The 288,358-nt window shown below is 43.6% G+C and overlaps 2 protein-coding genes across 2 annotated transcripts; both read right to left on the bottom strand.

Annotated features, from left to right (window-relative positions):
* Positions 1–59,942: 59,942 nt before the first annotated feature.
* On the bottom strand, positions 59,943–276,770 carry LOC148040860 (uncharacterized). The gene is made up of 24 exons (XM_087671097.1): positions 276,492–276,770; positions 269,678–269,797; positions 269,222–269,344; positions 268,967–269,089; positions 245,750–245,864; positions 205,813–205,867; positions 179,202–179,358; positions 178,989–179,077; positions 168,435–168,615; positions 167,947–168,345; positions 121,595–121,729; positions 120,835–121,404; positions 119,892–120,715; positions 88,237–88,501; positions 87,854–88,162; positions 86,937–87,650; positions 86,234–86,338; positions 85,892–86,056; positions 72,932–75,193; positions 72,648–72,823; positions 68,330–68,501; positions 67,880–68,179; positions 61,449–66,021; positions 59,943–61,306 (listed from the first exon to the last, which is right to left on the bottom strand). Exons 1-24 carry the CDS (start codon positions 276,585–276,587, stop codon positions 59,994–59,996), a joined length of 13,341 nt encoding a protein of 4,446 aa, XP_087527223.1. The 5' UTR covers positions 276,588–276,770; the 3' UTR covers positions 59,943–59,993.
* Positions 125,245–136,347, bottom strand: LOC148040861 (uncharacterized). Its single transcript, XM_087671222.1, has one exon. It carries the CDS (start codon positions 133,244–133,246, stop codon positions 131,765–131,767), a length of 1,482 nt encoding a protein of 493 aa, XP_087527348.1. The 5' UTR covers positions 133,247–136,347; the 3' UTR covers positions 125,245–131,764.
* Positions 276,771–288,358: the final 11,588 nt, after the last annotated feature.

Genomic DNA, 288,358 nt, shown 5'->3' with positions numbered 1-288,358 from the left:
GCATTGTCTCAGGTTGAGACACCCTTCGCGACCGTGTTTTTTTGATTTGAGGCCATTTCCGGGCCTGTTTTGGAGGCGGAAGTTTTTTGCACGCACTCAGGAAAAGGCCCAGTTTTATGCTGTGTGGCCACTGTTCTACAGGTCGGTGAAAAGTTACTGTAGAAATTGCATCGTATGCTTATGCACACAGACACTAGGAGTTACAGAATCATCCCTGTTGCCTGTTGATGCAAAATCGTCACTAGGAAGTGACTGTGTGGTCAAATACCACTTTCGTCAGTTTTGCAGATTTGCCTTTGTGAGGCTGAAGCTGTGTTCTTTGCAGTGACAGAATTTTTTGCAGTGTTCTGTAATGGCGTTTGATTCTCTCTCACAGATTGTAACTGAAAAGCTTGACAAGAACAACTTCCAAGCATGAAAGTTTAGAATGACGAATTTCCTTATGGGAAAAGGATATTGGGAATTTGTTGCAGGAAATGAAGAAGAACCAGTTCTTCCTGATGTTCCCAATCAACAGCAAATGCAGGCATTTAAAGCATGGCATGAGAGAGCCAGGAAAGTTATGTATTGGCTATCTATCAGCATTTTAGACTCTATGATTGTGCATATTCAAGATGCAAGTACGCCAAAGGAGGCATGGGATACTTTGTCAAAAATGTATAGCACAAATAGGCAAGCCAGGAAAATGCAGCTCAAGCAAGAGTTGCATAATGTGCAAAGAGAAAATATGAGCATCAATGATTACCACATGAAGGTGAAGAAGATTGCAGATGCACTTGCTTCCATTGGGTCGCCAATGGAAGATGATGATTTAGTTTCTGTGACCTTGAATGGTCTAAGAAATGATTATGCACAGTTTCGAACATCCATTTCCATCCGTGAAAGATTTCCTGATTTTGAGGAGTTGATTGCTCTTCTAATTTCTGAGGAGCAGAGAAATGGTGGTGCATCTTCTTCAGGAGGAACTTCAAAAGAAGCTGTCTTCTACTCAAATGCTGGAAGAGGTAGAGGCAGAGGTAGAGGAGGCCGATATGGAGGCCGTGGTAGAAATCAAAATATGCAGCAAACTCAAGAAAACCAGTCCTATGGAGGAGGACGTGGTAACTCTAGAGGCAGGGGGAGCCAAAGAGGTCGTGGTGGATGGCAAAGAGGCCAAAATGCAAACAGTAATGTTGAATGCTACTACTGTGGTAAAATGGGTCATATGGCTAAAGACTGCTATAAAAAGTAGAATGACATCATGAATGGAAAACTGCAACAAGGGAATTATGCATCTTCTAGTAGACAGGGTGATGACAGAAATGAACACTTGTTTATGGTGCAGCACATGAATAATTATGTGACAAGTGCAGAAGAAAGCAATGATGTATGGTATGTTGACTCAGGTGCATCAAACCACATGATAGGTCATGCAGAATGGATGGAGGATGCAAGAAAAATGGAAAAACTAGGATTTGTGGAGACTGGTGATGATACTGCACATCCTATTGTGCAGATTGGAAAAATTCATTTGTCTATGCAGGATGGGAAAAAGAAATACCTGTCCGATGTATTTCATGTCCCGAATATCACCAAGAATCTGGTTTCTATTGGTCAAATGGTTGAGCAGGGCTTGTAGGTCAGATTTAATCCTCATGGATGCTTTGTAGAGGATATGAAAAATAAAGGTCGCTTGATAGCAAAAGGAAAGAAGAAGGGCAGAATGTTTACCTTGGATGCAGACATGTCTGAATTGAGTGCAGCAATGTTTGCGCATGGGACCGATGTAGTTGCAGATATTGATATCTGGCATAAACGCATTGGTCATGTTAATGTACAGCGACTTAAATCAATGCAGGCCCAAAATATTGTTGCAGGTTTGCCTAAATTCACAGTTGCAGAAATGCATAAGGTATGTGAAGCCTGTCAATTTGGAAAACAGGCAAGGAAACCATTTCCTAGACATGTTCAAGAGAGTGAGAAGCCATTGGAATTAATCCACTCTGATGTGTGGACTACTAAAGCTGCATCTCTTGGAGGCTATCATTATTTTCTCACTTTTATTGATGACTATAGCAGAAAAGTTTGGGTGTATTTTATGAAAAAGAAAAGTGAAGTTTTTGGGCATTTTAAAACCCTTAAAGCTATGGTTGAAAAAGAAACAGGCCTGCAAATAAAATGCCTAAGGTCAGATGGAGGGGGAGAGTACCTCTCAAATGAGTTTGCAAGGTTCTTGCAGGAGCATGGCATAAAGCAGCAATATTCATGCAGTCATACCCCACAACAAAATGGAATTGCAGAAAGGAAAAACAGGCATATTGGAGAGGTATCTCGTGCCATGCTCAATGAAAAAGACTTGCCAGATTTTTATTGGGCTGAAGCAGTTGCTACAGCAGTCTACATAATGAACAGGACTCCCACTGCAGCAATACATGGAATGACTCCAGAGGAGAGGTATACCGGTAGGAAACCATATATTTCTCATTTGAAAATTTTTTGTTGCATTGCCTATGTACATGTGCCAGATGAGTTGAGATCCAAGTTGGATCCAAAAGCTGAGAAGTGCATCTTTATTGGTTACTCTCTGCAGCAAAAAGGGTATAGATGCTATAACCCTTCTACTCGTAAGTTTACAGTGAGCAGAGATGTTGTTTTTGATGAGATGAGTAGTTGGTATAAACCAGTAAATGTGATTGATGATGTAGATGCACAAAATGGTAATGTTGCACAGAATTCACGGCAGCAGTCACAAAATATTAGTGGACCTGGAGCATCCTCTAGCAGTGGTTCACATTCTTTGCCATGGACAGGCAGATTGATATCAGGAGAATCTTCTCAAAGTAATGTAGATAGTGGTATGCAGGTATCACGAAAAGGAAAAGAGAAGGTTGATCAGCCCATGTTTGATGTGAATGCAGGTCACTCTTATGTGGATGGTGAATCCAGTGGCTCAGAACAGAGCATTGATGATGAGTTGGGTATTCCTTCTATTGTTACACCTGGAGTAAGGAAGACTAGGGATGTTTTGAGAGCACCTGAGAGTGAACCTACTTTGCGCAGGTCTACGAGAGCTAGGTATCCTGTGGATAGGCTGAAATATGATGGATTTACAGCCATTCACTATGCATATATGGTCAAAGTGATACAGGAACCAGAACCCACTTCTTTTGAGCAAGCCATGGGAAAAGAAAAATGGGAGAAAGCCATGGATGAAGAAATGGATGCCTTGGAAGCAAATGCTACATGGGAATTGGTACCTTTGCCTAAAGGTAAAAATGCAATTGGCTGTAAGTGGGTTTATAAGGTGAAGCACAATGCAGATGGTTCTGTGAACATATACAAGGCAAGATTAGTAGTCAAGGGGTATGCACAAACATATGGCATTGACTATGAAGAAACATTCAGTCTGGTTGCAAGGATGGCAACCGTAAGAGCAGTCATTGCTATGGCTGCATCAAAGGGATGGTCTTTACATCAGATGGATGTAAAGAATGCCTTCTTGCATGGTGATTTGCAAGAAGAGGTCTATATGGAGCAGCCACCAAGTTACGTGCATGCTGTTCATCCTGAGTTTGTTTGCAGGTTGAAGAAAGCCTTGTATGGCTTGAAGCAAGCACCTAGAGCATGGTCTGACAAGATAGGACAGTATCTTGTCACTATTGGCTTTCAGATTTCCAAGGCAGATTTCTCACTTTATGTGAGAAAAACAGAGAAAGGTATTATGCTACTTGTCATTTATGTTGATGATTTGATTATGACAGGTGATAGTGATGAAGATATCCTTCATGTGAAAATGCTATTGAAGCAGAAGTTTGAGATGAAGGATTTGGAAGAGCTGCGTTATTTCTTGGGCATTGTGGTGATTAGATCACCAAGTGGGATACAGCTCTTGTAGAGGCAGTATGGATTGGACATGCTGTCCAAATATGGGATGACAGGCTGTAAGCCTATTTCAGTTCCTTTGGAGCAGAATGTGAGTTTATGCAGGCTCCAAGGAAACCACATTTGGATGCGGCTAGACGCATACTCAAGTATGTGAAGTCCACATTGCAGTATGGACTATTTTATGAGACTGGGGTTCAGATACAGTTGCATGGATACACTGATGATGATTGGACTGGTAGTATTTCTGATAGACGGTCTACCAGTGGATATGTGTTCTCTTTTGGGAGTGCTGCAGTCACTTGGAGCAGCAAGAAACAGCCTACAGTTGCCTTGTCGAGCACAGAGGCTGAGTACAGGGGTGCAGCAATGGCTGCATGTGAGGTAGCTTGGTTGCATAAGCTACTTTATGATATGCATCAGTCTACAGATGGGCCAGTTGTCATTTATTGTGACAACATGAGTAGTATACACTTGGCAAATAACCCAGTCTATCATGCTAGAACAAAGCACATTGAGGTGCATTATCACTATGTGCGAGAGAGGGTTTTACTAGGTCTTATTGATCTAGTTTATGTCAGCACAGAGGATCAGGTAGCTGACATATTCACGAAGGCATTGGGCGGAGAGAAGCTGCGCAAGTTCAGAGACCTGCTTGGTGTGTAGGAATTGGGATTGAGCTCGAGGGGGAGTGTTGAGATATCGAGCTCCACTCGTGATATTCCAGGGTGACCGTTGTGTATTTATGTCACCGACTTGTCAGTTGCAGACGCGGTTGGTATACCGCCCATGAATAATAGCTACATGACAGCTATCCTTATCTACTTTAGTTCGTGGCTCAGTTAGTATGCCACCTTAGTTAGTTGAGTTTGGTTTAAGACCCATATATAGGGTTCTTCTATTTCTTTGTATGAGAGTTCTTTTGGCTTACACAACTAAGAAGAGGAAAACTGTTTTCAGCCTCCACCCTTGTGTGTATTCTCCCATTGTGCAAGCAAGAAAGCTTCAAGTGAGACTCATTCCTTCTCTCCCACAATCTTGACAATATGTAGGCATTGTTTTGGGGGCTTGGAGATGACCACGAGCCTGTGATTTGCCAGAGGGGTTGTCGACTACCGTTTTTGCAGTTCCAAATGAATGTTAATAGGTTCAATGCCTTGCTACAACAATTGAGTCGTCAAATGAACAATCCCAATTGAGGAGGATTTGCTTGGCTGAGGCTTATGATCTATTATCGTCTCTCTTATATCTTACTTGAAAGTGCTTAGACCAATATTTTTTTTGTGATGATGTGTGCTTCCTTTTTGTGAAGCTTATATTGGTTTTAATGTAACGATGTGATACCTCTTTCTTGAGGTTTGATCTCTCTCTGTCTCTCTCTTCAACATTTGGATAAAGGTTATGATCTATTTTTGTCTCGCTTATGAAGATATTGAAATGCTTGGGCCACTGTTTTTTTTGTGATAATGTGTGCTATCTTTTTTTGTAACGAGACTAAATTGAGTAAACTGTATTGGGTATCTACAGTGTGGTGTGATGTCTGTTTCTTGACGCATGATATCATATCAAACAATGTGGATATATAACTTTATTCATTTTTATGGTGTAATGCATGTGAGTAATATTTTCTAATTCTATGGTCTATTTGTAATATTCTCTCTCTCCCTCTCCCTCTCTCTCTCCCTCTCTCTCTCCCTCTCTTTCTCCAATGTTTGGTTCAATTTATTGGGGGTGATGCATTCTTCTCTCTTTTAAAGAGTTTGTAAACATTGATCTATAGTTTATTTATAGATATAATTATTATGTCTTGCAATGTAGTATGTATCAAAGAGTAATATTCTCTGTAAAATACGTTTCAATGTCTAGGTACTTGCTATGGATTGGAATAAGATTGTGTATTCTTTCTCTTTTCAAGAGTTTGTAAATATTAAATACATTTTTATTTTTAAGTATATTGTCTCTTTCTTGAGGTTTGATCTATAGAAATACTTATTATGTCTTGCAATGTACAAAGAAAAGTTCATTGATTTAAGAATCCTAACATTTTATAGTTTATTGCACATTCATGTTGAAGAGTGATGTTTGGGTTTGAGTTATAGGTTGGGGGATCGCGTGCCGGTTGGATATAGTTTTTTTTTAAATCTTTGGGTTAGATATATCTAATTGTATAGAATATATAAAAATATATGATGATTCTATTTTTGATTGCTATTGTTCCTTGCACGTAGGAGGATTGTGCTGATTTAAATTGTCGTAGTATTTTTCGATTATGTGATTCTAGATTGATTCTACTTTTAAGTCTTTTTGGAAATACTAATCCCAATCAAGTCTCTGCTTGAAAGAATGCATGTTTTCTCTTGATGTGCAGGCTTTGTGAGAATCCAAACAATATGGGATTAAATAATCAGAGAAATAGCAGGGATTATGTGTTGCGTATTCATAGGCATAGACTCAACTCTACACAATATGTTCAAAGATGAGAGAGAGAGAGAGATAGGGAAACTCAATCTCCATGAACCTTCAGGTTCCCATAGCTTTCTTCATTATTCCACACTAACTGAGAAGCACACAATACAATGTAAAGTAACCTAGTCTTAGTGTTGACTAGACTGACTAACTCTAGTCAGGTCACCAACTAACACAAACCCCACTTATTCAATGTAGTCACATGGAGACAGCACACACCTAGCTATCACAGATGTCGGTCATACATAAAGACGTACCTACTGAGCTTGACTTCTAACACTCCCCCTCAAGCTCAAGAACAAAACTCAAGTCATCTGCATCACTCCAAGTAGCTGTCGAAAGTGAATGAACTTATCTTTACCAAGTGATTTGGTAAAGATGTCTGCTACCTGGTCTTTAGTCTTCACATGCTCCAAGTCAATCTGATCTGCTAAAACCTTTCCCTGATGAAATGGTAATGAACCTCAATGTGTTTTGATCTTGCATGATAAATAGGATTGCTTGCTAACATGACAATGCTCAAATTGTCACAGTACAGCCTGACTTTGCTGTCCAAGTGTACTCCCAAGTCATTCAATAATTTCTGTAACCACATAGCTTCACAGGCCGCTAAGGCTGCACCACGATACTCCGCTTCCGTACTAGACAGTGCAACTATAGGCTATTTCTTACTCTGCCAACTGATCATGCTACTACCCAATCCAAATGCATAACCACTGGTTGACCTCCTGTCATACATTCAACCAGCCCAGTCAGCATCAGTATACCCCATCAAGTCAAGGGGTTTCCCATATGCATAAAATAGCCCATGATCTGTGGTACTCTTTACATATCTCAGAATTCTCCTAACTGCATCCAAGTGTGGTTTGTGAGGCTTCTGCATGAACTAACTGATTACCCCACAGCATAACTCAAGCCAGGTCTAGTGATCGTGAGATAGATCAAGCTGCCTACCATCTGTCTGTACATGGTAACATTCTCAATCTCTGTCCCAACATCAATTTGCAGCTTGACATTCTGCTCTAAAGGCGTATCCATAGGCTTGCAATCAACCATACCATATTTCTGTAACATGTCCTGAGCTTACTACTTATGTAGCAACCATATGCCTTGGGGTGTAGAGACAACCTCAATCCCCAAAAAATATTTCAGCTCTCCTAGGTCCTTGACCTTAAACTCAACCTGTAAACATGTCTTTACTTCAGCAATCCCGCTTTCATCATCTCATGTAATGATTAAGTCATCAACATAGACCACTAGAAATACATAGCCATGATCTTTCTTCTTCACAAACAAACTATGATCAGCATCACCCAATCGGAAACCATGTTGCTGCAAATAACTGCTGATGCAAGCATTCCATGCTCTGGGTGCCTGTTTCAGCCCATATAATACATTTTTCAGCTAGCATACATGTGCTGGAAATTCTGGATGCACATAACCTTCAGGCTGTTCCATGTAAACTTCTTCCTGTAACTCTCCATTCAGAAAGGCATTATTTACGTCCATCTGCCATAGTTTCCAGCCTCTAGCTGCTGCCAAAGCAATCACAGTTCTAACTGTAGCTATCTTTGCTACAGGGCTGAAAGTCTCCTCATAATCAAGACCATACTGCTGTGCATACCCTTTTGCAACCAGCCTGGCCTTGTATCTTTCCAATGATCCATCTGATTTACATTTTACCTTATACACCCACTTGCAGCCGATAGGTGTTTTTCCCTCAGGCAACTGTACCAAATCCCATGTGCCATTTTTAGCCAAAGCTGAATATTCCTCATCCATAGCAGCACGCCAATCCTCATCTGCAACTGCCTCATCAAACTTACTTGGTTCTCTAAAACCTGTTACTTTTGTCATATAAGCATAATGATGGGCTGAATATCTAGTGTAAGTATACCTATCAACAAGTCCTCTGACCCTCTTTGATCTCCTGAGCTGTGGCTCACTGTGAGCTTGCCTCTGATGAGGTGGAACATAACGACTCTGCCTAGCACCTGGTGTCATAACAGACGAAATTCCCAATCCACAGTCTAAGTTGTCACTGCTAGATGAATCATAACCTACAGTGAGTGGACCTATTACATCTTCAAAAACCTTTTCTTTTCCCTTATCTGTTCTCCCCCTAACTGACATGTCCATGTCAGTAGATGCAATAGTGTGATTGCGCAATCGTCCTGTCCAAGGACTCACTGTAGATGATACATCACTTGTTTGACCACTCATGGAAGTACTCTCTGCAGGAGTATTTTTAGAATGACTCATATTGGGTGAGCCATCAGTAGGCACTGCAACAGGATTCCCATACCATGATGCTAACTCATCAAATACCACATCTCTGCTTATGAGTGTTTCATGCATAGAAGGTACATAACACTTATAAGCTTTCCGTTCCTCTGCATATCCCACAAACACACTCTTCACTACCTTAAGATCCAATTTCTTCCTCTTCTCATCCGGTATATGCACATATGCAATACTGCTGAGGGCTGAAATGATGAACGGGTTGCCTCTTACCCATCCAACCTCCAATCCTCACTAAGAGAACTAAAGAGGGGCACCACCTAGCCAAAGGGAGGATGGGCTAGGACATCCCTTTTCTCAAAGAGAATCAAGAGAACCAAGACACAAATTTACAAGAGAGAATATATGTAGTAGACACCATATTGGAATATAGGAGAGAGAGATGAGAGGAGAGGGATACAAGGGGAGAAGAGATAGAAGAAGCTTGCCATTATGCTACATGGAATGAGAAGATGAGAAGAGAGGGAGATAATAGGAGAAGAGGTAGAGGAAGCTTGCCATTATACTACATAATAAAAGAACTTACTCATAGCTTACCTCAAAGAGATAAGGGTATTCTAGAATGCTCTCATGGACTTGTCATTGTCCTCTTCCCCCCTTCCTCATTCTCCATGGGCTCTTTATATAGCCTCCATGAGGGATTAGATTAAGCTAATCTTCTTGATTAACAAAATCTTAGATGATGTATGGCATCTTTGAAAATATAGAGAATAGTGGATGGGACAAGTCCCCACCTTGGTCATCATGCAAGAAGCCAAGGGTGGTGGTAGACAAAATAGAGAAATTGAGCTAGATTACAAGAGGTGGGTGCCCAAAGCACATTATTATAATATATTTACAAGAAGGACAGAGTGGAAAGTTGGTGTGGTGAAAGAGAGAAGAAAATTGCATGTAGCCAGCAGTCTACGCCTTTGTAACTTCAAATCCATGAGGAATTTGAAAAAAGTTTCTTCTCCAACTTTGTAGACCAGGTCGAAACCAATCGGCCATCGTGGGAATTTTCTTAAAATTCGCTTTTTCTTGGGAGTTATTGAGATTATAAAAAACTTCTTCCAAAAGCTGCTTTGACTTTAGTCCCCCATATGTATATAAATACATATAAGCATGTGACAAAAGGGGTTCATGCTTGTAAGCTTTTGTGCAAGATCGAAATGACACCATGATGTGAATATTGACTTGTGTGCTAGGATGAGGTGTCCTCTAATGATGGTGATAGATTCTGAATCTTAGTGATGTAGACGGGGCCTATGTGTAGTTGGAGGCTAGTCCTTTGAAAAAATCTATGCGCTCACTCAACTCCTAGATATAATCCATTTCATCTTCACTAAGATAACCATCCCTTTTACCCTTTACATTGACATGCCTTCTAAGAAGTTGTTCCCCCCATTTGCTAGAGTTATCATAATTGAGAAGCAATGTAGCATACCTAGTGCTTGAAGAGTAAACCCAAAGTGATATGGTAAGCTCTTGATAGGGTCTTTGGCCAAATTTTGTGGTAATAATCCGGGTTGTAAAAAACCCGGATCACTGCCAAATACCTTCAAGTGGGAAATATCAAGTTTATGACCATACAGCCTCTCATATGGAGTGACATCATGAATCCCTGCGGTAGGGGTTTGATTCAGTACATAGACAGCAGTCATCACTGCTTCAACCCAATAACCATTTGGCAAACATTTCTCATTCAGCATAGCTCTAGCTGATTCCATCAGGACCCTATTTTTCCTCTCTGCAACACCGTTTTGCTGTGGTGTATAGCTACATGTGAGCTGTCTTCTAATCCCATATTTAGAAAGATACATATCAAAGTAGTTATAGACATATTCACCTCCTCCATCTGATCTCAAAAAGGATATGTAGTAGCCCAACTCATTTTCAACATGCTTCTTGAAGTCTTTGAATGCATCAAACACATCATCTTTATGCTTCAAAACATAAAGCCAAGTGTACCTGCTGAAATCATCAATAAATGAGACATAATACCGTGCATCTCCAAAAGAAGCATTATGTGAAGGACCCCAGACATCAGAGTGCACCAACTGTAAAGGCCTAGTGCTATTTTTTACATGTTTCATGAAAGGAAACCGTGCCTGCTTCCCAAACCGACATACAGGGCATACATGACCAAAGTTATTATACTTGAATTTAGGTAATCCAAGTACTACTTCCTTCTACTGCATAGATTTAAGCTTTTGTACATTGACATATCCAATCCGCTTGTGCCAAATCTCTACATCCTGAATGACACTCTCATCATGAGCAAACATGGCTACCTTAAGTCTCGGAATGGTCTCATCCAATGTAAACATCTTGCCATCCCTTCTATCCTTGGCAATTAACTTGCAACAATTTTCATACTCCTCAATGAAGCATCCATGTTTGTTAAATCTCACTTGCAGATTCTGTTCTGCCATTTGACCGACAGAAAAAAGATTCTTTGTTATAGTTGGTACATGTAATACATCATGCAGGCCTTTCTTCTTGCTATCAGGCATCATAAGAGGAACAATCCCTTTATGCTTTATGTCATGTTGGGTGTCATCCCTAGTACATACATGACCATGTGTACCTTCAACCATCTCATCAAACCACTCTCCATGCGGTGTCATGTGGTTTGATGCTCCAGAGTCAATGTACCATCTATCATCTCTATCATGTCTCGATACATTTTTGGATACATGTTACATGGCAAAGAGTCCATCAACTTGCTCATCATGAGCACCACTGGAAGATGCATAGTGCACATGTTGTCTGCCCTTTGCCTTCATATCTCCCTGCTTCTAGTAGCAATCCTTTGCAATGTGCCGTACCTGCCACAATAATGGCAATCTTTGTCCCTATTGGACTGATCAGAAGACTGCCATGAACCAGATCCACCACCTCTACCTCGAGGTGATCTCCCCCTGCCTCTAAACTTGCCAGATCCATGCTGGCCGTGTGTATTTGCACCATGCCAATTACCCTGCTACTGCTGCTGTCCATAAGCATTACGAGTGTCACCACGACCTCTAAATGAACCACGACCTCTAAATCCTCTGCCACGCTGGCTAGAGTATAACACAGTGTCTCTACTCTGAGATGCACTGGAACCTGTATTCAAACCAAGTTTGACCTCCTCATGCAGCAACAAAGCAACTAGCTCTTCCCAGGTAGGGGGCTCTTCTCTAATAGAGATGGATGTGTCAAAAGCTTTGTACTCTTTCCCTAATCCATTCAAGGCAACAACAATCATATCATCTTCTGATACACTTGAGCCAATGGTAGCAAGTTGATCAACTATGGTCTTAATCTCCATGGTATACACCTGGATGCTCCTGCCATTCCTAGACATGTTGTTGAACTGATGTTTCAACTGGATCTTTCGTGCATGTGTCATGGTTCCATATTTTTTCATCAATATGTCCCAAGCATCCTTCAGAGTCTCATATCCAGTGATTTGAATTACCATAGCATTAGATATACATAGAGAAAACCAATGCAGCACCTTGCATGCTCTCTCATTCCATAGCCTATAAGCTATTTTTTGTTCATTAGTTGGATTCGTTGCAGGCAACTCAGGAGCAGCCTCATCTCCTGTACATAGATCCCAATAACCTCTGCCAACCAGAAAGTTTTTCATCCTGAATTTCCATAATGCAAAGTTCTTGTTGTCTAACTTTTCTCCAACTATCTGAGGGATATTGTCAGTCCCATGTGCATTAGCCATGATGCAATAGACTATCTATCAAGTGCATGACTCCCTGCAAGTCGATAAGTATCATTGACCAAGTTCAGTCCACAATAGTTTATGACAGTTTTCTGCAATTAATTGTAGTATTTTAAAAAAAGGGTATTTGAGCCCACTGATAACCCAAAACAGCCCACAAACAAGTGGTCTCAGCTGTAGGTATAACTGTCAATACATAAGCTATGTACTTGCTTCAGCTTAAGCTTCTACAACCTCACTGCCAAGGTGAATACATGCAGTCTAAAAACTGTAAATTGTGAGTAACCAGTAGCAATTCCAAGGTCAAAACTGAGTGGTATTCATGTCATACTGTCCCAAAACTTCCCAAATAGCTACTAGTACATTTGGCAGTCAAGACATAAGCACAGAGGCACAAAACAGTGCATAACCAGCAAGTATAAGTGTCATAATTTGCTTATAGATCACCAACAACCAATATTCTGGCAGCCAAGATGTATTTCAGCTTTAAAAGTCCTCAAGACATGTCATACATTTACTTTGTAGTGGCAAGTTCAATACATGAGCATTTGAGTAGGCATAGACAACCTGTCTTCATTAATCACTGTCAAAGAGTACATGATTGTTCATAACCATGACTATTCACAACCAGCCCAAGCACTGTCAAGGGACTTATTTCAGGTTCAGATTTGAATATTCAGCAGCATCCAATGCTTTCCTCAATCCTCCATACATTTAGCATACATATGTCAATTCATATAGGTGATAGAAGCTCCAAAGTGACATGTATTGCTTCAGCAAGATACAATGCTTGTCATTCGCTGTGTATGACAATTTTCAGCCATTAACATATTTCAGATTTGAATGATTTCAGTGAGCAACTTCACCTCAAATGCATTTCATCAAGTACATATGCCCTCCTGGCAAATAGCTTTGCTCCATCGATGCTTCTGGGTATGTTTGAGGGCTCTAGATTCATGTCATAAATGCATACATGCTTTATAATGCCTGTATATAGTAGGCCACTATTTGTTGCAAACCTATAGTCTCTGTTCTCAGCTCATAGGTGAGCTCTCACATAAGGATTTACACCTTGTACTCTTCAAGTACCTTCCACTAGTCTCTATCAGGCATTTAGCCACTTCATATCACTTGCATATGATGTTTTTCACGAAGATGTCTGCAAAATACATGCACAGTTTGCATAGATCTGTCCTCTGCTCCAGCAACTCGATTTGATGATGGTGATGATGATGAAGCACACACTAGTGCTTAATACCCCCTTCACAAGGCTCTAAACAAGCCACAGACAGTAGCTTGAACCATAGATTAAGCAATCACACAATGCCTACCTTCCATCACAATGACAGCTTATTTGATCTTTGAGAATCCTTGATCTTCCACTCCTGCAAGTCTTCTTGACTTCCTCCTGCTCCAGAGAGCTCAACCTGGCAACGCTTTGATACCATGTTCAAAGATGAGAGAGAAAGAGACACGGAAACTCAATCTCCATGAACCTTCAGGTTTCCATAGCTTTCTTCATTATTCCACACTAACTGAGAAGCACACAATACAATGTAAAGTAACCTAGTCTTAGTGTTGACTAGACTGACTAACTCTAGTCAGGTCACCTACTAACACAAACCCGACTTATTCAATGTAGTCACATGGAGACAGCACACACCTAGCTGTCACAGATGTCAGTCACACATAAAGACGTACCTACTGAGCTTGACTTCTAACACGATATAGACAATGACAGATTGCTAGCCTTAGGGCTCAAATGGCAAGACATGACCAGAGGGGGTATAAAGAGATGTGTTCTACTATAGTTGAGTTCAGGAATGTTTTGCAAGGAGGGGCTCTAAATCATAATAGCTTGATTCGTGAGGGGCTTCATAGTTTGATTGAGCAGCAATTTGCTAATGATTATAATTGTGATGCTGAAAATCACCAAAACCTAGGAAATGCTGTGATTAATGAGTCACGTGTCAATAATGCTCCAACCTTTGGTGCTCAAAATGGGGGTTTTTGCTCCATTTTACATGCTTTGCCTGCAATGGATATTCATCCTGCAACTACAATATTGCTATTTCAAGACCCGATTGTGCATTCCATGGGGAGTTTTTCTGAGATGTGTGAGCAATGTTCAACTAAATTGTGGAGATGTGAGGATCAAGTGCAGGGGTCAGTTTTGTTTGGTAAACATTGTTGTCAAAATGGAAAAGTAATGTTGCCACGGTTGCAATATCCACCACAACTATTGCATGATTTGTTGCATGGTATGCATCCTCAAAGCAGAGTATCTAAAAATAATATACGAGCATATAATAGTGCTCTTGCATTTGTGTTGCTTGGTGCCAATGTTGATGAGCTTTTGTCTGTTGTGGGAAATTCTCATACCTTTAGAGTGCATGGCTCCATTTATCATCGTATAGGCCCTTTGATTCCTAATGTGCAATGATAGGAAAGGCCAAGATGTGCACAACTTTATGTTTATGATACTGAGCATGAGTTATCTAATCGGTTGGATGTTATGCCTAATTTATTGCCAAACTTGCTTGGGGAGCTTCAGTCTATGATGCATCAACACAATGCATATGCACAAACTTTTAGATCCGTGGGTATGCAATTGCAAAACTATGGGAGCTTTCGCTCAACCGCCAAGACCCACGGACCACTTATTGATTCAAGCGTTCCAAGCAAGCTCTAATGGCCATCTCTCACCTAGCCGACGCGCCGTCGATCCTACAAATGCAGTGAGCTTACCTTGATGCTCGATCGAGTACCCTCCTCTCTCTTGCACTTCGGTAGCTCCATGATCCTAGATGCTAGCTCAAGCATCCTCAAGCCTCCTCCATCTCCAAGCTCCATCCTCCATAGCCGCGTGCGCAAGAGAAGAGAAGAGAAGAGAAGAGAAGAAGAGGAGATGAGATGGTGAAGAGATTCACCCTCTTGATCCCTCACTCTCACACACACTCACTCCCTCACACTCTCACACTCCCTCTCTCAAGAGCGCACACAAGCAAGAAGGGGAGAAGAAGAGAGGAAGAAGAAGACTAGTTTTGCCACACACCAAAGAATGAGCTCCTCATTCACTTTTCAGCTTTATATACAAAACCCTAAATCCCTTTTGGGCGGTCATCCCCTTTTTACATGGCCGGTCATAGCCTAGGCCCTGTTTTCCATTGTCCTTTTATCTTCCTAGCTTCCTTTTCACCGCCCCTCCACATTTACAAATTGCACGGTGAGAGCCCGACGCTCTTTTACAAGATTTTAGGGTGCGCCTTTTTATTTAAAAATGCGCCTTTCCCCTTTTGTATTTTCCTTGGACTTTTAAGGTTGCCCTTGCGCTTTTGGCCTTTTCTCCTTTTCTTTCTTCAGTCGGGCTACCTTTTTTCCACCTTTGCCCTGCGTCTTTTCCACTTTCTTTGCTTTCCTCGTGTTGGGGTTAACATTACCCCCCTCCTAGACGAGTGCCAGTCCCATGGCACTCAGTGTCGTAGGTAGCAGGTGGTAGCATGCACCGAAGATGTGGGTGACAAGGACGCCGGGGGTGTGCATTGGTGGCCGGCACACGTGTTGGTTTGTTGGGGATTGTGCATCGTGGCAGGAGAATCCCCTTCACCCCGATTGACCCGCAAAGCCTCATCCTCCAAGGCCCCCACCATAGGGTTTGGAGGTGCCCTTACTGCAATCATCCACGAAGCAATAGGGCAGGGACAAGCAGGAGAAGACAAACAGGGAGGTGACGAGAAAAGTGGCGAATCGCCGTCGCAGTCCCAGCCTCATGCGGAAGAGAGGTCTGATGAAATGGAAACGAACACCGACGAGGAGGGAGAACCCCAGGCTACACCAAAAGAAAAGGTGGAACAACGGACTAAGGCCCTACACGGAAAAAGAGAGGAGGAGCGAAGGAGGAAAGAGAAGGAAGAGCTGGAATGGGCCCAAAGGGAGTTGGTAAGGGAGGAGGAGGAAAGACAAAAGAGGGCTGAGGAGGAGCTGAGAAGGAGGGAAGAAGAAGATTTGGAGCTGGCAACTCGTCGCTCCATCGAGGAACAGCGAAGAAGAGATGAGGAAGGAGCAGGGGGTCCATACCAACCTGAGGCACCCGGTCCTAGCACTGGTGTGTCAGAAACTGTGTAGCTGCCTCCTGCAGAAGGTAAAGGAAAAGACCCAATTAGGCCAGCCTCCCCTCTTCTCATGCCACCCGTGCAAGCCACCCCCATCATGGTGACACCCCCTGCCACCGCCACCCAGGGTCACACCCCAAAAATTGATGAGAGCAATGTGGTCACCTGGCTTCACTTCCTAGTGGAAAGGGAGCTGGCAAGGGAAGCGGTCGGGGCCACCCCAGCTTCAGGTGCCAAAAGGGCAGCCACGGCCGAACTAGAGCCAGGGTCGGAAGTGAAAAGACAAAAATTGGAAGAGGTTGCCACCACTACAACCATGGCCCACCCCCCACCTCCAGCAGGCCACTACGATGAGTATGTGAAGGAGCTACTCGCACAGTTGCAAAGAGCCAGGCAGGAAAGGAGGATAGTCGTGGAGGAGCTGGCAACGGAACGCGAATCACAAGCCGCCCTCTAGCTAGACAGAGTGAAGCAGATAACAGAATATCAAAAGGAGATCGATGTGCTTAGGGAGCAGGCCAACACTAAGGAGGCAGAAGATCTAAGAGCCCTGAAGGAACGCGACGCTGCCTGGGAGGGGAGAAGGAAAATCCTGATGGAGCGTCTCAACGGGGAGAGGGAAACAAATGCGCACCTTCGGCGCAAGAATGATCAGTTAGCTGCAGCCAACCTGGAAGCGCAAAGCCAGCTTGACAAAATCAGACTGGAGGCTGTAGAGCTGGATCAATTAAGGGCAGAGCAGGTGAAGCTGGACCAGCTCAATGCGCAAATCGCAAAGGAACACCAGGAGCAATCCTGCCTGCACCGTGAGCTCGAGGCCCAGCAACAATAACTCATGGCAATGACCCTCCATCAGGGGGAGAGCCTGGAAGATATGGAGAGAAGGGCAAAAGAATGGTCCGATCATAGCGAGCAGAGAGTACGAGACTTAGCACGCCAGCTAGCCAAGGCCGAAGGAGATAGGGTGCTGGCTGAGAATCAGGCAGAAGCAGCCCAGCTCTCCATGATAGCTCAGCAGCACACCTTTTTCAACATGCTGCTCCACACCACCTGACCAGGAGGAGATGAAGCCAATGATCAGCTGCAAAAGAAACTAACCGTTGCACGCAGAGCTCTCACAGTCGGCCTGCACGTGCCGCTGCAGCTAGGAGGCCCGCCGCAGAGCCTAGAAGAGGAATATGTCCCACCACCCCCTCAACCACAGCAGCGGCCCAAACCAACCACAGGAAGGAGATGGTGGAGAAGGCAAGAAGAAAGCTGAATGCTAGACCTGTCCAGAGACAGCCTGCCCCTCCCCTACTGCACACCCAAGTCTCCCTTGCTGAATTCCACGCTGAAATGATTATCTAGGAACAGTAGGAGTATAGCAGCAACCCCTTCGACATGCGCTTTGAGTTTCCCACGGCCTTGAATAGGGTGCTGCCCATTCAGCTGGTGGAGGATGTCATTGCCATGGGGGCCAGGCTCAAAGCCAAATGGTTAGCAGAGCATGAGGCTCACCCGACTGCTTGGGGAGCTGAGGACCGCGAGTTTTGGCAAGATAAAGTCCTCTAGGTGCCTCGAACAGTGGAAGGCTATAATTGCCAACCCACCTAGAGGAGGCACATTTTTTACGTCAACTTGGAAGCGTGGATGGCATTTTGCAACACCCTCCCTTTAGAGAGAAACGACCCCACTTTTATGCTGTATCCTCGAAGGGTAGGAGTTGGACTTCAACCCGTCCATCCACGGCAGGTTCGATTTCCCCATCATCTATAACGCCAATACCACCTCCCATAGAAACACCCTCCTTTTCACCCTCCCCGACTTGTATAGCTCTATAGACAAATTTCTTAGCGAATTCACCTCTTTCCCCGACCCCACATTCATCACCACCTGTAATTATCTTAGGTTAATTAGGATCCTAGTCCACCAAGAACCCGCACCCCAAGAACGCCACCTCCCACCCCTCTATTTTGACCCCAATGCTATAGACAGCAATACCATGACTCGCTTCATGATGCGTGCTTCTCTTTTGCCATCTTTCTATGGTACACTACTCGAAGACATGAACGACAGTAAATTTACCCAGTGCAACCACCCCTTTCTTTCTACCACCACCCTCGAAACCCGCTTCCACATCAAAGGCTACTTGTTAAGTCGAAAATTCCTTAACAAGGCCCCCCGCCCCCCTCCAACCCTTAACCACTATTCGGATGACGAGGAGTAAAACTCCTGTCATGCTCTTGAACCATTGCCTCCATGTATACGCCTCCTCATACTATTGTTACAAAAAAAAAAAAAACTCTTCACAAGTGTACCCCACCTCTTCTTCATTAACACATTTTTCCATCAACTTAGCCCCCTACTCTCCAAGGAACCACGCCGATAGTCTTCTAACTAAGTAATATCTAAGTATGCATAAGCACTCACATAATGCCTACACTTAAATATATTCACAGTTTGGGTCCTCAAGTGCAGGACAATACTCTCAGCTTGCTTAGAGTTTGACCTGTCTCCCAAACTAATCAAATATGTCTTGTGCACAATAGGGAAGACTAGCACTACCCTTAGGGAGAGACCACCTGAGAGGTTTTCAATTGCAGGTGTTGAAGACCACAACGAAAGTGTCATTCGTTCTTCATCAACGCCCAACTCTGACTGCTCACCCCTCATCATCCGACAAGTTCCCGATCGCTAAGTGGATGCATTGCTACTCATAATCAACATTGCAACGGGTCTGCTTTTTAAAGGTTCACCCGAGCAATGACTCTGTGCTTGCATCCATGGTACTTGGCAATACGTAAAACAGCATGGAGATAGTTTCAGACTCGATAGAGACAGCGACCTGAGGATCGGGTAGGATTGAGTTTCGTATGGACTTAATTTGGCTGTTGTGGGATGAAGTATTGGCGTGCCAAGCTGGGTCCAATGCTCGTGCGTTAAAACGTTAAAATCCACCCCCTCATCAATCAGGGCGTCGAAGGAGCACGTCTGCTTGGCCGTGACCATGACACGGAGGTAGGTAGGTTCTACAGGCTCCTCCTCATTTTCGCAAATTTTCGTAATGGTGGCTACTGGTATTTTGACGGGTGGTTCTACCATTGGTGGCTCGTCCAACGGATGAGTGGGCGGGTAGTACTTCTTGACTTGACTGCCATTGAAAAAGCCCATTCCCTCACCATCCAGTGTTTCCAGCTCGACATTACCAATTCGTTTGATTGCCCGGACCTTAAAGGGTCTGAGACCTCTGAATTTCATCTTTTTCTTATGTCCTTTAACTGAGTAGAGGAGCACTAGGTCACTGTTAGATATGATCAATGCCCCACCCTCATTAGGTGCTACCAATGATCCATGGTGCTCAAAGTTGTAAGGCCCCCATTATGAGGAGAAGCCAAATGTGAGCCCGGACATTGGTTGAGTCCTGACTTGTATATCAGATGAGGTCTATGTGACCGGATGGCAAAAAGGTGACTGTTGTGGGTCTAATCTTTGGGTTAGATGGAGTGGTTAAGCTGGTAGCAACTCGAGGCACATTGCATTGAGTTGCGTGGTAAGGGAGTTAAAAGGGGCCCCTATTGTGGGGTCCGGGGGCCGCGGAAGTGGCCCCTGGCTGGGGGGTCCCAGGGGGGCCAGCGGCCCCCCTGGCGGGGGTCCGAGGGCAGCGCCCCCGGCCCGATGGTAAAGGGAATATTCCCTGGCCGACTAGTGGAAGCTCATCTGGTAGGTCGGTCAACAGGCCAACCTAAGGACCTTCGCGAGCTATAAAAGCTAAACCCCTTCGCAGCCATCTAACACTCATCTTTCACCCAGTCAGAGTTGTTGTTCCAACTAGCCTTAAGCTCTTCACCTATCTTCTGTCTAGATCGCCATCTAAGCTTCACACAGTGGAAGCGCACGGGTGGACAGAGCCATCTTTGTATTAGTTGTTTGGAGTTAAAGAATTTACTGATTCTCCTCTTATCTGTTGTGTACTCTCTATCTCTTTCTCAGATTCTGTTCACTGCGTCGTGTAATATTTTACAGTCACCCTGCTCAAACTCCCATTCCTTGACATGTTTGTCAAACCAGCTTTTGCGTCGGGCTTTTTCGCAGATAAGTGCGTGGATGGCTAGGAGACGAACCTCTGACAGGCGTTCCAGCTCAACCAAGCTTTTCATCCATGCCTCCTTCCCTTCCCATCGTTCTTGGAGTGCTATCCTCAGGCTAGGGACGAAGAATTCTAATGGGAGAATGGCTTCGGTCCCATAGGTTAGCCGAAAAGGTGTTTGACCAACGGCCGTTTTATACGCTGTTCGGTAGGCCCACAAGGCTGCCATCAACTTGTTATCCCAGTCACTTCGTGAGGCTGAGACCACTTTAGTCAGGACATTGATGAGAATTTTGTTGGTCGATTCAGCTTGGCCATTAGCCTGAGGGTAATATGGTGAGGATTTGCGATGAATGATGAGAAAGGTGGATAGGAGATGGGCTATCACTTCGTTGATGAAGTGCGTTCCCTGGTCGCTGGCCAGTTCGATGGGGCAACCAAAACGCGAGATTACTTGCTCCCATAAGAACTTGGCAGTCGTCCTAGCGTCGTTTCTCCATGTGTCTCTCACCTCCGCTGTCGTGTTGCTGCGCATCTGAGCCGTGAACACCTCCATTTTTGTTGTGCATTTGTGTTAATTTCTGCGTGTGATTTATTGTTTGTGTGATGCTTTTTAATAATCCGCATCCAATGTATATATTCCCTTAGTGCATACGCATGATTTTGTTTGGATGCATGATGTGTCACCATTGCTCCTTTCTCACTGAAATCCTCATGAGAGATTGATAATATATAAACTGTCAGAGGCTGTCATAGTGGTTGATCAGGTTGCGAGGAGGATGAATTCCGTCAATAGGACTGAAATGCTGATTGCAAAGAGATGTCAGACATCAGATGTTGTGGAAAATCACTACGTCAGAAGCAAGGAGATGAACAGAGGAACATGATCCAAAATGAATGCCTTATTACGAGATTAAGTGGATGATGATGCTGTGTCTTAGCGGGGGGGTAAAAAGGAAGGTCACTTGCCTAATTCTGACATGTGAATTAGAGAAAGAAAAACTAAAGATAGAGGAGAAAAGGAAGGGAAAAAGGAGACTAATTGGGGAAAAGAGTATTCGAATGGCAAAAGGGAGGGAAAAAGACGAATTGTCATGCGCTTGAATTGGAGGAGAGGTTCCTTCTTTTTGGGCTCTCTGTGGCGAAAGGAGAGGGAGCAATGCTAAAGAGGAAGGAAAGGAAGGAGGAAAAAAACAGCAAGACGACACAGAGTAGGAAAGGAGGAGACAATAAGGGAAATAGGGACTCTTTTCTGGGGTTTCGGCTTCGTCACCATGGGCTCGGTTGATGATGCAAATTCAGCAATAGAGAAATTCGATGGCAGGGAATTCATGGGGAGAAGGCTGAGGGTAAGTTTTCCTGATCCGCCAATCCTCCACCTATGATCTGTTCAGGACAATGGCAAGACCGAGGCTCAGCATCGCAGCCAGCGCCCCCAAGCTCGATGTCGACGACCGATTTCCTCTCAGAAAGTACTATCGTACTGCGGACTTTCTGCAATTTAGTGGAGTGTACTAGAGAGGAAGGGAACGCAGGCCTTCGACATATTTAAGAGGCCGATAGGTATCCTTACAGTGCTTGATACCCTGAGCAGGGAGCCGAGTGAGGGAACTCATTATATCATGTATGCAAGAAGTGGCTTGAGCGACAGGAATTGGCTTTCAACTGGCGTATGTCTTCAGACTTCGATGGCGTATGCCATCGGTTCTCAACGAGTATACTGGTCCATTGACTAGGAGCTAAGAACGGACCCTCAAGATCAAAAGCTCAAGCACTGCTTGCTTTGATTTTGCGTTGGAGCATTTAGTGGAGTGGTGAATGGGATTGTTCGAAGGCAAAGTCCTTTTCGACTGCTTGCATCCGCCTCCCCTCGCAGTTGCTCTGCTGGTCGTGATTGCCATCTGGGGGCTTGTTGTTGATCGACGTTCAGAGAGCTTTTCCATTGATAATGGAGGTCCAAGCTATGGAGCTGTGTGAAGGCTCAGGTGTGTCAATGAACTGATGCTTCTGTCTGCGGAACAATCTTATCAGAAACAGAGGAGGAAAAGCAAGAAACAGGGGAGGGCCGCAGCCTCACAGAAGAGACCCATCGTTGTAATCCGCCGATTTGCCCATCTCAAAGAAGCGAAATATACAGCCACACATCTCGCAGAAGACCCGAAAGGATTTGCATCCCCAGGAAAGGATTTGATTTGCAGAGCACATATACACTCCCCGCATCCGGCTCGCCCCAACCTTTCCAAACCATGCTGCCTTTCTCCAGCCTCTCTGAGGCATAGGCCTCTCTCAGTCATCCTCGATCTCTACCGCCCTCAGGCCTTCCGTCGCTACAAGCTCCAGCCCACCATCTACAACAACACTTCCTCTATCTTCCACTGCTATAAAACTGTCATGTTCACCTTCTTCATGGTCGTTATGCCCTTGCAACTCCTCTCATTTCCAGTTGTTAAGCTTATTGGCATAAGGACAAGCCTACTGTTGTCATCTCCGTGACAGCGTCATACCCAGGAAACAACCCCCTGGCATGTACATCTTACCTCCTCTGGTATCGTGACAGAAGAAAAGGACTGATTTACAGGAGTTGTGGGTACTGTCAGGTAGAATGACAGTAGAGCGAGAGCAATTGGCAAGGTGGTATGTTTTGGGTGCAGGAATCAGATTTTACTTCTAGGATCTTACTTGTATGTCAATCTGGACTACGGAACTTCAGCCTTCATTAATACTCCTAGCTCTTATAATGGTTATGGATATGGTTCTAGATGCATTCTTTGCAAAGATCTCTTCACAAACAGGAAACTGAATATGTTCAGATTTTTCTGAACATGAGCTTCATGTAACTCATTTTGACATGAAATATAGTGTACTTTGGCATCAACAATTCAATTTGAATTCTTCTTGTTAGCCTCTTCCATTGCTGTGCTCTGAACCCCATGTTCTGCAGTTCTTGCACGATCTCTTTGACATTTCTGGTGAACCCGACGTGAAAGTGCTGCGTCATCAGCAAGATGGGAGACTCGCAAGAAGAGATGACAGATGATAATGTCATGAAGAACCTGTTTCACTCATTTACCATGTATATGCAGCAGCAAGTTCATGCAAAACGAGACAGTGATGCTATGGATGCTTTGAAAGCTGTCCAACAGGAGATGAAGCAATTTAATGGCCAGCAAGTGTCAACTTACCTGCATTTGTATGAAGAAAAGATGAAGTTTTTTGGAGTTTCTCAAGATGTTTGGAGCCGCTACTTCTTGCGGATCGTGGTGCGCGCTCTTGAAGGTCGAATTGCAGAAATTCAAGAGGCACATGCAGGTTGGGCTGAATTTAAAAAGGCATTAAAAGATGAATATTTCCTGGAGGATACAGGTCTTATGAATCGCAGGAATTTTTTAGCATGGGTTTCTATGCCTAATAAGGGACTTTCTGTTACCGCTCTTCTGCGAGAGTTTGAAAGCCGTTATGATCAGTTGGATGGGACTGAACAGCAAGCTTTGGAGATGCAAAAAGTGGAGTTATTTTTGCAAGCTGCAGATGCTGATTTGCAGGAAAAGTTGGATGATCTTTTGGAAGATCAAGCTACTGATTCAGGTTTAAAGACTGAGTGGAGACATGCCATTGATGCTGTGAATGCTCTTGTCAAGAAGCAGCACAGGAGAGTCAGATTGCATCGTAATACAGGATCAGTTCCTGAAAACTCCTTGGAGACTTCTTCTTCTACCCCTGCTGCTTCTTTGCCTAAGCCTACTCTTCCTGTTATGAATCCACCAGTTCCTACTGCTCCAGTGCCTTTATCTGTAGATGATGTTATTAAAGGATTGGCGGATTTGACGATTGAAGCAGTCAAAGCTGAAGTTGGTAAGTTAAAGGAGCAACTTATGTCAGTACCTGCTGTAGCACCTGCTCCAGTGACTGTTTTTCCAGCTGGTCAAAGAAAAGGACGACGATGTATTTGGTGTGATAGTACAGAGCATCAACACTGCAGAGATTGTGATGCTTTTCAGGAAGCACGTAAGAAGAATGTAGTGTTTTGGGGACAAGATGGGAAGATATGGCTGACAGAGACTGGCGCTCCTCTTGACACGAACTTCGGTAAGGGAGGTATGAAGAAGCTTGTTGATGATATGGCTGCGCGATCAGCTTATGTGAGTGTTAGAGGAGATGCTTCAGCTTTTGGAGTCTAGCTTGAGCAGAAATCCGATGGAGACTCTGCTTTATGGTCTTCTGCCTTGGAGATAGCGAGAAGAGGGAAAGTTCAAACTTCTACTATGACTTGTGTGGGCTCTAGCATCCGAGGAGAGACAGGATGGGATTCTCCTGTTGACAGGTATTCTATTTTTGCTTATATGGCTAAAATGCAGGGTTTAGATGCCATGGTTGAGGAAAAGAGAAGAAGAGATGAGGAGGGTCCTAGCTCCTCCAAAAAGACTAGAGGGGGTGACTTTGTTTCACCACCTATTACAGCTCCACCTATGTCAAATTCTCCAACTCAAACAGGTTCCGATCAGCCAATGGAAGACAAGCAGAAAGAAAAGAGGCAGTCAAGAAAAGAGCCAGGATTCAAGCTCTTGTCAGACCTTGATATGCAAACGGATATGAGTAAGATTTTTCATGAAAGAATTTTGAATAGTGAAGTCACTTTTACTGTTGGAGAGGCTCTTGGGATTGCTAGAAGAGAAATACAGGATCAGATGCAGGATCTTTTGCGGAGGAAACGACATGCGATGGAAGGACCTGCTTTACAGGGATTGTGGCATGGAGCTCTTGTAGAAGAACATGATAATGCAGTGATGGTTGAGAATGCTTCTGTTAATCCGCAATTGGAGAAAATAGTGCAGCCTATGCAGTATGAAGATGATGAGTCCCCTATTCTTATTCCTAGCAGTCATTTTTCACGTAGTCATTGGGCTAGAGCAACCACTGAGACAGTGGTAAGGATTGGAGAGAAACAAATTCCCTTGATTGCTTTAGTTGATCATGGTTCTGAGATTAATCTTATTGCTCGAGGTGTTTATGAGAGTGGCAAGTGGCCTATGGATGCAGAGCATGGCTGGCGCATGAGAGCCGCCAATAATACTTCTGGTGATATGTATGCTGCTTGTCCGAGTATCAGAATTTCTATTGGTAATGTTGAAGAGGATTATCATTGCTTTGTTCAGGATTCATGCTCTTATCCGATTATTCTCGGACAGCCTTTCATTACAGAAGCAAGAATGGAAACAAAAGTGATGGATGACGGATCAGCTTATGCGCGGATACGCAGTAAAGATGGTATGCGAGCTGTTCAGTTTATGACTGTTGGGGTAAATCATCCGAGAAACAGGGACTCCTTGCATGAGGCACCACTATCTGCGAAGGAGTTGGATTTTCATTAGGTACCGATGTCTTGCGAGACGCCAGTGGTACGGAGCGGAGAAAAGAGGAGATCTCGCCTCTTGGCAGCCAGTCTTTCTCCAATAACTTTGTTGGGTTTACTTCAGATAGTTCAGTGAGTTATCAGAAAATTTCAGATTTGCCTAGAGCTGCCAGGCAGTACATTGGTCGTAAGGAGAAAGAGTTGAAGAATGCAGGTATTTTGCAAGCAGATGAGCATGTGGATGGATTGTATGAAGGGATGTCTTATGCAGATACATTGTTTGAGATGAGAGCAATGCTGAAAACTGATGTATGCAAAGGTTCAAAGATCATACCTGTGCAAACCTTGGATATGTTTCAGGAAATTTCTGGTTTTAAGCTGCAAACAGAGTTAGAGGCTGAGAAAACTCAGCAAACTGAATTTATGGCTGATCTTGATCAGCTAATAGAATTGCCGAGGGCTGAATTCATTCAGCCAACAGAGTCGAATGCAGAAAAATTTCTGCATACAGAGTTTCAGGATGCATCTATGCAGTCCATTGAGCCGAGGGCTGAATTCATTCAGCCAACAGAGTTGAATGCAGAAAAATTTCTGCATACAGAGTTTCAGACTGCACCCATGCAGTCCATAGAGCTAAAGGCTGAAATTTTTCAGCCAACAGAGTTGAAAGATGCTGAAAATTTGCAGAAATTGCAGCAAAGGAAAGAGTGCTTGAATGATGCCAAGGTTGACACAAAATATAAAACAGTTGATAAGAAGGTTAAGCCGGTTGCAGGTCCGCTTCCTTCTGATAGTAATGAACAAATTGAAAAAGCTATGAAGCAGCCTATGTTGAGGGAACCTGCAAATATTGGACATAAGTTTACAGCTGAAACTCTTGCAGAATTGAAGATTGGAAATGATGATTTTTTGCTTCCAGTGGAAAAAGAATGTTTTAGAGAGATGCTTGGACGTCATGGTAAGGCATTTGCTTTCTTTCCACATGAAATTGGCTGCATTAGTCCCGAATTGGTTGCACCTATGGTCATCTTCACTGTTCCTCATGTACCATGGAATATACGTCCTATTCCTGTGCCTAAAGCACACTTGCCAAAGCTGATAGAGTTGCTGAATGAGAAGATTAAAATGGGGATTTTGGAACCCTCTTCTGCACCCTATTCTAACAGGTGGTTTACTGTACCAAAGAAGAATGGTACTTTGAGATTTATTCAGGATATGCAGCCCGTGAACAAAGTGACAATCAGGAATGTGGGTACAGGTCCAGTTGTGGATGAATTTGCTGAAGCTTTTGCAGGACGAGCCATCTATTCACTAGGTGACTTGTATTCAGGCTATGATCAGTTTTAGCTTGCCTTGGAAAGCAGGGATATTACTACTATGCGGACACCTATTGGTCTTGTGAGGATGTGTACCTTGCCTCAAGGTGCTACAAACTCAGTTGCTCATATGATGAATGCTATGCATAGAGTTCTTCGAGACTATATTCCGCAGTATACCATGCCTTTTCTAGATGATGTGCCTATTAAGGGTTGTGCAGAAGAAGAAAAGAATGAAAGTCTTGATTTGCGTGGATGTAGACAGTTTGTGGCTGATCACTTGATTGCTTGTGAGCAAATTTTGACACGATTAGAGGAGGTAAATTTGACACTTTCAGGGCTGAAATCTGTCTTTGCTGTTAATGAAGTCATCATAGTTGGGCATATGGTTGGATATTATGGCAGAAAGCCTTCTCCTACAAAGGTGGATGCCATAAACAGGATTGCAGAGTATTGCTCGACTACTTCAGAGGTGCGAAGATTTGTGGGAGCTTGTGTATTTTACATGATTTGGATTCCTCATTTTGCTCATATTGCAAATGTTCTCTATCAGCTGCTTCGAAAGGGGCAGAAATTTCATTGGGATGAGAAGCATTCAAAAGCCATGCGTAAGCTCAAGAAGCTGTTGCAATCAGCTCCTACTCTACGCAAGACAGATTATCAGTGTGGACGGCCTATCATGTTGACAGTTGATACTAGCCCTATTGGCATAGGTTGGGCTGTGGGACAGGATGATGCTGATGGAAATAGGTATGCTATCCGCTTTGGAGCTAAAGTTCTTAATGAGCGACAAAGGAGATACCCACAGATCAAAAGAGAGTTGTGGGGAGTAGTCACTGCACTGAAGTGTGACAAAGGATATTTTATTGGAGCTTCAGTTGTTGTGGAAACAGATTGTTTGCCTTTGCTTGGCATGATTACTAGTTGCTCGACTCCAGATATAGCGATGCTTCGATGGATTGCCTATATCAAATCATTGAATCCAGAATTTCGACACATAGTAGGGAAAGATAATCCAGTTGCTGACATGCTTTCTAGAGTGAGATATGAGGATGAGGAGTCAATGCTTGCAGAAGATGATGAGACAGAGTTTGCTACTTCTGTCCTTACTCATGATTGTCATGTATCTACTGTTGAAGCTTTTATTGAAGAACTTTATGTTGATGAGTGGCTGCAAATTGGACAATATCTAAGTTCATTGACTCGAAGAGCTGATTGGACAGATGATGAATTCAAGAAAATCAGAAGGAAGGCTTATGGGTATTTCTTGAAGGATGGTTTTCTTTGGAAGCATCCAAGAAAGAGAGGAGGCTTGCCCTTGAGAGTAGTTTGTGATGTAGCGATGCAAATACAGATTATGCGAGAGTTTCATGAGAGCTCATGGGCTGGACATAGAGGTGTGTGGGCTACCTATGAGAAAATCAAAGAAAGATACTGGTGGAAAGGGATGTATAAAGATGTTTCTCACTTTGTGGAGACTTGCAGGGATTGCCAGCTTTACTCTTTAGTGCGACATCGTGATGAGTTGCATCCGACTTATCCACTATGTATGCATTACAAGTGGGTGGTAGACTTGGTTACTTTGCCAGTGGGACTTTGGCAGATGAGATATCTTGTCTTGGCTAGGGAGGATCTTACAAACTATGTTGAAGGGAGACCATTGCGGACGAAGACCACCACTACAGTATGTAAATTCTTGTTGGAAGAAATATTTTGCAGGTATGGATGTATAGGCAAGATTACAGCTGATCGTGGAGAGCTAGATGCTGATGAAGCTAGAGAATTCTTCTCACGGCTTGGGATTAAATTGGCTCTTACTACTGCCTATAATCCAGAGGGAAATGGCAAAAGTGAAAGAGGACATCCGCCAATAGTTAAAGCATTGGCAAAAGCTTGTAGAGGACGGATTGGAGATTGGCCGAGATTACTACCTTTTGCATTGTGGGCTGATCGCTCAACACATAGTGTGACTACTGGATACATGCCTGCGGAGTTGATGTATGGGCAAAAACCTGTCATGCCTACTGAAATTTGTGCTCTCACTTGGAGTGTTCTTCCATGGCATGAGAATTTATCAAGGGAAGAGCTGTTAGCCCTTCGGATTCGTCAACTAGAGAGAAGGACAGAAGATGTGCAGCTAGCCATTGACCGTTTGAAGGCAGCCCGTCTCAGAAATAAGGACAGGTTTGATTTAAGGCATCGCTTGAGGCCTAGAGCCATAAAAGAAGGGGATTGGGTTCTAGTCTACGACAGTAGTCTAGAAAATCAGCATAGTAGCATGAGAAAAATGGTTCAAAGATGGTTTGGACCGTATGAAGTGAAAAAGGTTTTTGACAATGGTACCTATGAGCTGGCTGAATTAGATGGAACATTATTGAGGGTGCCTATTGCTGGAAAACGAGTCAAGATTTTCAAGAGAAGAGAGGATGAAGAATATGCACTTGAAGCATTGACAGAAGAAGAGCAAGTAGAAGAAAGACAAGCAGAAGAGACAGAAAACATAGATGATGAAGCTGATGGAGAAACAGGTCCACTAGAATCAGAAGATGGACTTGACCTGTTTGTGGACTTGAATGATCCTGGATAGTTGGCACATCCGGAGGATGCGCAGGTTTAGAGGGGGTGGATGTCGTGTTGCTGCGCATCTGAGCCGTGAACACCTCCATTTTTGTTGTGCATTTGTGTTAATTTCTGCGTGTGATTTATTGTTTGTGTGATGCTTTTTAATAATCCGCATCCAATGTATATATTCCCTTAGTGCATACGCATGATTTTGTTTGGATGCATGATGTGTCACCATTGCTCCTTTCTCACTGAAATCCTCATGAGAGATTGATAATATATAAACTGTCAGAGGCTGTCATAGTGGTTGATCAGGTTGCGAGGAGGATGAATTCCGTCAATAGGACTGAAATGCTGATTGCAAAGAGATGTCAGACATCAGATGTTGTGGAAAATCACTACGTCAGAAGCAAGGAGATGAACAGAGGAACATGATCCAAAATGAATGCCTTATTACGAGATTAAGTGGATGATGATGCTGTGTCTTAGCGGGGGGGTAAAAAGGAAGGTCACTTGCCTAATTCTGACATGTGAATTAGAGAAAGAAAAACTAAAGATAGAGGAGAAAAGGAAGGGAAAAAGGAGACTAATTGGGGAAAAGAGTATTCGAATGGCAAAAGGGAGGGAAAAAGACGAATTGTCATGCGCTTGAATTGGAGGAGAGGTTCCTTCTTTTTGGGCTCTCTGTGGCGAAAGGAGAGGGAGCAATGCTAAAGAGGAAGGAAAGGAAGGAGGAAAAAAACAGCAAGACGACACAGAGTAGGAAAGGAGGAGACAATAAGGGAAATAGGGACTCTTTTCTGGGGTTTCGGCTTCGTCACCATGGGCTCGGTTGATGATGCAAATTCAGCAATAGAGAAATTCGATGGCAGGGAATTCATGGGGAGAAGGCTGAGGGTAAGTTTTCCTGATCCGCCAATCCTCCACCTATGATCCGTTCAGGACAATGGCGAGACCGAGGCTCAGCATCGCAGCCAACGCCCCCAAGCTCGATGTCGACGACCGATTTCCTCTCAGAAAGTACTATCGTACTGCGGACTTTCTGCAATTCAGTGGAGTGTACTAGAGAGGAAGGGAACGCAGGCCTTCGACATATTTAAGAGGCCGATAGGTATCCTTACAGTGCTTGATACCCTGAGCAGGGAGCCGAGTGAGGGAACTCATTATATCATGTATGCAAGAAGCGGCTTGAGCGACAGGAATTGGCTTTCAACTGGCGTATGTCTTCAGACTTCGATGGCGTATGCCATCGGTTCTCAACGAGTATACTGGTCCATTGACTAGGAGCTAAGAATGGACCCTCAAGATCAAAAGCTCAAGCACTACTTGCTTTGATTTTGCGTTGGAGCATTTAGTGGAGTGGTGAATGGGATTGTTCGAAGGCAAAGTCCTTTTCGACTGCTTGCATCCGCCTCCCCTCGCAGTTGCTCTGCTGGTCGTGATTGCCATCTGGGGGCTTGTTGTTGATCGACGTTCAGAGAGCTTTTCCATTGATAATGGAGGTCCAAGCTATGGAGCTGTGTGAAGGCTCAGGTGTGTCAATGAACTGATGCTTCTGTCTGCGGAACAATCTTATCAGAAACAGAGGAGGAAAAGCAAGAAACAGGGGAGGGCCGCAGCCTCACAGAAGAGACCCATCGTTGTAATCCGCCGATTTGCCCATCTCAAAGAAGCGAAATATACAGCCACACATCTCGCAGAAGACCCGAAAGGATTTGCATCCCCAGGAAAGGATTTGATTTGCAGAGCACATATACACTCCCCGCATCTGGCTCGCCCCAACCTTTCCAAACCATGCTGCCTTTCTCCAGCCTCTCTAAGGCACAGGCCTCTCTCAGTCATCCTTGATCTCTACCGCCCTCAGGCCTTCCGTCGCTACAAGCTCCAGCCCACCATCTACAACAACACTTCCTCTATCTTCCACTGCTATAAAACTGTCATGTTCACCTTCTTCATGGTCGTTATGCCCTTGCAACTCCTCTCATTTCCAGTTGTTAAGCTTATTGGCATAAGGACAAGCCTACTGTTGTCATCTCCGTGATAGCGTCATACCCAGGAAACAACCCCCTGGCATGTACATCTTACCTCCTCTGGTATCGTGACAGAAGAAAATGACTGATTTACAGGAGTTGTGGGTACTGTCAGGTAGAATGACAGTAGAGCGAGAGCAATTGGCAAGGTGGTATGTTTTGGGTGCAGGAATCAGATTTTACTTCTAGGATCTTACTTGTATGTCAATCTGGACTACGGAACTTCAGCCTTCATTAATACTCCTAGCTCTTATAATGGTTATGGATATGGTTCTAGATGCATTCTTTGCAAAGATCTCTTCACAAACAGGAAACTGAATATGTTCAGATTTTTCTGAACATGAGCTTCATGTAACTCATTTTGACATGAAATATAGTGTACTTTGGCATCAACAATTCAATTTGAATTCTTCTTGTTAGCCTCTTCCATTGCTGTGCTCTGAACCCCGTGTTCTGCAGTTCTTGCACGATCTCTTTGACACCGCCCATTTGGTGAGGTAATCCGTGGCCACCACGATGTACCTGGCTTGTGAGTATTGTGCCGTGGGGCTGATGGGTCCTATGAAGTCAATCCCCCATTTTTCGAAGGGTTGGCGAGCAATAACAGGGGTTAACTCCATCTGATCTTTACGAACTGGGACTTTTGTCCGTTGGCACTCGTCACAATGCTTGACGAATTGTGTGGCATCGCAGAAGAGTGTGGGCCACCATAGCTAGGACTGCAGCACCTTCCGTGCTGTAGTGTCCCTGCTAAAGTGTCCTCCTGCAATACCGTTGTGCGCCTCTGAGAGCACGTCGTGCATCTCATGCTCACATACGCATCTACGTAACAATCCGTCTTGCCCCAGCCTATAGAGCTGGCCTGCAATCAGCTGGTAGGGCTGGATTTTCAAGATTAAGCACCTAAGTCGTGCCCGTTCTATTGGTCATTCGGGCAGCCCATGCTTGAGCACTTGGACTATGTCATCTACCCAGTATGGTGTCAGAACGGCCCTGAATAGGTCTCCCTCTCTGGACATATGGAATAGGTGGTTGTCCGATAACTCGTCCATGATGCCTTGTCCAGCGGCTTCACCTGTGGGTATACAGGACAGATGATCAGCCATGTAATGTTGTTTTCCCTTCCGTACCACCTCTGAGAAGTCAAACTCTAGGAGCAGGAGAAGCCATCGAGCTATACGTCCTGTAGCACACGGTTTATTCACTAAATAGAGCAGGGCTTGATGGTCCACGAAGAAGGTGAAGGGGGTGGCCAATAGGTAATGCCGGAATTTCTTCACGGCGAACACCATGGCTAATCCCTCCCTTTCCGTTGTCGAATAATTCATCTCCGTCTGAGTGAGTTTCCTGCTAGCAAAACTCACTGGGTAATCTAGGTTATGCTCACCCGGTTGGCACAACACTGCCCCCACGGCAAATTTAGAGGCGTCAATGTGTACGTGGAAAGTAATGGTCCAGTCTGGGGCTCGTAGAATAGGTGCCGTTGTTAGGGCTTTTTCCAGTTCTTCATACGCCCGTTGGCATGCTTCAGTCCACTCGAAGACAATTAGCAGTTTGTACAATGGCCTAGCGATCAGCGCGTAGTTCAGTACAAACCGTCGATAGTACCTTGTGTGACCTAAGAAGCATTGAACTCCCCTGTAATTACCTGGGGGTGGAAGGTCCACGATAACTTTGACTTTTGAGAAGTCCGTGGCAATGCCATTCTTGGACACCATGTATCCCAAGTTGCATCCGTGCTTCACCCAAAACTGACATTTCAGGGGGTTCAGGGAGAGACGGTACAAGCGACACCGTTCAAAGACCGCGCGGAGTTTGTCTAGATGTTTGATCCAGGTTGAATGGACGCACAGGTCATCGACAAAGACCTCTAACTCCTTGCGAAGCATGTCCTTGAATATGGTGCACATGAGGGGTTGAAAGGTGGCGGGGGCGTTGGTCAGCCCAAAGGGCATGACTACGTACGCAAAGACGCCCCACTCAGTGGCAAAGGCGGTCTTGTGCCTGTCTGCAGGATGCACTTGCACCTAATTGTACCCCGAGAAGCCATCCAAGAAACTATAGGCTTCCTTACCTGCCACTCTCTCAAGCATGTGCTCGGTGTACGGTAAGGGGTAGTTGTCTCTCTTTGTAGCGGCGTTCACCTTCTTGTAATTGACGCACACTCGAATCTTGTCGTTTTTCTTCATCACGATGACTATGGATGATACCCAGTCTGTGTGCTCAATTTCGTAAATGAATCCGGCTCTCATCAGCTTGTCGATTTCCTCCTTGACAGCATGAGCATGCTTTGGATTCATGGGGTATGGTCGCTGCTTAACCGGCGTTGCATCCGTCATCATGGGTATGTTGTGAGTCCTAACACTTGGATCTACCCCTCGTAGCTCTTCTAAGGACCACGCAAATACGTCTCGGTACTCCCGCAAAAGAGTGACAAGATTGGACTCTTCTTCCGTGGTCAAGTCCTCAGCAATGAACACTGGTCGGGGTACTTCCCCTTCCAGGGCTAGGTTTACCTCCTTGACCTTGGCTGGCCCTTCGATTGGTTTGCTGGTTTTCCCTTGGCGTTTGACACTTAGCAGAACCACTACCCTGTCCGCTCGTTTGAATTTAGAGAAACGTTTATATTCTCTTTGAGTATATAATAGAAAGGTTGTATGTGGACATTATTTGATGATCAAATTGTCTCAAATCCTCCTCTATAGTTGCAACCCTACATTAGCTTCTCTACGATCCTCCATACTACACTTCCTCTCCTCCATGATCCGTTTTCACTTAACATTGACCTCACCTCCATGACATTTGTCTTTGTTAATGGGCAGAACCCTCCATCCATTGAAATTCATAAAGGTGGAGATCATCCCACCATCATTGACATGTATCATTCGACAAGTTATTTCTACAAACTATTGTAAGTTGCACCTCAAACTTATTCCATGGCTTCGAAGTTTAAAAGCTTTTGAGACCAAAAGCTTTCTACGGGTGCCATGTGTCACACCCTTGGATCCTCATTGTGTAATTTCCCTCAGCTACTTATTGCAACTCCTTGGGCTCTCTCTCTCTCTCTCTCTCTCTCTCTCTCTCTCTCTCTCTCTCTCTCTCTCTCTCCCTCTCTCTCCCCTCTCTCTCTCTCTCTCTCTCTCTCTCTCCCCTCTCTCTCTCCCCTCTCTCTCTCTCTCTCTCTCTCTCTCTCTCTCTCTCTCTCTCTCTCTCTCTCTCTCTCTCTCTCTCTCTCTCTCTCTCTCTCTCTCTCTCTCCCTAAGAAAATAGCCTTGAGCTGTGAGGTCCTCTTTCTTCATTTTTCTATGTGTCCCTTTGGCCTTCTATCTTGTTTTATATATACTTTTTCAAAACCTCTCTCTCTCTCTGTCTCTCTCCGCTATGGTGTATTCCATGAGCTTGAAATTTCTTTGACTCCCTTTGTGTAACCATGAATGTAGAGAAGGGACAAGAGCATGTTAGTGATGAGCGGAATGTGGTCCATGCATGGCTCAATGTCACTATCAAGGGATTGTCTTTTTTAGTTTGAGGTTTTCCGAGCTTAATTTGATAGAGGACTGAATAGTAAGGGCACTTGGAGTGAAAGGATTCGCATCACCATATCTAGCTCTAACAACTAAGAGTTAGTGATATTAGGGGTAAATTATGTATCTGGAGGGTGCATGACATTGAATGATATTTTAGAATTTCATAATTGGTGTGGCTAATTATTAGTGTCCTTAGTGTAATAGTAGAATGTTATGCTTATTATATTTAAAGTAGGTTGACAACTATCTATTTTGGTTTGTGCTCAAATCACATATTGGAGTGTTCTAAATCCCAAGGAACATGCTTAATCAATTACATTGGGTTGGTGCTAATTAAAGTATGCTAATGGTGTGCTAATGTGTTCTATGCATATTCAATTAGTGCATATGGTTGGATGAGTAGATCATGTACGTTTGAGGAGACGAAAAAGGAGAGAGTGGGATTGGTGAGGGAGTAGGTGACAATGCAATTGCTAGCTAAGTTGGTATACTCGATGAGATTGTAGGTCTTAGCAATTTTCTCAACAACTACCTCTTTCCCATTCCCACAAAATATCATCCAAATCTCTCTCTCTCCTCTCTCTCTCTCTCTCTCTCTCTCTCTCTCTCTCTCTCTCTTGGGTTTTCATGTATTTACTTTTCTTTTCTTTTTCTTCTATGAATAAGAATGTGAGAATTGTATGCTTGTGGGTTTTTAAAACCAGTTGTGAATATGCATTTGTGTTTATAAAAATAAATTTTCTCATTCCATTTCTTAGAGCGTAACAAGCTTTTCCATGCAAGCTTTGATGTGTACATAAATCCAGATCATGCTCCCTCTATGCTTCAATCATGTTGTCTTCAAAATAATCTATAACTCATTTCAAGTGAAAATCCAGTGTTATGACATATTGTAGCACACTCTTAGAGTATCTTTAGAGCTTTACTATTTTCTTTGAGTGTATAATAGAAATGTTGTATGTGGATGTGCATTGATGAACAAACTGTCTCAAATCCTCCTCTATAGTTGCAACCCTACATTAGCTTCTCTTCGATCCTTCATACTACACTTCCTCTCCTCCATGATCTGTTTTGACTCAACATTTACCTCATCTCCATGACATTTATCTTTGTTAATGGCACAACCCTCCATCCGATTGAAATTCATAAAGGTGGATATCATCCCACCATCATTGACATGTACTATTTCACAAGTTGCTATTTCTAAAAACTATTGCAAGTTGCACCTCAAATTTCTTCCATGGCTTTAGAGTCTAAAAGCTTTTAAGACCAAAAGCTTTCTAGTGGTGCCATGTGTTGCACCCTTAGAGCCTTAGTGTGTAATTTTCCTCACCTACTTGTTGTGACTCCTTGGGTTCTCTCTCTCTCTCTCTCTCTCTCTCTCTCTCTCTCTCTCTCTCTCTCTCTCTCTCTCTCTCTCTCTCTCTCTCTCTCTCTCTCTCTCTCTCTCTCTCTCTCTCTCTCTCTCTCTCTCTCTCTCTCTCTCTCTCTCTCTCTCTCTCTCTCTCTCTCTATGGTGTATTCCATGGGCTAGAAATTTCTCTGACTCCCTTTGTGTAACCATGAATGTAGAGAAGGGACAAGAGCATGTGAGCCAAAAGCGAAATCTGGTCCATGCCATGGCTCAATGTCACTATCGAGGGATTGCCTTCCTTTTTTTTGGAGGTTTTCCAAGCTAAATTTGGTAGAGGACTGAATAGTAAGGGCACTTAGAGTGAAAGGATTTGCATCATCGTATCTAGCTCTAACAACTAAGAGTTTGTGATATTAGGGATGAATTATGTATTTGGAGGAGGCAGGGCCTTGAATGAGATTTTAGAATTTTCATAATTGGTGTGGCTAATTAGTAGTGCCCTTACTACATTAGTAGAGTCTTATGCTTATGAAGTTTAAAGTAGGTTGATGGCTATCTATTTTGGTATGTGCTTGAATCACATATTGGAGTATTCTTAATCCCACGAGACGTGCTTAATCAATTACATTGGGTTGATGCTAATTAAAGTATGTTAATGGTGTGCTAACGTGTTTTGTGCAAATTCAATTAGTGCATATTGTTGGATGACTAGATCATGCACATTTAAGGAGACGAGAAAGGAGAGGGTAGGGTTGGTGAGGGAGTAGGTGACGATGTAGTTGTTAGCTAGGTTGGTATACTCAGTGAAATTGTAGGCCTTAGCAATTTTCTGAACAACTGCCTCTTTCCCATTCCCACAAAATATCATCCAAATCTCTCTCTCTCCCCCCCTCTCTCTCTCTCTCTCTCTCTCTCTCTCTCTCTCTCTCTCTCTCTCTCAATGTGGGTTTTCATGTATTTACCTTTCTTTTTTTTTCTTTTATGAATAAGAATGTGAAAATCATGTGCTTGTGGGTTTTTAAAATAAGTTGTGAATATATTTGCATTTAATTTATTAGAAGAGAAGCCATTTCTAACTGTGGATATGTTTGTGTTTATAAAATTAATTTTGCTCATTCCATCTCTAAGAGTGTAACAGGCTTTTCCATGTAAGCTTTAATGCACCCATAAACCCACATCATGCTCCCTCTTTGCTTCAATTATGTTGTGTTCAAATCATCTTTATTATAGTAGTTGGTGCCTTTTTAGTTAAAGTTAAATATCAATTTTTGTTTTTTCAATTTATTAAAGAAAGTATTAAAGTACTAAATATGAAATTACTCATTTATTTTTGGGGGAGGGGAGAGAGATATATTTTTAGCAAGTCTACTTTTTTGGCTTGTGACACTCAATCCTTTTTTTATGCTCACTTTTATTTTCTCTTCAACCTTATTTTTTTATTTTGGCTAGATGCTACCCCAAGGAAGAGAAAGCATCTAACTCATCGCCATGAACCTACCAAGCCTTCCCAATGCAATAATCAATTGCTCTTGAGATTGTTTTCCTTTTGTGTCTTTTCTATTTTAGGGGTTAGAACCCCTTTCTACACACCTTTGTATTGTTATTCTCATATAAATTTAGAAGTTTTGCTTCTTTTTATGTTTGACAATGTCGTTACAGGAGGGAGACAACTACTCGAACCTCCCCTAGATATACCTGACCAAATCCTAGGACTTCATGCCTTGATTGCCAGTGCTCAACAAACGAAAAGAGAATAATCCCTACATACACATATAACACTATTAGCTCAAGGAAAAAAACTTGGAAAGGAAACAACACCACCCAAAATGGCCACAAGAAGCTCCCACGTAGCAAAGGTTCCCTCCAGGCACTTCATCAAACCTTTCTAATGCAATCACTAAAAACAAAAAACCGTTAAATGTACCCGCACCAAACACGCACATGGCCTTCTTGGCCTAAGAACATAGATCATTATGGATTACCCAAATATGGTTTACTTGGCATGTAAATTGCATCATATCAGACTAACCAAGCTATACCAAAGTGACATAAGGTGCAAGGGCTAGCCTCATACCACATCCACATATACATGCCAACTCACGATAATTCCATCATTGAGTTTTAAACTTAGACTTTTTGTATGTCCACAAGTGCAAGTCTTCCTACTAATATAACCTTAGTATGGGCCATTCTTGTTTGTGTACTAATAGCTAAATGAATGACCTCCTTAGGCTTGAGTGTTTTATCATCCAAATAGATTGGTTGTTCCAATTTCTCAAGGGCCTCTCCTATAGAGAGATCTGTGGATTTTGGCCTCATTTTGGCTCATTTGACCACTCCCTATTTGGATTTTTCAATGTGTCATTGCTACCACCCAAACTAGGTAGGGCTTTAATCCTAGGCCCATTACATCGATGCATCCTAGAGCAGTGCATATTGTTAGATGTATCATTATGGCCTTTGGTCTCATCCACTTGAAAATTGCCCATGATATATAACCATTTGAAACTCTTTGCTTTTCATCTAACACATCGATCACACTTTTAGAGATTCGGGGCCACCAAACCCATCTCCTTTTAATTATTGCATGGCTCAATTGGCTGTCACCACTCCTTCTATTTTTATATTCTTTCATGATGACTGATCTATCTCGACTCACTTGTTTGGCTGCCGGTCACTTTCTATAAATCGGATCCTTTACTAGCTCCAACCCAAAGTGGATCTTGGCCATTGTAAACCCTAGGTTCCCTATCACTTTGGTTCTCAATAGTTGAGACAACCTCCACATGGTAGCATATATCAGCTATATTTTGGAGCATCATCCCATTGCCATGATTTTGTTTCAAATTTATACCATTGGCAGGTTGCTTAACCACTCTACTTCCCCCATTAGGTCTACACTGATTTCCATTTAGCTTAGGGCTTTGGAACATGGGATTGGTTGTACTAGGATGCGAGGGTTCCTGTGTCTTAGGATCATTATAGTTAATGCCAAGAGCCCTAGTGTACCTATCATTTGCACCTCCAGCATGACTAACATTCAATAAATGTTGCCAATCCTTATGGATTTCAAGGGTGTGGGGAAAACTCAAATAGCTCTCCCAACACCTCTGAATATATCTTTCATAATCTTTTGCTTGAACCTTTGCCTCCTTCAATGACTTAGGGTTTCTTATGCTAACCTGGAGCTGTGTATAAATTTTCAAGCTACTGACAAAGAGTTCACCAAGTACATCTTCTAGTAACTAACTAACTTTCCTTGGCCAAAGCTTCAAGATGTCATCAAAGGCGTTTGTGTACCCTTTGACGAAGGCATATAACACTTGACAAATCTGTATAAGCTATCCTAAGACTTGAGTCATAGGAAGATTATTTTCATATTCAATCATCCAAAATCCATCGCATAATTTCTCAAATGATTTTATTGACCCTCTTGGGAGGATCCAATACCATTTCCTAGGCTCTCCCTTTAGGGTACTCAAGAACACAAGCATCAGTTGTAGATTTTCAAACCCACTTGCAAGGCAAGTTAGGCCATATTCTTTCAAGTTAGCATCGGATCCTCATCCAGCAGCCCATAAAACACTGGGAGATCCTGATAAAGAGTAGGGAATTTATTCCTCTTCTTTGGGATCAACATTGGGTCATCAAGGTCTTCATATTCATCTTGACCTAGTTCCAGCATCTCAGAGCCCCTAATGTCTTATGGACTTCCCTTTCTGCCAACTCATAGAGTGGTCTAGGGAGTCCTATGACTTTTGGCATATCATTCTGATCCTTTTTTAGAGGATCTTCCATACTTTGCCCATTCAAAGGCCATTCCCAAATGGATTTATGTAGGAGCTTTTTCCGTTCATTTGAAGCAGATATATCAAGATGATTTAGAGCTTACAAGTCGGGTCTTTTGAGCAATGGCTTTTCCTTAAAAACTAAAGCTTCCAATGTCCTTGTGAGGTCTAATATTTCAACATGGTAACCCACCACAAGGGACATTTCGGCCACAACTAGATTCCATTATACGTCCTTACTTCTCCATGGTGTTATGACTTTAGCATGATTGTTGGTTGATGCCATGACTACTATGGGTTACAACATGCTTGCTGCATATCCTCTAGGTTGATGGATGGTTGCACATAGTGGTTCTTGAATAGATATGGCACTGAGTCAACAAACCTCGGCCCATGCCATCATACTAGAGGACAGACTAACAACTAGGCACTTACTATCCATATTACATAAATCATATCTCATTTAGAGGATTCAATCTCTACGTAATTGATTAGGTCTATTAGGAGATTTTGAATAGGGCAAGCCAAGTGTTTAAAACCCTGGACAAACCCCATTTTGCAAATACTTTAGTGCACCCCTAATGGGCCAGGTTATAAAATTTAAGTCCCTTTTTGACCAAGGTCTGAGAACTTCCACTTATTAGCGGCTCCCGACAAATGCACCACCTATCGGGACCTAAAGTAGGCCCAACATTGGCTCTAAGGCACTAGTTGGGCCTCTAACAGCCACCTCAAACCACCCCACACGGTCTCATTCCCAGGAGCATCTAAGGGATATACTCCTCTAACCTCTAATACAAAAGTTTTGTGTTTGTATGATTTTTAATCCAATGGATATCCTTCCCTACACTCCTTAGAAGGAGTCTTTAAATATATAGGTGTTATACACCATGTAAGCACACACGAAGGGAGCACCCCTCATTTGATTACCACAGCTCCACTACAGTTGTCCTCCACCTCGAGGATTGGCCCCAAGATGTGCCATGAACACATAAAACACATTCAAAACAAGCTCCACTATTTTTATGGACCAATCCAAGAGATAATAGATAGTCCTCACACTGAATATCCCCCCCAAGGAATTGAACCTCTTACCCTACAGCTTAGGGTACCTCACACTCTCAACATAAGTCATCGCTCATACGTACAATTGCTATGCATCTAGGATGGTACCATATGGTGTTGCGTGCAATGCAATTGTGTATAACTACTATGCTCAAGCAAGCTTATTCATTAATAATCAACATTGTGAAAGTGTGAAAAGAGTTCTTTTCATGCTTTTCTTCTAAATCGTGATTCTTGCATTGCATAGGGCTAGTACCAAGTCTCCTCATGCTATTAGACCCTTTTAATTTTAGTTAATAGCATACCCTAGATACCATGTATCATAAAACATCAAAAATTAGCATACTTTAAACACTCAACAACCCCCTCCCCCTATCGTTTAGAGTTATGCATTCGTTGGTAGGTTTAAGGTGTATTTTTCATGTATTTTTCTTTCACGAAAACAATACAAATCCACTTTAACATAGAGATAGGGTTGAATAAGGCTAAATCTCATGCTTCAGCTCTAACATACATTCACAAACATCAATCTTATTTTTTTATTTTTCAGATGCAAATTTTATTATTATTATTATTTTTATTTATTTATAGATAATTATTGATATTTACTGATTTACTGGTTTTGATTGATTGATCTTATTGAAAATGATTTTCTTATCATATTTCAACCCATAGGAACAGCATATGCATGACAAAACACCAAAAAACACAAAATTTTCCTTAGACCACAACATTGCAGGTTTTGTTATTTAGCATAAAATTATTATATGATTTATTTTTCTTAATTACTTCAACATGGATGATAAATTAGAGCATTGGCAACCAAACACAATAATTCTAACCAAGATTTATCACAAAACGATGAAATCTATGACTTATTGCATGAAATCACACCTTATGACGTACATATTTTGAAATTGGAGGCTTGCTGACGCTCTTCAACAGCCTTGACAATCCTTCCAACATCAATTTGCACTTGTTTGTGCTCTTGCATTATCACATGATCAAAATCTTTCATCTAAGCCCACCCCTTTCTCTCATACATTAACCTATAGAAACATACAACAAGATGAGAGATGAGAGAGAAAGACTAAAATCAGAACTTTTGATTTAGTGCATCATTTTACGATCAGTTTGTCATGATGGAGGGTGAAGAAATCGAGGATCTCATTGCTTGGAGCATTTCTCTTAGTTCTACCGATTAGAAAGTTACATTTTTTTAATCATTTTGGGAACACCGAAAAAAATGGTGCCCGCCCCCCCCCCCCCCCCACATTTCATAAATTGTGGCTTTTCATTCTTTCCAAGCTAACAAGCTTGTGAAGATTAAAACTAAAACAAAATAGTTCATGCTCTTGTGTTCACACTTGGCAAAGTGTTTTTTTTGTTGCCCAAACGAACTCTGATTCAAGATCCGACTGGACGGCCACCTTCGTGGTGTTGAAATCTATAAACGTGGCCACTGCCATGCACTTTCTGGCTCCCAAATTACATAGCTATTTTATAATGCCAAACCTTGCAGGGATTAAATAGGGAGTCAAGCAGACTCTGATCGACGAACTGAGACTTGCATTGGGTTCTTGGCATCGAACTCCATCTAGGAAAACTCCAACTCATCAATCTGCAACCGTTTCATTCTGCATGAAAATTTGATCTCTTACATCTCACAAGCTCTTTTCCACTTCAAAATGGGCTCTAAAATCCACTCTCATGCATCAAGCTATAGCTAACAACAATTTACATAATTGATTTGAATACATCAGGGTTTAGGTCTCCTAACCAAAGTGTTCTGACAACCACATAGTCTTAACAACATTGCTCCTGGCAGCTCTCTTTTGCTCCAAGGGTGAGAGTACTATTAAAAAGTTCATAAGTTCTATTTTGCAAAGCCAACTAGAGATAGTACTTATAGGATATTTTCTTACCTCCACATGCTCATGATAATCCATTTTTTAATTTATGAAAGATGTGCCTTGAGGGTTCCACAATGATCAATACTTGTTTTGATCCACCATGAAAGTGTTTAGTGGTAGATAATTTGGTTTCAACTTCCAAAAGTACAATAATCTCTTGTTAAATTTTGACTTTGTGCCTAGGTCTTTGAAGAGTGCTCTTTCGGTACAACTATCATGTGCAAACAATCCATTGATATGTTGAACCTATGATGAAGAAACTCTCTAAATAAATTACTAGATTTTTTTTATTTTGATAGCAAGTCCATACAAATAACTATGAGAAGCTCCCATCCAAGAACATGCATCTTTTGCACCTACTGCAGTTAATGATCGTGGCTAGAAACAATTATGTCTTCCATATGTTGATTATTGAGGAAAACTTAGATGGAGCCAACTATCCACCATAGGCTTATATGGTGCATCATGTACTTGTTGCAATAGGGCTTTGGAATATTATGCAAGAAATTGAAATATGTCCTGTTGTGGGTTTAGAAGTTGTATGTGTAATAGAAACATGTGTTGTTGAGGATGTTACAGGTTGTAGTTTTACTTCATCAATATTAGAGAACCATCACATACTATTAAGGAAATTCAAGGGGGTAGTAGAGATGCAAAGACTCATTCTTTATATCAAGGAAGAAATGAGGCTCATGTTAATTATCTACATAATCAATTAGAGAGTGAACATATGGATGAAGGAGACTCTATGGACAACTTTTTAACAAAGATCAAAGATATTAAGAGTTTGATTTCTATAGATAAGATTTTGCTAAGTTGTTTACTTGTGCAAATTGTTCTAGATGGTCTTTGTGATTTTTATTAGAGTCTTGTTTCCACTCTTCACTTGATTTATGAAGGGTAATCCTAATTCTTTGTCCCTTTATATCATTACCCTGAGATTTGCATTACTTTTTAAAAATCCAATTGGGTTGGTTACTTTATGACGCCTTTTCTTTTCACAAGTGGCTTTTACTTCATGCTTGGCAAACTCATGGATATTGTGGTCGAGGAAGAACCACCTCATTAGGGCTACTTTTAGTGATGAAGTTGAGTATAGGGCTTTTATAGTTATACTCAAATATGCTTGGCTTAGATTTCTATTGACTATTTTGGACATTGAATAGTCATCTACCACCACATCTTTACCAATAGTTAGAGCCCATTAGCAATTATATGCAACCTAGTGTTCCATGCTCATAATACGTGCTTTGAGTTGCATTATCATTATACTCGGGAGAGACTCTCTACGAGAGAGATCAACTGACCTATGTGCCAACACAAGATAACCTTGCATATCTTTTCACAAAGACTTTGCCTCATAAGAAGTCTAAAGCTTTTTGCAAAGCATTGGGGTCGCTCCCCTTCGTAGATTGATCATAATCTATCAAGCTTGACACTTTCCTATAAATGAGTGCTAACTCTTGTTTATCACACGGGGGATTCACTAGTAGTAATAAGGAGACGTCACCTGCATGCAAGAAATATATGAAAATACCCCTTATCTACCCCCTATTTATGGGACCTTACCTTATAAAATGTACCTTCCTTCCCTTAAATAACCCCCCTCCCTTACACTCACATGGGGATAAACAAACAGATTGGGATATGCATTTGTCTTTGTTAGAATTTGTGTACAACAACAGACCTCATAAGGCGACAAGTTTGTCTCCTTTTGAAATAAATTATGGAATGAATCCAAGTTTTCCTAGTACAGTACGGTCATATGAGAAATGCCCAGCTGCAGTAGAATTTCTTACTGATATACAGGCTAATATTAAAATTGCTCATGCCAAGTTACAGCAAGTTGTTGATAGGGCCAAGTATTTTGCAGATAAGAAAAGGTCAAGTAGGATCTTTGAATTAGGAGAAAGAGTTTTTCTCCAAGTACTAGCCAAGTCGTCTAGTTTATCGACTGACAAATATCCAAAGTTATCTCCAAGATATTGTGGACAGTGGAAAATTATTCAAAAGCAAAGTGATGTAGCTTACCGATTGGAACTTCCTCCTGGATGCCGTGTTCATCCAGTGTTTCATGTTAGCAAATTAAGAAAGTATATCTCACGTGATGATAATCTAATTGATAGTATGGTACCTTTGTTGGAACAGGGTTTAGTTGTTGACCATGGACCAAACAAGATACTAGATCAGAGAGAGAAACGGTTGCGTAATCATACTCTCCATGAGTATCTAGTTGCTTGGAGGGGTCTACCAGTTATTACTGATGCTACATGGGAATCAGAAATTCTGATTTGACGACACTTCCCATCACTAATCACTGAGGACAGTGATTTTTGAAAGGGGGAGAGAATGTCAAACATAATAACCTTCGGCTAGGCAAGTAGCCCAAGACGGTCATTAATTAGTGTGTCCCAGACAAGGGCAATAAGTGCCAAGGTCCAAAGCTCAGGGGATACCCTTGGCCACATGATCAAATCTTGTCTCTTTACTTTAGAGTGGACTCCATCCTAATTATTATATATGTTTTCTTTCAAAGTCCCATTTTGAAGTATTGGTTAAGATCTAGCCACATGACCAAATCTTTACCCCTTATTTGAAAGTGAAACTTGGGAGACTTCCAAATTCTCTAATATGGTGTTGAGGAGAGGCTGAAGCCACTTTGTTAAATATTGAAAAGAGAAAAGCAGGCAATAAGTCTTGAAATTTACATTCATTGCAAGAACAGTATATCAGCAAAGGGATCAATGATGCTTATCCCCGATATATTATGCCTGATGAGGTTCCATTTATCTTAGAAGAGTGTCATGACTCCACTTATGGAGGGTACTTTGTTGGATGGTTGACTACACAGAAAGCTTTTAGAGCTAGATATATTGATGGCTATCCATTTTTTAGGATGCATTTGCATATGTCAAGAGATGTGATATATGTCAAAGACATGACGGAACACCGATCGGGTGCACCATGAAAAGACCCGATTAGAAGGTGGGAAGAGGGTATATTTGGTTGGGAGGTGAGTAAGACACATAGAAAATCTTCTTCTCTTTCTCACATAAACCATGACCATAAGCTAGTCCATAAGTGAAATGTCCCCCATAGGATATCCAACCTACACAGAGACATTATGTAAGCCAAACTCACAATAATCAGGACTAGATATCTAACTCACATCTCAACCATAGATCCAAATGGGCTCACCCTTGAGCTTAGGAGCTAGCAGCACTCTAGATCATGATCACATCCCAAGTGTTAGCATCCCATACCACTAGCCCACACCATTTTGGTATACACATGCATTGGCCAATGGGCCAAGAGTGCCAATCACACAACAAATGTGCACAATAGGGTATACACACCATTTTGGTATACACATGCGTTGGCTAATGGGCCAAGAGTGCCAATCACACAACAAATGTGCACAATAGGGCCTTGAATCCTTTAAATAGGGCCACACTACCCTAACCTCAAGGCATTCTTGGTGCATTCACATTAAGTCACTTCATAACCACTGTAACCAATGCTACTAATGGCCATTCAAATGTCTAGATACATAATACTTCCCCCCTTATGAATGATTGTTTTCCTTAGCATTATCCTCAGGGATGAAGTGAGGAAAATGACACTTCAATGAAGTACAAACTCCTAATTATCCTTTGCCTTTAGGAGATTTTCCATTCGACCAAATACTCAAGATAATTAGTCCGATGGGACCATTATGTCCTATGGTCAAGAATCAATTTAGGTTTGAGTGGAGCATAATGAGAAATATCCTCTAGCCACAGTACTTCCTCAATCGGGACAATTAGTTCTCCTTGTCCCAATCATTCTTTCAAATGACACACAAGGAACATACGGTGAACTTAGATGTCAAAGGTAAATCTGAAGCCATAAGTTGGTTGCTTCCTTTGTCTAAACACCTTTATAGACTTTATGATTTGCCAATGAAATAGTCAATGACCAAGATCCTAAGTTCACTAGCCATTTTGGACAAACAATTTTTTGAAAACTAGAAACTCAATTATTCATGTTGTTGTTAGAATATCTTGAAATTGATGGGAAGACCAAACACGAACGAGTAAAATCATGGACTATATGCTATGTACATATGTTTCCCATAGACAATCTAATTGGGAGCATTATATTCCTTAGATTGACTTTGCTTATAACAGTATAAAAAATTTGACTACTCGTTATAGCCCTTTTTTGCTTATGTATACTCATGAGCCAAAACCACCAATTGCCATAGAGCTTGGGGGAGTGAAAATGTAGTTCGTAGTGAACTTTCTACATGCTATAAGAAGATATTGAAAATTTTTAGGGAAACCATTAAAATAACCTAGGATCATGTGATGTTTTATGCTAACCAATGTCTACTCCTAGGGAACTCCACGAAGGCATCAAGTTTACCTCCTTAAAACCCAAAATGACTTTGATTCAACGACTATCAGTAGGTGCTATAAATCATCTTATTCATGGTCCTCTTTGTATAAATGAATTCAGTCATTTTTGGTAATTGGTGGAACACAATCCAGATTGCATCATGACCTCAATTCGTACATGCAATGCTATTACAAAATCCATAGAAATGCTACTCTATTTTCTATTGGGAATTTGTAAAGGATGTGAAATCCTCATTTGTAAAGGATGTGATATCCCCATCTATCTATGCCATGTAGCTTCATTAAGCTTACAGTGCAAGCACACACACATATAATACTTGACCATAGTCTTAATATGCAACCAATAAAAGTAGCAAGTAACCAAGGTCAAAGTCCAATGTATGCCACAGTGTCTAGTGATGGGCGTATCGTGACACTCCTAAATTTTTTTCTTGAGAATACCTTGATCATTGGGCACACACACTTTACCTTGTTTAAAAAGTAATCCATTATTAATGAAATAAAATTTTGCCATTTTTTTCTCAGTAGCAAGATTTTGAGCATTCAAACTACCAAAGCTTCTAGGGTTACTATTCTTTATCATCATCTCTATCAGTGTTGAAGGTTTTGTCATCATTATTCAATTTGATCAAGTGCCCTTACCAACACCTTGGGCTACGTGTAGGGATTGATCAATCTTGATTGTATTTAGACTTATTTTTAGAGATTATTCTTCTCATTTTCTTTCTCTTCTTCTATCCTTTTCTCTTTGTGTCTGTGATTCTCTTCAATTGCACCCTCTCACAAGTTTGTCCAAATAATAAACTGGGTGTTGTACAAATAATGGTGCCATACTTCAATCACATGGATGATGGCCAATAATTCCTTCTCTTATGTGTTGTATAACATCTCTGGGTGTTGATGAACTTAAGGCTCTTGAATGCAATAGGTTAGCCATGTTGATAAAAGACACCATCTAAAGCATAGTTAATCTCATCCAGTGAACCTCAAAAGGTTTATTTAGTTCAATAACTTGCAACATTGGGAATTGAGCTCACTAGTCCAACAAGTGAACTAACATGCTTCTTCTTGCTTCAAATGACCTTAACCAAATGTATCAAGGGTTCAACAATATAAGCACATTCCTTTATGAATTTTCAAAAAGACCCAATAAAACCTTTTTTTTTTTGGCTTGTCTTATGGTTCTTGGAATAGGCCAATCAAACACTTTTTGTGCATGTTTGGGATCTATCTCATAATGCCATCAATCGAGATGAAATGACCAATATATAACAACTCCGTGTGAAAAAATTCACACTCAATATTGGGCAAACAATTATTCTCATCTTAAAAGACATAAGATGACAGTCAAATGTTTCATATGTTTCTCCAATAACTTACTATAAATAAGGATGTTGTCGAGAAAAATGACTATTCATTTTCAAAGATATAGATGAAATAAGGCATTCATCATTTTTTGAAAAGTTGTAGGAGCATATCGGTCAATCCAAAATATAGGACCAAAAATTGATAATGCCAATAAGATATTCAAAACACAATTTTCATGAGATCCTCCGAAGCTATTCGCATTTGATGGTAATCCGCCCTTATATCAATTTTGGTGAAATATCAGGCACCACAAAGTTGATCTATAAGATCATCCATCCTAGGTAATGGATCCATATGTAATAGCACTAGCATATCACAATATATGTGTTGTCATACAAGAACATGATTGTCTCATGGTGTTGATTGCTCCATTTCTAAATCAATACCTTAGCATAAATATTCCATGTTGATAGAGAGGTACACAAGTTCTACATGTGTATGCGTGCGTGCACATGCATGTGTACACACACATTAGTGCATTTCTTTTTAGGCACAATGGAGGCTGTCCTGGGTGCCCACATTATGGCCTAGCCACTTTTTACTAGTTTTGGCCCCAATTTGCTATTTATAGATGGTTTTTCCTCTCACTCCATTATATTGATCCTTTGTGATCAACCAACCCTCTAAACAAGTGTATATCATTATTTTTATTTGGAGGGTTGGTTGATCCTTTGGGATCAACCAACTCTCCTAACATGTGCATTGCATTATTTTTTTTTGTGTTTCTCACAAATGTGATTTATCCTTCCTTGAGGCCATGAGTTTGTCTAGCATTCATCTTTGTGCTTTCATTTGATTGTAGTGCTTTGTATTATAGAGATGGATGATTTCTTTGTGGAGTTAATAATCTGTGTGTGTGTGTGTGTGTGTGTGTGCACTCTTTAACAAAAATTTTCAATTGCATATGCACTCTAATTTAGTTAGAGATATAATTACCACCTTCACACACAAACTACATAAACTTATGCATGCTCGAACTCACATGTAACCACCATGCAAAAATGTCACTACATGAGCAATGTTTCATTCTGAAAAGCAAAGTTGGCACACTATCATACAATTAGCCCCATTCTTATACGCATGCATGCATATGCACACATACATTCTGTCCAAATAGAAATCCAACAAAAACCTATTGTAGTTTGAATTAAGATTCCCACAATGTTTACAAACTCACATTTAGTTGTGGTTAGATTAATGTAATATAGTGTAAGGGAAGAAACATGTGGTTATATATGTATGTACATGTGCACTCACAGGAAGAGACTATTGGTTAACCTATCTGGTAGTAAAACCAAATTCCTACAGGACCTCATATCCTTTGTTAGTGGGAAGGCCATGGCTTTTTGAAGCAAGGGTACGGATGGATTGGTTCAAGGAACCCTAAATCTAGGTCGAGGACCCAACAAAGTGGTGGTGAAGTTGTATGGATCGCAAAAAGGTAATGAATCCACTTCCATTGAAGTCTTAATAGACTCTTCCAACAAAGTAATAGATGGTATATCAGGAGACAAAGAAGCTGTTAGACAGATCTTTCCCAAGAAAATAGAGGCACACTCCATGATAGTGGGGGGAACTATAAGCCAACTCCTAAAAGAAGCAAAGTCTTTATCAATGGGTGAATACCTCTTGTGCCTAAACCTGAATATCTTTTGAGGATGCCTCCAGGAATGTCACACACAAGACCCTTCGAAGGTCTGTTTGGGCTACCGGATTGGTGGTTGTTGGCACGATGCATCATCATCATCCTCTCTTGAGAAGGGTAACTTCGGGTAACGAGAGCCACTATTGAAGGAAGGCTTATTCTGCCTAATCCATTTCTTATAAAGGCTTTGCCTATGATGTGACTCATTAGCTAGTCTAAAGGGTACCGATGTCATTCTGTCTATCAGCATGGGATCTTCTGCTTTTGAGGCTTCTAAAACTTCTTCCTCATGTGTGCCTTGTGTGAGTAGGATAGATTCTTCCAGTCCGTTTCCATATTCTTGTTCTTCATTGTCCTCTTCAGACTTTGTCTCTGCCTCTATAGGGGCTCTATAAGAGAAAAATAGATTCTCTATTATGTCCTCTACCTTTGCTTCTGCATTTGTCTTGGCTTCTGGATAGCTCTATCTCTATCTCTACTATGGCTATGTAACAGGGAGAATAATACATCCATGCTTCTATCTCAGTGTAGAGGTGACTTCAAAAATAATCAACACTAGGTTTGTGGTAGAATTTGTCATCCAAGGAGCACATTGAAGGCCTTAGAGACTTGAATTTTGGTCATTGAAATTGGGGAAATTTCAGGAGATTCAAGAGGCTATCCAACCAAGAAACATTTGGGGCTAAATTTTTCACCCAAGGAGCACAATTGAAGGCCAATCGTTGATGCAAAGAAAATGAGAAAATTGGTTTAAAGAGTTGCTGGTTGGACATTAAAGGAGATTCAAGGAATCTCATTGCGTTCCATTGAGATTGCAAGTCAAGATAAAAAATACCACAAAGCACACCTGTTTGGGGCCAATAGGCTGTCCATTGTCAAGATTAAGTGGTAACATTTACATTTTTAGTTTATGTGTGTTTTATGCTTGCTATAGTTGTTGATTAATTAGGTCATTACCATGCTCTCTGAGAAAGAAGGGTGGTTTCATGGTTCCATTACCGGAATACCATCAACTCCCTTGAATCGACAGACCCATGGCACTTGGTTGGAAGTTGAAAGCATTGCTCTATGCTAAAATCATAATAAACTAAGCATCACAATAAGTATGTCTTCAAATAGCGAGATGGGATCAAGTAGTGGTGATGCCTCTCAGTCTAAAAAATTCACAAAGCATTAGAAAAAGTCCAATGCTTGATCTTGGTAAGGCACTTAGCATGAATAGCAAGCTAAGAATGTGGGAATTGGACAAGAGCTAGGTTCATTTAGGCCTCATGAAGAAGATGACTAGCAGCAAGGGGAAGAGGAGTTCAGTGACCAATTTGAAGACCAGTTGAAGTATTTGTGCAATTGGCAAATGATCCTCACTTTATGAGCTTTTTGAACTCCCTAAAGGAGGGTAGTAAAGGTAAGAAGAGAATAAATATCATGTCCAAGAGTTTTGGGATAGTCAGATGTACTGAAATAAGAGCCAATACAATGGCATGATGTTCCAAATGTGGGTAATGAGAATAAGGAAATGAGGTCACTGGGGCAATTGATGCATATGTGAGGCCACTACAATGGCATGATGTTCCAAATGTGGATAATGAGCATAAGCAAATGATGTTAGTGGGGCAATTGATGCATATGAGAGGCCAACTAGGAAGTGCCAATCCATTTGATTATGGACAATAATGCATGCATGCTAATGTGACTCACTTGGGATGGGTAGCAAGCTAAGAATGTGGGAATTGGACAAGATGGATCATTTTAAGCCTCTTGAAGTTGATGACTAGCAAGAGGAAGAGAAATTCGATGGCCAATTTAAAGATAAGCTCTAAGGATAACAACTGAAATATTTGTGTAATTGGAAAATTGATCCTCAATTTATAAGGTTTTTGAACTCCCGAAAGGAGGGCAACAAAAGGAAAGAAGAGGATATCATGTTCAAGAGTTTTGTGATAGCTAGATTTATCGAAAAAAGAGACAATATAGTAGCATGATGTTCTAAATGTGGGTAATGAGCATAAGCAAATGATGCCAATGGGGCAATTGATGCATATGGAAGGCCAACTTGAAAGTGCCAATCCATTTGAATATGGGTAGCCATGCATGTGTGCTAATGTGGGTCACTTAGGGTACTTTGGTGATGGTTCAGTTTTCCAATCAATGGTGCTAATGGGGATGCAAGGATTAAATGTGATACAGCCACCTATGCATGGTATGCAAGGCCCAATGTATCCATGTATGGTAAGTGGAATGAAAAACCCAATGTATACCAATATTGGTATGATGTTCACATGAGGATGAGTCACAAAGTTGCAAGTTTGGCAATGTATATATGAAACCCAATGTGTTTGGGACTCACCATATTAATGCTGGCCATGCAAATGGTCCATATAGAACTTCATGAGGTTGCCACTCTCTCATAGGCGAGATGAGAATAAGCCACTCCACTAGCATTTAACGGTTCATAGTTGTTGATGTGCGGAGTCTGGTTAGAAGGTGCTTAAAATGCCGAGAGTGCAAGGGTCCTCAACTTCTTTATCCATGACCGCTAAAAGGAGCCCAACACTAGGTTTTAAAGAGTTTTCAAAAGAGCTAGAAGAGCAAAGGGATCAGCTAGATGAGGAGAGAAAGTTAGCCTTGGAAGATTTAGAAAAGGAAAAGAGATCCCATGCCACTTACCGACAAGAAAAAACAAGAGATATTTTTAGTCTAAAGAGAGAACGAACTATAGTGAGGGAAGGCAATGATAAGGAAAAACAATATGAAGAGTTGCAAGAACAATGTGAAGTAGAAAGAGAAAACCGTGTGCAACTCGAAGGCTAGTATGTCCAAGCCATGAAAGACAAAGCTAAGTTAGAAATAGAATTGGAGGAGATGAAGCAAGTCCAAGGATAATGAATAAGGTAGATGAAGGAGGCAAAGAGAGCCAAAGAGGAGGCCCAACAAAAGACCCAGTAGTAGAGTTAAAAAATGAGATAGAAAAATCCACACCTAACTATGCCCAACTCCAAAAGCAATTAGACCATGAAGTGCAACAAAGAAACATCCTTGCCAAAACTTGGCAAGAATAGCAAACCATGATGGACATCCTTGCTAAATAGTAAAACCAAGGGCTAGAGATAGCAAAGAAAAGGGTGACTCAGTGTGAAGAAACGAATATGGATGCATTGTAGAACATGGCCACCCATTTAGCACAAGTAGAATGTGAAAGAAGACTAGTAGTAGAAAGAGCTAAGGCAATTGAAGCAGTGTTACAAGTTCAATAGCAAGGCTTCATCAACATACTACTTGAGGTGTGAAAGTCATGTGAGGATGACATGATGGTCAATCTTAAGAAGAAACTGCAACTTAGTAGGCAGCCACTCAAGCATAGTTTGGAGGCGATAGTTCCACAATGAGAGTACAACATGATGAAGAAAGAACATGTGCAAAGGCTTAGGGAAATGGGGCTCTCCATAGATGAACTGAAGATGATTGGAATAGCCATCACTAAAGAAATAGCCCTTCCATTTGAAGCAAATTGGAAATAGGAAGAACATGAGCAGTCAACATCCCCGAACCCAAAAACTGCTTTAGAAATAGAGAAAACACTCACCTCTCTAGGAAATATTATGAAAGCCATACAGAAAAGAAGAGAACGGGTGGAAAGAAGTAGAAGGAAGCTCATTGCAACTACTCAAACAGTGCCAAACATACCCCTTTTGTAGAGAATGGAGTACTTATCGATGAGTTGGGATAGAGATCTCATCACTTGGGAATAATGGGAGGATTAGAAATCGCCTATGTAATTTGCTTTTAACTTTCCACATAACCTCAAAAAGATGATTCCTTTGGCAGTTGTGTATAAGGTAATTCAAATGTCATTAAGGCTAGGGAAAAGGTGGTTGGAGCAAAAGATTCAATACCCTAGATTGTGGCAACGTGAATCAATAGATTATTGGCATGACATGGTGTTTTAGGTACCATGGATTGTGAAAGGTTAAGAGTCTTAGCATGCTTGGAGAAGCAACATCTTAGATGATGACAGGGAAGCATGGGTGGCCTTCTACAGCTTACAAAAGCTGTTTGAGGTACCATGGACTGTGAAAGGCTAGGAGTCTTAGCCTCTACTTGGAGAAGCAACATCTTGGATGATGACATGGAAGCATGGGCGGTCTTCTACAACTTACTACCATCCGAAAGAGGGAACCCCAATTACATGTCTTATCGTAGGTGACATCCTTTCCCTTTAATATACAATGTCAATGTAGAAATGCTAGAAGACAGCCTCAAGTTGCGAGAGAAGGACTTGATCCCTTCCTTCAAACAATTTTTAGGAGATTTTTCTCCCTACCTACACCCCAATTTCATTGTGATGTGCAATTATTTAAGATTGTTTCTTCAATTGCTCAACTAGAAGAAGGGGGTGGAAGAGGTGGGTCTCCACTTCTTGTTCTTTGATGTGATGCATGGATAGATAGATACACCGTGGGTGGAAGAGGTGGGTCTCCACCCATTGTTCTTTGATGTGATGCATGGATAGATAGATACACCATGGCAGGCTTACTCCTTTGTGCTACGCTACTACCGGTATATTGTTTTGAGCTAGTGTAAGACATGAACGCCAACTGTTCAAAAGTTGTAGCTACCCTTTTCTCCCAATGATATCCTTGGCAATAAGGTTTGCATTAAATACCTTTATGATGAGCAAAGCATGTCTAGAAAGATCATTGTGGTTGCTACCTCAACCACCACCTAGGGATCAGAGAGGGCCCCTCAATGAAGCCCTCCTCATGTACTTGTACACAATGCTTTTCAAAGAGAAAGAAAAAGAAAATAAAAGAAAAAAAGAGAAAATAAGAAGACTGAGAACCATACACAATCACAATGCCTAGGAGACTGTAATTCCTAGCTCTTTCCCACTTCACTTAACTTAGGGCATCTCAAGAGAAGGACATCCCGAGAATGCTGAGAGACGTGTCTCCCAAAGTTTCACACTACACTCCCCCCCAACACTAATTGGATTCTCAAGTGTGAGAAAACACTCTAAGCCTATTGACTCATCTCTTAGTTACACCCACATGAGCACAAAAGTCATAGCACATTGAGATAGGCACATCTTTCGATAGTGCCTACATGCTCCTATGGTGAGAACACAGTTTGAAAAGTAGCTCAACGAAACCACCGATATCAGTGGCTCACATCATCTTGATCCTTCCCTCTTCTACCTCGATAACGAGCCTATCTTTGAAGACTAATCTGAAGCTAATTGCATTCCCACCATGCACTAGCCTAAAGCACAAGGATACTATTGGTTACTCTCTACACCTCCAAACCGGCACCAACTATACATGGATTCCATCGAACCTTAGACTGCCATGGCATTGGCACTTGGCTAGAAGTGGGTTAATGTTAACCCCTTCTAGGATGGAGCAGTGGAATAAAGAAAAGTGTGATAAGGTTTTTTGAAGTGTAAGCGAGTGCAAGAGCAAGAGTTTGAATTGGACTGAACAAGAAAAATAATTCAAGTTGTACAAGCACCATGCTTCCTCCTATGCAAGTTGTAAAGTTAGAAAGTTCACAATGACACATAGAATGATTCATAGGCTGAGAAAGAATATAAGACATGTGTTGAGAAAGGACCATTATTGGACCAAAGGGTGGATGGATGCCCAAAAAAGAGGACATGTATATAAGCCAAAAAATAAGAGGATAAGCTCATTCTTCGTGTGTGCAAACTTGTGGCTCTCTTCTTGATCTTGTGTCTAGCTTCTTGTGTAAGAGAGGGAGGGAGAGATTGAGAGAGTGTGTGTGTGTGAGTGAGAGCGAGGGATCGTCTTGGAGAAGCTCTTCCTTCTCTTGTTTTCTTCTTTTTCTTCTCTTCTCTTCTCTTCATGTGACAAGCATGGTAGGTGGAGCATGGAGATGGAGCTTGCTTAAGTGTATTCCTTGGATCACTGAGCTATTGGCGAATTTGTGTAGCTAGGCTACAATGAAAGGATACCTTTGATTGGAGAGTGCACATTGGTTATGTGAGAGATAGCCATAGTTCAATTGCTTGAAACACTTATATCAATAGGTTCGGCGATGTTTCCTACAAGAGCGGCGACACTGCATTGTGCATTAATTACCCATTATGTATATATCTAAGAATGTTATTTTGATTTAGAAGGAGAGAGATTTGCAAAAGCTATACTAGCCTATTTTTTCTTAGCCTCTTTTGCATCCAATTCAAGATAGTCCTTAATAACATAACCTTTTGCCTTATAATACATACAATAAAATTTACACTAATTGATATTTTCATTCTTATTATCATTCTTTGTCTACAAAATATTTGTAAAGTTTTGCTTATAAGCAAAAAAGGTAGCTTTTCCTTTACTTATTTGATTAGCCACTAAAGCTTGATTTGCAGCACACATAATGGACTTGTTTGCCCAAGGTTGTTCTTCTTCTAGTAAGATAGGAACCATCTCTCATCAAATGGCAAGCATTCGGATTTCCTTTTATTATCAAATGGATAATAGATACAAAACATTGATAGAATTAGAAAGACCATTAAGAATAGTCTAATAAGTGAAGCATTTGGCAAGATCTCATATGTTGCAATCAAGTATTTCTTAAGATATTAGACATTTATATATTTGTCAAATAATTTTCTATAGAGCCACCTTTATCCATACGCCCACTTTCTAACTGCTTGTGCACATAACCAACACGGGTCTCATTTACAAAATTGAAATCTGTCTCAAGCATATTTAGTTGTCTTAATGAACAAATATGTGGGATCATAGTACATTTAACAAATAATGCAATTAAGGCATGATCATTGCATCTCTACCATCCCAAAAAATTTGCTCACAAGGGTAGGTGGTGATGATGCTCGAATATTATCTGGAGTAGATTTTGCAACATCCTTAGCAATATATATTTCCGCTCACTTTTAGCTTCTAAGACACTAGTCGAACATACATCAATTCCATGCACATAGATCAAAAGACCATGCACATTGTTCAAAAGACATTTTGCAACCAACACGACATATCATATAAGCCCACAATGGATGGTTGATTCAATCCAACTTGTCTCCTTAACACCCAACATGCGGAATGTATCATTATTGCTAGCTATATACTTGATTCAAAAATTACACATGTAGAGGAAAATATACACAAAACCAACCTATGCTATATGGCACAACATAAAGTAGACTTTAAAGGCTCTTACTACAATGAGATTAACCATTCACCCACCTAACAACATCTCAATCCATAACATTGAAGAGGCTCTACACACACACACACACACACACACACACACACACATTCTTATGGACCACCAACCTATCCATGTAATGCTTCTTGGATGAGCAAGAAGTAGAGGTGTACGATGTTGGAGATCAATGCTTCACCCCTCAAGTAACAATATAGATATATTATGAAGCAGATTACATGGCAAATCTAGCATCTCAAAACTTAAAAATATACAACCTCATAAATAATAAAAAATATTGTTGAATTTAACAAACCCAATAAAATAGAGAAAAATAGGTGATAGGGCCCAACCTCCAATGAGAAAGACAAGATTTACCACTCCATTATGAAATGTAGTGTAACAATTTGTGCCTTGTTTGGTATACTAGTCATGTTTTTTTTGCATATATAGCCTTTAATCTCCCTCGTTTCCTATCTGCTATGAAAGCTTTTTCACTAGAAGTACATGGATGGAAAGCATAAGTTGTCTATTGTAATCATCTGCAATAATCAAAGGTTTTTCCTTTGTTTGTCACTTACAAATGTCCTATACTTTGCTCTATTCTCTTTTATTAGATTGGATAGCCTTAAAAGAAAATAACTTATTGGGCTTGTGATAAACCTAGTCACATCTCTTCTTGATGTCTTAAAAAGCAAGAGATTGAAAAACAAAAGAAATATTAGAGATATCTAGAATACGATATCACCCACATGTGGCAAAGTTTCAAAAAAGTGCTTTAATGAGTGAGGTATTTACACTTTAGATGATCATAAAGGAGACAAGTCCTTTCCCTAAATCAAATCACTAGAGATGAAAGTAAGAAGCATCCCTGGCCCATCTTTGGTGACCAACTCAACCATCAATAAGAAATTAAGAGGAGAGAATGGAGAAAGACCTCCAACTAGGTTAACTTGAAAATTGAGAGTGAGACCACCTAGTTCATAGTATCAATGGTACTTGATGCAAGGAGTGCAACCAAACCTCTTTGATACAACCTTTGGACTTGATAATGTGTGAGATTATCGAGACCTTCAGCATCAATTAGAGATTGGAGACATGGTAAACATATGGATCAAGCAGACACAATGAATTCAAATTGCTAGCTACGGAGATGGAGAGCAATGTTCCTTACTCATGAGTACATGATCACCTATAAGTATAGATAGAGTTGAATCCCCCTAGTGCCATCCCTCAAGAGCATGAAGAGCCTTACATTTTACCTAGACCGCAACTTCATTTTGAGAGGCAACAAAAATACAATATAGTTGGGGACATGGATGCAATAACACGCATGAGTAAAGGGGAGGATACAGATGTTGGGAGCAAGTAGAAATCATTCACATTGTCATGTTAAACTCTACAGTTGAGAGTAATACCCTGGGCAACCCAAGACAACTTGAAAACCTCTTACAAGCCAATGATTGGAAATGGACTAAAATCCATGAACTCTACTTAGCCACAACTATGCACTCATCACAAGTATGAATGCAAAAAAATTCCTAGCTTATCTAGCAAATGCCTTGACCATGTATGGAAAAACCAATGATAACATAGATGGATAAGTTAATGGTCAATTTTATTTGTCCCTTTTTGTGTGTCTGAATATTAATTAGTTAGTGAGATGAAGTATGTTCCAACTTGCACTCTATGTTAGGTCTGAGCGTCTCTAAATATTTTGGTCCAATGTTTGTATTGATTATAGAGGTCCGAAGATCACTCTATTAGATATAGTGGTGCTCCTTCAAGTGAGCTTTTGTGGAGATGCAGTTGCTATTTCACACAAACCATTTGTTTCCCATGAGTTGTTTAGACACACATCTCTCTCTCTCTCTCTCTCTCTCTCTCTCCATACATACACATATCGTTGGACTACATACAAACACTGATATTCCAGGCGAACATGCAGAAAACATTCGTGGATCAATTGCTGATAAAACAGTTACATGCCTTGCAGGTACATGATCCAAGTGTGACTACTCTCTGTGCAGCTCACAGTGAGCTTCCCAGTGGAAGGCCCTCCATGCACACTTTTGTAGCTCACAGGTATTTTAGCTACCTGCTTTGGGCCCACCTTGTCACTTTTCCCAACCACAAATGCAGGATTGTCCACTGAGTACATGTACATGACCTGCTTGCCAAATACATTCCTGAATGGTATTTGAGTGCTTCCCTTGATGAAGAAGGGGCCCTGTGGAGTTGGCACACTGCACATACCGATCAATCGACACCGGTATTCCCCCGCCTCAGGCGACTTCACAGTCAAAACTGCCTCTTCAACTTTTGAGGACACTCTGCAAGGCTCATAAACCACTTGTATCTGCATCTCAGTCCCTTCCGGGCTTGTTGGCTGCGCTTCGAACTTGGCATTTGCGACTGTGAAGCCGAAATCAAGGGCCTGGGGGGATATCTCAGCTGTGTAGATGGTTTTGGCTGGGACGAAGTGCATGAACCTGAAGCTTTGTACGTGTTGGTTGCCAAGTGAGACTGCAAAGGTCAATGGAGGCTCCATGCCACAAGCTGTACTTTTAAGCTGCAGCTCGTACAGGAACTCGCCGAGCAATTCACTTTGAAGACGCAAATGACTTGTTGTTGATTTTTCCAGTAATGGCCTAAAGGCAATTTGTATCGCAGCTGTTGACTTGGGCTGCATTTCAACATTGGATGGCACATCTATTTCTGGATTTGAGCATTTTGTTGAGAAGGTGACAACTCTATCCAAGGGATTACTTAATTGCAACACTTTTGTGACCCTTTGCCTCACGAAAGTGTTAAATGTCAAGCTCTGAGCTACACCAGCTTTACTAACTGTTATAACCACCTTAAAGAACAGATACTCCCCAGAGCTTTCATTCTTAAATTCAATCGAGGCATTCTTTACCCCCTCTTTGAAAGATTGGAAATGGAACACACAATCTTTCTTCAATAGGCCCCCGACGTCCAAACTGCTGGGTCCTTTGAAGGTTGACATCCCCTCCATGTCATCAACCCCCTGCTGTGTGATAGTTATCACAAAATGCTGGGCTGTTTTGAGCCAATTACACACCGGTAAAGTCACAGTCAGGCTGCTCCTTGCCATGACATCATACTTGAACTCGCCATCTGGAAGAGGTGGGCCTGCAGCTCCAATTAATTTGTACAGCATTGCAGAACCATTTGGCAAAGGGAAAAGTATGGATCCGTCGTGTTGCTCCTCATTGGGGGAGGTGCACATTTTTAAAGGTCTATAAGTGATATTGTAGCCAACAGATGTGCCTGCATATTGTTTGGAAACAAAGGATCCCCACAGTCAAATAATCTGGAAAGTTTTTCAGAAGCAGAAAAACTTAAGATTTCATGAGAGTCCCTTTTCTTGACGAGGTAACAGGCCTAGTAAAAAAGCTTTTTGCAACAGTACCTGCAGGCACAAACACACAAGATGATCCGTGCCAGAATTCATTCAAAATTTTTGGGCGAATAGTCCAATCCACAGTTGTGTCATTCTTAAGCTGAATGGTCTTCACTTGCTGCATCCTTACAGGAACCTTGAACTGCAGAGCGTCTTTTGTAGCTTCGCATTCCCTGCAGCACCCTGTCAATGTCAAAAACAATGTGTTGCTCCCTGTGACAATGCATGGAATATTTTGAACTCGCACTTCTGGGTTCACTACTGTTGGATGGAAGGTGATCTCCATGGTGGCAAATTGATGAGGTGCAATGCAACCATCCTTGGGATAAATGCTGAATTCTGAGGAACATCCTCTTGTATCCCATGAAAATGTAGATCCAAGGTCACCGCAGTTCTCAATCTGTATCTTTCTCGTAACACTTGAGCCTAGGGTCACAGGATCAAATGGGATGATGTCACTGCTGAGTCTAACATCACTTGCCAGACAAACACCAGTAAGATTGAGGAGCTTCAATGTAGTTCCTGCTACCCCTAGAATAATTTCCTCAGAAAAGGGTGCAATCCTTGATTTAGGGTTAAACTTGATCTCTATGGGCTCAGTCTGCTTGGGTGCCATTGCAAGCCCATCCTCAGGAAAACAGGAAATTCCAAACTGTTTTAGACGCTCTCTGCAAGGCTCAAAATTGACTTGGACAGGCAACTTGCTCTTGTTTACTATTTCCACCTGTTGCCTTACAGTTTGGCCAAGCCTTACAGTACCAAAGCCAATCTGCTTTTGTTGAGGATTGATGAGTTCAACCAAAACTGGGGTTCCTTCTCCTGTCACTAAGATAGAAACTTTATCCAACCCATTGACCTGGAATGCCACCACTTCTTTATACATTGATACACAATCTGGTTTGAATACCATTTTTACCTTCTGTGATTTGCTTGGTTCCAACACACTGTTTAGGTGTTCAACCTCCAAGAAGCTGGTGGTTTTATAAAGTGTCTCACAGGTAATGTTGATAGAGTCCTCGTTTGTGATTAGTAGTTCTACTGATGGAGGTGGCATTCCTGTGTGAGAAAGAAAGCAAGGTCCAAAGTCATATTTGTAAAAGCTGAATTTGAGCTTTGGACGATAACATGTACCACAAAGCTTGAACTTATATTTGTTTCCATGGACTATCTGACATGTAATGGGTATTTCGAATCTGTCCCTTGCATTTGCCATGGAGACTGAGAGTTCACAAGCGACCTGTTCATCTTTGCCTACAATGCCAGCAAATGGATCTATTTGAATGTGTGTGTTGTGGTTCTGATCCCAGATGAACTGGTAGGGGAAGCTTCCAGAATTGACTAGAGTGATCTTTCTGAAAACTCTGTCATTTACAAGGACATGGCCAAAATCAATGCAGCTTGTCTCTCCTAGTGAGAGCTGCACAGGAGATGCTTCACTTAGGGATTCTAAATACACCTCCTCATGGTATTGGTATGCTTCTCCTTTGATACATAACGTAAGAGGGCCCACATTCTTTACATTGCACACTGCTTCTATACTTACATGTCCTTCTGTAGTTGGAGCATAAGTGATCTCTATAGGCATTACAGATGTTGACAACACAGTTGCTGAAACTGGCTGGATGTTAATAATGGACTTTGCATATGTCTGGTCGCTTTTCCAGCTGCTGTAGCTTAGCCTAGAGAAATTGAAAGAAAAAGCTAATGGCTCATTATTTCTTAGATGAACTGATTGCGTTACACGAGTTCCAATCAGGACCTGCCCAAAGTTGATCCTGGCTCTTTCAAAACTTAAATCAGGCTTTTTCATGTTTGCTACCAGAAGAAAAGGTACCTCAATTCCCTGCTCTGGTATTTTGAAAACCCATATACTTTGCTGGAGCTCTGTCTTAGTAGGACTGTATTCAAAAGCCATTTCATACCTTTTTCCACTGCCTATTTCTCCTGACTTTGTCAAGCATTTGAAGGGATCTCCAAGAGCTAATTTAGCATTTTGCATCTTCTCCCTCCGCTCCCAAACAAATTTGTAGGATAAGCTTGTAGGATTCATAGCCACAAAGTACTTAATGTTATGTGTACTTGATCCTAGAGAATCAAATTCAATCACATTCGTCTCAGGATCTAAGGGCCCAACAATCCTATCTGTGTCTGCATGGCTAGAACCTGACCTGGCTGCATGGTTACTTTTTGGCAATTCAAAATGACACCACGGTCGAGAGACCTGACCTGTCAATGAAATTTGTAGGGGTGGACAGCTACTGTCAAGGTAGGGAATTTCACAAACTAAAACTCGTGTGCAATCTTCCACCTCTAGGGGGCAGAATTTGACCAGAATCTCCATGCATCCTTTTGCTTCTATGATTCCATTTTCAGGGCTAACAAAGTACATGCACTTTTTATCATGATTTCCATCAGGCTTTTGCATCATCCAAGTGAATGCCATTTTGGCAGTACTTGGGTTTTTCAATAGGAAGCTGTAAACCCGTTTCTGAAACATCATTGTGGCCTTGAAGTTGATTTCATGAACGCTGCATTCATACTTTATAATGTCAGCTATTGCGTGCAGTCTAGCGATGATAATCTTGTTGCTTCCTTTGACAATGTCATAAGCCTGCTCTCTGTTGGAGACCACCCTTTTACCCGACAAGGAATCTGCTTCACTCCTCTGTTTCTTGTTTGAGGATGTCACCAGATTTGAGTGTGTCTCTGTCAACACAAAGGAACTCCCATCAGCAGACTTGGCCTTCTTTTCTCTAAGGTTTAGGGGCTGTGTACCAGGCAAGGTCTGAGGAAGTTGATTTTCTTGCTCAAGCAGCTTCTCATCTTCTTGAAATGCTATGTTGCATACTTGAAGCTTGATTTCATAGTCTATATATTGAATGGCTCTGTCTGGATGAAATACTGCTTCAATAGGTCTTGTTTCCCCTGCCAGAATCTGTCCCGAAGATGGAGTGAAACTCAGAGAAGGGATTGCAGGCCATTCAAACTGCCAGTGCTTGTCGCTTGCATTATTTCTCAGACTGAATACAATTACACTCTGTGATCCTATTGGACAGTCTTCAAAGTACAGTTCATTATCGGAACTCTTAGGCAGACCTATGAAAATGACATCTTCACTATAGCCTTCTCCAGTGATCTGAATAGTTGGTCTATCAAATGGGTTTTCATCAATATTCACAGTAACCTCATCTTTGTACATCTTCTCTTCTGTTGGAAGAAAAGAAATCATAGCTTTCCTTTTTTCTCCACTCGGAATGGTGAATTTGATTCCAAATTCAAGTGGATTTGGGAGTTCCTTACAAGAAGTCATTACCATCCATCCTTTGTCCTGATTAGTTTGCTCCAACTTTGCTGTTACTGCAACTACACCCTTATTGTGGAGGATAATTGGGAGTGTTTGCGACTTACCGATGAGTAGACGGGAGAACTTAAGCCATGGAATGTTAGTAGGGGACAGTAATGATGGACTTTCAATGTAAAGCTGTGGCAGTGTCCCTTCTCCAACAAGATCACATTTAAAGAGGGACTTTTGGGACTGTCCTTGGATAATCAGACTAGCTTCAAAGATGGCGTGATACCTTTGTAATGATGTTGGATAGAAAGAGCAGGTGATATACCGAGTTTCTAAGGGAGGTATTTCAGCAGTCGCTGGTGAAACAAACATACAGAGAGGTAGGCCTTCTGTTTGTTGAGGGTGACGAGAAATGGAGAACTGGAGGGAACAGGGAACTTTATAAGGGTTCTCAATCTTAAGCTTTGAATCCACAACTTTTCCGTCACTTCTCGGAAGCTTGGCATCTGCTAAATCTGGATCTGGAGGTCCTAAAATGACTGCTCCAAATGAGAACAGCTGGTGGATTTTAGAATAAGTGCCCAAGGGGGGGAGAGAATGGAGGAGATCAACATGGTCTACAATATGGTGTCCTTCAAAGATGATATCTGGGCTTGTAGCAATGCCTGGCATACAAGATTCCCCTGCAATTTCATAGACTAAATCTTCTGGATATTGTAGAGGATCTAGGTCAGATATCACAATCTTGATTTTTTCCAAAATGGTTCCTAGAGCTTCTGCTTTGAAATATATTGATATATCCTGTTTTCCTGCAGGATTGATTGTGCCAGATACTGGACTCAGTGTGAAAGACTTGAGATCAAGAGTCTCTGGTATTGTGTTGACAGATGTTCTCTTTTCAGTACGTTTTTTTGATTTACCAGCAGCACTTTTATCATATGCTGCATTCTCTTTCCCTTTGATTTCTGATTTGCCGACAACAATGGGTCCCTCCAAAATCTCAGGCCTGGCTACTGCAGAAATTCTGTAAACAAAAGAAAACTCTCCTGTGTTCAAGATATTGAATGTGTGTGCAGATGATATGGTACCGCATATCTGAGAACCAAAGTGGATTCCATGTGCAGGGACCAGAACAAAGCGAGAATGTACAGCTCTGATTGTAATAGGGATCCCTTTTCTCTGTTTTACTTGTCCTGTGAGAGATTCAGATAAGAGTAGCTGGAGGTCCTGACATCTTTGAAAGCTCAGTTCTTTCTTCAACTTCCTGTCCCTGTTGAAATGAATCTCTACCTGTGTATAAAAATAATTACAAGATTGTCAGTTCAGCTTGCCATTGGTGTGCACAGCATGCCCAAACCCTTTGTACAACATAACGTGGTTACAAAATCAAACTTACCACAATAGGTTGTAAGTTTAGCTTGCCAATGTTGTGCATGTACAGCATGCACACGTCCTTTGTACAACATAATGAGATTGCAAAGTCAAACTTACCGCAGTTAACAGAAGCAGAAAGTGAATTAATTTCACACTATTTCATTGTAGACACTAAGAAACTCATATGAGAAATTGATGGCAACATCTCTCTGTGCACCATTCTCCCTCCTGCCAAACTACTTTCTTCCTTCTTCACTTGATCACCTTACCTCCAGCACACATTCAATTCAATATTGACAAGATTAGCAGGGATCATCAGCAGCCACTATATTGTGACATAATAGGTCAGCCTACGAAAGGTCAATATAGCATTGAGTTTTTTAATAATCACAATACCTTTAGCTGCAGGTCCTTATCTCGGTGCTCAGACCATGGCCTTGACTCAACAAATATCTTCCATTTCTCTGGTGCTTCTGGAGGTTTTCCTAAATGATGGTAGTCCATGGTGCTGGTCATTGAGGATTCTTGTGATACATCTCCGATGGTGCTATGCTATGCTGATGTGTTGCCACCATATTTTCTTGGTGATGATCATGCAGATGGATTAGTGATTGCGATGACTTGAGAGGGGGTCATTGGTTTTTTATTGGATTGGCTAGTTCTATTCTGTTGGTGGATAGATTGCCGCTATATTGAGTGCTGACTTGGATACTTTTTGTTCTTTGTCAGAGATTTGTGACATGGTGGCTCTGATGACAAAGAGGGATGGATACGACTCCTCTAGAATGAGGTTGCATGTCATATGCTACTGTGAGAACCTTCTATTCCTGGACTCCTCTGTCGAACTTTCCTCCTCCAGTACATGCATTCGCATGGGATAGGGATAGCCTGTAGTAGTGAGTTGCACTCCTCACATGTTCTTGGGCCAGAAAGGAACAATGAGAGAGCAGAGATCAGGCATTCTCTTGCCTGACCTACATCTAAATTATGTATGCCAGGCATTCTCCTGTCTGATATACATCTAAATGATGTGGTATGGACGACTGATGTGTGGATTCTTACAGTTACCATTATCTGATATTTTAGACAGAAATCAAGGTTGTGGATCTTTTGGCTCAATATTGTCAAGGGGGAAAGTTTGGTGTGGCTTACAGTTACCATTATCTGGTAGTTTCAAACCCTGGAGCTGGTTTGACTCCACGTCCATGCAGGGATGTTTTGACAAAGAGTGGGATTTGCTCCTAGTTGGATCTCACGTGGGAGGACAGTTTAGCAGGATGCCTTTGAGATGTTTTGATAAAGAGTGGAATGTGCTCCTAGTTGGATCCCACATGGGAGGACAGTTTACCAGGATGCCTGGAGGTGGTGGATCTATGCTTCATGACAAGCTGACGAGCACTGTCTGACAGGGCAGTACGAGACTGATTGCTCTTTCTACTCTTCCATGTTCAGGATAGTGTATGATCAACATCAACCTAGATGCTTGCTTTGGGGCATATATGGGATAGTTGTTAGAGAGAGGACTGGAGAGAGAGGAGGAGAGAGAAGACTGCAGAAGAGAGAAGAAATAGAGTGATAAGGAGAGAGAAAGACTAGAATAGGAGGCTATCTTAAACTTGCACGCCCATAACTGACTGTTCCCATCCAATCTGCACGATTGTGAGGAATTGTTTAATATCACATAAAATAACAAGCTCCTGCACCTTAACAGTTGAACATTTTATGTAATAAATGTTTAGAAATTTCTTGATCAGAAGGAAATTAGCTCTGTTACTTTCTGCTCTTTCTTTGGCTCCAGTCTCCCCTCTGCAGGATTCACTGCAAAGACTTCAGAAAATAGGTTGGCCCTCGTGTGGAAGTTGAAAGAAACTGCATACTTCCCTCTATTTTGAAGCACTATGGTTTTTGACACATCCTCCGCCACTTTCACAAGCCCAAAATCTACACCCTCAGTTGGAGAGATCTCTTCCAGAGTGTTTTGGTTCTTAACGACAACATCAATTTTATATGCTTCGGCTATTATGTTCAAATTAAACTCTTGAGCTGGTTTGCCCAAATTTTTTGCATTGTAAATCTGAAAAAATAATAAACACTTCAACTTAGGACATCCTTGACCGTGAAACTAAACGAATGCAGAATATATGGAATCCTGTTATTCTGGTTAGATCAGAAACTAAGTTATGAGAGAGAGTTGTTTTAAAAGATGTAAAGGAGCCAGATAAACCTGCACAGTTAACTTTTCTTTGAGGCTCTTTTCTTCAATGGCATTGAAACTGATTTTAATGTTTGTATTGCTCATTGTTTGGATGGTTCCATGTGTTTCCGAATAGGTGAACTCTTGAGCTGTATTTTCTAAACCAACAATCATCCATTGTACTGGCAGAGCGCACACATTCCTGTTAACAATTTGACTAGAATGTTAACACTGGTTAATTATCTCACCCGAAATTTTATTCTAATGGCTACTAGTCTATGAGCTACTATGACTTGAAAGTAACACCATCACTCTGTAAATAATACATCTGTAAATTTTATTCTAATGGCTACTAGCCTATGAGCTACTATGACTTGAAAGTAACACCATCACTCTGTAAATAATACATCTGCCATTAATATCTTCTTTAAAAAAAAGACAGTACATCATGCTTATTTAGTATAGGTGCAAAATTTAACAAGTTGGTCAGGCAGATTTGAACTGAGATATTATAGTGTCAACCATGTGGCAACTTGGACTAGCAATATATGTCTCAAAAGCTTCTGGAAGAAAACCAGCTCCTTCTAAGGTAACTATGAATACAAGATCCCATGAAATTGAAAAGTTGGGAGGTCAGTGGCAACAATGTAATGACATTTGCTTGGCTAACTGCTCAAAGGAAATGCCAAGTACACAGCTAACTGAATTACCAGTACAGAGAGCAAAACATGTGAGAAGCCTATAGGAAAAGGTGCCTGTCTCACAAGTGTGAAAGATGGCCTCTTGCTGCCTGCTCATGTGATTGGAGTTACCCATTACTTTCTCCCATGTACCTTTGAGAGTATGAATTATCTTTGTCCATATGTGGAAAAGAGTCCCCAAGCTCTGCTGCTAGTGTGAAGTCTCATATGCCATGAGCTATGCTCTCCCTTGAAAGTCCTTGTATCCACATGAGGGCCCTCCATCTATGATCCATGATATTGGTCACTACATCACTATCATCTTTCCATAGGTGCTGGAGAATATGATTTGAGGGTTCTTTTCAAACTTCCTATGTATCAAAGATCAAGAAGAATTTGCTATTAAATTTTTCACTTGTCAAGATTGGCTTGATTGTGAAATTTGTTAATGATAGATGTATAGTTTATGATCTCTCTTGTGGTGATGCAATTATTGCATCTCATTCACCATGTCATGGGTAATACAAGCTCAATAACTATGGTAAATAAGTGGAAGATATGGTATTTGGAGTTGCAGATTTGTAGCTAATTTCAGGTGCAAAACTTTGGCATGCACATTTTGGCCATTTGAATTTTGCTAGTTTGTTGTATCAACATATACTTAATACCGTGTATTTATTGTCTACTCTTAAGGCACGGGTAATATGTAGTGTACTTCATTTTCAAAAGATGGTTTAGTTAGAGCTATTTATAAGCTACAACTTGTAGATAGTGATGCTTATGGTCCAATGCAAACATCTTTTAGTAACTACCTATACTTGGTGACTTTCATTTATGACTCCTCTTGATATGCATGGGCATATGATTTGAGAGCTTAGTCAAAAGTGTTTTTGTGCTTCAAGTAGTTTGTTAGCATGTTTGAAAATTTATCGAGATATAAAGTGGGTATTCATTGTTTTGATTGGGGGGGGGGGGGGGGGGGGGGGCGGGGCGGGGGGAGGGAGAGTATACATCAAAGGATCTTAATGTGTATCTCATTGAACTTGGGATAAAACACCAATGTATAGTGCCATACATATCATAGAAAAATGGTGTAGCTAAGAGGAATAACAAATCTCTCATGGAGATTGCACGATGCATGATTAAGAGTCGAAGCTTTGCCGCACAATTTTTGGTTGGAGGCTAATTTATTTGCAACCTATGTACTTAACATGTATCCCACTAAGACATTGTAGTTTATTACTCCTGGAAAGAAATTGTAGTTTATAACTTGTGGCCAATATTGAAACTGCATTTCTGAATGGTGGTTTAGATGAGGAAGTGTATATTCTTTAGCCTGGTGGTTTTATGCAAAAAGGGCAAGAAAACAAAGTATGCAAATTGAAAAAAGCGTTGTATGACTTGAGGCAAGCATCTCAGGCTCGGAATGAGAAGATACATGTATACTTGATTACATGTGGTTTTTAGAATACTCCAATTGAGAGCACCTTATATGCCAAACATGAGGGTGATGTGTCTTATCATTGTGGTTTATGTTGATTGACATGTTGCTCGTTGGTTCTAATGAGATATATATTGCTAATTTTAAGGTTGAGTCAAATTCAGCTTTTGACATGTCACATTTGGTCATATTGTATCATTATCTTGGTATTTAGTTCAAGTAGTGCAATGGAGGTATTGCTCTGTGTCTCGAAGAAAATATGTTGAGACATTGTTGCAAAGATTTGGTCTTAAGGACTGCAAGTCTATTGCTACTCCCTTGGAGACAGGTTTGAAGTTGAGCCTCGTGATGTTGAAGACTAGTTTGATGTCTTTCTTAATCAATACGCTGTTGAATGCTTGATTTATATATACATTATGAGGCCCAAGATTCAGATTGCAGTCTCATAGATGAGCAGGTTTATACGGAGCCCAAACACTAAGCACTGGCAGACAGTGAAGTAGATCTTTCACTATTTGAGTGGTACACAACACCTTGGGCTGGTTTATCCCAAGGGGGATTCATGATTGCTAGATTTACATGCTTTTTTGGATTTTGATTGGGCTGATTGTTATGGCACTTGTGTATCCATAAGCGGTCTTTGCTTTATGCTTGTTGGTAGCTTGTGCATATTGTAGTTGAGTGAGGAGCAACCCATTGTGGCCACTTCTAGGTGTTAATTTGAGTATAGGGCAGCTTTCATAGCTATAGTTGAGTGTGCTTGGCTCAGGTGCCTTTTGGTTGATTTGGGTGTTGGACAACTATCTGCCACCATCATCTTCATTAATAGTCTGAGCACATTGATAGTCATGGAATCCAGTGTTCCGTACACGTATTAAGCACACTGAGGCAGATTATCATTCTGCCAAGGAGAGACTCTCTATAGGAGAGATTATCTTAGCCCATGTGCCAATATAGGACAACCTTGCACATCGTTTCACAAAGGCTTTGCCTTGTGAGAAGTTTGAAGCTTTCCACAAAGCTTTGGGCTTATTCCCATTTGTGGATTCATCTAGTCCACATGGCTTGGCACTTCCCTATACACAAGTGCCAACTTTTGTTCACCACATTACTCCCACAAGGGATTGTTATTCCTCGTCAGTCTTAGGTTTGTTCTTTTTGCCATATCCATCACACAATTGGTTTTAAGGACTGTGCTGTTATTCCTCATTAGAATTAGGTTTGTCCTTTTTCCCATATCCATCAATACTTTCAGGTTCCTCGGGTTTAGTGGCTGCTTTGCTTGGGTGGCATTCCCTTTTGCCTGCATTCTAGCATTCATCCTCACAGTTGGCTTGGGCTTTTGCGTACCCATATGATTTTTTGAAATGATCACCAATCAAGTTTAACATAAGATGTTTGAGGATAAAAGATGGGTGACTACTTTTCTGGTCAAAGTTACTGCGAGTGATCCAACCAATAGGGGAGTGTAACAGACGCTGACAAGCCCCACCTTCTTTTCAGCTGTTGTCACCATCACTGCCTCATGTCTCCACCTCACCTCCTGCTGCTTCCTCCCTTGCCTGCTTCCCACCCCCCTCTCTCCTTGTGCATGCCTGCTGTTGCCGGTGGCAAATTGCAGCTCTGCCCACTTGCTCTGCCTACTCTGCTGACTGTGCCCTGGTTACAAGGAGTTTTTTGGGAGCTTTGCTGATTGGAGTCATGAATGATGAAATGCTTGCCCCCGCTCTTGATATTGGCCCTGATTATAGACCACCAAAGTGGCTTCCTTATTTGTTGGTATAAGAAAGCCATCTACCAGACCAGCTAGCCTGGGGGACCCAGTTTCATTATATTCCTTTTGCACCATTTCTGAGTGAGTTTTTGTAGCCCGTTTGGACTCTTTAATGCAAAATTTTTGCAACAAATAGTTGAAGTTAAAGTGGTAATTGGTTGGTATTCCAGTCGAACTTCTACAAATGGACTGAATAGGCTTTCTATATGAATCTCAAATCATGTATTGAAGTTCTTTTTGTCCTCTATTTTCCTAGATAATATTTCGAGACAAATGCAAAACACTGGTTCTGCTATTTATAACAGATCCACTTTGGACACTTCTACTACCTACAGCAGAATTGGTTGCTTTTTTTTTTCCAGAGAAGTGGCTTTTCTTAAATAAATTGATGAGAACCTTCAAACGTTAACAACACAGTGTGCAAGAAAAAGGATTAGTTTTGCGAGGATGCACCTAATGGTTATGTCTTTACTATCTTGCTGTCCAAGCAGTAGTCGGTCAAAGCTAATTGAGGATGGCTCCAAGTTAATGTGAGGTGTGTCAGATAAACATCTCAGCTTGAATTCTAATAATTCTGGATTATCTTTAACGCTACACGCTAGTAAACTTTCGAGGGCTCCTAGCTGATCCTGCAATTAGGAAAATAGAGCTTAAATCCGCTACATCAGAAAACAATTTGATTAAGCAAATGCCACAGCATCCATTTCTTTTTGAGAGATTCCAGGATGTGTCAGTACCTGTCTTGGGTAAGCATAAACTCTAAGGTCTTGTCTTTCATCAACTTTTAGGTCCATGGAGGGTGGATGCAAAAGGAAAGGTAGCTGCTTACTTGCCTTTGGTGTACTGACTGGCTGAGCAGTAGGCATGCTTGCTCTTATATCAAAATCCACATGAAGGTCAAAAAGCCCTGTATTGTGTATTGTTAATCTGATGGAATGCTCAGAGTCCTGAATTCCAGGAAATCCTTCAGGTTTCATCCCAGCTGGGATAGCACCAAAGTCCAGTAGATTTTCTTTCTTGAACTTTTGGTTCTGATATTGGAACTGTTTTGAACTTAACAATGATGTTTTTTTCTGGTAGCAGCTTATCTGAGGTCGTGCACAAATGGCTCTGCAATGTAAAGATGCTCTTCCAAGTGCTCCAAGTATCTCAAAACAGAAGATGTGATTCAATTCCTGCTCAACAGTGGCCCAAAATAGAAGACAAAGCTTGATGCTAGACTGTGGGGGAATTATCCAGCGAGTTTGTTTTGAAAACCCATCAGGAACAATGGTAAGAGGAGAAGATCCTTGCAGACCATCTGATTTAGGAGATGCATCTTCCCTCTTCATTTTGGGCTTTTTGTTGCTAATAGATCTTGTGCTGACACTTACTTTATCATCCGATATGCTTGCTGCATCGGATATTTCATCATTAAGAATTGGCCCTTTTGGTGACTTTCCTACATCTTCTGCATCCACTCTTTTCCCTGTGCTTTTTGATCCATCTTTTCCTTTGCTTAAGGGCGAATTTTTGTCTTCTGTCTGTGCAGCTGGTGTTAAGATAGCAAAATTAGAACTTAGCACATCTGCAGATGAAGATCTGATAGTTGGTCTTCTGATCACCTGAACTGTGTGTGGCATAGGGACTTTGTTGCTCGTTCTAGGTAAGGGGAGCACCTTGATAACAGTTTCAAATATGACATTCTCATTCTGTAACCCATCAATTGTGGCAACCCTTACTCTGTGGCTGAGATCAGATACTTTCTCTTCAATTTTGCACTCACCAACTAACTGAATCAGGTAGTCTTCCAAAGAAAAGAAATTATCCACGTCCTTTTGAGATGGAAAACATGATATGAAAGGGTAATTCAATGTCTGTGATAACTGTTGAAGATGTACCGCAGCGACTTCTTTAAAATCTGCATTAGTTTTACTAGCAAATTCGGTCTTTCTCTTTGCATGAAAATACTCTGGAATCTGAGAGTACCGATATGCTAAACCTGAAACATCTGTAGATAATCTGAATACATGTACCAGTGGATTTCCAGACCACACAATTTTTTTTGCTTGATCAGTTTCTTGTTTATCATCACCCATGCCTTGTTGAAAAGAGGATGCACCAGAAGGCTGCAGACCTACAGCGTATAGGATACACTTAGCAATGGAGAGAGAACTTAAGAACTCTGAGTTTAGACCGTCAAAGATCACTCCGCATGAGCAATCAGAATCTTTTATCCTATCTTGTATAATCCTTATCAATATTTTCTCAGAAGGGCTTAGAACTTCTGCTGCAGCACTCGTGTTGTTACTTTCTTCTCTTGCTTCTTGCAAAGGGATGGGCATGTCTAATGCATGCTGAAGAATCAGGTCATTAACAATGATAACTGGAAAATGGAATCTCACACACAATAGTTTAGCCTGTGCACTTTTCCCAATCAAAGGTGGTCCGTGAAGTATAATGATTGGTGTGTCCTTTTCAAACACCACTTTATTTTCTGCACGTAGAGCTTCCATGGTCTCATCTTTTACTTTCTTTGCAGTTCCTCCTTTCTTAGATGTCAACACCTTCTCTTTTGCAATTTTCCATGAGTTCCTTGGAACATTAGAATCCACATTTTTTGTTGGAGGCAACAAATGAGGCATGGGAGATTTACCTAATATTATATCATCCCAAAATGCCTGACCTGCTTCACGTGGTGGCAGAAACAAAAACCCCTCTGCATTGTAAGTTTGAAGGTCATTAAGTATACATTCTTCTTTAATATATTGAGTATCAAAATCTACGGAGTAAACTTCGATGGACTTATCAGACTTGTTGATTAGCTCTATAGAGCATTGCACTGGAGGCATGCCTTTGGGTATAATAGGCGGTAAATCTATAACTGATGGCTCAATAGTGAAAGGCAGATTGAAACATGTTCCCTTGCAAGAGACAAATTTAAAACCTTGATTATGGTGGACCTTGAAGGGTACTTTTACAAGGTATGTCCGCTGTTTATGTACTGGCATGAACCGCATCTGCATATAGAATGGTGTGATGGGACATTACAATGTCTCTATGCTAGAAGTACTGCAATAACAGTAGCTCGACATAGTTGCACAAGAAAACAATGACTTCATGCTCTGTGTGCACTTAGTCTAGAAAGTAATATCTCATTATTAAAATGTTCATGCCTTAGCAAGGCTTAAGAGATGTAGCATTGTTTTCATGCTCTACTACTGGGTCTCACCATGCATTTAGACACATATTCAGTTTGATTAATTTGTTGTATAAATCTTCGAAATTATCAGTATTAGTTCAAGCCTAGTGCATATCTTTGTATTTTCAAAGAACAGAACCTTCTAAAGGAAGACCCTTAGAACCCTCAGCAATAATCATCCCTAAGGTAAAATAAATTGATCCATAATTATGAAACAGACAAAGCGGGAATGAGGCTGCCACTCCCAAGGGAGAATATATGCTATCTTCGTGCAAAGAGGCTCCACTATATAGGGTAAGTTCTACAGGCTCTAGTTTATGGCTATCTGCATTTACTTGATACCACAAGCCTCCAATCACAAGATGCCCTGATTCCACCTAGACGAGTGTTGTATTTCTGGGAGTGGCCTCATTACAGGTGGTACCAGAGAATGTCAATTGTACAAGTAAAGGCAAGGTCAGTGCAAACCTTACTTTCAATGCCAACATCTACAATGCTTAAGACTCAGTCTAAATTTGTCTCATAAGGACTGTGATTTGTTAAGAAATCTTGTCATCTAGCAGATTGATAAAGATTCAGGATGGAGATGTAGGACTAGGAGCCTAGCATTGGCCTCACACAAGTGACCATCGCTATTTAGGTCACTCTAGATCCAAGGATGCACTTCTCTCTCAGAAGGACCTAGCAAAATTAAGTGCCCTTTTTACTTTTCATGATCGATCTAAAGCTGGGGAATGCCCACTATCCTATAGACAAAATGAGAAATTTTCAATACAGTTGCACACAAAGGGTAGTGGACCTATAATCCACAAATACAAGGACACTTTGAACCTTCAATGCTAGTTTTAATGTGTATAGGTATTTATTTACCAATTGATAATGCACTGTGGATTGGACGTTTGCTTACATCTCTTTAAGGGACATATTTCAACTTGATATTTTAAGAGCATGAGAGTGGATCAATGGCTGCCATGGCCCATGTTTTGCACTACTCTATGACCACCTAGCTACTCAACCTTACCTAGGAGATGCTGGCCATGGAGTTCGTTGATCAGATGCTCACAACATATTCTTGAAACTTTTGTCACACATACAACTTACCAAGATGCGATGAAGAAGAAGATAGGAAAAGAGAAGAGAGCTTCACTCCTTGTCCCTCACTCTCTCACACACTACCTTTTATACATGGATAGGAAAAGAGAAGAGAAGATAGGAAAAGAGAATAGAGTAGCAAGTTGATGCAAGCTTGAGTGAGCACACACACAAATAGCTTGATCTATTCTTTTTGATCCCTTTTATACATGGATTTAAGAGGTTCCACTCATCTTGGGTAGCCAGTCCACTTTACTGGCCTCATAATTAGCCTTCATTATTTGCATGCTTTCTTGAGGTCTATGAGTCATATTAGGGTGTTGACTGGGATCGGGCTGATGTTCTCGTCTTTCATCATCTCAAAAATGAAGAGATTGAGGCATTGAGTGTACAATTGTCTCGCTACTACTAGCTCTACATTTGGGGCAATCTTGATACATGTGAGTGATTCTGCACTCAGGGCATCATTGGTCTACTTCGTCTTCTTTAGGCTGCTCTTGTCTTTGAGGACTTCCTAAAGATCTAATGTTGTGCCTAAAGAGCGTCCTAGACAGCTCCCCTATTATCACCAGTATGTACCAGCTTCATCATTTAGATACATAGGAGGATCCACCTTGCTTTGTTTGACTTGCTAGGGAGTCATGTAGTTCATTGGCTAGAGCGTCAATTGTGGATGTGGTTCATATGGAGTCCCTTGTGGTGGCTTGTTGAATCTATAATGTATACTTCTCAACCTTGTGTATAACCATTGTATTGCATCTCACTTAGGTTTTGAGTACATGTCTTGTGGGAAACCTATCCTTACTCTTTCTAGTTAAGAAAATGTATCTTTTGGCTTGCCTTAATATGACAACTCGTGATATTTTGACCTTCTAAACAATACAAAAAGTTGGCTACGTCTAGATGGAAGTCCTGAATATTGGTAGTTATGCAAAAATAGTGAGACTTCAAGCCCATAAATTGTGATGTGTGAGTAATAAAGACTTTGCTGACTTCATCCTGAAATAAGTAAAGGAGACAAAGCGCTAGTGACTATTCTCACAATAGACCTATAATTTATCATCTCACAAAGGAAAAGCTTATTCAGTAATTCTCTCCTTGTGATTGTGAGAAGATTGTTATGAGCTCTTGTCATTGCACTTGAGACCTTTCAAAGGCCCTAGAAAGATAAATGCATGCATAAGGGATCTTTATGCCTTGATGAATGAATGAGAAGAAATAAGTGCTTTTTACTACCTGTATGTTAAGTTCGGAGTGGACTATCATTTGAAATCTTGCAAGGAGCAGTTTTTTGTCCTTGGTGATTATTATGCCTTCTATCTCTGCTTGGATCACTCTGGTAATAAGCTAGAAGGATTTCATTGTTGCCCTAGTCGAACACAATCAAGACGGAGCAAAGAAGAGGAGGCACAATTTTCCATCCTCAATTCTGGAACAATGGTGACAAGTTACTGAGACAAAAGCATTCCTTAGCTTGTTCAAGTTCCTTGTCAGGTAGAAAAACCCATTCAAGCGTTTACCTTGGCTAGTGATAAAGTAGGTGTGACTTGAGAGAATATTGTGCTTTGACAAAAGCAAGGACCGCTACTTTAAGACCCTCAGCAATAAACCATGATTGTATGCTATCCCTATCTCAGATTGACATAATGACTCACTGTAACTTGATATATTGCAATGAGTTCTTGTAATTCTACTCTAGGACTGTGGACTATGCTAGGAAGGTGGCCCAACATCACATCCCTTGTGCATAGAAATAGGGAATGGCCGTTCCGGCACAAAGGAATGGATTAATGCGTTTCGGGAGGTCCGAGGCTAGGAAACATTGGCGGAATGTTCCAGCCTATTCCATGTCCCATTCCCTCCCGTTCCGGGCCGTTTCCTAGCCGTTCTAGGGCCGTTCCCAGTTTGGAACGACTGTTCCAGCAATGGAAATTAGAAAAAAAAAAGTCGTTTGTTGGCGCCCGTTTAGGGTCGCGATTTGCTGCCCGACGACTCTCGCCTCTCCTCTCTTGCCTGTGGTGCCTGTCTCGCCTGCTGCTCCCACTTGCCCTGCATATCCCGTCTACCTCGTTTGCTGCTCCTGCTAGCTCCCGCTTGTCCCACCAGCTCCCACTTGCCCCTCCTACTGCTCCCGCCAGCTCTTGCCTGTCCCACCTGCCTCGCTTGTTGCTCCCGCCTGCTCCGCCTCTCCAGCCTGCCCCGCTTGCTTGCTCCCGCTTGCCTCTCTCGCCTGTTTGCCCGCCGCGATCGGGTGAGGAATCTCTTATCAAAAACCGACCAAAGTGTTTCTCTACTCAGTACCAATTTTTGTTCAGTAGGACCATTATCTCCCCCAAATTTGAGGCATTTTGGATCAGTTGTTGGCAGTTGCCCCAAAATTGGTGCTTTCTCAAGGATTGGGGCCCAAATTTGGTTGTAATGTCGCCAAATTTGGGGCATTGAGATCCATCATCCCAGGATCTACAAGAGCCCCCAAATTTGGGGCATTTTGAATCAATCATTGTCCCAAATTTGGGAGCTGAAAATGCGCCAAATTTTGGGGCATTTTCAGCAAGGGAATGCAGGCTAGAATGCCCCAAATTTGTGGCATTTTGAATCAGTCATTGTCCCAAATTTGGGAGCTGAAAATATGACAAATTTTGGCGCATTTTCAGCAAGGGAATGCATGCTCGAATGCCCCAAATTTGTGGTATTTTCAGTAAAAGGAATGCAGGGTAAAGTAGCACCAAAGTTCAGGCATTTTTAGCAAACATTTAATACATGCATGTTGAAATTTTGGTGCAAATTTCTGCAATTTTATTGAACTTTACTGATTATTTGTCACTTTTATATAGATGGCAGCATTGACATCTATGGGATCTTCATCATCCTCAGCAGGTACTTTGTCAAAAACTTGATGAAGTCGAAGCACTACTTGGTCATGGTGGGATGAGGCAGATGCAAGGGTGCCATTGAGAGGTGGAGGGGCTTGCCCTTGGAAATGTAAACTTTGCACTTATGCTTGCACTAGTGGGGCTGATAAAGTGAGAGCCCATCTTCTACATGAGGAGGGGAAAGAGGTGTGTTTTTGCACTAATGTATCAATTGAGAAAAGGCAAGAGTTACTTGACCGCATAGCTACTTCTATGGGGAATTCACATGCCAGGAGGACGCCAAATATAATAGTGGATCCAACAACATGGACTCCAAGGCCAGTAGGGCATGGTGCTTCATGCAGAAGACCACTAGGATTAGTGGCTACACAGTCTTCTCGTGGACCATCAGTGGTAGCAGGTCGTGGTGTTAGACAAAGTTCATTGCACACTTCATGGGAACCAACGAAAAAAGAGGAAACAGATGCAACAGTGGCACACTTTTTTTACCATGACCATATTGCATTCAAATCAGCCAGGTCACCTTATTTTTTAAATATGGTGACAAAGATTGCAGAGTATGGACCCACATATAAGCCCCCTTCATAAAAAAACTATCAAGACTACATTGCTTCAGAAGGAGAAAGCAGCCATAGAGATTGCAACGGTGTTAAGAAATTTTATCTCTCTCGAGCAAGCACCCCATAGTTCTTGACATATCTCACTTGGTAACCCATCAAGGGTTGGGGATTGTTAGGTTTGTTTATCCTTGTGTGTGAATATGCATTGTTGTGTGTAAAAGTGTGTGTTTAGGTTGGTGTTTCTTTTTCTCCAATTTTGACGACTGTCTCTGTTGTTGCTCTTGCTCAATGCGTATGGGAGTAGTGACTGCTTGGAATGAACTGAGCCTCTTCCTCCTCATGTGCATGTGATGTAGACGGCCTTCTTTTTGAGAGGTGTGAATACATTTTACACCACTTAGCATTAAATAAGAGTCAAAGGTGTAGGTGGATACCTCAACCTATATATTCAAGCCCTATCACTTGTACTTTCATCTTACATATCTCATCTATCATATCAATCCTTTTCATTTAGTTTGTGATTAATGGGCAAGAAATGGAGTGACATTGATAGCAGATGGATGGAGTGACACACGCCATAGGTCCATACATGGTATTGTCGCATATTCTCGTGGAGATGTATACTTCATTGGTAGTCATGATGCTTCAGAGACTGGAAAGAGTGCAAATGTATTGCCATCCGAGTTGTGCGAGGTAGTGCAGGTTGTTGGGGTAGAAAATATAGTGCAGTTTGTGGTAGATGGTGAACCTACAAATAGGACAATAGGAAACATTTTAATGGCAATGTATCCACATATCACCTTTAGTCCATGCATGGAGCATTGCTTGAATAACTTGTTGAAGGATATTGGGGACTTGCCATGGATTGCATCTCTTGTTGCGAAAGGCAACAAGACTATCACATTTATATGTAATCATCAGTACTTGCCTACTAAGTTTCGCAACAGAAGTGACAAAGAACTTCTCAAATACTTGGATACACAATTTGCATATAACTTTCTTATGCTTGGTTGATTGCACTATTGCAAAGGTGCAATTAGGGAGCTATTTGCTAGTGATGAGTATGAAAATTGGACTGGGGCTGCCACGACTACTGATGTGTTATGTAATGCATGTCTCTGATAGAGATTTTTGGGATGAGGCGAATCGCACCAACCAAATGGTTGATCCTATTATGCACATGTTGAGGCTTGCAGATGGCATGGATTCATGCATTGGGAAGATCTATAAAGGTATGGATCGCATGATTGAGAGGTTGGAGAGTTTGGAACCAAATACAAACAGGTATAAGCAAATCAAGGAGTTACGCATCAACAGATGGAATGAGAATGACTCTCCTATGCATGCTGCAGCATATGTGCTTGATCTTGAGTTTCAAGGAAAGATGTAAGAAAGAGACCTTGAGGTGGTCAAGGCTTGGAACACATTTCTTGCAAGGCTTTATCTAGCCGTGAAATGCAACACAAAATTAAAAATCAGCTCTCTGTGTATCGGCAAACATTAGGGATGTTTGGTACAGAGGATGCATTAGAGGACATGACAAATATTGGGGCTGCTTTATGGTGGGAGAACTACGGGGCAGAAGCTCTAGAGTTGCAAAGTTTGGCTATTCGTATTCTTAGCCAAACAATTAGCTCTTCTTGTTTAGAGCAACTATGGAGCTCATTCAATCACATTCACTCAAAGAAGAGAATTTGTCTTGGTACAATGAAGACGAATGACGAAGTTTATCTGAGCTCCAATCTTCACTTGCTAGCTCGTACATCAGTTGCAAAGGTTGATTCTTTTATATGTTGGGAAAACGCTGATGATGATGATGATGATGGTGATGGTGATGGTGAGGATGTTCAGCAAGATGAGCATTCAGGCACAATAGACCCATCTTCCATGAATTAGAGCACATAGCTGCTAGCCTTTTGGAACTTAAGAGTATTGACTTGGAAATTGGAGCTCGTGTAACTTGGATCTTTAGACTTTAAAGTTTAGTGCATATTTTGTGTCTTTGCAATGTACACTTGTTGGACTTATGGAACATTCTTGATTACAATGTTGAATCACGAATGCAACAATCCATTGCTGATTACAATGTTTTGAATCTTTATTATTGTTGAAACTTGATTATTATGTCTCTAATTTCACGAATTATGGTTAATATGATATATCTCTCTAGATTCTAACTTCTAAGACTTAAGTATTGATTCTCTCTCTCTCTCTCTTCAGACACAAAGAAGCGGGAATACCTGAGTAGACTAGAAACAGAAATGTATTCCATGTTCTTGGGGCAGGACAGCAAGAGAGCATGGAAAAAGATGCACGAGAACCAGCCACCCCTACAAATCACTAGACCGGATGATTGCCATGGATATGCTTGCACACTCTATGATATTCCTGGCCAAGAGCCTATGCCACTCCCCTCAACCTGAAGACCAGCAATTTGCACATTTTTCACAGAAAAAAGAGTGAGGAATGCCATATGAAAACTGAAAAATGGAAGAGCCCAAGATCATGATGGTTTAGTGGCAGAACACTTCACGCATGCCTGTGATATTCTGGCACCAACGCTGGCTCACATCTTTAATAGGGCAGTTTGTGAGGGATTTCCAATCTGTTGGTCAGACCATATTATTGTGCCGCTCTTTAAGAGTGGAGACCCCACGCTGCCTAGTAACTACCGAACTATCATGATTGGACACATGCTGGCCAAGATATATGGCTCTATCGTGGAACAAGCATTGAGTGAATGGGCCGAGATGCATGGCCTGAGATCAAAAGGCCAAGCTAGCTTCAAGAGGGGATATACAACTCTAGACCATATCTTTACATTGAGGGCAATCATCGAAGAAGGCAAGGCATTCAAGAAAAAGATCTATTGCTATTGCTATTTTGTGGACTTCCACAAGGCCTTTGCTACAGTGCCACGTGCTAGACTCATGAGAAGAATGCAAAACATTGATGTGCCCATAGAGATACAGTGGAGTATCTATGCCTTGTATGAGACGGTAACAGGCAGAGTACGAACACCTGAGGGCATCTCAGATACAGTCAATAGCACCATTGGGGTGAAACAAGGCTGTCCACTTTCACCGACACTATTTGGGCTGTATATAGATGAAACTTCAGAATATGTGGATAGGACTGGTGGGGCCGGAGCCAGCCTAGCTGGAGTGCTGATACCATTACTGCTTTATGCCGATGATATTGTACTTATATCTGACTCGCCTAAGGGACTAAATAGACACTTGGATGCATTATCAGCCTTTTGCAGAGATAGAGATCTTAAGGTGAACCTTGGGAAAACTAAAGTTATGGTATTTAACACTTCAGCTGCTTGGGTGACAAGAGCTGAGCACCAGTTTACTTTTGATGGAGAGCCAGTGGAGATGGTTAGGCAATATGTCTATTTGGGGGTCACATTGAAGGGACCACAGTTCTCTTAGAGAGAGACATCAGAGGCTCGTTTGGCAAAAGCATATGCAGCCTTAGGTGCATTGGAGAGGCAATGTGCTCACATACAATTTCATGAGCTGCGCACCAAACTGTGGCTTTTTGACACCCTGGTTACACCCACACTCCTATATGGGGCAGCTATTTGGGGTCCGAGTCTCTTTCACACAAGGAGACAACCTTTGGGAGACCAGGATGGACCAGAGAAGGAATACTACGACGGATGGGAGCATATGGAAAGACCACTGGTCATGATGATCTCACGTATGATACGAGCGAAGAGCTCAACCCCACATGAGATTATCAGAGCTGAGTTGGGAGGCTCAACCCCACATGAGATTATCAGAGCTGAGTTGGGAGCATCACCCATGGTGGCTGAGGCCTTGGTCCAGGCAGTGACTTTCATACATAGACTATGGGAGCTCCCCCAAGATAGATACCCACGGCTAGCCCTGGCCTCTTCTAGACAACTAGCAGCAAACGGTGACAGACACTATTGGTATGCTCAGATGAGTACATGGATGAGTCTACATGGGCTGCAGATTGACAGACTATCCCCCTTTGACTATAGCCTGGATTGCCCTACACTTGACCTAAGCCGATCAGAGCTAAACCACGTGATGAGAGCAGACATACTGAAGTTAGATACGGAGAAGACCTGGATCCCCCGACCCCCCTCCCCCCATGGCACGAGGATGGCACACTACCAGACCCACTTCCTTCAAGTATCTGAGGATGGTTTCATCACCCGACCCAATCACATGGACACACAGCTGCCTCATGGACTACGCACAGTTATTGGTCAGATCCGCACCTCATCCCACCACCTGAGGATTGAGACAGGCAAATGGGAGGGTATACAGACAGAAGAATGCATATGCCCACTATGCGACAGAGAGCCAAAGACAGAGGAACACTACATCTGCCGATGCACTGTATATTATGACATACGAGGTAGATACCACTGTCTGTTTCGAGAGGGTTTTGGACCCCTGAGATGGATCATACAGTTTGAGGATCAAAGATGCTTGGGATTTTTCCTCTTGGAGCTCCAAAGGCGCAGAGCAACAATTCTACGGAGTAGGAGGCTCCCACAGCTCGGCTCACATAGATAGAGAGCAGTCACTGACTTTTTCACTAATACACAACAGAGTATGGCAGATACCACTACTACTGCCACAGCTTACAGGAGTACATCATCATTGGACCTCATCTTCTGTAGGTGTCCCTTTGGATAGAGCAGTCGCACTTAGCCAGTCTAGGCGCCCACGTCCACCTGGACGAAGGCCTAGACATCCACACCACAGACAAATTAAAGCCATCATTGAGCGCCACAAGAGATAGATGCTGAGATGCCTCAGCCATGCAGAGATACACCTCCCTAGAGAACAGACATATCATTGATGGAGAGTTTTCCTTTCTCTACTCTCACTTTCAGATCACTGACATGTTTCCCTTTTATAGGACACTATTTCATTCTTTTTCAGTCTTATAGGCATGTTTTTCATCTTTTGCTCATTCCAGATGAGAAACACACCATCATTGTATGTACTGCTTTGGTCTCATAGGCCACATTGGCCTTTTAGAGACGTTAGTATACTCTCTCTCTCTCTCTCTCTCTCTCTCTCTATATATATATATATATATATATATATATATATATATATATACATGTATATATATATATATATATATGTATATATATATATATATATATATTCCATTCCCTCCGTTCCCGTTCCCGTTCCCTGTTCCTGGTAACTATGCCCTTGTGGCCTTTGTAAGAATTTTAGCAGGTGAAGAGCTGTCTCTGAAAGTTACCCATGCCAAATCAAGGAATGTGACATGTTAGTGAGAAATATCGTAGCTTGACATAAGTTTCTAACCCTAATCACTTCCCAGCCTAGACTTGTCAAGACAAGGACATCCGGAGCTTTTCATGGGGAAATGGATGTAACACACCCAACTTTCCATAGCCAAATTGTATAATTGTTCACAGACTTCATCTTGAATACATCCGTCAACTCAGTTTTAGGTCGCCTTTGTGCAGATAACATGCAGATGTCAGGGTCTTCCATAAGAGAGATGAAACCATTACAGTCTTCCTTCTATTTGTAAAGCATAAAGCAGCCGGCAAGGAATTCTCACCTATGTGCTATTCTACACTATGCACATTGTCCTACTACTGTGTGCTATAGTTATTAATCAACAGGACACTTTTTGGGAGAAAGATAAGAATGCTCATGGAAGGTTCAATGTGTAAATAAGTTGAGTTTTCATGACCTTCAACTTTAACACTACTATAAATCATTTTGATATGGAAGTCCGTTACAGGGATGCTTTGTACTTTGAATTTTGAGTCGGAATATTTTGTTCCAAGGGGTATTATTAACAAAAAAATTCTGTTCTTTGAGAAAAAAACCACTAATATAAATCAAGTCTAACCATCACAGATACAAAATATACTAAGCATCACAATTGCCAATTATCTAATATTGACAACATGAAATTTGTAAAGCAGTTCATGGTTCCCAAGCCCTTTTATACCTCCAAGGTTATGTCTTCATTAGGCATTAGTGTCCCAGAACTTGGAAGACAACAGAAAGCTGAGAAATCACGTATGCTAGCAAAGTCACTAAAGCTCAGTTCAGGTTTGATGATTTCCCATGCACAAGGCACTTTTCCTGAATTGTGTAACTGCATGTACATCATCTGCATATACATGTTTATGGGCTTTTAAGATCTATCAACCAAAATATCCGCATTTATCAAACAAAAATAATCAAAGTATGCACTTGTTACTAGTGAGGAGTGAGAGAGTTTCTGAAAATCAATCTTAGGCAATGTGTTCCATGGCTTTTTTTTGGTATTATAAGCAGTGCACCTAACCTTACAACAGCCATATTGGACTGATCCAAAGTCAAGCCAGTCAGTTGAAAATTCCAATATAGGTCTTGTGACATTAGCCCTCAACAATAACACTGAACGTGGTGCCTGCAACCCAAAGCAATGAATGATGTAGTCCACATTCTTTATCAGAAGCAAAAACAGATATTGAAACATGAAGCCTTATTGAATTCACCTGCAACAATACTTGCTAGATAATGCATCCCATGCATGTTTACAAAATTTCACCAGAGAAACTGCACTCAGGTGAAATTATTCTCCTACTATATGTAGAGGAAACTCAGACAGGCAGTAGGACATAATAAATGAACACACAGGCAGACAGAAAAAAGAGAATTATGCCCCTTACAATGCTAAATGTGTCCTTCAGTGAAAATGGGCTAGGGACCAGGTATTTATGAAAGCTGAGCTGATTTTTATACATGTGACTGCTGTGTATTGCTACTAACGAACGATTGGTCAATCAAGGTAGCAAGTTCAAACACTTAAAGGAATCCTTTACTTGCTTTTGTTTTCCAAAGGGAAATGCTAGTGGTCTATGAGTGGTAACATGAAAAAGCAACAATCAGTTTTGAAGCATAGGGTCCCATGAATTGAAAAATGTTCAGTAGACTGCATAAACATACACCTGACTTGTGTTATTCTCCTTTACTATTAAACAAGCTCAAGGAAGGTCAACCCAAACCTCTTTGATATAAAGTGGAAGGATGGCTTCAATCTGCCCTGCTGCAAATTTGGAATGGTCAGTTTTTAGCATAATATTGAGTTCCACCGGTTTACTATTCGTCCCTGTAGAAAGCCTCATTTTTTGTTCAGGTTCTAGGAAGAAACCTGTGCCTTTTATGTTTGCCTTCTCTCCTCTAAAACAAACAGGAAGTACTCCCCTATTGGTGATTTGGATCACTTTTTGTTGAGACGCCCCTAGAATAACATCTCCAAAATCACAAAGATATTTGTTGAGAAGCAGTTTCTCAATCTCTGAAAATTTTCTCTCAGAAGTATGGTAATCTTTGGGCTTTTCTTCTGGTGTTTCAAGGTCTGGAGAAGAAAATACTGCTGAGGTTGCCTGGTACTTTTTCTCTTCCTCAGCAAGGCTATGAATAAGTAGTAATCTATCAACTTCAGCATCAACCTGCTCGATTGTAAATTCTCTGTTTGCTTCCACTTTTCCTTCTGGTGATTTCTCATCTGCAGCATTATTTTCTTGCCTCTCAAGAGAATTCTCATCAAGTATTGTGGATGCAGGCTTCACATCCAAACATGACATTGACAAATTTTCCATAGCCTTGCTAACTGTTGAAAGAAAGTTGTGATTCCTTATACGTGGAAGATCTAGTGAAAGATATGGATAAACACCTTCTCCAATTATGAAGATTTCATGCGGTACAAAATGCGATATCTGTACAGAAGCAGCAAATAAATGCAAGAATTAACTAGGTGAAAAAGACATCAAATCTTCCTGACAGTCATTTCAGCTCTAAAGATGAACCTTTTTAAAGAATCTATGAGCTTATCTGCAATAATCTAGAATTATATTTTGAAAGCAAAGCCAGAACAGACGAATGTAGTTGGTCCTTTGGATCCAGAGTGCCCTTTCCATACCTGCAGTTCGATCATCTTTCTGTACTTAACAGGTATCACAGCGCATGCCAAGACAGCAAATACCTCTTTCTGACCAGGGTCTAGAGTTCCACACAATGGGGATACCATAAGTAAAGGGCTTGACTCAAAAGGAGGTAAAGTTATCTGAAAATTCAGAGGAATTTTCCCAATGTTTGTAATAGAAAAACTTTTGTCTGTGCTCTTGTTAAAATGTTGAGAACCAAAGTCTAACATTGTGTGGCTCAAGTTATAGTTTATTGAACCAGATTCAGCTTCCAAAGTTATGAAATACTTTGGTCCTCCTTCCACCTGAAACATACAACCATCATGTCAGATTAAAAGCAAACACCACACCGGAAGCTACAATGGATGGAAAGAATTACCTCACATATGGCTGTAGCAGTACACTGATAACCTGGGTAAGCAAAAAAGGAAAATTGCACTGTGTCCACTTCACCAGGATTCAAACAACCTCGAATAGGCAGGATGTCAAATATTTGATTTGGCAAATGTTTGGCCTGTGAAGCTTTTGATTCTATGAAGATACCCTCATTATCATCCAAAAAGGACCAATGATAATAAGCAGCAAGATTGCTGTCATTTTTGAGGTGCATATGGAGACGCTTGAAAGTATTTTCAATCACACAACTGGAAGGGAAACACTTTTAGAGATCTCAAAAAGCTTGTCAGAAGAATATTTCTAAGATGAACAACAATTATACTTATACAAATACAAATCTCTACAGTGGTTACTGAAACCAAAGACTTTGCACATACAAATCTATACAAAGCTGTTTAGAGAAAACAGAGACTGTCAAATTGATACCCATAGTCTGAGAAGAAAATTCACGAAAATGTTAAATGATTTCTATCTCAAAGACCTTGAAATACCTATCCATAGCAATATCAGGGCAAGAAGGCAGAGACAGACGCCATGAAGAAACCTAAAGCAGAACACATATACCACATGGGAGCTGTCCTTCACACAGAGGCAGGAGATAGGGTTGATTTAAGGAGTGCACCAAAGAGCCTAGAAACTCTTAGGCAACAAGTGAGGAGGCAGAAAAGCAGATCTGTGTAGGCTCATCCAAATTGTCATTTCTGAAAACCAGCAGTTCTTCTTGCCCTCTGCTGATAGTTGTCTAGATGAAGTTGGTGCCAATCTGAAGTATCTATCCAAAAAGTCATTGCCTTGAAGAGTGCCTCCATGACTATAGGTGCTGCCCCAACTCTGCTCTGACAATGGGATGTGCAGTGAAGGGCTTACCCCTGATCATATGTGCCATCATCATGATCAATGGCCTTTCCATGCTATCCTAGCCATCATAATAATCTCTCTCTGTTTTGGTCTAATCAATGAGTGGGCTAAGATGCTTGTGGTAAAAGTTGCAGCCCCATACCTCTACTCCATATAATAGTTTACATGTGACTAAGATGTCAAACAACCATAGTTTGGGGCAAGGCTCTTGGAACTCTAGAAATGAAATGATAAATTATGGTCTGCAAAAGGCCAAAATGACCTATGAGACCATGAGTTACAATCATGTGTATGATGGTACAATTGTCTGAGCAAGATATGTAGCACAAAGCTAATAAGAAGGAAACTAACTAAGGCTATGTCTAAACTAAAGCTAATAATAATATCTCATGTGGGTATGGAGGGCCTTGCTCTAGCCCAAGAGATAATCTCCTGTATCCACCTATGAAGGTGTCATCGGTGGCTATGTTGAGGCCTAGGACGTCTAGATTAGCTAAGTTGAACAGCTCGATCAATTAACAGTCCTTGTCTATTTGTGAACTCTAAGAGAGTCTCAAATGTGGACTGGGGCTATAATTGTACTAAGGTCTGCTCTGTGTCTCCATTGCAACAAAGAAGTTTGCGAGCTGCCTTTGCGAAGGGTCTCAGCGTCCTGGAGCAGCTATACTCTTGAGGAGCATGTCACGAAGTCATCGTATCTCAAGCAGGAAGAGGCCAAGGCATTGCAGATTGGTAAAGTCCATGATTCGGGATAGTGGTTCAAATCCATCTATAAACAGACAGTGGAAACAGCCACAGACCTCATAATAAGCTGGCAGTGGCAAATGTAATGCTCCTTTGTCTCTCGCTCTAATGGCATATCTGGCATATGCACTCCTTTGGTGGGATGGACCTATATTTGCTAGTCTCAATCTCTGACTGACATGAGGAGGTGTGTAGTTGACCAATAGTACATTTAATCCCATGTGAAAGGTAGGTGTCCGTGTATCTTGGGCAAACAATAAACCCATATTCTGTAGTATGAAGAAAATGCTCATGGCAAAAAGCCAACTTTGTTCCTAGCTCCTGTACTGGCATCAACCATGTCCGTGTGATATCCAACTGGGTAAGATCCATCCTAATGATCCTGCGAATCTCTGACCTACTCAAATCAAAAGCTCGTGTATCAAGGGAGTACTGGAAGGGAGGTACCATGTCTGTGCTAAAGCCATGTAGCTCAAACTAGGTTGACATCTGTGCACACCAACATGAAGTATCACCCTCTTGGGCAAGCTGTCTGGAGGACTCAAGAGCCAACCATGTATACCTATATCTCAGCAAGTCCCATAGGCTATGTATGTATGTGACAGATCCGGTAAGGGCCTCTACCACAATCGGTGTAGCTGCTACTCAACTCTAATGATCTCATGTGGAATTGAGACCTTACATTTGATCTTGGATATCATGGACAGTAGGGGTCTCTCCATCAACTTCCATCCGTCATAAGTGTGCCTTGATCTGCTATGGTGGTCAAGGCTAGGCCCCCATATCTGTACTCCATAGAGTAGGGTGGATGTAACCAATGTATCGAATAGCCATAGCTTGTGCGGGGTTCCTAGAATTGTACCTATGAGCACATCCTCTCCAAATGCCCTACTGAAATGTTTTCCATGAGTTAGTCTAGTGTCTACTACCTCTAGCATAGAAAAGGTGGGCTCTGTGAATAAGACTCCTATGTATGTATAAGAATCCACATACTCAACCTCCTATCCATATGTGAGTTTAGGGGCTGATCTCTTAACCCACTATGGTATAGTATGAAATATCATCACCTTGGTTCTACAAAGGTTTATTGAAAGCCCATTATCTAGTGCATAGGAGTGTAATGCATCCAAGTGTCTCTGTAGTCCCTCTCAAGAATCCACAATCAACACAAGTCATCTGCATACAGTAGGAGAGGTATCTAGGTGCCACCTAGTGGAGCTCCCCTATCTCCTCCCTATGAATTATAATTAGCAATTCCATCAATGTACATACCAAATAATGTTGGCGAGAGGGGGCAGCCCTACTTCACCCCAATGGTGGAGTGAATAGGTGTTGAAAGGCCCTTAGGTGTCCGTACTCTGCCCACAACCCTCTCATATAGCGCCAAAATACCCCAACTCAGCTCTTTTAGTACTCCCATGGCATACAATTGGTGTATCAACCTATATCTTGACACTGTCAAAGGCTTTGCGGATGTCCACAAAGCAGTAGTAAGTCCATCGGCCATGGGTCTTTCCCTCCTCAACAATTGCTTGGAGTGTGAGGATGTGATGCAATGTGGAGAAGCCTCTTCTAAAGCCGTTTGTCCGTGCACCCACGCGAGAGAGAAATGAAATGAAATGATATATCAACGTCCACAAGAGGCCAAAATGACCTATGAGACCATGAGTTAGAATCATGTGTATGATGGTACAACTATCTAGGCAAAATATGTAGCACAAAGCAAAATACGAAAGGAAACTAACTATGGCTATGTGTAAAACATGGAGCTCTGTCTAATATCAATGAGCTCCAAATGATACAATCTCATGCGGATATGGAGGGCCTAGGTCTAGCCTGAGCAATAATCCCCTATATCTGCCTATGGAGGTAACGTTGGTGTCTGTGTCGAGGCCCAGGATGTCTAGATTGGCTAAGATGAACGGCTCGATCAATCAGTACTCCTTGTCTGTGTGTGGACTGTGGCAACGAGAGAGGCTCTCGTGTGAACTGTGGCTGTAATTGTATTGAAGTCTTTTGGGTCTCCTTTGCAAAGAAGTCTGTGAGCTGCCTCTGTGAAGGGCCTCGATGTCTTGGTGCAGCTGTACTCCTGGGGCGCATATCACGAAGCCGTCGTATCTTGAGAAGAAAGAGGCCAAGGCATCGCTGATCGGTAAAATCCATGACTCTGGATAGTGGTCCAAATCCGTCTCTAAAGAGACAGTGGAAACGACTGCGGATCTCATAATATGCTGGGCAGCGGCAGATATAATGGATTGGCATATTTGACATATGCACTCCTCTAGTGGGATGGATCTATATCTACCAGTCTCAATCTCTAGCTGATGTGAGGAGGTGCGCAACTGGCCAATAGTACATCTGATCCCATGGGAAAGGTGGGTGTCCATGTATCTCAGGCAAACAATAAATCCATCATCTGTAGTATGGAGGAAATACTCCTGGTAGAAAGCCATCTTTGTCCCTAGCTCTTGCCCTCTCAACCATGTCTTACTTATATCCAACTGGGTAAGATCCATCCTAATGATCTTGCAAATCTCTGACCTGCTCAGATCAAGAGATGGTACATCAAGAGAGTACTGGAAGGGGGGTAACTTGTCCATGCTAAAGCCATGCAGCTCAAACCAGGCCGACATTTGTGCATACCAATATGAAGTATCACCCTCTCTGGTAAGCTGCCTGGAGAGAGAGTATATTAACGTCTCTAAGGCCAATGTGGCCTATGAGACCAAAGCACATACAATGATGGTGTATTTCTCATCTGGAACAAGAAAAGATGAAAAACATGCCTATAAGACTGAAAAGTGATAGTATCCTATAAAAAGAAAACACATCGATGATCTAAAAGTGAAAGTAGAAAAAGGAAACTCTCCATCAATGAGTTGTCTATCCTCTAAGGAGATATATCTCTACAAGGCTGAGGCGTCTCGGCATTTGTCTCCTAGCACATTGACTCTTGAGTGCCCCAAGTGTTGCATCTCCTCGTGCCAAACATGCTTTTGATGCTCCTCTCAAGGAAAAACATGGGCCAGAGAAGGTGATTCCCAAATAGATATTTTCCCTCACACGCTCCACTATCTCCCCCAAATGTGAACTGGTACACAGATCCAGTTATCCATGCTACTGATACTAAAGACCATGATTTTGGTCTTCCTAAGGTTCACTGTGAGGTCTTTGTCTCTACAAAAGATGTGCAAAGCATCGAGGTGGTGCTGCACCCTCCGGTGAATCTAAAATGAGAACAATATTATCTGCATACAATAATATCGGTATCGATACCCCTACTAGGCTAGCTCCTCCTTGGTCAATGTAATCAAACACTTCATCTATGTATAAACCAAACAATGTGGGTGAAAGTGGGCATCCTTGTTTCACTCCTGTGGTATTGTCAATCCTCTTTGATAGCCCTCTAGGTGCCTATACATGACGTGTCATTGTCTCATATAATGCATAAATATCCCATTGTATATCTCCTGGTACTCCATTATCCTGCAACCTTTGTATGATGCATGTACTAGGCACTATATCAAAAGCTTTACGGAAGTCTACAAAGCAGCAATAGATCCTCATCTCACCCTCCTCAATAATGGCTTTGAGTGTGAGGATATGGTCTAGAATGGTATATGTGCATCAGAAACCTGCATGTCCTTGTGCTCTCTTGCCTTGCATCTCAGCCCACTCACTGAGTTCATGCTCCAATATAGATCCATTTATCTTGGCCAAAGTATCACTGATCATGAAAGCCCTGTAGTTGCTAGGGATTAGAGGATCACAACTCATAAATAGTGGAATTATAGTAATATTTGACTGGCTCACAAGGAAGCCTTCACATACTGCTCTATTGAACATATGTGCTTGTATGGGTGCTAGTATGTTGCAAGCATGTGAGAAATGTTTTGCCACTAGCCCATCCTCATCGTATGCCCTCCCATTTTGTAATCTATAAATCACATCCTTAACCATTTTCCAGGTGAAGAGAGACCACTGTGTTGGCCTACAGGTGTGTAGGGGCTGCACAAATGGTTGTCATGGTGGCAGGTCATATAGCTGTCTCCCATAGTCAAGTCAAGCATTTGGTGTTGTAATCTGTATGGGGGGGTTGTCTTTCGTGAAATATATTCCATGCACTCTTGCTATCCTGTCCCAAAAATAGCTTATATATCTCTGCTTCTGCTTTTGCCAAGCAATCTTGTGTCAAAAGATGACGTACTAGCGAGACAGTAGAGTTTGCGAGGAGGAACACGAAGTGAACTCGGCAAACACTAAGAAGAGAAGAGGAGATAGAAGAAACTCTGATGAATTGAATGATGAAGATTTGAATCATGGAGTGAATGTGATACAAGGAAACAAGGGTGCCGTAGCACAAGGAAGATGATGAAGACAGCCACGAACCACAAACCGCAATGTCCTCCTAAAGGGGTATGAGGGCAGTGGAGAGGCTAGAGAGAAGAGGTGACAAACTGAATGAATCACTTGTGAAAAATGAGTGACAGAGATAGCCTATGAATAGGCAAGAGACTGTCTATGGTGGCGCCCAGAGGGAGGGCGCTGATTGTCTAGGGTGGTGCCCCACTATGGGTGCCTAGCCTCTTTTTGGGACTATCCATTGTGAAACCCTAAACACAAAACGCGAAACCCTAAACGCAATATGCAGGATACAAAACTGCGGGTGAAGGGTTTCTCAACACCTCCTCTTAGGCTCAAAAAGGGGAAGAAGAGAAGAGTGAGGTGGAGATGCAATAGTACATGCAATAGTACATGTTGAAGAATGCGCATGCAACAGGTGCCACTTGGACAATGTCCCTCATGAAAAGAATGTTTACTTGCGCAAGGGCCCTAGTACAAAGATGATGAAAACATGCAGTGCATAGGAGGAATGTCAGAATTTGTGTGGTGCCAAGAACCATAAGGATATGTCCGTGCTCGAGCTCGAGAGTTGGCTCCATGCTGACCAAGGGACAAAGAAGATCCACTGTTGAATTTGATAATACCACTTGAACGGAGGATAGTCAGGAGACTAGATGAGCTGTAGAACCCGAAACTCAACCTTGGGAGAGAAGCCGCTAGCTCCATAACTCCATGCTGCAAGGAATACAAGGGCCCATCCTCCAAGTCACTGCTGAAGACCCAAGGGTCCCGATTTAGGTAGGTCCTCTAGATCCTGGTTAGGAGTAGAGGAAATGACTGCTCAAAGGAGAGCACTCCTTGAAAGTGAAAGGTGGCGGTGTGTGAAAAACTTCATGGCACATAGGGTCCATCTCCAAATCAGAAGGAGTAGAAGTAGAAGCCCACTTTGAAGCTGAAGAAGAACTGGAAGCCCCCTTTGAGGGTGAAGTAAGAAAATCCCCCTCAGAATCCCAGTCTGACAAAGAAAGGGAATCCAACCACTCATGGCTCACCAACTGCGAAGCATCTGATGATGAAGGAAGTGCCGCTGGTCGTGCCGAAGAAGGTATATGGGGCTCGGAAGAAGAAGTTGGAAAGCACCCGGAAGTGGCCTCTCAAACCTGAGTGGAAGAGGGTGGAGAAGAAAGAGGCTCGGGATGAGCCAAGGGTAGGGAACAATTGTGGGCTTTCAGGAGAGTGGACTGTGGAGGAGATGTGGGCCATGGAAGCCATAGTACTTGAAAGTGGGTGGGGAAAACCTTTGCGCAGTGAGGTAGTCTCCAAGAGGGCTTATCGCCTCATAAGGCCTTAGAGCTTCCATGTGCTCGAAAGGACTTAGTGCGCATCGGTTGTGGCTTATTTCCTTGAGCACAATACTCTGACAGCTGATGCAGAACGATCTTTGTGGCCCAGAAAGGAGAGGTGGCACAGGAAGTGCTAGGTGGGAGACATATATATTCCGGGGGGGTGGGAAGCAAAGGTCAAAGTCAGCAAGCATTGGTGGTGTGTCCAGTGATGCCAAAATAGAAGCACCCAATAGATTGGCCATCTGTTGTTGGTAAAGCCACAGGTATCAGTGTGCCTTGCTGAAGAAGAAAGAGGTCAGCCATGAACCACAAACCACGAACCATGAACCACAACCACAAACCACAAACCACGAACCACGAACCACGAACCGCAATATCCACCTCAAGGGGTGTGAGGGCAGTGTGAAGCACAAACCGCAAGGGGTGGGAGGGCAGTGGAAGGATTGGAACTGAGCTACCAGCTGGGAACGAAACTTGCAGCACTCGGGGATGAGCCGTCAGCAGTCATGGAGGAGCCACCAGTTGTCAAATGCAAGGTAGATTGATGGTCAAAGAGAGAGAATGTTGCTGCTAGATGTTGCATGGATGAAATGCAGGCTGAAAAGGCAAGGGGAGGTGCTGTCAAAGGTTGCTTAGCTGAAACGCAGCAGGGGGTAGGTGCTGGAATAATGCCAAGTGCAGCGAAAGAGCTGCCAGCAATAAACGCAGAAAAGGGGAGGTGGAGGCGGCAGCAGAACCTTGAACACAGGCTGGAAAACACCAAATGTAGGAGGGAGCAACCACCAGTTAGGGTGTTAATGCAACGGAAGAAGAAAAGAAGTGGATGCCAAACCCACCACCGGTCTTTGCCTTCACTGGAGTGGAGGATCTTTGCCACTGTTTGAGCAGATCCAGTTCTGATACCATGTCAAAAGACGACGTACTAGTGAGACAATAGGGTTTGCGGGGAGGAACGCGGGTGAACTCGGCAAACACTGAGAAGAGAAGAGAAGAGAGAAGAAAATGTGATGAATGGAATGATGAAGATCTGAATCATGGACTGAATGTGATACAAGGGAACAAGGGTGCTGTAGCACAAGGAAGATGATGAAGACAACCACGAACCACGAACTGCAATGTCCTCCTAAAGAGGTGTGAGCGCAGTGGAGAGGCTGGAGAGAAGAGGTAATGGACTAAATGAATTAGCCCCGTGAAGAATGAGTGACAGAGGCAACTTATAAATAAGCAAGAGACTGTCTAGGGCGATAATAAGAACATACAAGGCATTATGGTCTCTTAGGGAAACGATAATAAGAACATACAAGATTTAGACCAAATGGATACTTTCAAAGGTTTAACCACTCAGAACTATGCCAATTGGTCTCTCAGATACCTTAAAGTTTCGGGTGTCTGGTATCAACATTGGTGAGCCTATCAAGTAGTCCACAATACTTGCCCCTTCTTTGTGATTCCAACATGTCAATTGTCAGATCCTGGCCATTGTAGTAGACCATTAAAGATGGCTAGTCTATGCACACTTTCCAAAGCCAATAGATGAGTCCCATAGGTACTCACTTCTTTATCACAAGCTCTCTTGCATAGGCCTATTTTATCTATGTCAATCTCTTTGAACGTGGCATTATTATGCATATAAAAGTCACTCTGTTTGTCTCCAATGCGTGCATTGAAATCTCCCACTAATAATATGTCCCCAACGCTAGCATATCTCATGATATTCTTGAAAAGTACATCAAAGGGAGATCCATCCTGTGTAACATAGGTTGAGTTTGGAAGAGGGGGGTAGCATATTGCAATGAATATATCCCATAGTCTTCTAGTGTATATCCTAATCCATAAGTATCATGCATCATCTTCTCTCTTCATTACCTACACTATTACCTTTGAGGTCTTCCCGATATAGTATGGCCACAGCTCCAGGACCCGTAGTGCTTCCTGGTTTTCTAGTTGCTGGATGAAATGCACTTTCCCACTTGTATCCCCGCACGTCTGGTAGTTGGCCACCTTTACATTGGTGTGTTTTTGTGTATATGGCTATGTCTATGTTTGTGAAGCTATATCTTCGAAGTAACTAGCATCTAAGCATAAGGCTCAATTACAATTCCATATTGACATCCGAAGTGTCTCATAGGCCTCATACCATCATGCAATCTTTTTGTCATTGATGATGACTCATCCATCCCTATAAACAGCCCATTTTTCCTCTTTGTGAGCCTCCAATACTTTGGGCATGTGTTCTCTGCTATGTGCTATCTGTGCTAGGGTAAAATACTCATCCAAATATATCTTCTCACCTTTGAGGGCTCTCCTCTTAGAGAGGAATGCCTTTTTTTCTCAATGATCCCAAAGCGAAGAATTAAGACCTCGGATTTAGAGTCCTTTTTCCCCACTCTCCAAGCACTGACTATAGGTATATCTGAAGCCCCAATTTTATCGGCAAGTGTCTTAGCATCTTCTTGGGGCTGCTCATCTCCTCCCATCCTACTATCCGTACATGCAAAACCCTAGCCTATCTCCTAGTTTCTCCTTCCAAAGTAGCATTCATTACTTCAGTCTTATTCACTGATGTTCCATTATTCTTTTTAACTACCTCAATCCATGGGCTGGCCTCTTCTCTCTGCTTCTGTGTTGTTCTTTTCCACTTCTGCCCATGAGTGAACCTCCCCTCTTTCTCTTTTTGTGGTTCTTCTTGCACATTTATTTCTTTTTTCTTAAATATATTCAAGGAAACTACCACTTTCTGCTTTTTATTTTTCAGCGCGTGCATTTCGGACAACAAATGTGCCTACAATTGATTCTTAATATGCATTTCTACTTTTTGATTTACTATTCATTCGGCCTTGACTTGCTATTCTAGTATTTCGTTTTCCAATTCTTGTCTCATAATTCGTGTTTTAGAGCGAATCATGAGATGAATTTCTTTGTACTTTCTTTCATTCATGGTGCGTGAGGTCTTTCCATGCTTGGGGAGATGGTTGGCCCTAGGGCTATACGTCTTGTACCGTGTGCTCTTAGAAGGCGTGTTGAACGTAAATTCCATGGACAGTTGTGTTAGTTCTTGATCAGATTCGTCTCCCAAATATTCATTTTCCATGGTTTGACGCTTACGTTTGTCCGCATTATCCATCTCTCACACACTCTGTGCAAAGCCACTCAGCTTGTACTTTGTATTTGTCAAATCAGAGCCATGTCTGTGATTCCTGCAAATTTTCAGGGTTTCCCTAACCCCCTCATTAAATTTTGCAAGCCTAGTAATCTTAAACAAGGCCAAATGCCTTCAAACTGTTTACAGTCACTGCAGAATACAAGTTGTAGCCCCAGCTACTGCATTAGTGCATACTCCAAGGCATGACCAAAGTCAATGCATCATTGCCTAGTCCACAGTTCAGTGCATCAGTACATTCACCCAGGTCTACATTCATGTCATTCTGAGTACATTCATGTCATATCAATCTGAGTACATCTGCAATCTCAGTACATTGACTCAGGTCTGCATTCATGTCAGTTGGCACAGCATGTCAGGATTCTGAGCACATTTATGTCAGTATGCACAGCGCAACAGTCACTCCTGTGTGTTTCATCCAGTACTCCTGCATCAGTGCATTCATTGCATTCACTGCAGAGAGAGCATACATCACTTCTCACGACAGGTATTCCTCATGACAGGTACATCGCTGCATCAATACATTGCTCACGACCAATACTTCTCACGCCAGGTACGTTCCTGCTCATGACAGGTACTCATCACGACAGGTATGCCAGCGAGCGAGAGAGAGAGAGAGAGAGAGGTGTGTCGCGGAAGGCTATGAAGGAGCTTGATCTGAAGCCACCTCACCCCTGTTCCTGTTCTGCTGCTATCTGACTGATGAGATCACCAGCAGACTGACGACTTGCTTCAGGGACAACCTGCTTGACTGACGAATTGCAGGCTGACAACCTGCACAGAGGGTTTGAAGGCACATCGTGAGGTCTGCTGCACAGTTGCAGTCCAGCACAGCCTGACTGCATAATAGGTGCAGTCTACACGCAGGGTCTGAAGACAGAGACAGGTTCTACACAGACTTTTGAGACAGCCAGTCAGGGTTGAGAACAGATCTTGTAACCAGCACAGACACAGAGAGAGAGAGAGAGAGAGAGAGAGATCCATCGCGGGCTGTCACACAGAACAGTAACATCTGTCAAGAACCATACCCGCAGGGTTTTCAGCTATGGTGTACTAGCCGCCCTGTGCCCTCTCGACTGCCCACCCTGTGCCTAAGCCCTGTCGCCCAACTGACCTGTGCCGGATAGCCCCTGCCCCTTTCCTCTTCAAGTTGTTGTGGGTATCTGCGCCTTCTGCACAGGGAGCTGGCCTGTGACACTGGGACTGGCGGCCTGCTTCACGGCTTGAAGGCTGTCTGTCCTGCTGTTCATGGCTACCCGAGGCTGGGCTCATAGCGTGCACGTCGGTGAAGCCTCCTGCATATTATCAGCCCAAATTCCTGGTTGTTTGTGTGCTACTTGAGTATTTTCGCCATGCAACCGAACATGAAGAAGGTGCCAATTGGTATTGATGCGGCTTTTCTTGACTAGCATATAGGGCATGGGGATGATAAAGATTTGGCGGAATCGGATGGGGACTTGTTGGCTGAGAATTCTGGGTAGTTGATGGATGGGGATGAGATGGGAAAACGAAGATGTTGGTTGATGAACCAGTTTTATGTGCTCCGACTTTGCCTCAACAAGATGTTCATGCTTCCTGCAAAGACTGATGGGTCTTTTGAGGTTATGCTTGCCACTGCCAACAATCTTTTGTCAGATTATGTTCATGCCAATGAGGGTAAAGCGAGCTCTTTACTGAAAGGGGATCAAGTGGTTGATGTCATGGGAACTGACCTGGTTCTACAATAGATTGCTGCTTTCCATGAGAGGGCAGCCATCTTTTCCTTTACAAGAAGGATTCCTTTGATTACTAGGATTCATGCTCGGCTGCAATTCGTGCTTGCCAGTGTTGATGCGAGTCAAGATGATGTTTCAGGGAAAATGCACACCCCTCTTGTTGAAGAGATTTATGATGGACCGAGAGGGTTTTTTGAGGTCCTTTTTCGTTCCCCGGATGTGCGTGCTTGCAATATGCAAAGTATTCCTTTGTTCATGGACGGTCAGCTAGTACATATGGTCCCATGGAAGCCCATGGCTGAGTTTCAGGAGGTGCTTAGATAGGCATGCCCAATTTGGGTGAAGGTGGTTGATTTTCCTGAACATCTTTGACGATTTCTTCCTTCGGTTTTGAGAACCCTTGGTGACGTTTTGGTGGAGCTCCCATTGGCCTCCCGCAATAGGAAGAGGGCTTGTATACTTTGAGACATAGGGAAACCCCGCCCCCAACCAAAATTCGTTTTGAGGTCCCTAGGTTGCAAACCTTGGTTTTTTAGCTTAAATGGGGCACATTTGCTAGACACTCTTTTAGATATGGCCAATTGGGCCATTTTATTTCAGAATGTGATAGAAGCCCTCAGGTATTGCAGCGTTCTTTGGATCCTCACATGGGTATGCAAGATCATGATCCCCAACAAATGGCTCAGCAGCAAGATGTTGATCCTGAGCCTCTTGTCCTGCATGGACATGATGATGGAAAGAAGGATGTCTCCCAAGTTGGTATTGAGCATGCATCGCTTTCAGCTGGTCAGAATTTGCCTCCTCAAGATGATTCTTGGGTCACTATGGTTAGACATAATGCCAGATAGGAATCTCATTCGACTCCTACTCAGCTATCTCCACACCCTATTACTTTGACTTTTCAACGTAGAGGTAGGGGGTTTTATATGAAACCTCAATCTTCACGTGTTCCTGCAATTGGTGTGGATAATAAAAGGGCTTCTGATGTTGCTTTGTGCTTTGACACGCGTGGGAGGCTTGTGCCTCCTCGGGATGCTTTCCGTTCTTAGCAACAACACTTCCCTTCTCGTTCCTCGATTACTAGTTTGCAGAGGGCGGATCTTGAAGATGTGATTCGTAGTGAGATGGAGAGATTTCAAGTAGCTAAAGCTATTGATGTTAAAGGGAAAGGGAAAGTGGTGATTTAGTAGTTTTCTATTTTGTGGTTTATCATGAGACTTGCTTTATGGAATGTTATAGGCATTTCTTCGGGCAATACGCAGTATTGGTTGTGGAAAGTTGTGTTAGTTGGACATTGGAATGTTTTTTGTGCTGTGGAGCACAAACACCATGCTTTGATAGGATCCTCTTATGTATATAAGGATTATATAGTTTTCTCTAGTGATTGGGTTCCACAAATTTGGAGTTATGTTGGCCGTTAGATCTTCCTTGCAACCATCCTTGGTTTCCCAAGATCCCCTGCAACAGGGTTTTAATGCTGGGAATCATATATGAGGAAGAGGTTTTGTGGCTATTGGATGTGTATGCTCCTTCTACTGCTCAAGAATGCTGTCAACTTTTGGGAGGACTTGCACTATCTTTCTATGGCTCATCAAGGTTTTGTTATGGGAGATTTTAATGCATGTGTATCTGCAGATCAGGCGACTTCACCACACTTGCTCATGGATGGTCCTAAGTAGCACGCTTGGGATGCTCTGGGGCAATTGTCTTCGAAATAGGACATGTGGTCTTGGATACATCCTTTACAGTCTAGATATACTTATTGTTATCTTCAGCATCCAAACACTTGGGCCAGACTTGATAGGATCTACACTTGTCTGAGTAATTCTTTTCTTCCTGCAATCATTGATATGTGGGTGGAGAGACAGCATGTCTTGTCAGATCATTATCCTTTGGTTTTGGATTTGACCCACATGCTTGTTCATGCCTTTAAGGCTCTCCTTGCTCGTTTGCCTCAGCGTTTCAACCAGTCTTTTCTGCTGCAAAATCAGTTTTTGAATGTATTCAACAATTAATCGCTTCTTTTAGCTTGAGGGTCCTATTTGGAGGGATGGAAGCATGGGCTGTTTTTAGGGATACTGCACGAGACAATATGGTATTCAGCATGCTTCTTCTTTTCGAGCTGAATTGCAGCATTTGCAATCTTTGCTGGCCTACTCCTTGTCTATCTTTCAATTAGGGGATACTACTGATGGCTTGCTCACATGCATTGAATGGTTGAAATGTAGAGTTCAATCTCTTCAGGAGGAGGAATATGCTAAATATAAATTACTCGCCCAAGCGGAAGCTTTGCATGATAATAATTGTGAATCTCATCATTTTTTTGCTTGTTTATGCCAAAAATACGCTCAAGAAAATATTGTGCATTTGTTGGATGAGCAAGGTGTTATGGTAACTTATCCTGCTTTCATCATTCAAATGTGCGTTGACTTTTATAAATCTTTATTCGGTCCACAGGAGATTCTTTCTAATGCTGCTCACTTTGCTCGTCGATACATTTGCAATTTGGTTAGTGATCAGATTAAGCCTGAATGGGTTGATTTGATGAAGGATGATATCTTAGAGGATGGAGTGGAGGATGTGCTATGCCATTTACCATGAAGGAAAAGCTCTGGCTATGATGGGTTTCTTAATGAGTTGTTTTCAACTCATGTTGAGCAGCTTAAAGATCCATTAAATCGCCTATGTCAGCAAGTGTGGAATTTTGGTAGTATCCCTTCAGATTGGAAGATTGTTGTGATTCGGTTATTGCCTAAGGTTCCCTCTCCGATCTCTTTGAAACAATGGAGACTCATTTCTGTTATGGGTTCTTTGTATAAAATCTTCTCTAAAATCATAGCCAAGAGATTGCAAAAATTATTCCCGCACTTGGTTCATCCACGTCAATATGGTTTCATTAAGAGACAAAATATAATGCATAACATTTGAATGTTCAACTAGGGATTGATTATGCCAAAGTCTCACGCCAACAAGTTGTTATGCTTTAGCTAGACCTTGAGAAGGCATTTGATCATGTCGGCCGGTCTTTTTTGCTATAGCTGATGTCCACCATGGGATTTGGCCCTCGCATGATTTCTCTTGTTGATACTATGGATCGAAGCTTACTTGGAAGAGCTATGGCGGGAGAGCAAGAGCAAGAAGAGAGACACAAATGGGAACTCCAAGAGTCACAATGTGACGGTGACAGGCGCCTGCTACCTGCAGTGTGTAATGGCGGGTACTGTCAATGTAGTAATACACGGGTGGCTAGGCAAAGGCGCCTTTACCTCCAACAACCTCCCACTTAAAGGCGAATCTGCCCCAGTAAGGAGTGAAAAGAAAAAGAAAAGACAATACAATGTACACATGTACAACAGGATGAGGAAAAATGTCAGTGGCGGATACTATCAATGTAGTAATACACGAGTGGCTAGGCAAAGGCGCCTTTACCCCCAACAACCTCCCACTTAAAGCCGAATCTACCCTAGTGAGGAGTGAAAAGAAAAAGAAAAGACAATACAATATACACACGTACAACAGGATGAGGAAAAATGACATCTCATCCAATGCCCATCAATCTCTCTAGGAAGGCAAAGCGCTCAGTAGTGAGACTTTTTGTGAGCACGTATGCAAGATTTTCATCAGTGGAGATCTTGACAAGGTCAACACACTTGTCCATGAAGTGATACCTCATCTCAATGTATTTTGTTTTCGCATGGAAGACCGGATTCTTGACTAGCTGAATAGTACTCATAAAATCCGAATGCAGTGTAGGTATAGTATCAATCCCAAGGTCATAAACCAAACAGCCCAACCATATGGCCTTCTTGCAAGCCTCAGTAGCTGCAACATACTAGCCTCAATGGTAGAGAGAGCTGTATATTTTTTAACCTTGGACATCCAAGAGACAGCACCTTCAACATAGGTGAATACATAGCCAAAAGTGGACTTCCTACTATCTGCATGTCCTACATAATCGGAGTCTGTATAGCCCACAACTCCTGTAGCCTGGCTACCATAGCAAATACACATATCTGCTGTACCCTTTAAGTATCTCATGATACCCTTCACGGCATCCCAATGTTTCTTGCGAGGTGTAGCCATATAGCATGCCACAACACCAACTGCAAAGGTGATATCTGGATGAGTGGCTATCATGGCATACATCAAACTGCCCACAGCTGATGCAAAAGAGATCTTGGCCATCTCGGCCCTCTGCTCATCCCGGTCTGCGGACAATCGGCCCGTGAGACCTTCACATAAGAAGGTAATGGACAGCTAATAGACTTCACCTCCTGCATGCGGAAACGCTCAAGGACTTTATGAATGTACTCTATTTGGGGTGGTAGCGGTTGGGGGTTCAACTATACTGAAAAAGTTTGTAATTGCTCTCAAAAAGGGGTGGATGAGGCTGGGGTCGCCTCCTATCCTGTAACAATATTGCTCTGCGCCGCTAGAGCTCTAATAGGAAAAGACCCAAACATCTTTGGTCCTCATAGTCCATCACCCGTCTTAGTGGTCCAAAGCCCTCCTTAAAGAGGCAATGATAGCAGCCACAGATATCAAGGTATACAATACATTTGCAAATGTAGTGCTCCTCCATTCTTGGCTCCCATCCACAAAGCTGGCACATCCTCTCATAGGCTGCATTATGGCTCCATCGACTTGTCTCAATCAACAACTGATGTGATGAGGTGCGAATCTAACCAATAGCAACTCGAAGTCCATGAGAAAGTTGAGCATCCATGTATCTTGGCCTCACTATGAAACCATCATGAGAGAGTTGCAAGAAGTGGCATTGGTATTGTGCCATTTTCGTGCCTAATGGCAAAGGGGCTTGGACCAAGTCCTTCCTGTCTCCACTTTAGTGATGTGTGCTTTGATCACATTATTCAGCTTTGTACGACTGAGTCTCAAAGTAGGGAAGTCGAGGCTGTAATCGAACGGTGGCAGTCTATCTGTATTCATGCCATGTAAAGTTCGGCCATACCAACAGTGTCTATCTCCCTTTGCTACAAGCTGTCTTGAAGACTCCAAGGCTAGTCTAGGGTATCGGTCTTTAGGGAGCTGCCATATCCTCTGGAGGAAAGTAATTGCTTGGAATAATGCCTCAACTACCATGGGTGCAACGTCCAATTCTGCTCGGATGATCTCTTGTGGTACCGAGGCTTTTGCCCTTATCATACGTGCTGTCATCATGACCAGCGGTCTTTCCATATGTTCCCAGCCATCATAATGTTGTGCTTCCGGTCCATCACAGTCCATAAGTGGCATCCGTCTAGTATGGTAAAGCTTGGACCCCAAATGGCTGCCCCATAGAGTAGTGTGGGCATAATTGACGTGTCAAAAAGCCACAATTTGGTATGAGGCTCTTGAAACTGTATGTGTGCACACTGCCGCTCTGGGGTACCCAAAGTTGCATATGTCCGTGCAAGCTTAGCCTCAGAAGTTTCCTTCCATGAAAATTGTGGCGCTTTGAAAGTGACCCCAAGGTATACATATTGTCTAACCATTTCTATAGGCTGACCGTCATACATAAAGTAATGCTCTGAGTGTGTCACCCAAGTTCCCGAGGTGTTAAAGACCATAATTTTAGTCTTTCCAAAATTAACCTTGAGACCTTTATCTTCACAGAACACATGAAATGCATCCAGATGTAGTTGTAGTCCCTCATGTGAATTTGAGATAAGCACCATATCGTTTGCATATAACAAAATTGATATCAGTACCCTAGCCAAATTGGCTCCCATACCACCCCATCTCTGTATGTAATCAGAAATCTCATCAATGTATAGTTCAAACAGCAAAGGAGAGAGGGGACAACCTTGCTTTACACGAACCGTGCTAGATACTGAGTCTGTTGTGCCTTTAGGCACTCGTACTCTCCTTGTCACAGTTTCATACAATGCATAAATACACCCCTGCATATCCTCGGGGACCCCAATAGCTCGCAACCTTTGTATGAGTCTTGCACGTGGTACCATATCAAAAGGCTTGCAAAAATCCAAAAAACAACAATAGAATTTTTGTCTCTATGATCGTACCTCCTCAGTCAAGGCCCTTAGCGTGAATGCACGATCTAGCTTGTTGTATCCGCGGCGGAAGCCACCTTGTCCTGCAAACCGTATTTTCTTTGTTTCAGTCCACCAACTCAACTCACGCTCCAAGATAGAGGCATATATCTTTGCTAGCATACGGCCAATCATAATAGTACGGTAGTTGTTAGCGACCATTGGATCTCTACTCTTAAAAATTGAAACTATTGTGTGGTCACACCAACTTAGGGGCCAGTGCATACATGTATGTGCAAAATGCTCTGCCACAAGGACATCTTGATCATGTGCTCTCTCATTCTTCAACCTCCAAATGGCATATCTCACCATATTTTCCATAAAGAAACCACACGATGTTGGCCTAGAGTTTGATGGACAGGGTATCTACTCTTGTGATGGAACATCATACAGTGCCCTAGCATGTTCCTGTCATACCATAGGTGATGTCAATTGAATTGGGGGTTGTCTCCCATGAAATTTCCTCCATGCCTTCTTGCTATCTTTGCTCAAAAAGAGCTCATACATCTTTGAATCTAGTTTGGCTAAATAATCTCTCTTCTTTTTCCGCACAAGACGAAGACATTCCTTGCCTACTTGTGTGTGCATATCTCTAGTGTAATATCCCTCTAGAGGTGGTCCTAGTCTATCTACATTCCTCATATACCAAGCATTTTGAGGAGCACTACATCTGCGTATTGCTATAGGGCCCATCTTACATGGGAATGCCTCTGAAGCTGCAGCATGTAAAACCTTCGCTAGAGATCTAGTGACATCTTCCAATGGTTCATGTTGGTCTAGTTGGCTTAAGCCATCTTGTATTGCATCACTATAGATATGTGAAATTTGCTCTAGCAATTCATAATTCGTGAATGTGTGTAGCTGTGTGCATGTTTCTTGTCTCTAACCACATGTTAGAGTAAATTTTAGGATCGCATGGTCAGCTGCTATACCAATCGGCTTATCAATATCTCAAAATGCTTAATTTCATTACACAGTCCACAATGCTGGCCCCTTTTTTGTTGTTCCAACAAGTGAAAGCATCCACTCCTAGCCATCTTAATAGGCCATTGAATATAGCCAATTCGTGAGCACTTCCTAAAGCTAGTAGATGGGATCCATATGCTGTCACCTCCTTATCTTGAGATGTCGTGACAAGCCCTAGTTCATCCAATGCCAATTCCTTAAACATTTCATGTTCAGTAGCATAGAAGGCGGACTGCTCACTTCCTGTTCGAGCATTAAAGTCTCCCACTAGTACTATGTCCCCAATGCTTGCATATCTCATAATATCCTCATGTAGTAGTTCAAATGGTGATCCCTCGCCAAGAGCAAATGTTGAAGAGGCATGTGGGAAGTAGCATACTGCAACATATAGATCCCTCGGGTGCCCTATCCTCAGCCTTACCCACATATATCTAGCATGCACATCTCGTGACACAACGTGAATCAGTTCTTGAAGGCTCTCACAATAAAGAATAGCCACCCCACTTCACCCCCTGGTTCCTCGTGGTCTACGGGGTTGAGGTCTATAGACGCTCTCCCATTTGTATCCCACAACAACCGATAATCTAGAATTTATACATTCATACGTCTCTGTATACATAGCCATGTCTATCCCATGAAAAGTGTCCTCAAAATAGCCTGCATCAAGTCTCATTGAACCATTACAATTCCAAAGGGACATCTTTAACGTCTCATAGGCCTCGTACCATCATCGTGACCTTTGTTCTGCTATGAATACTCTGCCATCTCTATACACAACATACTTGCCTTTTTTACGTGCCTCCAACACTTTTGGCATGCTAGCCCTCCTATGCTCCACGCCCGCCCTACCCCCCTGCTTGTGCCTTGCGCGTTGCCCCGCCTTGAGGCCTGGTCCCCCTGTCAGACTGACACACCACCGGCATCGAAAACAACAACTTCCTCCCCCCACCCACCCCCTCCAGTTGCTCCCTCCCCCTGCAGCAACTCCCCCCTCCAATAGCACAGCAGCGTGATGGGTAGGTTCTCCCAGAAGGGACATACAATGGAAACCTCTGGTCAGGCGCCGGCACACTCAGCGAGTGTCTCCCAGTCAAACACCTTGCGCGTAGTCCTCTCTAAGGAGCAGCTCTTAGCCATCCGAGCTAAGGAGCTGGAGCTAATGGAAATAGCGATTTATGGTCAAGTAGTAGGACATTCCCCAGCCAGGGCCCAGCTTCAGGATTGGCTTCACTCCACGTTGCGCATCCACACAGTGCAGATCGTGGAGGCGGTCCTATTGGGCCAAGGAATCTTCATGGACTTGGCAGACACAGCTCGCAAGTTACTCGCCAATTCACCATATGTGTCCACGAAGGGGGTCATATACATGGTCCCTTGGTACAGTGGCTTTACTCTGGAGGCGTTTGCACTCCACAACAGGTTTCTTCGGCACTCGGTCACCCTTCTTTTCCCGGCCTGGCGATTGAGTATCACTAGTTGGTGGAAGACTCTGGACGGCTCTTCGGCACTATCCTTCCCACGTCTTTCGCCGATGCAGTGACAACAGCAGGAGTCCCAAAGGTACGGGTGGCGGTGAAAGAGGTCAAGAATATCCCATAGTTCCTAGAGATTGAGGCAAGCGGGCACTCCTTTAGGCAGCAGGTCACTGTGACTGGGCAACTAGGGCAGTGCTTGCGCTGCCACGACTTTGGGCATCAGGCAGCACTTTGTACGCGTTTCGGAGCCAAGGTGGCTCTCCCAACAAACCTGCAGATGGACGCTAACGGCTTCACATGGGTCTAGAGACGACAGAGAGGGAGACGGCGGGGGCGGGGGGGGCGCAACAAGCTCCTCAGACCCAGCCTCGTCACAGCAGGGTGCACGCAAGCGAGCAACGCCCCCTCGGCAGAGCACTCCACAGCCCCCCCTGTCCATCCCACCCGGCAGCATCGCAGCCCCCCATATCCTCCACCCGCGCCACAGACTGCCTCGCCTAAGTTCCCATAGTCCCCTCACCCACTCCCCCGCACACCGCATGCCCCCCCCCCAAAACACCCGCCTTGCATTTCCATCCATCCCACCATCCCTCGATCCTCTTTCGCCCCACCACCACCCCTACCGAGTACCCCCCCTGATTCACACCCGGTTCAGATGAGCCCCCCCAAATCCACCCCCCTCCTCCCACAAGAGGTGATGAGCCATACACACCTACCTCCTCCGCGCACCAGCAGTCTTCCCCCTCCCACACAGTCGCCAGCTCATCCGCCCCTGCCACCCACTACACCTCCCGAGACAAACAGAGCTTTTGCCATAGGAGTTCTTCCGCAGTGGCCCATGGTCCTACTTGAGAGTTGCGCAGCACGGAGAGTTCCCACTACTTGTAGAGGTGGGGATCTTTGTGTTTCGTAAGTCAAGGAGGGGCAAAGTCCATCTACTAGCACCACTGGATGGACCAAACTACGCCTTTTTTCTTCAGTCCTACTCAGGGGAGCGGACGACTACACAGATTGAGGAGTTGAAGAGTCAGGTGGCAGATCACATCTCCCAGTGGATGGGAGATGAAGGATTAGCAGTGTTGGCACAACAGTGGCTTGGTTGCATGGACGTTAACTGTGGGCTGGTACCGAGGTCCCACACTTGAGCATTATCTTTCGACCCCCCCCCCACAGTGGAGAGCTCCGAGGGACGTGATCCAATGGCCCCAGGCACAAGCGGCCCGTTTCTACCAGTGTGCAAAGTTACGACTCTCAGCATGGCTGATAGATGCATTGATAGTACCACCTGGAGCATCTATCACCCCTATGGTTTGCCAGCCGAGGGCCACCATGGGGGACTAGAGTTCACCATCCAGACCGGCGGTAAAGTGCACTTGCGTGCCTCACAATTTCTCCTCCTCATCAGCAGCATCCACACCAAACATATGTCTATTCGGTCAGTCACAGGTTTCCCCATGAGCTTACACCTTGCATCCTGGAATGTGAATAGTCTCCACTATAGTGGGACACGTGGTTCCAGAAAGTTGATTGTTCGGCAGGAGTTGCAGCCTGCCCTTGCCGGACGGATGGACATCTTGCTTCTACAGGAGCATAAGCTCACCCCCACCCAGGCCCAACGGGTTGGGAAGGTACTTCCGGGCAGTTCGCACACTTACTGGGAGCATGGCATAGGTGCCCACGGTAGGAGTGTAGGCATATGCACCTCTATTGGCCAAAGTCTCACTGCCTGTGTACGAGACCACAAGACGATGGTGGCAGGAAGGGTTCTATAGATCAGATTGGATATTGGGGACTCGTGTATTGGAGTCCTCAATGTCTATGCCCCTACGGAGGTTAGAGCACACAGTAGGTTCTGGGTGGAGATCGCAGATGGACTCCCAGAGGTGGACTCCTGGATTGTTAGAGGAGATTTTAACAACCTGGAGGCCTTGAAGGACCAGCAGGGCAGAGGTAGAAACTACCAAGGCATGGTTGGGGAGGAGCAGGAGGCATGGGAGATCTTTTTGCTTGCAGTCGGAGCACATGATGCTTGGAGAGACCCTGCCTTCCACAGGAGGGAGAGGTCGTTGGACTTCTCTTAGGGATACAGGCGGCTAGGTGGAGCCCTCCTGGAGCAGTTGGATAGGTTTTATGTGGAAGAGTGGGGAGGCTCTCGTGGAGGCCAGATTGAGTAGTTGGCAAGCACCACGTTGTCTGATCATTGCCCAGTTCTCCTGACACTTCACCCCCCAGCATCCGCCCTAAACACACAATCTTATCGGATCCCTGACTCGATCTATAGGAGGGAGGAGGTTACGAGGCAGATAGAGCAAATTTGGACCAGATAGTGGGACAGGAGGGACTAGATAGCAGAGGAGGTTGCAGAGGTCCTAGCCGAGTCGAGAAGAATCTACCAAGAGGTAGCCATACAGGCCAGGCAGTAGTTTTGGGAGGAGGAGAGAGCACTCCGACAGGACCTTGCAGCCACACAGAGATTATTGCAAGAGGCACCAGGGGATCCCACCCTCCACGCAAGCAGCCATTGCTAGCCTTGAGGACAGGCGCTTGGAGTTCTCTTTCCGAATCTTAGCAACCTTCTGGGGGCGGAAGGGGGACACGATGTGCAGGGAGTTCTTCCAAATGCACCAACCCTACACTGCAGGAGAGCAAATACGCAGCCTTCAGGATCAGTATGGGAGAACCCATTCTAGCCCAGAAGAGGTGATATAGATTTCCATCGACTATTACACGTGCCTTTTCCAGCTAGAGACAACTTCAACTAGAGGACAGAGATGTAGACAACAGGTATGGGATCACATCCCGCCCCTCGTCTCACAGAGAAGATGGGACGCTCCCTCTTGGATCCCTTTATAGAGAAGGAACTAGAGGAGGCTTTCCATACATACGATGGGCAAAAATGCCCGGGGCAAGATGGCCTTCTTCACTACCTACTCGGAAGTGGTGAAGGACCCCCTATTGATGGTCTTCCAGGAGATTTTCACTTCAGGACAAATGCCAAGGAGTCTCTCGGCAGGCCTTATTAGTCTTCTCCACAAAGGGGGAGACCGGTTGGAGCTTTCCCGGTGGAGACTAATCACCTTTTTGTCAATGGCCTATAAGGCACTGGCAAAGATGATTGGTAGGCAACTACCCCCTGTGCTTCTAGATATCATCCATGACACATAGACAGGCTTTGTATAGGATAGGAGCATCATAGACAATGTATTTACCTTCTTTGAGGCAACAGAGTGGGCTCATCACAGTGGGCAGAGATTGGCAGTACTACTCTTGGACTTCGACAAAGCTTACGAGAGGGTGGACTGGGATTTCCTAGAGGGCACCATGGTGAGGTTGGGATTCTCCTAGGCTTGGATTCATGGGGTCTCCAACCTATAGAGATCGGCCACCAATAGGGTTCTCGTAGGCGGAAGGCGAGGGGAGGAGTTTCGGCTGCTGAGATCAGTTCGACAAGGCTGCCCCTTGGCCCCATACCTGTTTCTACTCTTTGCAGAGGCGATGTCTCACTTCCTCAGGTCACGTGTGAGCGGATTACATGGCCTCCGATTTCCAATGAGAGAGCAGACTGAGTTGTTAGACTCAGAGTACGTAGATGATACAAGCCTTTACATAGAGGATGATGAGTTGATACTGGAGAGAGTAAGGCTGGCTCTTGGCATGTTCTACTCTGCAGCGAGAGCAAAAATCAACTAGCGAAAATCAGTTGGTTTCCTCACAGACCCGGACTCCAGTACGGAGTGGGGTGTCCACTTGGGATTTAGATGGGTGAGCAGAGGGCAAACCGTCTGGTACCTAGGGTTCCAGGTGGGACTCAACATCACTCCTGCCCAGCAGTTTCTTTTGGTCCTTGATTCTATTCGGAGGAAACTGACCTACTGGAGCATGGTTTGCCTCTCACTAGCCGAACGAGACCTGGTGGTTAACCAGGTCCTCCTAGCGACGGCTTGGTACATCGCCTCGTGTTGGTGCTTCTCATCGTTCATAGTGCAACTTCGCCGCCTAGTGTGGAATTTCCTTTGGTCAAGGTCTGATGGTTCCAAGGATTCCAGGGCCAAGGTGGCATGCCGCATCCTTCGCCGTATAGCACCCAGCCTTCAGTGTATCTCATAGGGAGCTTTCTGTTGGCAGGCAGTCAGTCAGGGCCGTCACCTTTTGTATGAGGCCAAGATGCAAGACACAATATTCATTATCGAGGCAAGGTCATGCGCATTGGTCGATTTGGAGGCTCTACCCAATCTCCAGGTACTGGAGCCCACAGCAGACCGCTTGGAGGTATGGGAGATCATAGGGAGTCTTATTGGATGGCATATCTGGAAGGCGCGGTGCCAGGAGGCTTTCGGCAATAGAGAGAGATTTTCAGCACATGCGACCTTAGCAGAGCTCTGGACCTCCATCATCCACTCCCTCCACGGCCGATGGGATCAGGTGCAGGGCGAGTCTAGGGCTCGTCAGGAGCTCCGAGGTCACTTCATGCGCACTTGGGGCGGCAAAGGTCTGTTCTTCGTGATGCAAGCAGGCAGCCCCAGTTGGCGGTATACCCCCCCCCCCCCCCCCCAATGGCTTCTTGCCCCCATCCCCACCAGACCGCCTTGAGAGGCTTGTATACATGATGTATTGGTGACTTTGCATCAGCTCCAGCTAGTATGTTGAGCATGAGCACTCTGTTGTAATCAGTTTTTTGAGTAATATAATCAGCCACATTTTACTTGCAAAAAAAAAAGCCCTTCTATGCTCCAACTGTACGGGTGTGAGATCCTCATCAAGGTAAATCTTTTCACCCTTCAAAGCCTTTCTCTTTGATAGGAAGACCCTTTTGCTATCCATGTCCTCAAATTTTAGCATGAGGATTTGACCTCTTTTGTCATTTGGATCACCTATCTTCCAAGCATCCATAATGCGTGTCTCGTCTGTACCCATCTTAGCACAAAGTGTTTTCGCATCCTTTTGGGGTTTCCTTTTTTTAGCCATCCCACTACAGGTACACACAATGCACGGAGTTTCCTCTTTCCTTCCTCCTCTAGTGTTGCGTTCATCATTTCTACTTTGTTCAGAGGCACCCCTTTGTTTCTGTTATGGCGAATATGAAGATGTTCATAGGGCAGCCATCTTTTCCTTTATGCGAAGGACTCCTTTCATTACCAAGATTCGTGCTTGCTTTCAGTCCATGTTTGTCAATGTTGAGGCATGTAAAGATGATGTTTTAGGGCAAGTGCAAGTCCCTCTCGTTGAAGAGATCTATGATGGACCGAGAGGGTTTTTTGAGGTCCTTTTTTGTTCCCCGAAAGTACGTGCTCACATTATGCAATGTATTCCTTTGTTCATGGGCAGTCAGCTAGGTACATATGGTCCCGTGGAGGCCTATGACGGAGTTTCAGGAGGTACTTAGATAGGCATGCCCAATTTGGATGGTGATGGTTGATTTCTTTGCACATCTTTGGTGACTTCTTCCTTTGGTTTTGAGAATCCTTGGTGAGGTGTTGGTGGAGCCCCGATTGGCCTCCCGCAATAGGAACAGGGCTCGTATGCTTTGGGACACAAGGAAACCTTGCCCAACCAAAATTTGTTTTGAGGTCCCTAGGTTGCAAATGTTGGTTTTTGAGATTAAATGGGGCACATTTGCTGGACACTCTTTTAGATGCGGTTAATTGCGCCATTTATTTTAGAATGTGACAGAAGCCCTAAGCTATTGCAACATTCTTTGGATCTGGACATGGTTATGCAAGAGCATGATCCCCAACAGATGGCTGAACAGCAAGATGTTGATCCTGTGCCTCTTGTACTATATGGACATGATGATGAAAAGAAGGATGTCTCCCAAGTTGGTTATTGAGCGTGCATCGCTTTCGACTGGTCAAAATTTGCCTCAAGATGATTCTTGGGTCACTGTGGTTAGACGTAACACTAGATAAGAATCTTGTTCAACTCCCACTTTCCCATCTCCACACCCTATTACTCAGACTTTTCAACGTAGAGGTAGGGAGTTTTATATAAAATCTCAATCATCACGTATTCATGCAATCGGAGTGAATGATAAAAGGGCTTCTAATTCCGCTTTGCACTTTGACGCCCTTGGGAGGCTTGTGCCTCCTCGGGATATTTTCCGTTCTCAACAACAACAGTTTCCTTCTTGCGCTTCGATTGCTAGTTTGCAGAGGGCGGATCTTGTGGATGTGATCCGTAGGGAGATGGAGAGATTCTAGGCAGCTAAAGCTACTGATGTTAAAGGGAAAGAGAAAGTGGTGATTCAGTAGATTTCTCTCCTGTGGTTAATCATGAGATTTGCTTTATGGAATATTAAAGGCATTTCTTCGGGCAATACGTAGGATTGGTTGTGGAAAGTTGTGTTAGCTGGTAATTGGAATGTTTTTTATGCAATGGAGCACAAACAACATGCTTTGGCAGGATCTTCTTATGTATATTAGGATTATACAGTTTTTTTTTTTTTTTGTGGTCAAGTTCCACATAAATCTGAATTTATGTTGGCTGCAACCATCCTTGGTTTCTCAAGACCCTCGTGATAGGTTTCTAATGCTGGAAATCATATATGAGGGAGAGGTTTTGTGGCTAGTGGGCGTGTATGCTCCTTCTACTACTCGGGAATGCTGTCAACCTTGGGATGACTTGCACTGCCTTTCCATGGCTTGTCAAGGTTTTGTTATGGGAGATATTAATGCATGTGTATTTGTTGATTAGGCAACTTTGCTGCACTCGTTCATGGATGGTCCTGAGCGACAGGCTTGGGATGTTTTGGCAGCTGTGTCTTTCAAACAATACATGTCGTCTTGGATGCATCCTTCACTATTTGGATATACTTATCATTCTCTTCAGCATCCAAACACATGGGCTAAACTTGATAGGATCTACATTTGTCAGAGTGATTCTTTTCTTCAGTCATTGATACATGGGTGGAGCAACAACATGTCTTGTCAGATCACTATCTTTTGGTTTTGGATTTGACCCAAAGGTCTGTTCATGCCTTTAAGGCTCTCCTTGCTCACTTGGCTCTATGTTTCAACCAATCTTTTGTGCTACAAAATCAGTTTTTGGAATGTATTCAGCAATTGATTGCTTCTTTTAACTCGAGGGTCCTATCTAGAGGGATGGAAGCATGGGCTGTTTTTAGGGATAATGCACAAGTGTTGTCCTGATAGTATGGTATTCAGTATGTTTCTTCTTTTTGAGCTGAATTGCACCATTCGCAAGCTTTATTGGCCCACTCGTTGTCTCTGTTTCATTCAAGGGATACCACTGATGACTTGCTCACATGCATTGAATGGTTGAAATGTAGAGTTTAATCTCTTCAGGAGGAGGAATATCCTAAATACAAATTGCAGACACGAGCGGAAGCTTTACATGATAAAAACTGTCAATCTCATTAGTTTTTTGCTCATTTACACCAGAAATATGCTAGGAAAAACGTTGTGCGTTTGTTGGATGAGCAAGGTGTTATGGTGACTCATCCTGCATCCATCATTTAAATGTGTTGACTTTTATAAATCTTTTTGGGTCCATAGGAAATTCTTTCTAATGTTGTTCACTCTGCTCGTCGATACATTTGCAATTTGGTTAGTAATCAGGTTAAGCCTAAATGGATTGATTTGATGGAGGTTGATATCTCAGAGGACGAAGTGAAGGATGTGCTGGCCCATTTACCACGAAGGAAAAGCCCTAGCTGCGATGGGCTTCCTAATGAGCTGTTTTTAGCTCATGTTGAGCAGCTTAAGGACCCGTTAACTTGCCTGTGTTAGCGAGTGTGAAATTCTAGTAGGATGCCTTCAAACTGGAAGATTGTTGTTATTCGGTTATTGCCTAAGGTTCCCTTTCCGACCTCTTTAAAACAATGGAGACCCATTTCTATTGTTGGTTCTTTCTATAAAATCTTCTCTAAAATCATTGTCAACAGATTGCAAAAAGTATTCTCACACTTGGTTCATCCACGTCAATATGGTTTCATTAAGGGACAGAATATAATGCATAACATTTTGAATGCTCAACTGGGGATTGATTATGCCTAGGCCTCAGGCTAGCAGGTTGTTATGCTTCACTTGGACCTTGAAAAGGTATTCGATCATGTCAGTTGGTCTTTCTTGCCGCAGTTGATATCCACCATGGGATTTGGTCCTCACATGATTTCTCTTGTTGATACCATTAGTCAAGGTGTTGTGGCTCGTATTGCACTTAATGGAGGGATCACATATTAAATTGCCTTGTCTCGGTCTCTTCAACAAGGCTGCCCTCTCATCCCTTTGCTATTTGCCTTAGCCACTCACCCAATGCTCTCTTTGTGGGATAAGTTGGTTGATCAAGGCGAGATTGTTGGTTTGTCTGTTGTTAGTGGTGCCCAACTTCGGGGCTTCATATTAATGCTCAGAAATCTACACTAATTTCTTGTACGGAGAGTGATTTGCAAGCTTTGGGTTAGCAAGGAGCTATGATTTCTAAAGGAGATATTACCCGACACTTGGGTTATCCTATTGGTGTGGATGTAGTTCCTTGCGCCTTGCTTGATTGGATGTCATCCCGTATACATGATTAGGTTATGTACTGGAAATCTCAAAGCTAGCCTCTTCAACCTGGGGTAGCTGCGCAAGGTGCAAGGAACTAGCGGCCCAAGAAGAGGGCAGGTGCAAGCACGCGGACAGGGCCGGGCGCTGCAGGCACTGGTGCTGCAAGCCAGCAAAGCGGGCAGACTAGAGGACCAACTGGAGCTGCTAGTGGCGACTATGGCTCACGTTGCAAACTAGCGGGCAGGCTCAAATGGTGGACTGCAGGTGGCACCTGGGGCAGCAGCTCTGCACAGGGAGCTGGAGCTGTGAGCTTTCAAACAAAAGCTGAGGAGCTCAGCTGGAGATGGTGGCCACTGGCTGAGCAGAGCTGAGGGCCAGCTCTGATACCAAATGTGAGAGGGGAGAGAATGCACAGAGATCGAAGCTCAGCTGAGAGTACAATTGGCAGTGAAGAGAGAGTGTGTGTGTGTTAAGGCATGACTCCCAATACAATCATTAAAAGAGTGTAAGATGCAAATACAAAGTACAACCCTTAAACCTTAAGGTTGCTAGAGGGTGTGTTCACACTCGAAAGGTGTAAAACAATATAATTGCCCAAACTGTGTAACATAGGCATATAAAATAAAAGAGAATAAATTTGGGGGAAAAAACCTCCCATAAGGAGAGTAAAAAGTGCCCCAGTGTCCTACCGAGGATCACCGACACTCCTCTGTTAGCATAGGTGTGAATCTAACCCAACAACTAAACACAACCAAAAATAGCTCCTCTAAGAAACAAGACAATACCTACATGACCATGTGCTCAAACCCACATATTCTTTATATACATCACACATTTTCAAGGAAGCGCTAAAGATACAATTCTATATAGACCTTATTATTATTAAAGTCGCCATGTGCTCAAACCCAACAACTAAATACAACCAAAAACAGCTCCTCTAATAAGAAACAGGACAATACCTACATGACCATGTGCTCAAACCCACATATTCTTTATATACATCACATCTTTTCAAGGAAGTGCTAAAGATACAATTATATATAGACCTTATTATTATTAAAGTCACCAAGGATGGATTCATTTAAAGTTGCAGTAGATAGAGATGAGAGAGGCATGGAGACAAACTACTCATCAGACTACTGGAGATAGAATGTTGTATCTTTATGTTTCACACATATTATGAATTCAAAACAAATTACATTGCCTTTTTAAATAAGGATTTCATCCAATCATACAAGGGACTTTACGTAATCATGCTTCCTTGGTCCCTTCTCACTGCAGCTTTGAAACATAGAATCACTCTCATTGATATCCACTAAGAGAGGAGAGAAATCTAATAACCAAGTATCTACTAGAGTTTAGGCATAGGATCCAATGAATCCACTTTTCCACCACGGCCATATTAAATTTTCATATATGAAACACTTGGTGAAGCTAGAGTACCTTCTGAATTACCACAAGGGTAAGACCATATTAAACACTTATTCAAGAACTGTGGTACCTAAGCATCAATATTGCCTACCCTATGAGGAATGCCCTTAATTACCTCTGACTGTACTCACACCACCTGAAAGTCGATACAGAAAAACAGACCAAGATAAGAAGTATCCACTAGTGATAAAGAAAAGAGAGGATTTGCACACTGTGACCGTGTAGGTGGAGAAAGAATTGCAGTGCTCATATTTCACTGCCTCTCCAGGGATTTGCACACAGAAAGAATTGCAGTGCTCATATTTCACTGCCTCTCCTAGGATTAAGCCCTTTGCTTAAGTGATTGACTTCAACAATGTGTGATAGAAGCACTCTTCTCACAAGAGATCTGAGTACACAAGAGAGAACCCTGAGTAAAAAAGAGCAAGTTCGTCCACCTTTGCATAATCACAACACTAAAACACAAAACACCTAAGTCACTGCAAGTTATGGAAATACAATATATGAGAGCCATCAACCCAACCCCATGGGCCACCTACTCTTGATGAGAGAGATCATCAATCATCCCACCCAACTACTTTCCACCACATTCAAGGAAGACCTAGGATATGATCTTGCTTGGAAGAATAAATGAGATCGCAATTTCATAGAGATTTCTAATCAATAAATAGAATGAATTGGAGAACTTTGTAAGAAGTAAGATAATCTTACTTACAGCCTCATTCGGTAGCATTTCTAATCAATAAATCTCTGATGACACCATGAGGTCTATGAAAGATAAGTATAGCTGCCTATACACACTACTGCATTTGAGATTAAATACCATAAATTCAGTATGGAACCAACCTCCAAGTCATTTGAACCCCACTTTATATTAACATAGGAGAGATCATTTTTCACTAGAAGCTCATAACCCCTCATCTTATTGAATTTACTTTACAGAAAGTTAAATTGATACTTCAAAAGCAGGAAAACGCAATATAAATCAACTAAAGTTTAATACTATATATTTTTGAAAACAGAATGAACATTACTTGGGGCATACCCAAAATTCAAGATAGAAACATCAATTTTAAGGTTGGGATAGTAAACATCTGCATGTAGCTTCAGGGACTCTCTTTCAGAAGTTCCTGTATATAAAATCTCCAGATTACCATCCAATGCCATGCTTAACTTCTCTTCTGACTGATGACTCTTAAATTTTACGAGAACATCCATCATTTCAGTTGGCTCTAGCGTGCATTCCTTATGACTCACTGAAAATGGTGGTTTGGTATAAAGCTCGAACTGGAGAGGTAGCTGAGATACATTTGTGCAGGTCAACATCTGTGTTAAGTCCTCAACATGGTCACCAGGAATATTATTCTGAACAAAATGAAGTTCAAAGGAAGACAACAGTAGTCTTAAAGGAGATATATCAGCCTTTATCAAAAGCTTGCGTGAAAAGACAGCTTTGGAAACTGCCACATTGCATTGGATTTCTTCGATAATGTGCCCAGGATTAACTGCATAACCACTTAAGGTAAATGAACAAGATGCATGAGGTTTGATTGTTGCTTTCTCTGGCAAGATGGAAAATACACTTCGTTCTTTGACTAAAGCCTTCACTTTCTCATCCGGAATCTCTAATCCTTTGCTTTCCCATGTCAAGGACTGCTGCTTCCTTCCAAGATTTTCTACAATTATGGGATGGGAAAAAGGCCGCAGTGTTAGCTGTTTCCCAAAGTCAAAAGTGCCACTGGACAACTCTGAACAAACGACTGTTGAACCTATACCCATGACTTTCAAGAGTATTGAATGCTCGCTTCCTTCAGTGGTAACTTTCAAAATGTCTGTGAATTTCATAGAGTCATCAAGGTTTGCTGCAACCTGCACATGAGCAGCATCTGATAAATTTAGAATTGCATATGATTCATTGATTTGCAGTGTCCAAGAATTGATGTCCATAATTTACGAGATTTTGTCAAAGAAACTTTGTGCAGACTTACTAATATTTTTCCAGTAGCAAAAGCCTCAATTTGAAGCTCTTCATGATCCAAATGAAAAATAGTGGTTTTCTTGCTGAGAGAGAGTGTCAGCAGAGCAGGTATACATGAGCGATTTTCAACTGTGATTTCACGGCAATGATCTTGAAGCACCTGCACTTTCCCAAAGTCTAGTACAAGATACTTTCCTTCAGGCTGAACTCCATCTCCAGATTCTCTTGCATCAATAGTTTGAGAGGGTTGAATTTGTAAAAGTGGACCACTTGAGCATGCACTAATTGTTAGTTTCTGTGACTGGCTTACTTTGCCTGATATTCTGATTGTGATGGACAATGTAATCTGTCCTAATTTCTGAGTCGCAAGGATAAGCTTTACAGGTATTTGAGAACATGGAGGTACTTTACCACACCCTTCATCTGCAACTAAAGTTACAAGCTCTGTATGCTCATGTTCTTGTGGAAGAACCTCATACAAGGCACACACATTGCTGTTATTGATAAGTTCAATCTCTTTTATATATTTATGCCGTATGAAGCACTGCCCGAAGTCCAGTGAATCTGTTGATATATCAACCTAATAAAAGTAGCTCAATAGATCTTATTTTCTGGTGATTAATATGGACTCCAGAAATGCAGAGTTGAAGATTAAGATAAAAAACACAACAATCGCATAAAAGGACTCTAACTAGGATCAGTGTCCTTACTGAGTTTTAGATAAATTCTCCTTATTGATGTTTTATATAAATTCTGTAGTAAGAAAATACCTCAGGTGAAAAGCACTCTGATTGCAGTTTAACAACAGCTAAGCCATCACCAATTCCTTCCATATCTATGTATAGTTCAGCAAATGATTTTTTCTCTTCCATTGGTAAAATGCTTAAATTGACAGCAAGTACCTCCTGCTCCCAAATGTTTAAATATGACAGATGTGATCTAATCACAGTCATGTTAATTGAGAATATAGTCACGTTTGTTTATGTAGCAAACAAACAAAGGAAAAATAAACTTCAACGATACCATTTTAAAAGGTCCAATTTTGTCTCCCAAATCGGAAACATATTTTACTGCAAGCTACTGGTATCTTTTTACTTTGAGTAGCTACATGTATAAATGTCTATGGATGCATAAGCACAATATTTATTATTTTCCAAAGATGACATTAGAGCGCAAGGATTGACTGCTTTTTTCCCTCTCCCCCCTCATTCCCTCCCATTGCATTCAATATGGTTGCCCAAAATGGCACTACACTGGCTAAAGAGTATCCAAAACATTTCCAAAAATATGAATGCCTGCTTGGGGTCAGCCAGAGTTGTAAGAGACCCCAAAAAATTGCATGTCATGTCTCTTTCTTTCATCCACCTTACCTCTAGCCTTGCCTTTGTTTCAGCCTTCTTCCCTTCATTTCCAGCCTGCTTTTCAGCACTCTTCTGCCTTCGTCCTTTGAGATTGGCTCCTCATTCACTCTTGCTTCCTTTTCTTTGGATGCTTTCCAGGGTCTTTTGGGCAAGCCGCTCTTGCATTTCAACTCATCCTTCCTAAGTCATGCACTCTTCAAACAATATATGACCCCACTTTTGGAAAGGTTTTTGTGTGATTTTCCATTGAAAGGCTTGGCCTCGTTTGATATACTGCTTCTTAATGTACACATGGTGGCAAGATAATATGGGATTTACCATACTTAGATTACAAGGAAGCATTTGCATGCTGCAGAGGATATTCTGGGCCTGGTTTATCTACTAATGTTTAATTCTCGGCATGATACTTTCTTGGTTTCATTAATAGCAAAGCTGGCCTAACTTATACAAAAATTTCAGCAACAATCTTATCAGCAGGCTAGGCTCCGGGATTTAATTGATGGCCTTCGGGATAGTCCTTGTCACTCTCATAAAATTTTTCGAGCTTCGCATGTATCTCGTGCACGGGAGAATATGTTAAGATTACAAATTGTATGTATGTGACAGGACTACTTTGCAAATCACTTAGGTTCTCAGTAGGCATGCTCCCCTTAGGTTGCTCATGCCCGTTAGGTTCCACATGATATGCAAGCTACTTTGGACACTATATTCGTGAGGATGAAGTTATGGATGTCTTGTAGTTTCCCTATGATAAAAGCCCTGGCTGGGATGGTATTACAAATGAATTCTTCGAAATTCATGCATCCTTTTGGGCCAAACCGCTGATGGCCATGTGTTAGCAGGTTTGGGACTCAGGCAACATGCCTTCATCGTGGAAAGAAGGGGTCATGAAGTTGATTCCTAAAGTTTCCTCCTCTTCGAAACTTGTGCATTGGAGATCAATATCCTTAATGGGCAGCATGTATAAGATCTTTACTAAGGTATTGGCAAATCGTCTTCATGGGCAGCTACCTCATGTGGTGCATCCTCATCAATATGGCTTCATTAAGGGTAGGAACATTCTGAATGATAACTTGAATGCCCAAATGGCCATGGATTACGTGCAACATACACAACAAGAGGTGGTCTTGGTATAATTGGACTTGGAAAACACCTTTGACTTTCTAGAATGGTCTTTTCTTGTGGATCTTATGCAAGTGGTGGGTTTTGTCTATACCATCAGTGTGGGAGCTACATCTGTGTTATGATGAATGGTGGTATCACTAAGCCCTTTTCCCTTGCATGTATGCTTTGTCACGGCTGCCTACTAAGCCTTCTTCTTTTTGCACTTGCTACTCATCCCATACTTTCTATGTTGTTGTCTAAAGTTTGAGCTCACACCCGTCACGTCGCAAGCTCCCCCCTGTCACATCTAATCGCACCCGTCAAATCGTTCGCGCTGCTACATCAGCTGGCCCCTCTACGTCCTAACGTCTCACAATAGCCCGACGCCCTGCCTACCTGCCTTTCCCCTCCGCCTCGACAGTTCGCCGCCACCCCCCCTCCCCCAACCAATGGATTCAGCCGCCTGCTCCGCCTACTCCACCCTCCCTGCCATTCCGTCCCCCACTACTAGGCCCCCGCCCGCCCTACTGTCCCCGCCATGCCCGCCCTGCCGTCCCCCGCGCCAGGCCACCCTCTGATCTAGAAACCCCCCCAGCGCGTTGCTTCCATCCGCGATCATGGTCCCGTCTGCGGTATCCAACACACCCCCCCCCCCAAACTGCCAAAGACAACAGCCTTCCCCCCCTTGCCATTGTTCCCCCCCACCCTCCGGTTGCTTCCTCTTCTACAGCAACTTTTCCCCCTCAGGTAGCACCGCGACGTGATTGGTAGTTTTCTCAAAAGGGTCGCGCTATGGAAACCTCTGGTCGAACGCCGACGCACTCAGCGAGTGCCTCTCAGTCAAACACCTTGTGTGTAGTCCTCTCTCAGGAGCAGCTCTTAGCCGTTCGAGCTAAGGAGTTGGAGCTAAAGGAAACAACGATTTATGGTTAGGTAATAGGACATTCCCCAGCCATGGCCCAGCTTCGGGACTGGCTTCACTCCATGCTGCGCATCAACACATCGCAGATCATGGAGGCGGTCGTAATGGGCCAAGGGATCTTCATTGTCAGGCTTAGTTCCGCAGACGCAGCTCGCGAGTTACTTGCCAGTTCACCATATGCATCCACGAAGGGGGTCATATACATGGTACCTTGGTACAGTGGCTTTACTGTGGAGGCAATTGCGCTCCACAATAGGTTTGTTCGGCACCCGGTCACCCTTCTTTTCCCCGGCCTGGCGATAGAGTATCGCCAGTTGGTGAAAGACTTTGGACGGCTCTTCGGCAATGTGCTTCCCGCGTCTTTCGCAGATTCATTGACAGCAGCAGGAGTCCCAAAGGTACGGGTGGCAGTGAAAGAGGTCAAGAATATCCCACAGTTCCTAGAGATTGAGGCAGGCGAGCACGCCTTTAGGGAGTAGGTCATTGTGATGGGGCAGCAAGGACAGTGCCTGCGCTACCACGACTTTGGGCATCAGGTAGCAGTGTGTACGCACTTTGGAGCCAAGGCGGCTCTGCCGACAAGCCCACAGGTGGACACTGACGGCTTCACACGGGTCTACAGAAGACAGAGAGGGATACGGCTAGGGGGCGCAACCAGCTCCTCAAACCCAGCCTTGGCAACAAGGAGCAGGTGGGCGAGCGACGCTCCCTCGGCAGAGCACTCCACAGCCCCCCCTACCCGCCCCACCCGGCAGGACCGCAGCCCCCCACGTCCACCACCCGCATCACAGAGTACCTCACCTAAGATCCCACAGCCGTTACACCCCGCTCCCCACTGACCCTGGCCCATTGCCCCCCTCTCTAGGGCCACCAACCCCCCCCACACCCACCATGCAGCTTCGTCCACCCCACCATCCCTCGATCCTCCTCCCCTCCACCACCCCCTACCGAGCACCCCCCCTGATCCGCACCTGGCACAGGTGTTCTTCCCTAGACCCACCTCCCCTCCTCCCACACGAGGTCATGAGCCACACACGCCTACATCCTCCTCGCACCAACAATCTTCCCCCTCCCATACAGTCACCAGCTCATCCGCCCCTGCCGCTTGTCACACTTTTCCGAGACAGGCACAACTGTTGTCACAAGATTTCTTCTGTAGTGGCCCATGGTCCTACCAGAGAGTTCCGGAGCGCGAAGAGTTCCCACTGCCTCTAGAGGTGGGGATTTCATGGTCCGTAAGTCAAGGAGGGACAGGGTCCATCTACTAGCACCACCGGATGGACCGAACTACATCTTTTTTCTTCAGTCCTCTCACTCAGGGAAGTGGACGGCTACACAGGTAGAGGAAGAGTTGAAGAGTCAAGTACCGGACCACATCTCCAAGTGGGTGGGAGAAGAAGGACTAGCACTGTTTGCACAGGGGTGGCCCGGTTGCATGATGGACATTAACTGGTAGGCTGGTGCTAAGGTCCCACACTTGAGCATTATCTTTCGAGCTCCTCCACAGTGGCGAGCTCCAAGGGATATTATCGAGTGGCCCCTGGAATAAGCAGCCCGTTTCTACCAATGTACAGAGTCACGACTCTCAGCATGGCTGATAGATGCATTGATAGTACCACCTGGAGCATCTATCACCCCTATGGTCCGGCTGAGGGCCACCATGGGGGATTGGAGCTCGCCATCCAGACCGGTGGCAAAGCGTACTTGTATGCCTCATAGCTTCTCCTCCTCATCAGCAACCTCCACACCGAACAGATGCCTGTTCGGTTAGTCACAGGTTTCCCCATAAGCCTACACCTTGCATCCTGGAAAGTGAATAGTCTCCACTATAGTGGGGCACATGGTTCCACAAAGTTGATTGTTCGGCAGGAGCTGTAGCCTACCCTTCCTGCACAGATCGAGATCTTACTTCTACAGGAGCACAAGCTCACCCCCACCCAGGCCTAACGGGTTGGGAAGGTACTTCCGGAAAGCTCGCACACTTACTGGGAGCATGCCAAAGGTGCCCACGGCAAGAGTGGAGGCGTATGCACCTCTATTGGCCCAAGTCTCACCACTTATGTACGAGATCACGGGACAATAGTGGCAAGGAGGGTTCTATGGATCAGATTGGATATTGGGGACTCGTGCCTTGGAGTCCTCAATGTCTATGCCCCTACGGAGGTTAGGACACACAGTAGGTTCTGGGTGGAGATTGCGGATGGACTCTCAGAGGTGGACTCCTGGATCGTTGGAGGAGACTTCAACAACCTAGAGGCCTTGGAGGACCAGCAGGGCAGAGGCAGAAACTACCAGGGTATTTCTAGGGAGGAGCAGGAGGCATGGGAGGTCTTTCTGCTAGTAGTAGGAGCACGCGATGCTTGGAGAGACCCTGCCTTCCACAAGAGGGAGAGTTCGTTGGGCTTCTCTTGGGGATACAGGCAGCTAGATGGAGCCCTGCTGGAGCGGTTGGATAGGTTTTATGTGGAAGAGTTGAGAGGCTCTCATGGAGGCCAGATTGAGCAGTTGGCAGACACCACGTTGTCCGATCATTGCCCAGTTCTCCTGACACTTGATCCCCCAGCATCTGCCCTAGACACATGATCCTGTCGGATCCCTAACTCGATCTATAGGAGGGAGGAGGTGACGAGACAAATAGAGCAGATTTGGACCAGAGAGTGGGACAGGAGGGACGGGATAGCAGAGGAGGTTGCAGAGGTCCTAGCCGAGTTGAGCAAAATCTGCCAAGAGGCAGCCATACAGGCTAGGCAACAGAGCTAGGAGGAGGAGAGAGCACTCCGATGGGACCTTGCAGCTATGCACGGATTATTACAGGAGGCACCAGGGGATCCCACCCTCCACGCACAAGAGGTGGGCGCATGAGAAGCCATTGCTGGCCTAGAGGACAGGTGCTCTAAGTTCTCTTTCTAAACCTCAACAGCCTTCTAGGCGCAAAAGGGGGACACGATGTGCAGGGAGATCTTCGGAGTGCACCAGCCTCACACCGCAGGAGAGTAGATACGCAACCTTCGGGATCAATATGGGAGGACTCGTTCTAGCCCAAATGAAGTGATGGAGATTGCTACTGACTATTACACGCGCCTCTTACAGTAAGAGACAACTTCAACTAGAGGACAGAGATGTAGACAGAAAGTCTAGGATCACATCCCATCCCTCGTCACAGAGGAGATGGAATGCTCCCTCCTAGCCCCCTTCATAGAGAAGGAACTAGAGGAGACCTTCCATACATAGGATGGGCAGAAATGCCCAGGGGAGGATGGCCTATCTAAGGCCCTCTTCACCACTTACTGGGAAGTGGTGAAGGATCCCCTACTGATGGCCTTCTAGGAGATTTTCACTTCAGGACAGATGCCAGGGAGTCTTTTGGCAGGCCTTATCAGTCTTCTCCCCAAAGGGGGAGACCGGTTGGAGCTTTTCCAGTAGAGACCGATCACCTTATTATCAGTGGCCTATAAGGCATTGGCAAAAATGATTGGTAGGCGGCTACTGCCCGTGCTTCCAGACATCATCCATGACACATAGATAGGCTTTGTCCAAGATAAGAGGATCCTAGACAATGTATTTACCTTCTTTGAGGCGATAGAGTGGCCTCAGCACAGTGGGCAGAGACTGGCCGTACTAGTCTTGGACTTCGAGAAAGCTTATGACAGGGTGAACTAGGATTTCCTAGAGGGCACCATGGTGAGGTTGGGATTCCCCCAAGTTTGGATTCGTTGGGTCTCCGCCCTTTACAGATCGGCCCCCAGCAGGGTTCTCATAGGCAGAAGGCGAAGGGAGGCATTTCGGCTAGGGAGAGAGGTTCAACAGGGCTGCCCCTTGGCCCCATACCTGTTTCTACTCTTTGCAAAGGCGATGTCTTACTTCCTCGGGTAATGTGTGAGGGGATTATGCGGCCTCAGACTTCCAGTGAGAGAGGAGACTAAGTTGTTGGACTCAAAAGTATGCAAATGACACAGCACTCTACATAGAGGACGATGAGTTGATGCTGGAGAGAGTGACGCTGGCTCTTGACGTGTTTTGTTTTGCAGCGGGAGCAAAAATCAACTAGCAAAAGTCAGTTGGTTTCCTCATAGACCCGAACTCTAGCACGGAGTGGTGCATCCACCTGGGATTTAGATGGGTGAGCAGAGGACAAACCGTCCAGTACCTAGGGTTCCAGGTGAGACTCGACATCACTCTTGCCCAACAGTTTCTTCTTGTCCTTGATTTGATTTGGAGGAAACTGACCTACTGGAGCACGGCTCGTCTCTCACTAGCCGACCAAGCCCTAGTGGTCAACTAGATACTCCTAGCGATGGCCTAGTACATTGCCTTGTGTTGATGCTTCTCCTCTTCATGCATAGTGCAGCTCTGCCGCCTAGTGTGGAACTTCCTTTGGTTAGGGTCAAATGGTTCTAGGGACTCCAAGGCCAAGGTGGCGTGGGCGACCATCATACGGCATCGGTCAGAGGGAGGGCTTGGGATCATAGACCCAGAATATCAGAGTATGGCTCTTTTTGGGCGAGCTAGTAGTCCGTGGCCTCACACCAAGAGAACTTGGAAGGTCCTATTGCAAGAGGGTCTTCAAAATTGTAGACCGAGGCTTAGCAGTGAGTGGAGGCCGTCCCTTAGATGGATCTTCATGTCAGCCCAAATCACCCCCCCCAGATCACCTTTCCTGCGCAGCTTACTCCGCGTGTGGCAAGGCCTTCGTAAGGCCCTAATCTAGAGCCCCCCAAGCTGCCAGAAGGAGATAGACCGTCAACCAGTGATCTAGAACCCCCAGGTCAAAGATCGAGAAGGGGCACAAATTGGCGAGCGCCCCCCCATCCAGTGGGCTGGTTGGGAGGCCGGCTCGACTCGTACCATTAGGACATGGCGGGAGGTATACAGGATGGCATACGAGAAGGTGCTGCACCATGTATCAAGTTGCCAGAGAGGAGTGGAGTTGAGGAGAAGGGAGATAGACGCAGCAATACCTCTGGAGTGGCTTGCTCCCCCGATACGAGAGCCGATTGAGCCCAGGAAGGTATGGGCAGCCAGGTTTTCACCAGCAGGAATCCCCCTACAGGTGGCAGGTAGAGTGGGCGGTGCCCCACAAGGGACTTTCTTCGCCGTGCAGGAGGGGGGACGTTTGGCCCTTGAAAGAGGGCAGCAGGATGAGGGGATAGCCGCCCTTTCGTAGAGGACGAGTGGTGGGCCTTCAAGGGAAGACATGGCAACTAGACCCCTATGTTTTTAGGAAGAAGCTCACGGAGCGACGCCTTTGGATCTTGGAGGGTAGACCACTTGATGAGCTGGAGTGGGATCCAAGAGAGTGGCTATGGCCGGCTAGTGCGGTCGCCAAGAAGCCACCTAGGTTCCTAGAGTACACTGCCAGGATTGGCAAACATGTATTGATACAGGAGGATATGGATCGGACACTGTCACGCAGCAGGCACTAGGCGGAGCACATCATCATCGAGCCTTTCCGATAGACCTTTTGGTGCCGCCTATGGGATAGCTGGAGGCTAAAGAGGGTGTCGTATTTCTTATGGCCGGTGACACATGGAGGCTCGGCGGTGGGAAGTTGGCTTGCCTAGATGCAGGAGGGAGGTTGTAAACACTGCACACAGCAGCCTCTGGAAACCCCAAAGCAATGCCTTTGGTCCTGTGAGGAGGCGCAATTCGTGTGAAGAGGAGCATGCCACATCCTTCGCCGTATAGCACCCAGCCTTGGATGTATCTCATAGGGAGCTTTCTATTGGCAGGCAGTCAGCCAAGGCCGTCACCTTTTGTATGAGGCTGGGATGCAGGACATGATATTCATTATCAAGGTAGGGTCGTGCGCAGCTGTGGGTCTGGAGGCTCTACCCATCCGCCAAGTACTGGAGCCCACAGTAGACCACTCAAAGTTAAGGGAGATCATAGGGAGTCTTATTGGATGGCATATCTGGAAGGCGCGGTGTTAGGAGGCTTTCGGTGGAGAGAGACTTTCACCACAAGCGACATTAGCAGAGCTCTAGACCTCCAACATCCACTCCCTCCCTGATTGATGGGATCAGGTTAGGGCGAGTCTAGGGCTCGTCAAGAGCTCCGCTGTCATTTCATGCGCAGTTGGGGCTGCCAGGACCTATTTTTCGTGATGTAGGCAAGTAGCCCCAGTCGGCGATATAAATGGTCCTTTGAAAATGGTCTTGGAAAATGGCGATATGTTCTTGGAAAATGGTCCTTTGAAAGGTCCAATGGCACCCAGCCAAGGATAGATCGGTTGCAAATTCTTTCCAAATGGAAAAAATTCTAGCGCTATCTCCTCTGCTCTCATGGGAGGACAAATTAGAAGGTAGACCTAAGTTTAATCGCATTGCTCAGCCTAGATTAGTCTTAGTGGCTATTGCCTCTCATGTCTTGATGCACGCTCATATCTTTTTGCATGGTTAGATGGGTTTTCTGGGTCCGTCATGGCTACTGTGACCTTTGGGGCAAGGTCTCCAAACTCTTATATGATAGCCAACCTTTTCTTGTCCTAGATTCTACCTGTCCCTAGTAGGATTGGAACCTTGATGGCCACTTGAGTCTAGAGTCTCCTTTAGTTATTCAAATTTACCACCTTGTGATCAAAGATCATTCATGGTTGATCATTAAAGCTAATGCACTTTGGGGACTGCACAAATCTAAAGCATGGTGAAGCTTATAGTGATGGAGGGATGGCACAACAAGACACCGTTCAAATGCAAGGTATTCATTTAGCCCATGTTTGTGGGTGGTTTTCCCCTTGCTTCAGCTCTTCATCGCCGCGGTATTTCCAATGGGAATTGTTTCTTCTGTACTATTGCAATGGAGTCTTCCCGCCACCCATTTATCTTTTGTCCTTTTGCTCAGAGAATATGGCCCCTCCTTTGTGACATTTGGCATGCTATAGTGGGCATCAAGATGCATCCTTTTGATTGGGTTTTTGGTAAGCCTAAGCATCATAGTCTACTGCAACCCCACCTCAAGATTCTATTTCACTTTCTTAGATTTTGGGATAGCTGGCATATTTAGATCACACGCAATGCATTCCTTTTTTTTGCTGCTTCAAACATCAAAAATTATGTTGCCAAGCTTAAAGGGCTTCTTCAATGGCAACTTGATCTTATTCAAGATGTTGATACTTTATTTGCAGAGGATTTAGTACCTTCGCGTTGGGCAATCTCTCCAATGACCCTACCCTGATTTTTGTACTCCTTGGTGTTCCTTTCTCATGTGACTTGTAAAAGAGAATTGAGTTCATGCACGATGGCCTAGAGTCATCTTGCATCTTGTAATCTTTTACTTTTTTCGTAATTAATGCAAGTACCTACGGAGAGAGAGAGAGAGAGAGAGAGAGAGAAGAAAGAAGAAAGAAAGAAAGAAAGTTATATTAACGTCTACAACAGGCCAAGTTGGCCTATGAGACCAAAATGTTGCATACAAATGTCTGGGAGATTTCAAAAGTCCTAGTGAAGCTAACATTTATGCTATGTTGAACTAAATTGAGTAGGTACAAAATGATATTTGGACTAGATACAATCTAGAGGTACTCCCAGTGCGGTGTGGAACTGCTCCTAGGGTGTTCATCCTAAGATGTCCCGCATGGGTCGGTCTAGCATGGAGAGGCTAAAGCGGCGGGGCAGGGCCCTCCGATGGCGGCGTAGTATCCCTTGTATCTTCGACCAGTGTCTTCTGCGGGGACGGGGGCCGGCGGGGCGTGGTCGCCGGGCTTTACCTCTCGTCGTGGCTATTTCTAAGGTGGTCCCCGGGGGCCGGGAGGCCGGTTGGGCTGGTGGGGCCTCAGTGGTGGGGAGAGTAGCTGGTATTTGGTAGAAGTCGTTGAGTATGCGTTGGTTGGTGGCTCCTTGTCTTTGCTCCGTGGTTCGTAGGAGGTGGTCTCTGTGGCGTCGTATTTCCAGTACAAAGAGCCCCAGGCATCTCTGGTCTTTGAATTCCATCACCTTGGAGAGTGGTCCGAATCCTTCGCTGAATAGGCAGTGGAAGCGTCCCCGGATTTCGTAGTACACTGGGCATCTACAGATATAGTGTTCCTCTGTCTCTGGCTCGAGATGGCAGAGCTGACAGATTCGGTCTTCTGGGGGGAGGGGGTTGGCCCCGTATCTGCCCGTTTCGACCCGTAGTTGGTGTGAGGACGTGCGGATTTGTCCGATGGCACTTCTGACCCCATGAGACAATTGTGTGTCCACGTAGCTTGGGCGGGTGATGAAGCCATCCGGGGAGATATGCAGGAAGTGTTCTCGGTAGAAAGCCTTCTTGGTTCCTAGTTCCGATGTGGGGGTCACCCATGTCCTGGCGGTGTCTGTCTGGATGATATCCATTCTGGTGATGCGATTTACCTCCTCTCGGCTAAGCTCCAGGTGTGGGCAGTCTAGGCTGTATTGTAGTGGGGGGAGGTGGTCCATGTGCAGGCCATGGAGCCGTAGCCAGGTCTCTGTTTGGGCGTACCAGCACTCAGTGTCCCCTTGTGTTGCTAGCTGTTTGGATGACTTCAGGGCGAGTCTCGGGTACTGGTGCTGGGGCAGGTCCCATATTTGGCGCAAGAAGGTCACGGTCTGGAAGAGGGCCTCAGCCACGAGGGGCGGTGCCCCCAGCTCTGCGTGGATGGTCTCGTGTGGTACGGAGGGCTTGCTTCGGATCATCCGTGAGATCATAAGTACTAGGGGTCTCTCCATCTGGTCCCATCCCTCATAGGTGGCCTCCTCCTCACGCAGTGGATAATCCTGTGGGGCCCTCCGCGTGTGGTAGAGATTGGACCCCCATATGGGAGCCCCGTACAGGAGGGTTGGTGTGACCAAGGTGTCAAAAAGCCAGAGTTTTGTCTGGGGTTCCTGGAACTGTATGCGGGCACATTGGTTCTCCATTGACCCGAGGGCTGCATAGCCTCGGGTTAGTCTATCTTCCGCGGCTTTTCTCAGGGTAAATCTCGGTCCAGAGAATGTAATCCCCAGATAGACGTATCTTTGGACCACGTCCATGGTTTCTCCTCCGTATGTGAAGGGGGGTACCGACCGACGAAGCCATTGGGTTGACGTGTTGAACACCATGACCTTGGTTTTCCCCAGGTTCACAGTTAGGTCTTTGTCTTGGCAAAAGGCCTGTGGTGCGTCCAGTTGGCGCTGCAGCCCTTCGGGTGTGCTGGCGATGAGGACTATGTCGTCCGCATATAGTAAGATAGGTATCAGTGTCCCTCCCAGGCTCGATCCCACCTCGCCCAATTTATCTATGTACTCTGAGATCTCATCAATGTAGAGGCCAAATAGGGTGGGCGAGAGTGGGCATCCCTGCTTGACTCCGATGGTGCTGGTGATCTCCTTTGACAGCCCTCCCGGTGCCTGAACTCGGCCCGTTGCCAATATCCCCCATCGTATTTCGGTTGGTACCTCCAATTCCTGTAGTCTCTACGTGAGCCTCGCTCGTGGGACTATGTCAAAGGCCTTGCGGAAGTCCACGAAGCAGCAGTACACCCGTCTTCCATGCGCTCTGCCCTCCTCTATGATGGCTCTCCGTGTGAGGATATGGTCAAGGGTGCAGAACCCCCTCCTAAACCCTGCTTGTCCTGCTGCTCGGTGTTGGTGTTGCTCTGCCCGCTTGCTCAGCTCGTGTTCCAGTATGGATCCATAGAGCTTGGCTAGTACATGGCCAACCATGACTATTCAGTAGTTCCTGGGAACCATGGGGTCTTCGGCCTTCAGGATAGGTATTATGGTGTTGGCTGACCAACTGGCTAGGAAGCCTTCCCATAGGGCTCTGTTGAACATGTGTGCTAGGAGAGGTGCCAGTATGTCTCTAGCATGGGTCAAATGCTCTGCTACCAAGCCTTCGTGGTCTTGGGCACGGCCATTTTGGAGTCTGTCAATGGCGTTCCGAACCCGCCCCGTGCTGAAGAATATGGATGATCCGGGTCTGCTCCCTGGGGGCCGGGGTAGCTGGGGCTGCTTGGGTACTTGGTATAGTGAGGTTGCATATGCATGCCAAGTGTCCGGGGAGGTGATGGGCGTCTGGGCTCGGGGTTCCTGAAACGCCTTCCATGCCTCTTTGCTGTCCTGTCCTAAGAATAGCTGGTAGAATTCGTGTTTCACTTTGGAGAGGTAGGCTCGTTTCTTCCGTCGCACTAGGCGACGGAAGATCAAGCGTGTCTGTTTATGCGTGTGTACTCCCCGTGCTTCGTCCTATTGAAGATGGAGCCGGGTTTCCCTGCACTCTGCGTCGTACCAGCTATTCTGTGGGACATTCTTGTTCGGAGGGGTGGGGTGGGGGGAGGGGGATGTGTGGGGGAAGTATTCGGTAGCTGAGGTGTGTAGTGTGCCCGCCAACTGTGCTGTGACCTCCTCCAAGGGTGCGTGGGGGTTCATTTCTTGCAGGCTCCAATAGAGATGGTCGGAGTATATGCTCGCAGTTAGCCTGGTAAAGTGGTACCTGGGGAATCTTGGGGGGTTGCTTGCTGGGGGGGTTAGGTCATACCTGCAGGTTATGTCAAATTGTAGGTATGCATGGTCGGCAGCCACTGCGAGTGGGAAAGGTGATATTTTAAGGGACTGGACGTCGGGGATAAGTGATAGAGGGCCGAGGATATAGTCCACTGTGCTTGCTCCCAGTTTCTGTGTGGGTGCTCCATGTGCCCCCATCCACTGCAATTGGCCGCGTGCCTGTGTGGGAAGCATGTGAGGGCATCCGACCCGGGCCATCTGTCGAGGCCGTTGAGGATGGCCAGTCCGTGTGCCCCCCCTAACGCCAGTAGGTGTTCGCCATATTCGGTGCACTCAGCTGTGTCCTGTGACGCCCGGTTGAGTCCTATCTCCTCCGGTGCAATCTCTTTGTACATGTGGTCTTCGCTCTCGAAGAAGGGGGTCTGCCTTTGTGCTGTGCGTGCATTGAAGTCTCCAGCCAACATGACATCCCCCAGGCTGGAGTAGTGCATGATATCTTTGTACAGCGGTAGGTATGGTGACTCGCCCTTCTGTGGTGCGTATGGGGAGTGTGCTAGTGGGAAATAGCACACCGCCATGTATATGTCTCGGGGGTGATCTGTGTATATCCGGATCCACATGAACCGGGCTTCCTCATCTTTCCGCATGACCTGCACCATGGGCTGTAGCTCCTCCCTATACAACACAGCCACCCCTCCGGACCCTCGGGTCCCTCCTTTTGTTCGGGCTCTAGGGCGGCATGCCGTCTCCCATCTATATCCCCTCACTTCTCGTAAGTAGGTGCCTGGGCTTTGGTGGGTTTCTATGTAAAGGACGATGTCCTTGCCGGTGAAGGTCTCCTGGAATAATCCTGCATTTGTCTTCATAGCTCCGTTGCAATTCCACACTGCAAAACTCGGGTGGGTCTCATAGGCCGCGCCCCGTCATTGGCGCTTATCTGTGATGATGACCCGACCATCCCTGTATACTGCCCATTTTCCCGCTTTGCGAGCCTCCAGGATCTGTGGCATGCATTCTTTACGGTGTGCCACCTGTGCGGGTGTGAGGTCATCCTCCAGGTAGACTTTTTCCCCTTTTAGAGCTGTCCTTTTAGAGAGGAAGGCTCGTCTGGATTCTAAGTTGGCAAATTTGAGGATAAGAGGCCTTCCCTTGGTGAGGTCTTTCCCTACACGCCATGCATTCTCCACTATTTGAGGGTCCTCTACTCCCAACTTTCCACATATCTATTGGGCATCTGCCAGGGGGCTATCCCCTTCCTTCCATCCGACCACCCGGATGTGGAGCGCTCTAAGCTTTCTCTTTTTCTCCTCCTCCAGTGCTGCATTCACAAACTCCTCCTTCTTTGTTGGCGATTTCTTGGCTACCTCAATCCATTTGGAGTTCTCGGCCACTTCGGCTTGTGCTTGTTTCACTATATTTGCCCACGTGTTGAGCTCCTTTGTTACTTGTGTCTTCAGCTCGTTGATCTCGGATTGCACCTTGGTGGGCGTTGTTTCAGTGATTTCTCCTTCCTCCTTCTTGAGTAGGTCCAGCTGGTTTCTATATTCATCGAGCTCGTGCCTCAGTTCTTCGATCACCCTGTTTCTCTCCTAGAGGGAAGAGAGATTTATGAGAGAGAGAGAGAGAGAGAGAGAGAGAGAGAGATCTTTTGGTAATCTAAAATTCTGTAAATGAGAGCTGAGTTTATGCAAGATGGCCTAGAGCCATCTTGCATCTTGTAATCTTGTTTTTTTTTTTTTTTTTTTTTTTTTTTGGTGATTAAAACAATTATCTATTACGAAAAGAGAGAAAACAATGGTGGCTACCCCTCTTGGTTGTGGTGCTGCTATCACTGCATTCTCCTGACAAGCATGTGCTGCCCTTTACGCTGCCTACAAGCACGCGCAACCTTCAACGCTGCTGCCCTTCCTTGCACTAGACATTTGCACCTCTAGACTTGAGAGGGAGAGGGTGAGAGAGAGAGAGAGAGAGAGATTTACTAAAAGAGAGAGAGGGAGAGAGAGAGGAGAAGCGCGATGGATGATCGAGCGATGGCGACCTGACCCTTTCCATTGACCCTGTCGACACCTGAACGCCTATGGTATCATGCTCTGTGTCAGCGCGCAGAGCTGAGGCAACTGCGTAGAGAGAGAGAGAGAGAGAGAGAGAGAGAGAGAGAGAGAGAGAGACTCGTCGCCTACGTCTTTCTTCGTGCCTGCCTCCTCGCAGTCCGTCGCGCCATCGCCAGCCATAAGACCTCCTGCCTCCTTCGTCCTTTCCAGTGGACGCATGGCGACACCTTCCTCATGTGCGTGTCGTCTTGTCAAATCCTAGCTCCGTTCATGCTGATGTTCCATTTGGATTAATCGTATCTGCCTCAGCATGCCATCGTCTTCTGCTTGTTGTTAAGTTGGTCAACCCTTATCGTCCTGCACTTGTGCACGATCTGCGTTTCCACAGGGTTGCGTCCCAGATTAGGAGCATCGCTGCTTGAGAAGGGTCGCCTGCAGTCTTTCCGCTCAACCTTTTCAGTTCCGTAGTTGTTCAGGCCCGCCCGCCCTGTAAAACGTGACTTGCTCCTGCCGTCCCTGCATATATATACTTCTGGTCGACTTGCAGATTTGGCCTCCCTCCTTCCTGTGGCGGCTGAGTGAATGTTTGAGAGAGCGAGAATAGTTACTACTTCTCCGCAAAGTGTTTCCACACAAGGCTTGAAGAAGTCAGTGTACAACTGAAATCATCTGAGAGAGGGAGCGCCTGATCACACAGGTCACGGGCAAAGAGAGAAGACAGCAGTATGGCTGGCCTGGATATGGATTTTCTAGACCGGACGGTGGCAGCCCTTGGCCCTGATTCCGATACAGAGGAGCCGGAGGATATGGTGCCGTGCACAGAGGAGATGCCTCCGGGTTCTGAACTGCCGCCTCCAGGCAAACGCTCCAAGCATACTTCTAACGAGCAAATGGGTCCTTAGGAACGTTCCTATGCACAGGTTGCCTCTGATCCTATGGATTCGCAGGAGATTGACTGGGAGCATTTGTTGGACTTTGCCAATACTCTGCTTGGTGATTATGTCCAACATAATAATGAAACTTTTTCTGACGCGGGAACTGATGATGTGCTGGAAGCTACGGTGGACCCGAAATCAGTCTTGCGGTCCTTTTTGGTGTTTTATGACCGTGCCGTTCTACTTTTCTTCACTGGCAGGATCCTAGTGCTTTCACATATTCGCCAGTGGATACACCATTTATTGCAAGGGGAGTGTGTTGAGGAGATCTTCCTTGGACCTCGCGGCTTTTATGAGGTGCTATTGAAATCAGAAACACATCAAGCTGAGCTCCTGTCCAAGTTGCCATTATTCTTTGATCGCCGCTTGGTCCATGTTGTACCATGGCACCCTATGGGCGACTTCCAGCATCTGCTTCAACGAGAATGCCCGGTGTGGGTGGAAGTGGAAAATTGTCCGGCGGTCTATTGGCCATTGTTTAAGGATGCGATGGCAGTTGTGGGAATAGTGCTGGTTCCCCCAAGCCTCAGGGCTATGAATCGAAACCGTTTATGCATGTTATGGGACACGGCCAGGAAAAGGCCTGCGTGGCTTCGCCTCAATTGTTCTGGCATGCATCCTTTGCATTTTCGCTTGAAATGGGGCAACTTTGCAGGACACTGCTTTTCATGTGGTAAATTGGGGCATTTTATGGCCAAATGCCCCGAAAGACAACCGTCTTCCGAGGATGCACATGTTGTGCTGCCTAAGAATGACATGGTGCTTGATGCCCCGACACAGGAGGCCCTTCAGCCACCTAATGTCGTGGATAAAGGCAAACAACAGGTCTTGGGTTTGGATTCCCGTAGCACTAATTGGATTGAGGCAAGTCAAAAAAAAGGTAAAAAGTTGGATGCAGGCCTGCGGATCCTGGGCCTAATGCTTCACAGGATTCCGTGCGCACGTATATGCGCAGGAAAGAAATGTTCATTTCACAGCATGCTGCGCGTACTATGGCCCCGTCTGCCCCACGTAACCAGTCTACAAGGAAAGTCTATACAGACGGTCCCAAGGGCCCACCTGCTAAGCTGGCGTTTGATACAAAAGGTAATGTGATTACACCCTGGGATCGGCGTTATCCCCGCCCCACTCCTAAGGCAATGGATTTTCCTTCTACCTCTAAAGCAGGTCGCCAGAATTCGTTTGCAGTATTGGCTGATTTTTTGGATGAGGGTGTCCTGGATGCTCTCGCGGAAAAGGTGAAATCGAGGCAACAGGCGCCTCGTTCCTGACTTCCTTTTTTTGAAGATATATAAAGACAGCCACGTGGAATGTGCGAGGCATTTGCTCTCGCCATAAGCAACATGCCATGTGGACTGTCTTGCATGAGAACCAGTGGGATGTATTGTGTGCAGTTGAGCACAAAAGTCACGGTGAAGTAGGAAAAGTTGTGGATTGTCATGGATTCCGTCTGTTTTATGCAGGGACACATGCTACGCACTATTCGGGCGTGCTGATGATTGTCCATGAGAAATACCAGCGTGTTCTTGTTAAAAATGATGTGCAGGGCCGCTTTCTGATAATCGAAGTCTTATTTGAAGGAGAGATTTTATGGTTGTTGGGCCTCTATGCTCCGAATGATTCCGCATCCCAACGGGATCTTTGGTCGACTTTGCAAGGCTCGATGTCACTTGGCCGAAGGGGGTTTTTGATGGGAGATTTCAATATGTGTGTTGACTCTTCTCAGTCCACTTCAGGGCATTCGGTAATGGATACGCCGGAAAGTCGGGTGTGGAATTCCTTTGCTTTGCGCGTACTTAAGCAAGATCTTTGGTCGTGGCTTCACCCTTCTTTTTCAGGGTTTACTTTTCATTCCGCACAATATGCAACTACTTGGTCGCGGTTGGACCGAATGTATATCATGCAGGGGGGTGATTTTCTTCCCGAGATGCTGGAAATGAAGGTCTTGCAGCAATATGCATTGTTAGACCATTTCCCCCTCCAGCTTGACATGCGGGCACAACTTGTTGCACCTTTTATGCAATTGCTGAATAGGCTCCCTTTACGTTTCAACTCCTCTTATTTGAAGCATCCAATTTTTCAGGGCTATATGCAGCAATTCATTGAGAGGTTCTTATTGGACTTTGCCTCTGAGGGCTTGGCTTCATTTGCACAGCTGCTCTCTAATGTGCAGTGGGTTGCTCGGCAATATGGGATTCATCATGCCTCTCTTTGTCGGCGACGTCGACATGCAGCAGAGGACTTACTGGCTTTGGTCCATTCGTTGCTCATGGATACCCCAGATGATGATTTTCTGCTGTCACTGGAGAGGCGTTTGGCCCATCTTATTCAAGTGTTCAGTTGAAATCTTATTACCATGCCAAGCTGCATAACTTGACTGACACATTGCAAGATAGTGCCTGCCAGTCTCATAAGTTCTTTCGCGCCTTGCATGCTTCTCCTGCTCGCGAAAATATGACTAGACTCCAGGATTCGGAAGGTCGCATGGTCACTGATCCGCAGACCATTGTCAATATGTGCAGAAATTATTTTATGGAACTTCTTGGTTCTTCTCCCTCGCCTACTAGCCAGGTTACGCATGCCCGCTCGGTCTTCTATCATCTGGTCCGCCAGCAGGTTCCACTTGATATGCAAGCCACTTTGGAGACGGATATTTGCGAGGAGGAGGTTATGGATGTTTTGTTACACTTGCCTAAGGATAAAAGTCCTGGTTGGGATGGTCTCACTAATGAATTCTTTGAGAACTCGGCCACGCAGCTGGTGAAGCCATTGGCGGTCATGTTTCAGCAGGTTTGGGAAACAGGGGTCATGCCTTCCTCATGGAAAGAAGGCCTTATCAAACTGATTCCAAAGGTCCCTTCGCCGTCAATGCTGCAACACTGGAGACCAATTTCTTTGATGGGCTCGATGTATAAAATCTTCTCCAAAGTGCTGGCGAATCGGCTTCACAAGCACCTTCGAGCTATTGTGCATCCTCTTCAATATGGTTTCATTAAGGGCCGCAACATTCTGCATAATATCTTAAATGTGCAAATGGCTATTGACTATGCGCGGCACTCCAGTCAGGAAGTGGTATTGATTCAATTGGACTTGGAAAAGGCGTTTGACTATGTGGACTGGTCTTTCATTGCAGATCTCATGTCTGCTATGGGTTTTGGTACTCGGATGTCCCAATTGATCTACACCATTAGTGTTGCGGCTTCTTCAAGAATTATGCTCAATGGTGGAGTTACAGAGCCATTTGTCCTTGCACGCTCGATCAGACAGGGTTGCCCTTTGAGTCCTCTCTTCTTTGCCCTGGCGACTCACCCGGTCCTTTCAATGTTATCCTCAATGGCGGCTTCTGCTCAGCTGGCAGGACTGTCTCTTCCTTTGGGGCAGCACTTCATTAGCCAATCTTTGGCTGATGACACCTTTATGATTTTGCGGGCGGACAGGGACAACATTTGAAAGGCATTAGATGTTTGGATGCTCTTTGGTCAGGCCTCTGGTCTTCGCATCAATGCCTTTAAATCAGCCATACTCAGTTGCACCGAGCCTGATTTACAGTCATTAGGTTGGCAGGGCTAGGTGGTTTCCCGTGGCTCCATTGTCAGGCATCTTGGATACCCATTGGGGGTGGATGTACGGCCAAAGGAGCTACTGGAGTGGATTTCACAAAAACTGGCGGCGAAGTTTATGTATTGGAAGTCGCAAGCGTGGCCATTCCATGTCCGCCTCAAAGTGGCTCAGACAATTATGCTACCAATGCTAACGTATTTCCTGCCATTGCTGCCGTGGACGCCTACTACTTTGAAGGCTCTCACTCATCCCATTCGTTTCATGCTATGGAAGAAGGATTCATTGCAGGCAGGTATTTCGTGGATTTCATGGTCACATACATGTACCCCTAAACGCATGCTGGCTCTTCGTTGGTCTCTTTTTCGTTCTTGAGGACCCATTGGCTCGTCAAAAGTATGCTTGGAGCGTTTACCTGCAGGTGGCAGTTCAGAACCCGGAGGCATCTCCTCCGTGCACGGCACCATATCCTCTGGCTCCTCTGTATCAGAATCAGGGCCAAGGGCTGCCACCGTCCGGTCTAGAAAATCCATATCCAAGCCAGCCATACTGTTGTCTTCTCTCTGAAGAAGCAAGTAGGAGCAGGCTGCGGCTAAACCTGTGGTCTGTGACCACAGGCTTCAGACAGCAGGCGTCAGGTGAGCAGAGAGGCACAGGCGGAGCAAGCGGCCACAGACGAATACAGGCGGGTGGGTCTTCAGGCGCGCAGGCAGTCGTCAAGCCATCGCGAAGCAAGCACTCGTCAAGCGCGCTCGTCAGGCAAGCAGTCGCTAGTCATCGCGCGGGCAGTCGTCAGGCGTCAGGCGGCAGTCAGGCGCACTCGTCAGGCGGCAGTCGTCAGATGGGTCTTCAGGCGGCGCGCAAGTCTAGGCGATTCTCTCTCTCTCTCTCTCTCTCTCTCAACGTGGCTTCCTTAGCTCTGCACGCGGACGTAAAGCAGGAGACCACACGCGAACAGGCGTGCAGTCGTTCAGGCATCGATGGGGCAGTCTGACAGGGCGCGTAGGTTTAGGCGAAGGCAGGGGCAGTGACCCACAGGTCAAACGGGCAGCGGTAGGGATAGGTGCACAGGCGACGGCATGGCTGCTCGCCAACAAACTCTCTCTCTCTCTCTCTAATGTGGTGTTCCCTCTCTGATTACTCTCTCTCTCTCTCTCTCTCTCTCTCTCTCTCTCTCTCTCTTTTTGGAAATTGGCATATGCGCCCCCGTCTCCTATCAAATCTGCACACGTTATCCAACCACACTTCGCGATAGCGGTTCCCTGCACCGGCAAGCTTCTACTACTGCATGGTGCCCCCATCTTCAAGGCACTTCTCCCGTGACGAAGCCTACGAGCTCTCACTATCTCCACTGGTGACACGCCAACCATGTCCTCGCCTGCGGCTCTAATACTTCTTTACGGGTGCATGGTCAAGGACACATTCAAGAAGAAAAATGCAGAAGAAATGGATAGAAGATGACGGCCTTTTCCCTAGACGACTTATTCACATCCCTGATGCATGCACGATCTTGTCAAATACAAACACAAGGAGATCATTTTGAAGTAGACGATGAAGATTGGAGTTAGCTGGAGGAAGCCAAAAATCAAAACATTTGCTCATGCAAATTTTGCTACAAAATTTGCCCCTATGACCTGTAAAATCTTATTGGGCTGTGGAGGGGACCATTCTAAGTAGCTATTGACCTACTATGGCAGTTCCGCCCTCTCCCTCACGCACGAAAGACCTTCCCAGTCGACCTACTCCGGTGCCTCCATCCTATGCTGCACGTTCATACCACTAGCATTCGTTGCTCCCTCCATCTCTGTAGCAATATTCCCTCGGTATCACAGCAGCTAGATTGGTAGCCCCCAGCAATAACGTGCAATGGAAACCTCTGGTCAGACGCCGGAGCATTCTATGAGTGCCCCCAAGTCAAACACCTTGCGCATCGTCCTCTCTGAGAAACAGCTCCTTTCCATCCGTGCCACAAAGCTGGAACTAAAAAACAATCTATGGGCAGGTCATAGGACACTCCCCATCTAGGGCCCACCTTCGAGATCGGCTTCACTCCACGCTACGCATTGGCACAATGCAAATTGCAAAGGTGGTTCTCATGGCTCAGGGGATCTTCATGGTTCAACTTATCTCCGTGGATGCAGCCCGCGAGCTAGTGGATAGCTCACCCTATGCCTCCACAACGAGGTCATTTACATGGTTCCCTAGTATAGTGGCTTCACAGTGGAGGAGTTGGCACTCCACAACAGGTTTCCCAGACACCCGGTCACCCTTCTATTCCTCGGACTGGCGGTAGAGTATCCACAGTTAATGGAGGACTTTGGACGGATTTTCGGCACAGTTCTTCCTCCCTCCGCAGATGCAGTGGCAGCCGCAGGAGTGACAAAGGTACAGGTGGCTGTAAAACATACAAAGAACATACCCAAGTTTCTTGAGATTGAGGCAGGCAAACACTCTTTCAAGCAACAGGTTATTGTGACAGGGCAGCTTGACCAGTGCCTGCGATGCCATGACTTTGGGCATTAGGCAGCAAACTGCACGCGTTTCGGAGCCAAGGTGGCTCAACCAACATAACCACAGGTGGATGCTGACGGTTTCACACTAAACGACGACAAAGAGGGAGACGACAAGGGAGGGGCCTCAGCCAGCTCCTCAAACACAGCCACAACAACAAAGAGCAGAAGGGCCGGCCCCCGTCAAAACACCCCGCAGCACCCTCCACTCGTCCCACCCAGCAAGATCACATGCCTCCACCCCCACCACCCATTGAGACATCTCGCCACCCGAGATCCCCCAACTCCCATGTCTTCCCCCTCCCCTCATGGATCCCCCCCCTGGACCCTATCCCACAGCCTCCCCAGGGCCACTCGCCCCCCCCACACCCGCCTCATACGTCCAACCACCCCACCACCCCTTACTCGTCCTCTTACCCACCTTCTCCCCCGACGATCAACCCCCCCCCCCCAATCCTCGCCCAGTACATGTGTCCCCCCCCCCCCAATCCATTCCCCCCCTTTCCATAGGGGGTGATGAGCCTCACACACCCATATCCTCTCCTCACCAGCAGCCCAACCCCCCCTCCCCACACAGCCACCAGCTCATCTCGTCCAGTCACCCGTCACACCTTTCCTTGATAGGCGCAATTGCTCCCCCAGGAGTTTTTTCGCAATGGTCCATGGTCTTATTTGAGAGTTGCTGAGCACGGAGAGTTTCCACTATCTCTGGAGGTAGGGATCTTCGTGGTCCGCAAGTCAAGGAGCGGCAAGGTCTATTTACTTGCACGACCAGATGGACCAAACCATGCTTTCTTCTTTCAAACCTCTCATTCAGGAGACTAGACGATAACACAGTTAGAGGAGGGGGTGAGGGGCCAGGTTGCAGACCACATCTCCCAATGGATGGGAGAAGAAGGACTAGCACTCTTTTCCCAGCAGTGGCCAGGGTGCATGATGGACATTAACTAGTGGAGCATTGTTTTTCGAGTCCCTCCACAGTGGAGTTCACCAATCGATGGACATTAACTAGTGGAGCATTATTGTCAGTGGCCTGTAAGGCCTTGGCCAAGATGATCAGAAGTCGCATGTGCTTCCAAACATCATTCATGACACCCAGACAGGTTTTGTCCAGGATAGGAGCATCCTAGACAATGTCTTCACTTTTTTCGAGGCGACCGGCTGGGCTCAGCACAGTGGTCAGGGATTGGCAGTATTCCTCCTGGACTTCGAGAAGGCCTATGATAGGGTTGACTGGGACTTCTTAGAGGGCACCATGGCAAGGCTGGGTTTCCCCCAGGCATGGGTCTACGGAGTTTCGACACTTTACAGATCAGCCACTAGCAAAGTTCTCATTGGTGGCAAGAGAGGGGACAAGTTTCGGCAAGAGAGATCTGTCTGGCAAGGCTACCCTCTTGCCCCATATCTATTCCTACTCTTTGTGGAGGCGATGTCCTATTTCCTCCGCCCACGAGTGAGCGGGCTATGGGGCCTGTGACTTCCGATGAGGGAGGAGACTGAGCTGTTGGACTTAGAGTATGCAGATGATACCATTCTTTATGTAGAGGATGATGAGCTGATGTTGGAGAGAGTGAGACTAGCTCTGGAGGTATTTTGCACTGTAGCTGGAGTGAAAATCAACTAGCGAAAGTCAATTGGTTTTCTAACAAATCCGGAATCCAACACGGAGTGGGTTGTCCACCTAGGGTTCAAATAGGTGAGCAGGGGACGTCTGATATCTAGGGTTCCAAGTGGGGGCTCCATATCACTCCTGTTCAATAGTTTCTTCCAGTTCTCAACTCTATTAGGTGGAAGCTGACCTACTACAGCATTGTGCGCCTTTCTTTAGCAGGCCGAGCCCTGGTGGTCAACCAAGTCCTCCTAGCAACGGCTTGGTACATCGCTTCTTGTTCGTGTCTCTCCTCGCCTTGTGTGGTTCCCGCCTAGTGTAGAATTTTCTCTAGGCTGGCTCAGACAGTTCCAGGTATTCCCCTGCTAAGATGGTGTGGGCGACCATCATCGGGCATTGCGATCTGAGGGAGGGCTTGGGATCATTGAGCCAGAGTGTCGGAGCTTGGCCCTTTTGGGCAAGCTAGTGGTCTGTGGTCTCACACCAGGTGGGTAGACCTAGAAGGTCCTTTTACAAAAGAGTATCCAGGAGTGTAGACTGAGGCTTGGTGGGGGTTGGAGGCCATCCTTGAGATGGATCTTCATGCCTGCCCATATCATGCCATCCATATCTTTCTTCCTCCGCAATTTACTTGGAGTGTGGTAGGGACTACGCAAGGCCCTAGTTCAAAGGCCCCTAGGATGCCAGGACCGCCACCCAATGGTCTAGAACCCCCAGGTTAGAGATCGGGATGGGATACAGATAGGTGAGCGATCCCACATCCAGTGGGCTGGCTGGGAGGCTGGCCCTGCTCGTACTATCAAGACGTGGAGGGTGGTATACAGGATGGCGAATCAGGAGGTGTTGCAGCAAGCATCAGGATGTTAGCAAGGTGCTGAGATGAGGAGGGAGATTGACTCAGCGATCTCCCACGAGTGGCTAGATCTCCCAATCCAAGAGCCGATGGAGCCTAGGGAGGTGTGGGCTCCTAGATTCTCATCGACAGCCTTACAGGTGGCAAGTAGAGTGGGTGGTGCCCCCGGCGGGACCTTCTTTACCATGCAGGATGGGGGGCATGTGGCTCTTGACAGAGGATAGCAAGATGAGGAGATTGTTGTCCTTTCTTGGAGGAGGATTCGTGTGGTCGGGTGGACTCCAGGAGAAGACCTGGCAACTGGACCCTTATGTGCCCTAGGAGGAGTTTCAGGAGTGGCGCCTTTGGATATGGGAGACCAAGCCACTTGATGAGTTGCAGTGGGATCCTCGAGAGTGGCTATGGCCGGCCACTACGGTCACCAAAAAGCCTCTGAGGTTCTTGGAGTACACAGCCAAGATTGGTAAACATATACTAATGCAAAAAGACATGGATTGGGCACCTTCACATAGTAGACGATGGGCGGAGCATAGCATCACAGATGCCTTCTGTTGGACCTTCTGGCGTCGCCTGTGGGACAGCTGAAGGCTGAGGAGGGTGTCGTATTTCCTTTGGCTTTTGGCACATGGAGGTATGGTTGTTGGGCCCACATGCAGCAGGATGGAGTTTGTAAGCGCTGCCCACAGCAACATTTGGAAACTCCAAAGCACTAGTCTTGCAAGGCCGCACAGCTCATGCGGAGAGTAGTCTGCCGTATTCTCCGCCATGTGGCACCCAGCCTTGAATGTATCTCGTTGGGGGATTTTTGCTAGCAGGCAATCAGCCAGGGTCACCTCTTGTATGAGGCCGGGATGAAGGACACGATTTTTCTCATCGAGGTTGGGTCTTGCGCAGTGGTCGGCTTGGAGGCTTTACCCATCCACCAAGTATTGGAGCCCACAACAGAGCGCTCAGAGGTATGGGAGATCATACGCAGTTTCACAAGATGGCACATTTGGAAGGCACGCTGTTAGGTGGCTTTTGGCAGGGAGTGCCTTTCAGTATATGTGACTTTGGCAGAGCTTTGGATCTCCATCATCCACTCCCTCCGCGGCCAGTGGGACCAGGTGCAGGGTGAGTCTCGAGCCCGTCAGGAACTCCGTTTTCACTTTCTGCGCACTTGGGGCAGCCATGAACTATTCTTCATGATGCAACCGGGCAGCCCCAGATGGCGATACACCCCCCCTCCATGGCTTCTTGTCCCCATCCCCCCCAGACTACCTTGAGAGGCTTGTATACATGATGGATTTGTGATTTGCATCAGCTCCAACTAATCTATTGAGCATGTGCACTTCGTTGTATTCAGCCTTCTGAGTAATATAATTAGCCACACTTACTTGCAAAAAAAAAAAAAGATTTAGCTAAAAGTTGTTTTAAATATGCTTGCAAGGTTAGTACTTCTCTCATAATTTGTTAAAATATGTTATTAAATTAGGGTCACGTATGATTTAGGTCTAGAGTTCAAATCATACTTGAATCATACTTTCGTAGGAGTTTGCATTTGACGTTTGATTCACATATGGAAAAAACTGTCTCCTACAATCTTTGCATGGAACATGCTCGAGGTACTATGTCAAATGGCTTGCGAAAATCCACAAAGCAACAATAAATCCTCATCTTGAGCTCGGCCCTCAATGATTTCTCTGAGTACGAGAATATGATCCAATGTGGTGTATACATGCCTAAAACCAGCTTGCCCATGTTCTCTCCTACCTTGCATTTTAGCCCATGCACTAAGCTCATGCTCTAGTATTGATCCATATATCTTAGCCAGTGTGTGGCCAACCATGATGGTCCTATAGTTACTGGGAATCATAAGGTTGCCACTCTTAAAGAGTTGGAATATAGTATGGTCTGACCATATTTCCGGGAATCCCTCACATACTGCTTTGTTGAACATACCTGCCAATATGGGCACCAATGTGTCATATGCATGTGACAAGTGTTCTACCACTAGACTATCCTCATCTTGTGCCCTCCCAGTCTTTGTAGTCTATAGATTGCCTCTCTAACCATCTTACTAGAGAAGAAGGTCCATTGCGTTGGTCTGTGGGCCTATGGAGGCTATATGGGTGTCTATCCTAGTACATCATATAATTCTCCCCCATAATGGAACCAAGCATCAAGTGATGTAATCTGTATAGGGGACTATCTCTCATGAAACATTCTCCATGCTCTTGCTATCTCATCCCAAAAATAGCTGGTATATCTCTCTCTCAATTTTTGCTAAGCAGTGTCGCTTCTTCATCTACATTGGACATTTGAAGAGCATCGTCCTTGCTTGGGTATGTGTTTGAGTGCCCAAAGCAATCTCTCTCTATAGGCATGTACAAGTGTCTCTGCACTCATCATCATACCATCCATTTTGGGGGGTCGTAGAGAGTGGGGGTTTGCCTAGGGGAAAGGTGTGTGGGAATGCATACATAGCTGAAGTATGCAAGGCCTCCACAGAATCTCTTGTGCATTCTTCTAGTGATCTACTCAAATCTAGCATCTGTAATCTATCACGCATAGAGTCATTCTATATATGTGAAGTTTCCTCTACAAAGTGATATCTGGGGTGCTTGGGGAGATATGTAGTGTCTCTCATGTGTCCACAAGATACTGTTAAGGTCAAGATGGCATGATCCACTGCTATTCCTATGGGTCTCCCCGAGATCTCAAAATTCTTATTGTCTGGTATTAATGATGGTGATCCTATTAGGTAATCCACTGTACTTGCCCCTTGCTTGTGGTTCCAGCATATCAAAGCATCTGATCTTGGCCAAAATGATAGACCATTGAAGATGGCTAATCTATGTGAGCTTCCCAAAGCTAGTAATTGTGTCCTATAGGTACTTGCTTCTTTGTCTTGGGCCATCTTGTGTAGACCCATCTCATCTACATCAATCTCTTTGAACATGGCATCCTCATGTATGTAAAAGTCACTTTGCTTGGCCCCAATCCGTGCATTAAGATACCCTACCAAAAGTACATCTCCCAAACTATCATATCTCATGATATCCTCGTAAAGGGATGTCTTTTCTCCCTTGAGGGCCCCATGTTTTGTGCGGTATGCTTTTTTCTTGTCCATGCTTTCAAACTTCAGCATAAGGATTTGATATCATTTATGTCATCTGACTTTTGTCACTACTTTGAAATTCTTGTTCTCTTTTCATCCATAGACAAATGGGTAGTCAAAAAAGGAAAATTCCTCTCTATTAAACCTTCTGAAATTTTCCATTAAAGCATCATACAAAACGGGGAAAACATTTCCCATTGGTGGAGTGTGCTTATAGCAACACTCTGCATAGTCTGCATTGTTGGACAGCAATGAGAGAGGAGTGGCTCCTTTAACGGTCTTCATATCCATATGTTGGACCTCCGTTCATCACCTAAGCTAGTACCCCCTAGATCACTATCAAATTTTGAATTGTACCATGAAAGACTATGTTGAGGGATCGCTTCCACATCTCCTGGACCTTCGAGAAGCCCTATAGGCAAGCCATCTACGTATCTTCTTACTCTCCACATCTTGCACATGCTACAGGAGCCTACCATAGCCAAGCAAGGTACCAGTTACCAAGCTTCTACGTGCTACTACCATAGAAAAATGAGATCTTCCTAGGTCTGAATCTATCATCCAATGTCCTCCAAGTTTCCAACAATCAATCAAGAAAGGTGCAAAGATAGCCTGTCAGTATCAATGTTGACTGGCAACCAGCTACACTTTGATCTTGCTCATACATATTCTCCTCCCCGCCAACCTGGACGTTTAGCCGATAGAGGCCATGTAGCAAGGTTTATCAAGGAATGGGTATCTCCAAACCCACTCTCTCGGATTCCAATGCAATTCTAGGGGTATCTTGGGAGGTACTCCCTCCATCACTATCTCATGTACTATCTTGATATGGTCATCTATAGTTCTCTAGTATAAGATGTGGGAAATAGAGTTCCCTAGTTGTGTGGTTTATGATTCCCTACCATGATATGTGGGAAATAGAATTCCCTAGCTATATAACCTATAATTTCCTAGTATAAGATGTGGGGAATGGAATTCCCTAGTTGTATGTAGGGAATTTATGTAAGCATACCAAAGATTTCCTACTATGAGATGTGGGGAATGTGATTCCCTAGTTATATGTAGGGAATGCATTTAGATGTACCTAGGAAATATTAGAGAATTTCTTACATTTCATGGGTTTTCCTACATAGGAAATCTTTAAAAGCTCCTTGTGATTGAGTATATGCTAATATTGCCTCATACGGATTACACACTTTTTTTACAACAATTTGTTGACTAAGCCATCTTACCTTTGTGAATACGACTTGAGTGTAAAATATATCTCTATCATATTTTTGACAACCCTAAGGCCTTGCAATTTTTATCCTTAACCTCCTAGAAGATCCAATAGGTTGCCATGGTCCTCCGAGTGCACCTCTATGGGACTAATCTCTATCATAGATTCAACAATCTGAAGAGCTTGAAATATTTTTCCTTGACCTCCTAGAAGATCCAATATTTTACCATGGTCCTCCCTAAGTGCACTTGTACTGGACTCTAATCTCTGCAACAATAGCTTCTTCCACATCTCCTTGCTTGTGAGAAGGCTCCCAACAGTCAGCTTCATACTCCAGTTTGCCAATCTTGGCCAATGATCCCCAAACTCTATTTGCCTTGGCTAGGCTCTCATCCCCTCCTAACCAAATGATATTCTTGACAAGGCACTTCACCCAGGCAATCCATGACCTGGAGAAGGCCCAACATGAATTGATATGCCACATGGTCACAAGGATACCTGATTAGCAGCCAGCACTCACCTGGCTAGAGAGTCTCACCATACTCCAAGGAAGGAGTTTGTGTCTGCTGCTCAAAAGAAGTGGTGCTAGCTATTGCTTTGAAGTAAGGTCTATCCCCACGTGACATCCAAGATACCTTGCTAAGCTCTAAGGGCTCCACTCTGGTTGTCTAGTGTCACATATCAGAAACCATAGGATTTAGGCCAGTTGATGAGAGTACTTGAAGCTCGACTGAAGATCATTGCTGCTACAAAAGCCCTAAGCTTGCCTTAGTCTCCATCTAGGTATACTACTATATATCTATGAATTGCACGTCAAGAAGCTTACCAAACTCTAGAATGGGCAGCCTACAGCATGGCCCACTATAGATTTGTCTCTCAAGTAGGAGCTCATGGCCTCTAGGTATACTACTACATATCTATTAATTGCATATCAAGAAACTTAATCAGTCTAGAATGGGCAGCCTACACCATGACTACCTGTAGATTTGTCTCTCAAGTAGGATCTCATAGCATCTGCTATAAATAAGGAAAGAGGTGAGGAGGCATCCCTATTCAACTGCTTTCCTCTAGCCCACCTTGACAAGAACCTAGCTATGGGTCAAAAAATACAAAGCTACAGCTTTGAACCATTGCTTCAAGAATCTCATTCTCAGCATGGTCCCCTCCAAGAACTCCCAATAGTTGTCTTGATATCTAGCTGTCATCCACAAACTTAATATCCCTAAGATCATACCATCAAGCATCATGGCCAGTCAAATCCCTCCAATGCTTGTGTGTTGTTGGTGAAATAGAAACTCATAGCCCTTGCCACAAAAATGAAGACAAAAGGGGCTAGTGAACAACCTTACCTAACTCCCCTTTGTATAGTAAATTTGTCTCCTCTAATGCCACAAACAAGAAGTTGGTTGTATTAAAGAAGAAACAGTTAAACACTGTGACACACTACTTTGGACAGCCCATCGACAACATTGTCCCCTACAAGAACTCCCAATCAACTCCAATATCTATCCTTTTCAAAATCCAGAAGCAACGTAATAAAATACTATCTCTTGAATCTAGCCAAGGCTTTAGTCCCCCCTATACTCCAATACAACACTTGTTTGAGTCGGAAGCACAATGTTCAGCATCAATAAATAACATTTCTGTTGCTAGGACTTGGTAAGAAATTCCTACTATTAGTCTCTAAAAAGCGATCTTCAACCTATCCTCGATTATCTTGAGAGTGAGGTTAATAAATCCCTCAGTTCAGGAAGGACGATCTTGAGAGTTCTCAACATAGAGTCGCAACTACGTGCCCTATTGTCGCGTCGAATGCTACCCCCCACCCCGACTGTCTCGCCATGCCAACCTCGCCCAATCACTGCCCCTTGCCCCTGTTGAGATATCGAGCTCCACTCGTGATACGCCAGGGTGACCGTTGTGTATTTATGTCACCGACTTGTCAGTTGCAGACGCGCTTGGTACACCGCCCATGAATAATAGCTACATGATAGCTATCCTTATCTACTCTAGTTCGTGGCTCAGTTAGTATGCCACCTTAGTTAGTTGAGTTTGGTTTGAGACCCATATATAGGGTTCTTCTATTTCTTTGTACTAGAGTTCTTTTGGCTTACACAACTAAGAAGAGGAAAACTGTTTTCAGCCTCCAGCCTTGTGTATATTCCCCCATTGTGCAAGCAAGAAAGCTACAAGTGAGACTCCTTCCTTCTCTCCCACAATCTTGACATGGTATCAGAGCCTTGTTCGTGGTAAGGAGCTCAAGAAAGCAAGCCAAGCTCACGGTGTTCTGGTAAGAGGAGCAGTGTTGCTTTCATTTTCTGTTTTGGGAGCAGATCTCTGCAGGTAGCACAGCCGGAAAGTACAGGAGTGCATTGTCTCAGGTTGAGACGCCCTTCGCGGTGGCGCAAGAGGGCAGTATATGCTGCGGGAGAGGGCTTCAGCCCTTGGCGACCTTGTTTTTTTTATTTGAGGCCATTTCGGGGCCTGTTTTGGAGGCGGAAGTTTTCTGCACGCACTCAGGAAAAGGCCCAGTTTTATGCTGTGCGACCACTGTTCTACAGGTCGATGAAAAGTTACTGTAGAAATTGCATTGTATGCCTGTGCACAGAGACATTGGGAGTTACAGAATCATCCTTGTTGCCTGTTGATGCAAAATCGTCACTAGAAAGTGACTGTGTGGTCAAATACCACTTTCGTCAGTTTTGCAGATTTGCCGCTACAGCTTTGAACCATTGCTTCAAGAATCTCATTCTCAGCATGGTCCCCTCCAAGAACTCCCAATAGTTGTCTTGATATCTAGCTGTCATCCACAAACTTAATATCCCTAAGATCATACCATCAAGCATCATGGCCAGTCAAATCCCTCCAATGCTTGTGTGTTGTTGGTGAAATAGAAACTCATAGCCCTTGCCACAAAAATGAAGACAAAAGGGGCTAGTGAACAACCTTACCTAACTCCCCTTTGTATAGTAAATTTGTCTCCTCTAATGCCACAAACAAGAAGTTGGTTGTATTAAAGAAGAAACAGTTAAACACTGTGACACACTACTTTGGACAGCCCATCGACAACATTGTCCCCTACAAGAACTCCCAATCAACTCCAATATCTATCCTTTTCAAAATCCAGAAGCAACGTAATAAAATACTATCTCTTGAATCTAGCCAAGGCTTTAGTCCCCCCTATACTCCAATACAACACTTGTTTGAGTCGGAAGCACAATGTTCAGCATCAATAAATAACATTTCTGTTGCTAGGACTTGGTAAGAAATTCCTACTATTAGTCTCTAAAAAGCGATCTTCAACCTATCCTCGATTATCTTGAGAGTGAGGTTAATAAATCCCTCAGTTCAGGAAGGACGATCTTGAGAGTTCTCAACATAGAGTCGCAACTACGTGCCCTATTGTCGCGTCGAATGCTACCCCCCACCCCGACTGTCTCGCCATGCCAACCTCGCCCAATCACTGCCCCTTGCCCCTGTTGAGATATCGAGCTCCACTCGTGATACGCCAGGGTGACCGTTGTGTATTTATGTCACCGACTTGTCAGTTGCAGACGCGCTTGGTACACCGCCCATGAATAATAGCTACATGATAGCTATCCTTATCTACTCTAGTTCGTGGCTCAGTTAGTATGCCACCTTAGTTAGTTGAGTTTGGTTTGAGACCCATATATAGGGTTCTTCTATTTCTTTGTACTAGAGTTCTTTTGGCTTACACAACTAAGAAGAGGAAAACTGTTTTCAGCCTCCAGCCTTGTGTATATTCCCCCATTGTGCAAGCAAGAAAGCTACAAGTGAGACTCCTTCCTTCTCTCCCACAATCTTGACATGGTATCAGAGCCTTGTTCGTGGTAAGGAGCTCAAGAAAGCAAGCCAAGCTCACGGTGTTCTGGTAAGAGGAGCAGTGTTGCTTTCATTTTCTGTTTTGGGAGCAGATCTCTGCAGGTAGCACAGCCGGAAAGTACAGGAGTGCATTGTCTCAGGTTGAGACGCCCTTCGCGGTGGCGCAAGAGGGCAGTATATGCTGCGGGAGAGGGCTTCAGCCCTTGGCGACCTTGTTTTTTTTATTTGAGGCCATTTCGGGGCCTGTTTTGGAGGCGGAAGTTTTCTGCACGCACTCAGGAAAAGGCCCAGTTTTATGCTGTGCGACCACTGTTCTACAGGTCGATGAAAAGTTACTGTAGAAATTGCATTGTATGCCTGTGCACAGAGACATTGGGAGTTACAGAATCATCCTTGTTGCCTGTTGATGCAAAATCGTCACTAGAAAGTGACTGTGTGGTCAAATACCACTTTCGTCAGTTTTGCAGATTTGCCCTTGTGAGGCTGAAGCTGTGTTCTTTGCAGTGACTGAATTTTTTGCAGTGTTCTGTAATGGCGTCTGATTCTCTTTCACAGATTGTCACTGAAAAGCTTGACAAGAACAACTTCCAAGCATGGAAGTTTAGAATGACAAATTTCCTTATGGGAAAAGGATATTGGGAATTTGTTGCAGGAAATGAAGAAGAACCAGTTCTTCCTGATGTTCCCAATCAATAGCAAATGCAGGCATTCAAAACATGGCATGAGAGAGCCAGGAAAGTTATGTATTGGCTGTCTATCAGTATTTCAGACTCTATGATTGTGCATATTCAGGATGCAAGTACGCCAAAGGAGGCATGGGATACTTTGTCAAAAATGTATAGCACAAATACACAAGCCAGGAAAATGCAGCTCAAGCAAGAGTTGCATAATGTGAAAAGAGAAAGTATGAGCATCAACAACTACCACATGAAGGTGAAGAAGATTGTAGATGCACTTGCTTCCATTGGGTCGCCAGTGGAAGATGATGATTTAGTTTCCGTGACCTTGAATGGTCTAGGAAAGGATTATGCACAGTTCCGAACATCCATTTCCGTCCGTGAAAGATTTCCTGATTTTGAGGAGTTGATTGCTCTTCTAATTTCTAAGGAGCAGAGAAATGGTGGTGCATCTTCTTCAGGAGGAACTTCAAAAGAAGCTGTCTTCTACTCAAATGCTGGAAGAGGTAGAGGCAGAGGTAAAGGAGGCCGATTTGGAGGCCGTGGCAGAAATCAGAATATGCAGTAAACTCAAGAGAACCAGTCCTATGGAGGAGGACGTGGTAACTCTAGAGGCAGGGGGAGCCAAAGAGGTCGTGGTGGATGGCAAAGAGGCCAAAATGCAAACAGTAATGTTGAATGCTACTACTGTGGTAAAATGGGTCATATGGCTAAAGACTGCTATAAAAAGCAGAATGACATCATGAATGGAAAACTGCAACAAGGGAATTATGCATCTTCTAGTAGACAGGGTGATGACAGAAATGAGCACTTGTTTATGGTGCAGCACATGAACAATTCTGTGCCAAGTGCAAAAGAAAGCAATGATGTATGGTATGTTGACTCAGATGCATCAAACCACATGACAGGTCATGCAGAATGGATGGAGGATGCAAGAAAAATGGAAAAACCAGGATTTGTGGAGACTGGTAATGATACTGCACATCCTATTGTGCAGATTGGAAAAATTCCCTTGTCTATGCAGGATGGGAAAAAGAAATACCTGTCCGATGTATTTCATGTCCCGAATATCACCAAGAATCTGGTTTCTGTTGGTCAAATGGTTGAGCAGGGCTTGCAGGTCAGATTTAATCCTCATGGATGCTTTGTTGAGGATATGAAAAATAAAGGTCGCTTGATAGCAAAAGGAAAGAAGAATAGCAGAATGTTTACATTGGATGCAGACATGCCTGAATTGAGTGCAGCAATGTTTGCACATGGGACCGGTGTAGTTGCAGATATTGATATCTGGCATAAACGCATTGGTCATGTTACTGTATAGCGACTTAAATCAATGCAGGCCCAAAATATTGTTGCAGGTTTGCCAAAATTCAAGGTTACAGAAATGCATAAGGTATGTGAAGCCTGTCAGTTTGGAAAACAGGCAAGGAAACCATTTCCTAGACATGTTCAAGAGAGTAAGAAGCCATTGGAATTAATCCACTCTGATGTGTGGACAACTAAAGCTGCATCTCTTGGAGGCTGTCATTATTTTGCCAGTTTTATTGATGACTATAGCAGAAAAGTTTGGGTGTATTTTATGAAAAAGAAAAGTGAAGTTTTTGGGCATTTCAAAACTCTTAAAGCGATGGTTGAAAAAGAAACAGACCTGCAGATAAAATGCCTAAGGTCAGATGAAGGGGGAGAGTACCTCTCAAATGAGTTTGCAAGGTTCCTGCAGGAGCATGGCATAAAGCAGCAATATTCATGCAGTCATACCCCACAACAAAATGGAATTGCAGAAAGGAAAAACGGGCATATTGGAGAGGTATCTCGTGCCATGCTCAATGAAAAAGACTTGCCAGATTTTTATTGGACTGAAGCAGTTGCTACAGCAATCTACATAATGAACAGGACTCCCACTGCAGCAATACATGGAATGACTCCAGAGGAGAGGTATACTGGTAGGAAACCAGATATTTCTCATTTGAAAATTTTTGGTTGCATTGCCTATGTACATGTGCCAGATGAGTTGAGATCCAAGTTGGATCCAAAAGCTGAGAAGTCCATCTTTATTGGTTACTCTCTGCAGCAGAAAGGGTATAGATGCTATAACCCTTCTACTCGTAAGTTTACAATGAGCAGAGAAGTTGTTTTTGATAAGATGAGTAGCTGGTATAAACCAGTAAATGTGATTGATGATGTAGATGCACAAAATGGTAATGCTGCACAAAATTCACAGCAGCAGTCACAAAATATTAGTGGACCTGGAGCGTCCTCTAGTAGTGGTTCACATTCTTCGCCATGGACAAGCAGATTGAGATCAGGAGAATCTTCTCAAAGTAATGCAGATAGTGGTATGCAGGTATCACGAAAAGAAAAAGAGAAGGTTGATCAGCCCATGTTTGATGTGCATGCAGGTCACTCTTATGTGGATGGTGAATCCAATGGCTCAGAACAGAGCATTGATGATGAGTTGGGTATTGCTTCTATTGTTACACTTGGAGTAAGGAAGACCAGGGATGTTTTAAGAGCACCTGGGAGTGAACCTACTTTGTGCAGGTCTACGAGAGCTAGGTATCCTGTGGATAGGCTGAAATATGATGGATTTACAGCCATTCACTATGCATATATGGTTAAAGTGATACAGGAACCAGAACCCACTTCTTTTGAGGAAGCCATGGGAAAAGAAAAATGGGAGAAAGCCATGGATAAAGAAATGGATGCCTTGGAAGCAAATGCTACATGGGAATTGGTACCTTTGCCTAAAGGTAAAAATGCAATTGGCTGTAAGTGGGTTTATAAGGTGAAGCACAATGCAGATGGTTCTGTGAATAGATACAAGGCAAGATTAGTAGTCAAGGGGTATGCACAAACATATGGCATTGACTATGAAGAAACATTCAGTCTGGTTGCAAGGATGGCAACCGTAAGAGCAGTCATTGCTATGGCTGCATCAAAGGGATGGTCTTTACATCAGATGGATGTAAAGAATACCTTCTTGCATGGTGATTTGCAAGAAGAGGTCTATATGGAGCAGCCACCAGGTTATGTGCATGCTGTTCATCCTGAGTTTGTTTGCAAGTTGAAGAAAGCCTTGTATGGCTTGAAGCAAGCACCTAGAGCATGGTCTGACAAGATAGGACAGTATCTTGTCACTATTGGCTTTCAGATTTCCAAGGCAGATTTCTCACTTTATGTGAGAAAAACAGAGAAAGGTATTATGCTACTTGTCATTTATGTTGATGATTTGATTATGACAGGTGACAGTGATGAAGATATCCTTCATGTGAAAATGCTATTGAAGCAGAAGTTTGAGATGAAGGATTTGGGAGAGCTGCGTTATTTCTTGGGCATTGAGGTGATTAGATCACCAAGTGGGATACAGCTCTTGCAGAGGCAATATGGATTGGACATGTTGTCCAAATATGGGATGACAGGCTGTAAGCCTATTTCAGTTCCTTTGGAGCAGAATGTGAAGCTGAGCGCAGATGCAGGTGAGCTTCTGGAAGACCCTACTATGTACAAACGCATAGTAGGAAGCTTGATTTATATGACTATTACCAGGCCAGATTTAAGCTATGCTGTTGGATTGGTAAGTCAGTTTATGCAGGCTCCAAGGAAACCGCATTTGGATGCGGCTAGACGCATACTCAGGTATGTGAAGTCCGCATTGCAGTATGGACTATTTTATGAGACTGGGGTTCAGATACAGCTGCATGGATACACTGATGCTGATTGGGCTGGTAGTATTTCTGATAGACGATCTACCAGTGGATATGTGTTCTCTTTTGGGAGTGCTGCAGTCACTTGGAGCAGTAAGAAACAGCCTACAGTTGCCTTGTCGAGCACAGAGGCTGAGTACAGGGGTGCAGCAATGGCTGCATGTGAGGTAGCTTGGTTGCATAAGCTACTTTATGATATGCATCAGTCTACAGATGGGCCAGTTGTCATTTATTGTGACAACATGAGTAGTATACACTTGGCAAATAACCCAGTCTATCATGCTAGAACAAAGCACATTGAGGTGTATTATCACTATGTGCGAGAGAGGGTTTTACTAGGTCTTATTGATCTAGTTTATGTCAGCACAGAGGATCAGGTAGCTGACATATTCACGAAGGCATTGGGCGCAGAGAAGCTGCGCAAGTTCAGAGACCTGCTTGGTGTGCAGGAATTGGGATTGAGCTCGAGGGGGAGTGTTGAGATATCGAGCTCCACTCGTGATACGCCAAGGTGACCGTTGTGTATTTATGTCACCAACTTGTCAGTTGCAGACGCGGTTGGTACACCGCCCATGAATAATAGCTACATGATAGCTATTATTATCTACTCTAGTTCGTGGCTCAGTTAGTATGCCACCTTAGTTAGTTGAGTTTGGTTTGAGACGCATATATAGGGTTCTTCTATTTCTTTGTACTAGAGTTCTTTTGGCTTACACAACTAAGAAGAGGAAAACTGTTTTCAGCCTCCACCCTTGTGTGTATTCCCCCATTGTATAAGCAAGAAAGCTACAAGTGAGACTCCTTCCTTCTCTCCCACAATCTTGACAACCCCGTCACGTCACTACGTGCCGCCATCACACCTCCCCCATCTCTCTTGCGGCCATAGCAGCTCCCCCCTTCTTTGACCATCATCGCGTCCCCCTCCCTTGCTGCCATTGTGCCACCCTCCTACCGCTTGGCTACCTCTACACCTCCCCCCCCCTTCCGTCCGTCCGTCACTGGGCCCCTACCGACGTACTGTCCTTCCACCGCCTGGCAGCCTATTCACCACTGGACCCCCTACTCCCCTCCCCTCGCCTTCTAATCCCCCCCCCCCCCCGCGCCGCCACCCGCCTACTTCCCCTGCGATAGCCCTCCCGCCTGCCCCATGCGATAGCCCCCCACCCTCCTCCGCAAGACTCACGCCTATCCCGCACCCTTGGCCCCAGCCCTGCGCAGAGTCCCCCCCTCCCCCCAAAACGCCTAACCGCCCTGGAAAGGACTATCCCCCCCGCCCTGATAGGCTGCTGCCCCCCCCCTCGGCGCGCTGCCTCCGTCCGCAACCCCGAATCCGTTCGCGGTGTGTCAAAACAGAAGCGGTCTCCCCCCTCGCCATTGATCCCCCACCCTCCAAGTTGCTCCCTCGATCTGCAACAACTTCCACCCCCTCAGGTAGCACTGCAACGTGATTGGTAGTCCTCGCAAAAGGTACACGCAATGGAAACCTCTGGTCAGACGCCGGCACACTCAGCGAGTGCCCCCTAATCAAACACCTTGCGCGTCGTCCTCTCTCAGGAGCAACTCTTAGCCGTCCGAGCTAAGGAGCTAGAGCTAAAGGAAACAACATTTTACGTTCAGGTAGTAGGAGATTCCCCAGCCAGGGCCCAACTTTGGGACTGTCTTCACTCCACGCTGTTCATCGGCACAGTGTAGATCATGGAGGCGGTCCTAATGGGCCAAGGGATCTTCATGGTCCGGCTCAGTTCGGCGGATGCAGCTCGCGAGTTACTCGCCAGTTCACCATATGCGTCCAGGAAGGGGGTCATATACATGGTCCCTTGGTACAGTGGCTTTACTGTGGAGGCGTTTGCACTCCACAACAGGTTTCTCCGGCACCCAATCATCCTTCTTTTCCCCGGCCTGGCGATAGAGTATCGCCAGTTGGCGGAAGACTTTGGTCAACTCTTCGGCACTATCCTCCTCGCGTCCTTCGCGGATGTAGTGACAGCGGTAGGAGTCCCAAAGGTACGGGTGGCAGTGAAAGAGGTCAAGAATATCCCACAGTTCCTAGAGATTGAGGCGGGCAGGCACTCCTTTAGGCAGCAGGTCATTGTGACGGGGCAGCCAGGGCAGTGCCTACGCTGCCACGACTTTGGGCATCAGGCAGCAGGTTGCACACGTTTCGGAGCCAAGGTGGCTCCGCCGGCAGGCCCACAAGTGGACATTGATGGCTTTACACAGGTCCAGAGACGACAGAGAGGGAGACGGAAAGGGGGGCGCAGCCAGCGTCTCAAACCTAGCCTCGGCAAGAAGTAGGAGGGCGTGTGACGCCCCCTCAGCAGAGCACTCCACAGACCCGCCCCACCCGGCAGGACCACAGCCCTCCAGATACATCCACCCGCGCACACACTACCTCTCCTGAGTCCCCACATGCCCCACACCCACTGCCCTCCACATCCCATGCCCCCCCCCCCACTGACCCTGGCCCATAGCCCCCCACTTCCAGGACCACCAGCCCCCCCAACACCCGCCATGTACTTCCGTCCATTCCACCATCCCTCGATCATCCCCCCCCCCCACAACCTCCCGTACCGAGCAACCCCCCTAATCCGCACCTGGTTCAAGAGATCCCCCCCAGACCCACCCCCCCTCCGCCCACAGGAGGTGATGAGCGACACACGCCTACATCCTCTTCGCACCAACAGTCCTCCCCTTCCCATACAACCACTAGCTCATCCACTCCTGCCGCCCGTCACATGTTCCCGAGATAGGCACACATGTTGCCATAGGAGTTCTTCCGGAGTGGCCCATGGTCTTACTTGAGAGTTGCGGAGCGCAGAGAGTTCCGACTACCTCTAGAGGTGGGGATCTTCGTCGTTCGTAAGTCAAGGAGGGGCAAGGTCCATCTTCTAGCACCACCGGATGGACCAAACTACGCTTTTTTTCTTCAGTCCTCTCACTCAGGGGAGTAGACAACGACACAGATAGAGGAAGAATTGAAGAGTCAGGTGGCAAACCACACCTCCCAGTGGATGGGAGAAGAAGGACTAGCATTGTTTGCACAGCAGTGGCCTAGCTGCATGATGGACATTAACTGGTGGGTTGGTGCCGAGGTTCCTCACCTGAGCATTATCTTTCGAGCCCCTCCATAGTGGAGGGCTCCGAGGGATGTGATCAAGTGGCACCTGGCATAGATGATCCGTTTCTACCAGTGCACAGAGTCTCAACTCTCCGCATGGCTGATAGATGCATTGATAGTACCACCTGGAACTTCTATCACCCCTAAGGTCCGACCGAGGGCCACCATGGGGGAATGAAGCTCGCCGTCTAGACCAGCGGCAAAGCACACCTGCATGCCTCATAGCTCTTCCTCATCATCAGTAGCCTCCACACCGAACACATGCCTGTTCGGGCAGTCACAGGTTTCCCTATGAGCTTACACCTTGCATCCTAGAATGTGAATAGCTTCCAATACAATGGGGCACGTGGTTCCAAGAAATTGATTGTTCAACAAGAGCTGCAGTCTGCCCTGGCCGGACGGATCGACATCTTACTTCTACAGGAGCACAAGCTCACCCTCGCCCAGGCCCAGCGGGTAGGGAAGGTACTCCCAGGCAGCTCGCACACTTACTGGGAGCACGCCATAGGTGCCCACGGTAGGAATGGAGGCGTGTGCACCTCTATTGGTCCGAGTCTTACCGCTTGTGTTCAAGACCACACGACGATAGTGGCAGGGAGAGTACTATAGATCAGATTGGATATTGGGGACTCGTGCCTTGGAGTCCTTAATATCTATGCCCCTACGGAGGTTAGGGCACGCAGCAGGTTCTAGGCAGAGATCGCAGAAGGACTCCCAGAGGTGGACTCCTGGATTGTTGGAGGAGACTTCAACAACCTGGAGGCTTTGGAGGACCAGTAAGGCAGAGGGAGAAACTACCAGGGCATGGCCAGGGAGGAGCAAGAGGCATGGGAGGTGTTTCTCCTAGCAGCAGGAGCACGCGATGCCTGGAGAGACCCTGCCTTCCACAGGACGGAGAGGTCGCTGGACTTCTCTTGGGGATATAGACGGCTAGGTGGAGCCCTGCTGGAGCGATTGGACAGGTTTTATGTGGGAAAGTGGGGAGGCTCTCGAGGAGCCAGATTGGGCAGTTGGCGAGCACCACGTGGCCGGGTTCTCCTGACACTAGATCCCCCAGCATGTGCCCTAGATTCACATTCTTGTCGGATCCCTGACTCGATCTACAGGAGAGAGGAGGTAACGAGACAGATAGAGCAGATTTGGAACAGAGAGTGGGGTAGGAGGGGCCAGATCGCAGAGAAGGTTGCAAAGGCCCTAGCTAGGTCGAGCAAGATTTGCCAAGAGGCAGCCATACAGGCCAGGCAGCAAAGCTGGGAAGAGGAGAGAGCACTCCGGCGGGACCTTGCACCCACGCAGAGATTATTACAGGTGGCACCAAGGGATCCCACTCTCCACGCACAGGAGGTGCATATGCGAGCAGCCCTTGCTGGCCTAGAGGACAGGCGCTCTAAGTTCTCTTTCCACACCTCAGCAACTTTCTGGGTGCAAAAGGGGGACACGATGTGCACGGAGTTTTCTCAGGTGAACCAACCTCACACCTCAGGAGAGCAAATACGCAGCCTCCGAGATCAGTATGGGAGGATCCGTTCTAGCCCAGACGAGGTGATGGAGATTGCCACCGACTACTATCGTCGCCTCTTCCAGCAAGTGGTAGTCTCAGCTAGAGGACAGCAATGTAGACAGCAAGTCTAGGATAATATCCCGTCCCTTGTCATAGAGGAGATGGGATGCTCCCTTCTAGCCCCCTTCGCAGAGAAGGAACTAGAGGAGGCTTTCCATACACACGACGGGCAAAAATGCCCGGGAGAGGATAGCCTCTCTAAGGCTTTCTTCACTACCTTCTGGGAAGTGATGAAGGACCCCCTACTGTTGGCAGGACAGATGCCAAGGAGTCTATTGGCAGGCCTTATCAGTCTTCTCCCCAAAGGGGGAGACCGGTTGGAGCTTTCCCAGTGGAGACCGATCACCTTACTGCCAATGGCCTATAAGGCACTAGCAAAGATGATTGGTAGGCGATTACGCCCCTTGCTTCGAGACATCATCCATGACACACAGAGAGGCTTTGTCCAGGACAGGAGCATCCTGGACAATGTATTCACCGTCTTTGAGGCGACAGAGTGGGCCCAGTACAATGGGCAAAGACTGGCCGTACTACTCTTGGATTTTGAGAAAGCCTATGACAGGGTGGACTGGGATTTCCTAGAGGGCAACATGGTGAGGTTGGGTTTCCCCCAGCCTTGGATTTCCGGGGTCTCCGCACTTTACAAATCGGCCACCACCAGGGTTCTCATAGGAGGGAGGCAATGGGAGGAGTTTCGACTGGAGAGATCAATCCGACAGGGTTGCCCCCTAGCCCCGTACCTGTTTCTTCTCTTTGTAGAGGCGATGTCTCACTTTCTCAGGTCACATGTGAGCAGTTTACGTGGCCTCCGACTTCCAATAAGAGAGGAGACTGAGTTGTTAGACTCAAAATATGCAGATGATATAGCGCTTTACATAGAGGATGACAAGTTGATGCTGGAAAGAGTGACGTTGGCTCTTGAGGTTTCTGTGTTGCACCGGGAGCAAAAATACCCAGGCGAAAGTCGGTTGGTTTCCTCACAGACCCGGACTCTAGCACGGAGTGGAGCGTCCACCTGGGATTTAGATGGGTGAGCAGAGGACAGACCATCTGGTACCTAGGGTTCCAGGTGGGACTCCACATCACTCCTGCCCAGCAGTTTCTTCCAGTCCTCAATTCTATTCGGAGGAAGCTGACCTACTGGAGCACGACTCGCCTCTCACTAGCTAGCCGAGCCCTAGTAGTTAGCCAAGTCCTCCTAGCAACGGCCTGGTACATCACCTCGTGTTGGTGCTTCTCCTCCTCCTGCGTAATGCAACTTCCCACCTAGTGCGGAATTTCCTTTGGTCCAGGTCAAACGGCTCCAAGGATTCCAGGGCCAAGGTGGCATGGGCGACCATTATACGACATCAGTCAGAGGGAGGGCTTGGAATCATAGACCCAAAGTATTAGACTATGACCCTCCTGTGCAAGCTAGTTGTCCGCGGCCTCACACAGGGAGGGAAGACCTGGAAGGTCCTATTGTAGGAGGGTCTTCAAGACTATAGACCGAGGCTTGGCGGTGAGTGGAGGCCGTCCCTAAGATGGATCTTCACGTCAACCCAGATCACCCCCCCAGATCACCCTTCCTACGCAGCTTGCTCCGTGTGTGGCAGGGCCTCCGTAAGGCCCTTATCCAGAGCCCCCTAGGCTGCTAAGAGGAGATAGACCATCAGCCGGTGATTTGGAATCCCCAAGTCAGGGATCGGGAAGGGGCACAGATTGGCGAGCGCCCCCACATCCAATGGGCTGGTTGGGAGGCTAGCCCGGCTCGTACCATCACGACATGGCGGGAGGTGTACAGGATGGCGGATGAGGAGGTGCTGAAGGAAGCATCTGGCTGCCAGCGAGGAGCGGAGCTAAGGAGAAGGGAGATAGACGCAGTGATACTTCAGGAGTGGCTTGCTCCCCCGATTCAAGAGCCGATAGAGCCCGAGGAGGTATGGGCCGCCTAGGTTTTCACGAGCAAGCATATCCCCCTACATGTGGCAGGAAGAGTGGGTAGCGCTCCACCTAGGACTTTTTTCACAGTGCAGGAAGGGGGGCGTCTGGCTCTTGACAGAGGGCAGCAGGATGAGGGGATAGCTGTCTTTTCATGGAAGAGGATCCGGGTGGTTGGCCTTCAAGGGAAGACATGGCAGTTGGACCCTTTGGTCTTTTGGCAGGAGCTCAAGGAGTGGCGTCTCTGGATCTGGGAAGGAAGGCCACTTGAGGAGCTGGAGTGGGATCCGAGAGAGTGGCTTTGGCCAGCCACTACGGTCGCCAAGAAGCCATCAAGGTTCTTGGAGTACACTACCAGGATGGGCAGACACGTACTAATGCAAGAGGACATGGATTGGGCGCCGTCACGTAGTAGGCACTAGGCGGAGCACAGCATCAGGGAGCCGTTCCGACGAACCTTCTAGCACCGCCCATGGGACAACTAGAGGCCGAGGAGGGTATCGTATTTTTTATGGCTGTTGGCACATGGAGGCTTGGCAGTGGGAAGCTAGCTTGCCCAGATGCAGGAGGGAGATAATAAGTGCTGCACGCAGCAGTCGATGGAAACCCCAAAGCACTGCCTTTGGTCGTGTGAGGCGGCACAGCTCGTGTGGAGAGGAGTATGCCGCATCTTGCACCACATAGCACCCAGCCTTGGATGTATCTCTTGGGGTGCTTTCTGTTGGCAAGCGGTGAGCCAGGGCCGTCACCTTCTGTATGAGGCCGGGATGCAGGACACGATATTCATGATCGAGGCAGGGTCGTGCGCAGTGGTGGGTTTAGAGGCTCTATCCATCTGCCAGGTATTGGAGCCCACAGTAGACCGCTCTGAGGTATGGGAAATCATAGGGAGTCTTATTGGGTGGCATATCTAGAAGGCGCGGTGTTAGGTGGCTTTTGGCAGAGAGAGACTTTCAGTACAGGCGACCCTAGTGGAGCTCTGGACCCCCATCATCCACTCCCTTCGAGGCCGATGGGATCAGGTGCAGGGTGAGTCCAGGGCTTGTCAGGAGCTCCGAGGTCATTTCATGCGCACTTGGGGCGGCCAGGACCTGTTCTTCGTGATGCAGGCAGGCAGCCCCAAATGGCGATACACGCCCCCTCCATGGCTTCTTGCCCCTATCCCCCCCAGACTGCCTTGAGAGGCTTGTATATATGATGTATCTGTGACTTTCACCAGCTCCAGCTTGGTCTGTGGAGCATGAGCGCTTCTTTGTATTCCAGTTTTTTTCTAAAGTAATATAATTAGCCACACCTTATTTGCAAAAAAATAAATCCCTCAGTTTCTCTAGTGTAGTTTCAAGTATCATGCCCTCCTTCAAGGCCCTCAACACACCTCTACAAATGATCTCTTGACATGTGGGAAAGCTGATGTCTGATCCCATCCTCTCTAGGACACATTCCCTGGAAGGGCCACAAGTACTTCAAACAAAAGGTGTGAGTAATGCCACTCCCTTTTTATTTGTGACCATGCTCCTTGTACTTTGCCACTCTATATGCCTGCCCTCCCAAAATCTAGGAGACCTAGCAATTGAGTCCAACAGGGTAGTATACTAGTCTGTGGCCAACAGTCAACTATCCAACCTTATCAAGTGAGAAGTGTCCAAGACCATGCCCAGGACTTGTCATGCGAAAAGGTCCTTGGTAACTCTGTCTTCTAGCTAAGCCCAGAAGGAAGAGCTCATAGACATCTATTCTACGCTCTAGTTAGCATCTGTGTTACCCATTTATATCTTGGCTGTCTCTCCTCTCTATGGAGGGCTGCAATGGAGGTTTTACCAGTTCTCTCCCTCTTCAAGAGAGGGTCACCTCCCTCCAGAAGGAGATGATCTGCTGCACACATTTCAAATCTCTTGCACCATGACCCTCTACAAAGGATTTGGCCCCCTACATTTATCATAAGTGTGCTAGCCTCAAGAGACACTGGATAAACAAGATCAATGACAGCAAATATGGTGCACTCAATTATGATGAAGATGACACAATAGCTACTCCGAAGCGAGTCAGGAATAATGCTCAAAACAAGTTCGAGACAAGGGCAAGCACCAGTGAACAATGAGAGTAGCACACAATGCATAGGGTGCAAATAGGGTTTTCTTAATATAGGCTACAAGTGGGACAAGACTCCAGAATCACACGGACAAGAGTTGGGAGGAGTCACTGAAAGAGCCTCGAAGAGGAACCCCAATATACTTTATAGAGTAGCATACACATTTAAAACACCCTCAATTGTTGCATCCTTTAAAGCAAGCTGTGCCTCAACCTCTTTTTGCATTTCCACTTCCGTTTCAGAGCACTAAAGGCCTTGCACCGAAAGGAACTTTGCAGTAAGCATGATGAAAAAGTAACATATGCTATCAGTCTATTACTGAGAAACCTGTGTCTCTGGAGTAGGAGAAAGCTATTGGCATGGCATGTCCTGAAATGATGTGACTGAGTTCTAGCTGCAATTTCACCACCATGAAAAACAATTTAGAAAAGACTATTAAGGGAATGGAGAAGAAGCTTCCCAAATCAACCTTAATCTTTTGGAGCTCATTTTCTGAGAATTTTTAAAACAATCTTTTTTCAAATTCAAAGTAGCATTTTTCTAAAATTTATTGGACCGACGCATTTATACCTGTGATTGAAGAGTACAAGATGCTGGAGTAATGGTATATGTTGATAAGAAAATGGCTTCTTTGGAAATTCGGAAAGAAAATGTTAACGGTACGGGGCTCGTGTTTTTGACATGCAACTGTTTGGTGCATTCAATCCCATATGAAACATCACCAAAATCTACTTCTTGTGCATCCAAACTGAACTGTGGAGGTCCCACACATCCTCTCACATTTAATGATAAGTTATACAGGACCCCATCTATTTCCCATACAAACGTTTCATCAAATATGCCCATTCCAATGCATTGAACTTCCACCAAAACGGGTTGCACTCCCATTGGTGGCAGTGCTCCAGCATCTGGCTGAAAATCAACCCTTACTAATGCAGAGCATCTTGCGCTGATGAGTCTATAAACTGCCTGAAACATGAACAACAAGATAAAATTTTAACTCACTTAATGATGTTGAGAATCCGTTTCATAAGAGGTGCTAGTAAAACCGTATTTACCTCTAGCTCGCCTGTGTTGTGCAGCTCCACAATAAATCTGTAGGCAGAATACATATGTATCTGGCCAAAGTCATGCCTATCAGGAAACATTTGAACCTGTGGGCCAATGCCTGTACCCTGCAACTCCAGTTTTAGGGGATCCTCTCTTCCAGAGACAATGCAGTGAACTGTCTGAATGTACCTATTTCAATAAATAACATTCAACGTTTATGGTGAAGAACTTGGCAAGAAAATCTAAATCTCATATCCATGATGAAGAAAAGATTGTAAGCAGCAAACACAACTAAGGAGAACCAAAGAAGCAGCAGTATAATATCTGGATTCTGAAGTGTTCCTTGTAACAAGGCTCACCTACTTCAGCTCCTCACTGCAGCTCTGTGCAGCTTGATCAGCTTGTTTTAGTTTTTGAAATGGCTCCAAACAACCCACCAAAAACAAACAAACAAGGAAGATCAGGTCCAATCTAGAAACAACTCATCAAGGAATAGCATTTGCTTTGGGCCTTGGGCAAACCATAAGCTGAATCAGCTGAAGAGTAAGGTTTTTGTGCATATGTAACTTATGCTAATTGCAATGGATGGATAATTCAGATGATTCCGAGCAAGCTATGTAGGCCTTTTGCATAGTCTTTGGCAATCATCAATTGGCTCCTTCTTACATGTGTCATGACCCAAATTAGAACTCCTTGAGTAAACTCACCCAGTGAAATCAACATTTTCCTGGTGACTACGGCCTAAGACTACCCTTTTGCAGCCAAGCTACAATAGAATGCTCCTGCAGGATATCTTCTATGGAGATTTACTTGTTCCAGAAACCTCATGCTCCAGATACCAATGCTTTGGCTTCCATTTTGTAGCCCTTGGATCCTATTGCCAGCTTCACTTCCTGAAAGTTCTAAACGGCACTCTGCAGTCTGCCCATTTATCCTCAGCAGTGATCAGTACCTATCACACCTAACTGTTTACGTATTTTACTCACTGTTCGAAGTCAATACACTCTAATCTTCAACAGCACACTATCCCTAGTACTAGCTTGCATAGTCAGACAATCTAGAAGGATCATATCTAGTGTTGAGGAGAGATATTTCAGACCACATTGAGTGGTTCCGCGAACACAACACTGTGCCAGGTTTCAGTCAACTGCATCCATGCCCTTCAGGGACATTGGGAAAGTGTACAGGCTACTTTGTTTCATGCCATGAAGGACCCCTGTGGTTTTCCTGCCACACAAAGCCCTGGCTCGTTCCTTAGCCAGCATGGTTCTAACATTTTGCTGGGACTATCACATCTCCTTGAATATTTCCTTCACTCCCTTCTGTAGCTTTGCCTTGACCCACTGCTGTATAAAGCAGCCAGCCAAAGGTATATCTTCAGTTTTAAGTCTACACTGTACAGTGTTTTATCAGCATCACAATACATGTATCAGAAGCATCGTGAAAACACAACCAAGATGGAGTCATCTGAACATCCAAGACAAATGCATTCATGCAATGACTTTTGTGTAGTTCTAGAAAGGCAAGGCAAGGGAAGGATAGAAATTGTTATACAAAATGTGCGTGATCTCATGCTGTCCAAACAGTCCATAAAATTTATTCCAAGCAAAGAAGTGAGACCCACAGCTACCGATCAGTAAGTGTAGCTTTGCCCTGCCTGAAGCTTCCCACATCATCAGAATATCCTCTCTAGAGAAGTGGTGTTCTTGTAACATGAGAAAATCCACCAACCTTCCCGCTAATGCCCTATCAAAAATAAAAGTGCCAACTGTGATCTGTTTCTTGCTCACCCAAGAGGTACGAGAAGTATCTAAAATGGAAGTAGTTGCTACTATGAGAGAGACAAATGTCTAAGAGACTAGCCCAATCACCATCTGTAAATGCATGCATAGTAAGTGAAGAATCAACCTTATAGAAAAGGCCCAAATCCTATGTACCTTTGAGGTATCTAAAGACAAGTTTCAGTGTCTGCCAATGATGAATAGAAGTGATGTGCATAAACCTTCTGAACTAAGAGACTGCAAATGAAAGATTAGCTTATAGTCCTTGAACTGAAAGAGTTGTGGGAGTTGTCCAATATACTTGGATTTTTGTCATAATAATGTCCCCCTCCATGGTGGCAAGTTGAATGCCCAAATACTAATGAAGTAGACCCAAATCTGCAGTAGTAAATGCTTGCTGCACATCAAGCTTAAAGGCTACAATCTGATTAACATTGGTCCCAATAACAAGCACATCATGAACACAATGGATCAGCAGATCTAAATCCTTGTGTAAAATATATAAAGTAGCCTTTATAGAACTATTATGGAAACCCAAATGTGACAAACAAGAATGACATGGGCATATCAAGCCCGAGGAGTCTGCTTTAAGCAATAAGAGCTTTCTTGAAGAGACCTTTTGAGCCTTCGGCTCTACAGCCTAGTGGTTAGGAGACATAGTTCTTCAGTCAAATAGCCATTATAGGAAGACAATGTTAATATCAACCTGATGTGCCTGCCAATGAAGGGAGACAGCAAGTGCAACAACACTCATCATCGTAATGCTCGAGGTAGGGGCAAAGGTCTCCTTAAAATCAATTCCTTGTTGCTAGACATAGCCCTTACCAACTAGGTGGGCTTTGTACATGTCCATAGAGCCATCAACATCTCATTTAAATTGATAAACCCACTTCGTACCTATAATATGCTTTGCTTGGTCTAAGTGACATAACTTCCAAGTATCATTATCATGGATGGAATCCAATTCATCCTTCATAAAGTCCATATATACCAACAATCCAAGAAGCATACGAAAGGAAAGAGCATTTTCATGTCAACCTACACACGGTCCACAAACTTGGAATGTCCAAAGACGGAGTCCTTTGGAGACACCAATAGCCCAACCACTCAGAACCAAATGGCCTATAGTAGTGACCAAACCTTGCATGCAACCAGGCAAGCAAGGAACCAATGGCAAGGGGTTTCAACTAACATCTGACAAAAGAAGTAGCAACCATTGGAAATCCTTGGCTTGGAAAGCGTTCAGGCAAGAGGAAGCGCACCAATCAACATTCACCAAATGAAAACCTTGGATCAAAAAGGTTTTTTGTTAAGCTAGCCTATCATTACCACAAATTTCCACCACGCTTGGCTTTTCTGAAGACCCCAAGTGGTCATTGTCAGCACATAGGCCATTTGCTTGAGGCCAAGTTTCCTACGATTGTGTGGACTCCATGTGAGAGTCATTGTTTGGACTTGCTCATGGAGGACATTGGGGATGGTCTTCAGAGCTACGTCGATTGTCACCTTCTTCATAGTAAAGGTAAAGGTGCTTGTGATGTATTAGGAGCATAGCTATACTCCAGTTGAAATAGCCTTCTTAAACTTGGTTTGCTTACACATGGTCGTTGCTAGAGCCCCTTTATGAGGTGTAGTCAAAAAGTGGTGTCCACTCTATGGAATGAGTGAAATGAGCATGAGACACATGAGACCAATGCCATGCAGCATTTGCACCTCAATGAGCAATTTTGGTAGAAAGTTCGTGCCATCATTATTATCGTCAATCCCTTTTATAGGGTGTTGTGGATGATTGATTGCGAGGTATCCACCGTGGGCCATCCTGTTCACTTCTTTAAAGCAGCATTGATGGAGGCACGGGCTTACATAATCATCACAAAGAGACAGCATGCACATGTTTTACAAATAGCAAAGAGGAGATGGACATGGATGCATAAGCCCATCCATGGTTTTGCAGCATTGGTATATCTAGCCTACAAGTCGCCAACGGTCATGGACAATAAAGAGCTCCATTCAGACCAGCTTGTATATTTCACTAGTTTGACCACAATGCAGTGTTGGAGGAGCTAGGATGCTATGCAGGTTAGAGAGGGCATGTGGCATTTGCTTCTACCACTTATTGGAGAAGAGAGTCACTTGCAAAGCCTCTCTTTTGGTGGCAAATTTTTGGATACATGTGGGAAACTCTTCAGCCCTTGGCCATGAAAGTCCTTGCTTAGGATTGCCCTTCGAGTACATGTGAGAGAAACTAGAGTGCCTATTCTCTCATTCACACAAAGATTTTCAATTAGCTTAGCACATGACAATAAGAGGGGCTATGATAAGCATGGGTATTGCCGCACTAACTTATGCATGATGAGGGCTATGATGAGCATGGGTAGTACAAAGCAAGTAGACACTTCACCATAAAATTCAAAATGATAAGTCAAGTTTTAATTTGTTGTTTTGAATTTAATATTTACAATGTGCATTGTGTAGGTGAATGTTGATACATTCAAGCTGACGGGTAACACTCTTCTGAGTGTACATCATGAGGTGGATGTGGACGAGGAGATGATCTTTGCAAAGCTCTATAGAGAGCTTATAGCCACACATACTCATGGCACTCGTATAGTCAACGTACTCATAGGCAAGGAGTTTAAGCAAGTGGTAGCAAGGGCATAGTCATTTGGTACCCTCCAATATAGAGGAGGGTGGTTAAAGTGGCTTGCAGACATATGTGAGGTGGGGCTCTAGTAGCTCCTATCTTGTGCCTTATGGTGATATGCCCCCCTTCCTACACAGCCATTGCCTTATGGCGACATCCCAAGCCTTATGGCGACATTCCCCCCTTCCTACACAGACATTGCCTAGGGAGCCATCATTTGATGATAATGGTAACCTCATCAGTGAGAATGAGTATGAGAATGTCTCACTATCCGTTGTTAAGAAGTCATCTTCCACTATGTTCCATGTATGTACTAGTTGTATCCCATGTTGCAAATGCTATCACGAGGGTCTAGCAAATGTCAATTTGGGCTTTTATCCTCATATATTCATCTTATTTTGTAATTGCATTTCTTTTTTTAAAATCAAGTTTTTTTTTTGTACTAATATCGTACTATACCTTATAAAATCTTAAGAAACCATTTAGTGTCGTATTTTATCATACTATATCGTATCATACCTTTCGTACCTAATAACTATGCCACGAACTGAGCAAGAGTGGCATCCATTGCCAGCCCTGAGATTTCGACACCGTAAGAGATCCTTTGGACTTCCTTGGAGATCTCATCGATGAGGAGATACAACTAATCTTGGCTCATTAAGCCAAGATATCCAAAGAGTTACGTTGACAAGCCTTCAAACAAAAGTTACATGAAGAAGATATATTTGGTTCTTTCTCATCAAATGTAGTGCACAAGATTGTCGATATTGCAGGCTGTCCAAACCTTGATTGGGCCTCCCTTTTGGAGAGCAAGAGCTGAAGTATGTTCCCTATTTTCAGCCTATTTCTTCTACTTTGGTGCAAGGTACACAAGTCTCCACTTTTGTTCCTTCTTCTATTTCCCTTTCTCCACCATCTTTGCAACATATTGGTAAAGACCAAATTGAAGAAAGAATGCCATATGCGGAACATGGTAGATCCCCCATTGATGACCCACTCATGTATGTGAATACAAGATGGGGTGATTACAAAAATAAGTCAAGTATCTCTTCTTCTTTCTTTCCCTCTTTTCATTATGCTTCTAACAATCAGAATGAATTTGGTGCATTATCTTCTTTGCATTCAGCATATTCACCATCATTTGAATTTCCTTCACCTAATCAAAATCACTTTAATGTATCACAACAATTTTCAATATCTTTACCAACTCCCCTTCTCAAAACACAGTTGTACAGCGTAGGAATCGGATAGTCATGCACATGGCACACTCTATGTTGTTTGTAGCAGAGCTCCCTAAGCACCCTTGGGTCAAGGTTGTTAGCACTTTGATGTACATCCTCAACCAGTGCTCTATTGCAGCGGTCTCTCTCAGATGACCATATATCAAGCATTGTTTGGCTCTCAGCCTATAGTTTTCCACTTTAGAGTCTTCAAGTGCCGTGCTTACACGCACACTCCTAATGATAGGATAGAAAAGCTCACTATCTGAGCTAATCTCCTGATTTTTGTAGGATATTTCTCTCAAGCTAAAGCCTATCATTTGTTCAATCCTAAAACAAACAAGGTGATCATATAAAGAGATATAGTTTTTTATGAAAGGCACATTGTCCAATCTTCTATACTGGATCCGAGATGGTTCCTCACCATACCCATTAAAGATAGTGCCTTTTGAGCCGAGTCTACTACTTGCTCCTAACCTTCCCGCATATTCTTCAACCCTTAGGCCCCCTCCACAAGACCCGGTACCTTATTGGTATCAACAAACTATGAGGGATTCGGGGATCCTTTCGTAGGATTCCACTTCAGAGGACCTAGAACATTTGCCCACCTTGCCCCTCAAGCTTAATTTTGTGTTGTTGCTGACTATTTAGTGCATTTCGAGCCGGAAGGTTGGCTAGAGGCTCTTCTGCACCCCCAATGGTAAAAGTTCATGGAAAAGGAGCTAGGAGTATTGACCGAAATGAGACTTGGATCTTGGTGGATCATTCGAGTCACAAGAAAGTCACCAAGACCAAGGGGATTTTTAGAATCAAGCTAAAAGCTAATGGAAATTTAAATAAGTACAAGGCTTGCCTTGTAGTGCAAGGATTTCGACAGCATTGACTATGAAGAGACCTTGCCCCTACTGCATGGTTGACAACTTTCTGTCTATTAGTCATGCTAGCCACTCACCATGGTTAGCCGATCTATTAGATGGATGAGAAAAGTACCTTTCTAAATGGTTATCTAGAGGAGGAAGATTGTGGAGCAACCACCTAGATTTTCTTCTACTAACTGCAAAGATAACGTCTTTCACTTGCGGAAAGCTTTCTATGGGTTGAAACAAGCACCATGGACTTGGTTCCAAAGAATGGACGAGTTTCTTCAGACTCAAATATAACTCTACCCCTTCTCACCCAAACATATATGCCCATATCACGTCAAAGGAGGTCATCCATATCCTGCTATACGTTGATGACTTACAACTCTCACTAACTCAAATTCTACTACCATAGTGGAAATGAAGTCCCACCTTAGTTCTACATTTGAGATGACCGATCTCAGTCAATTGTCTTACTTTTTGGGGGTGGTGTTGCACATTCCGATGGTTGTATTTTTGTGTGACAGCAAAAGCATACTCTTCAATTGGGTGAAAAAGTATTGCACTGATTAGATAGGGCCCATGGCTATGCCTCTTGATCCTACTATCTACTTATCTAAGGATACCCTTGGTCAACCCTTTCATGAGCACACCTATAGGTCTGTTATAAGGAAGCTTCTTTGGTTGGTTCACACTAGAAAATATTTAGCATACTTGCTTAGTTTACTCTATCAATATCTCATTGCACCTAGGATGTCACATTGGACTGTATGTTTGCGTGTTTTGAGATATCTTTAGTGTACCAATTCTTATGGCTTGACTTTTGGTCATGGTCTATGCTCGCAAGGGTATACAAATTCTAACTGGGCTATAGAGACTTTGACTACGCAAGAGATATCCTCTATCATCTAGCGCCTATCTACCAACCCTCCTTTGCAGTTTGCTGCCCTAGCCCCTTACCAACAAGGTTGTCATGTACAAAAGGTACAATACCGTACGGTACCATAAAATACACTATTAATTGGTACCTTATGATTTTATAATGTACGGTACGATATTAGTACCCCAAAAAAAAAAAATCTTGGTTATTTTGGATTATAGACAATAGAACACATGTTTAAAGCTAAAATAGCAATGTCACTTGAGTTAATAGGATCAATACACGAGGGTAATAAGGCAAAACCTCATGCATAATATGCACAACGCGCTACTAGAAGACAGATGGAAGTGTATATGTAATACATCATACAACAAAGTAAAGTGTAGGGTGGATGGACAAAGAGGCTCTTCATTCTTTTGTGTGTGTGTGTGTGTGTGTGTGAGAGAGAGAGAGAGAGAGGCTTGGCAATTTGAAGGGGGCGAGGGAAGGAGGGATGCTCTTGGAATTGCATATTCATCTAGGAAGTTGGGGGAGAGAGATTGTGAGAGAAAAATAGCCTATTTTTTGGTACGATTTGGTACAGGTTCCTACCATACAATACGGTACGAACCGTATGAAACGAACTAGTCCGTATGTAGTACGAATGCAACTATGCTTAACAAGTGCCACTTGCTATAAACCACTCCCAAAACATTGTGTTTGCTGCTAGCAGCTAGTTTTGTGCATGTGGTTCGTGTCTTGGTGATGTCGCCTGCTGCTAGCGATGACTCAGTTGGCTGCATTTTGATCTCCACCGCTACTGCCTCATCCAGATCAGCTGTTCTCTGCTGCAAATCATCGAGGAATTTGCATTTTGCTGTCCCTACACTTTGCCAAGCTGCCATATCACCTTTTCCAGCTGTGTTTGTTGTTGTCGAGTACCTTTGGAGGCTGCCTTGCTATGTTTTAGGATCTGTCGCAGTACAGCACACTCCTGTCCTTGAAATACAAGAGTTAAGGATTAGTATTCCTCCACTACACAGTGTGTTTGCTGCATGAGCATTGTATTCTATTCAAATTCATTCAATTTCTTATTCACAGTGTTCATTGTCTCTAAGTTACCATAACCCTAACTATGTTCTTTTATCAATTTATGTTATTGTTGTACAATTGTGTTTGAGTTTTTGTGTTAGGGCATTTGTCCACAACTAGATGCAATAAAAGGTGTTGTATGTTGGTTTAGCCTACAAGTTAAATAAAGCAATTAAGTTGGTAGCAACTTGAGAACATTGAAGTGTAGGGTGTATGAGTTATCAAGTAAAGCCAACTAGCGAAGGTTAATAATGTGATGTGTCCAGCATGCCAACTAGCCACCTTCATTGTGCTATAAAAAGGAGACCCTTTCAGAACCATGAGCATCCATTCACCCAGTCAAAGTTCATCCAGCAAACCTTAAGCTCTTCATCTAGGATCTGTCTAGATCACTATCTAAACTTCACTATAGAAGCATATGTGCGAACGTCTTTTGTCCTTTGCTCAAATCATAGTTACCAGGAACGGGGAACGGGAACAGGAGCGGGACCCCCTGGAACGGGGGGAACGTCCAAGGTGGGGGAACGGGAACGGGGGGGAACGGCACATATCTTAAGTGCCCCATATATGCCCTACATGATCAAGTTGCCCCAAAGAATGTCCCTCTAATTGCCCCAATACCCCTCAATGCTCCAAATTGACCCAAATGTCCCAAAATTGACTCGATTACCCCCACAGCTCCAAATTGCTCATGAATTGCCCCAATTATTCTAGTTTCCCTTGAAATTAGACAATATAAATGGATAATTACCTTGGAATTGAGAATAGGCTGAAATTTGATTGTGATTTGCAAGAGTTCATAATGCATCGAATTTGAGCTTTGCATGGACTCCCAATTGGCTTGTGGGTTGTCTTGACACTTTGAATATTCAAGAGAGAGAGAGAGTGCACATTAGGCAATGGAGATAGGTGAACATATAGTAGAAGGAGTGTGATATAAGCAAAAAGAAAAAACGTGGAAAAATGTAAATTTTTGGTCAACAAGCCTGGAATGGCCGTTCCAAACAGGGAACGGCAGGGAACGGCCCAGGGAACGGCACGGAACGGTAGGGAACGGCACGGAACTGTAGGGAACGGCCCAGGGAACGGCAGGGAACGTTCCCTGGCCGTTTCACCTCCTCCAAGGATCTGGAACACGTTAAACCGTTCCTATAGGCTGGAACGGCCGTTCCCTGTTTCTATGGCTCAAATTCTATTTGTTGCACCATGTAATTTTACATAACTTCATTGGTGGTGGCATCCTATAACATGAAACTAACTATGTTATTCCTAAGTGCGAAGAGTTGACTGGGCTATTGCCAATGCCATGTGTTTCTTGAAGTTCATCTAGGATCTGTCTACATCACTATCTAAGCTTCACTATGGAAACATATGTGTGAACAAAGTCTTTTGTCCTTTGCTCAAATTCTGTTTTTTAAGCCATGTAATTTTACATAACTGCATTGGTGGTGGCATCCTATAACATGAAACTGACTATGTTATTCCTAGGTGTGAAGAGTTGACTGGCCTATTGCCAATGTCATATGTTTCTTGAAGCTGCCCCGAACATGCTCAAAGTGAATGAAATATAGAACACTGAATCTCGGCCAGCGTCTCATACTCAAACGGGACCGTCCCTGAAAGATCACTTGGCAGTGGGCCTTCCAGTTTGGGTCTTCCGATTCTCATGTAATCAAGGTAGATTGGAGCTACAAGGAGATTCAAAAGGGATGAGGGAATGCCAAAGGCTTTCCTTTTTCTTTCGTGAAGAATTTTAAATTAATGTATGAAATATTTACATCAGGCCTTCAGGCCAACCAAGCCAGATGGCAACAACACACATGAAACCAAAAGGCTTTCTGTTTCACTTCTGAGCCCATAACCTTTTTTTCTCCTACGAGGGGAGATACATCAGTATCACAGATGACCAATAGGCCCCCTCCTGTTATTAGGTAGCTACAACCTGGTGCAAGGAAACAGAACCGGATACAATGGCTTAGAGCTGTCTCAAGAAGCACGTGTAAGTAATCTTGGCACCAGGCATAATGAATATTTAGCTGCCAAGTTCTTTGTTCCCTTCACAGAAGATAAAGCATATAAGTTAGCTATTCAAAAGAAAGAACATACCTCAAAGCTTTAGTTGGAGAGAAAGTGATCGAAATATCCATTATTGTGCCAGGCCACAGTTCCCCTTTAGCTGGTGCAAGAGAAAACCCCTGCTCGAATATGCACAAATATTCATCAAAAGCAACACAACATCCATTCCACACAACAATCTAGGACAGTCAGACGACAGTTTCATATCTAGAAAAATATTGATGATAAAGATAAGTTAAACACCTCTAGTGTGTCCTTCCAGGTCTCCTCTGATTCCAGTGAAGGATGTTTGGGTGAATATTGAAATATGTCACTTTCATCACCTCTAAATATGTCTGTAGTAGCTTTTGGCTGTTTGAATTCTTCATTGGTGTCCATCCTCTCATTGATGGAAGCAAACCTGAATGCAAATTTTTGATGGGAAGATAAAGATCATCAGGGCATGCAGTATGTTGCTATCATAATGAATGCGATCTTACTCAAATTTAGATAAGCAGTCATTGTCTGTTCTTAGAACTTCAGATTGAGTGCTGAATTTCCTACTAAAATCTTGAGTTTTATTTTTGGTTCCTTCTTTCTACTTATTGATTCTTCTAACAGTCAATAGGCATTTTCTTCTTACTCTGGCCATAAAAACTGTACCACAGATGAGGATTCATTGATTAGTTGAACATTCATTTTGAAGCTCTTGTTGATGAAAGTTAGTGGAGCCAATAATCTATCCATCGATAGTCCAATATCAAGCTGTGTAAGTACCTCTGTTAATATAATTCATAACCTTGCATCTTTCAATGAGAAATATTTGACTTCATTATGCCTGTAACTTGGGTGATAGTACAAATTCTATTGTTGTTATGCCCACTGACATTAAGAAAACTGAATGAACAAGGTTCTGTAATTACCTCGCAACCTGGGCCTAGGAGTCTTGATATAGTGCACTGATTGCACTTAATATAAAAGATCTCAAGTTCTTCTTCATAGTTCAGAACTTGAGTTGGTAGAAACGTTATCTCACATTGAAAAAAACCACCTTCATCGATGAACCCACTCATGGGATTTACAGTGAATGCCCCTGAAGCTCGTACATAGAATTCCCCTCTCTTGCTGCCTATATTTTTTATCATTAAGTTCTGCATTAAACCAAGTTCAAGATTTCAAGACTAATACCAAATAATAATCCTAAAACCCAAAATATCAGAGTGGAAAATTCTGAAAATAATACATCTTTCAAAATATCTTCAAACATGTTCAATATGGTTGAGTAGACTCTCATACAGTGGCTGCAACATGAAGAATGAATACTAGATTAAATATGCCTTTCTGGGACCCTCAGGTCCATAGGTTGACAGGTGACACATCATTATAGCAAGTATGTGGCTCAAGTCCATGTCTTCTAGGAGATAAACTGTATATAGCAAGGGTCATGATCCGGCAAAGAGACTTGAGTAAGGACGTGCCGAATGCCCATGCACACATAGGTTGTCATCGTTGCTGAATATTGAATTAGAAAAACTGACATAGTGAGTGTTGAGAAATAGGCAAATGAGATATGCTGCAGGAAAAGGTAATGTGTATCCCTTAAGCACAGTTAGGAGAGTGGAACAGCTAGAAAGCTATATAAGCTTGTACTTGGTCTTTATTTCAAAAAAAAATGTCATGATACCTTTCTCTTTCAGTTAGTATCTTTGTCAAGTGTCATTGTCCATTACACAAGATTGTGTTTATGAGTCCAAGCTTCCATCTTGGAACCTAATTCACTTGTGTGTCTAATCATTGTCTATATCATCATGAATCTAGTCTTCATCTTCCAACCTCCATAGCTACCATGCTCTAGATCCGTGTTTTTCACATGGTATCAGAGCTCAGCTCAGCATGGTCTAGCTTCCTTCTCTGCTCTTCAACCCCTCTTCATCTCTTCACAGCTCAGGTTGAGTGGTTGAGCTCATCTCTTACTTCTATCTCCACTTTACCTTCTTGTCTGCCATAGCCAGAAAGACCTACAACACTTGGAGTGCTTATATCTTTTCATAGAGAGCATATCCTTTAGAGCTTCCTTCTGTGGACCTCTTTTACTCCAAGGCGCTCCATCCTATCACCTAAATAGATCCGATTAATGCATGGATTCGTCAGCATTGTCGAAATTCTTCCTCGCTATTCTAAATTGCGTCCATGTTGGTCGCACGGCTGCCATTATCTACCTGCTGCGTGATTTCCTCTGTGACCATAGGGCTTTTCTAGCCTGCCGTCTAAGCTACCTAATCACTAAAGGGTTCCCCAAAATACTCTCTATTGATCACAATCTGAGAAACCCTAACTGTCATCTCTGTGGGCAGCCATAGCCATTGACCTTCAAGGTCATAAAACCTTTCATTTTCTTACTTCTCTCAATCCTCTGAAGACTCTATCACTCTCCTCTTACTGAGCACTCAATTTCCAGCAAAGCATCACACTAAATCAGCAACAAGCAAAAAGAAGATCAAGCATCAACATCCAACATTGAGCTCCAAGATAGTATCTTTTTAATACTCATGCAGCGTTGTTAAACACTAATTATCTTGTGTCTCTTGACACATCGAAGTACAACTCTTTTGTTGGCTGATTTGCTGTTGATCAAAAATGGCAGAGCTCGAATAAATAGCAAAGTTCAATGGAGAAGGCTTCTATGCCTAGAAGGAAAAGACCATGCACCACCTCATGAGGAAAGACCTCTGGGATATCTTTGAAGATGATGAAGGTGATGCAGATGGCGCGAAAGAAGATTCAAAAAGCGGGATCCTTACGGTAGCTCCACCAAAAACCAAAGAATGAAAGAAAATGAATAACAAGGCGCTAGGCATCATTGCTTGGGGACTAAGTGATAATGTGCTACATCATATCTCTGGCATCAGAGATGCTAAAACTACTTGGGAGAAACTTGATAGGATCTTTGGTACCCAAGCAAAGAATTTAAAGGTAAAATTACTCGTGCAGTTTTATAAACTGGATATAAAAGACAATGTTTCCATGGCCATACACATTAACAAGTTCAAGAGCCTAAAAACCTAGCTTGCAACTCTTAAGAAGAATACTGATGAAGATGAAGCAATAGCCGTACTGCTTGCAAGTGTAAATAAGAATCCATATGAGAATCTTGTGTCCACCCTAAGTAATGTTCTAAGTCTCTCACTTAAAGATATTGAGCACTCACTACTTGATGGAGAAAGCAAAGTTAAAAGCAAGGATGCAAAGAAACACACCACCAAAAACAGTATCTCGTAACACCAATGGCATTTATGGGACAAAAGGCCGTGGTTGAGGACTCGGCACCAACAACAACAAGGATCAAATTATATGTCATTATTGTGGCAAGACTGGCCATATAACGAGTGAATGTTTCCACAACAAAAGAGCACAGCAAATGCATAATGATCACCACCAGAACCAGTTCATGAATGAAGAAGAAGGAAAAAAAAAAGATGCTTCTGCTACCTTCAACAACTCTAATAGATTGTTCTAAAGAATTTTCATCGTATCTTTCATATGTTTTTCCCATAGTGGATCTTGATTTTTCCCTTTGTGGATTTGCTTTGAAAAAACCCTTGCCAAAGATGTAAAGTTTCAAGCTTGAACTAGACTAGGCTGCCTATGAGCTAGTCTCCCGGGCCATATCACCATTTACGGGGGCCAAAAGCCAGCATGTATAGGGACTCATCATTTAAGGGGGGCTGTTGAGAAATAGGCAAATGATATATGTTGCAAGAAAAGGTGCTCTGTATCCCATAAGCATAGTGAGGAGAGTGGAACAACTGGAAAGCTATATAAGCTTATACTTGGTCCTTATTTCAAAAAAAAAAAGTCATGATACCTTTCTCTTTCAGTTAGTGTCTTTGCCAAGTGTCATTGTCCATTACACAAGATTGTGTTTATGAGTCCAAGCTTCCATCTTGGAACCTGATTTACTTGTGCAACAATCAGTCTAATAATCATCTATGTCATCATAAATCTAGTCTTCATCTTCCAACCTCCATAGTTGCCATGCTCTAGATCCAGGTGAAACTAAATAAAAACGTGACTATGGGTGACATTGAAGTCAACCCACTCCACAAAATAAAGGTTGCTTGCAAAGGTGCAGTGCTGCAGTCGGGGGTAACTAGGTTGCAACTGGACGAGGTGCTTGAGCTGACGAGCTTGTGAGTTGACTGAGCCTGAGCTCTGATACCAAATGTGAGATCGAAGATGGAAGCTCTCGGCTAAAAGTACAAAGTAGGCAGTAGAGAGAGTGAGAGTGAGGACACAACTCGACACACTATACAATTCCCAAAATGACAGTACAAAGTACAAGCCTTAGACATTAGGGTTGTTAAGGTGCGTTCACACCTAAAAGGTGTAAAGTATGGTAAGTGACCGAACTTTATAACATAAACAAACATAATAGAGAATAATGTAACTAGGGGAAAAAACCTCTCATAAGGAGAGTAAAAAGTGCCCCAATGTCCTACTACAGATCACCAACACTCCTCTATGAGAATAGGCATGAGTCAAACCCAACAACTCATTCATCTTATTATTCATTATGTTCATTGTCTTTGAGTTACCCTAACCCTAATCCTAACTGTGTTCTATGTTTATCAATTTGTGCTTTGTCATATGATTGGTTTTGTGTTTTCTAAGTTTAGAGCATTTCTTCACACTTGGCTTATTTTAATTGGGGCTAGACAGGACTAGTACGATGCTTGGACCTATTTGTGGACAAACCAGTTTTTCAAAGATTGCGGTATAATATAAAGATATACAAGCAGGTAGAGATGGATCCAAAGGAGTTTGAAGCTGAACCAGATGGTGAGTATGAATACAGCAACAACATTTCTAGAACCTCTTCTTCTGAAGGACATGATATAAATTTGGAGAAGAGAATGCTATACTTGGAAGCTGAAATACTTTCACTAGCTATCTAGGAGATTGACAAAGTTAAAGAGGCCATAGAACAGACCATTGTTCTTTTTTGCACCAACAATGTCCAGAAGATGTATACCAGGAGCAAGCAGTTCAAAATCATCCCTTTCATGACCAGCAAGAGCAGAAAATGCAGGGATTTCAGCAACAGTCAGACTAGCAAATGCAAATTCAAGTGCCTCCAAAGAAGTAAGAAATCATGCTTGCAGTAGACATGGCAAAAGAGAATGGATATCATATGCAGAAATTGTATTATCAGCAGCGAATAGAGGTCCTCACATCTGAAGAGGATCAAACTACTATGAAGACTGTAGACTTGGAAGCTGAAAAAGAACTACCATGCTCTACTTTGGGGACCTGAAGGAGCAAGCAGCATAAACAAGGCAAGAAGTTGAAGAATAAGAAAGAGCTCACTTTGACAATGCAAAGGAAGTCGGAAAAGATGGAGGATCCCACACAAAGTATGCATATGAAGGTTTCCATTAGCACTTGTCACCCTTTGCCAATTCTTCTTTCCGTCCTTTCTTTCCACCCTCTGTGTCAAGCAATATAGGCATGGATTCTTTGTATTTGCACCATTGGAGATTCCACACATGCATTTTAAAGTTTTCAAGTCTCTTGCAAGATTCCATTCAACCAATTATTGACTATACCCTTCAACTGAGAGCATCTCAAATTATCCCACAAATTCAACAACTATATCCATGCTAGAGATATACCCAAGGAAGAGATCATGGCTGAGAAGAGCAGCAATAATACAATCTAAGCAATTCCCATGAATTGACAGTGAGCAGACTGGAGCAACAATAAGAAGAGGATGAAGCAAAGAAGACAAGACAAGGAAGAGGAGAAAAAGGCTATTGGATTCAGCTTCTTGAGAAAAGAGAGAGGAAGGCGAATTGGTTCCAATTTGATTACTACAAGTATAGCTCAGAGTTGGAGATTGCAAGCTGACGTCAAGTCTATCTGCCCTGTTGCAAAACTTTTGTCTCTTTTCTATGGTTGAGGCTTGTACCACCTCTCTTCAATTTCTTATCATAATTCAGATTTCCAGTGAATTTCCATGGATCATGCTTATTCTCTATCTTCCTTGTTGTACTAGCCAATCTGTTTCTACTCTTCCTAGGATAATCTCTCTCATTTTTTCCTTTCTTCAAGTACATCTAGATTGGAGGTTTTATCCTTTGTATGTGTAGCAAATTCCATTATTGCTAGTCTAGTTTTGCCTTCTCTACATCATTCTCAGTTTCAAAAGAGGTATTTAAATTATTGCTAGTCTAGTTTTACCTTCTTTACATCATTCTCAGTTTCAAAAGAGGCATTTACAGCAGCAAAGCTTAGAGATCTACAGGAGATTTTGGTTTCAACGCAGCCAGTTTGCAGAACTGGCAATGTATTGGCAAGTCTGAACAGATTTTGGTATCAAAGCAGCCAGTGTGCAGGACTGGCAGTGTGTTGGCAAGTCTGAACAGATTGCAATTACAGATTCGTAGCGACAGCAAGAGTTATTGTAATTCTATTTTTTACCCAAGAGAAAAAAGAAAACTCTGAAGTACTTTCACTCTCTTTACTATAGCATATATTTGCAGATATACTCTAGGTCCAAGGCATTGTCTTTGCATGTTGTAAAATGCAATGATAAATGCTCTTCACGAGATTCTCCATTTGAACTAGTTTCCTTGTCTTGTTTTGTCATAATGTTGTACTCTTGTCTTCTTAATCATTACAACATTTGGTATGTATTGGATTCGGAGAGGCTGCCATTGATAACTATTATAGTGATTGTTTCATGTTGGGTATTTTATGGATATGAACAAAGCTGGTATCTGTAAAGTTTAAAGAGCTCTATCAATTGTGAAGTAGAATACTAAATATTACACGGTTGCAGGTGGGACAAGAGGTGGTATCACTAGTGTTGAGAAACCCTTCTTTGGTTATTCACCTTAGTTAGGGTTTCACACTGACAGCCCCAAAAAGTCTGGCATCCTCATTCTAGGCATTTTTTAATGGGTTCCCACACACTGGTGCGCCACCCTACACTCAGCAGGGCCTATACATAGGCCACCTCTCCCCTCGTTTACACACCACCACCCACACTCTTCGTCACACTTCTTCGTCTTTCCAACACTCTTCTCTCTCTGCCACTAGTGCCCATACCCCTATCGGAGGACATTGCAGTTCATGGTTCCCATCCACCATCTCCACTTGGTGTCATCTTTCCCACATTTGGCGACCAGGTTTACACTTGCATTTACACTTCAAGAGGATCTCCACTAGCAAGCATCAAGTCACACACACTTAGCATCACCCTGGCATCTCCATTTGGCAAGTTCAGAGGCTCCTCAATTGTATGGTGTCATCTTCCCATCTTGGCGTCAGCTCCCACACACCTAGCATCATCCTCTTCACTCCTAGGGATTTGAAATTTGAAGCCTAGGGACACTCCTACCATCTAACCTCATCATCCATCCCTAGCATTTGCATCTCGGCTGCTCTCCCTACGTCTTAGCAGTTCCCACACACCCATGCATTTGCAATTTGCAGCCTGGCCCACTTTCTTGAATTTGAGAATTGCACTTCACTCCCTCAATAGTTGGTGATCATCTTCTTCATCCCTGATGGCATTTGAGGAGTGCATTGGTAAGTTAAAGCACACTTTACAATTTATTACATCTTTAAACAGCCCCAAAATACACTTAATTAGTAAAAAATGCAAATTTGGTGCGCGGTTCGAGAGAGTTTCAATGGTCCTCCAAAATCCTAATTTTTTGGGGCACCCTTCAACATCTATAAATAGACAAGTTGCCCACCATTCAGGCTCATTCTTTTAGTGCAGATTTCAAGCATCAACCTTCACCCACGTGGTGGTCTATCCTTTGTGACAGCTGCCACTCCTCCATCAACCCTTGCAGTGCCATCCACTATCTAGCGCCCTTCTTCCTGCTTCGTTTGGACTATTCTACCATTGCTAGCACACAGTTTGCCTCCTCTAGTGTTTGGTGATGTGGCAATCTACCCTTCACAACGGCTGCCACTCCATCAACCCTTGCACTGCCTGGCGCCTTCCTCCCTGGCTATCGCCCACTGTATGGCGCTCTTCTCCCTGCTGCATTTGGACTCTTCTGCCATCGCCAACACATAATCTGCCTTCTCCAGCTTGCGTTTAGACATTCCACCAGATGAGAATTGGCAACGATCTCCCACACCTTCCGATGACCTCCTACTACTTGTGTTTGACCTTCACCCTACTTGGCAGCTGGTGACCTCCATCCTCCTAGAGGCTCTCCTACTGGTGTGTTTGCAACTTTCTGCTGCCGCCCACATCATTAGGCATCATCCATAGTTGTCGCCTCAGTTCCCTGACAGTTTGGTGATCAGTGTTTGGTGTTTCTCGCACTCCGCACTCCGATTGGTGGTCACAGCACTTGGGATCAATCTTTGGTGGATGTCACTCTCTAACACTACATTGCTCTGCCCTTGGGCATTCCGTACACTCTTACATTCATTAACAACATTCATTCACTTCAAAGTTTCTCCTCTCTATGTTTGTCTCTATGTTTGAGTTTTGGGTTTTTGCATTTTGCATTTAGGGTTTTTTGCTTGTCTCTATCTGAGTCTGTGTTTTAGTCTTAGTCATACATGTTGTGTTTCCCGAGTGCAAACCCTATCATATCTTCACATGCACTTCGCTCTCTCAACAACTATCCTTCACCTTCTAGAGATCACTTCAATAGCCCACTACCTAAAGGATTGCCTTTCGCTCCCTTCACTGTGCAAATTCCCTTCAAGTTTGCTGCCATCTAATTCAAATAGGACAATGTAGTCATGTTCTGAGCTTCAGCTCTACTATATTAGCTTTTCTTCACATATTATGATTAAATGCTTCATTGTCATATTCTTTTGTGTTTTCTGAGTTTCTCTTCTCTCTCAATGTTTGCCGTATACACTATCTTTCTCCCTACAAACCCTAATGTCTCTCTGATTTGTTGCTTACTTTGACAACTAGTTTTTGCCCCACAACATTATCATAGCAAAACCATAGTAGCTCTCACATCCAATCTGTCACTATTGCACCTTTTTAGAAATCTCCAGTTTACTCATCTTTACTCAACTTACTCTCTTCACTCTAGCTTTCCCCTGACTCTCTCTCTCTGCTCTAACTTTTCCAATCCAAGATTCTCTCTACCTCTTGCCATGGCTTTGCTCTACTGTCACCACGGCCTTCGTTTGGCAAGATTGTGGCATTGTTGAGGTAACGGTGAAATAATTACCTTCTTGCCTTACTCTCTCACTCAAGCTTTCCCTTACCTAAATTTCATCTTCACTTACCTAAACTTTTCTCTAGCCTTACTGGCATACCTGATCATGGCTGAAGTTAGCACGGCCCCACTGCAGCAAGTGTTACCAATGCCTCTCCTCAATTTTCCTTAGCATCACGAGGGTAAAGTCACAGCTATGGCCTTTTCCCATTTTTCTTGGCACCCACAGGAGCACAACACAAGCAACTTCTCCCTTCCACATCCTCTGCAAACTCGCCTCTTCTTCCATGCCAAGGTAGGGCCATGGCTCCACCTAGTACGTTTACAATTCTTATTCTTGTTTATTTTATGTATTTTTCAAAAAAGATAGAAAGAAAACAAAAAGAGGGGAGGAAAACAAAGAGAAAAAAAAGGGGAAGGATAAACAAGTAAAAAAGAAGTGTATCCCAACCTTTAGCTGCTCCATAGCCCTGATACTCCCCAATTCCCCAATCACACTCCCCTTTGACCCCACCATTAATCACGTGCCTCCTTCCCACCTATACTACCTGCCCCACCCCCACCACCCCTTTCTCACTCACCCCCCCACTTGTCCATTCCCCCTCCCCTATCTTTCACACACCCCCCCCCCCAACCCCCCAGTGTACATGCACTCATCCCTTGACCCAAACCAATGTGACATGTCATACCCCACCGATTTTTTCTCCCTCGTCCCATTCCATCCCAGCATATCCCTACCCCCATTTTTCTATATCCCTCCTCCCAACAACCCCTGTTTTTTCCCATCCGTCCCCTAGCCTGGGTTTTCCCTCCCAGCCCCCCATTTCCCCCCAACATACCCCATATTCACACCCCCCCCAACCGAACACACCCCTTGATCTAATGCCCCACCTGCCCCCCAAACGTAGCCTACCAAAACCATAGGAATTGTGCCAATTGATTAAGGCACCAAATGCTTTGCAAAATATTTCCATGGCCACTACAAAGGCCATAAAGTTGCTCTCATCCCCATCTAAATATAGTGAGCAACCCTATCCTACTAATCGCTAGATACTAAATTTCTGTCCTTTGGCCCCACGGACAAAAATGTAGCTATGTGCTGAGGAGTAATGGGCAGAAAGTCCCCTGATCCACTACTCTGAAGACCCATCCTCAACATGTTCCCTCCAGAAACTCCTAATCCCCACAATCATATGCCTTCTCAAAGTCACTAGGAGCACAATGAGTTCCTAGTTCCTAGAATAAGCAAGACTGATGGACTCCCAAAAAGTGAAGATGTTGTCTAACATGCTATGTGTGGGTGGACTATATTTGGCATCCATGGGGCCAGTGTCTGGCACATCCCATGATTTCATATTCTTCTAGTTTATAGCCTTCTAGCTATTTAACGTTTTTTGGGCCGCTCTAGCGTAGTTTTTCAATGCCTTGTGTCACTTTACTTTTAACTAATAGAGGAAATTTTTTCAAAAGAAGAAAATTCAATATAATAGAGTAAACAACATTTTCCTTGAAAGATAATAACTTTATACCTACATTGAACTATGCATTCCTACCTATGGTTGAAGAATACAAAAGTCTGAAGTAACGGTTTATGACCAGTCTTGATAATAACAATATCAAAGGAAAGTTTTATGTCACAAGGCTAGTCTTTTCAACTTGCAATTGTGTGATGCATCAAATCCCAAATAAAACATCACTAAAATCCTTTCGTGTGCATTGAAACGAGACTGTAGAGTAGCTTCTCTCAAACATAAAGGACAAGTTATAAAGGATCTAAATTAGAGCAGCTTCTCTCAAACTTAAAGGACAAGTTATAAAGGATCTGAATTATTCCACATCAAGGAACAATCATAGTTGTCAAATACGAAAGGTACGATACGGTACGGTTCAATAAAATATGGTACTAATTGGTACCTTATGATTTTATAAGGTACGGCACGATATTAGTACGAAAAAAATTAAGATGATTTTTAAATAACAAAAATCATAAATCATTAAATGATGGATCATAGAATACATGTTTAAAGTGGAAATAGCCATTTCATTACAGAATAAGATGAATACATGAGGGTGACCATCGCAGTCGCATGGGCTACACAAAACATGCAATACAACTACAGTCTAGTATATCTGATACAAAAAAAGAGAGAGACCTATGTCATATGAATCTATGATGAGGCATCACTATCATCATCATCATCATCAAAACCATCTGAGTGCTCATCAAGAGAATCTAAAGATGACTCCTCGGCATCCGATGATGAGACACACTCATACTCATCCTCATTAATGAGGTTACCATCATCATCAAATGATAGCTCCCTAGGTGGCAGCTATGTAGGCAAGGGGGAATGTCATCATGAGGCACAAGATGTGAGCTACTAGAGCCCCGCCTTACATATGTCTGCAAGCCACTCGAACCACCTCTCCTCAATGATGGAGGGCGTCGAATGACCGTGCCCCTGCTACCACCTACTCGAACTCCTCGCCCACAAGCACGCTGACTGTGAGTGTCACCAGTATCTGCTGCTCTAAGCTCTTTCTAGAGCTTTGCAAAAATCATCTCCTCCTCCTTGTCCACCTCCTTATGTATACTCAGAAGAGTATCGCCCGTCAACTTGAATGTATCAACATTCACCTACACAATACAGTGATGCACGTAAGATTGATCATTGTAAATGCTAAAGTCTAAATTGTAAAGTATAAAGTTTAAACTTCAAAGTTCAAAGTTTAAAAGTTAAAACAACAAATTTTAAATGTTATGGTTAAGTGTTTAAACTTTACTTGCTTCAGACTACCCATGCTCATCATAACCTCATCATGCATAAGTTAGTGCGGCAATAGACTAGCCGCTCGAACTGTCGTGTGCTAAGCCAATTATGAATCTTTGTGTGAATGAGAGAATAGGCACTCCAGTTTCTCTCACATGCGCCCAAAGAGCAATCCTGGGCAAGGACCCTTATGGCTAAGGGCTAAAGGGTCTCCAGTGCGTATCCAAAGTTTTGGCACCAAAATAAAGGCTTCACAAGTAACTCTCTCCTCCAACAAGTGGGAGAAGAAAAAGCCACATGCCCTCTCTAATTGCATAGCATCCTAGCTCCTCTAGCACTGCATTGTAGTCATCCACAGAGACCACATGAGTCAAATAAGCAAGCTGGTCTGAACGGAACTCTCCATCATCCATGACTACCGGTGACTTGTAGACCGGATATACCAATGCAGAAAAACCATGGATGGGCTCATACATCTAGGCCCATCTCCTCTCTGCTATCTCTAAAACATGTGCACGTTGTGTCTCTGTGACCACTGTACAAGCACGTGCCTCCGCCAATGCCGCTCTAAAGAAGTGAACGTGAAGGCCCATGGTGTATCTCTCGCAATCACTCATACGTAATACCCTATAAAAGGGAGTCACGACAATGACAACGGCACGGACTTTTTGCCAAAACTGCTCATTAAGGCACAAGTGTTGCATGGCTTTAGCCTCCTTTGTCTCATACTCATCCCACTCATTCCATAGAGTGGACACCACTGTCTACGGACCGCACCTCGTAAAGGTGCTCCAGCAATAACCACATGTAAGTAAAGCGAGTTGAAGAAGGCTTCTTCAACTCCAATGTGCTATACTCACGATACATCGCAAGCACCTATACCTTTACCGTAAAGAATGTGACAATTGATGTAGCTTTGTGGACCGCCCCCTTCACCCAGTTGAGCTTCCCAATGTCCTCCATGAGCAAGTCCAAACAATGACTTGCACATGGAATCCACATAATAGTAGAGAACTCGGCCTCAAGCAAATGGCCCATGCGCCAACAATTCGATGCATTGTCGGTAACAACTTGCATCACATTTGACGGGCCCACCTACAACCACAATTTACAAATTACAAGTTATGTATAAATCAAATTTCAATTATGAATCATGATATTATCATAATGAAAAAAAGTGAAACAAATTTAAAACGCTAATTGCAATGTATACCTCAATGATAGCTTGTCGAATGCGGCGGTAGATAAATGCGCTCGTTGTTTTTCTCCCCCTCTTGCCAGTATATACGGCCTGCAAAAAGTAAGTGCCGAGTGGACATGAGACGAGTATGTTGATGATGCCCTGTTTCTTACGATCACTCCATCCGTCAGTGAGAATGGAGCAACCATATTTTATCCATGTGGCCCGAATAGGATCAAGGGCTCTATCAATCCTCACCTTCTCTTCATCAATCTTTCTCGTCCTCATGTCGTTGTATGTGACAACGGTCCATCCTTCACATGGACCCACATTGACAATGGCTTTTACCATCTTCTTCCATTGCTCTTGCTTTAGGACATTAAATGCAAGATTGCACTCAATCACCGTGCGTGCAATTTCAATGTCCACAAGTCATTGCCTTTCTCTAAGAAAGGCAACCGATCCACGCACATGACCAAGAGCTTGAGAGAGGGATGATCATCTCTCCGGCACCACATGAGCCTCCACTCTTTTACCGGAGCCGGATGTGGATGTGGAGCCCCCACCACCAATGGTAGAGGCCTCTCCCGCATTGGTTGAAGATATGCCCACATGGGATGCTTCCTCATTAGTAGGCATAGGAGTTGGTGCCAATAAGCCACTTCCTCCTCCTCTTGTGGATCCCCCTCTCATCTTGGCGAGAATCTCCTCTGCAATGTTTTTAGGGATCTCCTTGCATGGAGCAACTTGCCCCCCTGTCTTGGAAAGATGTTGGAGAAGCCGAGTTGCACCACTTGTATAGCGCTTCCCGCGATACTTGCATGTCCAATGGTGGGAATTAAACTTCTTTGTGTCCCTCTCCACATGGATCGCATGCAAATTGAAGGCCTCGTGCTTCTCATGAGTCATGGTGCCGATGACAGATAAAGAGGCCTGAGAGAGAGAGAGAGATAGAGATGCTTGAGTCTCGACTCTTGAAAGTTGAGAGGGAGACTTGAGAGGCCTGAGGATTTTTTTTTTTTTCAAATAAAGTATGGCTAATTATATTACTTCAGAAAAAACCTTAAATACAAAGAAGTGCTCATGCTCAACAGACCAAGCTGGAGCTGGTGTGAGTCACAGATACATCATATATACAAGCCTCTCAAGGCGGTCTAGGGGGGATAGGGGCAAGAAGCCATGAAGAGGGGGTGTATTGCCATCTAGGGCTACCTACCTGCATTACGAAGAACAGGTCCTGGCTGCCCCAAGTGTGCATGAAATGACCTCGGAGCTCCTGACGAGCCCTAGACTCACCCTGCATCCGATCCCATCGGCCTCGAAGGGAGTGGATGATGGAGGTCTAGAGCTCTGCTAAGGTCGCCTGTACTGAAAGTCTCTCTCTGCCGAAAGCCACCTAACACCGCCCCTTCCAAATATGCCAACCAGTAAGACTCCCTATGATTTCCCAGAGGCCCGAGGATTGGGGCAAAGTTGAAAGAGAAAGAGTAAGAGAGAGAGGATGGGAGATGAGAATGGAAAATGCTTTGATAGGGTGCGGGATAGAGGGGATGGAAGATGAGATTTGAGAATGGCAAATGCTTCGATAGGGTGCGGGAAAGAGGGGATGGGAGGTGACATTTGAGAATGACAAATCACAAGTCCATTCAAGAATCAAGTGACAAGATCCAAGAGAGGAAGATGAGAATGGTAACTCACAAGTGCTTGCTGAATTGATATGGAAGTATGGAGGAGAAGAGCACCTTTTGTAGATGAGAGAAGGGTCAAAGTTCAAACAATCAAAGAGGGGTCAATGGTCAAAGAGAGGACTGCCAACTAGAAGGAATCCAAAGAGGGCTAGGGAGGGGAGTGCATGGCTGGAAAAGGGGGTGGGTTGAGGTATCCAAGGCTTCCCACCCCCCAAAAAGTGCCACACAGGCAGGCAGAGTAAAAGCAGGGGCGCAAAAAATGCGGGACGCGAGATCCAGGTGGCACAGGTGACGTGGCCCAAATAGGCCCAAAAAGTCATATGGATACGTACCGTACGGTTTGTACGGTACGAACCTGTCCGTATGACGCACGAAGGCAACTATGGGAACAATACAGAGAAATGGTGAAAACTCTCGTTTAGATCTAGTTCACCACTGCCCCAAGTTAATCCTAGTAATCTAGACCAATCCGAGAAAGAGTATCTTAATAGATACACCGACACCAACACATAAAGCTTCAAATATAACTTTCCTATTAGTTCCATAGGTAATTGTAAAGAACCCCAACTACTTCACATGGAAATACCTCAACAAATACAATTCTTTCTTTTACTAAGTGGAAAAAAATGATTCCTTCTATTAGCATTCCTTCTATTGGTTAGATAAACACAACACAATGTAGATGAATAAGGATAAGATACTAGCACATCCTTGGCTAATTGAATGTAGGACAACAAGCAATGCTACCTGTAATAGAGTAAAAATGCCTTAATGCCTTAGCCAATATTTAGCTCACTAGGGTTTAGTATAAAAGGCTAAGTTGTAACTTGCCAAGGATCTTTTTGCCATTTTTCTAACATTTCATATTTGAGGTATCATCCTCCCACCATCTAAGAGGGTGCATATTCTTGGCCACCATAGCATTGGGGTGCACACCATGTTGCAACCTCTCATCAACTGATTCTTGGCCATTAATGGTAATATGATTTTAGCCTAGCCACCTTGGCTATGGTTTCTTGGCAATTTAGTCTATTTCCTTGTATTTCCGGTTTAATTGTTTGATGTGGGAATTAGCTCCTTTACATTGGTATCAAAGCAAATCTTTGATCCAATGGAAATGTCATTTTTATGGTGAATCTGGTTACAAGACTAGACACAGGGTAACTAGAGGGCAAGAATTAGTCACAGGACTTGACACAGTCAAAACCATGACTAGTTAAGGTTCTTTACAATAAGTCGGGACTAAATTTGAGGATCTTGAAGAAGGCCTGAAGGAATAATGACAGATTCAAGGTTTATTTTAGTGGCTCGTGGTCAAGTTGGGGCCATTTTGAAGGGCCTGGAACTTAACTTGAGTCTAAACAAGGTTTGGAACAATTAAACTGTAGTTACTTTTTAAAGCAGGCTTCTCTTTCCTCTTTCTAAGCTTCCTTGTGAGAGCTTTTATGGAGATCTCTTTTCATATCTCTTTCCCATGGCCATTACTTCTCATGCAACCTACAGTGGATGATTGTTGAGGTCTTAAGCAACCTGTAGACTACCACTATGCTTCATCTCTAGCTTATTTCTCATCACATGATACAAGAAGATGTCTTGGACAGTTTGCGATTGTTTTCAACAGCCTCTTCTCCTTCAAAATCAGTAATCATGATCATGTTGAAGCTCTTCTCTCTCTTGCTTGATCAAATGCAGGTCCTAACATAGAGTATTAACCATCTCTTAGTTGATCTTTCATTCTTCTTGAACCTTGGAGCTCTCATCATAACCCTAGCTATGGCAAAACTTGGACAACATGAAAATTTCAGGGATTTCTTGAAGTTTTGAGTCAATCTATCTTAGTGCCTTTTAGCTTCAAGAAGTGAAAGGCAAGCATCTACAATTGATATTGGGTATACATTGAAGCTTTAAAGCAAGATTGGAAGCATTTTCTCCATTTTAAATTGGGGCAAAACAAAGCAGCCATCAATTGCAATTTTTGCTTTCTTGAGGCTTCAATCCATGGGTCTTTTGTTGTCTAAAACCCGGGGAAGGTTAGATTAAAGCTACTCTATCAAGGATTGGCTTTTATTGAAGCATTCCATCAAGATTGATAGCATTTTCAGCCTCTTGAACATAAAAATGTATGAAAATTCTTGAAATTCTTCATTCTATCAAGAATTAAGATTCTTCAAGGCTCAAAGGACCTTCTCAACAAATCATCATGGACTTTTACTCAAGTATTGGATTCTCTTGATACATTGGAGCAATCTTTATAATTGGGAGCTGAAGTTACATGGAAGCAATCATCATGGAACAAATTCTTATTGAAACTAGCATTATATTCTTCAATCTTGATCCATTGATAATGGATTGTGTTGAGAACTGATCGGTTGTGGTTCATCTACTACTCTTCATCAACATTATGAGGTAATCCTATTACTTTCAACTGAATCTCTCTTTTCATCCTGTTGTTGAACCAGTCCTACTATTGATAAAGAGAGATTGAGTGTAATAGATCCTCTAAAATCACCATTAAAGAGCATGTAGAATTCAACCTAGAATTAATTGTGATTGTTTGATGAATTCCCTTTCTTGCCCATTCACAAATTGATTACATAGTGCTATTCACTATCTACCTAACTTGGAATATGATTGGATGATTAAACATTGATGTTGTAGGACTGAAATAATGATAAAAATAATATGTCGAATATTTGTAAAAGCAATGAGTCACTGCAAAAGGATAATGCCCTATCCCTAACCCTTTTAATTCACACATTTCCTAATACCCACTTACATTTCATTGAAGAATCCAAAGGCTTTCTCAATCCATTCATAGCATCCTTGTTTGATTAGCCATTAGAATGTACTTGCTATGTTGATTCCCACAAGGAAAAAGTGAATGCCAAGTGAGTCGAGAAGACAATAGTGAGATGACCATCCCTTTCCTGATTATGACCCTGAAGGGGTGCACAACCGGCTTGAGGAGGAACTTTGCATGCCCCTCAAGTCTCAGAGCCCATGCTATTTTAAAGTTTAGGTACAAGTACATGCCCATTGACAAAGCTTGACAATAGTACAGCAATTATCAGCCCTATTTAGAGAGCTACAAGTGATTGAAGTTCCATAGGTACCATATTGGAAGAGGTGCAGGGCATCTTATGTTCTTTGGATACCTACACATGGTTATAGTTTCACAGGTCTATACATCAAGAACCTACCATTTCACAGGTCATTCTTGAGCCCTACAGGTGTCCAATAACTCTCTTCGGGTTGATACAGGGGTTGAGAGGGGTTACTCTCACACAGGGAACTCCCACACGGTCAAACAGGGCATGGCACTTACAGGTTGTGGACAAGATGCAAGAAACTTTTGCTCAGCACTTAAGATCCTATTACAAAAAATTGTGTACTAATCCATATTGAGAACTTGATAGCTCCTTACAAAGAGGGTATTCTAAGCTTCAATTCGAATTTTAAAAAAAATTCGATCCAATATCAAGAGCTCAAGTTATTGCTGATTTACTAACTGTAGGTACAGTGAGACAATAGCCAAACAACATACAAGGTGACATTGTTTATCATTGTTTCTCCTAAAGCCTTCAACCCAAGTTGCAATCTTTTCAAATCTGGCATATTCCCATATAATAAGCTTTCCATTGAGCTATTAAGCATTGGGATTGGAGCTATATTCTCAGAGAAATAAGGGATTTATTGACAAACAATCTACTACTACAGCATTGTTATCTAATGGTCAAGAACAAGAAGAAAAACCCTATTACAAAAGCATTGAATGAGGGTGTTCCAAGAGGACCAAAATTACACAAATGAAGCCAATAATTTTGAGCAAATAGATGAAGACTTAAGCATTGGAGTTGCTTACATCACACATCAAGAAATGGAGGATACACATGAACTACATGCAGTGAATGACTATTGTTACTGTCTAAAGAGCTAGAATATATGAATGATGGCATTTCCAAGGATTTGAAGACATTGAATGATGGCTTAATACATATAAATGAAGGTTTGTTGCAAGGCATGGCACACGTAAATAAGGGTATTACTGATCTGCAGCAAAGCAACAAATCTTTATTTCAAAAACTCATTTCAGCCATAAAAGAAATTGGTAGCAAGCCACAAAGGGAACCTCAATCTATTGATGACCCACATGCAATCTCTTTTATTGAAAATTTATTCCAACTAAACAAAGAAAGTTCTTAGCTACTTATGCATATTTTTGAAAGAGAAGAACCATCAAGGGTGAAGGGTAACCACCACTCTTCACAAATTCATGGCATTCATACCACAAGGCCTCAGTTCAGCAGCCCAAAAGATGGTCTTAGACATAAAGGAAAACAAGATAACAATCGATGGGATAATGATTATCATGGATGTGACCCCTTCTACAAGTCTTTTTACCATCATCCCTCTAATGTGCAAAAAGAAAATGTGGTTGATAATCAACTTCATGAAGATGGAAAGAATGATGAGAGAATATCAGCCCATGATCTCTCAAATAAACAGCATGTTTCAAACGGTCAACCCTCATCTCATGGTTTTGGGCAACCTACTTTTAGATAACTCTCTTGGAACAAAGATTCATCGAATCAACATTCTTATGGACAGTTATCTTACGATGAAAAGGAGTATAAGGAAAAAATCAACATCACTAATTTCAAAGGAGATAATGCTTTACCAGAAATGGATTAACAAGCTTGAATTGTACCTCACCCTTTATCCTCGAAGTGAAAAAGCCAAGATTTATTTTGTGGCTCAACTTGAAGGTTATGCCCATACTTGGTAGCGATACATGCGCAAGATTGGGCAAGACTTTCTCACTTGGGAAGAGTTCATTTAAGCAATGATTAATATTTTTGTTTTCCTTTGGAAAAAGAAAGGCTTCAAAGAAGATGGTATGCATATACTCAAAGAGGGATGTCCATTAGAGACTACTCCAACACCTACTTAAAACTCTCCATACACATGAAGACATTTCAGATTTTGCTAAGCTGAATAAATATATTTTTAGTCTTAACCTTGCCCTATCATCGAAGGTGAGAGCTCAACAACCAAAAACGTTGCATGAGGCCATACAATTGGCTAAAATATATTCTTTGAAGTACACGAGAGATGCAAGAAATTTCCAGCAAAGGAGTTTGGGCAATAACTTTTCCAATCCACCTACAAAATATAGGCAAGTTCTCAGCCAATCAAGAGACACTTTTAAGCAAGAAAACAAGGGTTATAACAGTCATAACTATTATAACAGAAAAGTGCCAACTTTTTCTATTGTTTATGCATCTAAACAAGGTGAAAATTATGCACAGAAACAAGGGTAAATTTTCAGAAATGTGGCTGAGACAAGAGGCAGTTTTTCAAGGGATGAAAGTGTTTCTAAACTACCCCAAAACAAATCCAATAACTTCTTCCTTCCTCACGATAAGCTTAGAGAAATGCATGCCAAAGGATTATGTTCTCAAATGTGGGTAGAAGTAGTCCCAAGACCATAAGCGGAAGTGCAAAGCAAGAATTCTAAAATCAATATGGCAATTAATCAAGATGTGGAAGTTAAGGAAGAAGAGGAATAGGAGGGCAATTTATTGCATGTTGATGCTTATCCAATGGTTGAAGAAATTCATGAAGAAGAGGATGTCACTAATGAAGAATTCTATGATCCTATGGACTGATTTCCATTTGATCCGAGTGGCACCAATGATTCTTATTCTTCCTTGTGTGCTATTTCACATGATGCATGGATGGGATGCAAAGGGAAAAGTACTCTTAGACACAAAGGTATCATTAATGGCAAGGTTGCACATCTTCTAGTAGGTACGGTCAGCACTTATAGCTTTGTCAACACCAAATCTTTGAGTGGACTGAAGTTACTACCCATTGACATGGAGTCATCCTTGCGGATACAAATTGCCAATGGAATAATGCTTCACCTTCAGAATGGAAGGAATAGATTAACAAGCTTGAATTGTATTTCACCCTTTATCCTCGAAGTAAAAAAGCCTAGATTTATTTTGCGGCTCTTCATTTTGAGGGTTACGTCCATACTTGGTGGCGATACATGCATAAAATTGAGCAAGACTTTCTCACTTGGGAGGAGTTCAAGCAAGCAATGATTGATGTTGTCATTTCCCTTTGGAAAAAGAAAGGCTTCAAAGAAGATGATATGCATGTGCTCAAAGAGAAATGTCCGTTAGAGACTACTCCAACACCTACTTGAAACTCTCCATGTACGTTGAGGGCATTTCAGATTTTGCTAAGCTAAATAAATATATTTTTGGTCTTGAACTTGCCCTATCATCGGAGATGAGAGCTCAATTTTTTGTCTTAACCTTGTCTTATCATCGAAGGTGAGAGCTCAACAACCAAAAACCTTGCATGAGGCCATACAATTGGCTGAAAGATATTCTTTGAAGTACAAGAGAGATGCAAGAAATTTCTAGCAAAGGAGTTTGGGCAATAACTTTTCCAATTCACCTACAAAATAGGGGCAAGTTCTCACTCAATCAAGAGACACTTTTAAGTAAGAAAACAAGGATTATAATATTCATAACTGTTATAACAGAAAAGTGTCAACTTTCCCTATTGTTTATGTCTCTAAATAGGGTGGAAATTATGCACAAAAACAAGGGTAAATTTTCAGAAATGTGACTGAGGCAAAAGGCAATTTTTCAAGGGATTAAAGTGTTTCTAAACTACCCAAAAACAAATCCAACAATAACTTCCTCACAATAAGCTTAGAGAAATGCATGCATGCCAAAGGATTATGTTTTCAAATGTGGGGAGAAGTAGTCCCAAGACCATAAGCGGAAGTGCAAAGCCAAGAATTCTAAAATCGATATGGTAATTACTCAAGATGTGTAAGTTGAGGAAAAAGAGGAATAAGAGGGCAATTTATTACATGTTGTTGCTTATCCAAAAGTCCAAGAAATTCATGAAGAAGATGCTACTAATAAAGAATTCTATGATCCTATGGACAGATTTCCATTTGGTCCGAGTGGCACCAATGATTCTTATTCTTCCTTGTGTGCTATTTCACATGATGCATGGACGAGATGCAAGGGAAAAAGTACTCTTAGACTCGAAGGTATCATTAATGGCAAGGTTGTACATATTTTAGTAGATACAGTCAGCACTCATAGCTTCGTCAACACCAAATCTTTGAGTGGACTAAAGTTGCTACCCATTGACATAGAATCATCCTTGCAGATACAAGTTGCCAATGGTACATATCAGTCTAGTAAAGAAGTGTGTCCATTTACTTCAACTGAACTATCGCCCTCTTACACAATACAAGTGGAGTTAATCACTTTAGATATGGGGCCTATTGACATTGTTATCGGTTGTAATTGGCTGAAAACCCTTGGCAAATTTACTTTAGACTTGGAACAAATATAAACGGAATTTAATTGGCAAGAGCAACACATAGAATTGAAAGACATAGACAACAAACATATAGAACTCATCTCCATAAAGAAATTGCGGAAGGAAATCAACGTTAAGTCATATATACTCACTCTTTTGCTTGTGAAAGTAGATGAAGAGCAGCTAGCGAATCAGCCATCTTCTTCTCCAAAGAAAAGGGATCCAAGATTGGAAGAGCTACTAGACGAATACAAGGATTTATTTTACCACCATCATCTTTGCCTCCAAAGCAAGAGGTTGACCACCCTATTAACTTAATGCCAAACACAAAGCCCATCAACAAACCTCCCTATCGCTTATCCAAGTTTGAGAGGAAAGAAGTGGAGCAACAAGTCAAAGAATTGCTACAAATGGGTTTAATTCAACCAAGTCAATCACCGTTTGCCTCTCCCGATCTTTGCCTCCAAAGCGAGAGGTTGACCATCCTATTTACTTGTTGCCAAACACAAAGCCCATCGATAAATCTCCCTATCGCTTGTCCAAGTTTGCAAGGGAAGAGATGGAGCGACAAGTCAAAGAATTACTACAAATGGGTTTAATTCAGTCAAGTCAATTGTCGTTTGCCTCTCCTGTTCTCTTAGTTAAGAAGAAGAATGGATCAATTCGTATGTGCATTGATTATAGGGATTTGAACAAGTCAACCGTCAAGAATAGATATCATATTTTCCGAATTGATGATCTTTTGGATAAACTTAAGGATGCAAAGGTCTTTATCAAAATAGATCTTCGTTCGGTTATCATGGAGATCAATGTTAAGTCATGCATCTTCACTCTTTTGCTTGCAAAATTAGATGAAGGGCAGCTACCAAATCAACCATCTTCTTCTCCAAAGAAAAGGGATCTAAGATTGGAAGAGCTACTAAAAGAATACAAGGATTTATTTCATCCACTATCATCTTTGCCTCCAAAGTGAGAGGTTAACCATCCTATTGACTTGTTGCGAAACACAAAGCCCATCAATAAACCTCCCTATCGCTCGTCCAAGTTTAAGAGGAAAAAGGTGGAGCAACAAGTCAAAGAATTACTATAAATGGGTTTAATTCAGCCAAGTCAATCATCGTTTGCCTCTCCCGTACTCTTAGTTAAAAAGAAAGATGTATCATTTCGTATGTGCATTGATTATAGGGATTTGAACAAGTCAACAGTCAAGAATAGATATCCTATTCCCTAAATTGATGATCTTTTGGATAAACTTAAAGATGCAAAGGTCTTTATCAAAATAGATATTCGTTTGGGTTATCATCAAATTCAAATGAAGGAGATGAGTTCAAAACAGCTTTTAGGATTGAAAAGGGATTATACCACTTCTTGGTTATGTCATTTGGTCTTTCCAATGCGCCCGCTACTTTTCAAGCCCTCATGAATAAAATATTATAGCCTTTCTCGTTCAAAACAGTCCTTGATTTCTTTGATGATATCCTTATATATAGCAAATCCAAGGATGAGAATTTGAAGCCTGTATGAGAGATCTTTGACACATTACGAAGACACACACTCTTTGCCAAGGTGACAAAGTGTTCATTCATGTAAGATGAAGTGAAATACTTAGGTCATAGTGTGGGAGAACAAGGCATTAGAGCGGATCCCAATAAGGTGAAATATATTAAAAATTTGCCTACTCCTACAAATGCGACCTCTTTGAGAGGATTCATTGGATTATCATCATTCTATAGGAGGTTCATCAAGAATTATGCTCATGTGGCAGCTCCATTGGCGGATAGGCTTAAAAAATAGACTTTCTTTTGGGACTCCATAGCCGATAAAAGTTTCAATGAGTTGAAATCTCTTTTAATTTCAGCACCTATCCCTGTATGCCCGGATTTCTCTAAGTTTATCATATGTGTGGATGCTAATGAAAGAGAACTTGGGACTATTTTATGCCAAGATCATGGAGTCATAGCTTATGAAAGCCGAAAGCTTGATGACAAGAAGCGTCAATTACATGTTTATGAGCAAGAGATGTTGGCAATATTGTACGCTATTAAAACATCGATCATGGTGTGCTAAAATACTTTCTTTCACAACCAAATTTGCCTCCTAAGCAACAAAGATGGTTAGCTACTCTTCAAGGATATGACTAACATTCAAGAAGAGTATTTGCTTGATGAACAAGCATCCAAAATGATGAAGAAATTGCAACAAGGTAAAGGAGAAAAGTATCCAAATTATAAGTGGCACAATAGTCTTTTATAGTATTAAAGACGGGTCTTCTTGACTCCTCAATCATCTTTCAAAGACCAAATTTTGTGAGAGATGCACTCTTCACCTTTAGGGGGACATCATGGTTTGTTCAAAACATTTGATAATATTCATAAAAGCTTTTATTGGAAGAGTATTTGTTAAAGACTATGTCATAAGTTGTCTTCCGTGTCAACAAAATAAGGATTCCACGCTTCTACCTTATGGTTTGCTTCAGCCACTGCCTATTCCTCATGGAAAGTGAACTGATATTATCATAGATTTCATAACAACATTGCCTGCAACAAAACATAGTGGAATAGCATTTATGTAGTGGTAAACCGGTTGACTAAATCGGTCCATTTCATCCCAACTAAGACTCAATTTACAGCAAAGCAAGTGGTTGATTAGTTTATGGAATGTGGATTTAAGCTTCATGGAATGCCAATGAAGATTGTGTCCGATCATGACACTAAATTTATGGACAGCTTTTGGAGGAGTTTGTTCTCTTCTATGGGGACTATTTTGACTCCTAGTACGGCTTATCATCCACAAACGGATGGGCAAACCGAATGAATCAATAAATGGCTAGAGGTTTACTTGCATCATTTTTCCCATGATACACAAAACACATGGGACCATTGGCTTCATCTTGCAAAGTCTTGTTATAATAAATAAGGTTCAAGTGCCTTCTGCATTGTTTTATGATTATGTGAATCCTAATGCTCGTGAAGAGTTGAAGAAGATGGAGGCTCTTATGAAGCAATGCAAGGATAACATTAGAAAAGCTCAAGAGACAATGAAAACCTATGTGGATGAGAAAAAAAGACATGTGGAGTTTGACAAAGGTGAATGGATTTTCTTGAAGGTTCCAAAATCCCGTTATGCTTCTCTTAAGGGAGAACATAATAAACTTGCTCATAGGTATTATCATTATGGTCCATACCAAATAATTATGTGAGTTGGGGATCTTGCCTATCAACTTGATTTACCTTCAACTGCACGTATCCACAATGTTTTTCATGTATCTCAGCTAAAAAGGTATGTTGTCCCTGAAATTCAAGTTCTTGAAGAACTACCTCCCCTTGATGAAGACGGTTTGATCAGTTATGAACCTAAAAAGATTGTTAGTAAGCGGAAGAAGGTTCTAAGGAACCGAGTTATTGTGAAGTATCTTATAAAGTGGAAGGGTTTGCCTATGAAAGTGTCTTCTTGGCAACATGCTTCGTATTTGGAATAATTTTCATGGCTTCTTCAAGAGGATAATTCACTCACTGAGCAATAATATATTTCTGTACTAAAATCAATTGCTTTATCTTCATTAAATTTTGATTTGAATGGCATGATTGGATACTCTATATTGTTTTCTACATTTCTATAGCTCACACATGGAAATTGGACACATCTACTTCAAGATATGGCCAATTTTGTACTACAGCCTGTTTTGGACAGCCTACAACAATTTGTTCCACTTGCATGGTCATTCTTCATCGACTTATTTGGTCTTCTTCAGCATAGAGTTTTATTTTAGTATGATTTTATCTATTTCAAGCTATTCTTGTATTCATCCTTGTATCTTGTCCCAAATTCAGCTTTGAGAACAAAGCTCTTCTAGGCCGGGATGGCTTGTAATAGAGTAAAAATGCCTTAATGCCTTAGCCAATATTTAGCCTACTAAGGTTAAGTATCAAAGGCTAAGTTGTAACTTGCCAAGGATCTTTTTGTCATGTTTCTAGCATTTCATATTTGAGGTCTCAACCTCCCACCATCTAAGAGGGTGCATACTCTTGGCCACCATAGCATTAGGGTGCATACCATACTACAGCCTCTCATGAGCTCATTCTCAACCATTAATAGTAATATGATTTCAGCCTAGCCACCTTGGCTATGGTTTCTTAGCAATTTAGTCTATTTCCCTGTATTTCCAGTTTAATTGTTTGATGTGGGAGTTAGCTCCTTTACACTACCTTAAAAGAACTCATAAGTAATCTATGCTTTCGAACAAGTACAACTAGACATTTTATATCCTCTAATCCACAGAAGTACCGCAAACCTTGTTACTATTAGAATCACAGCATTAACAATGTCCAAGGTAAAGCATCTAAAGCCCACATCATATAAAAGTTGGATTCTGTGCAAGAACCCTAGTAGTGAAAGAATTACTTCAAATATATCATAGGCTCACCACAATACACATTCACAAACAGATATTTAAGAAACCATCAAAGCATTACTGGTTATCTAGGATATGCTTTCATAAGAACTTCCCAAATTTGTGAGTGCAGAAATGGCAAGGTGCAAATAAACTTAAAATGATAGACCAAAATAAGAAGCCAAGACCAAGGTTTCTTTCAAAGACATTCCATGCAAGACATTTTAGGACATGAAACCTAGAGTACAAAATAAATCCTTTAAATCCATTCGCACCTTTTTAGTGCAGCACTTGATTGGTGTTGGTGGAAAGACAATCTCATCCGGAAGGCTGAAAATAGCTAGAAAAAATACCAAAATACATGTCACATTATGTCACATATGAAGATCACAGTTCTTAGTAATAGTTTTACATCGATCAATACTTTTTGAGTAATCAAGAAATAAGATGATCTATACACAAAAACCCTTGAGATCACATTTAAAATGTCAAAAATATGCATATTCTACAATGTTGCATGCTTAGGCCATCTACCAATGTAAAACTACCACCATTCCCAAAATGCAAAAGTTCCACATGCATACTAGCCAAACGCCAAATTATTTTCTTATTGAAGAACCTTGATACATAGAAGAGAATAAGAAGACCAAGAAGAAGGAGGAGCAAGAGAAGGAAAAGAAGAAAAAGAGAACATATTAACATCTACTAAAGACCAGATCTGCCTATGAGACATATCCATGTAAAGAGGAATATCCTCATGATATCATTAAGGTAAAAATAAAAAATGAAAAGGAAAAATCCTACCTAAATGTACAATAAGTGTAGGCATCATCATCTAGGAAAGCCCTCAATGTATACAAGTATGTCCATCTAGAGATGTGAAGCTATATGCATATGAGATACAATAGCACTATCCAATGAGTATAGGGGGATGTAAAATGCATAGCTCCCCGTGCCTTGCTGGATTGGATGGCCTCCCGAATTCATGACAGGTTCGTGTACTAGAAATCTTAGAGCTGGCCTGTACATGTCAAACTAAAAGTTGCTCAATGCATTATGATCAATATGATTTCATTTTTTCTTCCATTGCTTCCTTGGATTAAGAAGTCCCTTTTGGAATTGGTTCAGCCTATCAGATTCATGTTGTGGAAAAAGAAAGGCAATCGTTTGGGTCAGCTATGGATTTCGTGGTAGCATGTGACTACTCCTAAAAGGATAGGGGGTGCCGCTTTGTTGGATGTTAATTTGCGTATGGCCACTTTGAGGCTATCCCTTTTGCACGCTCTATGTATATAGAGTCATCCTTGGTTAGATATTGCTAAAGTTTTCATAGAAAAGACAGGCATCTCTCATGGTAGCACAGTTATTCGTGCTTCTTGGTGGCATGTGTTTAATTCCACGAGGCCTATTAAGGTCTCCCAGTCCTTTCTCCTTTCTCATTTGATTGCATCCTGGTAGGAGTTGCTATGCTTTGCAATTTCATGCCCTCCTAATATTCGTAAGGAGGAGAACTCGCTGCAAGGAGAAGTATTGGCTTCCTCAAGGTTTTTGGATTGGCTGCATAAAGATTTGCACCGAGAAAAGTTTAATTAGATGGCTCAGTTGGGGTTGCAAACAGTCCTTTATGGTGTCATTCCTAGGCAGCCCCATCTTTATTCTTTCAAGCATATTTGTCAGCACTTTAGGGTGCCTCGCAGATATAATGACATTTGGTCGTCCATACAAGAATGTCTTCAAAGGTTCTCTCCTTTGCTTGCGTTACAGCCATTGTATCCATGGCGTGACTGGATGTTTCTACTTCCTGATGATTTTCAGAAAAGGTCAACTAATCACATATATCATCAAACGGTGGAAGCCAAGACATGGGTCACTGGGAAAGTTAATAGATTATGGCATCTTCGGGATAGCAAAAAGAAGTGGCGAGAAAGATTCATCCAGCTTTGGAAGTCCAAGGTTCCGTATCACAGTAAAGTGTTCATGTGGAGGCTGCTAACTAGAGGTCTTCCAATAAGAGATCTGCTCCACGCTCAAAAGATCTCTACTGGTCGTTGTGTATTCTGCACTACATGTGATGAGACATTGCTTCACCTCTTTGTCTCTTGCCCTATTGCTCAACAGATCTAGAGTTTTATTTCCCGAGTATAATCCTTGGCGACTCAACACCGCATACTAGCTCATTCGTGGATTATGGGAAATATGTCCTCTATGTCTTCTTTGCATTCAAATTATTCTTGCCTTTTCCATTTCCTTAGATGGACAACCCTATGGCATATTTGGCATACTTAGAATGCCTTTATTTTTTATTCAATATCAGGCATCCATGGGCATGTGGCACGTATTTGTGGTTTAGTGCTATGGCAAATCTCTTCTATGATGTCAGCCGACCTGGTTCTTCGTGATATTGCTGCTCCTGGTTGGTTATTGTTCTCTCTACTCTAGCTATCCTTCTGTGTGATTAATTAGTGTTACTCATGTAGTAGGTTGTTCTTATAGCCTACTGGCTTCATTATAGTTGTTTCCGTCCTGTTTGGTTGGCCTGAAGGCCTGATGCAAATATATCCATACATTAATATACTCTTGTTTACGAAAAAAAAAATGAAATAACTAGGTGGGGGCTCCAAGAACAAGCTCTTAGGGGTCAGCACTGGCTCAATGGGCCAAGCATGTCTCATGCCACTGTCAAATCTAGATGAACTCTCACTAGTGGAAGTATGGCCTTATCCTGCTAAATACAATTGGTCATCATCCAGCCCTAATCTCCTATGCTCTCTACAAGAACAACCCTCTCAGTCTCGTTGTCCCTATATCTATATGTCCCCTAACTTGTGCAGATCCCATACATACATACATACATACATACATATAGAGAGACACAAAGAGAGAGAGAGAGGAGAGAGAGAGAGAGAGAGAGAGAGAGAGAGAAATAGATATGAGAGAGAGAGAGAGAAGAGAGAAGTGGCGTGCGATGGTGGACCTGTGGACGTGCGTTCCTGTCGGCGGACGTTCTCCCCCTGACCAGCGGTTCTGTGTACCTGCCTCGTGCGCTGCCTAACACCTTCCATCACCAGCACAGGGTCGGTTTTGCCCTGCTCGAGCCCTGCCCTCGCCCACCTGTGAACAGCCGCTGGAACCGTCCTGCGAACAGGTGTGCCTCCTACCATCCTGCGGCGTCCTGCTCTGAGAGAGAGAGAGAGAGAGAGAGAGAGAGCGCGAGGAAGATCAGACCTTCTTCAGTCTGCGGCTGGAATCGGCCGCTGGCATCCGTCCGCCGCTTTCTCTCTGCTGCAGCAGTGGTCGTCGCTCTGGTAGGCTCTGCATCAGGTTTCATGCCCTTGTCTATTCCACCAGAAACCCTAAGTTCAACAGTCGCCCTGCTCCTAGAGCCGCCAGCGTCTTCTGTTCCGGCCGCCCTGTCCACGCCCAGATGCCCTGTCACTGATGCCCTATTCATGATAGCATCCTCCTGACGCCCTGTTCCCGGACACTGCTGACGGACCCCTGCCTGGCATCCCAGCCTGTCCCGTCCTGCTGTGGAGACCGCCCGGCCTGTGCTTCGCCTGTCTGCCCCTGCACGGAGACAGAAAAAAGAGAAAGCGAGAGAGCCGGCAAAACAGAGGGTCAGTCCTCCTTCGAGATCAAATCATCATATACGATGGCTGGTTTGGATCTGGACTTCATAGATCAAACAGTGGCAGCACTGGGCCCGGATTCCGATGCGGAGGAACCTGAGGATATGGTTCCGTGCAACGAAGAGATGCCCCCTGGTCCCGACATCCAGCCTGCGGGTAAACGTACCAAGCATGCTTCGGAAGAGATAGGCGTTTCTCAGGATCGGTCCTATGCCCAGGTTGCCTCGGATTCGGTGGACTCTCAGGAAGTGGACTGGGAACACTTGCTGGAATTTGCAAACACTTTGCTTGGCGATTATGTTCAACATAATCAGGAAGCCTTTTCTGACTCTGCACCTGACGATGTGCTGGACGCCACCGTGGATCCAAAAACTGTCCTACGCTCTTTTTCGGTATTTTATGATCACGCTGTGATACTTTTCTTCACTGGTCGAATCCCGTTGCTTTCCCGTATTCGCCAGTGGTTGCAACATCTGCTACAAGGGGACTGTGTTGAAGAGATTTTTGTTGGCTCCCGGGGTTTTTTTGAGGTCCTGTTGAAATCAGAGACGCACCGTGCTGCTCTCCTGTCTAAACTGCCTTTGTTTTTTGACCGCCGGTTGGTTCATGTGGTTCCATGGCGTCCAATGGCAGATTTTCAGCGTCTGCTGCAACGTGAATGCCCGGTCTGGGTCGAGGTGGAAAACTGTCCGGTTGTTTATTGGCCGCTATTGAAAGATGCCATGGCCGTTGTGGGCACTGTTCTGGTCCCTCCCAGTCCCCGGGCCGTGAATCGCAACCGCTTGTGTATGCTATGGGACACTGCAAGAAAAAGGCCTGCCTGGTTACGCCTCAATTGCCCTGGCATGCACCCATTACACTTTCGTTTGAAATGGGGCAATTTTGCAGGGCATTGCTTCTCCTGTGGACAGTTGGGGCACTTTATGGCCGAGTGCCCGGAACAGCAACACACTTCCCATGATGGCCATGTTGTGCCGCCCATGGAAGAGATGGTGTGTGATGCCCCATCGCTGGATGCTACCCATCAGCCCCAAGCTTTGGCCAAAGGTAAACAACAGGTTGCGGGTCTGGATTCTAGCGCCACTAATTGGGTGGAAGTCCGTGCAAAAAAAGGCAACAGGGTTGTTGCGGCCATGGAGAACAATGTGCCTATTACATCACAAGATTCCATGCGTACATACATGCGAAGGAAGGAAATGCAGTCTTCTGAGCGCTCGGCTCCTGCTATGGTTTCCTCTGCCCCCCGTCATCAGCCCGCTAGGAAAATGTCCTCGGATCGGTCAAAGGGTCCTTCTGCTAAGCTGGCATTTGATACCAGAGGTAATGTCATTACCCCGTGGGACCGTCGTTATCCCCGTTCCATCCAAAAGCCAGCAGATATGCCGTCTACTTCCAAATCTGGTCCGCAGAACTCTTTTGCAGTGTTGGCAGATTTCTTGGACGAGGGAGTCCTGGACATTCTCGCTGACAAAGTCAAATCGAGGCAAGCAGTGCCTCGTACCTGATTTTGTTTTGAGTATACATGAAAATCGCCACGTGGAATGTGCGTGGAATTTGTTCTCGACACAAGCAACATGCTATGTGGACTGTGTTGCATGAAAATCAGTGGGATGTCCTGTGCGCTGTTGAGCACAAGAGTCACGGTGAAGCCGGAAAAGTGGTAGATTGCCATGGCTTTAGATTGTTTTATGCTGGGTCGCAGGCCATGCATTATTCGGGTGTGCTCATGATTGTCCATGACAAATATCAGCCTGTTCTGATTAAAAATGATGTTCATGGCCGTTTTTTGGTGATTGAAATTATATTCGAAGGGGAAATCTTATGGCTACTTGGCCTCTATGCTCCGAATGATTCCTTATCTCGTCGGGCGCTTTGGCAAACTTTGCAGGCCTCCTTGTCACTTGGCAGACGGGGCTTCTTCATGGGGGATTTCAATATGTGTGTGGATTCCTCCCAGTCCACATCAGAGCATTCGGTGATGGATACGCCGGAAAGTCGTATGTGGCAGGCGTTGGCTCTTGACGTCCTCAAGCAAGATCTCTGGTCCTGGCTACACCCGTCCGCTACAGGGTTTACTTTCCATTCTGCCCAGTATGCAACAACATGGTCGAGATTGGATCGTATATATATCATGCAGAATGATGATTTTCTTCCTGAGCTGCTCGAAATAAAAGTATTGCAGCAATATGCCCTGTCGGACCATTTCCCTCTGCAGCTTGAGCTGCTTGCACAACCCATTGCCCCGTTCAAGCAATTTCTGGAGAGACTCCCTTTGCGTTTCAATTCGTCTTACCAGAAGCATGCCATCTTTCAGGGCTATATGCAGCAATTGATTGACAGATTTCTCTTCGACTTCTCTTCTCAGGGCACTGCGTCATTCGAACGATTGCTCTCTAATGTGCAGCGGGTTGCTCGGCAGTATGGGATCCACCATGCCTCTCTTTGTCGGCAGCGTCGCAAGGCAGCCGAGGACATGCTGGCTTTGGTTCGTTCTCTGCTGCTGGACACTCCGGATGATGCATTTCTGCTCGCACTGGACATGCGAGTGGCGGATCTTATTAAAGAATTCCAATTGAAATCATATCAGCAGGCCAAACTGCAACATCTGACAGAGACGTTGCAAGATAATGCATGTCAAACCCATAAATTCTTTCGAGCTCTTCACGCCTCTCCTGCCAGGGAGAATATGACCAGACTCGAGGATGCAAAAGGCCACCTTATCATGGATCCGCAGACTATTGTGCAGATGTGCAGGAATTATTTCCGTGACCTTCTCGGCACCACTTCTCCACCTTCAGATCAAATCACTCAGGCCCGTTCGGATTTTTATGACCTGGTCCGCAATCAGCTACCGCAGGACATGCAAGCTATTATGGAGTCCGATATTTGTGAGGCAGAGGTTATGGACGTCTTGTTACATTTGCCCAAGGATAAAAGCCCGGGTTGGGATGGTCTCACCAATGAGTTCTTTGAAGCTTTTGCTACCCAACTGGCGAAACCATTGCAGGCCTTGTTTCAGCAGGTATGGCAAACCGGGATCATGCCTTCCTCATGGAAAGAAGGCCTTATTAAACTGCTTCCAAAAGTTCCTTCGCCATCTACATTGACACAGTGGCGCCCCATTTCCTTGATGGGTTCAATGTACAAAATCTTTTCCAAAATAATGGCGAATCGGCTTCATAAGCATCTCCCGGCCATTGTGCATCCTCTACAGTATGGTTTCATTAAGGGCCGAAATATTCTGCACAATGTATTGAATGCTCAACTAGCTATTGATTATGCAAGGCATTCTAACCAGGAGGTAGTACTGATTCAATTGGACCTGGAAAAGGCTTTTGACTATCTGGATTGGTCTTTCGTTGCTGAACTTATGTCGGCTATGGGCTTTGGTCCCCGGATGTCTCGTCTAATCTACACCATTAGCGCTGCGGCGTCTTCGCGAGTCATGCTGAACGGTGGTGTTACTGAGCCATTTGTACTTGCCCGCTCAGTCAGACAAGGATGCCCTTTGAGCCCGCTATTCTTTGCCCTCGCGACACATCCAGTTCTTTCCATGTTATCCCATATGGTAGCCTCTTCTCAGTTGGCCGGTCTGTCGCTTCCTTCAGGACAGCACTTCATTAGCCAATCCCTGGCGGATGATACTTTTATGATTTTGCGGGCGGACAAGGACAACCTCAAGCGCGCATTGGATGTTTGGGGCATCTTTGGCCAAGCCTCCGGCCTTCGCATCAATGCGCTCAAATCAGCCATTCTCAGCTGCACGGAGTCGGATTTGCAGTCCTTGGACTGGCAGGGTCTGGTTGTTCCTCGTGGCTCCATTGTCAGGCACCTTGGGTACCCTTTGGGTGTCGACGTTCCACCAAAGCAGCTTCTGCAGTGGATTTCTCAGAAAATGGTGGCCAAGTTTATGTATTGGAAATCTCAAGCCTGGCCCTTCCATATTCGTCTCAAAGTGGCACAGACAATTATGTTGCCAATGCTGACATATTTTTTGCCATTGTTGCCCTGGACTACTACGACTCTCAATGTTCTTACTCAATCTATTCGCTTCATGCTATGGAAGAAGGACTCATTGCATGCAGGTATTTCCTGGATTTCTTGGTCGCATGCCTGCACCCCTAAACGCATGGGCGGCGGAGCTATTTTAGATGCCCAAACTCACATGCAGGCACTCCGTTGGTCTCTCTTTCGCGCCATGTGCTCGGATCATCATCCATGGGTCGATATAGCCCATTATTTCCTTGAGAGCCATGGGCTTCTACATGGCAATACCCAAATCCGGACTTCTTGGTGGCATGTTCTTAATGCTGATTCAAGATTCTCCAGTTCTTCTTCGTCGCTGCTCAATCATTTGGTATGTTCCTGGAAACGGGTCCTTCTAAAGGCTCAGTGGCATCCGGCGGAGGATCGCTTAACTACGAATTCTTTTCAATTGGAATTATTGGCAGTCTCGCGTTTACTTGCATGGGAAGGCAAAAATGAGCTTAGATCACAATTCAACCGGATGGCTCGTTTGGGCTTGTCTTCGGTCGCGGATGCCACCCTTGCTAGTCGCAATGTGCTTATATCTTTTCGTACAGCCAGGAGGCTTTACAGGATTCCGCGGGGATATAGGCCTTTATGGGAACAGCTTTTGCGGATGCTCCAGAGCAGACAACCCTTTCCTGGCCTTGCTTCAGATCACCCCTGGCAGGATTGGGACCTACAAGGCCGGCTGCCTTTAAGCAAAGCTTCTGCTAATCCAGTTTATCATATTCTGATCAAAGATCAACAATGGTTAGTTACCGAAGCCAATGCTTTATGGGGCTTACGAAAATCCCGGTCCTGGTGGAGGGCAACTGTGATGGAGGGCTGGTTGAACAAGACCCCCTTCAAATGTAAAGTATTTCTTTGGAGAGTGATGATTGGTGGTCTCCCGCTTGCGTCGGCTCTTTCCAAGCGACGAATCTCCAATGGCAACTGTTTCTTTTGTACCACTGCGGTGGAATCAGCCCGCCACAGATTTATTTCTTGCCCTGTCGCAACAAAAATCTGGTTCTTTTTGTCGGCTATTTGGCAAGGAGCGGTTGGATTCACCCTACGCCCATTTGATTGGGTTTTCGGGCAGCCCAAATACCCCACTCCTGCACAGCCACATATGAAACTCATGTATCATTTTCTTCGATATTGGGACTGTTGGCATAACTGGACCATTAGGAATGCTTTTCTTTTTGACTCCGCCTATAATGTTCAGCGACATATTGCGAGGCTTAAGGGCCTTTTGTATTGGCAGTTGGATCTTCTCCGGCATTCTGATTTGCTCTCTAGGGAGGACTTCCGTCCCTGGCTTATGGCAATTTCATCTGCCCCCTTGCCATAACTTTGTAACTTGTAGCACTTAGCCCCTCTTCACATGATGGCCTGGATTGGCGTCATGTATCTTGTAATCAAGATATCTTGTACTTTTTTTCGTAATTAATACAATTACCTTTTACGAAAAAAAAAAAGAGAGAGAGAGAGAGAGAGATTAATTCTTTTGGCTAACCTTTTGGCTTCATTTCTAATGTGTTTGGGTGGCCTTTTTGCTTCACTTGTGATTGCTAGGATTTTCTTAGTTATGTAAATACTTTCATCTAATTTAACCTTCACAAAAAAGAACAAGATAAATTATTTCACAAAAGGGGAGAGAGAGAGAGAGAGTATGTGTGTAATACCCAAATTCGGAGGATCACGAGCTTGTGCATGGTAATACTCAAATTCGGAGCTCCTGGTGGCATGTTCTTAATGCAGACTCTCGGTTTTCTAGTCCTTCATCATCCCTGCTTGCTCATTTGGTATGTTCATAGAAATTGGTTCTCCAGAAGGCTCAGTGGCATCCAGCAGAGGACCACTTAGCTACTAACTCTTTTCAACTGGAATTGTTGGTAGCCTCGCGATTACTTTCTTGGGAAGGCAAACATGAGCTCATACCAAAATTTAACCGCATGGCACGTTTGGGCTTGCCTTCAGTTGCAGATGCCACCCTTGCCAGTCGCAATGTGTTGATATCGTTTTGTACAGCCAAGAGGCTTTTCAGGATCCCTCGTAGATACCGTGATTTATAAGGACAGCTTTTGATGGTGCTCCAGAGCAAACAACCCTTTCCTGCCCTTACTTCGGATCCTCCCTGCCAGGACTGGGACCTTGCAGGCTGGCTGAATTTGGAAAAGGCCTCAGCTAACCAGGTGTATCATCCTCTGATTAAAGATCATCAATGGCTGGTTACTAAAGCTAATATTGTATGGGGATTGCATAAATCTCAGTCATGGTGGAAGGTAACTGTGATGGAGGGCTGGTTGAACAAGACACCTTTCAAATGCAAGGTCTTTCTTTGGAGGGTCATGATTGGTGGTCTTCCTCTTGCTTCAGCCCTTTCCAAGCGTCGAATCTCCAACAGCAATTGTTTCTTTTGCACCACTAGTGCGGAATCGGCCCGTCATCGATTTATTTCTTCCCTTCTCGCTAAGAAAATCTGGTCACTCTTGTCAGCGGTTTGGCAAGCAGTGGTTGGTTTCTCGCTAAGCCCTTTTGATTGGGTCTTTGTGCGGCCCAAATACTTCACACCGGCACAATCACATATGAAGATCTTGTTTCACTTTCTTAGATACTGGGGCTGTTGGCACAATTGGACCATTCGAAATGCTTTTCTTTTTTATTCAGCCTCTAATGTTCAGGGACATATTGCTAGGCTTAAAGGTCTCTTACATTGGCAAATAGATCTCATTCAGCACTCTGACTTACTCCCTCGGGAGGACTTACTTCCCTGGCATATGGCAATTTCATCTGCGTCTTTGCCATGACTTTTGTAACTCTTTTGTCGTTTAGTACTTTATAAATATAACATCCATTACGAAAAGAGAGAGAGAGAGAGTATATTAACGTCTCTAAAAGGCCAATGTGGCCTATGAGACCAAAGCAGTGCATACAATGATGGTGTGTTTCTCATCTGGAACGACAAAAAGATGAAAAACATGCCTATAAGACTGAAAAAGAAATGAAATACTGTCCTATAAAAGGGAAACATGTCAGTGATCTGAAAGTGAGAGTAGAGAAAGGAAAACTCTCCATCAATGATATGTCTATTCTCTAGGGAGGTGTATCTCTGCATGGCTGAGGCATCTCGGCATCTGTCTCTTATGGCACTCAATGATGGCTTTAATTTGTCTGTGGTGTGGATGTCTAGGCCTTCGTCCGGGTGGACGTGGGCGCCTAGACCGGCTAAGTGTGACTGCTCTATCCAAAGGGACACCTACAGAAGATGAGGTCCAATGATGATGTACTCCTGTAGGTTGTGTGGCAGTAGTAGTGGTATCTGCCATACTCTATCGTGTATCAGTGAAAAGTCAGTGACTGCTCTCTGTCTATGTGAGCCGAGCTGTGGGGGCCTCCTACTCCGTAGAATTGTTGTTCTGCGCCTCTGGAGCTCCAAGAGGAAAAATCCCAAGCATCTTTGATCCTCAAACTGCATGATCCATCTCAGGGGTCCAAAACCCTCTCGAAACAGACAATGGTATCTACCTCGTATGTCATAATATACAGTGCATCGGCAGATGTAGTGTTCCTCCGTCTCTGGCTCTCTGTCGCATAGTGGGCATATGCGTTCTTCTATCTATATAACCTCCCATCTGCCTGTCTCAATCCTCAGGTAGTGGGATGAGGTGCGGATCTAACCAATAACTGTGCGTAGTTCATGAGGCAGCTGTGTGTCCATGTAATTGGGTCGGGTGATGAAACCATCCTCAGATACCTGAAGGAAGTGGGTCTGGTAGTGTGCCATCCTCGTGCCATGGGGGGAGGGGGATCCGATCCAGGTCCTCTCCGTATCTAACTTCAGTATGTCTGCTCTGATCACGTGGTTTAGCTCTGATCGGCTTAGGTCAAGTGTAGGGCAATCCAGACTATAGTCAAAGGGGGGTAGTCTGTCAATCTGTAGCCCATGTAGACTCATCCATGTACTCATCTGAGCATACCAACAGTGTCTGTCACCGTCTGCTGCTAGTTGTCTACAAGAGGCCAGGGCTAGCCGTGGGTATCTATCTTCGGGGAGCTCCCATAGTCTATGTATGAAAGTCACTGCCTGGACCAAGGCCTCAACCACCATGGGTGATGCTCCCAACTCAGCTCTGATAATCTCATGTGGGGTCGAGCTCTTCGCTTGTATCATGCGTGAGATCATCATGACCAATGGTCTTTCCATATGCTCCCATCCGTCATAGTATTCCTTCTCTGGTCCATCCTGGTCTCCCAAAGGCTGTCTCGTGTGAAAGAGACTCGGACCCCATATAGCTGCCCCATATAGGAGTATGGGTGTAACCAGGGTGTCAAAAAGCCACAGTTTGGTGCACGGCTCATGAAATTATATGTGAGCACATTGCCTCTCCAATGCACCTAAGGCTGCATATGCTTTTGCCAAACGAGCCTCTGATGTCTCTCTCCAAGAGAACTGTGGTCCCTTCAATGTGACCCCCAAATAAACATACCGCCTAACAATCTCCACTGGCTCTCCGTCAAAAGTAAACTGGTGCTCAGCTCTTGTCACCCAAGCAGCTGAAGTGTTAAATACCATAACTTTAGTTTTCCCAAGGTTCACCTTAAGATCTCTATCTCTGCAAAAAGTTGATAATGCATCCAAGTGTCTATTTAGTCCCTCAGGTGAGTCAGATATAAGTACAATATCATCGACATAAAGCAGTAATGGTATCAACACTCCAGCTAGGCTGGCTCCGGCCCTACCAGTCCTTTCCACATATTCTGAAATTTCATCTATATACAGCCCAAAAAGTGTCGATGAAAGTGGACAGCCTTGTTTCACCCCAATGGTGCTATTGACTGTATCTGAGATGCCCTCAGGTGTTCGTATTCTGCCTATCACTGTCTCATACAGGGCATAGATACTCCACTATATCTCTACGGGCACATCAATGTTTTGCATTCTTTTCATGAGTCTAGCACGTGGCACTCTGTCAAAGGCCTTGCGAAAGTCCACAAAACAACAACAGATTTTTTTCTTGAATGCCTTGCCTTCTTCAATGATTGCCCTAAACGTAAAGATATGGTCTAGAGTTGTATATCCCCTCCTCAAGCCAGCCTTGCCTTTTGACCTCAGGCCATGCATCTCAGCCCATTCACTCAATGCTTGTTCCACGATAGAGCCATATATCTTGGCCAGCATGTGTCCAATCATGATAGTTCGGTAGTTACTAGGTAGCGCAGGGTCTCCACTCTTAAAGAGTGGCACAATAATATGGTCTGACCAACAGGTTGGAAATCCCTCACAAACTGCCCTATTAAAGATGTGAGCCAGCGTTGGTGCCAGAATATCACAGGCATGCGTGAAGTGTTCAGCCACTAAACCCTCATGGTCTTGGGCTCTTCCATTTTTCAGTTTCCATATGGCATTCCTCACTTTTTTTTCTGTGAAAAATCTGCAATTTGCTGGTCTTGAGGTTGAGGGAAGTGGCATAGGCTCTTGGCCAGGAATATCATAGAGTGTGCAAGCATATCCATGCCAATCATCCGGTCTAGTAATTTGTAGGGGTGGCTGGTTCTCGTGCATCTTTTTCCATGCTCTCTTGCTGTCCTGCCCCAAGAACATGGAATACATTTCTGTTTCTAGTCTGCTCAGGTATTCCCGCTTCTTTTTGCGTACCAACCGTCTGAAGAGTATTCGAGCATGCTTATGTGTACATATGCCAAGTGACATCTCTTGCTGAAAACGTGCTCGTGTCTCTCTGCACTCATCATCATACCAGCCATTCTGTGGAGCATTACCTCGTGGAGGTTTATCTGACGGTGTAGTGTGTGGGAAAGCGTATGCTACTGAAGTGTGTATTATCTCGGCCAACTGTCCTGTAAACTCATCCAGAGAGGCCTATGTGTCTAGCTCCCTCAATGCATCTCGCACAGTAATGCTGTATATGTGTGAGGTCGCTTCCAAAAAATCATAGCGTGGTAATTTTGGTATGTGTGACTGTGCTTCGTGTATATGCCCATATTGCATTGTGAAAGCTAGAATAGCATGGTCTGCTACTAATCCAATTGGTCTGTCTGAGATTTCAAAACTTTTTATGCCAGATAGCAAGTTGGGTGATCCAATCAAATAGTCCACTGTGCTTGACCCTTTCTTGTTATTCCAACATGTGAAGCCATTAGATCTTGGCCACTGTGGTAGCCCGTTAAGGATGGCCAAACTATGTGCACTTCCCAGTGCCAGTAGGTGTGTTCCATATTCTATTATCTCTCTATCTTGGGCTGATCTAACTAATCCCACTTCATCTAATGCAATATCTCTAAATATCTCATCACTAGCATCAAAGAAAGCAGATTGGTTGTTTCCTGTGCGTGCATTAAAGTCTCCTGCTAGTAGAACATCCCCAATTCTCATGTATCCCATTATGTCCTCATATAGTGGTGTATACGGGGATGCCTCTTTAGGGGCAAACTTAGAGTGTGCAGGGGGAAAATAGCATATGGCAATATACATGTCTCGAGTTCTGCTTGTACGTAACCTGATCCACATGTATCTTGCCTCTACATCTCTATGTACCACTTGGACTGTATCTCGGAGCTCTTCTCTAAATAGAATTGCAACACCTCCTAATCCCCTCGTCCCTCCACGCCATCTAGGCTGAGGGCGATATACACTTTCCCATCTATATCCATATACATCAGGTAAACAGCTGTCTTTACATTGATGTGTCTCAGTATACATAGCAATGTCTATACCTTTGAAAGTATCCTCAAAATAACCTACATCTATCTTAAGGGAGCCATTGCAATTCCACAGTGTGAACTTCAGGGTCTCATAGGCCACGCGCCGTCATGCCGTCCTTTTCTCTGTGATGATGACTCTTCCATCTCTGTATACAACCCATTTACCTGCTTTCCATGCCTCTAGAACACGTGGCATATTTTCCCTCCTGTGGGCTAACTGGGCTGGGGTGAGGTCTTCATCTAGGTAGATCTTTTCTCCTTTGAGAGCAATCCTCTTGGAGAGGAAGGCTCTCTTCTTTTCCAGGTCTCCAAACTTCAAGATGAGGACTTTTGTTTTTGTGTCAGCCTTCCCAACTCGCCAAGCCCAAATGATGGGTACATTTGTAGCTCCAATTTTGGTGGCAAGAGCTGTAGCATCTTCAATTGGGGAGCTTTTCTCATCTAGTCCAACCACTCTTACGTGGAGTACGCATGCCCGTCTTTTTGCCTCTTCTTCCAAGGTGGCATTCATGACTTCCACTTTGTTGCCATACATTCCTTTGTTCTTTTTTGCCACATCTATCCATTCTGCATTTTCTTTGACGGTATTCTCAACATTCTCCATTTTCTTTTGGGTGCCTTCCACCACACTTGCATAGGTGTGCATGTCCTTTTTTAAAACATCCATTTCTTTTTGTAGTTCCGGTGTGGTTTGTGGTTCCTTTTGTGCATCCAATTTCTTTTTGCGTTCCTCTAGTTCTTGTAGATTAGAGATCAATGAGTCTTTCTCTGCCATGCGTGCATCCAATGTTTGTTGCATCTCCTTTTTTAGTTCTTCCATCATTTCAGCTCGAACCCGCTCTTGTATATCCTTTTCCATTTCCTTCCTCATGGTACGTATTTCAGCACGGAGTATGGTCAACATCGCATCAGTCTGAGTACATCTGCAATCTCGGTGCATTCACAGTGTCTGCATTCATGTCAGTCTGAGAGAGTGTCTGCAATCTGAGAGAGTGTATGCATACGTCACTGCTGCCATAGTACATTCACTGTGTCTACATTCATGTCAGTTTGCATTCATGTCAGTCTGAGAGAGTGTCTGCAATCTGAGAGAGTGTCTGCATTCGTCACTGCTGCCACAGTACATTCACAGTGCTTGCATTTATGTCAGTCTGAGAGTAAGTACAATCTGAGAGAGTGTCTGCATTCGTCACTGCTGCCACAGTACATCCGTCACTACTGCCACAGCATTCATTCGTCGCTGCTGCCACAGTCCGTTCGTCACAGTGCATTCGTCAAACTACATTCGTCAGACTTCATTTGTCAGAGTACACTGCTCTGCCAGATACGTGTGCTGGTGTCACGTCTATCTTGCCTGCATTCGGCTCGTCACACCTGTTGTGTCAGCATCCATCCGTCGTACCCGTCACACCAGCATCACGCAGCTCACGGTCCCGTCACGCCCGTCACACACGCCAGCGTCACGCCCACCAGGTCACGCCCCAGTCACGCCAGTTCCCAGTCGCGTCAGCTCCCCGTCACTCCAGGCGCCAGCTCCCCGTCAACGCATACCTGTCAGAGCATACCCGTCCGACCCGTCAGAGAGACCCGGCAGGCGTCAGAGAGACCCATCAGAGCATACCCATCAGCGACCCGTCAGACACAGAGAGAGAGAGAGAGAAAGAGAGAGAGAGAGAGAGAGAGAGAGAGAGAGGAGAGAGAGAGAGAGAGAGAGGAGAGAGAGAGAGAGAGAGAGAGAGCGCCGCCAGCGGGAAGATGTCATCGCCTGAGCCCCTCGACCTTCCGTCGGCCGTCTGACTTGCGGGTCTTGGTCGCCGTCGTCGCCCGTCCGCCCTGCGTGTGGGGGTCTTCGCCGTCGCCTTCCGACCTGGGTGCCGTCACGTGTCAGCCGTCTATCAGCCGCCTGTCAGCTCGCCACAGAAGGTCGTCTGACCTGTCCGCCCTCCGATTCCGCCTGCGCCCGCCTGACCCTGCGAGTCCCTGCGCCCGTCGGGGCCCTGCGTGCCCGTCTGCCCCTGCGTCCGTCGGGCCCTCCTGCGCCCGTTTGGCCCTGCGTGCCCCGCCCCATCGCCGCCCCTCTGACCTGCGGACTTGGCGCCGCCCTGCGCGCCGCCCTGACCCCTCGCCTGTCGCTACCCCCCTGCGCCCCCTTCGTCGCCTTTCGTCTTTGACCCGCCTACGTGCTGCGCCGCCCTGCCCTGTGTTTTCTTCGCCGCCCTAACCTGCGCGCCGCCTGGCCCCCTTCCCCCAGGGCAACGCGGGCTTGACTGGATCCTGCATGAAGCTGGGGACCAGCAATCCGTCCCTGCGCAGGATCGACCTCACCTAACCTAGCTCGCCCTCTGCCAGGACGAGTGTGAAGACAGCAGTATGGCTGGCCTGGATATGGATTTTCTTGACCGGACGGTGGCAGCCCTTGGCCCTGATTCCGATGCAGAGGAGCCGGAAGATATGGTGCCATGCACGGAGGAGTTGCCGCCGAGTTCTGAACTGCCGCCTGCCGGCAAACGCTCCAAGCATACGCCTGATGAGCCAATGAGTCCTCTGGAACGCTCCTATGCACAAGTGGCCTCTGATCCTGTGGATTCGCAGAAAATTGACTCGGAGCATTTGCTGGACTTCGCCAATACTCTGCTCGGCGATTATGTCCAGCATAGTACCGAATCTTTTTCTGTTGCGGGAACGGATGATGTGCTGGACGCCACGGTGGACCCCAAATCAGTCTTGCGATCCTTCTCGGTGTTTTATGATCGTGCAGTCATACTTTTCTTCACTGGTAGGATCCCAGTGCTTTCGCATATTCGCCAGTGGTTGCACCATCTATTGCAAGGGGAGTCTGTTGAGGAGATCTTCCTTGGACCTCGTGGCTTTTATGAGGTCCTGCTGAAATCGGAAACGCATCACGCTGAGCTCCTGTCCAAGTTGCCGCTATTCTTTGATCGCCGCCTGGTCCATGTTGTGCCATGGCGCCCCATGGCCGACTTCCAGCGTCTGCTTCAACGCGAATGCCCGGTGTGGATGGAGGTGGAAAATTATCCGGCGGTCTATTGGCCCATGTTGAAGGATGCGATGGCAGTTGTGGAAACAGTGTTGGTTCCCCCAAGCCTCAAGGCGATGAACTGCAACCGTTTATGCATGCTATGGGACACGGCCAGGAAAAGGCCCGCGTGGCTTCGCCTCAATTGTTCGGGCATGCATCCTTTGTATTTTCGCTTAAAATGGGGCAACTTTGCGGGCCACTGCTTTTCATGTGGTAAATTGGGGCATTTCATGGCCGAATGCCCTGAAAAGCAATCGTCTTCGGAGGATGCGCAGGTTGTGCTGCCCAAGGACGACATGGTGCTTGATGCCACGCCCCAGGAAGCCCTTCCGTCTCCTCATGTCATGGATAAAGGCAAACAACAGGTCCTGAGTGTGGATTCCCGTCGCACTGACTGGATTGAGGCACGTCCCAAAAAAGGAAAAAAGTTGGATGCAGGCCTAGCGGATCCTGGGCCTACCGCGCCCCAGGATTCCGTGCGCACGTATACGCGCCGGAAAGAAATGGCCACTTCACAGCTGGCTGCGCGCCCTACGGTCCGGTCTGCCCCCCGTAATCAGTCTCCAAGGAGAGCCTATACCGATGGCCCCAAAGGCCCACCTGCCAAGCTGGCATTCGATGCCAAAAAAAATGTTATTACACCCTGGGATCGGCGTTATCCCCGCCCCTCTCCCAAGGCAGTGGATTTCCCTTCTACCTCCAAAGCAGGTCGCCAGAATTCTTTTGCAGTATTGGCTGATTTTCTGGATGAGGGTGTCCTGGATGCTCTCGCGGAAAAGGTAAAATCGAGGCAACAGGCACCTCGTTCCTGACTTCCTTCTTTGAGGATACATGAAGATAGCCACGTGGAATGTGCGAGGCATTTGCTCTCGCCATAAGCAACATGCCATGTGGACCGTCTTGCATGAGAACCAGTGGGATGTACTGTGTGCAGTTGAGCACAAAAGTCACGGTGAAGCAGGAAAAGTGATGGATTGTCATGGATTCCGTCTGTTTTATGCAAGGACCCATGCTACGCACTATTCGGGCGTGCTGATGATTGTCCATGAGAAATATCAGCCTGTCCTTGTTAAAAATGATGTGCAGGGCCGCTTTCTGGTGATCGAAGTCTTATTTGAAGGAGAGATTTTATGGTTGTTGGGCCTCTATGCTCCGAATGATCCCGCATCCCGCCGGGATCTTTGGTCCACTTTGCAGGGCTCCATGTCACTCGGCCGAAGGGGGTTTTTGATGGGAGATTTCAATATGTGTGTTGACTCTTCTCAGTCCACTACAGGGCATTCAGTAATGGATACGCCGGAAAGCTGGGTGTGGAGTTCCTTTGCTCTGCACGTACTCAAGCAAGATCTTTGGTCGTGGCTTCACCCTTCTTTTTCAGGATTTACTTTTCATTCCGCACAATATGCAACTACCTGGTTGCGACTGGACAGAATGTATATCATGCAGGGGGATGATTTTCTTCCCGAGATGCTGGAAATGAAGGTCTTGCGGCAATATGCGTTGTCAGACCATTTCCCCCTCCAGCTTGAGATGCGGGCACACTCTATTACACCTTTTGTGCAATTCCTGGATAGGCTCCCTTTACGTTTCAACTCCTCTTATTTGAAGCATTCAATTTTCCAAGGCTATATGCAGCAGCTAATTGAGAGGTTCTTATTGGACTTCGCCTCTGAGGGCTTGCCTTCATTTGCACGGCTGCTCTCTAATGTGCAGCGGGTTGCTCGCCAGTATGGGATCCATCATGCCTCGCTTTGCCGCCGACGTCGACATGCAGCAGAAGACTTACTGGCTTTGGTCCGTTCCTTGCTCCTGGATTCCCCTGATGATGATTTTCTGCTGTCTCTGGAGAGGCGATTGGCCCATCTTATTCAAGTGTTTCAGTTGAAATCTTATCAACAGGCCAAGCTGCACAACTTGACGGACAAATTGCAAGATAGCGCCTGCCAGTCTCATAAGTTCTTTCGCGCCTTGCATGCGTCTCCGGCTCGCGAAAATATGACCAGACTCCAGGATTCGGAAGGTCGCATGGTCACGGATCCGCAGACCATTGTTACTATGTGCAGAAACTATTTTATGGAACTTCTTGGTTCCTCTTCCTCGCCTTCTAGCCAGGTTACGCATGCCCGCTCGGTCTTCTATCATCTGGTCTGCCAGCAGGTTCCAGTTGATATGCAAGCCGCTTTGGAGACGGATATCTGCGAGGAAGAGGTTATGGACGTTTTGTTGCACCTGCCGAATGATAAAAGTCCTGGCTGGGATGGTCTCACTAATGAATTCTTTCAGACCTCGGCCACGCAGTTGGTGAAGCCATTGGTGGCCATGTTTCAGCAGGTGTGGGAAACGGGGGTCATGCCCTCCTCATGGAAAGAAGGCCTTATCAAACTAATTCCAAAGGTCCCTTCGCCGTCAAAGTTGCAACACTGGAGACCAATCTCTTTGATGGGCTCCATGTATAAAATCTACTCCAAAGTGCTGGCGAATCGGCTTCACAAGCACCTTCCAGCTATTGTGCATCCTCTCCAATATGGATTCATTAAGGGCCGCAACATTCTGCATAATATCTTAAATGTGCAAATGGCTATTGACTATGCGCGGCACTCCGGTCAGGAAGTGGTATTGATCCAATTGGACTTGGAAAAGGCGTTTGATTATGTGGACTGGTCTTTCATTGCAGACCTCATGTCGGCTATGGGCTTTGGTACCCGAATGTCCCGATTGATCTACACCATTAGTGCTGAGGCTTCCTCCAGAGTTATGCTTAATGGTGGAGTTACAGAGCCATTTGTCCTTGCACGCTCGGTCAGACAGGGTTGTCCTTTGAGCCCTCTCTTCTTTGCCCTGGCGACTCACCCGGTCCTTTCAATGTTATCCTCCATGGCAGCCTCTGCTCAGCTGGCCGGGCTGTCTCTTCCGTTGGGTCAGCACTTCGTTAGCCAATCCTTGGCTGATGACACCTTTATGATTTTGCAGGCGGACAGGGACAACATTCGAAGGGCATTAGATGTTTGGACACTCTTTGGTCAGGCCTCTGGGCTTCGCATCAATGCCCTTAAGTCAGCCATTCTCAGTTGTACGGAGCCTGATTTACAGTCCTTAGGCTGGCAAGGCCAGGTGGTTTCCCGTGGCTCCATTGTCAGGCATCTTGGATACCCATTGGGGGTGGATGTACAGCCAAAAGACCTGCTGGAGTGGATTTCACAAAAACTGGCGGCAAAGTTTATGTATTGGAAGTCGCAAGCGTGGCCATTCCATGTCCGCCTCAAAGTGGCCCAGACAATCATGCTTCCAATGCTAACGTATTGCCTGCCTTTGTTGCCATGAACGCCTACTACTTTGAAGGCCCTCACTCATCCCATCCGTTTCATGCTGTGGAAGAAGGATTCACTGCAGGCCGGCATTTCCTGGATTTCATGGTCACACGCATGTACCCCTAAGCGCATGGGTGGAGGAGAGATTTTGGATGCACACACTCATATGTTAGCTCTCCGTTGGTCCCTTTTTCGTGCCATGTGTGTGGATCATCACCCATAGACCATCATAGCCCGTTATTTTCTTGAGGACAGCGGGCTCCGCCATGGCAACACACGGCTTCGGGCCTCCTGGTGGCATGTCCTTAATGCTGACTCTCGTGTTTCCAGTCCCTCTTCCTCTTTGTTACTGCACTTGGTCGGCTCTTGGAAAGTGGTGCTCCAAAAGGCCCGTTGGCACCCAGTAGGGGACCGCTTGCAGACTAACTCCTTTCAGCTGGAATTGTTGGCAGTATCCAGACTCCTTTCATGGGAAGATAAACATCAACTCAGACCAAGATTTAATCGCATGGCCCATTTAGGTGTGACGTCGGTTGCGGATGCTACCCTTGCTACTCGCAATGTCCTCGTATCGTTTCGGACTGCTCGGCGACTCTTCAAGATCCCGCGTGGATACCGTGATTTATGGGAGCAGCTTTCGTCGGAGCTTCAGGGTCGGCAACCCTTTCCTGCCTTGACTGTGGATCGCCCTTGGTAGGACTGGGACCTTGCAGGCCGCCTGAGTCTGGAAAAGGCCTCTACTAATCAGGTGTATCATCTTCTTGTTCAAGATCACCAATGGCTGGGAGAGAAAGCTAATACTGTTTGGGGACTGCGGAAATCGCTGTCATGGTGGCAGAAAACGCTGATGGAGGGCTGGCTAAATAAGACACCTTTCAAATGCAAGGTTTTTCTTTGGCGGGTGATGATTGGTGGTCTTCCTCTAGCCTCGGCCCTTGCCAAGCGTCGCATCTCGAATGGCAATTGTTTCTTCTGTACCACACCGGCGGAATCGGCCCGACATCGTTTTCTCTCTTGCCCGCTCGCCAAGAATATCTGGTCACTCTTGTCGCACATTTGGCGCGCGGTGGTGGGGTCCTCGCTAACTCCTTTCGACTGGGTTTTTGTGCGCCCGAAGTATTCCGCACCGCCACAGTTGCATGAGAAGCTCTTATTTCACTTTTTCAGATATTGGGGATGCTGGCACATTTGGACCACGCGCAATGCTTTTCTCTTTGATTCGGCCTCTAATGTACCCCGACATATTGCCAGGCTTAAAGGGCTCTTGCATTGGCAGCTAGATATCATCTGACACTCCGACTTGCTCCCTCGGGAGGGTTTGCATCCGTGGCATATGGCGATTGCCTCTGGGTCGTTGCCATGATTGGTGTAACCTTTTCAGTGCATTACTACGGGGCTTCCCCACACGGCCCTCGTGTATCTTGTAATCAAAAAAAAGAGAGAGAGAGAGAAAGAGAAAACCTCTTCACATGATGGCTTTGTGTCATCATGTATCTTGTAATCCAGTAATCTTGTATTTTTTTCGTAATTAATACAATTACCTTTTACGAAAAAAAAGAGAGAGAGAGAGTGTGTGTGTGTGGGGGGGGGGGGGGGGGGGGGGGGGGTGTGTGTGTGTGTGGCAATCAGCAATGGCAGTTTGGAGTCTGCTTGGTTTGGCCTCAAGCCTTCATATTAATGCTCAGCAATCCACATTGATCTCTTTTACAAAGACAAACTTGCAAGAGTTGGGCTCCCTGCTATTGTTTCCAAAGGAGATATTACGCGGCACTTGGGATATCCCATTGGTGTGGAAGTCCTCCCCGAGTACTGGTTGATTGAATGTCCTCCAAAATTCATGATAGGTTTATGTATTGGAAATCTCAAGGCTGGCCTCTTCATGTGTGGCTCAAAGTGGTACAATCTATCATGATTAGTATAGTCTCTTATTTCCTACGCCTGCTTCCTTGGACAAAAAGTCTCTCTTGGTGCAACCTATCCGTTTTATATTATGGGGAAAAGAGGCAATCATTTGGGTCAAGTATGGATATCTTGGCAGCATATTACTACTTCAAAACGGTTGGAAGGAGCTGCTTTATAGGATGCTAAAATTATAAGGTTTTTTCATCAATTAAAAGTGTTTTGGGGCTGTTTAAGTCAAGCTAATGTAATTTTAGCTCAACATCATATGCCTAGAGTTTGTCCCTTCACCCAACAACTTTGCGGGCATATTGACCAAGGCAGTCAATCGACTGGTGTTGCAATATATTCTACCCAGCATCGGCTTGGGTACACCCTCCCCTACTTCAGATTGACGGGGGAGGGTGATTCCCTCTAGATTTCCCTTCGAGCTTGAGAGGGGGCGGCTTTCTTCTCTTGGTAGTAACGGAATGATGTTTTCAGTTTCTTTTCACATATTTTTTTGTATATTGTATTTTGTGTCTTCATCGACATTATTAGGATGATAGGATTGTAAAAGGATTCTTGGGCAAGTGACACTTTTCCAACGAGGGCACTGTCCAAGTGACATTGCCTCTTGTATGCCTCCAATGCATTGGCATTATGTTATGTACAACACGTATCTGTGCACATTTATCTCTTTTTAGTCTTTCTAAGTAGTCAACTCTAAATTCGCCATATTCGCGGCATTGCACATGGCAATCTCCCTTTCTTACTTGGCTTCCTGAGCTTTCTTTCCGCACATCTTTTTTGCCTCTCCACATACCATATTTGCTTCACACCCTTAGCCTCTTCCTTTGTCATCGATATCTAGTAGTGGTAGGGATAGCTTACTTATTTTGTGAAAGCCTTTCGGTCTAACTACTAGTCTCCCGTCCATTCTTAATCGACTGCCACCTCTACTTTTTGAAATAATCATTATCAAACCAACCAAAAATAAAAAGACAGTTCACTGTGGTTCCATGCGCCTTTGTAGGACTTGGTAAGCCACTAGGCAGACAAAGTGCACCCTTTGTCCAATGCCCTAGCCTCTCTGGGGTGACCACTTGGACTCCCTTGGCAAGATAACCATTGCCTCTGTAGACATGGTAGGCCACTATAGGCAGCCACCATGCACCTTTTGTCCGATGCCCTCATTGCTTTGGGGTGGAATGCATCGGGGTTAAACCCATAAAAACAAGGAACAATCATTTCAGCCTGTAGGAATGGCCTAACACATTCCAAACTCTCCAAGGAGGTGAAATAGCCAAGGAACGTTCCTTGTTTGGAACGGACATTCTAGGCCTACTAACCAAAAATTGACTTTTTTTCTATTTTTTTTCTTCTTGCTTGTGTCACACTCCCTTTTGTCAAAAGATGGTGCACTAGTGAGGCAGTAGGGTTTACGGGGAGGAACACGGAGTGAACTCGGTAAACATGGAGAAGAGAAAAGAAGAGAAGAGAGGAGAAACTCTTATGAATGGAATGATGAAGTTTTGAATCATGGAGTGAATGTGATATAAGGGAACAAGGGTAACGCAACACAAGGAAGATAATGAAGACAGCAACGAACCACGAACCACAATGTCCTCTTGAAGGGTGTGAGGGTAGTAGAGAGACTAGAGAGAACAGGTGACAGACTGAATGAATTAGCCGTGAGGAATGAATGAGAGAGTAGCCTATAAATAGGCACAGTCAGTCTAGGATAGCCCCCCTTTTTGGGGCTACAAACCCTAAATGCAAAATGCAGAAATGAAAATACGCAAACTACGAGTGAAGAGTGAAGGGTTTCTCAACATCCCCTCTCAGGCCCAAAAAGTAGAATAATAAAAGAGTGAGGTGGAGATGCAATGCTACATGCTGAAGAATGCTCATGCAGTAAATGCCACTTGGACAATGTCCCTCGTGGGAAAATTGTTCACTTGCCCAAGCACCTTACTACAAAGATTATGAAAACATGCAATGCATAGGAGCAATCTTGGACTTTGTGTGGTGCCGAGAACCATAAGGATATGCCTATACTCGATCCCGGGAGATGGCTCCATACTGACCAAGGTATGAAGAAGAAGATCCACCCTATAATCGAAGAATACCACCTGAAAGGAGACCTTTGAAGATAATAAGGAGATTGGAAGAGCTATAGAACCTGAAACTCAACCTCAGGAGAGAAGCCACTAGCTCCGTGACTCCATGCTGGAAGAAATATGAAGACTTAGCCACCAAGTCGCTACTGACGAACCAAGAGCCCCAATCTAGGTAGATCCTCTAGATCGTGGGTATGAGTAGAGGAAATGACTGCTCAAAGGAGAGCCACTCCTCGAAAGTGAAAGGTGGTGGTATGTGAAGAACTTCATGGCACACATAGAGTCCCTCTCTGAATCGGAAGGAGTAGAAGTAGGAGCCCCCTCTGAAGCCGAAGAAGAACTGGAAGCCCCCTCTAAGACAAAGGAAGAAAATCCCCCTCTAAATCCCAATCTGAGAGAGAAAGGAAATCCAACCATTCATGGCTCATGGACTGCAAAGCATCTGATGACAAAGGAAGTGCTACCGATCGTGCCGAAGAAGCTATCTGGGGCTCAAAAGAAGCAACCGCAAAGCACCCAAAAGTAGCCTCTCGAACCTAAGTGGAAGAGGGTGGGGAAGAAGGAGGCTGAAGATGAGCCAAGGGTGGGGAACAGTCATGGACTCTCGAGAGAGTGGACTGTGGAGGAGATGTCGACAGTCTTCAGTGGGATGATCGTTCGTACCGCAATAGTAGTACCCAGTAGAAGGGCATCTGAGAAGGGAGGGTGAAAGGGAGAAAAATGATATCTCCCAATGCGCAGCGGAAATGATAGAGAAATCAAATGTTGATGTTGAACCCGCCACTGGTCTTTGTCTTCTCTCATGAGGAGAATCTTTGTGGCAAACGAAGCCAAGGAAGGCTGGATTTGATGCAGATGACAGTGCAAGAGAGAGAAAGACTAAAAACGCAAGTGAGGAGAGAGAGACTAAAAACGCGGGTGAGGAGAGAGAAATACTAAAAACGTAGGCTGGAAAACAACAAACTCAAGAGGGAGCAGCCGCCAATTAGGATGTTGATGCAGCGGAAGAAGAAGAGAAATGGATGCCAAACTCGCCACCGGTCTTTGCCTTTACTGGAGTGGAGGATCTTTGCCACTATTTGAGTAGATCTAACTCTGATACCATGTCAAAAGATGACGTACTAGCGAGACAATAGGGTTTGCGGGGAGGAACACGAAGTGAGCTCGGCAAACATGGAGAAGAGAAGAGAAGAGAGAATAACCTTGATGAATGGAATGATGAAGTTCTGAATCATGAAGTGAATGTGATACAAGGAAACAAGGGTGCCATAGCACAAGGAAGATGATGAAGACAGCCACGAACCACAAACCGCAATGTCCTCCTGAAGGGGTATGAGGATAGTGGAGAGGCTAGAGAGAAGAGGTGACGGACTGAATGAATTAGCCATGAGGAATGAATGAGAGAGTGGTCTATAAATAGACACAGTCAGTCTAGAATGGTACCCCTTTTTGGGGTTGGAAAACCTAAACGCAAACCATGAACACAAAATGTAGAAACGCAAACTGCGAGTGAAGGGTAAAGCGTTTCTCAACACCTTCTACCACATGTTCACCCATCTCAATTGACTAATGTGCATGCACTAATCTCTCTCTCTCTCTCTCTCTCGACACATTGGATCGACATCAACAATAGACTGAGATCCGACGACACTCGACACATTGGATCTCAGATCTCCAGTTTGCTCTTTCTCCACCGCCGATGTACCACATCCTGCATCCAGGAGGGATCACCTGCTATTAGCGACTTCGACGACTGCTACTACATCCCAGGATAGTATATCTCCCTACATCTGTTACATATACACATCGCACCACTTTATCACAGCCGACAGTTGTTCCCCTATCACAGCCGACATTTGTTCCCCTTTTGTAGCCATTATCTGGAGTACCAGAGCTACATACGCACATACACATACACGACACTTATCACACTCACAGCACCGTATTTTCAGTTTCCAGTTTTTAGCTTTTCATTCAGCACTTTTATTTTGGATAGCTGGACCTCATCAGTTGTATCACAGTTTGTCTCATAGGCCAACTTTGGTCTTTAGAAGACGTTAATATAACTTTCTTTCTTTCTTTCTTTCTACATACAAAGATGGGGTGGTATGGGAGCTAGCTTGGCTGGGATACTGATGTCAATTTTGTTATATACAGATGATACAGTGCTTATCTCAAATTCACCTGAGGAACTACAACCACATCTCAATGCATTACATGTGTTCTACGAAGATAAAGGTCTCAAGGTTAATCTTGGAAAGGTTAAAATTATGGTCTTTAACACCTCGGCAACTTGGGTGACACGCTCAAAGCATCACTTTATATATGACAGTCAGCCTATGGAAATGGTTAGACAATATGTATACCTTGGGGTCACTTTCAAAGGGCCACAGTTTTAATGGAAGGAAACTTCAAAGGCTAGGCTTGCACGGGTATATGCAACTTTGGGTACCCTAGAGCAACAATGTGCACACATACAGTTTCAAGAGCCTCGTACCAAATTGTGGCTTTTTGACACTTTAGTTATACCCACACTACTCTATGGGGCAGCCATTTGGGGCCCAAGCCTTTATCATACTAGACGGATGCCACTTATGGACTGTGATGGACCGAAAGCACAACATTATAATGGCTGCGAACATATGGAAAGACCACTGGTCATGATGATAGTACGTATGATAAGGGCAAAAGCCTCGGTACCACAAGAGATCATCCGAGCAGAATTCGGCACTACACCCATGGTAGTTGAGGCATTATTCCAAGCAATCACTTTCCTCCAAAGGATATAGCAACTCCCTAAAGACTGATACCCTAGACTAGCCCTCGAGTCTTCAAGACAACTTGCAGCTAAGGGAGATAGACAGTGTTGGTATGCACATATTAGGACGTGGCTGAACTTACATGGCATGAGTACAAATAGACTACCACCGTGCCATTACAACCTTGACTGCCCTGCTTTGAGTCTCTCTCGTGCAGAGCTGAATAGTGTGATCAGAGCAGACATCACTAAAGTGGAAACAGGAAGGACTTGATCCAAGCCCCCTTTCCCATTAGGCACGAAAATGGCACAGTACCAATGCCACTTCTTGCAGCTCTCTCATGATGGTTTGATAGTGAGGCTGAGATACATGAATACTCAACTTTCTCATGGACTCCGAGTTGCTATTGGTTAAATTTGCACCTCATCGCATCAATTGTTGATTCAGACAGGTCGATGGAGCCATATTGCAACAATGAGAGAATGTGCCAACTTTGTGGATGGGAGCCAGAAAGGGAGGAGCACTACATTTGTAAATGTATTGTATACTACGATATTCAAGGTTGCTATCATTGCCTCTTTAAGAAGGGCTTTGGACCACTAAGACTGGTGATGGACTATGAGGACCAAAGATGTTTGGGTCTTTTCTTATTGGAGCTCCAACGGCACAGAGCAGTATTGTTACGGGATAGGAGGCGACCCTAGCCTCATCCACCCCTCCAAAGAGCAATTATAGAATTTTTCAGTGTAAGCTGAACCCCTAGCTGCTGCCACCCCAAACACTACATCTCCTACTGATAGGCGTCATCGAGGGACATCATCAGGCGGCATCACAGTTGGCAGAGCTTCAGCATTACGCAGAGCACGATGCCCTAAAGTACCTACTCGGTGACATAGGCATGCCCATATGCATCACATTTGCATCACAATTGCTCGTTACAAATGCAAATTGGCGTGCTAACTCAGTCAAAGGTAGCTTGCAGAGTCTTGGTGGATTCCATAGACTTAGGGAGAGATACTCTACACTCTTTTAATCTTTTTAAACCTGGTTTTTTCGCTTTTTTTCAGCTTTTTCAATTTTCCATACTTCTCATCCCAATCTACCATGTAGACCTACACAATTTTATCTCTATCTCTTCTTCTCTGATGAGAGATGATGATACCAATTGTATTGGTTATGGACTCATAGGCCATTCTGGCCTTTTAGAGACATTAATAGATCTTATCTTATCTCTCTGGTTAAAAATTCAAAGTGTCAAGACAAGCCCCAAGCCAATCATGAGTCTATGCAAAGTTCGAATTTGATGCATCATTAACTTCTACAAATCACAATCAAATTTCAGCCCTATCCTCAAATCCAATGTAATCACCCATTTATATTGTCTGATTTCAAGGGAAATTGGGGTACCTGGGGCATTTGGGGCAATTTAGGGCAATTTGGGGCCATGGGCGTAATCGAATTTGATGCATCATTAACTTCTACAAATCACAATCAAATTTCAGCCCTATCCTCAAATCCAATGTAATCACCCATTTATATTGTCTAATTTCAAGGGAAATTGGGGTACCTGGGGCATTTGGGGCAATTTAGGGCAATTTGGGGCCATGGGCATAATCGAGTCAATTTTGGGACATTTGTGTCCATTTGGAGCATTGAGGGATATTGGAGCAATTAGAGGCACATTTGGGGCATTGGGAAATTTGTGACATTTTTGGGGCATTGAGAGCAATTTTGGGCAATTCTGAGGCATTTAAGGCAATTTGGGCGATTTGTAGCATCAGGGGGTTATTGGGGCAATTTGGGTCATGCATAGCATGGGCACTTAAGATATGTGCGGTTCCCCCCGTTCCCATTCCCTGAACTTGGACATTCCCCACGTTCCAAGGGGTCCCGTCCGCACTCTTGATCCCGGTTCCAAGTAGCTATGGTTAAAACACATATAAACAAAAACACCCAAAGCTTTGGGTCGGCCCTACTCCTCTTCTTTACTCTGAGGAATCCATGGTGACCAAGCTTTGTGACCACTTCAAAATCAAAATCCTAGAATAGAGGTAATCATCACATCATTTTTCCTTTCAAATTAGTTTTATTCATCAGGAAGGACAGAGGGCTCGTGATCCACATAGAACTAAAGTGGGTTAACAACAAGTAGTGCTGAAACTTCTTCAATACAAACACCATGCTCAGTTTTTGGGCCTAAGGGGGAGTGTTGAGCTACTATAAGCATTACCTCCTTAATTAGCCACTTAGACAACCCCAAAAATGCTTAATTAATGAAAACCCTAAAATGGTGCGCGGCTTGAGAGAGTTTTAAATTGTGCGTGGTATGAGGTCCCGAAACTTTCTATAAATAGACATGCTGCCCTCCATTCAACCTAACCTCATTTTCGCAAGTTTTCAAGCCCTCTAGCTTCACTTCCCACACCCCATTTGCGGACATCTCAGTCAAAGCTGCCCATTGCTGTCCATATCCATCAAGTGCTTGTTTCCAACCTCCCACACAGGTTTTCAGCCCTATTTGCTGCAGCCAGCTGTCAGCCCTTCTCCAGACAAGCTGCAGCCACCCAGGCAACCAAGCTGTGTTTGTTGTCTACACTCCCAAGCAGGCTACATTTGACCAGTCCAGCTACTGCCCTACAGTCCACATCATCATTGCTGCTGTCTTTGACCAGTTTCTGCTGCCACCTGACAGTCCACATCATCAGCAACCCTGCATTTGCTGTTTTCTCTTTCCTCTGCTTGTCTCACACTGATCCGGCAACACACTGCTGCATTTGCTGCTGTCCAACATCTAGAGGCTGCCTTGCACCATTTCAAGATCCGTCAAGAGTACAACACACTCCTGCTCAGCACCTTTGCCTCAATTCACGAGACACGAGAGTTTGGGGTACACTTTTAATTCCTGCCTGGTTTGTTTTCTACATGAGCATTGTCAATTCAGTATTCAGTCATTCATTCAAATTTTCACTATGTTCATTGTCTTTGAGTTACCCTAACCCTAAGTGTGTTCTATTGAATTTATGCTTTTGTCATACGCTTTCATTTATCGTTCTGCATTAGGGTATTTCTGTGAGAGTGCACAATGGATGAAGGAGCTCGAACACAGAGGAAGAGAGAGACAATCTGCAAGAGAAGAAGAAAAGAAACCTATACTAAACAAGGAACAAATGTTGAATACAAAAGGGGGACTAATTAGTCCTTGCACGCAGCCCACAACATCAGTGAGGGCATCTAATCAGGCTGATGATGACAACAGCACTAAAGACGGAGAAAGATGATGGAGTCGAAGTGTGCACCTGCCAAGGAAGGAGGGAAGATGATGATCTGACTAACTGCCAAGTGGGACATGGCTATAAATAGCCAAAATCCCCAAAAACTGACAGAGCTACCTCTTTGGTGCGCTCGTTATGCTTCAAAACAAGCGGGGCAAGCTCCTCCCATAGAAGCTTTTCACAGGTCCTCGATGTAAGAAGGCTGGTGTAGAAGACATCAAACCGGGGAGATGGCAGTTGAATCAAAAGAATCATGGCCATATCCTCTAAAGAGATCATCCTGCCAAGGGATGCAAGCTCATCCCTCATGTCCTCCAACTTGTTGATATGATCCTTTATGGAACAAGAATCATCAACAGTGAACACCCATAATTTCTTGTTAAAGATGTATCCACTAGTAGACTTGCAAGTATCCAAGTCACCTGCCATGTTTGCATCACAATACCCTTGCAAATCTAACGTACCCTTGACATAGCAAATGCATTTTCTTTGTATGCCCTCAAGGTGCCGTAAGATACATTTCACTGCTTCCCAATGTGCTTTGCTAGGATTTGACATAAACCTGCTTACAACTCCCACTGCATAAGCAATGTCAGGTCTAGTGGCAACCATAGTATACATGAGTGACCCACAAGTTGAAGCATAAGGAACACCCTTCATTGAGCTTGCTGCCTTATTATCTTTTGGGCAATCTGCCTTGCTAAGCTTAAGATAAGGTGGAAAAGGTAGACCAAGAGGCTTAGCATCAGCCATAGAAAAATGATTAAGTACTTTGCTGATGTACTTTTCTTGTGAGAGAAATAAGAGTTGTTGCTCTCTATCTCGTGTCACACGCATGCCCAAAATATATTCAGCTGCACCCAAATCCTTCATGAAAAAGGCTGAATTCAGTTGTTTTTCAATGCATTAATCTGGCTTTTATACTTACCAGCAATAAGCATATCATCCACATAAAGTACAAGTATAATAAGGCTTCCATCATCAGCCTTCATAATATATAAGCACTAATCTGCACTACTCCTTTTAAAACCATGTGAGAGCATGAAGGCATCAAACTTTTTATACCATTGTCTAGGAGCTTGTTTCAAACCATACAAGCTTCTCTTAAGCTTACATACCAAATGCTCCTTTCCTCGTATAACAAAGCCTTCAGGCTGTTTCATGTACAACTCTTCTTCCAGATCACCATGCAAAAATGCAGTTCTAACATCCATCTGATCAAGTTCAAGATCCATAGATGCTACAATAGCAAATAACACTCGAAAAGTGGTCATTTTGACAATAGGAGAAAATACTTCCTGAAAATCAATGCCCTTCTTTTGTGTATAGCCCTTAGCCACAAGTTTGGCTTTGTATTTGGGTTTGCTATCCACACATTTGATTTTATAGACCCATTTGTTAGAAATGGCTTTCCTATCCTTGGGCAATGTAACCAAATCCCAAGTATCATTCTAAGACAATGACTTCATTTCTTCTTGCATAGCTAGCTCCCACTTCTTCTTTAATTCTCATGATAAGGCCTCTTTATACATAAGAGGCTCACCTTCATCTATGAGCAAAATGCAGTCCAAAGAAGGTTCAAATCTTTGTATAGGTCTTCTGACACGTGTAGACCTTCTTACCTAATGATCTGTGTTATCACGTAATGGATCCACATCCAAGGGAATGTCAATGACCTCATTGTTTGGCTACTGAACTGCATGTTCAGGTGCCTATAATACAATTTCAGGCTGCTGTAATTCATTTTCAGCATGCTGATTTTGGTGCTCAAGTTGATGTTCAGCATCCCCTTGCTGCCCATTTTCATCTTGCTCAATAATGATACGCTAATTGTCATAATCAGCATCAAAAGGAACTGAATTTTCAGTGGCTGATGGCTGCTCAAGTAACTGATCATGCTGAAATTTAACTTTCTTTTTGTCTGAGTCATTAGATGTGACATTTTTCAATAGGTTTGACTCATTAAATACCACATCCCAGCTACGTAGCACCTTTTTCATGCTTGGAACCCAAACTCTATAGCCCATTTCACCTTCATCTCCATAACCCATGAAGATGCCTCTATGAGATTTCATGTCAAGTTTGGTTCTGCTATCAACAGGTACATATACATAGCATTCGCACAGCCAAAGGCTCTTAAGTGGTCATATGAAGCAGGTTTGCCAAACCAAACCTCTTCAGGGATACCACTTTCAAGTGCACGATGTGGAGATCAATTGCAAATCTGCACCGCGGTTTTAAGTGCCTCTTCCCAAACTGATTGCGAGATATTAGCTCTCGACAGCATGCACCGAATCTTCTCACATAACATGTGATTCATTCACTCAAACACACCATTGAATGATGGATTATAAGGAGTTGTAAACTCTCATTCAATCCCATTGACATCACAAAACTTATTGAATTCTTTAGATACATACTCTCCCCCGTTATCTGTTCTTATACATTATAACTTTGAGCCCTTTTGAGTACTAACCAATGCATAAAACTTTTTAAAAGCATCCAATGCCTCACTTTTCTGCTTAAGCAAGTAAACCCATAGCTTCCTAGAATGGTCATCAATAAAAGACACAAAATAACAGAAACCACTATGAGTTTTTATTGGCATGGTGCATACATTAGAATAGACTAAATCTAAGATACATGCCTTCCTAGAGCATCCAATGCCTCACTTTTCTGCTTAAGCAAGTAAACCCATAGCTTCCTAGAATGGTCATCAATAAAAGACACAAAATAACAGAAACCACTATGAGTTTTTATTGGCATGGTGCATACATTAGAATAGACTAAATCTAAGATACATGCCTTCCTAGAGGCTCCATGAGAGTACGGACTCTTTACATGTTTACCAAGAACACAATCATCACAAAAGTCAAGCTTTGAGTTTTTCACATCAACTCTTCCAAGTGAAGAAAGTGCTTGCAAACCCTTTTGGCTCATGTGTCCAAGACGCTTGTGCCATAACTCCATGTGTGACTGTACTTCAGCAACTGCAATAAACTTTCTAAGAAGTGCCTTGCAGTAGAGATAATATAGTCCCCTTTTTACCACCTCTAGTGACTAGCATAGACCCTTTTTGTATTTTCCACATTCCACCACCAAAAGTAATAAAGTAACCTTTGTTGTCTAGCTGCCCAACAAAAAGCAAGCTCTTCTTGATGCGAAATACATACCTAGCATCATGAAAAATCAATTCTTGACCATTTTCTAGAGCCAGGTGTATGGTGCCCATTCCTTCAATATCACATGCACAATTGTTGCCAAGGTAGACTTTTCCAAGATTACCTTCTGCATAAGAAGAAAAACACTCCAAAGATGGAGTTACATGAAATGAAGCACCACTGTCAACAATCCACAATTGTGACAAACCATCATGAGCTGACAACAAAGCATCTATCACATCCGTTTTAGTGATATACATGTCCTCCACTGTCATAGCAAGCGAATCTGAAAATGCAACCAGCAAATCAGCATCTTTATCCTCTTCTATTTCCTCAATAAGAACACTAGATACCACATTTGCTTTTTCTATCTCTTTAGGGGTAGAGCTGCCATCCTTGTCATTCTTTTTGCCTTTTGCATTAGCATGCTTCTTGCATTCTTGTTCCCTTTCAAAGTACCTGCAATTGGGCTTTTTATGCCCTTTGCGACCACATTGATAACAAGTTACATCTTGCTTTTTTTCCTTAATTTTGCTGCATTTTTTGTTTTATTTGCAGCATTACATATTTTTCCAGTTCTTCCTCTTACATTGTAGGCTTGATCCACTGTTTTCCCCACTTGCCTTGTATCTAATCTCTTCATTGAGAATAGAACCACGCACACCATCAAATGTCAAGTTGGGATTATTGCTCAATGACACAACCAATGCTTCCTATGAATCGGGCAAGGTCATGAACAAGAAGATAGCCCTCAATTTAGAATCAAAAGCTAGCAAACCTGCATCCTGTAACTGACTCAAAATACCAGTGAAAGCATTCAAATGCTCTGAGGCAGCCTTAGACTCATCAAGCTTCAAGTTGACCAACTTCCACATGAAATGTACCTAATTGATAGGAGTTGTATTCTCATAAGTGGCCTTGAGTTTCTCCCAAACTACATAGGCAGTATCAAGCCGCTTTATATTAACCAAGTTATCATCTGTGACGGCCATTTTAATGTAAGTAATGGCCTTTTTATTCATTTTAGCCCGATCCTCATCTGACAAAGCAACAGGCTTATGTTCTGCTAAAGCATCATCACAATCCTTTACAAAGAGTATACCTTGCATACGATCTTTCCAAAGATGAAAACCATTGCCATCGAATTTACGAATCTCAAAGAGATTCTTTGTGTCATATGTAGATGCACTGCCCACCATCTTCAGCAATACACAACTACAATGAAGGGCTGAATGCTTTCAGCCAATAGCAAAGTTGCCGAATTGTAACAGCAAGTATACATTATTGTACTTCCAAGATGTCCAAGAAGCAGATGTTTAGCTGTAATTTAGTCTCGAGTACTGATTACAACATATACATGAATCGAATCTGATAAATTTGCATTGAAGACATCTCCCACTTCAGTAATATATCACCAAAATTCTCAAATGCAATGACCCAAATGTTGTATTTACCATTGTTTCACTGCATAGTGCATATTGAGCAATACATGTACCAAGAGAAGCTGCCTTTTTTCAACATTTGAAGCATCCAAAACTCAAAAGACTCCCACTCAGCAGTGAATATGCTGCAAATTTCACTGCCCAGTCTCAAATTGACTCAAAATATATCACCAATGTGAAAAGCCCCAAAATTTTTGCAATGAATCTGCTCCAATTGCATCAATACATCTTCTCAAGCATCAAGTACGGGTGAATATTGCAGAAATTTCATGAACTTTGCAAAAGCCCCAAATTTCGGGATCCAAGAGTGCAGAATTTCCAAGAAACTAACTCAAACAAGCAAAAATTTCACTTGCATCCCGTCCGTCTGACCCCTGTCAGCCTATCACACCCAATTGTCGCCGCTGACCCCTATCCACTCGTCACACATGCACGTCTAATGCCTAGCCTTGTCGCCACACAGGCTGTCAATCTGACCTACTCCCCGCAGCCTGCGCTGGTTGCTATGCCTCCAGTATTGTCGCCTCTGCAACCTAGCCCCCGTCAATCTATCAATACACACCTTCAACAATATTGTCGCCTTTTGCAGCCTGGCCTAATAATTGTTTCTGATCACAACTAGTGCATGTGCACCGAATGTGACTGTTTGTGAACCAATGCTTTGATACGAGTTTGTCAAGTAGAAGCGGAAGCAGAGAGAGGACAAGCACATTAATCGAGGTGCTCAATAGTACTGAACAGTGAGAGAGAGTGAGAGCGAGTCAATAGATAGGTGTGTACCAATGTGGTACACACAAAGAATAAAAGAATGTATTTATACTTAAGGTACGGTACACTTACACCCGCGAGGGTGAGTTCACATGTGTGAAGTAATATATACACGGAAGAGCGTAAAGGGCCTTTACACCCAACATGCAATCACACTCCAAAGACAACCTCTTTGTATGGAGCAGTAGGCAAGGGAAATGCAATAGCCTAGGAGAAGCTGTCTGAATCCCATAGACACAATGAGAAAAGGGGAACCATCCTACAACTATAAAAGCATATACTTGACATTGAGTTAAATAATGAATGCTATTGTACTTTGTACTTTCAATCTTGTCTCTCTACTCAAGATTGTGTTTATGAGTCCAAGCTAATCTATCTTGGAACCTAATTCACTTGAGTAACAGTTAGTGCCTAGTCTCAATCATCATGCTTCTTGGCATTGACTTCCATCCTCCATAGCTAGACCTTGATCAAGGATCCGTGTTTCTCAATATGGTATCAGAGTCATGGTAAGCATAGTTTAGCTCAACTTAGTGTTCTTCTAGCTCCCTATAACCTCTAGTCAACTCAACTTCATCAGATGACTTCATCTCTCACTCAATTTTCAATCTAGCCTTCTTGGCAGCCATAGCTAGCAATACCTACCTACCTTGGAGCTCCTAGATCTCTCCATCCAAGCAAGATCTTAACTAGCTTTCCTCTGGGGAATCATTCCTTGTGTCATGAGGACATATATTTTTAAAACCTCACTTAACATGTCAATTAATTTTTAATCACATGATTAAGTAAATGATGCACATGTGAGGTGCAGCTGGGGTTAAAGTAAATTTATGAGCCCGAGACCCGAAGAAATCACAGGATGTCAAAGGCAAAAGTTGCTATAAGTTATGCCACACAGATACTTGGTGGTATCTGGTGCCAGTTGTTAGTCTAAGTCATCCATTTGGCCATAAGTGTCAATTGGTGACACTAGAAAAGTGGCGTTTAATGGTACCTAATGCCAATCTAATAGTCAAAGATGGCACAGAGACACTCGGGAATGGAAGTTGCCTAGGCCAACTAAATTATTGGCCAGTCATATTATTTTTCAGGGCACCAAAATAATTATTAGATTATTTTCAATATTTAAAGGCTGAAAATTAATATTTAATTATGAAAAAAGCTGAAAAAACCATTTGGGAAGGCTGCCACTTGTTAAAAATGCCCATGCAAGACTGAAAAACGTCTTTAGAGGCTGGAGAGAGACATTTTTATAAATTCAGCCTGCAAGAGAGAGGGAGGGGAGGTTGCTGGTCTGATTTGTAGCCATTGGAGGACCTTCTGAGGCAACCGAGGGCAAAAGAAGACCAATCAACAGCAGGAGACAACATCTACAGGCTGTTGAGGCAGGGCAACAACAATAAATGACTGATTTTCTTCAGTTCTTTGCATCTACATGCTGTTGTGGCAGGGCAGTAGTTGCACTTGACTGATTTTCAATCATTCTTCACGACAAAACTCTGAATTTTCTCTCTCTACAGCTTTCCCTCTCATCTCCCAGCCATTCACAGCCTTGCTTCGAAGATCTCACCATTTGGACCCTTGGAGACTGAGAAATTGCAAATTTCTCTACTGTAAACCGTAATTTACAGCAGAAATCAGGGTTTAGCAACAGCCTTGGGAAGCGTGCCAAAAATTGGAAGCTCCAAAACTTGGATTCAACAAGGCTGAAGGTGAATTTTAGTTGAATTTAGGTGGAGGACTAGCCAACCATTGAATTTGGGGCATTTTCATCGTCTATGAAGTGGGTGAAGACCAATTGAATGCCCGAATCAAGGGGCAAAATAGATTGAAGACTTACTGGTCACTTTGGAAAGCAAGGGGAGTTGAAATACCAAAAGGGATTGGGAGAATCCCATTGTAAATCAACTTTTTCTTCAATAAAGCTAAAGAAATACCGAAAGGGGCGCCAATTTTGGGGCCAATCCAGTGTGCATTATCCAAGATCAGTAGGTAAATTTGTATTTTCAGATTTGCATTTATTGTTTGCTGTTGTAATTAAGTTGTAATCAGGGATTTACCACCCTATCCGAGGAGGAAGGCTGGTTTCACCTTGACTCAGGGTGCAACTTCCTGTCACAAAAAACCTAGACATTGTGATCTCTTCTACTCGGCATTACAATCCTTCTTTGTCTCTATCCAGATTTGTTGTTGCTCTTGCCATCCAGTATAGGAAACGATTTACCATAATGCCACTTCAAAGGAACAGGCTTGCACACTTAACAGACGAGGATCAATTTGATCGTTATGAAGAAAAGCCTTTGGTCAATCTTGCCGGAAGAGATAAGACTAAATGGGGGCAGCCTATCTATTTATAGATGAGGATGGACCCTCCCAAATAAGGGTTTCACACTTAACTCTCTTAAACCGCTCCTCATTTTAGAGTTTTCATTAAATTAAGCTTGTTTTGGGATTGTTTAAGTGGCTAAGCAGCACAGAATGCATTTCTTAGCTAAACATCCCCTCTCAGGCCCAAAATAGGGTGAGAAAAGAAGGCAAACTCATGTTGCCAAGGCATCCCATCCCAAAGTAGCTAGGGCATCGGACAAAGGGTGTACGGTGGCTGCCTAGTGGCCTACCAAGACTATAGATGCGATGGTTATCTTTCAAGCTTGAGCTTGATGACACTTATATCCACCATGTAGACACATGTGATACAACTCATGCCACTTGGGGAACAATTGGACACACTCTTTGGTGCCCAATCTAAATCTTCAAAATATGGATTGTTGATTGAATATTTCAGGTTGGATATAAAGGCTAATACATCCCTTGTAAGCCATCTTAATTATATGGAAAGTCTGCTAACTCAAATTACATTGATTAATTTAAATATGAATGAAGATGTATGCATTGGAGTTCTGTTGAAGAGTCTTCCTCCAGAATTTGGTAATATCTCCACCACACTAATTAATATGCCAAATCCAAAGCTAGTAGACATTAAAGCATCACTCTTAGAAGAAGAGAAAAAGCTCAAAGGAAAAGAAGAAGAAAGCACTTTAAAGGAAAAATAGATTCTCTATGTCAATAACAAGTACAAAGGGGAAAAAAACATCGTCTGTGACTTTTGCAAAAGAACAGGACACATTGAAAATTTTTGTTATGCCAGGAAAAGATCACAAAAGGCCTACCTAGCAACTACCAAAGAAAAAAAAGTCACTCAAGAACCCATCAATCCTTCTATTCCCACTATTCAAACCAACTTTTTTAAGCCTTGAATGTACTTGCTACTCCAATCAAAAGCTTTGTAATCCTCATGTAACCTGCGTACGACAGCCTCTACACACTTAGTGAGACCTTGTAGACAGCCTAGCTTTATATGGTTGGTTTTTCCATGTCTACACTTAGCAAGGTTCTACTCATAATAGCCTCTTTTTATGGTTGTGATTAAGAAGGGGTGTTGAGATTTATGCAATCACACTCCTAAGATAGCCTCTTTATATGGAGCACTAGAACAAGGAACATGTGACAGCCTAGGAGAAGCTGCCTGAATCCCATAGGCAAAATGAAAAAAGGGGAACCATCCTACAACTATAAAAGCGTGTACTTGACATTGAGTTAAATTATGAATGCTATTGTAATTTGTACTTTCAATCTTGTCTCTCTACTCAAGATTGTGTTTATGAGTCCAAGCTAATCTATCTTGAAACCTAATTCACTTGAGTAACAGTCAATGTCTAGTCTCGGTCATCATGCTTCTTGTCATTGACTTTTGTCCTCCATAGCTAGACCTTGCTCAAGGATCCGTGTTTCTCAGCACATGGCAAATTATGAGGAGCACATAATGGTGTTCACTGCTAGTATTATATTTTGATGTTGAATTATTAAGGAAGTATGTTGCAAAAGCAAAACATTACAACCACAAGTGCTTGAGTAAATAATACATGTGTGACTAACAAATGTTATGAATCAGCTTGACCAGTCATAGATGATTGTGAAGACTTTATGTAGTGATTTTGCAACATGTACACTTTTGCAAGACGGAAAATAAGGGTCAATTATCTTGTTAAAAATGACTTTATGCATAAAGGAAACAAGAATAAGAAGAACATGGCTCACCTTTCTTACCAAAGCACCTAATTGGGACAATAAACTTCTCCCGATCTGTCACTACTACAAGCTCGGAACTAAAGTCTTCATTGCCTTCCGGAATGAAAGTTACAATGTACGTCACCTATACATGTGTAAAGTAATACAACAATAGCTATATCAATGTACGTTTAATCAAAACTTGAATAAGATACCTAATCAATTGAGACTAATTAAAAGCAATAAGCCATTGAGCTTGGGCAACTTACACACACATAAATAAGAAAGAGACAAGCAATCAATAACTTCATTAAACACCAAGGAAACATGCCCTTTGATCTGCCCAGAAACAAAAGGCTAGAATCAATCATGCTTTAAGGGCACAATTATAGATAAAGACTAACTTAAAAGCTCATTGATTTCCCTAGATGTTGTTGAGCACTCTCTCATATGATTCTTAGAGACTAGTCATCCCCTAGACTAGCATTCTCAGGATACAGTTGGTGTAGTCGATTCTCTCGAAGGGACTTACGCATTTCCTGTCAGTTATGTGGGCATCTTTTTCAACAAGCGCCAATGTCTAGGTAGTTTCAGCAATTAGTTCAATGCCACCTTGGCAAGCTAGGGATGTAATACTTCCACGCAATAAAAAGTTAGTTGGTTAGTTTGAAAGTTAGTTAGTCAATTAGTAAGTTAGTAAGGTTACCTACTAAAGACTAACTAAAGTAAAAATTGACTAACAATTTAAATTTTAAAAAACCGAGGATCGTAATCCAACATTTTTTCCGAATTGACAAGGACTGTAGCCGTCCATCACGGAAGGTACCACGTGAACGAGATATGAGCCTTATCAGTCATTAGTGTCAGTGTGTATAGTATGGATGGTCCAAAAATACTAGATTTTTGGACAAAACTAGCATATTTTTTATATTTTGATATTATTTATTGTAGATATCCTAAAAAGTTGTGGAAACTTCTAGAACAAGGTGTCACATAAAAAAAGCAAGTGGATTTTTCACCTAATTTTGAAGATTTAATGCAAAAAAAGAAGGATTGGCGAAATCGCGAGCGTCGCAATCGCAGTTTACAGCCAGCAAACAGCACTCCAAACAGGGAGAAAAATAAGCAGTGATCTGGAAGATTTTTGAACAAGTGTCTTGAGGTTTTACCTCCTTTTCGAAGCCAACGAAACCATCAGATTTGTGATTTGAGCATCACATTGCATCTTAGAAGTTTTAGATTACTGATTTTGCCAAGATCCCCTCCATAAAGAGCTCTTCTTCTCAGCCACAACCCTTTCTTCTCTAATTAAGCTATAAATAAGAGACATGGAGAGCAGATTAGAGAGGCACAAGGAAACCCCGAGAGGCTGCAAGAGGGAGGTAGAAGGATATATATATATATATATATATATATATATATATATATATATATATATATATATATATATATATATATATATATATATATATATATCAGGCCAATGTGGCCTATAAGACAAAATCCAGAGTACATCCATATCTAATGTCATCTCATCAATAAGGTAAAGATAACATTACAAGTAAGTGGGTGGTCTATGAAACAATACTGAAAATAACTATACGATGGGGCTATACTAGGGTGAACCATGTGTAGTGTTGTTCCATCGATAGAAAAGAAAAGGAAAGAAAAGGAGAACCAGATCTGATTTAGCCATGTACAAAAGTGTGGTGGAGACTATGGGTTGTAGCTGGTCTCAAGATCTGCACATTATCTCAGCTATGATGCGGTCCCTAGCTGCTTCACTAATATGCCTGGTGGTGAGTTTGCGATGTCTCATGATAATGGCTCTAATCCAATTGTGGTGTGGCCTCCTCGGACGTGGTCCTGGTAGACGGGGTCGTCGTGCTCGACGAAGAGGAATGGGTCTATCCAATGTGACTCCACGGTGTAGCCTATAAGATGTCTGGCGGGGTGGCTCTATCTCTGCTAGGCTGGTAGTGTCAGTAGGGTCGGCTCTGTAGAAGAAGTTTGTCACTGCTCTCTCTCTGTGTCCCTCTGGGTGAGCTGGCCTCCTGTTTCGCACTAGTGCAATTCGGCGCCTCTCAAGCTCCACGAGGAAGATTCATAGACATCTCTGGTCCTCGTACTCCATGACGCGATGAAGGGGTCCAAATCCATCCCGGAAGAGGCAGTGGTGCCGTCCTTGTATATCATAGTATACTGTGCATCTGCATATGTAGTGCTCCTCCGTCTCAGGCTCTCGACCACAAAGCAGGCAAGTCCTATCCTCTGCTAGGGTATTTGTCCATCTGCCTATCTCCATCTAGAGCCTATGTGAGGAGGTGCAAATCTGTCCGATAGCAACCCATACGCTATGGAAGAGATGGGTGTCCATATATGTTGGCCGATTAGTGAAACCATTATCAGAGAGGCACAAGAAATGACTCCTGTAGAACTCCATACTCGATCCTAGAGGGAGTGGTGGGTGGATCCATGTCCTTGCCATCTCAATCCTCAAGATATCAGCTCTGATCACCTGGTTCAACTCTAATCGGCTAACAAAAAGTGTAGGGCAGTCAAGGCTATAATCCAAAGGTGGAAGACCTGGTCAATATCCAAACCATGTAGGCTAATCCAAATAGCCATCTGTGAAAACCAACAGTTTTTCTCGCCTCCTGTTGCTAGTTGTTTAGATGAGGTTAGTGTCAATCTAGAGTATCTATGGCGCGGAAGTTCCCATAGTCTGTGCGCCAAAAGGTCACTGCCCTGAAGAGTGTCTCCATGACTATGGATGTTGCCCCTAGCTCTGCTCTGACAATGGGCTGTGGGGTGGAGGGCTTACTTCTAATCATGCGTGCTATCATCATGATCAATGGCCTTTCCATGCTATCCCAGCCATCATAATAATCCATCTCTACTCCAATCTGATCATGAGTGGGCTAAGGCGCCTATGGTATAAACTACAACCCCATACCTCTGCTCCATATAGTAATGTAGGTGTGACTAGGGTGTCAAACAACCAAAGTTTGGAGAGGGGCTCCTGGAACTGTATGTGAGCACATTGACTCTCAAGTGCCCCTAGTGCTGCGTATCCACATGCCAGACGTGCCCCTGACGCCCCTCTCAACGAAAAACGTGGGCCAAAGAAAGTGACTCCCAAATAGACATATTCTCTCACATGCTCCAATATGTCCCCCCCAAATGTGAATTGGTACATAGATCTAGTCACCCATGCTGCTGAAATATTGAAAACCATGGTTTTGGTCTTCCCAAGGTTCACTGTGAGGTCTTTATCTCTACAAAAGATGTGCAAAGGATCTAGATGGCACTGCAAAACCTCCGGTGAATCTGAAATGAGAATAATATCATTGCATACAGTAATATCGGTATCAGCACCCTTGCCACCTTGGCTCCAGCTCCTCCTCCTCGGTCTATGTAATCAAACACTTCATCTATCTATAGACCAAACAATATGGGTGAAAGTGGACATCCTTGTTTCACTCCTATAGTACTGTCAATCCTCTCTAATAGCCCCCCAGATGCTCGTACATGACGTGTCACTACCTCATATAATGCATAGACACCCTATCGTATACCCTCTGGTACTCCAATATCCTGCAATCTCTGCATGATGCATGTACGAGGCACTGTATCAAAAGCTTTGCGAAAGTCTACAAAGCAACAATAGATCCTCTTGTGTCGGGCTCAACCCTCCTCAATAATGGCTCTAAGTGTGAGAATATGGTCCAGCCTGGTATATCCTCGTCTGAAACCTGCCTGTCCTTGTGCTCTCTTGCCTTGCATTTCAGCCCACTCACCGAGTTCATGCTCCAATATAGATCCATATATCTTGGCCAAAGAATGACCGATCATGATAGTCCTGTAGTTGCTAGGAATCAGGGGATCACCACTTTTAAATAGCGGAATTATAGTATTGTCTGACCAACTCATGGGGAAACCTTCATATACTGCTCTATTGAACATATGTGCTAATATGGGTGCTAATATGTCACCAGCATGTGAGAAATGTTCTACTACTAGTCCATCCTTATCCTATGCCCTCCCATTTTGTAATCTATAGATTGCATCCCTAACCATTTTCCATGTGAAGAAAGACCACTGTGTTGGCCTTCAAGCTTGTGGGGGCTGCATAGGTGGCTGTCCTGGTAGGTCATACAACTGTCTCCCATAGTCAAGCCAAGCATCTGGTGATGTAATCTGTATGGGGGGATGTCTTTCATGAAACATCTTCCATGCGCTCTTGTTGTCCTGCCCCAAAAATACTTATAGATCTCTGCTTCTGCTTTCGTTAGGTAGTCTCGTTTCTTCTTCCGCACAAGGCGTTTGAGGGAAGCCTTCGCTTGGTGATGTGTTTGAGTGCCTAGCTCCACTTCCCTCTGTAAGCGAGCTCGGGTGACTCTACACTCATCATCATACTAGCTATTTTGGGTGAAATACTGACTGAGTATGCTAACTGAGTAAGCTAAATTTGGCCTAGTGTGAATTAACCAAAGAAGTTTTCCTACAACAGAACGATAGGTGTGTGCATCGAAGGGCTGTCCTAGGGTATCCCTCTCGTCAAAAACAACATCCCGCCTAACAATCACCTTGTTTGTCCAAAGATCGAACAAACAATAGGCTTTCGCTTCAGAGGAATATCCCACAAAAATAAGGAGATCAGCTCGGGGAGTAAGCTTACCTATCTTGTCATCAGGCGTGTGTATGTATGCACGACACCCGAAGACTTTGAAATGGGAAATAACAGGTCGAGAGCCAAAAAATGCCTCGTACGGGGTCTTTTGAGGAAGAGTCGCAATCGAGCACCGGTTGAGGATATACACCGAAGTGTTAACAGCCTCGATCCAAAGGCGCTCAGGAAGCTCTGTTGCGAACAGCATAGAGCGTGTCATTTCCGTGACTGTGCGGTTCCTACACTCTACGACTCCATTCTAAGAGGGGGAGTTGGTAGAGGTGAGCTGGCGATAAATGCCATGCTTCTGTAGAAACTCGGAAAACTCCTGGGAGATAAACTCACCACCGTTATCACTCCTCATGCACCCAACACGACAACTAGTCTGGTTATGAACCAGCAGCACCCAAGCAGAAAAATATGTGAAAGCATCTGACTTATGCTTGAGAAAGTACACCCACATGTATCGAGAATGATCATCCACTATCAAAAAGAAATACAGCACACCGCTCAAAGCAGCAGTGGATGTCGGCCCACAAAGATCAACGTGGATCAATCTAAGAGGCTCCTCAGCTCTATATGTAGACTACTGAGGAAATGGGGTACCGTGCTGCTTCCCGAGCTGACACGCTTTACAGACATCTCGAGCTAGCTTTAGGCGTGGAAGGCCCTCAACCAGCTCACGGCGTGACAACTCATAAAGTGAGTCGTAACCAAGATGCCCTAAGCGAAAATGCCAAAGACGCTCATTGTGCGTAGGCTCCCGAGATGTGGCTAAGGCCTAGAAGCTATAGAACATGGAGCCTTCGGTAGTCGGCTCGGTCAGAAAGTGTATCATGTGGTATAGGCCATTAGCTTGTGCCTCACCGCGAGCAATCACTAAACCAGTCAAAGAGTCAAGAACCTTGATTGTGGTCACTGTAAAGAAAACTACTCGCCCCAACCGGCAAAGCTACTAAACAGATAACAAGTTCACCCCAAGTTGAGGGACATAATTTCTTGCAAAGCCAGATCCGGACCCTTGTCAGCGGCAAAACTGACGTAACCTTGAGCCTAAATCTTGATCGAGGAGTTATTTCCTATACAAACCCGCCCGACTGCAGGGACTCGAGTACGGAAAATGTCCTCTATAGGAGTCATGTGATGTGTAGCTCCACTATCCACAATCCAAACTGGAGTTGAAGTGCTCGGCTGTGACGAGTGGGCTTCTGCAGTAACCTCGTCGGGAGGCAACTCACAAATGTGAATGAGACTCGCATCTAATGTCTCTATGGAGACGATATAGGCCTCTACAGACCAGTCAGACAAGCCCTCTGGAGTTGAGAACGTTGTCGACTGAGATGACTGTGCGGTGGCAGTGTGAGTCTAATCTAACACTGCCTCTTGCCATCACCCTGTCTCCCCTGCTGGGGGTTGCCCGACTGAGGGGCGGGGGTCTGAGACTTAGATTTTAGTGTTGTGCCTCGTGCCTTTGATCGACACTCGTCATCAAAATGGCCAGCCTTTTGACAATGTTGACAATACCTATTCTTTTTAGGTACATTCTACTACCCAGGTTTGAGTTGTGACTGGGAGTTTCCTTAAGAATCCCCAGATTGATTTAGCTTTTGAGTTTGATTTTGATTTTGAGTGGAGGTTTGGTTTGGTTTGGTTTGCCCTTCCTTGTTGCCCTTTTTGATAATGAGTAAGAAGAGCTCCCTCTGAAGAGGAATTCATATAAAACTGATCGAACAACCGTACGTAACGCAACAGTTGACACTCAAATTCATAGAATGTAGGCATGGTAGACTTTGAAACTATTCCTTTCACAAAATTGAAGTATTTCTTGGGGAGTTTATTTAGGAACAATGTGACCTGATTGTCAGAGGACTTGGGAGTCCCCATAGTGGAGAATTCAACGAGGAGACGCCGATACTCAACCAACTTGACTTTCAAGTCATCCCGGTCAGTGATTTTGAAAAGCTGAAGCTCACGGTCAAGATTAATATGACGGGTCCTATCTCAAGCCGCATAGTGGTCAGTCAAGTGTGCCCATCGCTCTGACGCTAAGTCAAAATGTTGAAGCTGAGAATGAAACTCTGGCAATAAGCCCTGCATCAACTCGACAATAGCGGAGGCATTCCTAGCCTTCCATGAGCGGACGACCTCGTATGGAACAAATGCGGGATCGGGTTGGGGTTCCAATCCCTGCACGAGATCCCATAGGTTCTGTGAATCAAACATGTCTCATCAAATTCGACCAAGTAGTAAAGTTTGACCCGTTAAAACAAGTCTTGTCATTAAATACATTCTTGGCACAAGATGAGCTAGAACCATGAGGTGTCGAGTAGGTGGAGTAAGATGATGGTGGAAAAGATGATGGAGGTGAGAGTGTCTCATAAGAGTAAGAAGGAGGGGGAAGAGGTGGATAGGCAGAAGTAGGCTGTGAGTGTCCAATGAGTGCCGATTGATGCGGAGACACTGGAACATGAATGTTTCCATACGGTGCCGATATAGATGGAGACACTGGGACACAGTAGCCTTGTCCAAAGTAAGGTTGGGACACAGCATTATGACCAGAAGATCCACTAGGCAATGCCTTGGAGGCAAACTGTGGAGGCAACTCATCCGTTCTCGGGAGAGACTAAGTGGGATACCCAGGCTACAATGATCCCGAAAGTGTGTATAAGATAGGTGGAACACCACCCGGCTGAGGGAAGGATGAGGTCCTAAAGGATGTGCCTATGTTTCCATAGCCCCCCGGTGTGATGTGGGGTGTGACATGAGGCGTCTGAAATGGAAATGTAAATGGTGTAAATGGAAGTGGTAAAGCAGCGGAAGAATGTGGTGGGATGGGTGGGTTTTGAAAGTGAGGTGTATGAGATGCAGATTCTTTTTGTTCATTTTTATCATTTAAACACTGAAAATGAAACTGTGAAGATAATGATACACCATGTAATGAAGTAAAAGGAACACCAAATTCATTCTGATTATGTGAAGTAGACGGAAAAGAAGGAAGAACAAAAGAAGAGTTACCTGGCTTTTTCTTATAATCCCCGCGACGTGTGTTAACATACAAGAATTAATCCTCTAGAGGACCTTTTCCGTAGTTAACAAACTGGACTCTTTCTTCCACATGATCTCTACCAGTATATAGCAAAACATAAGAGGTAAAAGAAGAAGACACAAAAGACGAATCAAAAGTACCTTGCACCGGAGAGGACAGAAGAGTCTAAAAAAATGGAACATACTCCAAATCTTGCTCTCCAAGAGGGGGGCCCATCCCTGATGGAGGTCTCGATGGCCCTGCAACATCATCAGACTTACGCGCAACATCTGAAGAGTGAAATCCATGCATACCTTCATTTAGAAACTTTTCTTGAAGGGCAATCCTTCGGTCGAGCTTCTCAATCTTCTTTTGTCAATAGGCTATGATCAGTTTATATTCCTCAGAGGTCAGCTTACCTATCTTTTCTTCCATGTACTCAGATGTTTCTCCCACCATGTCGGAACTTTGTGGAGCAAGCTGATCAGCCCACTCTCGCTTGGTCCTCGTCATAGGCTGATCTGGAGACTCAATCGGTGTTGATGTGTTCGAAGTTATTTGAGCCTACTGTTGTTCTTACTTCTTGCGAAGAGCTTTCAGATCAAAGGCCTAGGTTTCTCAGAGAGTACCAGGCTCTGATACAATGTAAAGAAAAATACCCTAACACAGAAACATAAACGGAAACCGTACGACAAAGCATAGACTAATAAAAAAAACACAGTTAGGGTTAGGATTAGAGTAACTCAGAGACAATGAACACAGTGAATAAATGAAATGATATGACTACTAATAATACGATGCTCATGCAGCAAACACACTATGCAGTGAATGAATACTGAACCTCGAACTTCTGTATCTCTAGGATCAGGGCAAGGGTAATGAGCTAGAGAGTGTGTCGTACTCCGAACGGATCCCGAATCGCAGCAAGGTAACCTCCAAATGTTGAACACCAACAAACGCAGCAGTGAGAAGCTAGATTTGATACATACAGCAGTGAGGAGAGAGAAAGATTAAAAACGTAGGTAGGACAGCCTGCAAGAGAGAGAAAGACTAAAACCGGAGCCTGCAGTGAGAGAGAAAGACTGAAAACGCAGGCAGGACAGCTTGCAGGAGAGAGAAAGACTAAAAACGGAGCCTGCAGGAGAGAGAAAGACTGAAAATGCAGCAATCAGCATGTGGAGGGCTGAAAACAGGCGCCAGACTGTAGGAAACAGTGATGGACAGCAAGGGCTGAGATGTTCTCTATGACTGGGATGTGGGCAGCAAGCTAGTAATGCCTGAAACCTACAAAAACGAGATTGTAAAAGAATGGAGGGCTGGTTGCCAATTTATAGAAAATTAGGGTTCTAGATCATCTCCCACTTAACTTTCTCGATCCACTCCCCGTTTTAGGGTTTTGGCTAAAATAAGCCTAAAATAAGCATGTTTTGGGGCTGTTTAAGTGGCTAAGTGCTTTTCTTAGCACAACAAGCCCCATCATACTTGTTTTATATGTAGATGATATGTTCTCGCTAGGAAAAGAAAGACTAGCTTGGATGCTCTTAAAAATCAGCTGAAATCAACCTTCTCCATGAAAGATTTAGAGAAAGCAAAGCATATTTTGGGCATGAGGATTCATAGAGATAGAATGCAAAAATTGTTGTTTTTATCTCAAGAAAAATACATTGGAAAGGTACTGGACAGATTTAACATGGCTGAAGCTAAGCCTTTTGGGATACCCTTACCTCCTCACCTTAAGCTTAGCAAAGCCAACAGCCCAAAAGATGACATGGAAGCAAATGCTATGAAGGGAGTCCCTTATGCATCAGCTTGTGGCTCTCTTATGTATGCTATGGTTGCTACTCGTCCAGACATTGCTCATGCAGTAGGAGTTGTTAGCAAGTTTATGTCAAATCTTGGCAAAACACATTGAGAGGCTGTCAAGTGGGACACAAAGAAAGTGTATTTGCTATGGGTAGGGTGCACTTAGTTTGCAGGGTTATTGTGATGCAAACATGGTAGGTGACTTGGATACTCGTGGGTCCACCAGCGGATATGTCTTTACAGTTACTGGTGGGGCTGTTTCTTGGTGTTCCAAGTTGCAGAATATTGTTGCACTAAGTACCACTGAAGCCGAATACAAATCAGCTTTTGAAGCTTCTAAGGAAGCTATATGGTTGAGCAGACTTGCAGAGAATCTTGGCATGTCTATGGGTACTGCAGTTTTGAGATGTGATAGCCAGAGTGCTATGTATCTAGCTAAGAATGCCATGTATCACTCACGCACAAAGCATATAGATGTGTGATATCACTTCATCAGACAGATTCTGGAAGATGGTCAAATCACATTGACCAAGATCAAAACACAAGACAACACTATAGATGTTCTCACTAAAAGTAAAAGCAAAGCTCAGCATGAGCATTGCATCCGACTAGTGGGAGTTGGTTAAAGGTTCACTTCCGACCTTTAAGTGGGAGGTTGTTGGGATAAAGGCCCAGTTTAACCTCCGTATATAGTACACGCACATTATTTAGATATACATGTGAATGAACCCTTACATGCCCTAACTATAAATACATTTTATTATTTATGTACCAACACATTGTTGATACACTCATATCGCATTGTACTTTCACTTTTCTCTCACTCTCTCCAACCGTCACACTCTCATGCTCACTCTCCTCGAACTTCTGTCACTCTCAGCTAAGCTCCGCAACAAAGAGTGCCAATGCCGATGAAGTCTATCAATGAAGAATGCCAACCAAGGAGCAAGACCCCCCTCTCCATGGAAAAATCCAATCAAATGGAAGGCCACCAAAAGGCAAGGGTAATCAAGGAGCCTCAAATAGATTACTCCTAAAAACTTCAGTCAAGAATGGATGAGTCAAACCGCAAACCCAACTATAAGATGGTAGTGAGGAACTATCGAAGGCACCATAAGCTACATAGAAACAACATGGACCAAGGGCCAAGCAGCAAAGGGATGGTGGCTCGATGACGAAGAAAAGAGATAGCCACATAAAGGAAAGGCCCGAAGTAGACTAAAAGCCCTGAAGTAACTCCTCCTGATCTTGGAAAGCCCCCTCTGAAACACAAAGAACCAAGAAATCCACAACCACATCACCACCATTGTGCCCCTCTAAAAGGAATGGGAGGTACAAGGAAACACAAGAGATGATGGGGGATGGAATGGAACCTGTGCGATAAATGGTGCACGATCAGAAATGGGTGCTACAATAGAAAGTTACCTCAAAGAGCCCTACACAATGGAAGGGAAAGGGAGCATAGATAGCCCCCTCTCCCACCAACCTGTCATAAAAGTGGCTCCTATAGAAGAGTCCTCAACAAAGACGGATGGCGCGGTAAAGACAACGCAGGTCCGAGTTGAGAAAGGCTAGAAACTGAGTGGAGAGGGAAGCCCAAGTCCGCCCACCGAAACATGTAGGACCTCAGAAGCAAAGCTCGATGAACAATCAAACAATAGAGGCAAGGTGCAAACACCACTAACAAGCATCGAAGAAATGTCACCAGCAATGACGATAACCTCTAATGAACGAAGATCCTATAACAAATCACCTTGGAGAGTCATAGGACTCGATACACCACTATCAATGAGCTAAGACTGCTCGGAAGACAAAACAAACGAAGAAGGCTCTACAAGTTCATCCTGAATCTCCTCCATCTTGTGGATGTGATCCCGCATCATAGGGGAATCTACGACAGAAAGTTGTTGTAGCTTCAACACGAGATAATCAATACCCAAATGTCTAGACCCGCAAGAGAGATGCCAATCTCCTCCAAACATCTATGGTGATGCAGATATGTCTAACATACATGAGCACAGAATCTGTACACCTCATAGAAACAGGGAACGCCTATTCCAGCACTTAGGAACGGATTAACGCGTTCTGGGAGGTCCGCGCCTCGGAAATGCTGACGGAACGTTCCAACCCACTCCATGCCCCGTTCTGGGCCGTTCCCTAGCTATTCCCTGTTTGAAACGATCGTTCCAGCAACGGGGCTTTTTTTTTCTAAAACCTCAATCTTGTCTTGTCCCGCCTCGCACCAATTGGCCCGCAACTCCCGCCTCTCTTGCCTACCTAACCCGCCTCCCGCCTCTCTCAGCTACCTAGCCCGACTGCCAAGCCCGCCTCCCGACTTCCGCCTCTCCCGCCTACCTGGTGCCTCTAATTTCACAAATTATGTCTCTAATTTTACGAATTATGATTGATATGATATATCTCTCTAGATCCGAAGACTTAAGTGTTGATTCTTCTTGTTTTTTTCGTGAAGATAATTGAATTAAGTAGTAAATATTTACATCAAACCATCAGGTCAGCAATCTCTCTGTATCTTTTAAGTGTTGACTCTCTCTCTCTCTCTCTCTCTCTCTCTCTCTCTCTCTCTCTCTCTCTCTCTCTCTCTCTCTCTCTCTCTCTCTCTCTCTCTCTCTCTCTCTCAGTTTGCGCCTAAAGAGGCATCCCCGTATACACCACTATATGAGGACATAATGAGATTTATGAGAATTGGGGATGTTCTACTAGCAGGAGACTTTAATGCACGCACAGGAAGCAACCAATCTGCTTTCTTTGACACTAGTGATGAGATGTTCAGAGATATTGCATTAGATGAAGTGGGATTAGTTAGATCAGCCCAAGATAGAGAGATAACAGAATATGGAACACACCTACTCGCATTGGGAAGTGCACATGGTTTGGCCATCCTTAACGGGCTGTCACAGTGGCCAAGATCTAATGGTTTCACATGTTGGAATAACAAGAAAGGGTCAAGCATAGTGGACTATTTGATTGGATCACCCAACTTGCTACCTGACATAAAAGTTTTTGAAATCTCAAACAGACCAATTGGATTAGCAGCAGACCATGCTATTCTAGCTTTCACAATGCAATATGGGCATATATACGAAGCACAGCCACACATACCAAAATTACCACGCTATGATTTTGGGAAGCGACCTCACACATATAAAGCACTACTGTGCGAGATCCTGAGGAGGAATTCTATGTGGAGCAGCCATTGGGCTTTCCTTCACGGAACCCGAGGGATAAGGTATTCCGCTTGCAAAAAGCTCTTTATGGATTGAAGCAAGCACCGCGATCTTAGTTCCATATAATGGATGAGTTCTTACGGACTCATGGATACCATTCTACCCCTTATGACCCGAACTTATATGTTCGATCTACTGCAGAGGGGCCAGCTATATCCTGCTATATGTTGATGACTTACTCATCATAGGCTCAGATTCTACTGCCATAGCAAACATCAAGGCAAAGCTTAGTGCTACTTTTGAGATGACAAACCTTGGTTCGTTGTCTTATTTTTTGGGGATGGAGGTAGTTCATTCTGGGGTATGCATTTTTGTGTCACAACAGAAGTATGCACTTCAGTTAGTGGAACAACACACTTCGGATCAGACACGGCCAGTGGCCACACCTCCTAATCCTACTATCCACTTATCAAAGGATACCCTAGGACAGCCCTTCAATGCACATACCTATCACTCTATTGTAGAAAAACTTCTTTGGTTAATTCACATTAGACCAAATTTAGCTTACTTAGTTAGCATACTCAATCAGTATTTCACAGCACCTAGGATGTCACATTGGATTGCATGTCTTCGTGTGTTGCGTTATTTACAGTGTATTTATTCTTATGGCCTAACATATGATTCTAGTTTATGTTTACAGGGGTACACTGATTCTAATTGGGTAAGAGATCCCGACACCCGTCGTTCCTATGGTGGCTATCTCTTTACCTTGGGCACAGCTCCCATTTCTTGTTTAGCCGTAAGCAGGAGACGGTGGCGGCTTCCACAGTCAAGGCTGAGTACCAAGCTCTCTTTAATGGCACCACCAAGGCCATCTACCTGAGGAGTTTATTGGCGGCACTTCATTTCCCATGCGACTCTCCCACCGTTGTCTATTGCGACAACCAGAGTGCCATTGTCCTTGCGGGCAATCCGATCATTACACCACGGACGCAGCATGTGGGAGTCCACTTCCATTTTTCCAAAGAGCAAGTTGAGCTACGCACTATCCGCCTAGTGTTTATGCCTACATCCGACAATTTTGCAAATATTTTAATCAAAGCAGTTGATCGGTCAATTCTTCAGTACCTATTATCCAAGATCGGTTACGATACACCCTCCCCTACTTCTTCAGCTTGACAGGAGAGGGTGCTTCCCTCTTGCTTTCCCTTCTAGTTTGAGAGAGGGCAGCTTCTACTCTTGCCAGCAACAGTGATGATGCTTACAGTTTTTTAGACATTCATTCATTTATTCTTCTGTATTGTATTACGAACATTTGTAACTTCATCCGCACTATCAAGATGATATGACTGTAAAAGGGCGCTTGGGCAAGTAAACAATTCTCCTACAAGGGCACTGTCCAAGTGGCACCATTGCATTGTATCTTGCGTGGGCAAGACATCTTGCATCACCCTTTGCATTACTCCATGCATTGGCATTTTGTTCATGTAGTGATAGGTTAGATACAAAGATCGAGAAAGACAATCGTTACGCGTAGTGAGAGACAAAGAGAGTGAGATAAAGCAGAGTAGAGAGTGAGCACATTTGTAGGTACAATGACGAGTCAGTACCCTTAGGTTTTTTAGATAGATATATATGTGTAAGTACAGGTGCTAAAGGTGTGTTTCCAACCGAGCACATTTAAAAGGCACACGGCCTTTATTCCCAGCAATCTCCCACCTAAAGGCAATGTGCCTTAAGAGGAGAAAAGAATCAACTAAGTCTAGGTATATACAAAGCTAAAATACATATATCTATCCAACTCCCATCATCTGCCGGCAATGAGCAAACCTCTCTGCTAGAAGACCCTTCGTGAGAAGGTCTGTAGGGTTATCATCTGTATACACTTTGACAAGCTCAATGCTCTTGTTGTCAAGTACATCTCTAATGAAGTGGTACTTCACCTATATGTGCTTTGTCTTTGCATAAAAGAGAGGATTCCGTGCTAGCATGATAGCACTCTGACTATCACAATGGAGAACAGGTAACTCTATGATGCCAAGCTCTCCCACTAGACGTGAAAGCCATAAAGCCTTCTTGCATGTCTCAGTGGCAACCGCATACTCTGCCTTTGTAGCAGACAATGCAACACACTTTTGTAGCCTGGAGATCCAAGAGATTGCTCCTCCTGTGAAAGTAAACACATACCCAGAATTGGACTTCCTGCAGTCCGCATGACCAGCATAGTCTGCATCCGTAAAGCCAACAACAGATGCCTTCTACTTTCCAAAGTAGATGCACAACTTCTTTGTGCCTTTGAGGTATCTCATAATACCTTTCATTGCATCCCAATGCTTCTTGCAAGGGGTTGCCATGTATCTGCTAACCACTCCCACTGCAAAGGCAATGTCAGGACGTGTAGCAACCATAGCATACATCAAACTGCCAATAGCTGAAGCATATGGTATCTTGGCCGTTTCAGCCTTCCATATTGAAACGCTGCAAAACCTTGGAGATATATTCCTGCTGAGATAGACAGAGTAAGCCTTTCGATCTATCTCTAAGTATTCACATGCCAAGAATGTGATTTGCATCACCAAGATCCTTCATGTCAAAGCTACCATGAAGACTTTGCTTCAGTGAGTCCAACACATGACTGTCCCTGCCAGCAATCAGCATGTCATCAGCATACAAAAGCGAGATAATTACGCTGCCATCTGCTGCCTTTTTGGTATATAAGCAGTGATCCATTTGACTTCTATGAAAGCCTTGGGACTGCATGAATGTATCAAACTTATGATATCATTCTCTTAGTGCTTGTTTAAGTCCATACAAACTCCTTTTGAGTTTACATACCATATTTTCTTTCCCTTGTTCAACAAACCCTTCAGGCTGCTGCGTATATATGTCCTCATGAAGATCACCATGTAAAAATCCAGTCTTTATATCCATCTGTATAAGCTCCATATCCTCAACTGCAACCAAGTCCAAAATGGTTCTCAATGTAGTCATCTTGACTACAGGAGAGAAAATCTCATCAAAGTAAATTCCATTCGTCTGCTTGTACCCCTTTGCAACTAATCTTGCTTTGTACTTTGGTGAGGAACGAGAAGCGACCATCTTGTAAACCCATTTGCATGGAAGTGTTTTCTACCCTTTAGGCAACTGCACCAAGTCCCAAGTGCCATTTTTCTCAAGAGATTCCATCTCTCACAACATGGCTTTATATCATTTCTTGCTGTCATGTCTGTCCATTGCTTCCTTGAAGCAAGACGGTTCACCACAATCTACCAACATGGCATATTCAGCCACATTATTTGCACCAGGAACAAATCTGTCAGGTTGTTTAGCAGCCCTAGACGATCTCCTAACCCAATGGTCATTGTTTGCTGGCTGTTCTTGCAATTTTCCATTTTCAGCATACTGTCCTAGCATTTCAGCCTGAAAATCAGCATTAATAGCTTGTTGTCCTGGCTGTTCCTGCACATGTAGTGACTCATTATCATGGGCAATAGCTGGCTGATAATTTCCTGCATTTACACGTTCATTTACGGCAGGTATTTGCAGCTGTACAGAGGGCACATATTGCTGTCCAAAAGGTATTTCTTCCCAGAATACAACCCTACAGACCTCCTCAGTCTTTTCGGGCTGTTTGTGCATGCGATCTTCCCGGAAGATAACGTCATTGTTACGTACTAGTTTCCTTTTCTCGGGATCCCACAATCTATACCCCATTTCACCCTCGTCACCATATCCTAGGAAAATACATTTACAGGACTTTGGCTCAAGTTTGCTGCATTTTTCTTTATGAATGTGCACAAAAGCCTCATAGCCAAACACTTTCAAACGAGCATATGAAGGTGGCTTGCCAGACCACGCTTCTTGGGGAACTCCCCCCCTCCCCCCCCCCCCCCCCCCCAAAGACTTGTTTGGCAACCGATTAATTAAGTGAACGGCTATCATAACAGCCTCTGCCCAAAAACCATGGGGTAATGCAGCATGAGACAACATCGTACGGACCTTATCCTGTATGATCCAATTCATACGCTCTACAACTCCATTTTGGGGCGGATTATGAGGGGCAGTGAGCTCCCTCTTTATTCCTTTGCTATCACAAAATGCCTAAAAGGCCTTGGACACATATTCTCCACCATTATCAGAGCGAAGACACTTAAGTGTCTTATCTGTCTGAATCTCAGCCAATGCCAATAATTTTTTAAACTTGTCAAGCACTTCATCCTTGTTACGAATAGGATAAACCCATACCTTCCGTGGAGCATCATCGACAAAGGTGACAAAATATTTCTTTCCCCCTAAAGATAATCCTGGCACTTGACATACATCCGAATGTACTAACTCTAGAGGAGAAGATTTTAAAGAAATAGATTTTTTATGAGACATTTGTGCATGTTTGCCACAAATACAATGATCACAGTGCTCAAAATCAGCATAACGAAGACAAGGCAAGTAACCCAAACGAGAAAGCACTTTCATTTTTGTTTGACTCATGTGTCCCAACCGGCCATGCCACAAAGAAACACTTGGCTGCTCGGTCACGGCAACAACATGGTCACGCACACTAGATACATGAAGTGGATACAGAGTATCACTCTTGCAACCTCTGGCAATCACTCTTGATCCCTTACTAATCTTCCATTTTCCGTCACCAAAGATGATATGAAAACCATCATCATCTAGCTGCCCTATGCTAATCAAGCTCTTCTTGAGCTGAGGTACATGCCATACATGCTGAAGCGTAAAGACAGAGCCATGCTGAAACTGTAACTGCACACTGCCAATACCTGCAATCTCACATGCATAGTTGTCCCCAAGATGGACAACACCATGTCCACCCCCTGTATAGGTGGAGAACCACTTACGATGAGAGGTAACATGAAAGGAAGTACCTCAATCGAGAATCCAGGTATGCATGTCATCATCTGTACCTGCAAGTAAAGCATGTGCACCAAAGTGTGAAGAGACAAAGAGTACGTCACTCCCACTATCACTCTCATGAGTGACTACATTCACCTCTTCAATTTTTACACTGCTCTTCTTAGGCTGACTGTCCTTCTTCTCTTCCTTGCTATCATCTGTCTTCTTGCCTTTTCCTTTCTCTTTCTTCCATTTGTAGCAATCACGTTTAAAGTGACCCTTCTTGCCACAATGATAACATTCAATATCTTTGCCACGTGATTTACTGTGTTCCTTGCTATCATATTTGCCCTTTTGCTGTGATCTACCCCTAGTATGCAAAGCACTAGAAGACTTACTGGATGCAATGTTCTATTGATTCATCTCTTCCATAAGTAAAGCACTCTCTACAACAGCATACAAAAGGATCACATTAGAATTGCTCATAGCAGTCCTGAATGTATCCCAACTCTCTTGTAGATTGCAAAGCAAGAAAGTAGCCTTAAATTCCTCATCAATCATGAACTTCAAGGCAACCAGCTGGCTGAAAATGGAGTTAAACTCACTCAAGTGAGTAGACATTGCTGTACCCTCTTTCATACGCAAATCCATAAGCTTTTTCAGCCAATACACTTTGCTTGCAGCACTCTTCTGTGCATACAGTTCTTCCAGTCTAGTCCATACAGCATATGCAGAATCCAAACCTTCAATGTTGAACAGCAAGGCATAAAAAATCGATAGCTCTATGGTTGAGCATGCAAGCTCATTTAACTCATCCCAACCGTCCTGTTCCATGTCCGCGGGCTTTGCCTCTTTGGTTTTGATCGGCTTTGCCTGCTTCTTTTGCAACAGGATATTGTAGCACTGCTTTTGCCAAACTGCAAAGTTATGTGCGCCTTCAAGCTTCTTTATGTGCATCAAATTACTGCTATCATTGCTGCCAGCCATGATTTTCAGCCCAAATGTGACCAAAAAACAGCAAATGCAGGCCCAAAACTGTCACCCAAGTGACTAAGGTACAAACAAGTACCAATCAGCAATAAATGACCACGTAAAAGCACAGATTTCAAATCTGTAATTAAATATTCAGAAGCACCAAACCATGTGCTACAACATTCCACAATTGATTACAGCTGTTCCAAGGGCATATGCATCACATTACATGAGAAATCCCAGATTCTAGCTGCAATTTCTGTTGTACATGTACCCACGGGCATAAAATTTGACACGAATGGCCAAAAGCCCCAAAATTTTGTGCTCAAAGCATCAAACACACATCTGCATTTTCTCTATCATGCATAGGACAAGCCAATTTTGCCAAAATAGAGCAATTTCAGCAAAACCCCCAAATTTTACCAAGTGTTGATGTCCAAATTGCATGGAATTCAACCTGCATGTACATAAAATGACCAAATGCTGCATAGATTTTGCCCAAACTGCAAAAGCCCCAAATTGCACGGGGTCCAATGTGCATCAATGTCTAGAAATTGGGTAAATTTCAGCCCAATTTTGCATGTACATGAAAAGCCTCAAATGTCAAGGACAAAATGTCACAAATTCCTGCAATTTGTGAGATAGATATCACTATTGCATCTTACTCACACCAAATCTAGACAAATCCCCAAATTTTCCAAGTCCTGCGTGCACTAATTTTAGTAAAATTGAGAGAATTTCACTAAAATGTGAAAAGTCCCAAAATTCCCGGGCAAATGTGCACCGACTTTGCAATTTCTAAATCAGATTGTCCAATCTGTGTTGAGATCCCCGAATTCAGGAAAAGCCCCAAATTTCTAGCTCAATTTTGCACAGATCTGAGATTTTGTGCTTGCACGCACGAACCTTGGTTAGAAGGCAGAGGACTTTTCAAAAAAAAAATTGAAAAAGAAATAGATGACAAGTCCATTGACCCGTCAGTCGAGCGCCGTGAGCCCCGCTCCCAGTTCTGTCCATGCTGGTCACGCTCATCAGCGCCTGCTAGTCTCGCCCCCGCTGGTCATCAGCACAGCCATGAAGCCGTGTCGCCCTAGTCGCATGCGCCTTCTGGCGCCTGGTCGCGACTCCTGCCCGTCACGTCTGCTGCAGCACACTGTTGCCCGCTGGTCCGCGCTGGACCAGTCGTCTGGTCCTGCTGTTCTAGGGCCGCTTGTCGTTCGTCAGCTACTGCAATCGACTGCCTCCCGCCTGCTTGCAAGGTCAGAAAACAACCTCACAACCTGCACGCCTGATTGTCAGCTCCTCCTCGAACTCCAAGAAGTACGAACTCCTTAACCACAGTTCTAATACTAGTTTGTAGTGACGGGTTAGGCACGGAGATCGAGACAGACAATCGTTACGCGCAATGAGAGACAGAGAGAGTGAGATAGAGCAAAGTAGAGAGTAAGCACGTTCGTAGGTACAATGACGAGTCAGTACCTTTAGGTTTTTTAGATAGATATATATGTGTAAGTACAGGTACTAAGGGTGTGTTCACACCCGAGCACATTTAAAAGGCACGAGGCCTTTATTCCCAACAGTTCATGTAAACATGCATCTATGTGCATTTATCCCTTTTCGGTCTTTTGGAGTGGTCGACCCTAGATCCACCATATTCGTGGCATTACCTATGGCAGTCTCCAAGGCAGTTTTTCCTTTGCTTGCTTGCTTTGCTGGTCTTGTTTGCATCACAGGTTTTGCTATATCCACACCTTAGCCTTATTCTTCTTCACCGACACCCATGGGATAGTATGCTTGTTTTGTGAAGGTCTTGGGTCTAACCATCCTTTATCATTCTCTCGTTTGGGGCACGGATACTCAATATGACAAAAATTAATTTGAACCCCCACTAAATGCTAAATCTATCACATTCAAAAAAAAAACAAAACAAAACAAAAAGAGCAATCAATAGCTGATTCCATCCGCCTTTGTAGGGCTTGGTAGGCCACTAGGCAACCAACGTGCACCCTTTGTCCGATGCCCTCTCCTCTCTAGGGTACTCACTTGGGCTCCCTTGGTAAGATTCCCATCGCCTCTGTAGTCTTAGTAGGCCACTGGGCAACCGACACGCACCCTTTGTCCAATGCTCTAGCTGCTTTGGGGTGGGACACCTTGGGGTAAAAGATCTTTCTCGTGGCACCGTTGTTGGGTCTAAGAGGGGATGTTGAGCTAAAAATGCATTAGCTTTACTTAAACCACCCCAAAACTTGCTTAATTAATGAAGAAACCTTGTTTATTTAAAAGAAATGCAATCCTAGACAGTTTCTGTGTCCCATAAGCACAAACCCACTTGGGAGGCCCCAAACTTTCTATAAATACGTATGTTTGCCCTCCATTCAACCCTCAACCTCGTTTTTGCATATTTTAGGTATTTCAGCTTGCTACCCATACCCTGTTTGTGGAGGACATCTCAGCCGAAGAAGTCCATTGTTGTCTACTTCAATTGGCGCCTCATTTCCAGCCCTCTTCTCGCAGTATGGAGCTGATCCCAGTCAAGCCACTGCTATTCCTGCACAGATCTGCTGCCATACAGCCTGCCACATCATCATAGCCCTGTGTTTGCTTCCTGTAGGCTGTCGCCCAACTATCCTGCATGTCGACTGACAATTTTCTCTCTTCTCTGTTGTCGCCCAACATCTGCAGCCTGCGTTTGGCTATTTTCTCTCTCATCAGCCTGCGTTTACTGCATATTCTCTCTCCTCACTGTTGTCTGCATCAGATCTAGCTTCTCACAACTGTGTTTGCTGGTGTTCGACATCCGGAGGCTGCCTTGCTACAATTTGGGATCTGTTCGAAGTACGACACACTCCAGCTCATTGCCCTTGCCCTGATCCTTGAGATACAAGAGTTCGAGATTCAATATTCATTCACTGTATAGTGTGTTTGTTGCATGAGCATTGTATATTCAGCAATTATATCACTTCAGTTATTTTCTGTGTTCTTTGTCTCTAAGTTACCCTAACCCTAACTGTGTTCTTTTATCAGTCTGTGCTTTGTCGTACTTTTGTTATTTGTGTTTCTGTGTCAAAGTATTTCTTTACACCCTCCACCACGGAACCCTCCCTGGTTCGATCGATGGCCCCACAACAAGGGACCACCTTAGACACATCCATGAAGACATGCAGAGCTTGCAACCCACATCGAGCTGATCCACGCCCCCGTAATAGACATCATTTATAGATATAGAGCCTACCACCCACATTGAACTAGTCCACGCGCTCATAGAAGGCATCATTTACAAATACAGAGGATACTACACCATCACAAGGGGACCTACCTCGCCACTTCGGCCTCTCTATGCTAGACAGACCCATGAGAGATATCCTAAGATAAGAGTGCTTCCTAAGCAGTTCCACACTGTATCAAGCTTAGACACCATTTTTACTCATCAGCCATGTATTGTTCACTGTTTATTTTCCATTTAGATAGTTTTAGCATTAGATGTTAACTATTTTGGGACATGGGAAATTTCCTAAATTTTCTAACGTAACACTTTGATCTCATATACCAAATTGGCCTTTTGTAGACATTAATATAACCTTCTTTCTTCCTTCCTTCTTTCTCTCTTATTTTTCGTAATAGGTAACTGTTTTAATTATGAAAAAATACAAGTGCAAGATCGCAAGATTACATGATGTAGGATGGCTCTAGTCCATCATGCATAAAGGTGCAAAGTCATGGCAAAGGAACAAAGGAGATTGCCATATACCAAGGGACCAAATCATCTCTAACCAAGATATCAGTATGCTGTAGAAGGTCAAGTTGCCGCTGGAGAAGACCCTTAAGTTTCACAACATGACGCTTTCTCTCTCTCTCTCTCTCTCTCTCTCTCTCTCTCTCTCTCTCTCTCTCTCTCTCTCTCTCTCTCTCTCTCTCCACGTAATGGGTTGTTTATATTAATTACGAAAAAAGTTACAAGATAACAGGATTACAAAGTTCAAGGTGACTCTAGGTCATCATATGTGAACCAGTTACAATGGATTCAACAAACAAAAAAGGACGAGCGTGTAAGAGGCACCCCGGGATTGAACAAAAGAGCTTTGAAGATAAAAGAAACATTAATATCATGAAATTGAAGTATAATGTGAATGACACTCCTAAAAGCTCATGTAAACGTATCCATGTGTACTTGCGTAAACTTAGAAACATACAAGATAAACTTGTAGCAATGGGAGAAGTCAAGAATGAGAATATGATTCAAGATATTCTCAAAGGGATCAAGGAGTATAAGCACTTTTCCATTGCTCTTGTAGTAGTAAGGAGAGAAGTTTCCCTCATTACAAGATCTTACATCACTTATAATTCAAGAAGAAAAGAGATTTGTTGAAGACTACTCAAGCTCAAGCAATCAAATACTTAGCCCTACCATACATACAAAAGTAAGATTTATTTCAAGGGGTGGAAGAAATGGAAGAGGCAACCACCATCACATCAACTCTAGGATTATCAGTTCATCAAATTAAGCTCAAAACCATCAACCACATCAACAATTTAAGAGGGGAAGATGCAACCACCAAGGTAGAAGAAGAAGAGGCAATGGAAGAAGACCTAGCAATTGCTATACTTAAGGCATATAGTGTTTGCCATATAGAAACATACGGAAAACTGCCATGCTCCCCAATACATAAACAAAGTGCAAGACATTGTCCTACAGACCACATTGCAAGTACATAGCATAGAATATAAAACTTCATCACCTCCATTCCACAAGCAACCTTGTTTGTACCAAGGTCAGAATACACTTCATTGCCTTGATCATATGGTAATTGAACAGTAAGAACTTCAGGATCCACCGTAAAAACTTGAACCCTTCTCATCACCTGCAAATTTAAAAACTGTCTGTCTGTTTAACAACAAAACCAAAATCTTGCTTACATGAACTAAAAATCTGTGCACAAACACAGGTTGCACTCGATTAAGTACTTGACTTAAAAACATGAAGCACAACACACCTTATCATTGTTTCGTAGTTGAAGCATTGCCGTATACTTCTTGAAAGGTTCATAATGAGAAAAGTTGATCTCTGGTGGAAAGGGCTGGAACAAGGGTTCATCTTCTGGAACTGATGACACATGCTGCAGAACATGAAAGGACACCCCCCCCCCCCCCCAACCCTTTTATTGAATGCTAAAACAATGGAGGAAAACATTTTCGTTCAAGTGTGTCACCTACAGATCGTGTAAGTTCATTATTGAAGTCACCCAGTGGTATAAGAAAGCCTTTTCATTTTAAATGTGTTACACATGAGATCAAAGTTGGAATATAGCCTTTTTGAAACTAGAGAGCCATCAGATCTGATAAGGAAAACTAAAGCAACATGGCATGATTCTTAAAACCTGCACAAATCATAGAGTTGACTTTGCACACCTACTACAAGGCAATTAAAGAAAAACTATAGTTTGCCACACCTGATAAGGTTGGTCAGCAAAGTTATGTTGTTCAATGATACAAGGCTTTGGTCGTACTGCTCCATCTCTGTGTACAAGTGGCGGATCTAAAAGGTCTTTCACAAGTTCACTAGGCCGTTTCTGCATGAAGTCTCAAGCATTGATAACCAGAAAAAAGTGGCTGAATCAGCTTACTGTTTGTACATTCTTCACTTTCCTACAACCCCTAGTGAAACTTACCACAAACAAGACATCAAGTTGCTTGAAAAGTGATAAGAAAGCTGCTTACTTACTGTTCATATAGAGTTTTCCTCGTAAATGATTAGCTAAATCTATTAGAAAAAAATACAACCTTTGACAAAGCACTAATGCCTTTACAAACTGTGCTGTGTTTTGTTAATCAAGCCAACTCAAGAAAATACTGATGAAGCTCCAGGACTTTGAAGTTTTACTTATGTCATGAATACAATAATTGTTCGTAGGTATATCATGTATGTCTTCTAATTCAGATATATCATGTATGTAATTACAGTAACCAAGATCACGAAGGATCAATGATGGATAATGAAAGTGGGAGGGCAGGCCACCTATATATAGGCAGAAAGTGGCAAAACCCTGAATAGGGTCAAAACCCTAAAAAGGCCAAAAGTGCCCAAAAAGAAGCACTAATGTGCCCTCCATCTAAAGTATCTGAAACACATAAAATAACAAACAAATACAATGTCAAAGCACCTAATGTCCTCGTCTAACTCAGATTGAGGCTCACAAGCACGAGATGACCACACAAGACACACGATTGCTAACAATTATACCCAACCACCCCAACTCTACTTCCAGCCATTCCCCCCGAACCCCCCAAGGCTTGTATCATGCACCCACTCCCTCTACTCATCACCACCTCTACCCTGTTGAACCTCTATTGGCCACTATGCCCGCGTGTTCACAGATAGGCCTGCTCACAGAAGCTTTTCCCACCCCCCTCCTAACACCGACTCCCTTCCAACCTCTCTCTCCTGTCGGCAGCTGACTCCACACCACCTCGCCGGGCGCCCGGTCCCCCCTCCCCTCCTTTTGACTGTCAAAGGTTCATTACCAGTTGCTCCATCCTTTTGCAATGGCTTTTAACCCAGTTGAACAGCAGCAAAAACAAAATTCAGAGCAGAGAAGAAATTCTATTAATAAGACTCCTCGAAACAATATCCCAAGGCAAAATGCAAAATACAAAGCACCCCTACAAGGGACTTCCATATCAAAAAATATGTAACAAAAGGAAGTCTATTACAAAGCCTAAATGTATAACCAGTCAAGATGTCTACAATGCCGCACACCATGTGTATCTAAAAAAGGAAGAAAGTGCGAGAATCCCATGTCCTAAGAAAAGCATCTCTCTTCCTTCTCATAGTCTCAAAACTGCCTTGTATTCTCTCCCATCTCCCATGAAGAGTATGCACAATTTCTCTCCAAATCCTAGAGAGAGTCTCTATGTAGATATTATCAAAAGTTGACATACCAGCGAGACAGTAGGGTTTGCGGGGAGGAACACGGAGTGAACTCGGCAAACATGGAGAAGAGAAGAAAAGAGAGGAAAAACTCTAATGAATGAAATGATGAAGTTCTGAATCATGGAGTGAATGTGATACAAGGGAACAAGGGTGCCGTAGCATAAGAAAGATGATGAAGACAGCCCCACGAACCACGAACCGCAATGTCCTCTTGAAGGGGTGTGAGGGTAGTGGAGAGGCTGGAGAGAAGAGGTGACGGACTGAATGAATCAGCCGTAAGCAATGAATGAGAGAGTGACCTATAAATAGGCACCCTAAACACAAAACGCAAAAACGCAAAAATGCAAACTGCGGGTAAAGGGTGAAGGGTTTCTCAACACCCCCTCTCAGGCCCAAAAAGGGGAACAAGAGAAGAGTGAGGTAAAGATGCAATGCTACATGCTGAAGAATGCTCATGCAGCAGGTGTCACTTGGACAGTATCCCTCATGGGAATATTTTTCACTTGCCCAAGCGCCCTAGTACAAAGATTATGAAATCATGCAATACATAGGAGGTAGAGGATCCCTAAGATCCAAGATTTCCACCTGAAAGGGAGCCAGTAGTAAAGAACAATAGACAGAGTGAACTGGAGAACCCGAAACTCAACCTCAAGAGAGAAGCCACTAGCTCCATGCATCCATGCTGGAAAGAAAACGAAGGTCTCGTCACCAAATCGCGGCTGAACTTCCGAGGTCCCGATCTAGGTGGTACTTGAAGATCCTGGGTATCAGTAGAAGAGATGATTGGTCGAAAACAGCCACCCCAAGAAAGTAGAGGATGGGTGAAGAGTTTCATGTGGAGTAGGTTCCCCCTCTGAGGTGGGAGGTAAAGGAGCCTCCGCTAAAGTCAAAGAAGAAGTAGATGCCCCCTCTAAGGGCAAAGAAATAGCATCCCCCTCTGAAGTAGATAGGGAATCCAAAAACTCATGAATCACGGACTCTGAAATGTCTGATGACGAAGAAAGTGCCGCCGGTCATGTTGAAGAAGGTATCTAGGGTGCCGAAGAGGAGCCAGAAAGCACCCAGAAGTGGCCTCTCGAACCTTAGTGGAAGAGGGTAGGAAAGGAGGCTCGAGATGAGCCAAGGGTGGGGAAGGGTGGAACTCAGAATGAGCAAGAGGTGGGCAACAGTCGTCGTCTCTCAGTGGAGCAAACTGGGAAGCCGAAGAAGAGGAAGGAGTCAAGTAACCACTGTCTCTTAAAGGAGCAGACTGACGAGGAGACGGTATTAAACAATCACTGACTCTAGATAGAGTGTACTGCAAATCCATAGGCCGTGGAAGCCACTGTACCTGAAAATAAGTGGAAGAAGACTACCATTGGCATTGCGACGCCAGGAGGTCGTAGCGCAATCGATCCTCCATGTGCTCGAAAGGACTCAGTGCACATCGGATGTCTCTTATTGCCTTGAGCATAGTACACTGATAGCCGATGCAGAATGATCTTTATGGCCTAGAAAGAAGAGGTGGCACAAGGAGTGCCTAGTGGAAGACGCATATACTCCAAGGAGATGGGGAGCAAAGGTCGAAGTTGGCAAGCATCGGTGGTGTATCCGATGATGGCACAATAGGAGCACCTAGTAGTCTAGTCATCTGTTGGTAAAGAAGCCATGGATACCAGTGTGCCTTGCTGAAGAAGAAAGTGGTCAGCCACCATGAACCACGAACTGCAATGTCCGTCTCAAGGGGTGTGAGGGCAGTGTGAAGCACGAACCGCAATGTCTGTCTCAAAGGGTGGAAGGGCAGTGGAAGGGCTGGAAGTGAGCTGCCTGTGGGAGGAAGATGCGACCAACAGTAAGAGATTGGAACAAGTAGAAAAACGCAGGTCAAGAGAGAGAAATACTAAAAACGTAGGCAGCACAGCTTACAGGAGAGAGAAAGACTAAAAACGCAGGCAACAAGAGAGAAACACTAAAAACGCACAGGACAGTCTGCAGGGAAGAGAAAGACTAAAAACGCAGGCAACAGGAGAGAGAGGCTAAAAACGCAGGCAGCAGGAATGTGATGACGTGGCAGGCTGTATGACAGCAGATCTGCACACAGGAACAGCAGTCGCCTAACTGAAATCAGCTCCAAACTGCGTGAAGAGGGCTAGAAATCAGACGCCAACTGATGGAGACAGCAATGGACAGCTTCAGCTAAGATATCCTCCGCGAACAAGGTGTAGGGAGCAAGCTCAAACACCTGAAATCTGCAAAAACGAGATTTTGATACAGCGGAAGAAAAAGAGAAGTGGATGCCGAACCCGCCACCGATCTTTGTCTTTACTGGAATGGAGGATCTTCACTGCTAGGTGAGCTAATCCAGCTCTAATACCATGTCAAAAGATGACGTACCAATGAGACAGTAGGATTTGCAAGGAGAAACAAGGAGTGAACTCGGCAAAAATGGAGAAGAGAAAAGAAGAGAGAAAAAAACTCTGATGAATGGAATGATGAAGTTCTAAATCATGGAGTGAATGTGATACAAGGGAACAAGGGTGCCGTAGCACAAGGAAGATGATGAAGACAACCACGAACCGCAATGTCCTCCTAAAGGGGTGTCAGGGTAGTGGAGAGGCTGGAGAGAAGAGATAATGGACTGAATAAATCAACCATAAGAAATGAATGAAAGTGTGGCCTATAAATAGGCACAATCAGTCTAGGATGGCACCCCTTTTTGGAGCTGCAAATCCTAAACGCAAAACGCAAAAACGCAAAAATGCAAACTACAGGTGAAGGATGAAGGGTTTCTCAACAGATATATCCAAAAAGTCAATGGCTGGCTACATCTAGATGTCTATATATACCAAGATACTATGCTAGCTATGAGCTCCCACCTATAACAATGTCCCTAAGTCTACAGTGTTTGTGAGAATCCACGAGTAAGGCCATTGTCTGTGACCCAAGCGTCTGCCCCCTCGTAGCAATTATAGAGTTCGCAGTGCCATGGAACATCATCTCAAGTACTCTCCAAATCTTTTGAGCCCTTGGGCAATCCCATATACATTGCATATGTGTCTCATCATGCTCCCCACATCTAGTCCATCTTGAAGCTAGTTGTATTCTCACTTTCTTGGATTAGAGAAAAGGATGCATGGTTAGTTAGAGCAGACTGTTAAATATACCCTAGGCTACTGAATGCTTAGGCGCAGCTAGCACCAGTCTAATCCTACTCATTTGCATCCTCCTCCCCAACCTAGTGGTTTACACAAAGAAGGGCGCATTCTATGATGTCTCTACAAATAGGTCTCTCTATATCCACTTACCAACCCACTAAAGTCTCTACAATGGCCTCCTTCTATAAGCCTAGTGTCTCCTTCTAAGTACCGAGTCTTGTCACAATGTGTTAAAAATATTCAAAATCATGAAGATTGAATTTGGCACATTTTAGCGAACACCTAATCTAACACAACAGTACATTCAAGAAAAAAAATCCACACAAAATTAGAGCCAGAGTGCTCTTGCACCACACATGACACCTATTGGTTCCAAAGCTAAGCGCGCCTTGCTCGAAATTGGTTACAAATGGCTATATTTCAACAATTCCTCGTGACACAACTAATCCATAGTGCATAATGATCTTGTCACCTTTAATGCTAGCCTCCAACCAACTACAAAGTGTTTAAAAATACGAATGAAAACTTCAGTCTGCCAAATCCTAGAAGTTATAGCCAACATTTGAACCCAATTGCACGGAACATTTACCTAGACAACTATCCTACATATTTCTCATGCAATCCTACACTGTTCTTCTCATAAACAAAGGGATATTTTATGATTATACGAACGTCACTTTGTTTGTGACATAATTACCTAGAAAGTATATTAGACTTGAGATCTCTAAGGAGAAGAAAGGATACAATCTGTAGTGCTATAATAACATATTTTTCATATATCTAGTTCGAAAACAAAAGCATTTGCTATAGACAGAGTTTCAAAGTTGCCCAATGGGTTTCCCATGCCAAGACAAGAAGATTGACTAGCTCTCCATCCATGCTATCAACTCATATTCCATGATTGAAACCTGCAATTTCTGAAGCAAAGAAAAGAAGAATGACTCTCTCTAAACTTGGGTTGCTCCAAATAAGAGAGAAGAACCCCAACATAGCCAAGATAAGCTTTCCAAATGAGTAACCAACTACTCCTTAATTGGATGTCGTTTTTTATCAAGGATTGGTTAATTACTTTTTTTTATCAAGGGTAGTTAATGAAATAGTCACTAATCATAATTGAGCTTCTCACTTAATCAAACGTAAGCGTTAGGCCTACTTTATAACTCAAAGTGCCCTAAGTGAGCTACTTATTGGATGAAACTTTTAATGTAACTCCACCTTTGTCTCAACAGCACAAGTTGTGTTCTCATTTTGAGTCTACCAGCAACACTTAAAACCCTCGCCAAATTTCTTTAAATTCGAACCAAATACACAAGCCTTCGGTCGCATCATCACATGACATGGTTTCTTTATTCATACCTAAGGAGTAGTTCAAAAAACTCCTTTTTGGAAAAGGAAAAAGGCTGATAGAAAGAGGAGAAACCTAATGCAGCTCCCATATTCAAAACAGCAGCCCTCCAAAACATATAAGTACTCTAAGGACCCTTGTCACTCACTATGGTTTTAGGCCAACCATAAGATGTAAACATTTGAGCTAGGGATGAAGTCATTGAGCCTTATTTGAGGGGCCATATAGTGCTTTATCTTGATATCGAGTGGTAGTAAATGCTTGGGACGGTTTTCATTTTCAAACTACATTTTACAGATTCCAGCATTGTTGTGTATACTTACACCAATCCAGCCATCATCATCCTTTGTTTCCAGGTTGTGTGCTATCCCCTCTGCACCGAGGGGTAACTTAGACGTGTGCATACAGTCGGAGCCTCACCTTGCTTTGCATCTTTGGAGGTATGAGATGTACAATGTGGTAAATTGGCAAGGGTTGTATCACAGTCCCATAGTATTTTCATTATTATTCAATCTTCTTCCAGCATGTGCGTCCAGCTGTGTGAGTGCTCGCTGCATGTCCTGTCAGCAGAAGTCCAAGAGAGAACCCTGAACAGAAACACCCACGCCCACGGTCCCCCACTCCCCCTCAAGAAAAGGGCCAAAGAGCAAGATTCTAGCAGACCAATGATGAGATTCTGATTCTTCGCAAACACAGGCAGCTCTACACACACACCAGAATGAGGCACGTGCTGGGACTCTTGCTGTCGGGTCATGATGAGCTAATCCAGTAACCATTAAACAATGAAGAATTGATGGCAGGAAATCTCGGTAGAAGCAAAAGGAAGCTCGAAAGCGAGGGTACAATCTTGATACCTTGACGAGGAACGTATCCCCGGGATGGTTGGAATCACAGTAGGCCTTATACTTGACGGAGAATTGACGAGGCCGAGAACAGCCCAAGTCCCCCATTGCTCTGTTTTTGGGTTCCAATGGGATCGTCTTGTCACAGGGATCGCAGGGGCGCAGACGCGTAGAAGCTTTGTTGCCGGTTCCCCTGTCCTGCGCCCACGACACACTCCGACAGTTAAAAGCTCAGAAGATCGAAAAAGCCATCGCGCCCATCTTCATGTCACATGGACCAGAATGTCAGAGTTTCATTACATTCTTGTAATTTTGCCAATATGTTTGTTTTCTCGCTCTTTTTTTGAATAAATCGTGTTGCTTCCAAATTCTTTAAATGTGAGAAAGCATGTTTTTTTCCGGGCCAATATATTATTTTTCTTTTTTGGCATGCTCCCCTACTTTCAAAAATGAGCTCTACCTAGTTTTATCGCTTCCAAAGTTTTTCCATTTGTGTTAACATGAGCTATGCCTCCTCATTCTTAACTCCTTTGCCTCCTAATGTTTTTCCATCTGTTAATGTTATCTTGCAATTCTTAACTCCTTTGCCTCCTAAAGTTTCATTACCAATATGCACTTCCGCTGGTGATTTGTTTATCTTTACAAGTGATCGTGTTGAAATTGGATTCTTCATGTTGTTGACCGCAAGGACTTTTCATCTCTTTGATTCTTTCTTCTAAACTAACTTGATAAGTTTGGGATGTCTCAAAGACCTCTGAAGCTTGGACCATGAAGGAGAGAGCACACTTGCAATGTTGCTATTGATGCTTACCTTGCATCATGTGAGGGAGCACATTGAGTTTCTCATTCATGTTGCAAAACATGTATACACAATGTTTGTCATCAATTTATGAGCTTCAAAGCTGCACCATAATTTTAAAGCTATGTACTAAGCTCAAGAGCTTGTTGTTTTGCATAGTTCTTCCCCACTTTCATGAAAAGAAGCACACATCTATTAGGGGAAAGTTGCTCCTAATGTGATCGAGAACACTTGAATAATTGCAACCATAGCAAGGACCATGTTTGCTTTTGACAAGTTGTTTGTGTGTCTCTTTCTAATAGAAACAAGTGTTTCAAAATCATAAGATATACTCACTACTCTCTTCAATTCTATATAAACATCATCAAAACCTTTCACTTAGTAGTGCGTCTCTCTAATATCTGATTTGTCCTCCTACTAAAGTACGAGTGGTTTCACATTCTAGAGCAACATGTTGATCAAGTCTATGTCTTAACACTCACTCATTAGGAGAAGCCTTTAGCAAGTCAACATCAACTCTTCAAGCCATGGAGCAACATAGATGAATGGTAGTAATCTTTAGCTTCTCTCTCTCTCTCTCTCTCTCTCTCTCTCTCTCTCTCTCTCTCTCTCTCTCTCTCATGGCCCAAAAAAGTATTTGAGAATAGACCCATGGATTCAACGTATATCATAGGCATAAATAGGTACTTAAGGTTAGAGAGGCCTCTAAGAAGGACACATTGGTTCTTGAATAGGCATATTTTAGATTCCAATATCATTGAAATCACATCTCTCATGCTAATGCCATGGCTAGAGAAAGGGATTGTCTCGAGCATTATCACAAAAAGTACATAATGTATGGAAAGTATGTAATGGGAATCCATCATTCCTACTTGTCAAAAGAAAAGTATGTAAGCTCAAATCCATTTGCTGCCTAGCCATAGTCTCATGTAAACTCAATCTTGCTTTATTGGACCTCACTCTATTTTAAGAGATGTCTTAACTCACTTATCCGTGGCATTAAGATTTTGATCATTTATATTCCCAAAATACAACCCAAGCATGGCCTAGATAACCCATCCTCATATGTTTACTAAGCATTCTAGCAAATTGGCCATCTTGTACACCATTAGTCACCTTTATATCTCAACCATGTGTCAATTGTATACAATATGTTCCAAAAGTACATGAATTTATATCCCCTTTGAAAGAAGCTTTTGTTCTTTAAAACATAATGAAAATCATGATGATGGCTTGCTACACACCATGTAATTATAGATATGTTACTCTTTCACCACGGCCAATCAATTAGAAGGCTAGAGCGATACTGAGTTATGAAAGCACCTCCATCAACACAATTTTATCACTTAGCTCCATCTCACATTGTAAGTAACCAATCAAAGCTAATCATGTCAGAAATGTGGTGTAGTTAAGTGCCCCATACCATCAAATTTGACTCAATCTCATAATTAATAGCACACTCTACATGAGTACCCTAGTTTTAGGTGTAATCTATCCAAATGTATATATCCCCTTTCTCTACAAATAAAAATCCATTGATGTTATCGAAAGAAAACAAAATGTCTTCTCTTTCTCCCTCACTCATGCCAAGAGGCATATTCCACGGTGGATTCCATAAAATTATATTTGTCACTGGGGCTCATACACAAGGTGGATTCCTTGTGCGAAAAGTCGATGGGGATGCTTGTCCTTTTCGGGTGTCTTGTTAATTTAATGTGCAAGTGGGTGATTCCATAGCGGGTGATTCCGCAAAATACATATTTGAATTAATGGACGTTTATGAGTTTAGAGTGCGCACTCGTAATAAATTAAGGTTAGGATTGAGTTCTAACCAATTTATTTATTTTGTAGCTTAAGATTGCTAGGTATTCACTTTTGTCGATTTAATTTTATTATTTTCTAACAATTGTGAATGCTTCAATTGATGTGTAGAGCAGGCAGTGGTGGCGTTGGGAAGCACTGAGCGATAGCATGTATTCAAGTTATTTAGAAGAAATTATCATTTTTTATGGGCACGCATCTTAGGCATGGTACCAATATTTATTTTGACGCGCTTATTTATTAAAGCGCCTGACATTTATTTATTATTTTGTATGTGCATGGACGTATGATTTAAATATTTGTTATCGGACATTGTATTTGGGCACATCTCGACTCTGTGGGCACCCAATAGGTTTAATTCTTTAGTGGGACAAAAGCAAACACAAAAGCCAAAGCGTGCTAATTATAAATTAGGCTATTTTTTGAGCTTGGAGATGAATAATATATCAAATACATGCTTTGTGGAGCACTCACACAAGGCATGGGGGGAGATTGTATCCAATTAGTCTTTTGCTTCATGTCATGCAAGTCTTCTTCTCTCTTGTTTTTTGTGCAAAAGTAGAGTTCTTTTGTTCTTGGGGACCTTCCGGCGCTCGCTACGTGCGCATACAACATCCGATCTCTGCACCAGTGGTATCAGAGCGAAACTGAGATCGAGAGCTTCCAATTGCTTACCATCTCGCATGAAGGCGAAGCTCCTAGAATGATAAAGCTCTACAGTCAGTCTCGCGGAAATCCGTCAATACCATCGTGTTCCTACCAGTGAAGAACCCCCTGCTACACTGTTGTTCACGAAGGACCGGCCTCTACAGGCGGAGGACCACTCGGGAAGTTCCTTTGCAAAATGTTTTTTCTCAGAGAGAAGCAGATAAGTCACTTTTATCAAGTTTCATTAGAAAGCTTAATAAGCTTTCTAAAAAGCTTAAATTCCACAAATTCAGACGTCCACGGAGGCAGGACGTACTGCCTGCCCATGGATGTCTGTTTAGAAGCTGCCGCCATCCTGATTTTTAAAAAACGATTAGTTAAAGCTTTAACTACCTAAAGCTTAAAGCTGCAACCTTACAAAGTTTCAAATTTCAATTTCAAATCTCCCATAGCAGCAGTTCCCACAGGATCAAGCACGAATTCGTCTTCAACCTTCTAGCAAGCCCCTGTTTACACATGTGAACTGACAGAATTCAATTTTAGCAAACAGATTGCTACCCGCAGTCTGCACATACGAATTATCTTCCTAGAAGACAACCGTGATATCAAATTCCACATCCACAAGGAAGAAATACTACAAAAAGCCATTTAAAAAGGAAAAAAAGCATTGTAAACCCGACTTTGAGCTACTCTCATCCCTCTAACAAGATTTCGAGTATGTGAGGTATTTTGGAATTTTGCAAGATGTCTGATCAAACCATGGAAGATTTTATGACTGAAGGTGATTTACCCAAACCAACGATGGAGCAAAAATTGGATTTAATTATGATGCAGCTTCAAGAGGAACGAAGAGCACGTCAAACTTTGCAAGCTAAATTGGCCAATCTGCAACGATCTACCGCCGACCAAGATGGATCGCAATCTGAAGAGCTTATGCGACGTACAATCAATGGAATACTTGAAGCGCAATCTATTCGGAAAGAAACAAAGATAAGTAAAAGAAATTTCAAATTTCATACTTTCAATGGGTCATGTGATGGAAAGATTGTACTTGCTTTTATCAGTCAATTTGATGATTATTTCTATGAAGAACAGTATGCTGAGAAAGACAAAATTAAGTGTGTCACTAATCATCTAGTGGACAGAGCATCCCTATGGTGGACTATTGTCCGCAAGAGCATTGATTGTTCTACTACTTGGGAGACTTTCCAAAAGAAATTTTTGCAAAATTTCCTTTCACCCCAATTCCACGAAAAAGCAATCAAACAATGGGATCTTCTGCAAACAACAGAGGGATCGTGAGCCTATTTCACAATATACCAAGCGTTTTTGGAATGCTTTATTGCAACTTCGAATGCTCGAAGATGTACCTGAGGCAACCCATAAACGCAAGTTTATGTCTGGCTTACTTGGACACTTTTATGCGGAGGTGAACATGTTCAAGCCAACGACTCTCGAAGATTCAATTTCCTTGGCCCATGTCACTGAAGACAAAATTCGAGGACGAGAGAAGCGACCACAACAATTTCAAACTAATGGTAACTTTGGTTCAAAACAATTTAATTCAAATTTTCGAAGATTCAATCAAAATCGTTTCCTTCCATCTTCATTCCGTAAATCTTGGACACAACCCCCTGCTTTACCATCAAACACAAATCCAAACCCTAAGCCATCTCTCCAGCCAAATCCCAACATTTCTAAACTTCCCGCTATTACCAATAATGTGTCTAAAGCCAAACCCATAGTCTGTTATAAATGTCATCAACCTAGATATCTAGCGGCGAATTGTCAAACCAAAAAACCAACTGTTCATATCAATTATTTGGGAGCGACAGAAGATGAAGAACATGAAGAAATGCCAGATTTCACGAAAGATGATGACGATATCGGTACTACTTCAGATACTTTACCAGGTATGCCAAATCCCCATTCTTTATTAACGATAAATGTCTTGTGCATGGTAAAGAAAAGACTGTTTTACATGATGATGGGAGCACACATGACTTTATTTCTACAAAATTGGTAAAAGAATTGAATTTACATATTGTTTCTACTCACTATCGTATCAAGGCTGCATTCTTAGGCACTAGATACAATGGAACACAAGAAGTGCATGACTTAGAAATTGAAATTGGTGATTATGTTAAACATAGAAAATTCTTAGTTGTGCCTTTGCAATCTAGTGACATTATCTTAGGAATGCCTTGGCGTCATCAGTACAATCCAGATATAGATTATTCCACCCATTCAATGAAGATTCATTCTAATGGGAAACAAATCACATTGCATGGTATGCACACTTTCGATAATTTTCCATTGCTTAGTCATACACAGGCTAAACGTGCATTACGAAAAGGTAGCAAATCCTACTTAATGGGTGAATGAAATTGAAGCTAAAGAAAATCAAATGCATCCTAGGCACGCACAATTTCTTTCACAATTTCAAGATTGTTTTGCTGCTAACTTACCACCTGGCTTACCACCTATACGTCCCAAAGATCACAAAATAGACCTAATTCCTGGATCACAACCACCATGCAAAGCACCATATATACATAACCAAATTGAACAGAAAGAAATTCAAGCCCAAGTTGAAGAATTGTTAACCCGAGGACTCATTAGACCTAGTAGTTCTCCATTTGGTGCACATGTCCTATTAGTGAAGAAGAAAAACAATACCTATAGGATGTTCATTGATTATTGTGCCCTAAATAATATCACTGTTAAGAATAGATATCTGATTCCTAGGGTAGACGATCTTATGGACAAACTACAAGGATTTGCAATATTTAGCTAGATAGATCTTAAATCTGGATACCATTAAGTATGATTTGACACATCTGATATTTTCAAAATTGCATTTAGAACACAATTTGGACACTATGAATTTCTTGTTATGCCTTTTAGTTTAACTAATGCACCAGCCACTTTGAATCGTATGATGAATCACATATTTTTGATGCATCAGCATTGTGTCATTGTTTTCTTTGATGACATATTGGTTTTCCGTAAGAATGAGAATGAGCATTATGAACATTTATCCTTGGTTTTCAAATTATTGAAAGAGAATCAATTATATCCTAATCCTAAAAAGCGTAAATTTTTCCAAACACAAATTGAATACTTAGGACATATTGTTTCATCTGAAGGTATTAAAGTTGACCCTAAAAAGATAGAAGCAATTTTGAAGTGGCCAATACCTAAAAATGTGCACGAATTACGTTCTTTTTTAGGTCTTGCTAGCTTTTACAAAAAATTTGTGAGAAATTTTTCATTGCTTACATTACCTTTGACAAAATTATTAAAGAAAGGCATTGTGTATCATTGGTCTGACAATCAATAAAAGTCCTTTGATTTATTAAAACATGCTTTATCTCATACTCTTCTATTGCAATTACTTGACTTCAATAGACCATTTTTCCTTGTAGTTACTGATGCTAGTGGATTTGGAATAGGAGCAGTCCTTATGTAAGATTCCCATCCCATAGCCTACTGTAGCTACAAACTTAAACTCTCTAAACTTAAGTATTCTACTTATGATAAGGAATTGCTAGTTGTGGTACAAGCTTTACGTCAATGGAAACACTATTTAATGGGATATGAATTCATGATCAAAACTGACCAACAAAGCATTAAACATCTCCTTAGTCAACCACAAATATCTGACCGACACATTAAATGGGCTGCTTTTATTGAGCTTTTATTCAAAGTTTTCATCCACTCATACAATATCAACCCGGAAAAGAGAATGTTATTGCCGATGCTTTAAGTAGAAGACCGACTATTCATAATATCTCTGTGATATATTTTGACTCTTTTCTCCCTATGAAAGATACCTATGACCAAGACCCTAGTTTTCAAGCTAATTGGAATAAATTAGTGGCAAATAACTAGATTCCCATTGATTCATTGTCTTATACTGATGGATTTATGTTCTATGAAAAAAGATTATGTGTAACTGTTCCATTTCGATCATTTGTTTTGCACGAAATTCATTGTCCCCCATACCAAGGCCATAGAGGGATTATTTCTACTTTGCATACACCGATTGAAGATTTTTATTGGCCACACATAGAATCTGATGTATCTAACTTTGTATTTGAATGCTTAATTTGCCAAAGAGTTAAATGACACCATGGTAAACAATATGGTTTATTAATGCCTTTACCAATTCTAGAATGACCATGGGAATAGATCTCAATGGATTTTATCATTGGTTTGCCTAACACTAAAGCTAATCATGGCATGACTTGGACTATTGTCGATAGGTTTAGCAAACAAGCATATTTCATTCCATGCAAGAAAACGTTAACTGCATCTCAAGCTGCTCAATTGTTCTTGAAAATTGTTTTCACTAATCATGGTTTGCCAAAAGTTATTATTTTTTACCGTGATTCTAGATTCTGCAATAATTTTTGGATTACTTTGATTGCTCATTTAGGAACAAAGATTGATTTTTCATCTACATTTCATCCTGAAACAAATGGGCAAATAGAAGCTACTAACAATACCATTATAGATCTTTTGTGTGCATACACAATTTCAAAACCACAAGCATGGGATACACATTTACATTTACTTCAGTTTGCATACAATAACACACCACATATAGCTACACAGAAAGCACCATTTGAAATTATTTATGGATATAGATTATCTACACCTGTTACATCATTGTCAAACAAAGTTCAAGCTACTGATGATATTGCTAATATCCATGCTATTATTTTTTATGAAGTTAAAGATATGATTGCGAAAGCCCAGCAATCATATACAAAACAAGCCAACAAGAAAAGAAAAGCTATGAATTTCAAAGTTGATGATTATATTTGGTTATGTATTGAAAAGCGAAGATTACAAAGCGTTGACAAACATCCTGTTGTAAAGTTAGCTCCTAGATTTTATGGACCTTTCAAGATCATTCACAAAATCAATGACAATCCATTTAAACTAGAATTACCACAACACTGGAAAATCCACAACACTTTTCATATTAGTTTGTTATGACCTTTTAGAGGCCAATTACCTGTACACCCTGTCTATGATAAACCCTCATTTGCTAGAAAAAGAAATTGAAATCCTTGAACCTGGAACTATTCTAGATACTGACTTTATGACCAGTAGAACTGGTCGTAGATATTCCAGATATTTGGTTAAGTTTAAAAATCATCCTGTTCAAGAGGCCCAATGGATGCACCCTCAAGACCTAAGTGCTTACCCCTCACTATTGGCTCCACATTGAGCTAATAGCAATTGAGGACAATTGCTATCCCAGTCCAGGGGTATGATACCAAGAGGCATATTCCACAATGGATTCTGTAAAATTATATTTGTTGCCAGGGCTCATACACAAGGTGGATTCATTGTGCGAAAAGTTGATGGGGACGCATGTCCTTTTCGGGCGCCTTGTTAATTTAATGTGCAAGTGGGTGATTCCATAGCGGGTGATTCTACAAAATACATATTTAAATTAATGGACGTTTATGAGTTTAGAGTGCGCACTCATAATAAATTAAGGTTAGGATTGAGTTCTAACCAATTTATTTATTTTGTAGTTGAAGACTGCCAAATATTCACTTTTGTCTATTTAATTTTATTATTTTCTAACAATTGGGAATGCTTCAATTGATGTGTAGAGCAGGCAGTGGTGGCATTGGAAAGCACTAAGTGTTAGCGTGTATTCAAGTTATTTAGAAGAAATTATCATTTTTTATGGACGTGCATCTTAGGCGTGGCACCAATATTTATTTTGACGCGCTTATTTATTAAAGCGCCTGATATTTATTTATTATTTTGTATGTGCATGGACGCACAATTTAAATATTTGTTATTGGACATTGTATTTGGGCACAGCCCGACTCTTTGGGCGCCCAATAGCTTTAATTCTTTAGTGGGACAAAAGCAAACACAAAAGCTAAAGCGTGCTAATTGTAAATTGGGCTATTTTTTGAGCTTGGAGATGAATAATATATCAAATCCATACTTTGTGGAGTACTCACACAAGGCATGGGGGAAGATTATACCCAATTAGTCTTTTGCTTCATGTCGTGCAAGTCTTCTCTCTTATTTTTAATGCAAAAGTAGAGTTCTTTTGTTCTTGGGGACCTTTCGGCGCTTGCTATGCGTGCATACAACATCTGATCTGTGCACCACTCACGATATCTATCATGCTTTGTGGAGAGAAAAAGAAGAGGAGAATGTAATGGAGAAAGATGAGTAGGAGTAGGAGAATTAAAAGGAGGATAGTAAGGAGAAAGAGGAGGATGAAAAGCTTCCTCCCCTCCAATATAAATCCCTCCTTCCCCCCTCATTTGGAGGGACATCCACCTCTCCCTTTTCTAGTGCCTTATTTCATTAAGCTAGCACCCTACTCAAATTTCAAGGGGAGAGAGAGAGAGAGAGAGAGAGAGAGAGAGAGAGAGAGAGAGAGAGAGAGAGAGAGAGAGAGAGAGAGAGAGAAATACACACATATAGCTTCCTTACATTAGCCTATTTTTACATATAGAAGCCCTCTTTTTGAACCCCCCCATAGCCCATGTTCACACTCAAATACCCCCCCTCCCCCCCTAAAAAAAAGAAACTATAATCCATCTCCTCTCCCTAAAAGTACTCCCCCCATTGACCTATCCCTCTTCCCTCAAGTGTTAGTCCTTTCTTCCCATCTTAGTCTAATCCATACCCCCTCCCCCCAAAAGAATATTTTTCTTTGATATATTAATCTCAAGCTCTGCTCTCCCCCATTATCTAAGAACTCAATTTTGGTCCATTTTTATTTTAAATACCTTATCTTTAGAAATTTATCACTGCACCCCCATCCAAAAACCCAAGTGACCACTCTTTTACAATCTTAACTCATCTCAGTTGGTTATACACCACAAGTTGATTGGCAAAGTTAGTGCATCAACAAGTGATGTTCTCATAAGAGATTCAAATCCATATAGTTGACCAATCTCAAGCATATGAAATATTTTCCTTCCATGGACAACATTACAATGGCCCCAATAAAAATCATAACCTTTGAAAGGACCAATGGAGGATGAACTTGTTAATGGACCAAAAATTAACACCTTCATTAATGACTCCAAATCTAGCCAATTACTTCAAGTTATTTGTTATATTCGATTTATATTCAAAAAAGTAACAAAATTTAAACAACAAATTAAGCAAAATAAAAGATTTTCTTAAGCATAACTAAAATTTGTATTAAGAAAGGATTGTTCTTTTCTTAAATAGCAAAGAGTAATGAAACTTTGCTTTCAAAAGACATGAAATAATTATCTTTGCTTTGGTTATTGTTGTTCAAGAATCTATTCCTCTATTCCTCTATTCTATATATTATTGAAAGCTTTGCCAACCAAAAGGCTCCCAAGCAAAAGGCTCCCAAGCCTATGTGGTATGAGGAGAAGGAGTTTGGTATTCAAGAAATAAAGATGGCTTTTTCTTGAAGGGTGAGTGGGGGTTATATTTGTTTTCTATCATCTCCCCTACCCAATTGAATACACTTACACACACACACACACACACACACACACACACACACACACACACACACACACACACACACACACACACACACACACACACACACACACACACACACACACACACACAAAATTAAATACAAGACATGATCATGGAAAGGGAAAAGGTGAGTCTTGAAAATTGTATGTGGCTCTCTCTCTCTCTCTCTCTCATGAATTTCTTTTTTAATTGGACATATGATATTATATTATATTTTAATGGTTGAACATCTACATATACTATGTACATACCCTAAAAACATCCATAAATGTACATATACTATAAAAAAAGAGTTGAATTTATTTTTAAATTAAACATTTATGGGATGGGATAATAATTTTAATGGTTGAACATGTTGATTCAATGTATACATACTCTAAAACCATACACAAATGTATATAGACTAAAAATACATGAATAATATATGCACACATAGATTTATATGCATGCATACATATGTGCAAACATATATACACATGTATGCATATATGTAGTCATGCTCTTATATACATAAATATATATGAGTGAGAGAAAAAACAGAGAAAGAGAGAGAACAAAGGAGAGAGAATGGATACACATTTTTTATAAAACATCCACTTAGAAATATACACACATGCACATATGTAAAACACTCGCTTAGAAATATGCACACATGCACATATGTAGACACACACATCCACACACAAATATATACATATACATATGCATGCAATGTACACAAACATATCATACACATATATGATGAGAGGGAGAGAGAAAACATGCATTTACAAGACTACACAAATAGACACACATGTATTTAAAAAAAATACATACACATACATGCATGCATGCACATGTAAAATACATAAAGCATAGAATAAAGAAAAAAAGAAAAAAAAAGTATATATGTGTATCGTTCATACACCCTCCACATATACATTAATCCCTTCTCAATAGTTCTTTTAAGAAAAATAACTTTTTACAATGTTTTCTGTTCTAACTAGAATGATGTAAATCCAAAGGTATGATTCTTTCCAAATTTAGTTCCTCAACTAGTATTGGAACTTCCATGTTATTGTCTAGAATTTGAAGGGTAGTTGGCAGTTCA

The sequence above is a fragment of the Lygodium microphyllum genome, chromosome 1 (genome assembly GCF_053477565.2).
Source record: "Lygodium microphyllum isolate KBCC chromosome 1, Lygodium_microphyllum_v1.1.10, whole genome shotgun sequence".
NCBI lineage: Eukaryota > Viridiplantae > Streptophyta > Polypodiopsida > Schizaeales > Lygodiaceae > Lygodium > Lygodium microphyllum.
Note: the sequence above shows the minus strand (reverse complement) of the source record. Positions and strands in the feature narration are given on the sequence as shown.

What these genes read in the sequence shown, in the direction of transcription:
- LOC148040860 (XM_087671097.1), bottom strand. Translation starts at nt 276,587, where the DNA reads ATGGGGGACTTGGGCTGTTCTCGGCCTCGTCAATTCTCCGTCAAGTAT. An exon ending in ACAACACAGGCGAGCTAGAG is followed by an intron (nt 168,346 to 168,434) that starts GTAAATACGGTT and finishes TTCATGTTTCAG; the next exon opens with GCAGTTTATAGACTCATCAG. An exon ending in GTTTCTATCTTGAATTTTGG is followed by an intron (nt 88,502 to 119,891) that starts GTATGCCCCAAG and finishes TTTCCCTTCCAG; the next exon opens with TTGTGTGATTGAAAATACTT.
- LOC148040861 (XM_087671222.1), bottom strand. Translation starts at nt 133,246, where the DNA reads ATGGTGTTCAACACGTCAACCCAATGGCTTCGTCGGTCGGTACCCCCC.